Consider the following 251,944-nt stretch of genomic DNA (forward strand, 5'->3'; position numbering starts at 1 on the left):
TTGAAAGCTGCGTGCGCCACAGCCGTGGGGGATGCCGCCGCCGCAAGCGTGTGTTTTACAACTCGCCACCATCAGCACATCCTCCGTAACTGCGCCATCCGACAGCAACAAGCCAGCTAGGCAGGAAGGCAGGCAGGCAGGCAAGCGAGCAGACAACCAGGCGGACAACCAGCACAAGCACAGCCAGTAAACCCCCCGGTGGTGGTATTCCTGCTACTGCTGTCAGTGTGTTCGCGTCTGCAATGGCGATACGAACGACACTTGCCAGATGTCGGCGTACGATCGTCGATACTGCGTATCGTTGCGGTTCTGTCGTAGCGCAAACATTCTGGACTATATTTTACTTCTTCTACTTTCTACTAAAGTAAGTCTTTTATTAACTATAATTGTGTGCTTTTAACACAATTTTGAGATGATTCAATAGTGAAGTCGGTAATTTTTGCTGCATTTATGTTGCGTAATTGATGCATGGGGGTCGGGCGTGGGTAACCTCTTATGCTGCTGTAACAAACAGCTTACACGTCCCTGCCGTCAATACATCTCAACTCATTATGTTATGTGTGAGTGGAACAAGTTATCCATCCAGGTTTCAAAGTAGGGGGACGACGAGGTGTCAGGCGAATTTCTCTCGTTGAGGGGTGGTTTCCGGGAATAGAATCGAATTTTTTACAAATGAACCAATCATGAACTCTCTATAGGCACAACTGCCTACGCTGCGTAGTATAGTCGGAGAAATATCCTGGAGGAAAAAAAAACGCGAATGTTACGTCTGTCGCAGCATGTGGTATGTAGTAACGTTTGAGCGGTTTCCAGTGAAGAAGAAAAAACCCCTGAGATTTTCAAGCGAAACATTTTGGGATCTGGAAAATATCGGCCTACGAATACCATTTATAAGGAAAGTTCTGGGAAGAAATCCGTGTACTTCTTTAACGTGGAGCATCTCTCACCAGTACTTTTGTTTTCTTCAAGAAAAATCGATATCTCTTTTTTTTCGTTTATTGCATACTTTCTATTCCTTCTCATCTTTGTTTATTGTGCTCTTTTCTGTGGTTCAACAGGGTTCTTCTGTTTATTTCCTCTGACAAATCATTAATTAATTTATTCGATGATGCGGATCTGTTTTAACAAAAGAACATTTTATATATATTTTTTATTTTTTATATAACAACATTTTTTATATAACATTGTAACAAATATAATATTATAAATGTTATATATTATTAATATTTCAATACAACAAAACGATTCGTTTACGGAAAGTGATTTCGCAAAACTCTTATCTGCCTCTTTCATCCCGGAAAATTGAAAAAAAAAAGAAACCGTGCCTAGGATTAGCTCTAGGGACGTCATATCCAAATTTTCTTGAATATAACTATATTTGAACTATGAACCGAGGATGATTTCTGGCCGGAAATAGTCGGAGTTCGCGCAACACGACCAAGTTTTTTTTTTGCACGACAAAATATTCGCTTATACCTAATGAATTAGATTTTTTTTCTCGTAAAAATAAAATCTGATGCTGTTTATACTTTTCACGGCCAGCTGTAAGTGTTCGTAACTACACAACAAATTCATAATTTCATAGTTAAACGAACTTCTACGGTTTGTAGAAAATTAATGGGATTACGGTACGTTATGCGGTTGAGACGATAACGGACCCCTTATTTATTGTGTATGCGCATTGAGTGTGAATAGATGCAATTGTTAAAATGTCAACCGTTAGTCAACAGCACCGCGGCAGCTGTGATAAATATTTGTAGGAAAACAAAAACAAAAAATTATGAGTAATGTAGGAGATAATAGAAAATCTAGAAAAATCAGAAGAATTCCGTAGAATCCGTAGAAGATAGTACTAGTAACAATGGGAAGAAAGGGTTACCGTGTTTGAAAGGAGGCATAAAATCGTAGTGTTGTGATGTGTTGACGCGAAATTATATTAATAAATAAATAAACAACATATGTTCCTACAATTATCGATTTATTGGAAAAGTAAGAAAAGCTGGAGGTTTTGAGGCAACGAACTGGAGCTGGAGGCAACAAACGTCGTTCTTTTTTTGTGGCGGAAATATTCCCAGCCATAGAGATGCGAAACATGAGAATCTTTCAAGAGGATGAACTTACACTTACAAGAAAAAAAAACAAATAAAAACAAAAAATAATGGAAGGTAGATCATTTCGCACTAAAAGCTGATCTTCGCTTAAGCAACTCAACGTCTTAATGCATCTCATTTCTTTCTAGCGGGTAATGTGTCGCACCCATTCCATTTTCCGCTGGTTTACTACTTAAAGAAATGTATCCATGACAACACCGGCAACGTTCCAAATGAGGGATTTTTTCGTTTCTCATTCAAATCCCATCAAATGATCCGTTTGGATCCATTTTAGCTTCATCTTTACGAAGAAATCCTTGAATTTCCAGCAATTTTTGATTCATTCCTATTTTGACTTTAAAATTATCCTTTGACGTTTTGCTTCCATTTTTACTTAGTTTTATCTTAAAATCTTCCATACAACGATTTTCACTGTGTTTTTTTTTGGGAGTTTTGGTTCCAAAGAAATTCCTCAAAGCAGGTAAAATTCCTGGAAATACGACAGTTGGGCGTGGATTTCATTGCACTGCTGTATTTCATCTACTAAATAGTGTCTCTAGGTCATTTCTGAATCGTGCCAGATTTTTTTTTATCGCAAAATTATCGTAGAAGAATGCCGAGAACATTTCAATTTTGAATCCTTGAACCGACTGAACCCTATCGCTTCGTGGTGACGTTATCCGAGCGTCAAATGGTTGGTTTTTTCGGACGCATTGTCGGAGAATGCCGAAAAGTTATGATGTGAATGGATATGTACGTCGTGTTTTCGAGGATTGCGATTGCTAGAAGATTTCAAAAATAGCTGGATTTTTGACAAGGGACCATCTGTTTAAGGGTGCAACTGGAGAGGAATTTGAGAATCTAATAGTGTTCTGTCTTATGGGGTCATATTGCTAAGTGTTTCGAATTCAGGGATTTTTCTCAGGCGCTAGCTGGAACGTGTGAAAATTGTGCATTAAAAATGTCATAGTGAAGATCCTTATAGCCTCAAATGTGATCTTCGACAACTTAGGTCCTGGAGGATTTAAGCAATGCCATGTTTTTCAGTTTTAGTTGATTCAGGTAAAGGAGCAACCAAATGACCAGGCAAATCCGAGGGCTAACTTTGGTAGAGGGTTTTGAGTGGATCCTACGAATCCTAACGGGTCATTGACCTACTTGTTGTTGCCTGAATCACCTTAACCTAAAATAAAACTGTAAACTTCTTCCATTTGAACTTTTCCACTTGTCATCTCTTAATTATTGATTTTAATTTAATAATCATAATAAAATAATCAAAATATAATTTAATATATTATTAAGTATTTGGTGGTGGTCACGCTCTAGAACCATCCTTAAACACTCTTAATATCAATTTTTTTAGGTTCCTTAACACGTTTTGTTCTACTTTCTAAGAAAAAATTCTCCTCCAAAATCCTTTCGTTCTAGTTGTTACCGTATTTTGGTGTAATTGATTTTGCCCCGCAAGATATTTTTACATCAAAGCATTGGAAGAAAATATTTTTGTATATAGTGTGGGAACATATGCCATGTTTCTTAGGTTGCAGCTGGACGTTCTGCATTTGCACACCTGCAAACGGATAGCAGTAAAGTGGCCCAGCGGTATTTGTCAAAGCAGATGTCTTCTTTTTTTATATGGTGGAATTTTTGGAAGTTTCTAGGAACGTTATGGGAATATAAATATTTCTTTTCATTTTTAGAATATGAGTATTTCTTTTGAATTGAAGTAGAATTTAATTCAGGTTTTTACGTATTAACGATAGTGCTAGGGAAACTCTTCCTTGCATGCTTATCCAAAAACTCCTGAAAATATCTCAAAATCGCTTCCGTGTTTAAAATTCATCTTCAAAATTTTAAAATTTCTTAGCTATTTTCCTACTTCTCGCTTACATTCGTCGTCTACTATTTAGAAAAAAGTGTATGGATTAATAAAAGCCGTATTTTCCAAGTACTATAAACGAAGTCTAAATTCATGGGAATTTTCTGTTAGTTTTGTTGTGCAAAAATAATAGTCGTTTTCTCTACCAGTATGCTCGCGAACTGTTGTTTAATTAAAATCTTTCAGAAATGTGGTCATGATATTTATCCTTTTGAAATGATTTTCCTCCTTTCGACTGTGTTGTTGGTCTTTTTTTCAAACTGTTGCTTTTTTTGTTTTTAAGAAATGGTGTCATATTTATAGTTGTTGTCAAAGCGAGAAATTTCCGTTATTTTAGTGCTTCAAATTTTTTCGCTTCAGATTCAGAAACTGGGGCCTAATGCTGCGAAAGCAGCGCGAAATATCATCAAGGCGTGGGAAGATGGTACAGTATCTCAACGCGCTACGCGTAGATGGTTTAGAAAAAGATTTTGCGAGGGAAGTTTTGGTCTCGAAGATGAGGAGGGTCGCTGCAGACGTCAGAAACTGAAAACGATCAATTGGGGCTTCATAAATGAGGCTGATACGAGTAAAACAACGAGAGAAGTTGCTGAAGAACTCAACGTAACGTAGCCCGTTGTTCGCCATTTCTCAGGGAATTGGAAAAATGAAGAAAGTCCACCAATGAATTTCCCGCTATGACAACATCTTCAAATATAACGTTCTTTCATATTTAAATAATCATAATCAGATATAAAAGCAACAATAAAAAACACAACGGATAGCCGATAAAGGAAGAAGAAAACCTTTCAAGTGATGCATGTCATGACCATATTTGTAAAATATTTTATTTAAATAACGAACATTCATTGACGAACATAATGGTCCATGGAAATGGAGATTATTTTTGCATCAACCTGAGACTTTGGACCTGGATTTATCTCTGGTCGAGAAGAGTAAGAAGAGATTGAATGAAGATTTTAAAAAATATCATATGCGGACGAAAATTAAGTTTATTGAGCAATTGTGGTCAAGTTTATTCGAGAAATCGAATCCAATTTTTGAATTTTTACAGTCTCCAAAACCTCTCCATCATTCAAAGAAGCTTTTGTAGCTTTTTTTCCGTACATCAAAATGTTTTTCTGTTATATTACCTATTCATTGCTTCTATCCTCTTAAAATAAAAGCTGAAATGTCACCATCAAGGATCTTTTATTTCATTCTTCAAAAAAAAAAAAGGCACTAATGTAAAGAAAGAAAAGAGAAATTCATGATTTTGAGCACTCCGGAAATTATCCGAAAGGAATTACATATTACAGGCTCGAAATGGTCGCCGCTAATGAATTCAAAATTTGTCTCAAAAATAGAAACAGGGGGGAGGAAAAAGATGATTTCGAATGCACGTGTAAAAATGCATGTATAAATAATTTAAATGTTATACATAAGGATCAGGTATACGTATGGTTTGAAAGTTTTGATAACGAGTACAAAATGTGGTTAAAAAAAACCTATTTTTAGATTATAAACTACAAATTTTTTGAATTTGTTTTTTTTTAACGGGGGAGAGTCAGTCGGTACTCGTGATTGAATCCAATAAAATTTGAAATCTACACTTTTAGGATTCATGAAGGGATCAAGCCCCCAAGATTTCTTCGTATTTGCTACGTATTTCTTTCGCAGCGGATAAAAATATCCCGAACTGTTCAATAAACGCGCTTACGTCAGTAATTTCTTTCTCCATTAGCGAAACAGTCGCGTGCGTTGCTGGAAAAAAGATGAAAGGGCGATTCATTTCGCCCCATTAGACATGTCTTCGGGGAGAAATGAAAGCAAAAACATCCCAGAAGCACAAGGTGCTCAACACATCCACGTGAGTACATCTTATTCAACGGTTGCTGTACGAGACCGAAAAAAAAAGAAAAATCCATGATTTTGAAGATGCTGAGATTATCTTAAAGCAAAGTGATAGGCTCGAAACCGTCGCTAACTAATCCAAAAATTTGCCTCAAAGATGGATTCCCATGAAAGAAGCCTATTTTTGAGTTGAATTTCTGGTTAGCTAGCGATGGAGGATCGCGTAGGGTGACATAAGGCAAAGGATACAGGGCAGGGGATGCGGGGATGCGTCTATGGATGCATTCGACTTCAATGCATTCTTTAAAGACATCTTGGTGAACTTTGAATTGCACATCTTTGATGAATAAGACATTCAAAATGCAGAACCATGTTCTGTTCGGGATCTGCATTGTATGAAAAGATTTCTGGGCGACGAGATCACTAGGCATAGTCGGGCGTGAACGCTCGATGCAGTCCCTTAAGCGGCGCTTCGCTTAGAGCGGCGCGCGGTGGACCGTAGCGGTTAGCGCGTCAGGATGGGACCCTTCGGTCACACCACCAGTCGCTGCACTTCGCAATGGTCCCGTTTCGATCCTAACCCCTAACTACGCTGCGCCGCGTCGAGTGCGCAGCCGCTTACGCAAAACTACACCAAACCTCGTGTCGTTTTCTATACCGTCTCGAGCACGTGCAAGCGTTTGATGACTGCTTGCTGATAAACGCATCCATCAATCCGAAAATTCCGTTAAAAAAAACACTGCAATACATTGTCGTTCCTAGCCGTTGCATCACTAAAGAATCTCTCCGTCATCCGTGAATTCGCTATACGTTGCATCTGATTCAATGGAATCATGTGCTGTCCTACAGTAGGAAGGGCGTTCAGGGTTTCAAATAAAAATTTGCTAATTTTTAGTTCTTCCTTTCTACTTCACCCATTATCTTCAAATATATGAAAAAAATAGGCATTAATTCCGAAAATTTCAATAATAATAATAATAATAATAATAATAATAATAATAATAATAATAATAATAATAATAATAATAAAATCACACAAGAAAATGGAAAATACAAACTAGTTGTTGAAAAATTGGAACCAAAAATTCGATAGGAAAAAAGCAATGTTGTATTCGATATTCGATACATCGACACTCGATTAAAAAAAGAAACTACAAAAGATACACAAAATCCATGCACTTGTTTACAAAGCACGAACAACGTCCACGAGGAAGCTTTTGACAAACCCAATAAATACTCATTACGATGCAAAAGCTATGCAGAATCATGTAAATTTCACTTTGTCAGATTTTCTGAGCGAAAGCTGATTTGATTTGCGGCCAATCGTAGCGTTACGCCTACGCATACGCTCATAGCTGATGTGTACAGTCGCGATTTCGTTCAGGATGGGGGGAAAAATCAGGCCTAATCGCCCATTTTTTATATTCTGTTTCCTATTGGAAAATCAGCACAAACGTCTAATGAAAGATTTTCAAATCAAATTTATTCGAGTTGAGAAAGCGAAACCGAGAGCGGTCATGAATGCGTAGGAAGGTGAAAAATCCATGAGTACAACTAAAAATATGTTTGAATGGTGATAATTTAGTGTTTGAAAATATTTCACGACTCCTATAAATTGACATTTGCGCTCATTTTCCGTTATTGTTCAGGTTTTTGAAAAGAAAGGAGGGATTTTTAGTCTGGGACTCAGGATTTATTTTCTCACGAGAACTTTTTCCTAAAAAAGTTTTCCAAAAAAAACATTAATAAATCTAAAGAAAAATTTCCCCAAAAATGCAATAAACAGAAAGGTAACTAGGAAAAACGCGGTGGGATCTTGAATTTCGCAAAAAAAAATGCAGTAAACTGAAAAGTACCAGGAAAGGGAGGGGTGATATTTTGAATTTCGAAGAAAAGCTGCAATAAACGGAAAAGTAACAAGAGAAGAAACGGTAAAATCTTGAGGATATAAGAAAGCAGTCGAAAGAGCTCCGAAACCGAAAATGTCCATCAGTATATCCACTACAGATTGGCATGCAGGAATAATTTATAGGAATTACCGTCCCGAAAGGTAATGATAGTGAAATTGCTGAGAAAATTTCTCGTACGGGGGGAAAATAATTAATGATAAGTCACAGCAGACTCACTAACGACCACTAACGGAACTCATTGAATATAAGGCGAGGTGAAATGAGTAAGTTGGGCGTGGCTTACGGATGTGAATTGGTGTGGTGATCGATTTGTGTGCACATGTACAAACTTAATTATGACTGAATGAGAAACGGGTGGGTACCAATGTGTGTGTACGCATGGGACCGTGTGCGTTGTGTACGTATGCATGCTTTGCTTACCTAATTAGTATGCACAACACATTCAAGTGCCGATCGGCCTAATCATCATGGGATTCAGAGGGTCGTTGTGAAATAATTGAGGCGGAAAAGCTGGGATGCGGGAGAGCTAATGGGAGAGCATTCATTAGTCGTATTAATTTATAGTTTTACTGTATTATTATTGTATACCGCTATATTATTATTTCTTATATTATATCTTATAATAGTTTATTATTATTACTATTGTCCTTTCATTACTGTTATTTATTATTATTTATTTGGTATCTCTTCTCAAATTATATTATTATATCCACTATTTTTATTTTTATTATGTTATTCCATTATATTGGTTATGTTATTATTTATTACATTATTATAATAGTTTATTATTATCACTATTATCTTTTCATTAATATTATTATTATTATTTATTTATTATCTCTTCCCAGATTATATTATTACATCCATTCTTATTCTTGAAACAACTTTTATTTTTATATGTCATGTATTATATTATATTTTATAATTATTTACTTCGTTCAACGAGAACTCGTCCTCATCTAATTTTCCGTCAGTGATGAACTTGGTTTCCTGAGATTTGAGCTACGTTGAGGTACTGAAAACGTATCTAACGGCCTGTATGCGAATATTATGAGCATCTATCTGTGCGAGAACTGATCCCTATAGCTGTCAGAAACTTGAGAATTTCTGATTTGTTGCGAGGCGACTGCCCTACTTGAACGAAGGAAATCATGTACAGACACAGAAAACACTAAAATTTGTAAGAGTCTCGGGGTTCAGTTCTCGCCGATATAGATATACTGCAGTCTTCGTACGTTTTATACCTCCAGAGACAGAAAAAAATCGCTGATAGAAATCGCCTTGGTGCCGAGTCTAGAAGTAGGGACCCATTAGACGCTGTCTTACCTCATTTCTACTAATTCATACTAGGGAATGAGTTGCTTGTTCTCTTCAAGCATTTATATCACCAAGTTCCGAAATTTTTTGCGCTATACCACTTTCATAAGTATTTTTTTTAATCTGATGATTTTTTTATTCCACCAGGAAACCTCTTCCTTTCCTCTGGAATGATGCTTGATGGACCTCGTCCACTGCACGTTTCTTCTCGCCTTTCTAACGTTACTTCCTGAAAGTTTATTGGATTTGCCGTGCAAAATTTGATTCCGAGATTTCTTCGCGCCTTGAATTTTTGATTTACTGGTTGAGCATACCTGAAGTATGGTGAAAAAATTCAATTTCCACTTTAATTTTATCATTAAGCCTGAGTTCACGGGGTAGTAGAACAATGGAAAAATTTTAATAGAAATAATAATGAAAACGAGGAGCGGGTAGTCCTGAAGGGGAAGATAGGAACAGGTTGGAAGAGTCATCGCGAGAAAGGATTCATATTCTTTATCCTCGCTTCCATCCTCGTGATTTTTGCAAAACTTTAAATAGAAAAGACGAGGAGGAAATTTGATTCAAATATCATTGGTGAAATAGAAATGAGCAGTGAAATAGTAAAAACTGTGTTGTTTTTCACACTTTCCTCAGTTCTTGTTTCAAATACGTGAAAATACAGGCAGAAATATGTCATTAGTGAAAATTTCCCGGGAAACGCATAGGTTTCGACCGATAGCGGAAATTATAAACTTTTCGAGGGGTTTGATAGCAATTTCCCACGCTAGGCAGAGGGCAGAAATTGACTACACATACATACATTTCGCTTCTTCATTTCGTTACAGCCCAGCACACTTGACTGACATTTCACGTTTATTAGACGGAGTCCGCTATCAAATTTCCTTCCACATTGGATGTTTCCACCAACGGCAGCGGCAGCTACCCGATATAAAGACAACGGAAAAAGCGAGATGAATTATGATGGAGACCCGGAAAAGTCCTCCACATATTCCAAATTTCCCAGCCTAATTGAACACAGAAATTTCTCTTCAAAGCCTGAAGTTGGGAGAAAAAAATTAGAAAACGCTTAGATAGGCACAGGTATTTGACGTTAAATTTGTTTGTTGAGGACAGAAATCTTTTGTCGCCATATTTACGGAAATAAAGTTATTAAATATTACGACTTTACGAGGACGTATTATTCCACATATAGGAGCATGAACGAGCATGTATGAGTATGAACACAACTTTTTTTTTCTTTTTTCTTTAATAACGACCTAACGCTTGAAATAAAAACCATTTTTATCTGTCCGTAGCGTAGTTTAACTATTCATTTTTGCTTTTTAAGATAACAGTTCATTGATCGATCACTTTTCGATGGCAAGACAAAGTTATGATCTGAAGAAAAAAAATACTCAGGATTTTTTTCTAGAGCTTCTAATAAGAAAAGTTCCTAAAAACGTTCTTTACCTTCACAATTGTTCGCTTATCTCACATTTTTATTGTTTTCATTTCAGAGGAAAACCTGAGTGGAAATGTGAGGCTCGTGAAGAAGAGGAGAAGCCGAAGAACTGTTGCGTCGACGCCAAATCCCAGCCGGAATCGTTCATAAAACATAACGTTCCTCAAAGTAGAACACAATTCAGAAGCACCGCTCCAACACATTACGGATACCAGAACCAGAACAAAGGCTTCTTCCAGCGTATCTCGGACGCTTTTCACGGAGCCGCAGAAACTGTCTCGTGTTATGCGAGACGTGCTGGTCGTTTCCTATATGGGCTAGGTTGTAAAGCGGTGCGAGTGCTGGGTACTGTAGTCAAATACATTTGGGCCTTCCTAAGGATGTTCTTCACAACAAGTGTTCCGTCGAAGACGTTACCGGCAACACCGAAACCATTCCAAGCAAACCCCACTGAGACGAATTCTTTCAATAAAGTGGAATTCAAACCGGAAGAACTGTCGGAGGCTTATGAGAGGGAGAAGTTGGACACTGTTCAGGAAGCCGAGTTCACCACATTCAGCTCAGAAAGACCTGAGGAACAGTTCGTACCTCTGCCAATGGAACGACATGTGCCGGTCGCGATGCCTCGTCGGTACTCGACCGAACGTCACTATGAGCTTGATCCTGCCGCCTCCATCCAAGCACAACAACGATTTACGGACACTAGCCTGGATGGAAGAGATATAAGGTAATTTTAAAGCTATCTGCTAGCGAACAATCCCTGGTAGCCTGAATTTGACATATTTAAAGAGTAGCAATTACTAACAACAGGAACGCAAATCACTGCTCTTTAATCCAGCAGAATTCTCCAGTGCGTGATTTGGGTCCCATTATATTTTATAGCTTTTTACAGCCAAAACGTAAATGTTACAACACTAATTCAATGTCGTTCCGTAACAGGTTGTAACAGATGAACTACTCTGGCCTAATGGGCGAGTTGTCCCGTCTTCGAGACAACTCGTCCATCTTGAGATCCTGTGGAGGTTTAACTATCTCTAAGCGGTCGCGCAGCAAAAAACACCTGTAATGACTTCTGCAGAAGCTGAAACAGACAAATATTTTCCTACATTAGTTACTTCGATTCGTCAAAAACTCGTCCAAACGACAAACTCGCCCTGGTTGCGTTCACCAACAGTGCTGTAGCAAGCCACGCCCATTTATTCAGCTTTGCCCTGTAAACGTATTTCTCTTTCTATCTACTCCTTATTTTCGACTGATTATCTTTTCCTTCGCTTCCAGGTGATCAATTATTGATTACTTTTACAACTACTTGCAGTCATCATTGTAATTTTCACCTGGCTAAATTTAGTTGCAGTGTTTACCGCAGGCAATTGTCTACTATTTCCAGGAAAATAGTAGTGTAATAGGTTTTCGTTCACGAAGCACGAATCAGTAACACCCTCCTACCTCTTAGTCTGATTTAAATTAACGAGTACACCTTTGTTTACGTCATTCTACTGTAGTTCTTGATATCCGTCTTAATTGCTCCTGAGTACTAAGTACCCTCTGAACTTATTGTGTTGATGGTCGACCAACCGTATGTCATTGATTGATTTAGCAATTCAATGTTGAATATTGAAATATTTGCAGTTTTGGCGTTTGAGGGGAATTCAACTATTACCGCACGGTGAATACAAACGCTGCCCATTTTAATTTCTGATTGATTTTTTTCGCTGCCCATTTTGGTTTCTGATTGATTTTTTTCAAGAAAAAAATTCTAAATGCTTCAAAAATGATCGTTTATCAAGTACGAAAACTCTGGACTGTCATTCTTACACGGTGATGGCGGAAGTGTTAGAAAATTTACACAAATCCTATCTACTTATTTTAGTTCTAACGTAGAGGAAATGAATCTCTCCCATCCTCCTCCACCACCACCGCCGCCACCACCAACTCCATTCCCTAAGCGAACACGATTTGATAGCGTAAATGGCAGGGAGAATGTGGTGGTGGATCAAAGTGAAAATGATCAATCGTCGTGGTCAACTCGTACGGCGACGAACGAAACGGTCTCCACAGCCGCCACCGCCCCGGCGAAAAAGGAACCGCCCGGACTTGGCAAGCTGCCAGCCGACGTCATGGCTGAGTTACACGGTAAATAACTGTTTTCCTCTTCTCTTCTTCAGTTATTTTTGGCTGTCAAAACATTCTCTGGATCAAATATTTATTGCCTTAAAAGTCAGTCAGCCACAAGAATTAATTCTGACTGAATCCTGGAATTCTCCGCTTTGAAAAGTTTTACTACGGTGAGCTAAAAAATGTCACAATTTTTGAGGCATCATTTTGAAAAACCTGTGCCAGTTTCTCAAAATTACCTACGGATTTAAAGATTACTTTTTTACTAGATTACTAATTACTCGGATTTAAAGAAAAGATTGAAATGGTATTCGTGAAAAAGTCCAGCTTTCAATTGGAATATCTGCGATCGATCAACATATGTCTTTTTAAATTTCCAAAAAAGCTTACGTTTCGAATCAGTGTCGGTTAACTCTTTCGAGCTCAGAGTTACCAAAAATGTGAAATAAAAACGTTTTGATGTTCACCTCCCTTTTTTTAACATTGACTCTCAATGTCTGAGCTGGGTGTTCCTTTAAATTATTCTAATTTTCGGAGCGATCTAATTTCGATTCTAATTTCAGAGGAATATTTCAGGAACACAAAAAATGCGCCAAGAACGGGAAGCGTCCGTACAACGTGAAATGACGCAAAGTTGTCATCCAGATATGACACAATGGAAAACAAACGATTTTGATAGGTGCTCAACCGAAAATGCAATCGACTTTCATCTTATTGATCGCATAATTGTAGATATGATCGATCCGCAACAGCTACACCGTTTCGTGCAAGCAGTGTTGGACCAACGATGCGTAAATTGGAGCAGGTTGTGAGTAGACTGGAAGATTCCACCGATAATGAGCCACAATACATATTCAGGTCGGTGGACTGGATAATTATCGATTTTCACCTTCGATCTACCATCAGTGTCCACAAAAAAAAACTCTCGCCTTAAAAATTCCAGAGCAAAGCCTTCTGACTATCTGATGGGGAAATCGGTTTATTCGCCAATAGAAGAAGCCGAACAAATGCGAGACGTTATTAATAGGTACGGTACGGTGGCCATACTGTAACAGTTGCAAACAAGATGTCGAGTTTTTTTTTTCAAATTTTATAAGGTTTTGGTTTATTTGAAAAAGTAATTTGAAGAGATTGAGCCGTATAGTTTTAGTGAGAATAAAAAAACACAATGCTTAAATTCATTTGCAATTTCTCGCAGAGGATTAAAACAATTTTTTATTTACTTTCGACTTTGATAAGCTGTACACGAGGTTGTTAAATATTCATATTATTTAAGATTATATTAAATTAAATTATTAAATTTAGTATTTAATTTTTTTCTTCATTTATTTAATTAATTTTCCTTTCATTTATTTCTTTTTAATTTCTTTTTAACTCGATTTAATTCCTTATTTGTTTTTTTATTTTTTGCCTTTTTTTATTCACATTTTCAGCACTCCTATCAAAAGCTTAGTTGGAGTCGGTTACTGTTGTGAACATGGTTTTTGTTTTACAGGGAAAGGCTTGTTGAAGGACCTTACAGAGATAGGCCTGAAGTGCCTTACAGGGAAAGGCCTGACGGAGTATACATAGAGAAAAATCCCTATGTTACGTATCCGTAAGTTGTACGATGCTGCTGCATGTTGTCGGGAAATGTTTTGTTTGTTACCTCACCTCGCTTATGATCCGAAAATTGCTTGTAACTAACCACTGTGATGCCTGAATGCTGATGAATCCATCATCCATCGCTGATCAGTGAATTGCTATCAAATGAGCGCTCAAAAACTGCATGCATTACTATTATAAATTTTACAATAACTAACTATACATTATTGGCAAGTTAATTTTGAACTATTATTGATTGATAACTATGAATTAACTTATTATATATTATTATTTTAAAGAAACAATTCTCCACCAGTTACATACAGGTGGAGAACGGTATTTCTTCTACAAATAAATTTTTAGATAACACTTAGCTCTGAAAATGCTAGGAACTAAGGAAACGACGGTTGTTTCATGTATTTAGCGAGGAAATTACCATACCATATATTCACAAATTAATCTACAAGTAACCTGAACAATTTTTCCATTTGAAGTTTATGTGGAATTTATCATAGTAGCGTTTATCGGACAAGAAAAAGCAGAAAATGTTCCATTATCGACTGAAACCGTGCTGCTGGATGTCACAGAGCTCAGTTTATACTTAGCCGCTTAGGGAAGGAGCTTTCAGAGTTACGGAGTGTTGAACAAAAATCAAAATTTATCGGTGAACAGATCGCTCCGCTCCAAAAATAGAGTACATGACGAATGTGAGCAGTAGAAAATGGGCTTATGAGAGAAATTTGGAGAAAAGATGAATAGTAAAAGTAGCAAAAAAAAAAGAAATCTAAAAAATATTTGAAATTTTTGAAAGAAACAACTTGATGGGCTTGATGATTAGTGGTAGAAGTAAGAACAAACTTAAGAATTGGGTTGAACTAGGCTATGGCAAAATTTTGCACCCTGAATATCAGGGAGAATAACGAATATCGGAGAAGAACTGACAAAATCGAACGTCTGTGTGACGCCCGGCGGTATCCATTAATATATGCACGTACGGGGGCAAAGAAACATAATACGAACGATTTTATGCTTTGTTCTTGTTGCACTTTTACATCAAATCAATGACTGGACGAGGGTCCTGCGAAGAAACACCTAACCAGCTACCTAGTGAATATGTACTGCTGAATTTTTCTCCGTACACAACTTTGAGTTTCAGGCGATCCAACTTCGGATCACGTCCAGTAACGCCAGCCCATAGTATCAGTGGACGTTATACACCGTATGGACAAGAATCATATGCGGGAAATGGTTATAAGAAGTATGTTTTGCCAGCGCATAGGTTGTCCCAAAATTTACGCATGGATTGAATTTGAATCGAATAAAAAAACAGTTTTTTTCCTTAAATCTATTTTTTAAATGGAAAAATGAATAAATAATAAAATAAAAATAAAGTACATAGGATAGGATAATGTATGGAATAGCTTCCACAATATGTCATTGTTTGGTGCGGATTTTGGGCTCGAAGCTTCGTCATTGGACCATACCTTTTTGGAAATAATTCTGGAAAAGCAGTTACTGCTACTGGTGCTGGATATGGATAGCGACATGATAGTCGAGTTCTTGGTGTCTAAATTGGATGAGATTGATGCTGTGGAATAGATGTGGTTTCAACAAAATCCTGCGATATGTCGTACTGCCCCTGGAAACAATCCAATTACTGCAGGGTGCAGAGAGATTTCCTGGCGATGAATGTACTCCCTCGTTTCGATGATCAGGATTGGTTCGCTAGTGTCATCTGACCTAACACCATTGGATCTTTTTTTGATGGAGGTTTTTGAAAAAAGGGATAAAAGGTCGATGCATCAACAAAATTCAGCCACATTTTTGCGAAAAGTTCATGGAATATTCCGACGGAGGAGTGCGTTTGTGCCAGAAAATCCGTGGAGATCATTTGCTCGATGATAATATTCCATACATAACCCCTATCCTATGTATTTACTTTATGTTGCAACCAAAACAAGTACAATTGAAGAAAATCTCTGTTTTCAATTTAATTCAAAGCTTGTGTAAATTTTGAGACACCCTACCTTATGGTGATATCGTTACGGTACTGTTGTTACGGTAATATTTACCAAACGCATCCGGTATATATGATTGAAAGCAACAATTTGCTGTTGTTTTTCACAAATAGAACACACGGACAGACTCTGCTGTTTCCATCGTTGTAAGGTCGATTGTAACAGCACCACCAAACAACAGTTGTGGGCGTCTGGGTGCTGTTCCGTGCAGTGGTTCGTCAATTTTTGTTGCAAAAAATACGTCCTGAATAGATCGAACTTTGTTCACGTGGAGATTACAACTAATCCTCATCTATTTCTTTCACTTTTTGCACCTCGTTTTTCATTTCTTCGCCTTTGTTTTCTTATTTTTTCGTGGGATTTACGTGGATAACAGTAGTGCCGGTTGACTACTCATTCAATCTGAGTCTTCCCAGCCACGGATAATTAGTGGACTCAAGTTGAATAGCTCCTTAACCCCTTATAACGCCTATTTAAAAAAAAAAAAAATACCCAAAAAACCACCCCCCCCCCCAAAAAAAATCGTTTAAAACTGTCGAGTAAAAGCGGGCCCCATCACGAAAAACGTAAATTAGCGGCATTTTTTCTCGTTGGAAGTCCATTAACTCACAAAAATGTCTAGCTAAAGGATATTATAAGGATTTTTTTTTGGAAATTTTCTGTGCTCAGGAACAAATAACAGAAGGTGACTAATTTCTTAATAAGAAAAAGTAAAATAAATTATAAAAGATATGACGCAAGAAAGTGAGATCAACCGCAGCGAAGCAGAAAATATTTCAAGTCTGTTGATGGAGAAGAAAAATATAATTAAGCTTGGCTTTGCTATTATTTGCAGTGAGAAAAGAGCAGTGAAAGATGGAACATCATTTCAAGAAAAAAAATCCGAGAATTCCATTATCTTCTTTGTTTTTGCATTCTATTTGTAAAAAATGCGGAATGATGCAGTTCCCGTTGGGGTGGTATTAATGAAAATGCAATGAGAAATGAAAGAAGAGATAAAAGTTCCAAGAAAAAAATTCCCCTGTCAATTCCTCGCCTAAGAAAACTAATTATTCACTAATACCCCGTTTTCTTGTTATTTGCACGGTGCTTAAAAGAAAAAAAAGTGAGAACGAAAAGAAATAACCTCAAGGTGAAATTTTGGTTGTTTTCCATAGTCCTTTCCCCTTCTGTGTTGCCACGGAAGGGGAAAGGACTATGAAAAACAACCAAAATTTCTTCTTGCCTTTCTTTGAAACTGGGGAAAATCATTTAGAGAGAGCTGAAAATCTTCGGTTCCCTATATATTCTCCATATATCGGAAACGCGGGCATCGAAATTTAAAAGAATAAATAATAATGATAAATGAATAATTATGGAATTTAATTAGGGAAATTTCTAAAAATCGGGAACTGATTGACTTTCTATAGAAGTTTTCATAAAGTAAGCCAAAAAATGCAAACGTAAACTAAGTTAGCTCCGCTTTTTCGATCATGAACGTTTCCAAACACTTCCCATGAGTCTTAGTATTGAGAAAGTGAAATCAAAACGTTGAAGGAATTGAGGAAATGTAGACATTTAAGTGACACAACTTTAAAAACTGACTTGGCTAGGAGCAATGCACATTTTCACCACCGAATGGTTCGGTTTTCTAACAAAAATACCTGAAGATTTCTGCAAACTACGCACTTTTCCCACATATTGTCTACCCATACGCCTAGAGAAGAGTCACGAAAGACCTAAACCTCCAAGTCCTTTCTTCTTGAAATCTCGACATTTTGAACTGAATTTTATGCTTTCTTGTTGTGTCAGTGAGGTTTTGGTGAAAAAAATTCAGAAACGGTTTCGAGGTTTCAAAAAGAGGACGGCTTGAGGCTGAATTTCCCGAATCGTCAGACCACAATTAAAATAAAGTCTCATTAAAACTTTGCTGGCACAGCAAAAAAAAAACATGAAATCCGGAAAAATTATGTACTCTATGCTTATTACTCTGCCCCTTGGCATCTACCTCTCGGCACATTCATAAATCATTACGAAAAGTCCACTGTTACGGGTTTATTTTACATTTTTATTACTTCAAAATTCTGGTGTTTCTCGTCAAAAAATATTTAAATCCTGTACGTACGTTTGAGTAAAACATTCTATGAGTTAACATTAGTGTTTTAGTGTAGAATAACAGTTTTTAGATCTTTTTAACACGGCAGGAAATTAATTTTTGAGAGGGCTTTTACGGAATGAATTTTGTGCGCGAACTTGTGTGTAAACTGTTTTTTTCAACAACTAGCATAGAAATTACTGTTGTTACGCAAACTATCAGAGAAAATAGTTCTTTATTTTAAAGGCATCACCTCACGAATCTAAGGTGGTGCAGATTTCAGGTGGAGTATTCGTATACGGGATGGAAGACTACGGAGAGGGAGGTGATTCCGTCCATTTCTTGCTAATTGCCGTAAAAAACGGCCCGGAAGATGCAGCGCCGCACAAGATTGGCGCGCTCCAATCGAACCTCTTGTACAAAATGGTGCGCCAAAACGAATGAAGCCGTATCTTCTGGGCCGTTTTTTACGGCAATTAGGAAGAAATAGACAGAGTCACTCCCCCTCTCCGTAGTCTCCCATCCCGTATACGAATACTCCACCTGAAATCTGCACCACCTCAGATTCGTGGGGTGATGCCTTTAAATTTTCCCTTTTTTTTTAGAAGGCATGTCTGGGAGGATAATCGGCTAGCCACTGCAAGTCATTGTATAGGCCAGATACACGTTCGTAAACCTCAAAAGATTCTGAATTGACGTGAACGTGGGGAGCATCCCAAGCGGATTAATTAACGCCAGACACTTTATCCTTTATCCTTTATCCTATTCCAAAGCGGATTTAGTGTTGTATAAAAGCGAGAAAAGATCTTCTTGAATGAGCATGAAAAAAATGTCCTCATCATCCTCATTTCAGAAATGGGTTTCGGTTCGGTTTTGATTTTTTTATGTTTCATAAAAATGCTGTAGAAATTATCAGTAAGCACATACAGTACTCAAAGAGAAATTTTTTAAAAATCGGTTTTTCTAAAGTACGCATGTTCCCGTACATACAACCCATGGTTACTGTTCCTGTATCTTTTCCTAATTTGGCGCGAATTGTAGTTTTTTTTTTTCAAATGGAGCAAAGAGAGTGACATTTTTCGGGTATAAATATATACTTAAACGATCACATAGAAGATCCGAACAGTATTTTGCGAAAATTTAGCGTTATTCTATTTTTCAGCCGATTTATTTGTCAAAACCAATTCTGTGAGGAGAATGTTACAGAAAATTCTCTAAAGAATCGAGAATTATATTTTCTTTATAAATTAAAAAAAAAAAACCAACGATCAAACACCGAGTAGCAAGAAGGGGACGTTGATCCTGTAATTAGTCTCAACGTTCGTTCCCGATCGAGGAGAGGTTGGACGAGTTAGTTTCAGAAATGGAAAATAAAATAAAATTTGTTCCATAAAGGCAACATTATTGTCCACTTGATTAGATAAAGGTATCGGCCAATATATAACTTTATTGGCGTTTTTCAGAGTCTCGAAGGTATAAAAATCCTCTGAAAAAGGCCAATGAAGTTAAATATTTGCTGAGACCTTTATCTAATTAAATTGATAATAATGTCATCATTATGGTGCAAATATTTCAATTTTGAATTTGCTTTACAAAAATTTGAACAAAACATACAAGATTAGTTGAATCTCACGTAAGAGAATCCTTACGAATCGTTTCCCGATCCCGGTTCTAACTCGGAGAATTTTCTTAAGTTCTCCTCTTATGGGAATTTTCGCACCACTACAAATCAGAAATGATTGACGGCGTGAGTTTAAATGGAGGAGAGACTTGGAGGGAACGATTTGAACTCATTACGATATGAATTTTGCAAAAAAAAATGCTTGTAGAAAGGACGTAAGAGCTGTTACTATAATAAAATCTTGTTGAATCATCGAATGAATAGCAGGCACAGAAAAAGATTGAAATTAGTCAAAAATGGAGTTGAAAATTGAAAACTGTCTTTTTTTAACACATTGTTGTAGAAGTACTGAACCTAATGAACCTCAACTGGATTCGTATGCGGGAAAAATTCAATTTACACGAACTGCGTGCTCCGTAATTTAGCTTTGTTCATACGTAACAATAACGTTTTTTTCGACGTCATTGTCAGTAAATTTTTAGATGAACAAAGAAATGTTAATGTAACGAACATGTGATTAAGCGGAGCGTCATGACGTCATACGACGATTCATGTAAGGATAAAGGCAGTAAATTTACCAGCGTGTTCTCAGTCTGATGACAATTTATTGGAAGGAAAAAAGAAAAATGGAAATATGAGAGCCTGGGTGGATGGCTTTTAGGGTGGACGAACGACATCCATCGATTGTGCTCAGAAAGTGATTCTCAACAGATTCAAAGTAAAAAACTCAAAATTCTTTGCATTTATTTTTATTTTATATTTTAATTAATTAGCCAGATTATTATTTTATTGATTTAAAGTTATTATTTATTTATTATTTATTTACTTTTTTTATTTTATTTTATTTATTGTTTTACTACACAGCTTAAAGTTACATAATATACAAGTATAGTTATAGCTTACAATTTGCCTTTTTTCCATAAATTACAAGATTTCAGATTTGGATTCAAGGTTTTATTTATTTATTTAGATTTGATTTTATTTTAGAATACAATATTTTCCTTAAATTTTTACAAGATAGCTATGCTTTTTATACAATATAGCATCCTTGAGATTATTTTGAGAATTGAAGTTTAAGAGAGCCGGAACGGAATTAAAAGAGCAAACTTTCGAATCGTCGAAGACGAATTGTATTCATTTGCGATTTAAAGCGTGGAAAAAATTATTGAGATAATGCTGCGTCGATTAAGTTTTATTTTTCCCCACGTTTTCAAATGCATTTCCAATGAGTCCAAGAGTCAGAAAGCGAGATCAAAACGTTTGCGAACGAGGAACTGAGAAAATGTGAACATTTAAGTGACTTGACTAGGAGCAACGGACATTTTTGCACAACCATTAGATTGCTTTGGCAACAAAAATCCTTCAAAATTTCACTACCAATAACAACTTCCTTCATAAATTCCTTGCATCGTTTTTAAAAAGCGTTTTTTGCGGATCCGTTTTCCAATGAAATGTCTCAATGAAGTTCCAGCTAAATAGCTATTCAGAATTTTTTATATTATCTAATACGAATCCCACTAGTGCTAAAGCGAAAAAAAATCGATCTGTTATCGTTAAGACAACCTCAAAATAATTTTAAATACTCTTCAAATAAATAAGGAAATTTGAAGAAGGCGCCGAGGAGAGTGGAATGCGAAACACACGATAGATATGGTCTATTTCTGGCTTCTCTGCCTTTTTTTTATGAACTAAATGCGATCTTCAGCTTTGCATGGAATTTTCGAGTCCGTATTTCAGCGCCGTTAGTGCTGCGTCGTTAATTTTGAAAAAAAAGGAGAAATATTTGCCATTCTAACGCACTTCTACTTAGTATATGAAAGTTTTTATAACTGTTGATCGACCGTTGCAAAAAAAAAACTCTTGAAAAATTAGTGGCGTGTATTAAAGTGCAACTTTTCCGTTAAGGTGTCTTTTTAACCACACGATGAAAACACAAGAATTACTATAATGAACGATGTTCAATATAGTAATTACCTTTATCCGTGTGGGGATGTTTCCGCATGAATGAATTGCTAATCGCATTAAATTTTTCATTATTTTCAGGAATCTAATTTTTTTTCCCCGCGTTTAATTTGAAGAGAAAGCAGAGCAATAGATGAGACAAAATACGGAAAAATAAGAAAATCACTGATTTTTTGATCGAAAAATTCTGCGACTACTGTATTTAGACACAGATCTCCAAGGAAACCTTGGACAATAAGTAAGAATTGAATCAGGCGTAACTGTGTTCACCCAATGAGGATACAAGTCATTTGTGAGTTCTATCTGGAAACAAAAAAAGGAAGGAAATTTCTTACTACGACAAGCTCTAGTGGAAAGAATGACGATGAGTTCAACGCAAAGATCCGATGGTTTGAGGGTTTTTTTTCCTCGAATAACGATGGAAGGAGAGAAGCAATGAGGAGACGAGAGGAGAGGAGAAGCAATGCAATTTACTGAAGAGTAGTGTATAGCACCCCTCAGGCTAAACGATTCCTTTTGCGAGGGCGTTGTGCTTCAGGCAATCAGAATCGAATCTACGCTGCTCGTAGCTCTGTAGTAGTAGCAGCAGCAGTTATAAAACCACGCCCCGGGTTGTAGTCTGAAAAGGATGCCCATTTTTGAGCAATTACACATTCACATTCCGGAAATCCGACGATGATTTCCGATCATCGTCTGCATAACGCGAGAACGTTGATGCCTTCTGCGTCTGCATGAGAAAAAATTAGCTAAATACGCTCTTTTCGAGGCCGCTCCTAATAACAATTAATGTCAGCTAATGCGGCAACTAAGTTCCTATTATTTTTTTTTTCTACCCGAAGTGGAGAGATCAGATATGAGTTATGATTCTAACGATTTTGAAAAGAAGGAATCAGAGTGAAGTTTCGAGAAGATTCCAGAAAAAGTGCATAGTGATTTCCTGCAAGGCAACAAATAATCTGCCGTGTCGGCAGAAAGTAATTGTTTTTGCCACAATAAACGATAAAACTTCTACTTTTTCACCAAGATTCAACAACTTTCGGTATAAGGAACCTATTTATCTATATATGTGGCGATTTAGAGAAAAAAATGGAAAATTTTTAAATAGGAGATGTTATGGAAACTTCTTGAATGAAAATTTGAAAATTACTTATTATTTTCGCAGAGAACTTACTACTAGCTTACTCCTTACTTAGTATTCAGATACACATCTCACAGACACATATTTACATTTAGATAAATTTATTATTATTTATTATAATTTGGATGAATTTATTATTATTTATTATAAGTTAGGTATATTTACTTATCACACGTACTTAGGACACACAGAGAGCCTCGGAGAGATGAAAATGATCATGTAGAGATCAAAGATCATGCATAGCTGAGGGATCAGGTGCTTAAACTCTCGACCTATTTTCGATCTATTCATTCTAAAATGCAAGTGTTTGACTTAAAAGGGGAAATTATGTGATTTGCAGCAGAAAAGTATTCCATAAAACCAACAGAAGAGTGCTCAGCGAAATAAATCCTTACTTGTTGTTGTTTTACCGGCAGGAAACAACAAGAAACATAAAGGCGATAGTGTGTTGAACGCGCGGGTTGGTAATACCTTCTCGCTGCTTGGTAACGGCGGTAATCGCAGCCGACGTACACGGGCAGTGCAAAGAATCGTAGTACAAATAGAATTTCTAATGAAATATGATGTAGTGAAACATAGCGGCTGAGATATGAGCGCCCGCAATAACTTCGATATCGTATCTGTACCTGCACTAGGCGATTTGGTACTGTAGAGAAGTTACAGTTTTCGTTCTAAGATCCCCCCGTCCCCTTTGTTGTAGAGCAGCACTTATCCGAACAATGAATGCAGTATTTAGAAGAGAACGAAAAAAAAAAACTAACGACGTCATTTTCCATTTGTGTGCACGAAAGCGTGTTGTATGCAACTGGAATGACAATGGGACCCTGATTATCTTACTGTAAGAAGCGATTGTTCCTTTCTCCAGCGAAATAATAGGGAAAGGAGGAATGAGGAACGAGGATGCCTCGGTGTTGAAGAGGGTGCATGATGGCAGTAAACATGACTATATTCACGATATAGATGTTTTTGGCGCATCATTGGAGTATGTAAACAAATAAATAAGTAAATAAATAAATAAATATAAATAAACTGGGTTGAAAAGGCTTACTGATTCACTTTGTCATATTTAAGATCAGTATTTAGTGAGAATGCAGTGAGACGGAGAAAAGAATCCAGTTAAAGAATAGAAAAAAGCACCTGGGATGCTTAAGAACGACAAGAAAAAAAAGAAACGGAGAAAAGGAGGAAAGGAAGAAATGAGAGAGTAAAACCCTACCTTCTAGTACAGAATCAGAAAAGAACAAAATTTGCTTGATTTTCTAGTAAATTAACTGTAAACTTGCGTTTTATGCCGTTATTCGTTACCGTATCCGAGTCGAACGCAATGTTAATGGGTTTTTTTTTTTTGGCAAAAAGCTTGCAACTAACAAACACCATCATTAGGTCAATTAGTTATGCCGGCGAACTAAATTACCATCAACATAGTGCATACTAATTTATACTTTATTTAAATATACATTTTTCATTAGTGAACATGTTTTTTTTTTGTTGTGAAGAATTAGTTATGCAAATTGACTTTCAAACATATGTTTTTGTATGAAAAAATTTGTTCACACCACAGTTTCACTGTTTATTGCCGTTCTAACGCGACTCTAAATTCCTTAACGTAATAGTTGTGTTTTTTTTTCCATTTAAACAGCTAAAACACAAGGAAAAATTACATCCAATTGAGAACACAGAATCAGTTGACTTCCGTCTTTCCTTACATGATAGCTATGTTTATTTTTTACATTTATTACTAAAATACAAGGAAAAATTGCATCCAATTGAGAGCACAGAAGCAGTTGCTGATTTTTTCCCAGTGGCTTTAGAGCTTTAGTTAGAGTTAAAGGCATCACTCCACGAATCTGAGGTGGTACGGATTTCAGTTGGAGTATTCGTAAACGAGATAGTAGATTATGGAGAGGGGGCTGATTCCGTCCTTTCCTTCCTAATTCCGGTAAAAAACGGCCAGGCTTCGGTCGTTCTGGCGCACTATTTTGTACAGGGAGTTCTACTGAGCGCTCCAGCCTTGTGCGGCGCCGCATCTTCCGGGCCGTTTTTTACGGCAATCAGGAAGAAATGGACGGAACCACCCCCCTCTCCATAGTCTCCCATCCCGTATACGAATACTCCACCTGAAATCTGCACCACTTCAGATTCGTGGGGTGATGCCTTTAAAGTTAAAAGACCGAGTGTAAAGAGATTACAGAAGGATTATGTATAGTTTTGCCTAATAGCAGCTCAATATGTCTCTAACAGGTGAAAAAAGTCAATTAAATTCTGGGGAATTGCAGCATGCACAAACTCTCTTCTTAGAACAAATTGTGCAAGTCGGCATGAGCTCAAGAAAACTAATTGCCGTTTATTTTTCTGCTTTTGCTGCTTAATTGTTAAAAGTTCGCTGTCCTTATCGAGGCCGTCTTCTCAACGCACTTTGCGGCGATTAAATACCTGGAGAGTTTGTTTGCCTATGTGATGACATGAGAGAACGAACAACCTAACTCGAACTCCTCCACAGATCAGACATACTCAGTCAGCGAGAAACAACAGAGTCGGAGGTTATGAAAAAGATGATGAAGGGCGGTTAGTACTACCTGGATGCACATAATTGTCTGAAGTGATAAGAATTGAAATGAATGGGAGTCAGACAAAAGGCAGGGGCAGGACCCTTCCTGTTCAACTGAGCCATTGACGACATTTTGCGAAGAGCAAAAGATCAGTCTCTTCCCGGTGTCATTCTTGCACCATTAGCACCCTTGATCGATCTCGGAGACGCCGACGTTGTTGTCCATTTCCGAGAAGCAGTACAAAACTTCAACCTGTTGTCAACCTTGCACTAAAGCTGGCTGCACCCTACGTGTTACTCTCGAGACTTCCAGAGAGGGGCAGACGGGTTGCTAGTCGATTCATAGGAGAGTTCTGTTACCTGAGCTGTATGCTGAGGAGAAATTATAGTGGAGTGATTGAGTATACCACAAAGGTAAGCAAGGATTTGTTTTACATTCAACTCGATCCAGTGTTTCCCATCATCCACGAAGTCTGCTCTCCTGTCATAATGAATTAATTGGAAACGTAGGCAGCACTTTCCACGGTGATTGCGATGATCGACTGCGCGGAAAGAACGGTGCTCAGACGCCTGGATAGTCACTTTTAGGTTAGGTTGTGCCGCAAGACCTTAACGTTGTGGTGTACCTGCGCACAACATGTTGAAGGCATCATCATTTTTATCCTCCTCGAAAGTGGTCACAGAAAACCTTTTCCACTTCTTTGATTACATTGTGAAGTTTCCAGCAGAGCGCTTTCTTCAACGTGTTCTCGAGAGTCTCTTCGTTTCAACCCTAGGAAGTCCATCTGTCCGGAAATGGAAATTTCAGAGTCAGATAGCAGGCAACGTGAAAATGCCGGATGAGAGTAGGGGTTTCAGACAGGACATCAAATTTCGCAGGATGTGGAATAGTGAGCAATGAATTGATTGCAAGTTCTTGATCGAGAAGTTTCGGTAGAGCTGTGCTCAAGGGCGACGCAGTTCGGCGTTGATGAAGATGCTCGCGTCAGGTGATAGTCATAGCCAGCCGTCTAAGGCAAACAAATCACCATAACTCCTCATAAAATTTACTAGCGCCGAAACTAACCGGATAGATGTTGCACTTTATAAGATATTTTGGTCCCTAGTACAAATACCATCAAAGTATGATCTGCGTGGATTTACGCTTAACTTCCTTCCCAGAAGTCGTAACGTTTTTTTTTTACGCGGATAAAACTTGGAGCGCAAAAATAAAGTCTAAATGATGCGGACGAAGTAACCGATGCTGGACAGATGTGAAGAGAAACGACGAAGAAGAACACGCCCATCAGTCAGCCTCCAGCTTCTCTGTAGAGTCTTCCCACGTATCCTGATTAATTATCTTGTGGGAATTTTTCAACATTGGTTAGAAGAACGGTGCAAAATATTTGTCCTCATAAATTTGTCAACATTCCATTATGCGGAGCAATCCTCTCAATTGGAGTAATGTACTGCCGAATATTTTATTCATGATAGCCTTTATTATGCGCAAACTGCTGTGATGCTCCCAGTAAAGAGACTTTTTTTTTGCATAAGAGTGAATGCTGTGAAAAAACCTCCGATCTTTCCAACAACTGCAGTTTGCGTGCAGTTCGAGTGGGCTAGAATGAATCTCTTAAAGGCATCACCCCACGAATCTGAGGTGGTACGGATTTTAGGTGGAGTATTCTTATACGGGATGGGAGACTATAGAGAGGGGGTGATTCCGTCCATTTCCTCCTAATTGCCGTAAAAAACGGTCCGGAAGATGCGGGGCGTGCACAAGGTTGGCGCGCCCCAATCGAACTCGTTGTAGGAAATAGCGCACCGGAGCACTCGAAGCCGTATCTTTCGGGCCGTTTTTTACGACATTTGGAGAGAAATGGACGGAATCACCCTTCTCTCCATAATCTGCGATCCCGTATGCGAATACTTCACCTGAAATTCGTGCCACCTCAGATTCGTGGGGTGATGCCTTTAAATTCTGAAGAATCTTCTCCGCATCTTCCACTTGTATCTCCTTTTTTTCTCCTTTTTGGACTTAGAATAATATTGACTCTCTGGACTCCTTATTTATTTTATTTATTGTGGATTTTCAAAAACGCACTAGAAACTGGGCGTGAAAAACGAAATTCTGAGCACATATTTCAGAACACTTCGCAAAATTGTTATTTTGTTGTTTTTTTTTTCGTTCGAAAAAAACCTTATCAAAGCTCCACTTATGTTTCTGTCTAAAGATCAGGCAAATTCATTCCCCCTCTAAGGTAAACGGGGTGGTTGTAGTTGAGTCGGTAAGAAATTCGGTTGCGAATGCACGGTCGATGGTTCAAAACTACTCTAGTGTCAACCAATCTTTTCATCCATCCGGGTTTGATGAATGAGTACCAGACTTGTCTAGGACGATAAAAACACTGACTGATAGATCGTCTCACTCCCACAAGTCAATGAATAGGCTCCTCATAAACCTCAAACGAATTGAAAAATCTGAATTGAAGTCGAACGCGTAGGCACGTCCCCATATAGATTGATCAACCCCGTGCACTTTATCTTTTATCTAGCCTAGGCCATAAAGTATAGTACAATTGGGAGAAAGATGCAGTGTTTGGCGTTACTGCATCCCTGGGGATGCCCCACCTCGTTCACTTCAACTCAGAATCGTTTGAGGTTTATGAACGCTTGTCTATCCTACACAATCACCTACGGGGGCTAGCCGATGTATCAACCAGTGCTTTTGTGCTCTCAGACGAGTCTGGTACCAATTTATAGACTCCGGAGAGATGAAGAGGTTGGTGAACAATAGGTCAGATTCGAACCTCAGATTGTTTGTCCAGTCACAGCTGAACCTCTTACCGACTGCGCTATACCCGCTCGGTTTATTGTTGCGACAAACTTCTTGAGGGAGTTTTTAACTTATCTTTTTTAAATTGAACTATTCAGCATTAAAAGTATAGCTTCCTTCGGGAAAGCGGAAGTTTTGTAGTTTAGCTTAGTCCTTAATTTCGTAGATGCAGGCACGTTTTCAGATTTTATTGTTGCCTGCAAGGTTTAATTTCAGCACATTCAGTGAATAAGCTCAAACGGTGCTCAAATTCTGCTCAAGTCGTGTTTTCAACTTGTAGGATGGAAGTGGTGGATTTGGTGGTTAGGATTTTGGCAAGATCCATAAGGGAAAGAAAGCCAACCGCTGAAACATACGCTGAAATTTCTTGCTAATTTAACTCCCTTTGAAGCGTTGAAACCAACTCTTTTTTGGTCTGCAACCAATTTCTGGTCATGCCTCAGCAACTGCAGCTGTGGCGGATGAAAGAAAGCGAGCAGCAGATAATGGAAAAACGAGTACATGAACTCATTAGCGACGTTCTCTCGGCTTCTCCGGATATGCGATCTTTCCAGAAGATTCGACGTTATTCACATTGAATGACGTTATTTTTTTTTCTCGCTGTTTTATTGTATTGAAGCCCACCTAATTTATTTCTTTCACATGGGTCAGGAGGAATTTTCGTATGTATTCTTCAGGCAGCTCGAGATGGGTAGCAATAGAGAAATAGTTTGATTATACTCTTGTATCCTTCTATGTTTTGAATTTTACACTTTGAAGCAAAAGTAATAAAATTAAAATTAAAACAAAACTAATAAAATTAGAAAATAAAATTTAAAAAAATGTGATTCTATGTTTTTTCATGTGAAAAGTGGATTCTCTCAGAAAAAAGAACAGTCGTAGCAAAATCAGATTCAGAGAATCACTGAGTTACTGTAAGATTTTATGGTAATCGTTTGAAGACGGAGAACTGGTCTTCCTAGATGTTATTCCAAATTCTAATCCTACGAATGACTTCATTCTACTACCATTCATCACTATTAGGGACGTTTAGAGACTTACATACATCCCGATCTCGGAGTAAATCTGATCGTTTTCAGATCACTGCTTTTTTCTGTTAGCGCAACCCAAAAGAAAATGCGGTAGATCGTTTTTTTAAATAAAAAACAGCCTTCTAGAGTGAATTTTTCCTTGGGAAATTATATCTCTGCGGAGAAAAGCATAAGAAAAAATTCTGCAGGAGAAAACAAAACGAAACGGGAAGCTGTGATCCGGTTCGGGTCAGTTACAGGGGACCAGTTCTCGCCTTTCTACCTCTGACTTTGTTTCAAATCTTCTGTGCCTTCGTTTATCATGATATATCAATATCAATATAACCAATTTTTTATTCCATTATTTCAGTGAAGGAGACGGCGTTCGACGGAGAGCACGAACCGTTGGTCCACTTGGAAGAGAAAATATGCCACAAGCAACGCACACTTTTTACGCGTTAGTGATCACCACATTCTCGTTTATACTTTGTCGCAGTGGTTATGCGACAAACCGAGTACTGTCAATTTTTATGCCGATGAGAACAGTTCGTTTAAGGAACGCTCCTGTAGCTTCGCATACAGTACGTCGTACACCGATTTCGTTCGATCGTGGAGCGAATTTCGCTTATGATCGGGACGGTGTCACTCAAGGTAGGCTGTTTTTTTTTGGGAAATTCCAAAAAAGTATGTTTCTGTGCCTTAGAGGACTTAGAAATTGTTCCTTGGTATAATAACGGCATAATGGTTACACTACTAGCAATCTTTTTTAAAAGAAGGCGGGATAAGGAGCGGGGGTCAAATTCCCCTAATGAAACGAGTACTATCATTCTTTTAGGAAATTACAAAAGCAAAACACATTCATTTGTAGATCTCTTATTATCGTCCCAATTTCACTTAAGGCACTTATGGTTGGGCGTGACCAAATGTTCTCGCTAAGGCTCAAAGTGTTAAACCATAAAGGAAGTAAATCCTAAGAACTCCCCACAAGTGCGCGGTTACGTTACCTCGCAAAATAATTGAAATCTAAACGACGCGCTAATCTGAAAGCTGGCAAAGTATTCTGTGTGGAAGCTGATCGCATCGTTGCGTTCAATTCCGATTTGCACCCCAATTCATGGTCAGCGCTGTAGAACACCACCGTGTTTGAAGCGCACAGGAATAGATTTTCTGATTTTCTACCCTATGTTCTTACTATGAGGTATTTCTTTATCTACATGCATCCATTTTTTTATACTATCCTTGTAATCTGCTCTTTTTTTTGAATAAAACCGTGACGACAGTGAAATTTCTGACGTACATAGATGATTGGCTAAATTTATTTTATTTATCCACCTTTATCTTTTTTCTACGAATAATTCAGGTAAATTAACTAGCAGATGCGTTTATAGGACGTCAGACTTTGCGTGACGTAAGGAAGATCAAAGAAACTGGTTCATGATTTCTTTTCTTCCCTGTTTTCAAGTAACCAGTAAACTATCTTTTCAAGTAACCGGTAACGTAGTGAAAAAAGAACATTTTTATTCCCTGACCTTTCGACTATGTCGTCGTATGCAGAATTCTAAAAGTTCTGGCTCATGTTTCCATATCCCATTGCTGTGCACTTTTAGTCGTCATTTTTATCCATCATTATCCTAACTTTTGACACTACTAAAATGTGATAAGCTCGAAAATACCAATAAAAATAGTGAAAATATAAGATAAAATAATAAATGAATAATATAATATAATAAGGCAAGAAATGATTTATTAGTCAACGGATTACGCACATTATATTCCGTGGTGGCTCGCGGACAACAGGATAAGGATAAAAATGATTCGTTTGGGACATGTTTATATGTTTGGAACAGATTTACATTGTCTACTAGCATTTTATTTGTTATTATTATTACTACTATTATTTGTTTTTAGCGCGTTATCCACAATCCCAAGGAATATCCACATTCTTACGGAAATCCGTCTTAGAATGACAAAATTTTCTTGCTTAGCACCAAAGTGCATTAAATCCACTTGTTCCTTCACTATTAAACTCATTTCAATCAATCAACACAGTTCACGCAGACAGTGATGGAAAGCGGTCCCACCGCGCTTGCACTGTCAATGTTTTAAAATCGCCTTTGGCGGGACCCCCGTCCTCTTATCACCTGAAGGTCAATGAATTGTTGCTATATACTGTCTGTGCGGGAGGATTGAAAAAAAGCACTGACTTGACACATTGGCTGAGTTTTGCCTATCGTCACATTTGTATTCGAAATTCGAGCATTCATAAATGCTCGAACTCGACTCTAAGGTGAATGTGGTTAGCGGAATCAGAGTGGTTACTAAAAGGGAATGTTTCATAATTAATTGACTACATTCATCCAGAGAACATCTGTTTTTTTCAAGTGGTTTGGATATAACGAATAGCAAATTTGTAGAAGGCAAATTACATTTCCATCCTCATCTTTCAGATTAATTTCATCGTCATTCATTATTATCCTTTTTTCCGCGCTATAATAACATCATCTCACAGCTGAGCTCGGAAAATCCATGCGCTAAGGCTGTGCGGACCTTGGACTTAAATGCACTGGATTGTCTGGAAATCATGTTAAGTTTCCAGCTTGGATATAAAATTGCTTTTCTCTTCTCATCACTGCACCTCAACCGCATGCACTGCAAATTCCAATTAAGCTCCAACTGGCCATTTAGATGCATTCCCGAGTATCCTAAAAACTAAACTCGAAATGAGAAGAACTTCTCGTTCCACAGACAGAGCCTTTTAAGGCGCCAGAATTTTAGCCTTTTATGTCCTGAGGCATGCTTGTAATGGAGCGGATCATTTCAAACTTCCTGAGGTCTTAGAAATGTTCTCATATTGTTCCCAGTTCAGCTTTGTTCGACAACAACAAAGTAAACAATAAAACAACTATTATACAAGGCTGACAATCCCAAAAGAATGCTCAAATGATTTGATTTTTGGGAACGCTTACCGATGAGTAGGTCCCATCTGCAATTTAAGTTTTCTGGAATACTCGATGCAGCAGTTGAGCGCGGCATACCACGAATCTGACATGGTGAGGGAATCCGCGGGAAAAGCTGGAGATGAGGTTGTAGATTGCGGAATCCGAGGTGGTTCCGTTCATATCTCCCCAATCATCGTAAAAAACTGTCTGAAAGACGCCACGACTCTAACGTCTTTCGTAGGAATAAACGCAGTTTTCCACACTTGATCCCGCAATTTGCAACCTGATCTCCAGCTTTTCTCGCGAATTCACTCACCACGTTAGATTCGTGGCCTGTTGTCTTTGAATGAGCTGCCAATGAACAATAAAAGAAAACGAGGGATGAGAGAAAATGTATTAATACATTTTTTAAAATAAAAGTACAGAAGAAACAGAAATCATGCGAACATATCGTTACGTCGCAACTTTTATCAACCAACTTCTGAGGAGATATCTAGCGAGAACTAGTCCCCGTATCACTCAAATCTAATTCACTACAATGACTTACCTTGGAATCAGTAACGATTTGCTCGTATTTGCAAGAATTTTTGCAAAGGCATCACGTAACTCGAGAGCTAAGCTCTGAAAGTGCAAACGTTTGATCCAATTGCCTTGCTAGACATCGTTTCCTTTGTATAATTTTCCAGGAATTAGCAGTGTAATTAGCAGATGTAATTTGTGTAATCAAGTGCGGACCACAAAGAAAATCTAAATGATGTCATTTTAGTAAAAAAAACCCATGCACAGCTTACTCTAAAATTTGAAAAAAAATCTGCACTTGAATACTGCAAAAGTACTAGAAGGAAGTAAGTAAACATTTTCTCGACGCCATTTTCATCCAGTTTTTTCATTTCAGTTTCTTTCTTTTTAATTTTTTTTTTGGATTTGCTTAGAATGTTTTTTTGGTTGTGGGAACTGTAAAAATGCTGCTAGAAGTGTTGCGAAGAAGAAAAAATTGGGTCTAAGCTACTCTAAAAGTTGTTTCTCTATTTTCATCTTTTCTACTAAATTCCATTACTTTTAAACTATTCTTAGAAATTTGAGAACGACTAAAATTAAGTTAAATGTAGAATTTAAGAAATTAATTTAAGAGAGAATTTGTTGTTAGAATTTTGTTTTTTTTTGTTTAGTTGCAAAATAAATGAGCATTTTTCTTAGCTCCCAAACCACCAAGGCATAAGTCTTGGGTTCCCCAATCAATATGTACATTTTGCACTCCATCTTGTGCCTAGTAACTGCTATTCAGGTGTGGTGTCAAACCAAGTGCGGCGATGGCCACCGGTCAGTAACGCGACCGGAGCGGAGGTCAACAAAAACGATTGGGTGAAGGAGTTGACGAGGGACGATGATGGACTCATCACGACTATGGCCAGGAGTAAGTCACAAGGTTTGCCGTCCGGTTGGCGCTAAAATTTCAATAATAGACGCAATAAGCGTCTTTAGCACTAGAAACAGAAGTGTTTTCTCGTCCGATGCAATTATCAATCATACGGCAAGTTATCGGAGTCACATCATCTTAGAAAGAAGACAAATGACATGCGAGAATTGCTATCATGAATGACAAATTTTCGCAAATCCTCCATTTTTCTCACGTTTTTTCCCAAACAGAGCTTGCATTCCCAAAATACCAGAAAAAAAGAGCGAAGAAAATGATCGCTCTATTTCCATGGGGACCGCTCTTCCTCAGAATGGAGTGAGAAGGTAGGAATAGATAAGGGAACACGATGCTGTCCCATCCTGGTTCTACTTTCCCCATTGTGTATTTCTTGGTATTCTTTAAAAGCACACGGAGCGACGAGGGAATGTAGCGTTTTTGAATGGCTACCACGCTAAAATTGAAACGGATGAAAAAATTGATGAGGTCCAATGACATTTAGCTTCCTAAATTATTCATAATATTCAGGAAAATATGTTAATGTTGTGTCTTTAGTGGAAGAACAATAGCGCGTAGCCGCACTTTATGCATTTTCTGTCTGATACCTAAATTCACTCCATTTCCTATCATGGATCCGTGGATACGGTAGAGCAAAGCGTATTCACGTATGATTGCTGGATCAGAAGTAATGAATCGGTAACGACGGTTCAATTTCGCTAAGCTTCATATAATCATAGTCAAAATGACTTTATTCCGGCGCGTTACACAAACTTACACTCGGTTAATAACCCCACCTCCCCGCCCACCAGAACAGGAAGCTCAATAATGAAAAAAAGCCGCCGAACCCTCGATGTACTGTACGTACTGTAGAGAACGTTCAGAAAGTCTGAGAGAAGCGCTACTGCGAAGGATACGCCGCCCTGTTTGGCCCCATGCCATTGAAAACATTTCCGTTGAGTTATTAAAATGCTATTTTCTTTTCGATGTTGTTTTCTCAAAGAATTTTGCTTAAAGCAAAAAATTAACGACTTTATTATTATTTCAAAAGCACTTAGTTTCCGCCACAGCAATGTGTAGTTCTATTTGTGCAAGCTTGTCGTAGAGCTGAGAATTTCGTCGAATGTCTGCACCGGAAGCCTGCGCCTTCGAAACGTGACTAAATATAGCGCAATACATTGCCCTTTGGTTGATTGGCATCAGTTACTCGATGTACGCAATATTGCGTCGAATGCATCAAAACATTAATCAGGGAATCGTTTCATGAACGAAACGACATGTCACGCTCATCTGAGAAAGCACGAGAAAGAGCTTGTGCTCGTAGAAGAGACAAGATTAGAAATCACTTGATTTTAATTAGTTCAGGCTTAGTCTCAGGCTCAGGAAATATGCTGAAGGTCTGATCATAAGGGAGAATGTGTGCATAAGTATGTGTGTAATATAAGAAATTTCTAAGTGAGTCCAGGAAGCGACTACCACGGGAAAATGCAGTTCCGAATGGAAAATAGAAGATCTGAAGTGGAAAAGGTGATGCTAGGAATGTGTGCTATATTTGTGTCAACAACACACAACAAAACATTTAAGAAACCTCAAGAACTCAAATGTTTTGTGGATAAAAAGGTTTTCTTCAGAGAAACAGTGATAAAGTGACTGAATGAACGTGCCTACGATTTTATAACTGCACTGAAATCCTGAGTGTGGAAAGTTTAAACCTTAAAGATTTTTTGTACGTTCAGATTCTGGGGAAAATAACGTTACTTCGTCACGTCTTTCGGTGTTGGTAAAAGAGAAGAATTGAAGATTTTATGAGTTATTTGTTAGGCTGTGCATTGGTACCGTAATCGCAGTTGAATTTCTGAAAACCGGCGAAATCTGGTCCTACTGATCCTAGCAGAGATATTTGATGGTTCTACTGCATGTAGCATTAGGGCACGTTAGATTTATGCTTGGATTTATTGTAAAGCAGAATGGGCGATAGAGGAGGATTACGGTACGAAAAAGGTCCCATCAATAGCACCTACGTGTAATAAAAGCTTCAGTTTAACATTAGCCTACTACACGCAATTAAATAAACATGAACATCTGAACTGTAAACCGTAAGCCACGCCTAGTCCCTCTTAATTGTTGCAATAACCCCCGTTTCAAGATTATGCTGATCGTATTTGGACATGGCTTACCGTTTAGTGAGTATGAAAGAAAACAATCAGAAGCTAATGCAAGGAGTAGCATGGGGAATTCGAAAACCTCATAAAGTCCTCAAATATTCTGCGTCATTAGAAGGAGGCCACGCCCCTTGCGGACGAGTTTTTCCCTCAGCGTTTACTTTTTTTTTTGAAAAGGACCATTCACTTCACTTTTTGCATCTGTCGAAGCTACACAGAAAATTTTCCTGTGGGTATGATTGTGATCATGTAGCTTAAGGATCTCTTTAATGTGCTCTTCAAAGCGAAATTTTTTTCACATAATTTTGCTTTCGCCTAGTTCGCCTATTATATTTATTGTTTTTATTATTTTTCGCTTATTTTATTTTTTTTCCGCTGACTTTTTCTTCTTTCCAATCCCCTTAAAAGAGTCATTATGGTCCAATTTACCATGAAAACGTCCACAAAAACCTAATGCGATAAGAAAACGGTCTTGAGAAAACAATATCGATAGGAAATACATTGAATGATCGTAGTTCTGCAACGTCCAACATAACCAGGTCATCCTAAAGTAAGGTTAAAACTGTTGTGCTCTCAAACCACCCTCGAAGTGGATCAGAAAAATAATTCTCTATTGCACTAGGGTTTTTCTAAACGTCCGGTTTGTTTACTCAAAGCGGTTTTTAACGTCAACTGTTACTGTTGTTGTTGCTGTTTAATAAAGAAGATCAATACCTATTTTGGCTACAGCTGAAGAAAATCAATTAAACGCTATGTTTTTATGTCATTTTGGCGTTTTGTGGGTGTTTCCAGGATAAATTGGTACATTACGGCTTTGTAAAGATTTTTTGGATTAACATAAGTCACTAAGAATAGTGATGGGAAAAAAAACCGGATGATAGTAAAATAGGATAAAAATCGAGCTCTGAAAAGCACATTACCCTTTCTCCTACAGTACTGCCACTTCTGCGTGATAGAAAAGTTTGATCTATTTTGATTTTATTGAGCTGAGGGGAAGGAGCTAAACGTTTTTTTTTCGTTCTTATAAATAGTGAAGAAATAAAAATTGAGCGGAGAAATGTGTTCGAGATGAGAAGAGGTGGATTTTTTTTTCGTGCTAAGCAGCTAGGCATTAATGTTCATGTCTCTTCTAAACGAGTGGAAGCGACAATCGGATGATTTTCGCCTTGATAATTTTCAATAAACTCTGTAAGAATAACTAATTTAGATGGGTTATTTTGAGAAGTTCATGAATAGGCGCTGAAGCTGGATGAAAATGATGCTGTGACAGCTACAGCAGACCACACACTAATAGACGTCAAAAGCATTCACTCTCAATCCGATGGCTAACGAGGCGTACATTGTCGACAGCGAAACGTCAAAACCATCGCCCACAGAGCGCAGCAGCATTCATCGGGGAAAAAAATGAATTTAAAATAAAAGCACATTTTAGTAATGTGCTTTTTGCTTCAGCTGTAGCCAAGATAGGTATTGATCTTCTTTATCAACTAAACTTAAAAAAAAACTTCATATTAAATCATGCAATGATTCAGGGACAGTTGAACATGGACACTACTAAAAGCACATTCATTTTCTACAATTAGCCAGAAAAAATTGTTATTTAAGGAGTGATTGAACGTAAAGTTGAGGATAACTGGAAATGGCATGACAATCAAGGTCAACTACTAGATGAGAAGAATCAGAAGACATGGAGGGTAGGAAAATTTAGAAGATTTTTCTCCAAAATTTTTATTCATAGCTATTTAATTTTTTTCTAGAAGAAAAACTGCTTTCTTAACAAAAAATCGATGCCGACAGTAAAGTACATAATGCAACGATACATTATAAATAATCCAATTTACAGAAAGATTTCTCACATTTTTAAATTATGATTTTGTGTTAACGTAGTTTCTTCTCCTAAAATTCCCACTAAACATACGCTTGCCTTAAAGGCATCACCCCACGAATCTGAGGTGGTGCAGATTTCAGGTGGAGTATTCGTATACGGGATGGGAGACTACGGAGAGGGAGGTGATTCCGTCCATTTCTTGCTGATTGCCGTAAAAACGGCCCGGAAGATGCGGCGCCGCGCAAGACTGGCGCGCTCCAATCGAACCTCTTGTACAAAATGGTGCGCCAAAACGAATGAAGCCGTATCTTCCGGGCCGTTTTTTACGGCAATTAGGAGGAAATGGACGGAATCACCCCCCTCTCCGTAGTCTCCCATTCTGTATACGAATACTCCACCTGAAATCTGCACCAGCTCAGATTCGTGGGGTGATGCCTTTAATAACAGCCTCTTAAGCGTCTACATTTCTCATTTTGCTAGGAAAAAATCGGGAATTTTCAGAAAATCGTTGGCTGGTTTTTTCTTTTGAGAGAGAGAGATTTAAAGGTGTCAAAACTAATCCAAAAGAGTTTACTAAGTCTCGAACTACGCTTGGAGAAGAATCCTTAAAGCAAGGGGGATTGGAAGTGCAAACCGATGCTGAGTGACGTTTTGCAGAAGAAAAAAGTAGCTCCGCTGTGAATTTCCTCCAGTCTCAGTATGTGAATGAGCGATTTTTTCGCTGTGGGTTTGCTCTTCTCAGGGGAGTACATAAAATAGCTATCAATACGCTAAAAATCTCGTATATAGAAAATAAAAAAAAACTTGGAAACTTAAAAAAATGAAGAAAAAACTGGGACGAAAAGCTGATCTATGCATAGTGAGCTGTAAAAGGTTTTCTGAAGGAATTTCTCATCGTGTTCAAGAATTTTCCACCCAATTTCTTCCCAAACCACACTGTTTAAAATTTTTCTAAAATTCGTACTGGCTTTGTAAATGTGTTCACCTCGAAAAGGGTAACGAAGTTGAAATATTATTCAGGAGATTGGACCAAATCAATAGAAAATTGTTTTATCTGCCAAGCGTGGAAAAGAGAAAAATGGGGCTGGAGGAATCATGTTAGGTTTCGGTGATTTCAGTAGAGTTAGCACATGCTATGGATACAATAGATCGACAAAGTCCTCCTGCTTCATTGTTCGTTTGCCAACGCTATGCACTTTAAAATCCATATAAAAGTGCAAATTTAAATCGCAGCATCAAAAAAGAAATATTGTTTCTCTCGAATCGGACTCAAATATGAGAAGAAAAAACTTCAAATTGATTTTATTTAAAATCTGATGTCTTGAAAGAACTTCGCTTTGCTTTGATCTGTTTTCCATAAGTGAAAAATATCTTTCACTTTAAGCAGAAAATTCTAGATATAATCCGAGGAGGGAAATTGCTGATATATACTGATACATGCGCGTTTTTCCTTAGCGCATTTTTTCATGGTATTCTACTGCTGATTCTTCTCACGACTCCTCTAAAAAGAAAAAATTTATACTTGACACATGTTTATTTTTGCAATCAATGATCGTTGAATACGTTTGTTTCTTTTTAAATTGATCGCATACTGAATAATTATTTGCTTTCATGGTGAACTGGATACGGTAGTTCGTGACGGGCCAAATGAAGCAAGGCATTGGAGCCGAACGGTTGAACTTTTGCCTACAGGTGTGTGTAGGTGTTTTTGGATCAAGCCTTTGCGGTTGAACCCGCAGGGTATTTTTATTCTATGTACTTCTATCGTGGCTATTTTCTGCATGAGCTACAGTACATAATTCCGCTGTATTCTTCTGAAACGCTTAGTCCTTATACCAAAATTGAAGGAGAACCTTTTACTTTTTACGTGTTATACCTCAAAATAGATTATTTGAAATGGTTATAAGGATTTTCTAAAAAAAGTATTTACTTTAATTAATAATTCCCGTAGGCTAATTAAAATTGGCTCATTCGCAAAAAAATCTCCCGATATCGGCTTCTTCTTTCACTAAGATGAAGGGTAAATCGTGAACTACTTTTGTAAAGCGAAAAATGAACGTAGAAATAAAGAGTATTTTAACATTTTGTAATTCACTCGAAAGACTATTTTTCGCTCTACAAATCTGTAATATTCTGATACTTTAAATTCAGTGATCTTTGGCTTTTAAAGAGCATTGAAGTGCTGTGTCTGTGTAGTTTTTCTATGCCTCTCATCGACCTTTCATTTTCTCTTTTTTGTTTTTTCTCGCGTTTCTTCAGGTCGTTTTTGCCCTCTTTCAAATTTTTCATGTGTGATTCGATGTCTTCCATGCATAGCACAAATTTCACAAATAGCTACAACTTTAATATTGAGAATAAATAAGGGAAAAAATCTGAAAAGAGCGGTCTTGTGGAGTCCTAAATTCTTCATCGATGATATATGATACAACATTTTAAAAACACTTTTTATTCCTGTGTGCATTTTTTAATTGGAGCTCACGACTTATTCCTCATCTGAGCAATTAAATTAATTAATTGTAACGTATATACCTTCAAAAATATCCTGAGAGAAAACTGAAGTTTTATGACTTGTTTTGTAATTTATATGATTTCATTCGCTCACTTTGGTTGTTAAGAATTTTGGAAAAAGTTATTAAATTTTATTTATTTTGTATTTCAAGAAATTTCGAAAAAAAAGACCTTTTTACAGGTGATACACGTTTCCAAGATATTAGCCGGCAGTACAACAACAATTACGTTGTGGAGGTACTTGTTTATCGTTCTATTTTCCTAAATGTATTTTCTTTTGGTAAGTAGATCAAATCTTTTTATTTTTCAGAGTATTGTTCGCAACTACTAGTGCAGCGCTGTTTGTATTATGTTCATCTACTTAAAATTGCCTTAATAAAGCATTTTATGTAAAAACTGTGTACGCTTTGTCGTAAGAGTTGGATTTGTTATCATATTTATTAGGAACTTTTCATCGCTTGAAGGACAGAATTAAAAGAACTGAAAATTTGCGGTAACTGCCAGTAAAAATATAACAAGTTGACTAATTATTAATAGTACATTGATTATTATTACTGTACCAATAAATTTGCTCAAGTCTCTTTTTCGGATACCTATGTACAAATGCGTTCTTGTTGGGCTGTGCAGACGACTGTAGTCGTAGCTCGTCAGCAAGGTCCCATCGCTCATTCCTCCCTACTGTACTTCCAACGGTTGCGCCAGGTCGGCTTCGTATATTGCAGTCATCACCGAAAGCGATTGTGAAGAGAAAACTAGGTGGAGACAAAGTCTTGAGGATATTTTGGAAGGAATTTATTTGAAACGATGAGAACTTAATAACATATTCACCGTACACTCTTTTTAAAATCTGAAGATCTCATTTCGGCGAATGTTTAAGGATTTTGTTGAGTACTTCTCACGCTTGCAACAATTATTGTTCGTGGTCTGTTTTTGTTTTTCTGGCAACAAATCAAATGTAGCATCTCTGCGCGGATAGTGTTGTTCAATGAAGTGATGCAGACCCTGAAAAAAAAATGCATTGCAATCGTGAAAAATTAGAGTTCCAAGCTTTTATATTAAAAGAAAATTGTTATTCGGAAAGAACAAAATTGTTTCATTTCGTAACCCACACATAAACGAACGCAAGAGTTATATCCAACAATTTTGTAATGTTATCTATCCACGGTTCCTGTATAGTCCATGTTCCTCGCGTGTGAAGATACAAAGTGAAGATTCCGTTCGCAAGTCCAAGAATGAGCGTCTTAAAAAGAGGTATATGGTTGTGAAGTTTTTTTTTTTTGAGTGAACAGAATTGAGCTTGGGACAACATTCAACCAATTGATTTACTTATATTTAGGGTCGAGCGTGTGATGGGATTTTGTCATTGCGGTTGTAAAGGGGAGAAGTCGTAAGGGAGTCGTAAGGGTGCGAGTGAAGGAATAGTGAGTGAAGGAAAGCATGGCAACCAGGAAAAAATATTACATAATATTAAATAATTAGTTGGATTACAAACAAATACATTAAATAACAATAAATAATTACATTATGGGCGGGTATGGCACACGGTTAGAGGTCCGTTGTATCCACACGGTCGACGGTTCGAAACCGTCCTAAAGCAAACCAAGCCCTTGATCCCTCCGGGGTCGATAAGTTGGTACTGAACTTGTCTGGGAGGACAAAAACACTGACTTGATCATCGGCCGGGCCCCATAATTCATTGTATAGGCCAACACGCGTTCAAAAACCTCAACGATTACGAATTCCAGTAGAACGCGTTGGCGCATCCCAAGTGGATTGATACGCCAGTGACTTTATCCTTTAACCTTTTTTAACTATATTGTGGAGCCATGTATACAAGTCTGATAGTTACAGACTCGAGATGGCCCTGATTTTCCTAAGCGCAATCAGGCACTTGAGTATGAACCTTGGGAGCGATATAACCTGCACTATTATACAGCAAAAGCTTCCCCTACATTGCAAAAAGGGGCTGTCGTCTAGCGTCATGCCAGAGCCAATGCCCTGAAAGGTCGGGAATCATGCAATCTTTGGGAACAAACATCCGTCTCATTGTCTCATTGACGTCACATTGAATTGCCAATTGCAGTCAAGTGAACTCTAACACGCCGCTCTATCCAGACTTCTGCGGTATCTGCATGGACCGTTTGCTGCATTGCAGGAATGACTCATCAGGAATCGCCCTCTCATCAGTACAACAACAGGAGGGCTACAACAAGGACGCCTGTTATGATGATCACAACACGTTGACATCTAAGATAACAAGCCTGTAGTCGGTAATTGTCTAAATTAATGCGAATGCAATGATGGGACCTGTACAATAATCCGATGTTCTTGGAACACGGTATTAGAAGAATCAGAAGAATATCAGAATAATGGGATATCAATATCAATGGGAAGAGGTATCAGAAGAAACAAATATCGGATAGCGGAAGTCCGTCAGATCCTTTGCGAGCGAACGAACCTCATCATTGCATTCACGTTTGAGAAGAATCATTGATCATCGCCAGCTTATATGGCAAGGGACAACCGCGTTGACGCAAGAGCAGCAGCGGAAAGATGCCGACTCCTGAGCTGGGGCTGAATCACGATCTGACGGAGAATATTCCTTTGTCAGATATCCGAAAATGTAGAGCTGTCTGGGACGTCGCATTCGATTTAGACTACCGGCCAGGCTTCTCAAACGGTCGAATTCTGGGAAGATATCAGGGAGTTCAACATGAACCGATGCTCGACTTGGGAGGTTTATACTTGATTATTATTCTTTCACTAAATGCATTCAGGACCCTGGAAAGAAAACGGTTGCACTGAGGTAGAAGCTTGCCTTGCACCTGCGGAGACAATATCCACGTACAATTCTGTGTTCCCCGCAATACTGGTGACTTCAGCCAGGAGAAGCGTGAACATATATAAAGAAGTACGTATATTAGCAGAATCTCAATTTCAGCAGCTCACTGAAGAAATCTGTTCCAATTCTTCAAGTCTTATGATTATATGCTGCTTACGATATAAGGTTTCCCTGTACAGCAGGGAAAAAACTCCAAGGAAAAGTAGGGGCAAATCATAAAAACGATCCACATCAAACGTTGCTGTGAACTGCTTCACTCTCCGGTAAACCGGTAGACAGCATCAATTGCATTAGTAATTACAACGTTAAAAACCACTGTTTGCACGCGCTTTTCGTGTCCGATACCATATACACAAGTTAAAAAAGGATCGTGTTTGTTCAGCGACTCGTATTTTTTCTACTTTTTGAAACACGTGTTAGATTAGCTACTTATTTTCTTGAGATTGGAAAAAACTGACGTTTGAAAGCTGCGACACGCCTTTTTTCTTGGGAGTTCAGCTAAAAGCTGGAGGTTCTTGAAGGATTCTAACCGAAATGTATGAGAAAGCTGTGTCTTTGTTGTGCTACCGTTCTAGTGCAAATGGACGGACGTCATCCTCCAGTAATCTTCTTCCACGAAAACAAGAAGCGCCATATAGAACGTCAAGCGGCTACTAACATCAACGAGGTTAGGCTTCTCGGACTAGCGTGGTGGGAGCTGGGACGGTAGACGGCACATGCTACACATGGGAGCTCCGCGATTTGGCCTCGGCAGTCCAAGGAAAACGACCATCGTTAAGCATCAGATTACCATTTGTTTACTGGCTTCGAGCAGTCCCTGAAGCAGAAGCTGTTCAATTCTTCTACTAAATCCGCCGTTGAGATGTTACTTGCATATTCTGTATTTTGACGTTATCCTTAGGCCACCCAGCTTCTGATCCCAGAACATTTTAATCATCCGTTTCCCCCCCCCCCCCCTCCCCCCCCCCCCCCCCCCTCCCCCCCCCCTTCCCCTCCCTTTTCTTCTCCCTTTTTTTTTTTTTTTTTTTTTTTTCTCTCTCTCTTTTTTTTTTGAATTTCATTTGAGGTTTTTCATTTGGAGGCGTTGGTTTTCAGAACCATGTGGATTCAACACTGTGGTAGACACTCACGGTGAATGCATCTAACATTGCATAACTAACTTACCTGTATCACGAAATGGAAATTCACCTTATTGCTCCGCGAACGATCTCTTTTTTTCTAGAAACAAAAAAGTTTACGAGCACATCTCAATAACAAAGACTTTGTGTGTCTCTAAGAGGTTTTCTTCTAAGCTAATAAGATCCAGTTCTTACGTAGTTCGTTTATCTGTTCAGGTTCGATCCCATTCACTGTTTTGTGACGAGGAGATTAGTACCGATTAGTGCCAAATTTGCAAGCGCGCCCCTAATTTAGGTTTAGACAAATATTTCAAGCAATATTCGTCCTTCTAAGATTTGTAAAGGTTGTGATTGAAAAAAAAACAGTACAACACGTTTTCTTTCCCGACCTTTCAAAGACACTATTTCAGGAATTTGATGACGTTGGGATATTTCATGGACAATATAGAGTTCGGGAAGTAGATTAGTAAAAGCACGTTTCTAATCGTCCTGAAAAACGATATGGGAAACTTTAACGATATCTCATAACGCACTGCCACCGCACAAAAACTGCGACCACGAGCGGGCGATCAAAAATAAATAAGGTCTCTTCGGTAGCCAACTCAAGTAATAACCAACAAATAAGCTAGTTAGGGAACAGCAACGTGTACGAGGATGGTTCGTTCTAACGTTCTAGTGTAGGAACTAGAACCGTTTCCGATGTCGCTATTTAGGAAGATTAAGAGATAGTGAGCAGGACCACGCTCACTTCCTCCTCACATCCTGAATAACAACGAATAAATAACAACGCTCATTCGTAATCTACACACCGAACTCTGCGTTTTCCATCAAGTTTCCCAACAACGTCAGCTTCGTGATACGTTTCTTTAAATACCATAAATAGCAAATATATTTCTCCGAAATCGTAATTCTAATAATTTATGTAATCTTTTTGTAAGCTTCAACAAAGTATGAAGGGAAGAAAGAACTGATCTAAGGCATAATTGATTGGGAATAGCATCTAATTAGTCGACAGATGGTTTTCCTTACCCTGAAATCTCGAGCCAGATATAAAGCCACGAAAATATCAACTACGATAGCAAATGAAAGTACAACTCCGGATAGCAAGTAGTCCAACATAACATGTAAGCGATGACAAGCATTGTCCGCATAACTCCATCCGCCATATTGAGGATCGAAGTAGTAAACGCATCCAACTAAAATTGAGGTGACCAAGAGCTAACTACTTCTTCTAAACACAGTCTACTTCATTTTCACGAATTTTCGATTATACTGCAGCTTAAATCAGATCAGCTAATGTCCTCACAAATTATGCTTCCACTCCTTGATTGGCTAGCGTTGAAAGGCGATAATCCTGGCAAACTTCTGCAACGCTCGACACAGACTGGATGTGGTCTATGAAACCCCGACAGAATCCTGCTTGTTCTTCAGATTGGGCTTCATTCATAGATAGATTTGCACATGAGGGTGATCTTAGTGAACACTTTGTACAAGACGTTCAGCAAACATATTGCAGAGTAGTTTCGAAACTCTTCTCGGTCACTTTTAATACTCTTGATGGCGACTAGCACTTCCGAAGGGAAAATCCGTCTCAGGGGTTCACCGGTGGGAATGGCCGGGCTTGGCACAGGTACACGAACAGAAAAGATCCGAGCAGAACCTCTTTCTGATGATTTTACCTCACAACAAAAGGAGGTTCGAATCCTATTTTTCTTTAGCAATGCTGTTAGTTGAATATTATATTCGAGGAGACTTATGCTTCTTCGTGCTGTTCCCAGAATCTTCTTTTGCCTGCTTTTCAAAACATACTCCTGCAAAGCTCCTCTACAGCAATTGTTCGCAACTACGCGACTACCAAGCCTGAAAGTCCTTCCTCTTTCGTGATGATCTTTCATTCAGAATTCCCATGAAAAGGCTGAGTGATGGAAGACAACCCGGCGAGAAGTTGCCTGTAGTGTCGCTTTGGTCCAGAACCAAAAACGTCCTAAGCAACTTGAGATATGATCACCTCACTGGTCGCAATGTCGATGTCTGAAACGGAGAGATACTGAGGCTTTGTGTACGCTGGAGCGGCAACTAGATTTTTTTCCATGCCAAGCAGCCCTACGATGGGGAGCTTAACTTGGCCCACAATCGTCAGTGGTTTACTCTAAGCGGGCTTCCGAATCCAAGAAGTCAGAATGTCGTAGGTGTTGGAGTCCTTCTCAGCTTATGAGATCCTGGCACATGACCTATCTTCGCTTTGCAGTTTTCCGCTTAGAGTCACTCCCAAGCTACTGTGAGGCATTGTAGAGAAATCCTGTCACATATTTATCATAGTGATGGGCTCTGCATCCGTGTGAAAATAGTTTATGCAGAAAAGCTGGTATCACACTAACTATGCGCTTTATCTGGAGAGGAGTTCAACGAATGTGTGCGCCCCTTAAAGTGGGGGGGGAAGACCCCCCCAAAAATTTTTTTTAAAAACCAAAAATGACGCTAAGAAATACAAAAGTAGGAACGGACATATTAAAATATGTACTCACATAACTTAAATGCATAAATGAAAAATAGTGGAGTAGAAATAATGAATATGAAGAGTATCATTTTTGTGGTTCGCCGAGTAGTAAAGACTTCCTTATATCGAAGAGGTTTCAAAACTGCATAAGCTCTGTTGATAGAAACGAACATGTGAAGTACTATCAGAACGAGGTGTTTGTATAACTTAAGGGCTGTCATCACGGTAGAAAGTTCCCAGAGTTTTGGGAAGTTTAGGATGCTTACCATACTGTAAATGAAAATTCAACAATGGAGTTCTTTGCAGTCTGCACAGAGAGTGAACAGAAGGAACTTACTTGTGTGGAACGAGCGAGCACCAAAGTACGAGAGATGTAAATCCCGTATCGTAGATTACGATTATTAGGATAACAGCGCAGTATGCAATATACATCGTTACTAGAGTGGGTATTGATCGCATAGTTTGGAGCAGACATCGAAATGTAAGTATGAGAAAAAAGAAGACAGTCAGATCAGCCTGAAGAGTGACAGTATACTCTTATTAAGAAAGATTAAGCACAAGAAAGAAAGTAAAAATCTCTACAAGACAAGAATAGGTAAAATACTACTACAGGAAAAAAATAGTGCGAAAAAGAAAACAAAAAGTGAAAAAACCGGAAAAACAAGAACATCATAAAACTATGTCATGGAGCTTGATGTTATTCTTACCGAAGCGTCAATTAAACCAGTGATCAACATAGATCTTTTTTCATCAGATCGATCGTCTTCCAAATCCATAATCTCGTGCACTTCAGGATACTTCTATTGAAAATGGATCTATTTGAAAGCCTTTTCAGGAATAACTGGAACAAAAGCTAATTCCAGCAGTAAGCACAGTGTAAGCAATAACGGGCAGTGGTTAAAGGAGTCGTTTGATCTGCAAAAAAAAATGATTAGCATTAAGGTGAATAATGTGAGAGGAGAGAACGAAATCAACTATAGAATATACTAAAAGGCTTTTTTCTTCTTGGAGTGTGCTATATAATTAATTTAGATTAAAGTTGGCGTTTTAGAGGATTTTTAAGGTTGGGATCTCTGAAGTAGCAAGGTCACAAGAACCTCAGTGAAATTGCGCAAATCGAAAGGAAGAGGTCGTCAGAGTGAGCAGTCCGCACGATGACCCAGTACGTCTGCGAAAACGATTTCCACAAAACGAACTACTCTCTTCTTACATCCACCAGCTCCGCTCATCAAATAAGTATATGTACCATGGTGTTTCTGCTTACCGTTTATTTGTTCATAACCTCCTTAAATGCAACATTCGCATGGATTTCTCTCATTTTTATAGGTTCATACAACCCACTTTGTCTGTCTAGGTTCCTTAACACTATTCTCATCCAGCTACTCCAATACGTTCCAGGTCATCTCTCGAATACAAAAATTTCCATAGAGCACCTCCGCAAAGCGTGCCTTGATGGGATTGTGTCATCGAATCCTTCAATTGTCACTTCCCTCTATACTGTCTCCACCGATGCTGCACTGCAAGCAACATCAGAGGTGCTTTTCGAACACCAGGGGACTCTTAACATGTATGGGTTTGCGATACAGCAAATAATGATGCTGCTAAGTGAATGTTTTAAATGTTCCGTATTTCGCTGGTCTGGGCTATACTATAGGCAGATTAGAGGCTTAGCCATGGGACAAAGACTTGCGCCTACATTAGCCTTTGCTTTCATGTCTAAAGTGGAAAAAACCCCTACTGGAACGCAAACCTCTATTGTACTGCCGATACATAGATGATTATTGCATTGTATGTCCAACACAAGCTGAAATGGACACTTGCTTCAATCTCTTAAGCAAGCAATCCCAGTACATAAAGTTCAAGAGGGAAAAACCTAAAGACAATTGGCTGCCGTTTCTCAATGTCCGGGTCCACTCGTGTAGGGGAAATTGGAAAACAAAATGGCATCGAAAACCAAGTTGTAAAAACATTCTGGTTCAATACCAATCCGCGCACTGCTGGAGAACCAAAAAGTCGGTCATTGAAAATATGTTTAAGACAGCGGCAACGGTTTCATCTGAAGCTCAAGGGCGCATTGCCTCCATAAACATGGCTAACCGCATTGCTCAGTCCAATGGGTACCCAGCAAAGGTCTCTCATTCAAATCGGAGCCATGCAACTGAGCGGCGGTGCCACAGGGTAGAACAAGCAACAAAGATCCCTTTCTGCCTTCCTTTTATTTCGGATGACATGAGCAATGCAGTGCGAGCAAGCTCATGACAGGCGTGTCTGCAAGACTCAGTCAGTGTAGTGGATATAGTCAGAGTAGTAGTGCGAACCTGAACCAACAGCTAGTCCGCAATCGCGCCTATGGCAGACTTTGTGAGACACCTAACTACATCGTCCGAACGGGAGGCAGGGTGATTGCATGGTATCTAATCACCTGTCAGTTATGTGGGACTGAGTACGTTGGCGAAACAGGAAGATCACTATGTACCCGCGTCAGGGAGCACCTAGACGGACTCATAAAATCAGAAACATCATCCCCTTCAGGTGCTCATCGCAGACAATGCCATGACAACCCCCGTTCCAAGATAGCTGTCACGATCTTAGCACGCGAATCAGACGTTCTGGCGCGAAAAACATTGGAAGCGTTTTATATCACGGCCAAAAGTCCAATTATGAATCGTAAAGAAGAATGCATCGCTGTGACCAACGTCTTGGCGCCATATCAAGATCTTTGCGTATTTTGACCTACGGGGTCAGATGCGGGGGCATCGTTACTAGTTACTACTAGCGGCGCAACTCTGACAACTGGTGGTCCGCTAACATCACGATTTTGTGGCTATCAAGGTGAGCGCTATGGTAGTCTGCTTTTCTCACGCTGTCTTTGAATGTCTGTTTGCTAAGTCATATCTCGTGGAATGACGAAGCATTTGATGGAGTAGATTACACGTGTCTTTGATTTTTCCAAGCTCTGAAGAGGGCGACGAAGCCGAAACGTTAGCCAGAATAAAGATCAAGAATAATCTTAGTTCTGCTTAAAAGTAGTACACAATTTAATTTATTTTCTATAGAGGGGACTATGTCTGAGTCACAACAGCTGGCTATTCAGGCAGGTAAATTATCAGTAAATTGTGCAGATGTTCTGAAGTGAATTTATTTTCAGTGCAATGTACTTAACAGCAATAGATATTAAAAGAGACATGTTTCCATAGCAAAATAATCAAAATTCTTTGGAGAATGAGGACCAGAAATAAATAATTAGTAACTTCTGGGTGTCTGGCTATTCTGATATGAGTCTGACGCTATTTGCTATTAAAATTCCAATTAGAATTAGTTCCGCTACATTTATCGAAACCGAAAAAAACTACTCTCGCATAGTTACAGTTCTCATTAGTTCCTCTAAAAATTCAGTTTATTTTTCTATTCGTTTTTGAAAATTCTTACTGTAATTGCTGCTGTTAAGTGCAATTGTTCTTTACTTCTCTTTTTCCACTGTAGTGAATGGTTGTTCCGAAAAAAAAAACATGAAATTTTGTTATTTATTAGTGTTGCACTATTCGATTTCTCTTCAAAAATTTGTGAGATTTGATTTACTCTATTATTATTATTATTATTATTATTTTTCTTCTTCTTCTTCTTCTTCTTATTATTATTACTATTATTATTATTATTATACTTCAAATTTTAGCATACTTTCAAATGCAGCTTATGATTCGTCAAATCTGCTATCTGAGGGGGTGCAGTTTGATTCTATATCAAGATCAGGATCGAATGTATCACTTGTACAGTTTTGTGGTTCATATGAAAAAAAAAATAGAGCGCATACGTTTGTCGAAAACATGTATGAAAAGGGTTCATGACTTTCTTGCTGAAAGAACTAATCAAACACAGAAACTGATCTCGATCTATCTATCTATCTAAAGCGTTTTTTATGGTGAGCCACAAAAACTTGATCTTTGAAATTATGGAGTTAACAGTTAATAAATCGAAGCAAAATACAGAAAACTAGAAACTTCATGAGAAGAAGGTATGATTGACACAAGCGCGAAAGTTGATGACCGATCGATAACGGAGAATTGCGAAAATAAAAGAAGTGAGTTATGGGATTTGAGTGAAATGAGATACAAGCGCACATGCATGCATACTCTGTTTTATATGAAGTGAAATAAAAATAATGTGAGGTTTCAGGAAAATTATTTTTAAGAATAACTCGTATATGCTCCATGAGAATGTGATGACGTAGGCGACAAAAGCGATTTTGTATCTTTCATTTCCTGGGAGTCGTAGATGTCTATAGTGTTCAAAGTGGAAATAGCTAAATACGACAAGTACAGGAGTCACGTTGTACTGATTACTGTAATTTGTTTCATGTGTACACGCTACACGACTTATCACATAACTTCCACAACAAATTATTTAGCAATTCAAGAAACCAGTTTGTTTTCCAAAACTTCGGTGCCTCTAATGAGAGACATTCATTTAATAGTAGAGAAAACGTCACCTTAAATATTTTCGTCTTTCAATTTTTTTTAGTTTCTTTTTGCAAATTTCCAAATTCAAGTTTCAACGGATCCTTAATGAGAAAAGGATGTAAAAAGTTGATGTATGCATGGGGCAAGTAAAAATAATAAATAAATAAGTGAGATTTAAGAAAAATTATTTATAGGAACAACTCTGTATACGCCATATGAAGATGTTATGAAAATGATGGAAAGATGATGGAAAAGGCAGACGTGAAGGATTACAGTTATTGAAATAGTGAACAAAGTGAGAAAGAAGAAGGAGATGGAGCTGAAGCTAGATGCTACGTTTCCAAGAATAACTATAACCTCCTGTTCGTCCCATTAATTCCAGATTTAGATCTGTTCAGTACATTTAAAGTCATCCAAGAACATAGAAATCTAAAAATGGAATCAATGATAGTGTTTCTTCATTTACACATCCTTGAGAAATTGCTACTTTTTGGGGTGAGGAAAAATTCACGTGTATACAATATGTCTAACGAGCGTTCTTATGAAAGTTAGCTCATACTTTTAACTCACACCAATACCCGTTAATTAATAATCTCAAAAAACGGTTCATCTTTTCCTTAAATTAGAATATTTCCTATTTTCATTTATCATATGTGTATATATTTTCATAAATTTTGATCTTTTTTGTTGTTCGATACAAATAAATCAAGCTGTTCGAGAGATTTTGAAAAATTCTGGAATTTTCAACTGCGGTTCGTTACCGTGAGGGTTAGGAGCCAGTTTTGTGGAGAAGCAGAGAGTTCAGATCGGCAACGACGGCGCCGAATCCAGCAGCAAAAAGTGACGTGATCTAGAAAAGTGAAGTGCTCAGACACAGTTGTCTATTGCGGATAGGATCCCGTTATAACTTGAGAGCATTTCTTGGAATGTTAAAACTAATCAATTAATATTAATTAGAATTGCTATAGAACTCTTTCCAGAAAAAAAATGAGTGAAGTCTTTTTTCTTCCTCACATCACAGATTTCGAGAAGACGATTTTAATAGTTCTGTCAATTTTTTCAGCTGAAGTGTGCAGGTTAGAATACAAATTTCGAAAAATTTTCACTACTTGCACTATGAAAATTTTCTCATCCTTCTGTGGACAGAGGCTGAGCGGCTCATCTAGCTTCCCTATGCTTAATTGGCAGCGAATATTACAAAATTGACGATCTTGTCATTTAACCACGTAGAGCACGTTGAGAGCTTTAAGGATTTGGTTCACGAATTCCTAGTGAATGTGAGAAAAGGTTTGAATCAGTTTCGCTACGAGAGTAATAACGCTAATTTTTTCCCCTAGTAATCCTGAGAAACATGCTTGAGAAACAACCACAAGCGCCGTTCGCACTCGTGATTTCTACGATGCAACTTTTTACGACTGCAAAAATGCCAGCTTGCTTTAGTGCCCCCCACTTACTACGGGGAGTAGAAAGATAGGAACGCGTACGTGCGTGATTTTCATCGATAAAATATATGGCGTGGTTAAAATCCGTGATTAAATTTTCTGTGATCACTTTTTTCTGATAAGGTTATAATGCCATGTATCCCTTTGTTGCCGTGTATCTTTCAAATTAGCCGAATTGTGGTTTGGGGAAATTTTTCCAAATGGGGAACGAAAAGGGCATTTGAGGATGTAATGATATACAAATTTCGGGAGAGAATAAATGTTGAGACCTGCACAAAAACACTTAATTTTTTATTGAGGTTCAGCTCGGAAGTGAAATCAGAGGCTCCAGATTCAATTGATCATTTCTCCACCAACCTACTAATATAATAATTATTATTTAGCTGCAAATAAGAGACTCATGATTCCTGAGAAGAATTCAAAACCATATACGTAATAAAATGAAAGTTGTACGTGTTTTTACGGCTTTGTAATCGTTGTAGTTTTGTATGTTGTAGAATTTGTACAAATTTTATTTTGAAAAAAAAGTTTGTTCTAGTTAGAACACTGTAACAACATCAGGAATCCAAGCAAAGCGATGTTAGTGGGATGTTATAGATGGGGCATCGAGGAGACGTCGATGTTCTACATCGGGCACACGACGGGGATCCTGACGATGTGAAAAGAGTTGTCCTCCAAAGTTTCCCATCTCTTATTTCGTAGCGTTCCTATTTACATTTTGTCGAAAGATCCTTAAAAAGCAGAGATTTTAGAGACATTATCGGAAATGGATTAGACTTTAAGATTGAGAGATATTTTTTTTAAGAACTGATCTGGATTTTTGTTCATGATGTGTTAGATTTCATTTGAAAAATAATGGAGGTTTTTGTTCATTTTATTCCTTTTTGTATTTTTAATTTTATTTTATTCTTTTATTATTTATTACTTACTTATTTATTTATGAATTTTTATTTATTCTCCACATGACTTGAATACAAGCAAACACAAACACTTACTTATTACAAAGTATTTTCCTTTTGTTTCTTCTTTTTCGAACTCTTTGATGGAGCTTTTGAACACACTGTAACAATTGTTGGAGATGCAGTGTCCTTGTTTCGAAAACAAAACAAGTCTAACACTTCCGAGCGAACCGCGTCGTTCAAGAAAGCGATGCACATCCTGAAAACTTTCTAGATCATTCGTAATAGGTGATTCTGGAACGTTTTCATAATATTTTTTTAGGCAAAAATGTGATCGATTGGTTGTGTAAGTAGTACCGAAACTTACACATAGATGAATGCAAGCATTATGTCTGAAAATTTTGTGATATGATCAATCCATGGATTAAAAAAGTTCCAAATACCGACGGTATGACGATAAAGCGTAACAAATCCATTCGCTGACGAAAGAATGAGTGTCTAAAGAGTGAAAACGTATTGTGCGACCGAACCTTCCAGGCCGCTTCTTCAAAAAAAAAAACCTAGCGCCACCCACCTGTATCATAAAACGAAAATTGATCCGGTCATTCTGTAATATTCGTTCCTGAAAATGACATTATTTGGTTGCTGAAACAAAACATGAGGTGCGACACCCCAAGGACAAAGAGAAAATATTCTTTTGCCTGAACATCTTCGACTACGTTCCTAACGTTTTTTCTTATCGGTAATGAGCGCTCAAGGTTCAACGCCTTACCGCAGGACCGTTTTCTTCCTGGATCCAAGAAAGGTTCCCTCATTAAAAAAAAACATAAGACTTCCTCATTGACCGCTAATCACGGACTTGATGCCGGAAGTTTCATTCGACTACGGTAAATATAGAAAAAGTGTTAAAGTTCGTCCGAATTCTCCAGATAACGTGGCACAGAGTGAGAACGTACAGGGTGGCACAGTGAAACGGGAAATTTCAAATGAGGTAGTGGTTTCAGAGGTCAGAGAAGTGTAATGAAAGTTTTTTTGTGGGAGAACAATGAGGAAATTACATGTCATCGGAATTCTCGCTGAGCACCATTCACATTCTCACTATTTTTGTAGAATAACTTCACAATAAATCCACATTCACCTTCTGAACCGATCCACTGGTTCATGATTATTAAATGGGAAGCGAATGTACACTTAAAGACATTATCCCACGAATCTGGGGTGGTACGGATTTCAAGTGGAGAGTTCCTACAACGAGATCATAGGTTATGGAAAGAAGGGTGATTCCGTCCACCTCTCCCTAATTGCCGTAAAAAACGGTCCGGAAGATGCGGCTCGTGCACAAGGTTGGCGCGCTCCAATCGAACTCATCGTAGAAAATAGCGCGCCGGAACGCTCGAAGTCGTATCTTCAGGGCCGTTTTTTTACGCAAATTAGGAAGAAATAGACGGAATCACTCTGCTACTACTACTGTGCTACTCCCACTTCCGCTCTACCAAATCAGCAAGGCTACCGCTACCACGTTCAAAATTTCTCGTTTCTCTGTCCCATTTTGTACATACTGAGGTCCCAATGTACAGTACGATAAGTTCAGGGAGCGACTATACTGTTTTGGCTATGCATCGATAAATGAAGAGGGACGCTAAGAATTCACAGCACTTCGGCACTCTTCGTTAACAACGGTACCGTGACTGAGGAGACCGCTTTGTTTACTGCACAGCATCTTTATTAGTTGTTAGTGAATTAATTATTACTGTTTATCGTTAGGGAATAATCAAACAAAATCTTTTCAAAATGCCCGGAACGGGCGAAACAAAAGGAAGATATCAGAAAGCGACGTCGTTATGGACGCCTGACTGCACCGAAGCCAGTTATCTCCGTGGTAACTATTCTGACACCACTTACCAGAAATTATTTCCATTGAAAAGATTGGTAGAAGGATTTTTACTCGTATTGGAAGTCAGTCATCAATAGAGCCCTTCGCCTTTAGCTCTACAGGAGATTTTCCAAGCCGGCTTGCATGCGAGGACAATTTACTATTTATTCTATTTATTTATTTACTAATCCCTACGTTTGGCTGGTACTTCATTCCTTCGTCGCTGGAAATTTCCCCCCGGTGGTTCGCAAATTTTCCTTAACAGTCAGTTTTCCCCAATCCAGAAAAGACACAAACGTGTACCAATCCAACTGGACAAAGAGGTGCAGAGACGACTGGGACAGGTCAGCTAATGTCCTCGACGAGGTACACAAAAACCAGACCGCGATAGAGAAGAGGGAAAATACGATTTGCTTGTCGCTGATCATCCCCTGATCCACCAACGGCTCCCTTTTCAATTCAGAAATGTTTCGGGTTTTTGTGGACGCATGCGTACCCACACTGACTTGCATCGACGATGTGCCCACGGGTGAAATCGATGTGTTTACCCTCACAGAAGTGTCCGGCAAAATTTCCTGGACCCCAATCGTGTGATGAGCTCTAATAGCTTCAATGCGGTTCGAAACCATCGACCTGTGCAGTCACAGCGGAACCTTCTACCGACTGAGCTACGACCTTCACAATACCATACACAGCAAAATTTTAAAAAATATGTACATGTTAAAAATACAGTATTTATATCAGTTGTCAGAATTACATCGTTTGTCAAAAAATAACTTTCATTTCCTGTTAACCCTGCATCAAATCGATAACGGTACATTATGTAAGTACAAAAAATATATCACAATACGGTAGAAAAAAAATGAGGCAGATCAATGAAGAACATTCCGCTGAACGGAGATTTGAAAAAAAAACTATAAATATGAGGTAGAAAATAGAATATAAATATGAAACATGTCGATTAAAAAATGGTCAAAAACAAATTGCACCTTACTCGTTGTCGCTGCAAAATCAAATCCACTAAATTTTCACCTAACGAATTAATCACCATAACTTTTCACTTACCCTACGACTTCTGAATAAGTATACGGTAATGACAGCATCGATTCCAATGGCGGATGAGAGCACAAATCCAGATAAGAGATAGTCGACGATAACATAAGTGATGTAACAAGTATTTTTTGTATAGCTCCATGAAAAATATTGAGGATCAAAGAAGTATTCGCATTCAACTGAAACCGACTACGATAAGCATGGTCACGTCCGTAGTTTTTCGAGGACATTCTAATCAAATCCGTCTATGGGTACATATACAGAGGTTCTCAAATTTAAAGAAGGTAGGGAAGAAATTTGATTGTTTTCTATGGTCGTTTTTTTTCAACTTTGATGATTTATACAATTATTAGCACGATGTAAACCAATCTTCTCAATTATTTCAGATGTCACAGAATTTCTGAGAACAGTTACTCTATTACTACTTTCTAGGAAACTGGCAAATTTAATTGAGTGTCCAGAAGAAAAAAGAGGAAAAAAAAAACGAAGGTGGGCATAGGAACATAGCAGCAGTTATATCCTCTATTGTTTTTTCTCTTCAAATTTGTTTTTCAAGAGCGAATATTGACCGTCAACTGCTGCTATGCTCCTATGCCCACCTTCGTTTTTTTTCTCTTTTTTCTTCTGGACACTCAATTAAATTTGCCATGCAGTATTGCCTACTCTGTCAGAAAATTGTGAAAAAACCGGAGCTTAGGATCTACCGATCTACCAAGGCTGCGAATTCGAATGTAGCCGACTGCACTACGGCAGGTCAGATCTTTCTTTTATCTGTAGGACTTCGCATTTTTGCAGTCTCTGACCTCTTGAAAAATTTTTGTAGGCCTAGTGAAATTTTTCTACAAGTCAATCAGAATGGCGTTTCAAAATTTTCCCTCGTGACGTTAAATAGAGTAGTTTTGTCTTGAGCTAAAATCTGACCAATTATCATCTCTTAGCATTTTGCTTTTTTTTAAATGTAAGTGAATATTTCAAAGGAATATTTTATTCTTCTTATGATTCCAAAGTAAGTCTATTTATTTCTATTTTCTGTTTTTTTTTTCTATTTCAAGTCTATTTTTAGAGCCGTTTCAATGAGTTTTCATAAAATTTGTAATTCTCCTGCAATTTGTTTTCATATCGGAAAATGTTGATTGATTTCAGGCTACACGGTATGATGCTAGAAAGTTATCTGTTTAAAAGAAAAAAACTGCACACTTTAAAATGATTGAAAAACAAAAGAAAAAAGCCGGAAATATTCACTTACATAGACGAAATGCATAAATGAAAAATACAGGTATGCAAAGGATAAAAACCAGTAGTATCATTGTTGTGGTCCTTCGTGGAGAAAAACGCTTAGCATACTGTAACGGTTTAAAAACCGCATACGTTCTATTGATAGAAACAAGCAAGTGAAGGATGATTAATACGAATTTTGCGTAAATCTTCAATGCTGTCACCATAACGGATATCTTGAATAGTACAGGATAGTTTAGAATATACTGAACTCTAAAAATTTAATTTTAATGAAAGGGGAATAAAACGATACGATGGATAGTGTTGGAGGTAGGTGAGTTTTTTTTTCTGATCTTCGGACAATTTCAAAGTAGCTGGGAAGAAAATTGTTCTCAATCCATACGGTTCTGGACTAAGTGCGAGCCAAAGTGTTAGAAATGTGAATCCCATGTCGTGGATAATGATAAGCAGTACTATAATACAGTATGCAATCGATATCTTCGTCAATGTGGTCGAACCGGTTGACGTAGTCTTAAGCAGACAAAGGAACGTGATGACGAGAAGAAGCAAAACAATCAGATCCACCTAGAATTATTTTATTTCCAAAAAAAAAAACGAACAGAAGTGAGTGGAGGAGCAGAAAACAGAAGGATAAGAGCACCTTTCAATGACTGTGGAATGACAGAGAAAATGGAGAGGAGGCAAGATTTCCGTGAACTATCGCAGGCGCGAATTTTGAGCGCTACGACATTACAAAATGCTGCTACGATCGCATTTTGGTAATTCCATTCCCTATTTTTGCGGATTCGAAGAGAAAAAAACTACTTCTGTGAGTCTGTTTTAGCCTCGCATTAATATTTTAACGTATGCTGCGCCGTATAATTTTTGAGATTTTCTACATGAAACTTCGCAATTTATTTGAGGTATGGGGCCTAGTTTGTGGAAGTCCCAGTGTTAATCGAACTTTCGGGCATAATGGGATTTTTATTCAGAATTATGAATCGAATAGCGTTTTTTTCTGGGATCAAATTTAGGCATATATAGTTTCCAAAATAAAAATGTGGCTATGTGTCCTTATCCCCTACGATGCAACTAATTACGGATAGGAGAACGAAATCACGACGATGACGTAATTCTTCCAGAAATAGAGAAATGCATGGGGTAGAGACGTAGTTCACCAACACGACCGTGATTATGCTGTCTCCACCTTCACCACAGTGATCCAGAAAAATCCGTGTAAAACGGAACTGTGCGATCCCTCCTCCCCAACGGTGCGACTTCTGATGCGATAGAGCGGAGACCCCGTCGTCGTTCAATGTCCGCAATTTAACTATTGTAAGTCAGAGCAGCGTTGCCCCACCTACACAATCACAAACGCGTTGCGGACGTTGGTTGCGTCGTTCTGCTGTTCGTAATAAGCTGCATCGTTGGGCTTACGGGTGCAAACGAAACTTTTTCTCACGAGTTTTTCATGAATTAAAAAGGGAAATTGGGGGTGTGCACATTCATACTCGTGAACTTCTCTCCTAAAACTATCTATCTATACGTTCAAAGGTCCAAAATCGTCAATTTCAGAGTACCCTGCATTTGAAAATCGGAGACTTGATAAATGATCATCTGTACTGTATCCAGGAAGGTAGTGGATGATAAATATTATTGATTACTCGGGTTCTACCGTATAAATGCAGATATAATTGACGAAATGTGTTTTTGTATTGCCATCGAGCAAAAAGAAATCCAACTCGTCCACGCGATTTCACGGTAGAACAGGGTGGAGGGGGGATTACAAAAAGTCATTTTAAATCTTACCGACGCATCAAATACACCAGTCTTCAGCATAATTTCCTTCGTTTTCATTTCCCATTCCAACATTTCGTTCGTTTATGAATTTTATGTAATTTTACTGACTCTTTCCTACAATGAAAAAGTGATTGAGAATTAATCACTTTTATAATTAATTCGCGGCACAAAACAATCCAAGAAAGAGTTTGAAAGCAGGTGAAAAATCTGTGAAAAAATCAAATAACAAATACAAATATATACAAAGGAAATCGAAAAACTGCGAACACATAAAAATCCATGATAAGCGGAATGTTACGTTTTTGAGTTTTTTGAGAGTTTCCTTCTGAATAAAGACTTACAACTGCTAAATATTACATTTTTCAGTTCTTTTAAACGTAGATCACAAAAAAGGAAAGGAGAAAATCATCTTCTCTAGTATAGTTCCCATTCAAAATGCATGAAAATGTATGCGTTGAAATCTAGCAAATAAGAACCTTAGCTGTTAGTTAATAAAGAAGATCGCTACCAATGTTGGCTACAGCTCAAACAAACCAATCAAAATTAGAACGCTCGCCTCGTTTCTTTCTAATTCAAGCATTCATGGAATGAAGATGAATTGAAGTGATGATTTAATGGTCCTCTTCCTAAATTCATCATTCCTAACTGCTACATCTGGAGAGTATTCAAACTTGATTTTGCACCTAAATATATTCCTTAGATACCGTAAAAATTTGGAAATATTATTCGAAGCATGAGTTTTTCTTCTCTTTCTCCTCAAAAATTAGTTTAATGTGGTAACGTGAAATGACATGAACGTCACTATCGAACTGATAAAGAGAAGGTCCCACGTCAAACTGTTAGTAATGCTAGTAGTGCTAATATTTTAAGCAGCCAGTTTCATTTGTGTTGAAAACCCTTGAAGAAAAGATGTTGGCAACGTGATGATGGTAGCATGGTTTTGGCTGCCGTTTCTCAATGTCCAGGTCCACTTGTGTAGGGGAAATTGAAAACAAAATGGCATCGAAAACCAAGTTGTAAAAACAATCTGATTCACTACCAATCGGCGCATCCCTGGAGAACCAAAAAGTCGGTCATTGAAAATATGTTTAAGACAGCGGCAACGGTTTCATCTGAAGCTCAAGGGCGCATTGCCTCCATAAACATGGATAACCACATTGCCTAGTCCAATGGGTATCCAGCAAAGGTGCTCATTCAAATCTGAGCCATGCAGCTGAGCGGCGGTGCCACAGGGAAGAACAAACAACAAAGATTTCTTTCTGCCTTCGTTTTATTTCGGAAGACATGAGCAATGCAGTGCGAGCAAGCTTATGACAGGCGTGTCTGCAATTCTCAGTCAGTGTAGTGGATATAGTCAGAGTAGTAGTGCGAACCTGAACCAACAGCTAGTCCGCAATCGCGCCTATGGCAGACTTTGTGAGACACCTAACTACATCGTCCGAACGGGAGGCAGGGTGATTGCATGGTATCTAATCACCTGTCAGTTATGTGGGACTGAGTACGTTGGCGAAACAGGAAGATCACTATGTACCCGCGTCAAGGAGCACCTAGACGGAGTCGTAAAATCAGAAGCATCATCCCCTTCAGGTGCTCATCGCAGACAGCGCCATGACAACTCCCCTTTCAAGATAGCTGTCACGATCTTAGCACGCGAGTCAGACGTTCTAGCGCGAAAAACATTGGAAGCATTTTATATCACGGCCAAAAGTCCAATTATGAATCGTAAAGAAGAATGCATCGCTGTGACCAACGACCTGGCGTCATATCAAGACCTTTGCGGGTTTTGACCTACGGGGTCAGAGGCGGGGGCATCGTCACTGGTTAGTACTAGCGGCGCAACTCTGACAACTGGTGGTCCGCTAACATCACGATTTCGTGGCTATCAAGGTGAGCGCTGGTCTGCTTTTCCGATGTTTTAAATAATCTGTTTGCTAAATCATATCTTGTGGGATGACGTTTTAGCTGTTTAGCTAACATTAAAATTTATGTTGCGAAAAGTAACTTACGGATGCCCAACAGTGATGATCTGCATAGGTTAAATTTTTTACTAATTCTCTGCTAGGCATAAAAAAGCCAATAATCTACTTTTTGTGGTTACCTAACAACATCATAATAGAAAATGGGCACTTTATAAGTTTTCTATGTCATAGCATTTCGAATGAAGCGGTCTGGAAATATTTTGCAACATCAGATGAAAATCCAGAGAGTGTCAATGTAGAATAAACAACATGGTAAGAAATGCAAACGATTAGGGGGCACCCGGATTTGAACCGGGGACCTCTCGATCTGCAGTCGAATGCTCTGCCACTGAGCTATACCCCCAGCCGCTATTATTGTCCACAATCCGGGAATTATGGAGGTAGTGGAACAATGTAACAATAAATTTTTGATGAAAAAGCGACAACACATGTTTTTTTAAAAATAATTTCGTAGATTTAGTTTCACAAAGCATCAGAACCATAACATTTATGTGGTAAATGACTTACTTTACTAATTTGAGTATTTATTTCAGTTTTTTGGCTTACCTGGCCTACATAGTTAGATACGTGGTCCTTGTTTACTGTGAAGGACCTCATCATTTCATCTTTTCATACCGGTTAAATAGATCTGAATGGTTCAATTTCCTCCTCTCTGCGACAAAAAAAAATTGGACGCTGGTGCGACGTCAACAAAGAAAACAAACGAGAATCAATAGAACGCAGAAAGACGGTGTGGTTCTAATGGATTCTATTGTACGATTCTAATACATAGGTAGATTACTGTGGATTACTGTAGGTAGATACTGATAAACATGAAGTTATCTATCACTAGGTTATTCTACACACGCTCTTTCATCATTGGTTTCAGATTTTTGAAACGTAGAAAAATTTGTCGTGTCTGCGCTACAAAAACCTCTTTAGAGAGAGTTCTATGTACGCCTTATGACAATTCTTGTTATGTTATATGATGTAGGCGATTTCATAGCGAAATTCATAGTATTCTTCGTAGAAAGTGTAAGTGTTATTGGAGAATTTTTCTTAACAACATCAGAATTGGATACAGTACTCCATTTCTCAGGTACTAAAGCTTGTGTAGGGAGTTTCAGAATAGGGCGACGGCTGTAGAGGGAGCGGAGAGAAATTGCTTCGCTTTCGTTTTAAGGTTGAAAAAATGTAGATTATATGCATTCTGGAAATTGATACCTATTTTAAAACTCATTTTTAATTAACTTTAAAATTTGGTTTCTGATTTATATAATTCAAGTCCAAATCAATTCACTGTAATTTATCTGTAATTTTATGTTGTCAACAAAAGAACAGAAAACGTTCCTAACATGAAATCTGACGAAAATGAAGTAGCTCAGGATTTACCGATATCCTTTAAAATTCAACAAGGAACCATAGAGCCTACAGTGCTTATCGTAGAAAAAAATAAATAGAATAATAAAAACGTTTTCGAAAACACACACATGTCATGAAAAAAATATCCACAAAAAACCCCGGAATCACTTTACAGAATTACATTTATACAAATTACTGTATTCAAAGAAAATCCTACGACATAGTACCTCTTCAACCACAGTTTTGAGTTTCTCTTCCAAAATTTTTCCAAAGTTCTCTCAAAGTTCTTTGTTTTAATTTTTAATTTTAATTTAACTAATTTAATTTTAATTTTAATTTTAATTTTAATTTTTAATTTAATTAAATTAACTTTCAAAGTATATTTTGAGCAGAAAAATTCCTTTCTCAGCAGCAAAACGGATAGTTTCAAGATTGCAGAGGGAAAGGAGGAGGGCGACTCAACTCAGACGAAATGAAAAGTATCGTAGTAACCTGACGAATGTTTCTTTCTCGCATTTGTGAAATTACCAGGACAATGGAAAAAAAACATTTCTGTAGTTTTATCAAAACGTGCTCAAGAGAATAATTACCGTTCTTGAAGAGGACGAAAAAAATTTCTGTGAAAAATTTGAGCGTAAATTCTTAGTTTCCCGATGTTTTTGCACTCGAATCTCTCGTAAAAACCATTCCGATTAAATAGGTGCGTGGAAACATTAGTGCACTATATATAGCCGTTTTATATTCTTGAGGATCATATAACGTGAAAGAAAAAAAAATAAAAGTGCTTTTTCAAACATTTTATGGAATAAAAGGAAAGAGTGGTTTGATAATAACAACAACATTCAGGAAAAATAACGTAAATGACAGAGAACTAAGAAAAGTATTGCAGAAGCTTTCAGAAAAATTTTGTCGGGCAAAAAATCAATTTTGAATATTTTTAGAATTTATTTTCAGAAATGATTCCTCGGCAAAGTTGTTCACAACTAAATTAATAAATGTTTAATTAATGAATACAATCAAATTATTTGATTAAAAAACCACTCGATTTATGAAATCTATCCGGCTAATTCCGGCTACAAAAATGATTCTGATTTGTGATCTCAAAGGGTGCATACGGAGAAATAATGAAATACTTGAGTAATTTTGAGTAGGTGGACAATGTTTGTTCGCCGTCGGCGACTGTTATTTCAGTTTGAAGGCGCGATCTACCACCAAGCACCTCGTCAAGGTTTCACGAACGAAGCACATATAAAAATATTGTTTTAGATTTTTTGTTAAAAGATTAATAATGAAAATTAAAATTTAACCTCACCATCATTATTTATGAATACTGCTTGTACATGTTTTGCTCCTAGAGGGTCCCTGAGATCTTAATTCATAAGGATTCAATTTATGTTTTATTTCTTGTGTAGTTGTATATGATTAGCGTTGATTATAACATTGTAAAATCGATAGAATCGTAGTGAAATCCCGAAATTTGTTCTAGAAGAAGGCTTTTTTTGCAATGTTACATAAAACATTTGATGTTAGAAACAGATCCCAAAACAAAAAAAAAGAAGAAGAAACAAAGAAGCACTCAAGAACGTGGGTTCCAAGCAGCATGAAGTGAACACAACTAGAGCATCCAGAAAACTTGAGTCTTTTGCTGTTCCATAAACAATATTCCAGAATAATAGCCGAACTACAGGTTTTCAAAGTTTTTTTCACTTTTTTTTCGTTTATTGTGAAGATTGATGGCTATGTACAGACGAATAACGTATGTATCCAAATTGTAATTTCACCACAAAACTCGTTTTCAAAATATTGACTTCTGCGAAGAACTGTGGAAGTAAGCAGAATTACATAATTTCTGGGAAAGGCGATCGAAAATGAAAGAGGTATTCAGTCAGTTCAAAAATTCCTCTTAAACCTTTTTATTGTGATCCAGAAGTGGTTTGAGCTTGCCGCTAGCACGTTCATTACTTTCGTTCTTTTGCAGTTCAGCCAGCGCCGTTTTCAGTGCTACAGTAGACCGTAGTTACCGTATAACGAAAGAGAAATCTTTAGGAAAAGTTTCTTACTAGAAGGTCTTTCATGGAAAGCAATTCTTCTGTAATCCGAGGTGATTTACATGTTTGAGCAGTGCGAAAAGATCTTCTTAAGCAATTTTCATCCACGGCTTCATTCATAATTTGGTTCTTCGCTTCAACGATTTGTTGTGGTCATTGGCTCATTGTTGCATTACAGTTGCTATTCCAATTATGCAATACCTTTCTAGTTTTCAATGAAAATTTTTGACGCGGAAAGAATCCCTGCTTGTGACGAAACCCGTAACAATCTCTACTAGAGAAAAATATTGAATGTCGAAATAAAATAAATGATAAAGGTAAAAATTATAAAAAAAATAAAGTGATAGAAAATAAAAATGAAATTATATAAGTAAGATATCAATGCGTCTTTTCAGTCGAAGCCGATACGTTCAGACTTCAATTTATAATTATTTCAGATTCACGAGGGCGTGTCTCAACTCTACAACGACTTATGTGGACTACCCGACTTATTAGAAGTATCCTTAAAAAATCATTTATTATTAGTGTTAAATATCTGTTTCAATCTAATTCGAAGCGTAGTATCGTAGAGACGTGTTTTATGTGCTGATGTTAGAAAAAAAAAAAGTGAATTTAACTTTTTTGACAATTTAATCCAACTTTTTTTTATTAAACCTTTCTAAAATGGCAAAGAATCAACCAAGTAAAAAGCAATTACGTCATTGCATGATGCTTCAATTTCGGTCGGGCATTAATACGACGGTTCCAACGAAGAAAAATTTAGAAAAAAAAATTGACGTATGGGGCGGGTGTAGCGCAGTCTCCACTCACAGTCGAAGATTTGAATCCGCTCTAGTGCCCACCAACCCTTTCGGGTCGATAAATTGGTACCAGACTTGTCTGAGAGGAAAAAAAAAACTGACTTGACACATCGACTAGCCCCCGCATGTCATTGTATGGGACAGTTACACGTTCGTAAACCTCAAGCGATTCGGAATTGAAGTGAACTTGGCGGCGCATCCCAAGCGGATTGGTCAACGCCAGAAACTTTATCCTTTTATCCTCTATGTTGACGTATTGAAAGTGAATAAGTGCCAACGCCGATTAAGGGAATTTTCCAGAGGTGATTTTGACTTGACTGACAGCGATCAAAGTGGACGTCCTGTTGAGTTTGATAATAAAATTTTAAAATTACTGGTGAGAATTAATCCTAAAGTTTCCAGAAAATGGCTAACACTCTTCAGGGTGCTTGTTAAACAGTCCTTAGACATCTTCAAGAAATTGCGAAGGTTTACAGGGAGGATATAGCGGTTCCACATCTACTGCACCCCGAGAATGTGAGGCCGCACGCAGTAAGATTAACCCAGGAAAAAATAAGGCAACTAAACTGGGAGGTGTTACCATATCCCACGTATTTTCCTGACATAGCACCATTTACGTTTCATTTACTTCGATCCACAAAACATTCCCTAAAGAATAAAAGTTTCAAAAAATCGGTGAAGTGCGAGCTCACCCAGAATCATTCTCCAAGAAAAAGAAATTTTGTGAGCAAAGGATGAAACTCTACCAGGAAGATGGAAAAAAAAGGTCCACAAATGGATTTCTCTCACGTAACACGTTTTTCTCCGTGTTACGTGAGAGAAATTTTTTAAATTGTAAAGTGAACAGATTATTGCATTCTACACCGTTGAAAATCCACTAATAAACACTTTTAAACTTTGGAAAAAGTTACAAAATGTTAAAATACTTTGACAAAAAAAGGTGTGGAAAAATCACCGTAGTTTGTCGGCGTACTAGGTGAAGCGAAATGCCAAGACTGCCAACTATTTATTTTTATCGTTTAAGATTTTTAGCTAATAATTATAACAGCGTAATTAGTAGTGCCTTCCGGTATCGCTCCGCTCTATAAAAATTTTTTAGGTTTGGGTTGACTGGTGGTCCCTGCCAGATTTCTGAAGCAAATCAAATCCTATAAAATATGCAGTATAGCTACTTTTACTTTTTTACCTGTGTGCTCAACGTATCGTTGTTCCCTTACTCCTCGCGTAGAACCTACAGAAATACGTAGCGTCACGGTCAAAATGCATGTATGCATTTACGCTCAGTATAGCAAACAACCCTTAATGAATATTCATCAGAGACGAAGTAATTGAATTTGTTAGTGTCAAAAATTCCCTTTACCTGCTGTTATGATGAAAACTTTTCTCACTTCCACAATAAAACTATCACATAATAATTTTCAACTTGAATGAGAAACTAAAGAGACCCAGAGACTTCTTCCACATCCACAATGGCACATGTAGATCGAAAAAATTTCGAATGAATTTTCTCTGTACGCAACCAGTACTAATATTGTTATGGACCATTGTAAAACCATACCCACTAAAAAAACAAAATATAAAAGATAAAGTGCACGGCGTTGATCAACCCCTATGAGGATGCTCGTACGCGTTCGACCTCAACTCGGACTTCGCTTGAGGTTTATGAACACGCGTGAAGCCTTACTATAACTTGCGGGGCTAGCAGATGTGTCACCTCAGTGCTTTTATCATTCCAACTAAGTGTGGTACCACTTTATCGACCACAGGGGGACGAAATGGTTGCTTTGCACTAGGGCGAAATGTTCCTTACCCTGAAACAGCATCTGCACGAATAAACCTACGAAGACTTCAATGACTTCGAAAACGTGCACAACGACTTTTTATCGTTGCAACCCTTCTTTTTTTTGGAAGAACGCCGTGATACTGATTATGTTACTGATTATTAAGTGTTACCGATTATTATGGAATTATTTTGCTAATAATTGATTTGTACTAATCGAATAAAAATGTTTTTAATTTTTTTCAGAAGTGGGAAGTAAGGTATGCAGACGCGGTAGATCTTATATATGTGAAGAACGCGACTAAATTTCTGTAGTTATGGTTTGATTCGCCTTCATGTCCAATAGAGTGCATTTTTATTTTAGTATCGTTTGCAATCGAAGTTCTGAATCCCACCAGTCAGTGATTTTTTAGAAAAGTGTTTTGGGAAAAATTTCTGGCTTTTCTTCCACGGAGGAAAATGCCTTGAATTTTTGGGTGAATGATCAAGTGACGCATAGTCTCTTCTCGAGGAAATAATACGAAAATAATGAAAAATAATACACTAAGCTGCATATTACTGCATCCCAGTGATAAATTCTTAGTCATTCTAGCGCACTTTCAGGCGTAACAAGCCTTTAAATTGAAGAAGTAAAGAGCTCAGCAACCATTTCGCCACATTTTCCCTTCTTACCTTTCTGGTTGTTATTTTCTTCTCGAATGGAAATTGAGTTGTTTTCAAACCAAGATAAATAAAGTTCTAAATAAAAAGAAGATCCGATAAAAAAGAAGAAATGATATTAAAGTAAGTGTATTTATGCTTGAGGAGGCGTGTACAAGAATGATTGTTATCTGCACGTTTTGGCCCTCCTCCATTAAAGACATCACCCCACGAATCTGAGGTGGTGCAGATTTCAGGTGGAGTATTCTTATAAGGGATAGTAGATTATGGAGAGGAGGGTGATTCCGCCAGAACCCTCGAAGCCGTATCTTCCGGGCCGTTTTTTTACGGTAATTAGAAAGAAATGGACGAAATTACCCCCTTTCCATAATCTACTACCCCGAATACGAATACTCCACCTGAAATCCGTACCACCTGGAGTGATGCCTTTAAGCGCAGGCAGTGAGTATACGTATCGGGAAGATACGAACTATACACCCTGCACAGTTACATGCGCACGATTCCAATATAATGCGAAAAGGTGCTATCGTTCTGCACATCGATAAATGCCATAGCGTAAAATGTTAACTACCTGGACGGAGCATGGAATTTTTAGCAACAACCGTTCCTTTCGCCACGATAAACTGTCGAACACTGTAAAGGGGTCAGCGAGGAACCACCGACAGAGGCGGAGGCTCTGGTCATTCAAGAAATGAAAAATGGGAATCTGGCAGAGACGACGGAATCAGCGCAGAAAATGCTAAAGTCCCTTTCTCAATCTGGGATTAGTGAACTGGCAAAAATCAACCGTCTACTATCGATCCACGAAGTAATGCCTGACTCTTGAAGACAGGAGAATGATCGAAATGTAGCAGCGGCATTCGAACCCAATGCAGTTAGCCTTTTTGAACTTTGAAGCAGTTTTTGAATCTCCTTATTATTTCTCATCTTCTCGTCTTCTCAACGCGCTTCGCGCACATGCAGTACTGAAAAGATTGGTTCGCTTACTTGAAAACATAAATCAGGGAACAACTGCTGCAATTCGAACACCGCAACCGCATGTGCAACATTGTTTGAACTGGTAACTGGAATAAGACGAAGGGCGGTGGCAGGGCTCTTTTTGTCCAATTTTGCGATCGACGACATCATGAGAAGAACACTGGATCACTGTCCTGCCGATATCATTCTATCACCATCAAGAAGTCCCTTCACCAATCTCGAGTACGCTGCTTCAATCTTGGAATATTTGCAGAAAGCACCGCGAAACTTCAACATGTTATCAACGTTGTTTCGAAGTTAGCAGCAGCTTACGGATTACGCTTGCACACTGGTAAGTGGGGGAAGATGGGGGTAAGACCTTCGACAAGATTGGTGTCGACGCGCAGTCGATCGCACTCGTGAAAGAGTTCTGCTCCTCGGGCTGTATGCTGAAGAACAACACCAGTTGTGAAAAAGATATAGACCACAGATGCGCTAAGGTAAGTTCTGCATTTAACTCCCTAACAAAGTGTTTTTGGTCGATTCCCATAGCTATCGAAGTCGCGCTGCCGGCCCACCTATCCTGTATTCGCCCTACCATGACGTATGGATCGGAGATATGGACAGGGCTGGCTACAGTGGCGGAAATTGACTGCAAAGAAGCGAAGCTGCTAAGACGTCTGCTTGACTATTTTGCCTCAGGATATGCCACGATGAAGATCCTTACGCTGAAGTTGATGTAGTGTAGCGGTGGATGACACGAAGAAAATACCAACATCTGACACCGCCGTCGAAAGTGGCTACAGAAAATCATCTTTGCTTCTTCGGTCACACTACGAGGAGACCAGCAAATTGCTTTGCTCAACGTGCTCTGAGAGTTGGTTTTTCCGGGTTCATACTAAAGGAGGCCACCTGGCCGGAAACAGAACTTTTGGACCAAGGTGGTGAAAGAGAACCTGAGGGCGCTCGACATGGATAGGCAGCTCAGGGGAAAAGAAAGGTTTCCTAGGAGATTAAATAGCGACGAATGGATTGATTCCGCTCTTGCTGAAGATCGAGAAGGTTAGGCAGAGCTATGCTCGAGGACGACACACAGCAAAGATGCGGCCATTCATGTCTGGTGATGACATCAGCCCGTCGATTAATTAGTTAAATCAAGTGTCCACGCTTATCTCTTAGCTTCTGGTGGTCATTTCAGAGTGGGCACTATGCAGGTTATCAGTGCCTTCTCTTGTGTGTAAACAGTGAAACGCGTTACTTGTAAGTAGTTCAGGGTTATCGCGAAAAAAAAAACGAACAGAAACATTGCCAAAATTGCTTTAAACGCATACGCACGTACGTATTCGTCAAATGCACAGTAACACATCTTAATATTGGAGATGTGGTATGAGAAGCAATCAGAGATGTACCCGCCTATAGACCCATAAAGTTAAAGTTAAAGTTTCTTGCGTCAATCAATCCGCTTGGGATGCGCCCCCACGTTCACTTCAATTCAGAATCGTTTGAGGTTTCCGAACGTGTAACTGGCCTATACAATGACTTGCGGTGGCTGCTCAAGTCAGTGTTTTCATCCTCCCAGACAAGTCTGGTACCAATTTATCGAACCCGTAGGGATGAAAGGCTTGGTGAGCACTAGGGCGGATTCGAACTTCCGATCCATCGTTCAGGAAGCGGAACCTCTAACCGCTACACCACACCCGCCACATAGATGGAAATAAAATAGAAATAAGGAGTGAAATAGGAATGTAAAAAGAAATAAGAATGTAGAAGTGTTCCTTAACGTTTCTGCATGGTGCATGCACACTCGAAATACTCTTCAAACTAATTATGCCCTTAGATTTTACTTAGATTGTATCCGGTCCTCTACTTGTAACATAAAGTTCCATTCATCGCCTATTCGATAGTTGGTATTTTTTGCAATTACCAGCTAATGAAATGCATCAAATTGATTCTTTTACATTACACTACACCAGCTCTTTCCTTTTGTCCGAAAGTTTCACCTGTGTGAGGAGGATCGTTATTACAAATAAAAACACGTGCTGGTAAGGAAAAAATGAAAGGTACGAGAAATCTCCATATTTGCTGCTTGACTTCTTCCAAAACTCTCATCCGACTTCATTCATGCGAACAAGAATCAGATTGTGTAGGAACGGAAAAAATGGCAAGCTTATTCCAGTTGAGGTAAATGGCAATATACATCAATCATACCTTGTTCGATTAGCAAGTTGAGAAACTTGAGAAGGGAAATCAATAATGTTTCCCTTGTTTGCTCGAGCTTACTGGAGAGTTTTCGAGAAATTCTGACGGAAAATGTACTGCTGAATATTCATTTGCACTATCTGGACAAAGTTCGTGGAGTATATAAAAAGGCACTTAGTAATGCAGTATTCTATGCAATGGTTAATTTTTAATTCTCAGTAACCACAAGAACTCGGAGCTTTCACCACCGTTCTCGTTCTCTTTAGATATTCTTATATTCACGAGTTCTGAAATAGCCCACATTTTTCAGGATGCAATCCGTACTTTTGTTAGGAATCATCGCCCTCACTGCTGCGCAATCGGATGACATTATTCCGGTAACAACTTAAACTTACTTTTCGTTTTAATTTTCTGATTTTTACTTGTATCACTGCCTCAAAAAACAATCAAAAATTGCCACAGCAAATCCCATGAATATTTTCTGAATGACCAGGAATAACCCTCCACATCCACAGCTAATTATGATAGTTTAGCTTCCACATCCAGTGCCGTATATGATTCCGACAGAAGCGTCGGCTGATCTGCGGAGAATATTGAATGTCTGTTACTTTTCCTACTTCTATTCACCTAGGTAAATCCACAGAACACTAAAATTCATTGCAAAAATAGCTTCAGGACCTCAATCTGACCAAACTGCAGTTTGAAGACGAAATGAACAAATGGGCGGAAAAATATGGAATGAAGGTTGAAAGTGAGTTCGTTTTTCCTGCAAAATAATAAGCACATGTTTTAGGAGCTGTTCGAAAAATACAAGAAACAGTTGGAAAACGAGAAAAAGGAACTTGATGAAGGACTGAAGCAAGTGACTGAATACTTTGCAAAGATTGGAGAGCTTGCTAATGTTGAGGTTTGACTGTTTTGTTTTACCCAAGAGAACCAAGGAGGACAACATTTCCATCATTTCAGTCGCTTACCAGGAAAGAATTTAATGAAAAGAGACAGGAGCTCATCGATAAATTGACACCGAAGCAGGAAAAAGTTGTACGGCACCTTGAATGCTCTTTCACTCCATTCAGTGCCGAAAATTGTGTTCCTGGAACAAAGGGACCTAATCCATCAAGACCCAAACCAATGAGACCCGGACCAATGAGACCTGGACCAAGGAGACCTTGGCCAATGGGACCTGGACCAATGAGACCTGGACCAATGGGAACTGGACCAACGGGACCTTGGCCAATGGGACCTGGACCAATGAGACCTGGACCGATGGGACCTGGACCAATGAGACCTGGACCAATGGGAACTGGACCAATGGGTCCGATGTGGCCACACCGTCCATTCGATACATGTACGGGACTGTTTTATTAACTATTACTCTTTCTAGTGTATGACTGACATTTCATTTTAGGGTGATCACGAAGGATCTTGAAAAGGAAGGAGTTACCTCTGAATTAAGTGGAATAAAGTGTTATTCCTAGCATCATGTACTTTTCCGAATGTATTAAAATTATTTTAAGTGTCGTCTGTGAACAAGATTATTTGATGACATCTAACAATTTTTTTGTTTTTTTGGATAATAGAAAACTGTGGAATTTAGGAAATCTACCTGTGAGCAAGAAATTTTGACCGGAAGATTGCAAGATTGGTTCAAAACTTTCCCTTTACATAAGTGAGATTCCATAAACGTTACAGATGTGAGCCGAAAGCCAACTGATAGGTCATTATTTCAGTTATGCACGTCTGGAGCAAGCAAGTTTGTGCCAGAAGTGCAGGGAAAATTGCGATCGTTTTTGAATTTTTGTCCTCTTACGGGCTTATTTTACCATCGCAGACGGTCAGAGTTCCCGCCGCTGGGTGACTGAATTGAAGTCGCTAGTGTAGACGCATTCAAATAGAGATTGATCAGCGCCGTGACGTTCATCCTTCGTAAGAACGAGACTGTTCAAATCACTTTCGTCGCTAACTTTTGTCGGTCGTGCATGCTCCAGTACCGTAGTTTTTTATCCACTCTCAGTCACGATCCAGGAAGATTGTGGAAGACCCCAGCCGTAACGGGAAGTTGAGAAAGTCGAGATCCGTGAGCGCTATTCACTATTGAACTTTGAGATAGTCAGTCAGTCGTGAAATTCAGGGACCACGTAGCAAAACCCGATCAATACTTTCTGGATATTGCTGCTGCGTAGGAAAGTATCCTATTGTGTTTGAACCCTCAGAAAACTCAATAGGCTGATTAAAAAATATGTAGGAAACCCGCGATTACACAAGGAAGGTTTTCACAGATTTCCAGAAATAGTTGCAGATAGATCAAACAGGCCAACATATTTCTTGAATATATTTATGTTATATCTATTTTATTTTGAATATATTTATATTCACGTCAAATTTTTAGATATACTGGACACATTTCATATCTAATGAATTTTAGTTGTCGAGAATCAAAATGAAGGTCAGAGTTTTTCACGAAGTGGTTTTTTTTTTCATTCTTACGCGTATACACTCCAGAATGAAATTGTCTGATTGTTTTTTTACCTAAAAGTTTCTTCAAGTGCCTTCAGAATCGGCGAGACGAACAGCAGAAATACGGTTGTCCAACTCAAACCGAGCTTCTATGCGACTTATTGAGCACCGACTTGGAGCGTCAGTAAATGATTGAGCACTTTTGATTCTGATCAGAGGAAAGCCATGAACTCTGTACGAGTGGACCGTCTCTTCATTTTTAAATCCAAGAGAAAAAGATATATATATATATAGAAAAATCCACAGTAGCGCATCACTTAGTACCAAAAAAACTATGATTTAACGTTGTCAACTTGCTTTGTTTTTGTTTGAAAAAAAATAAAAAGAAACAATCCCATGGTACCAGTACCCGGATACCATCAGCTCAAAAATGTATCAACAAAGTCAAGATAACTGAATATTTATTAAGAAGAAAAAAGAATTAATAAATCACATTTTGAATCACAGACAGAGACGAGTGTAAGTCGGATAAAACAATGCTAAAACGTAGTATTTAACAGAAGCACATCCTGGTTGATATTCACTGTTTTTTCCATGGAGGTACACCTCAGCCACGCCTTCGATTCATTTCTCTGCTGTCACGACTGTCACGATGGCGGTCCCTTTCTCTGCTTCCGCGACTGTCACGGCTATCGCTGGAGCCTATAATAATATAATTTATTTTTCGACAAGAAAAAAAAAGAAAAGATTAAAAACTGGTTGTTTACCACGTCGAGTTGACTGAAACATTGGTGCCGGGTGTATCATGGACCTAGGTTGAGGAGCAAGCTGTGGTTGCGGTCTTGGCTGAGGACCAGGTTGTGGTTGTGGTCCGGGATGAGGAGCAGGCTGTGGCACTGGTCTTGGCTGTGGAGCAGGCTGTGGCACTGGTCTTGGCCGTGGAGCAGGCTCGGCCACTGGTCTTGGCTGTGGAGCAGGCTGTGGCACTGGTCTTGGCTGTGGAGCAGGCTGTGGCACTGGTCTTGGCTGTGGAGCAGGCTGCGGCACTGGCCTCCGTTGAGGAGCAGGCTTTGGTTGTGGTCCAGGTCGAGGAGCAGGTTGTTGTCCTGGCCTCTGCTGAAACATAGGCATTGGATGAGGTGGTGGTGGTGTCGGGGTTGGGAAATGTGGTACACGCGGTGAATTTTGTTGAACCAATAGTTCAGACTGCGTATGTGGTGTTGGACGAGTCATTTGCCTCGGGTGAGGAGCAGAATGTCGTTAAACAACGGAAGAATTCGATTAAACTATGAGAATCGGTTGACGTGCCTTCTTTGACTCCTTCTTTGGTTGTTTCTTCTCCTGAGATGGTGCAGTTTGCAGATGTTCCTGCCTGACAGCGGGTGCATGTTTGGGCTGAGCTGCCAGTCGATTTTGCTCATTTTCCGCACTTCTTCCAGTACGAGCTCCTGGAAAAATAATCTACTAGAACCACTTTCATACAAAGGTCTTATATCTGAAACTGAAATACTACTCACCTCTTGCTGATCCTGCAGCGATGACTACTATGCCTTCGGCTTCTCCAATCGATACAGATGGCCTGCGGATAAATTTGCCAAATCCTAGATAGAAATTACTTTGAAATGAGGATATTTTTTTGAAGATAAAAAGCAAACCTACCACGACGTCTAGGATGGAAGAGTTGGCGTCGACGGTGACCTGAAATGTCAATGAAAAGAGTGCTTCCTGTAGTTATTTTTTTTTGTTTACTTTTGAATTCAAAGAGATATTTCGCGTTCACACACGATTACAGGATCCTCGTAATTCCCAAATGATTTGTAAGTAATCTAAATCAGATCTCATAGAAGACAATATTGTTTCTGTCTTCTTATTTTTATTTTATTAGCAAGGAAGTAAAAATAATTCATTTTCCCTATTTTCTTCTCCGGAAAGTTTTCTTAACTTTTCCTTAGTGCCTCTTAGAAAGTTAGAGAAAAGGAAAAGTAAATCATACCAAAAGGTCTAAGGAACCAATGCGGTCTTGGCTTTATCTGCTCTCCGCTGCCTTCTCCACTTCCTTCTTCTCCACTTCCTTCTTCTCCACTGCCTTCTTCTCCACTGCCTTCTCCACTTCCTTCTTCTCCGCTTCCTTCTTCTCCGCTTCCTTCTTCTCCGCTTCCTTCTTCTCCACTGCCTTCACCGCTTCCTTCTTCTCCACTACCCTCCCCACTGCCCTCTCCACTTCCTTCTTCACTTCCTTCTTCACCACTGCCTTCCAATTCCTGAAGTAATCCATCTGTTATAGAGATATCTCTAGAAACTAGAAACTAACCGGTGGTATTCCTTTGACGATATTCTGCAATTGCACCAAATCTACGATATAGTAACATTCTTCGGGGAGTTGCTGTTGTGCGGCAAAGATAGCACGAGGACCCAGTTCCCTTAGGATGATCGAAGTTGAGATCAGTGGTCGGAGAAGCGCTTCCTAAACGATACATATAAACGTAATCCGTCCCGTCCAATCGATATGTCCTCTCCATTTAGTCGATATCTCACCACAATTATTGATCCGCTTGGTTCACCGCATTCCGCGTTCAACTCTTCTGCTAGGCAAGCCGCCATACAACCTGTCGAGCTGCAGATAGGCGCCAGTTCCTGTGGATCGGATTTTTTGAAAATTCTCTGGATAACGTCTGAGATTTCACTCTGTTCGTACCCAAATCAGAAGTTCGTGGTTACTTCGGATGTGAGCGATTCGTCGCACATTTTCTTTCATCGATAAAGCGATCAGTGAGTCAGTGAATGTGCACATCTCATCACAAACTTGTAACGATTCCTCAGTTCTCCTCTCCAAGCACTCTCCAAACGGTTCGAGTTCTGGAATATGAAATATGAATTGAATCGAATCTGCACATTCTATTCGGAAGCACTTGCCCTCCTCTCTTTCATTGCATAGTTCATGAATTCCTCTAAAAGCGAATTCAAATGTGGATCCACGGAAACAATCCTCTTGTTCAGCCACGCACGATGAAGCGTTATTGTAGATCCTGTGCAGAAAATCTTATTCTCGTTACCACCTACTAAAGCTCAGTACATGAGAGCAATGAGAAATTCACGTGCAAAGCTCCTTGAATTTATCGATTGGATCCTTGAGAGTAATGAATTCGGCGGCTTTCATAAACAAATCAGACAAACAGTTATGAGCGCATCGTGGGAGTCCACTGGCTCCAACAACTACTGGTACGTCGAACCAATGGATCCGACTCAGTGGTCTGAGCGCTGTAAAAAACCACATCCTAGTGAAAATAGCGTAAGGATGGAGGGAACTGAACTGACCAAAACAGCAGCCAAGCAATGGTATGAGGAGCACGGTCCAGGTTAGTAACTTCATTCTGAAATGTGGAATTCCTTCAGAAAAAAATCGATTTACATAAAGAAAACCACAAATTCTAGAGATTTATGGAACACCAGGGAGAGCTATCGTTAATTTTAATCTGAGGTGAACGTGGGGAGCTAGAACTCAGATATCGATGGCGATAATCCCAGGGAGACAGCAAACGATTGAACTGACACCGACTATCCGAGGAGGGATATAACATAGTGATTTTTTCACCTTTATACGCTCCATCCATGGCGTCTCCCGCTCAATCGCCCAGGAATCGACGCCCATAGATCAAATCCTACTGTAGATAACTCTAGAATTGAGATGAATGAGCAAATAAATGGGTTGAAGGAAATATACTAAAAATTGATGCTAACAAATATTACTGGTATAATGGTTCTAAACATTCTGACTACGATCAGTATCCGTAAATTTGTTCAATGGCATTGAGATCAAATATTTGTCAAATTAGCGTCTGAATTTTAAAAAAATTAGATTTAAACAAATTTTAGCGTAAGAATCTTAAGTACTAATTAGAGCTGGTATTCTATCAGGCAGAACATCAACAAAAACAATTTTAGCCAATTTTTGAGCTTTTTTCAACTGAACTACGCTTTTGGATTTTCTCTGGATTTTACTAGAAACTTAAAACTACATTCTAATTGATTTAATTTAATTTAATTTAATTTAGTTACTTAAACACTCAGAATTTTAATATCTAAGATCCTTTAGGGATTTTAATAAAATTTTTATGCAGGAGTCGTGTTCGAGTTTGACCAACCATCAATGTTGAATGGGTTTGGCGGGAAAATCCTCGCGTATCATTCCATCATCGCAACCCATACCTAAGCTGTGGACTTCCTCATTTACCTCACCGTTTTCTTTTCGTTACTGACTATCTCATGATCCTTAAGTTCCTGATATGACGATCTTAATCATTGCAAAAGTCTTCGTTTAATACCACTGAATATCGATCGTTGTGAAATTTTCCCCATAATAGAGGATAGTTATTTAGGATGCATGTTTCTTCAGTAATTTTCCTCATCCTCTCCACGACCTTTCCTATCTCAGGTGAGTAAGCACTAATTTCTTGGGTTTCCTTCTTGTCTAACAATACAAAGATAATTTTTTTTTATTATTATTTTATTCCCAGAAGCGGATTTTGACATACCTTTGGTCCTTGACTTTGATGGAGTCCCAGAATGCATTCAAGCTTGTCTTTCGGATCTTTTCTACAGCGTTTCCGATCTTGTTCGCCCGGAAAATCCTGTTCGGAGATTTCACGACTTCTGCAGGTCAGTAAGGCTGAATTTTCTTTGCAATGAAATAACGCTCAGATTTTTTCTAAAAAAAATATACCATTGCTTCTTAAAGTTGATCAAATTAGAATTTGACATAATCTTAATGATATCTTAATATGAATAGGTATGTAGTTGCTGTAGATTACTGTTTTTTTTTAATTTGGCAGTAAGCAACCTAACGCTTCCAAGGAAATCGGAATTATTACTCAAATAACTAACTCTAAGCGTTCCCCTGCTCAAATGATCTTTTTCTTGTTTTAAAATGCAGCAGCGCACTTCACTTCACCAGAATGATGGAGAACCCTCCAAAAATAAAATAAGTATGAATTTGTTTTCTTTTCTGGAATACCGTATTTTAGTCTTGCTGACAAAACAAATAAATAACATGAAATTGTTTACAACTAACCTTTGTAGTTATCGAAATTCTTACGTTCGATGGCACAGTTCAAAATTTAACTTATATTATTGTTCAGTGTTTATTCATAGGTGTTGGAGCCAACACCCAGAAAAGCTGCATCTTAGTGCTCCATCAAATATACTTGCGATCCATTCCTTCAGGAAGGAAACTAAGGTTTAAAATAGTAACGCGAAGCACTGGCACCTGGAAAACACCAATTCGACACTCAACCAGAAAAGCCGAGCCGCCCCCTCCTAGAGGTTGTTCCGCCTTTTCGGAGTGTCGGAGGACGGGCGTTGCTCCCACCGATAGGCGATCGTAAATGCTTCTCAGCTCGCTATCCTCCCTTTCAATATCGTGGTCGGCCATGTGGAACTCGACAACTCACTGTGACAACGCGATGGAAACGCAAGGAATAGTTGGAATTTGTAACGATGAAAGATTATGGGAACCCTTAACGTCCTTTTGACGGTCTTCGTAGGTGCATGGTCACTTACGATCCACTGTTTACGTCTTTTGCCGTTCATCAATAAATCTTGACGACGTCGATCCGAACTCGTTCACCAGGAATGCTGCGGTCATTCGTCACAGTTATCGCGCAGCCTCTTACTTTCTTCCTAATACCGTAGAAGATGGTGTAGACTTCGATCCTGATTGAGGGAGCGATTTCTGATGCCTTTGCGCTTCTTGTTATGCAGCAAACGATGTATGAAAATATCGCAGAAGTCTGGACAAAGCGGATTGTTGCACTTGACTCGATAGTTAGGGCGGTTCAACCTCACGAGACAGATGTTCGTTACCAAAAATTCCATGTTCCCTCAGGGATTTTACTTATCAGGCTATGGGCTGGGGTGTGTGCTGCGCGACAGCACCTTTTTGCAATGTATGGGAATCTTTTGCCATACAACAGCGCCTCGAATGCCTGATTGAGTTTTGTGAAAGCTGGGCCACCTCGTCTAGGGCTTGAACAGCATGACTTGTATATACGGCTCCCGTAGTAATGAAACTGGGGTCTCGATTAAAAGAGCAAAGATTTTGTAACGATTTTTTTTCTTCGAGATTGACTGTGAAGCGTTTTCCACTCTCCAAACAACAGCAATGCTCGTTCTCTTGAATTTTTTTTTCACTGGTTTGGAAGAGTAACTGAACTATAATTACTGCGGAGTCCCACCTAAGAACGTTTAGTTATTTTTAATCTGCAGAACACTATTTTTTCAGGAACTACAATAACGCATCATTATGTGTAGAAAATCACAAGGAGAAATGTTCGCAAACGACTGTCTTCAATATTGCACTTAGTGGAATTGATGAACTTTGCCACGAAAAGGAACAAGGTATCTTCTTTTTTCCTTGATTCCCCAAAAAGAAATCTAATATTTCTGAGACGTATGTCAGCTTCAATGGAACAATTTCAGATGTGTTGCAACACCGGGAATGTCTTGAATCGCATTCAGGAACAGTGTTGAATGGTTGTGACAGCGTATGTCATTTTACCGATTTCATGATAATGTTATCTGGTAAAGGCGATGCTCAAAGACTTAAAAAATTGGAAGCGGATAAAGAAGCTTTGCAGAAAGTATGTTTTGTTTTGATTTCAATTATTTTATTCTGCATAGATATCCGATTTTCAGGAAACGGGCTCCGCTTGCACTGCATTTGGGTGCATGTCGTCATGTGTTGCTCGTGAATTCAACATGAATTGCTCTCCACTTGGAAGTATAATTGTGGTAAGATGCAGTGATAGTCGGGAGCAAATCTGTTCAGCCGGGCGGACGTGACGCAACCGCAGCGCAAGCCGCCGCATCACGCTCACCACGTTGAACAAATTCATCGCAATCTATACTTATTGAAGATGTTACTAGAGTGTGCTGCCTTAGGCAATACATGGAAAAGGACTGGTCCCATCCACCAATACCTTTTTTTTCTTTTCAGGAGGCTTTAACGAAACCATTCTTCACAATTGCTACAATTTTCGAGGAGATTGGACCACGTGCGAAAATTTCAATCTATCGACAAGTCCCACCACAGTGCTACTACCTTGTGAACTATGAAGAGATTCGAGGACTTTCTGCGGGCAAAGCTCCCAATAAGGTTTGTTCCAGAATTTCACTGGATTCGTGGGAGGTATCCAGTATTCTGTCTTGTCGAATTCAGGTGTTGTTTAAAAATCCAGAGGAGGCTATTCTGAACGAAATAACCACGAGAGAGGAGATGAAGAGTAGGAAGAAGGCGGAGCTTGAAAAACAATTTTTAATGGAAGCTCAAATGGGTTAGTTACTTTGGCCCTTCGTTTCCCGTAGTGATTTGGTTGTAAAATTTATAGCAGTGGGTCCAAATACTCCGGTGATTTTTTCCTAAAGTGGAATCCAGAAAAGCTAGCTGAATGGCTAGTGTGCATGGGAGTTACTGGATTCTCAAGGAGATAAATGACGTCATTCTTGTATTTTCAGTAGATTTCGGGGATTATTTCCCGGAAATTCAATTGGGTCTATTTGGGAAATTTTCTGATCACATTTTTAAAACACATATTTCGGAATGTGTTCAACAGGGGTGAGCGGAACGCGCCGGTTGTGCGTGAAGCACAAAAAGTGCGCGAAGCGATTGACTCGTCGCGTTCGATCGACTGAACACATCCGGCTTCCAGCAAATGTATCTATATAAGGGATATTCCATTAGAAGAACTAACAAAACACTAAACTAACACCCAGTCTCCCTTTTCCATCTTCGTTTCGCAAAAACCTGAATGGGAAGATGAAAGATTTTTAAAAATGTGGAAAAATTGTCGAAAATTAGCTCTGTTTGCTATTTTCCAGTAGATCAATCTTTGTTATTCTTCACATTTCTTAATGTTTATAGCTTTTTTTAGGGATGTAAGAGCCCTTATGAGCTGCTAACCCACAACAACGGAATACTCATATTCATCACGATAAAATGTGTGTATAAATTATTTTGACATCACATATCCGTCGTCGTTCCAACCCGTTCGGAAATTAATTGCAGTTCGACGACATTTGCTTTATTTCCATACATCTAACACATTGTACCAATATAGTGAAATCCCTGTGAATAGTATTTTTTTTCCTCGTAAGTTCCATTAAGAAGAGCTCTGTGAATAAAAGTATTATGTGGTGTTTGCATTTTTTTCCAGATTTTCCAGGTTTTTTTTTTGAAAGAGAATGAATTCTAAGCAAGAATAATTAGAAATGTGATGCGTTTTCTTACGGAAAAATAACGTGAAAACGAAAAACAATCCGTCGCAATGAATTGCTTACAACGAAATCAAACTAAATAACAAGATAGCAAATAAATAAATTAATTTAATTAAATAATGAATAACAAATAATGATAACAGTTAGTAGTTGACCCAAGGTTTCTTAATGCTCACAATTGTTACATTTCTCCTTCGGTACAACTTCCGACATCTAACCATCAGAGTTGTAAATCTGTAATTTTTTCAAATTAAGTATTTACAACTACAAGCTATAGATCTTCTAAGTATTTTTTCTATCATAAATAGGAAACAAATGGGTTCGTTAGAAAAGATACCACTACTCTCGAAATGTGAAGAGTTAGGCTGTGGAGTTTTTTCAGATTTTTAAAAATTTTCTTCCATGTGTTTTCCATGGTCGTGTTTTCTTCCATTCTTGATGTTTTTTCACACTTCATTTTATTGTGTGGAGGCAAAAGTTCATTCAAATAAACGTAAAACAACCTGGAAAGAAGTGTAGGAATATTTAAATCCTGTGCAGAGCGGGACATCATTCGACATCGAATTTGAAGGCGCGATGTGAAGCCTAGTGGCTCCACATATATGTTTTCCCACACGAAGTTGTCGGGCTATAAATTTGAAAATGTGTCAACTTTTTTAAAGTCTACGTGATAAAGAGTAATGTGCTGCAAGATCCGGTGATCGATCGATTTGATATGCTTGTATATGCTCTGATGTGCACCTAACACTGATATCGATTGATAATGCATGCTATCGGAAACTTCTCTTGGAATGATTCTCAAAATAATTCATTCGATGTTGGTGTGTCTGGAACTTTTCTCCGCCCACATTAAATATTCTTGTCTTAGCTTTTTCGGTTTTTTTTTTCCAACAACCAATCATATTCGACATAGTTTTGATAAATTTTCTTGGCGAGGTATCATTAGAAGGTTGATCAATTTTACGACTCCTTTGGAAAGCGAAATTGTAAAGAAAATCAAATGAAACTAAATTATAAATTCTTCCACCACGAAACCTGCTCAGGTTCAGCTGCTTTGCTTTTTGCCAATTCTTGTCAGCAAAAATTTCCAATTTATATCTGTTCATTCTAATTTAGATAGATAATTCTTTTATACTTGACGCATATTACACAGGTATTCACAAAAAAAAAAAACACTTCAACCAATCTACTACACCATTTACCGTGATTCAAGCCCTTTACGGCTAATCATATCTAAATGCTGCGGGAAAAACTATATGAATGAGAATACAGGTGGTTTAAAGGCATCACCCCACGAATCTGAGGTGGTACGGATTTCAGGTGAAGTATTCTTATACGGGATAGTAGATTATGGAGAGGACGGTGATCCCGTCCATTTCTTGCAAATTGGCGTAAAAAACGGCCCGGAAGATGCGGCGCGTGCACACGGCTGGCGCGCTCCAATCGAACTCGGTGTAGAAAATAGTGCGCCGGAACGCTCGTAGTCGTATCTTCCGGGCCGTTTTTTACGGCAATTAGAAAGAAATGGATGGAATCACACCCCTCTCCATAATCTACTATCCCGTATACGAATACTCCATCTGAAACCCATACCACCTCAGATTCGTGGGGTGATGCCTTTATTTACTTTATGCAAGTATGCATCGTAGTTGCACGACTGAAAAATTTTGACCGCTGCTATACTCCGATACACCATTGTTTTCTAAAAATTATGCCATTTAATAACAAATTTAGTCTGTCAGGAGTGTGTGTGTATGTGTGGTGTGTGGAACGAAATTACAGAATGGGGTTGATGTGATACGGGTCCAAACGACGTTAAATTGCTGCGCCAGCGCAAAAAAAGCCATAAAATGAGTTTTGAAGGGTCCAGTGGCATGTAGTTGTGGAGTAGTATCGCGCAATTAATTTATTTGGATTTAGCAAAGAGTAAGCGACACGTTTTGAACCGTTTCGTAGTCATACCCACTGAAAGTGAAATGCGTTTCACGTCTGTGTACTCCACCCCACTTATATTCCTCTGCACGTTTTTTTTTGTGGCTTAGCCGAAACTAGTATGGAAGAAAATACAATGCACTACGTTGTTTTTCCTTGTAGAGACAGACTATCACAAGTTTTCAGAAGAATGTTAGGATGGCTTATTCTATGCAGAAAACATATACGTGTCGGTGAGTTTTCAATCTCAACAAGTTCTTTTTAACTCACAAGTGCGGCGCCCGGAGGTTCGAATCCGCCCTAGTGCTGACTAAGCCTCTCATCCCTCCGGGTCGATAAATTGGTACCAGACTTGTCTGTGAGGATAAAAACACTGACTTGGCACATTGGCTAGCGACCGCAAGTCATTGTACAGGCCAGTTACACGTTTGTAGACCGCAAACGATTCTGAATTGAAGTGAACGTGGGGTGCATCCCAAGCGGATTGACTAACGCCAGAAACTTTATCCTTTACTTCATGCTTTGTGTTTACGCAGAACCAGTTAATCCTGTAGGGTGATTCATAGGGTGTTAATGCTCTTACAATATCGCATGCGTCATAAATCATAAAGAACTGGTGAAAAAAATCGTAGATGGGTTTCTATGCAAGAGTGCACAACCAGCACATGAGAGACACAAAAGTGGACACATGAATCGAAGGAATCACAGAAGTAGAATTCCGTTCACAAATACGAGAAGACTTGAGCGATGTTGAAATCAAAATCAGACAATATTACTTGGTACGTCGTAAAAAGTCACGCGGTGTGAGCAGCCTGCACACCAGGCAACATATAAGACGCCTAAATGGCACATTAGCGACGTATTTGTAGTATCTGAGCTTCCATGTTCTTGGCTACTTAAAAACAGATTCCAGCTACCAGATAAGGAGAAATTCGGTAGCATTTGTTTTGGCTGACTCTCGCGGATATTCATAACAGACTTGTTATAATCCTTCCGGCCAGTTGTTTGCACAAATCACCAATCAATTTACGGTTTGAAGCTCGCTGAGAAGGTTGTCGCGCTCCATCATCAACGAAATCAAGCTGCGAGTCTACCTATCCGCAATATGCCCCATTATGATGTAGGGATCGGAGACTTGGGCAGCACCATCAACGGTTATGGAGAGGCTTGATTGCACGGAACGATAGTTGTTTACACGGCTACTTGGCTACTTTTCGACTAAGGTATGCCATAATGAAGATCTTTACGCAGAAATTGATGCCGTATACCGGCGAATGACACGTGGAAGATATCAACATCTCATACCGCCATCGAAAGTGGCTGAAGTAAATCGCCTTCGCATCTTTGGTCATATATTAAGGAGACCGGCAGATCGCCTTGTTCAACGAGTTCTGAGGAGTTCGTCGGGTTCGAGCTGGAAGAAGCCACCTGGTCAAAAACGGAAGTTCTGGACGGAGGCGGTGAAAGAGGACCTGAGGACACTCGGCGCGGATAGGCAGTCCAGGCGAGACGTAAGGTTTCGCAGAATATGGAATAGCGACGAATGGATTGATTCCGAGCAAACTCTCGCAGAAGATCGAGAACGTTGGGCAGAGCTGTGTTCAAGGACGGCCCAGCTCGGCGAAGATGCAGGTAATTGCGTCAGGCGATGAAATCAGCCCGCCGATTAAGTCAAGTAAGTCATTCTCCTATCAATTCTTTGCTACCATCTCGCAAAATAGGCCAGCCGAGAAATACTACTCGTTAGACACTTGAACATCAAGAAGTTGTTCATGAAGATGGGCCCTGCCCTTACTGAACTTCTTGATTTTTTAACCTGGATCTAGACTTCTTCGTAGTTTCTAACCTGGATCCAGACTAAAAGCAAAACAAGTTTGTTGACATTTAATATAAAGTCAGCTTATTACTAACATTACATTTAACATTTTAAACACACTGTCTCAAACATGTCAAAGAACAAGAAGACGTTCTTGCAGCCTGTATGAGATAAATGTGCATTACGCATATGTCCAATTCTTCATTAAATACTTGTGTGGCGGCGTCCTAAAATTAGTTAATATGAAACTGCCAATTCTAGAGTTTGCCGTCAATTTCGAATCTCACGTAATATTTGTGTATACTAAATTGATTCCAGGTTTTTACTGTTGTGTGCTTATGTGTCGTGCATCAGTGTTCGCCATATCGAAGATACATGTCAAGATGAAGGAGTTACAGTTGGGAATTCGACAGGTTACCGGAATCTTCAACGTCTATTAAGTCACTCGCTCGACTTCACAGTTAGTATTTTCTCATTATTTCTATCACATTACGTTACAAAACTGAAGTATTGCTTCTATCCACCTACTCGGATTAAAACTGGCGAAGAGTGGGTTGAGTTGTTTCCGAAATTCGTCGAGTTAACTATAAATTCCTCTAGTTCAGACTCATGTGTTTTTTTTTATGCTCTGTAAAATGGGTAATTTGAATTTGTGCTTCTACACAAAATTGTTTAAAATAAAGTGATAACAATTCCTCCTGCGTAACTTTGACCCACACAGTCTACACGAGAGACTGGATCTAAAGAGTTCTTGAAGTCCTCTTCCTTCATCCGGCGATTTCTGGGGTGCTTCATCATTTCTCAGTTAGGAACCATCTAAAATTCAGCCATATCTTTTCTTGGACAGTAATTTTTACCAGAATAGATCTCTCTTATGTACCGAATTACAGCACCTAAATCGGAACCAGGTTTGACGAGGGCTGTCTATCCTTCATCTTGCTTTGTTGCGTAGAGACGTTGTTACCAGAGAATGAGACCCGTGAGCATGTACCGTAATCATGCTGTGAACTCGTCACGCAGATTATGGTCGTTTTGGGACCAACACCTTTCTCTAGCAAAAACGCAACGGTATGCAAATGTGATAATGGATACTATAACCAGAGACAGAATAGGGGTGTGTAAAAAAGGCTGTACGGAATTGCCGCATACGATGTCCCTTCAGCAAGTCCCGGTATTTGTGGCTTGTTGCGTTCATTCCCATTTCAGAGTATGTTTTGGGTTAACAGATGAACCCTTTTGGAACCAATATCTTTTTCAGAAACACAGATCTAGAGAACAGTATATGTAATTAGACAGTTAAGTGTTCACCATTGTGCCAACGAAAATATGGAGACCCCACTACCGTCGTGCCAATGTTGGTGGCCTTCACCGTCTTGATGAGGATGCGGAAATGCCTCTCTTTTCCTGAAATTATCGTGCGGTGTTCTCTGACAACAAGATGCAATGGAACATGTAGCTGATGATACTGCACGATATGTAATGGAAGCAAAGGTTACCGTAATCACCAATATAATCATGGCGACTAAGTTACTGTAACCACTGGCATGATAAGTGCAGACGAAGGTTGACACCATTCTTCGCTGCATTCGCAATGATGCCACTTCGATTACAAGCGCTATCCCTACCGCGCCGTTCCGAGCGCAGCTGCCTCCGTGACTGCACTGTGCTTCTTGTCAATTCGACCCTACTGTACCTGATGCATACAAAAGCCACCCGTTCGGTGGGCAAAACGACCGGCAAAGCGACCGGTCCCAAAAATTTTGATAGATCAAAATTTTTGGGAAACATATAATCTTTGACAACAAACATTTGTATGCATTACATAGGAGTTCATGTCATGTGTTATTACATTTTCCTATCATTGGCAGAGAGAAGCTCTGTCGCAAGTATTGGAAGTTTTCCGCATGTCTTTTTTTTTAATTTTATAGTTTTGTATTATTCGTAAAAACCTAAAAAGAGTGTTAGATGTAATCAAATTGCAGCATTCTTAGAAAACACTTGAAATAATTGGTTTCAATGCATTTGGAAAAGTAGATAGTGGTGGGAATGAATTTTTATTCCACTTAATTCAGTGGTATCTGGCACATTCTTAAGATCCTTCCTTATCACCCTGAAGTCAAACGTTAAATTACGCTAGAAAGAGCAAAAATTAATTGAGCAGTCCCGTACATGGATAGAATGGTCCGTGTGGTCCCATCGGACCAGGTCCAACTGGTCTAGGTCCCATTGGTCCAGGAACGCAAAATCTGGCACTTAATTTAGTAAATAGGCATTCCAAGAATCGTGCAGCTTCTTTCTGCTCCGATGTCAACTTATCGAAGAGCTCCCGTCTCTTCTCATCAAACTGTCTATAGGTGAGCGCCTGAAATGATGGAAATGTCGTTGTTTCTTCGTTTTCTAAGGTAGATTGAAAGAGTCACACCTTATTACTCTCGAGCTCTCTTGTCCTTCTGAAGTATCTGGACACTGCCTTCAGTCCTTCTTCAAGTTCCTTCTTCTCATCTTCCACTTGCTTATTGTATTTGTCGTATTGTTGCTGAAATATGTGTTTATTGCTTCGTAAGGAAAACAAGCTCAGTTTCAACCTTTACTCCATATCTTTGCGCCCATTTGTTCATTTCCTCTTCGAACTGCTGTTTGGTCAAATTGGGGTCCTGAAACCATTTATGCAATGACTTCTAGAGTTCTTTGCATTTTCCTATAAAGTCTATCAATTTTATGTAATTGAAAGTAAAAAAAAGTGACTAACGTTCCATATTCTATACAGTTGAGGAGACCCCGGTGGCGGAAACGGGAACGGCAATGGATTTGGAAACTAAACTATAATGATTAGTTATGGATGTAAAAGTACATTCTAAATCATCTTAAAAATATTCTTGGATTTTGCTTCAACATTTTTCAATAATCTTGGATTTTTCTGGAACGGAATTAGTAAAGGATGTAACATTCCTAGTCGCTTAGAAAATATTCTTTGTATTTGCTGCTACATATTTTGGTTGCAACACATTTTGGTAGTGAAAACGTAGGTTTAAGGTGTTACCGGACTGTACTGCGCAGCACTGAGGCCGATAATTCCTAAGAAAAGTAGTGATTGCATCCTGAAAAAATGTGGGTTATTTAGAACTCGTGCATATAAGGTTATCTAAGGAGAACCAGAAAGGGATGAATGCTTCGAGTGCTTGTGATTACTGTGAATCAAAAATTAACCATTGCTTGGTATATAATGTTGCTAGTGGCCGCGTATACAAGGATATACGAACAATATATCTGATTTTTACCTGCAAGTGATGACCCTGGTTGAACTGAACGCAAACAGGACCTTGAATATACGCATTGGGAAGGTACGAGCTCATAAACCCGCACTGTAATATGGCAAAAGCTTATAAAACGTTGCAGAAAGGTGCTGTCCCCCCAGCATCATGCCAGATCCCATACCCTGAAAGGTCGAATGCCTGAGGGAAACGAGGAATCATTGGCAACAAACATCCGTTCCGCAACACCGAACCGCTGCTTGCTGTCAAGTGAATTCCAAAAAGCCGCTATTTAAAGACTTCTGCTATACCTGCGTGCACCGTTTGCTGCGCTGCAAGAAACACGCATTAGGGATCGCCCTCTCATCAGTACCGCCAATTACACCATCTATTGCGGCGATGCTCATGAAAGGAAGGTAGCAGGCTGTGCAATAACTGTTGGGAACGGTTAAAAGCTGGTGGAAGATTTTGATTCAAGATGGCTCTTTGTACGATTGTGTGATCTCACAGAACTCAAATTCTGGATCGTACGCACTCACGGAGACTGCTAAGGACTATAACAGCAACGCGTTCTATGATGATCTCAATACATTGGTATCCAAAATACCAAGGCAGCAGGCGGTAATTGTCAGAATTGGTGTGAATGCAAAGATGGGAATTCAGCAGCATGTGCATGGAAAATAGTTCTATCCTATGGAGCAAACATCGAAAAACAGCAATCGTCTGATAGACCTTTGCGAGCAGACAAACCTCATCGTTGCATCCACGTTGAAGAGGAGTGATCGGCATCAGTTTACTTGAGAAGGACAACTCCATCAACGCCAGAAGAGCAGCAAAAGCGGAAGATGCCAACTCTTAAGCCTTAGCTGAGTTATGTTCTGACGAAGAACATTCCCTTGTCAGATATTCGAAAATCTAGAGCCTATCTATCTGGAACGTCGCATTCGATTCGAAGCACCTCCCAGTTCTTCTCAGCTTTATGGTGTGTTCCAGAAAGGCATCAAGGAGATCAACATCAAAAGAAGCTCGAATTGGCAAGTCTGAAATACGAGGAATGCAGGCAGAAGTTGTTCCAAGGAGTGTCGATCAATATTGATCTACGGACCAGAAAGATAGTGGATGACACCCACTCTTTCAGTAAATGCATTCAGGACTCTGCAAAGAAAACACTCACGGTTTTAGCACTGAGTAAGAAATTCGCTCCTGCAGCTGCGGTGACAATGTCCACGTACAATTCTGTATGTGTTGCCCGCACTAGTTGTGACTTCAGACAGGAGAAGCATTTGAGAAGAAAGTTGCGTCGACAGCTGAAACGTGGTCGTGAGAAAGAATGGCCGTTAAGAGCGAGGGAGTTCGAAGAGTGGGAGGGCAAGAACCTGGGAGAAAACATCTACTCTGCTAAGGCAGTAAAGCGGCAAGATGAACAGATTTTCGCCTGTCTTGAACAACGTCAACAGAGTCGCTGCCGGGGACGCATCTCTGCCCATCTGAAGGGAACATTTTAACACTTTGCTGAACCGATAACCTCTATGGAGTCTGTCTGGAGAAGTCGATAGAATCAGCGCGGAAACGCTAAAATCTCTTCCTCCTTCTAGGATTCGTGAGATGACGTCCGTTCATCATCATCATCATCAACACCATCCGTTCAATATGCATTGACGAAAGGATATGTCTTAGAACACGCTATTATAACTCCTCTCCACAAGAATCCGTTATATCACGGACCTCAGGAATTATCCAGGAACATCATTTCTGTTTGTAATGTACAAGCTTTCGGAGCGGATCATCTTGGATCGACTAACATCGCGAAGAAACCACTCGTGACGAACAAGCCGGCCTTGGTCGATTGACAATTGATCAGGAGTTTATTGTGGGGAGAGTGATTGATCAGTAACAGCTATATTCGAAGCCTATACAGCAGGCTTTTTTGGACTTCGAAGCCGCCTTCGACTTTCCTCACAAGGGTCTTCTATACCATATGCTCGAATACCAGCTGAATGTACTAAACCGTTTGGAGTGAAAACCGGAATGAAACAGGGGGCTGTGGAGGAACCTTTTCTGTTCAACTTTGCCCGACATTTAACTCCACGAAGTGCTTGTAGTCGACCCTTGTCGCCAACGAAGCAGCTGCAAGTCTACCCATAGGCAATTTGCCCTATCATGGTATGCGGTTCGAAGACTTGGGCAGCGCTCTCGACAGTGATAGGATATTGTGTGCCTGCGGATGACACGTGGAAAACGTGAACATCTTGCTATGTCTTCTGAAGTAGTCATGGAAAACCACTAATTTGGTCACATTATAAGGAGATTGTCTGATCATTTCGTTCAAATTGTCCTAAGAATGCCTCCAATATCCTAATTGGAAGATGACGTGGTTGTAAAAGAATGGTTTGGACACAGGTGTTAAGGGAAGATCTGATTTGACTTTGCGTTGACAGGCAGTTCAATCGACACGTAAAATTCCATCGCTTATGGAATAGCGACGGATGGTTAGATTTTATGCGAACCTTAGCTGAAGATAGAGCAGGCTGAGCTCGAATATGTCCAAGGACGACACAGCTCGGCAAAGGTGGGGATAGCCGCGTTAGGCCGTAACACCCGCCAGCCAATTAAGTCAAGTAATTCAATTGCATTAATAGCTCTTGCAGCTCCTTTATACGCTTCACAAAATTTGTCCAGATGCTCCCATTGAATAATCAGCAGTACTTTTTCCACTGAAATTTCCAGAAAACTGTCCAGTGAACTCGAATAGTCTGAGCAAACAGCATTGATTTTCCTGCTCAATTTAAATAATCTCTGATCGAGCAAGGTATGAAAGAAGTGCATGCCCTCCATACCCACTGCTATAATCTTACAATTTTTCTGTTCGGACAACTAGATTATCTTTGTACGATTGAAGAGTTACGAGGATTTTTTGTACCTTTGATTTTATTGGTAGCACATTCGCCGCACAAATCGAACAGTGAGAGTTGAGTTAAAAAGACTGGTATAGCTTGCAATAAATTTGAAACAACTAGTTGGAAAATAGCCGGAAGTATCAACTATTGAATAGTCAGTGAATGAGACAGAATAGAAAAAATGAGGACTGGATGCATTCCAGGTAAAATCTAATTGCGTATTTTTATTATTTGCGTATTAATTAGTTTACACAAAATTTCGGGTGGACACCGTGCAAAAAACTATTGAACATTTGTCAATAATGCTCAGCCTTCTTTCGGAAGCAACAAGAATGTATGTATAAATTGGGTCCCTGCACATTTTTTCCCCATTCTGGAAAAAGAGAATGGTAACTTTTATTTTATTAGTAGGAATCAAGGACTCACAATGTAACTACCATTGTTACCAGCAAAATGTAGCTACTTAATGGGGAGGAGTTTCAATGCTTTTTTAACATGGGAGAGGCTGCGCCGATAAAAAGTCTTTAGTACGTTTTTTGATACAATTGAAGGTTTTTCACGCAGATATTGTTTCAAGGCATCGAGCAGGTGAAAATCGGATGGAATATGATTAGTGCTATAGGATAGGTTGGGATACGTTCGCCCAGCATTGGCTCTCCAGAGTTCCACGTCACCTTCGCTTTTTTTCCTTTGTGAGTTCTCGGATTGTTATGCAGCAGTCCGATTCCGATCCGGTTTGGGGGTTTTTTGAGCACTGTACTGCCCAGTTTCAGAAATTGCTTCATGTGAAGATTGGCTTTGACTGTCCGTATACCCTTCATCCGCTCCCGGGGCGTAAAATCTAGCAATTCTCAGAATACAGTAGGTATAATTCTGCGACTGTGTGTGTCGGCTTTTGGGTGGACTTGTGATTTCGCGCCAAGAAGAATCCAGACATGTCGTGTAGTGTTCTCGTTGTGGACCCACAACTCATTACCAGTGACAATCGAGTCAACAAACAGCTTCCCTTACGGGTGCGGAAGAAAACTTTCAGCAATACTGAGTGAAACTAAACGGTCGCAGTCAGTGCAAGAGGCGTCCATCTCGAAAGAATTTTGCGGTAATCTCTAAACTGCAGATATTGGTGAATGGTCTCGTAGTGATATTCGAGAACCTGCTCCGAATCCTGCGCGCTGGCATCGGAATACAGCTTGATTTCTCTGCGAAATGCATCTATATCAAGAAGTTTCTTGAAACGATCTGCTATAAAAACTCAAAATCAAAGATGGGAAAAAAGGATATGCAAAGATCCAGTACACATGGTATCAATATGTGGTGTTTGGTGATTCCTTTGAACTCAAAAATGGAAGCAAAAATAATTGATATTTTGAGCGTTTTTTGGTACGCTATAACAGTGAAAGAATTTCCGTACTTCTTAAGCAGATTCATCTAGTAGTGTCTTGTTTTGTCCTGACACACCGCCTTCCTCCCGTCGCCTCTTTGTCTGCACATCATGGCAACTTTCGCAGCCATTTGTTTTCAACGAAACTCTCTTTTATGTGAACGCAGCCGTTAGCTATTTATCTCACTGCCACCCAATCAGTTTCTTGTTAATTCAGCCGTTAGCCATTATTCTCCATTATTCTCCTCGACGAGCTTCATTTGATGATTTCATAACTGGTCGGGAAAAACTATCTACGTATTTTTAGTCAATTTCATATACGTCTTGTATGTTAGGTGCGGATGTGGCTCAGTAGGTTAAAGGTGTGCTAGTGGTTGTTCGATGAATAGTTAGAACTCCTCCAGTGCCAAACAAGCCTGTCTTCCTCCGAAGTCGATAAATCGGTATGAGATGTGTCTGAGAGGATAACATAATATAGGACATTGTTTTGATACATCGACTACCCTCTGCAAGACTTAACTTCAAACTCAACTCTGCATTGAAGTCGAACACAGACTCATCCCAATAGGGATTATGCAACGCCATATACCTTCAGACTTTCTGTGGTGTTCGCTTCGCTCCCCTCCACTAATCAATAAAAATTAATACTAGTTTATTTATTCTCTTTTTTTCTGAAATTCTCTGAAGTCCTTCTGTTTATTCTCTGAAATTAGATTTGTGTTGCTCTAATAACGCTTTCTTCCTCTTTTCCTCTTTTTTTATCATGTATACCAGTCCGAATGTCCGGCTAAAGCCGGACTTCAGACTTTCGGTGGTTTTAGCTTCGCTCCCGTTCACTGATCAATGGAAGTTAATAGTAGTGGTGTTTTCTGTAAAATTAGATTTGTGTTTTTTTAACAACACTTTCCTTCTCTTCTTTATATTATAAATTAAGGCGAAAGATTACGGAGCTTTCCTTCTAAACGCGTCAATTCTACATTTGGAGAATATTGGACCATCAGCTACAAACACTCCTTCGATGCCACATTAATGTAGATAGCAAAATGATATAGATACAATTTGAAAGCATTACTCGAACTATGGGTATTCTTCCTGATTTCCCCCAATGGTTATCATAGAATGATGTTTTAACATACAATGACGTGAAAGGCATCATCCTACTGATAAAGATAACGTTCCACGTCAGATCACGTAAACATCGTGCTACTATTTAAGCAGCCGTTTGCATGTGGGTTTCCACTTTCTGAGAACGGCATGCTACCAACTTGAGGCGAACGAAGAAGGAAATAGACACGCGGAGGAGTCGTAAAGGTGAAAAGCAAAGCGCCTAGTCTCTACGGCTATGAAACGGCTGGTACCATCTACCTTTTGCGTCCTGCACACGAAGTTATTGCGCACCAATGACCGGGTCCACCGACGCCGTTGGAACCGCCGCACCCCCTTCTATAGGTATCTGGCGCCGAAGGACACGTCGCACAAACTTCCATAGGTATCTGGCGCCGGTGGACCCGTCGCATTCCCTTCTATAGGTATCTGGCGACGGTGGACCCGTTGCACCCCCTTCTATAGGTATCTGGCGCCGGTGGACCCGTCGCGCCCCCTTCTATAGGTATCTGGCGCCGGCGCACCAATCCGACACCGCGGGACCCGTCGCAATCCATTTTATAGCTATATGACCATAGCGCACCAATCCGACGCCGGGTGGACCCGTCGCACCCCCTTTTTCGAATTTCGTGACACACAGACAAACACACACACACACACACACACACACACACACACACACACACACACACACACACACACACACACACACACACACACACACACACACACACACACACACACACACACACACACACGACAGAATAAACCCTGTCCTGAATGCTTATTATATAGCATGGTGATCATGATACTTTATCCTTTATGATATGATTTTATGTGAGCAGCAGTTAGAAGCAGGTGCTTCTCGGAAGGAAAACAAAGTATGGGCTTGAAAAATTTTTTTTTTTTGCAGAAAAGGAAAGAGTTTTCGCTGCGCAAATCTGTATTTGGAAACAGTGATGAGTGTAAAATTGTAAAAGTAGAAAATAGGAAAAACTATTTCTTTATTTTGTATCAGGTAGATCCATGTGAAGATTTCTATCAGTTTGTTTGTGGACGATGGATTCAAAATGCACCAAAACCAACTAATTATTCTGTAATATCTCACTTGCGCACAATGAGGAAAGATTTCGAAAATTATGAGAGAGGTGACGTGCAAAAGTTTTCCGCTTTACCCATTTCATGTTCGAAACGAGTCTTGCGTTCAGTTCGAGATAAGTACTGAGCTCTCCAAGATAAAAAAAAACCGAAACAAGATTGTTTCAAAAATTCGAATAATTCGTCCGAGGAGCTCCGAATAATTATACTTTTCAGCATTTCTGCAGTCTGAAGATAATTTCAAGGATTCTCGTGCAATAAATTCAGCACAGTTGTTTCATCAAAAGTGCCTCTCTAGTGATAATGAATGGAGTTCAAATGGTGGTCCAATTTATTTTGTTTTGAAAAACATTAGGGTAAGCAAAATCCCTAATTCTTTGTGTAATATTTGTACTACAATATTAATAAGTGGCGATACACCGGAAATAACATAGTAAAATTATACAAACTACATACATCGCTAAGTACTACTGGTGGCGAAGCGAGGTGTACTGGCTAGAAAATATCATTCGCGTGAGTAATAAACAATCTGCCCGTTTACTCATTCATTCCAAGCTCTAACCGCGTTCCTAGCTACGAACCCTTCCAAAACGAAATTATTCCACCGAAATTAGGATCATACATCTGTGGCATTGTGTAGGTTTAATGTGTATTCACAAACTCTTGCGAATCGACGCCCGCAGCTGACCATCACTCATTCCATTTTTTTATTTTACGATATTCTTTAATGAATTATATACTTCAGACACCATCCGCGATCGGAAATCACTTCTCTTTGAAATCGATAAATTGCTACCAGCCCAGTTTGGAAGAATGTGTACATTGACTTGCCACATTATTTAGTTTCTTTGGTCCTTGTCGTCTAGCACTTTATCCTTTTTCTGAATTTCTTGATGGCAGGCGAAGAGGTTGCTGTGATCGCAGTGAATTCTTTCTCCACTATCGACACCTAATATTAGAGAAATGTTTAGTCTCCGTAGGAAGAGTAGCAAAAAGGAATCAAAGTCAAGGAATACAATATATAAGAATATTTCCTTCAAAGATCTTGAAAGTTGTAATCTACTCAATTCCTATGAGTGTTTAGGTTTTTGAAAAAAAAAGTGGAAATTTCTAGTCTGGTCTTCTTTCACGAGGATTGCTTGATCTGATTTAAGTTGTTACTTAGAGCTATGACAAAACAGAAGGCCTTTCCGTTTAAAAGCATCACCGCACGATTCTGAGGTGGTACGGATTTCAGGTGGAGCACTCGCATACGGCATAGTAGATTATTGAGAGAAGAGTGATTCCGTCCATTTCTTCCTAATTGACGTAAAAACAGCCCGGAAGATACGGTTCCGAGCGCTCTGGCGCACTTTTTTTCTGCAAGGAGTTTCACTGGAGGCCCTGTGCGGCGCCGCATCTTCCGGGCCGTTTTTTTACGGCAATTAGGAAGAAATGGACGGAATTCTCCTCCTCTCCATAACCTACTATCCCTTATAAGAATACCCCTCCTGAAATTTGCACCACCTCAAATTCGTGGTGATGCCTTTAAAGAAAGGTTGTGTGTGTGTGTGTGTGTTTTTTTTTTTTTTTTTTTTTTTTTTTTTTTTTTTTTTTTTTTTTTTTTTTTTTTTTTTTTTTTTTTGTGTGTGTGTTATACCCAAAAAAATCAAAAACGTCGCCGTCCATTCAAATAGTGAATTCGTCCTCTTATGCGACTGATCTTATGCTCATCGTGAATGCTTCTAATACTTGGACACAAAAAATCGTTTCATAGGATTTTGGAAGGTTGTTAAAGCGTTCTAATACTCCTGTATGTGTTGCATTACTCAAACTGAAAAGGTCTCTACCTTCTTTGTTTGTAAAAATAAGATCTCCAAGGTAAGAGTGACTTTAAAAAGCTCACTCTTACCCTGGAGATCTTATTTTTACAAACTGGAGTGTGAAGAAGAATAATTTCCTCGGCAGAAGAAAAGAAAATCACTTCTCAATTTTTAGCGTTACGGGTATTTTCCACTTATTGATGGTGATTTATGGGAGGAGAAAGACTACAATTTGACAAGTCTGCTTGCATATTTCAACAGAAATAAAACAATATTGGTTTCATTGGTGCCCAAAATTACAGTAGACTATCTCAATAGTTCAAAAGCTATAATAACGGTAATCGAATAATTTGTATCCCTTGAAAAATAGTTTAGCATTTGATGGTAAATTTCCCAGGACGAAAAAAAAATGTTTTGAGAATTTTACCATATCTCGTTATATTCGTTAAAATTTAGTTTTTTTTTTCCTATCTGTACTTGAATTTTTTTTTAGTTCCAACCAGTACGCAGTGTGATTTCGTACATTTACCAATCATTGAAAAAGAATGGAAATCATGTAAAATCCAACTTCATTGAACTACTTTGGAAAGTGGTAAGGATCTAGATTTGGTTCACCTAATAGTCCCTTAAACTTTCAAGAGAGTGCTGACAGTAAAGAAAAAATGAATAGAAAACTTCATGTTTTATTTAATTATGTAATTACAATGTTCTCCACCTAATTTCGTTTCACACGCTTCAAGTGTTATCGTGAGCTAAAAAGATTTCGTTTTTTTTTCCAATGAATCTTATGAGACTGTTGTCATTTATATGGTATCACTGTTATACTCATACAGTAGCACATTCAGTTTCAGCTCCTACGTCTAATACACTCTTTAAAAAAAACTGGCTGGAAGTAATCTGAATGAAATGTTATGGCTATCGTTTTTTGATTATGACTATCTATCCTTTTTCTGATGCTTTAGGTCTGAAGAAAAAAATCGAATGTTTTTTTTCTGCAGAGTTTTGAGTGAAGTATCTTTGTGAAATATCAATTTCGCCAGTCTGAACCTACGGCTGAAGCCGGCCTTCAGACTTTCTGTGGTGTTCGCTTTGCTCCCCTCCACTGATCAATGAAAATCAATAGTAGTTCAGTATTTTCAGTAAAATTACTCAGTGAATTTTCAGTAAAATTAAAATTGGGTTTTTTTTTAACAGCGCCTTCTTTTTTTTTACAAATTTAAGTGAAATGTTTCATAGTTCTCTTCCTAAACGCGTCATTTCCACATTTTGATAACATTCAAACTTCTGCTTCAGACACTCTTTTGGTACCAATATAATCTAGGCACAATTTAAAAACATAACTCAAAGCATGGGTTGTCCTTCTATTTTCACCCAACAGTTACCACAGAATGTTTTGACATAAAATGACGTGAACAACATCATCGTGCTGATGAAGATAACGTTTCAATGTCAGGTCACATAAAAATCTTGCTACTATTTAAGCAGCCGTTTGCATGCGCGTTTCCACTTTCTGAGAACGGTATGCTACCAACTTGAGGCGAACGAAGAAGGAAATAGACACGCGGAGGAGTCATGAAGGTGAAAAGCAACGCGAAGTGGCCACGACCACGGAGGAGTCATAGAGGTGCGACGCAATACGAGCAGTGCCCAGGAATATGAAACGGTTCCAACGTCTTATTTACTTTTGCGACATGCACACGAATTTATTGCGCGATACAACTGCACTACGGCGCACCAACTCGACGCCGTGGTACCCGTTTCACTCCGTTTTTAGATTTGTGGCTTCATCGCGCTCATCCGATACCTTGGGATCCGTCGCATCGCATTTCATAGTTCTTTGGCGTCAGTGCACCAACTCGGCGCCGTTGGACCCGTGTCACCTCCTTTTACCGTTCTATGACGCCGGCGCACAGACAAACGAGTAAGCCCGTTGTTCTATAGCATGACCGTGATCATGATTATTATATTTCACTTGCACTTTTGTTGTTTACTGGATCAGCTGGAACATTACCTTTCAGTACATCAATTGAAGAGATTGAGACGTATAGTGAAGCGAAGGAGGACGCGTATACGAGGTTTACGCCTTTTACTAAAGGCTATCACTTGAGAGTGTAAGAGCTATATAACCTGCACAGTTATAAGGTAAAAGCTTTCAAAACATTGCAAAAAGGTGCTGTCCTCCAGCACTATGCTAGTGGGAAACAAGGAATCTCTGGAACAAACCTCCGTTCCCTAACACCGAACCGTCGCTCGCTGTCAGGTGTACTCCAGCAAGCCACTTCATCCAGACTTCTGCTATATCTGTATGCATTGCAGAAAACGCGCATTAAAGATCGCCCTCTCATCAGCATCGACAATTACACCATCTACTGCGGCGATGCTTATGAAAGGAGATATAGGAGACTACATAGTAGCTGTTGTGAACGATTACAACAACTTGGTGGAGAGCTTGGTTTAACGTAGTCAAGGTGCGCCCTTGTATGATTGCGGAATCGCAGAGGACGTAAACCCTGAGTCTTAATTGTTCACGCACTCAAGAACAGAAGAACGAGTACTACAACAAAGACACGTTTTATGATGAACTCAATACGTTGGTATCCAAGTTACCAAGCCAGTAGGCGGTAAATATCGGAACTGATGCGAATGCAAAGATGGGACTTGAACATCTATCCGATGTGCTTGGAAAATGGTTTTATTCCATGTATCAAACATCGGACAACAGGAATCGTCTGGTAGACCTTTGCGAGGAGACAAACCTCATCATTACATCCACGTTTAAGAGAAATCATCGACACCATCATCTTACGTAGCAAGGGACAATCCTGCTGACGCCAGAAGATCTGCCAAAGATTCCATGCTTTCTTCAAGCAGTTGACCATTTACGTTATGGACTTTATCAATGTGCTGGAAATCCTATGTATAGGGAAATTTGTGAACCATTATGCCACATTATAATGTGTTTATTTTGTCACATGTGTGTGCCACTGGATTTCAAGAAAAGATGGAGACGAGTACCACGACGTCGCATAGAGGCACCGGCGTCAGAAAGATATAAAGTGTGATGAGATGGGTCCATTGACGTCAGATTGGTGCACTGCTCGTGTTGCCCTCTTTGACCTCTATGACTCCTCTCCGTATCTATTTCCTTGCACGTTTGCCTCAGTTTGGTAATGTCTTTTCTTCACTTATTGGAAGCAGGGATGCAAACGGCTGCTTAAATAATAGACAACAGTTCACGTGACCTGGCGTAGAACGTTATTTTTATTAGTATGATTATGATATTCACATCATTTCATGTTAGCACATCATTTTGTGCTAACGGAAAAAAGAAGATAAAGAAAAGAGGAAAAGAAAAAGAAAACTTACACTTTAAATAAATATGGAGGATTTGTAGAAATGTAGATGTAACAGATGTATCATTCATGTGGATGTATCATTTCAGTTCATTATTATTTCATGAATGTTCTGAAATTTCTAAAAAAAAGGACAAAAGAGGCGTTGTTGAAAGAATATACAAATTTAATTTTGAGGAAAGTGTTACCACATTTAATTCCTATTGATCAGTGAAGCCGGAGATGCACCACAAGAAGCCTGATGTCAAATTGGTTATCAAATAATATGCTATTATGTTGTCAAAACCTTCAACATTCCTCACTGCTTGGTAACTCTGGGGGCGGGTGTAGTGTAGCGGTTAGAGATTCCGCTTCCTGCACGATCGATCGGAGGTTCGAATCCGCCCTAGTGCTCACCAAGCCTTTCATCCCTACGCGGTCGATAAATTGGTACCAGACTTGTATGGGAGGATAAAAACACTGACTTGGCACATCGGCTAGCCACCGCTAGTCACTGTATAGGCCAGTTACACGTTCCTAAACCTCAAACTATTCTGAATTGAAGTGAACGTGGGGGCGCATCCCAAGCGGAACTTTATCCTTTTATCCTTTGGTAACTCTGCATCCACTGTAGCCCTAACAGTAATTCAGCCTCCTTAATTCTGACTTTACTACATCGACTTTATGCTCCTTCATACCTTTCAATCTTCAGGAAGTATCACCAACTATTGATATATTATGAGCAATACATTGCGTTTTCGATCACAAAAAGGGGAAACTATTCGGCTTTTTTCTGCACTTTTGGGTGGTAGAGTGACGTATTGTCCTATCGTTAAGGCCTGTAGAACTCCATATTCTTTTCGATATCCCAAATTGAAAATCTTGATGATTTTCAAGCTAAAGAAGATAAGTAAAAATCAAAAAGGTAAGTGAGCTATAATAGTTATGGATTATAGGTACGGCAAATATGCATAGACACAAAGTCAAAATGTGATAACAACAAGGCATATCAAGAATTACTCCATGTCTACGAATTTATGAGCGCTTTGGAAAAGATAACCGAGCCTAGTCAGGATTACGAAAAAATATGGATTCGAAGCCCCCGTCGCTCTAATCTGAGTAGTTTGGATAGCGGAATGACATCGGTGAGGAACATCTTTTGAGTCAATCTAGTCATTAATGGAAATCGATGCTGATTCTTCCTCCAGCACTGAATTGATGTGAAAATCATGTTCGCTTTGCAACTTGTTTTAAATTTTATCTCAGGATTAACATTTGATCCAGTTATAACCAAATTCGATCTCGGAATACCCGAATATTTTACAAAATTACTCTTCGTAGATCTCTCTGAAACTTCTCTTAATCGACGATCTGATATTATTGCCTGACGCGATTCCTGCATCTTTGTTAAGGCGTTTCATTTTGGAGCAGCTCTGGCCAACCGCGATCTAGCAATAGCGGATACAGAATCCACCCATTCGTCACAGTAACTTCGTGTGCATGTCGCAGAAGGTAAATGGGACGTTGCAGCCGTTTCATAGTCTTGGCCACTTCGCGTTGCTTCTCACCTTTATGACTCTTCCGCGTGTCTATTTCGTTCTTCGTTGGCCCCAGGTGCCGTTCTCAAAAAGTAGAAACGCGCATGCAAACGGCTGCTTAAATAGTAGCAAGATGTTTATGCGATCTGACGTGGAACTTTGTCCTTATCAGTAGGATAATGTCTTTCACCTCTGGAACTTTATGCCAAAATATCATTCTTTGATAAATGTTTGGGGAAAACAAGAGGAAAACCTATATTTCGAGTGATACTTTTAAATTTTGTCTAGAATATATTGGTAAGGAGTGTTTGAAGCTGAAGTTCGAATGTTCTCCAGATGTAGAACTGACGCGTTCAGAAAAAAAACTATAAAATCTTACGCTTTTGGTTATAATACAAAAAAAGGAAAAAAGACTGTTGGAGATACACAAGTCCAATTTCATAGAAAACGGCACTAATATTAACTTTCGTTGATCAGTGAAGGCGAGCGAACCAAACATCACAGAAAGTCTGAAGTCCGACGTTAGTTAGAAGTTAGTTGGACGTTCAGACTGGTTGATTAATATCAGAAATACTTACGTCTTGATATCGTTGCAAAACCAATATCTTCAAATTCCATTCCAAAATGTTGAAGGCGAGAGACAAAAGGGTTACAATTTTCTGGAAGATGCTGAGATAGAAGCCGAAAAGAAACACTCTAGAAAACTGATGCTCTGTCTAATTTAAAAAAAAGAAAGATGACGCATTTGGAATAGAATCGTGTGGAACGTGTAGATTTTGTAACACTTATTTGTTTGTTCACTCGCTAAGTTCGATGAGGTGCCAAAAGAACAACAGTTATATAATAATATGTCTCTTTATTTCATTATTACAGATCAATTGGACAACGTACCTAAATCTTATAAGTTCTCATGAGATTAGTCAGTATATTGGGCCTGATCTCATCGTGAACGCGCCACCTGTGCACTACATGCGCGAGTGAGTTTAGTTTTAAAAGTTATAGCGGTTTATGTGTAATCTGTCATGTGTGTTTTTCAGCATCGATGATCTATTGGATAAAACCCCCAAACATACCATTACCAATTATGTGATGCTGATGTATGTTTTATCATGGATAGAGCTTTTAGACACAAAATATCGCAGTGGTGTTGAGGTGGATGCCGATTTGAGGCTAACTTTTTGATTATTTGTTCACAAAAAAGGGCAAGTGTTAGGATTTCCTGAAAAGATCCGGCGTTCCGCTAATCCCAAAGGAGTATATCTGTTATACACAAACACGTCGTATATATCTCGATGCTATGATGGCCCTGCAGGCGCACCGTAACAATGGAAAGGTGAGAAGAATAACATAGAATCTTTTTAAATCGTTCAACTAACGGATTGTGAATTGCTGCGCTTCAACGACCGTCAAAACAATGTACAAGTGCGTGAAGGACTTCAAGAGGGACTTGCGCTCAGCATCGCCGTTCTATTGAAGCTAGCGAGGGTCCCTCCGCAAGCACAACCGCCTATTTGATTGGAACACAATTAAGTTAAAGGCATCACCCCACGAATGTGAGGTGGTACGGATCTCAGGTGGAGTATTTGTATACGGGATCGTAGGTCATGGAGAGAGGGATGATTCCGTCCATTTCTCCTTGTATCAGTGGAAACGGACAATCACGGAACGCTGATACCCACGACATCCTCAACTGCAGCGCGCCACCTTTGCGCCGCCCGAACGGGTTTTCGGCGAATCGCAAGGGGCGGAGTTGATCGGAGCGCAAACGTTGCGCATTGCAACATAACCTGTCATGATGGACGGAATCACCTCCCTCTCCTTAATGGCATCACCCCACGAATCTGAGGTGGTGGAGATTTCAGGTGGAGTATCCGTATACGGGTTGGGAGACTATGGAGAGGGGGGTGATTCCGTCCATTTCTTCCTAATTGCCGTAAAAAACGGTCCGGAAGATGCGGCGCCGCACAAGGCTGGCGCGCTCCAGTCGAACTCTCTGTGGAAAATAGTACGCCAGTACGCCTGAAGCCGTATCTTCCGGGCCGTTTTTTAAGTCAATTAGCAAGAAATGGAGGAAATCACCCCCCTCTCCATAGTCTCCCATCCCGTATACGAACACTCCACCTGAAATCCGTACCACCTCAGATTCGTGGGCCTTTAATGGTCCAACCGTAGCCCGCTGATAAAAGCGGAAACAACCTACAATACACCAGAACCGCAATAGTCGCAATTTTTAAGCGATTCAAAGACTATTTCGGAGGTTATCCATAGGTAACATAGTAAGTGTTTTTCTAGTGCTGGTGTGGTTAGTGTGGGTAGTGTGATTCATACAAAGTTCTTCTACCCTTTAATATTTCACAGAACGGGGGGAGAGGATTATTTTGTCCTGAAGACATGCTCTTTTTGGCTGTATCTTTGCTCTTTCTCTTTCGCATTCTTCAAAATTCTAGGAGTCCCATTTTGTTTGAGGAAAGTGAAATGCTCGGAGAAAAGTGAGCAAGTTTACCTCATCTCATTTGCTACGCAGCGCAAGTCACAGCGCGTTGCTGTTGGTTCAGCGGTGCAATGCGGCAACACTGTGAATACAGCTACAGCTTGCGACTTAGAGTTCTGAGACTCCTAAGGATGGTCTCAAAGAAAGAACAACTCTAACGTTCTCAGGAAGGAAAGAGGACTGTGACAGATATGACTGAAGAATTAAGCGAAGCTTTCAAGGATATAATACAAGAAAATACTTGGATGGAAAAGGCATCAAAAACGGTAAGGATACTCCAGAAAATATTTTTAAACTCTGGTTTAAACTCCCTTCCGAACATCCCGCTCCCTATCTTCCTACAAAAATAGAAGTTTCCTTCAAGAATGTGAACAGCCTTTAACACCTTATTAATAAACAACAAATTACAAAAGAGATAAACTCTAGTTGCAATACTAATAACAAATAGTTTGATGTCAGGCAAGTCTCTTAATCTAGCAGATCATAGTAAACGATATCCAGTGCAGCCCCCTTGTAGCAAATCCGGCATTTGCTTAATTTCATTTTTGTATTCTATTGAAAAGGATGAGAATTTGGAAGGAGCTTTCCTTGCGTCTACAAAAAAGGAAGAATTGTCGTTGACATCGCAGCTTTAGATAATGAAGGGTGAAAGTCATCTTTCCGGTACAGCCTTATTCAATTATTTCGGTTGATCTAAGAGCATGAACGCTGCGAATTCTATAGACTTATAAAGAACGAACCTCTTCACGCAGAGACTACTTAAAAAGCACAACCAGCTCAAACCATAGGTTGAGACAGTAGAGTAAAAATATATTCGCTGGTACCCCTATTCGTCTGGAGCAAAGGCAGAGCGTTAAAATGGTCACCATTCCTATTCGAAATTGATGTCTTAGCGAAGTGATACTATGTATAATATATATCGTGTCTGCGCATGAATTTCCCAGTCGGCGCGGCAGCAGGAAATTTGCGGCGGGTACCGTCTTTCTGTGGATCTCTAACGACTATATATCAGTATATGTACAGCCATGTACACCCCACGCGGTATTGACTATTTCTTGATGGTGTGGTTGGTGTAGGCAGTGATTTCGCTTTTTCGATTTCTCCATTTTCTGCATGTTCGATATTTGTTCTCGTATAGGATTTAAACTGCATTTTTGATAAAAAGCATACCATCTGGCACTGCCTGGCCCCGCTCTTAAAGAAGAACCGAAATCCATCTGTCAGATAAACATTTAACCAGCTCCGTCGTGTCGTATATTGTATGTCATTTGAATTGTTCGTCTAACTACGTTTTAATATGTAACCATCTTGTAGTTGATGTCTTTAGGTTGAACCATTTTGTATTTGGCTGCGCATTGTATCGTCTTTGTGCTACATTGCTGGCGAAGCGGAGCGTTGGGATTGTGGGGGAGCCCCGAGGCTTCTAAGTGAGGATCGGGACTGCCTCGCGTTGTCGTGACCGGGGCTTACCCGCCTATGCTCGCTGCTCCTCCTTGGAGCACGCTCGGAGCATGACAAAAAACTGTACGAGACATTCAACTGCCGAGCAACTCTTTTTTTCGTCCATCCTGACAGTAGATCTGGAGGTGTGCATATCATTCTCTTAAGCTTCTCGAACAGGTTCTGCTACAAAAACTTCTAAATATGAGTAAGTACATATTATACGACGACATTCATCTTGGCGATGTGGAAAGATTGGATAATTCCTACAAAGATGTAAGCAATCACATCACCTATTTCTTTGCAACTATGCGTGGCGCTGAGCGATCAACGGTAACGATTTTGTTCCAGTATCTTCTGGAAGACAGTTCACAAAATTTGACATTCCTTGAGATAGCGGACAAGTTCAATCGTTTGCAAACGGAACATGTTCTTAAACATTTGGACGAAACTGTGGATGCCAGGAATCTCATGGCAAGCAAGAAAAATGAAATAAGAATGATGTCTAACCCATCCTATATTCGAAGAATAAACGAGATATGTATGTTTTATATAATACACTGTTCTGTAATTGAACTAAAAATATCTCATTGAGATTCGGATCCTCTAAAGATATGATCATACCTTTCTACGAGAGAGCTGTTATTGTTGTTAGTTATAAAAGATGTGTAGATTATTCAAGCGGAATTTTTCAACACCAACTTTCACAGCGCGATTCGTGCATCCGAATAGTCGAGCAGTCGAATAACCGAGGGTGAAACGTTCCAAATGTGGTGCTCAGAGTTGAACATTCTTAAGTAGTTACTCTCAAATATTTACTTCAACTGACTTTTCTATGCGTGTTCATTCCATAATAGTCCAAAGAACACTTTTTCATTTGTAATGTCTATGTTTCTACCCGATATAATCTTTAGCGTTTCAAAGGCGTTTCTAGAAAGATTATTGTTGTGCACTTGTTCTGAAGTGAAGTAAATGAACATCGCCGGCAGATGCTTCTGACAAGTGCCTAGCAATCTGATTATTGAGTAGGTGCCAGTGACAAACAGGTGTTCGAAAAATATTTCACGTCGTCTGCACAAATGCATGTGTTTGCAACAGATTAATTATTAAGGGAATGGGATCGTGTGATTCCTATTCAGGCTCATATATTATGAGCGGAGTTCGCATTCGTCAGCACGAATGCGCCCAATTCTTCACAGAAGAAAATCGTTTTCTTTTCGTGAAACCTAGAGAAGAATTCTTTTGCAGGGATACGAGCAGGAATTCTACAATTTCCTCTGTTCGAGTTCACTTTTCCAAAGTAAGTGTTCGTTACTACCCCATTTCTGAGGTATTTTTGAAAGAAAAGTAATTAAAATTTGTATTCCAATCTCTTCAGTTAGTTGTTGCATCTGATCCACATGAGGATTACATTAAACTGATCACACGAATCCATTTTATAACCGCTGAAAGAACGGTATGGGCATGAATGATAGTTTGATCCTGAATAATCAAAATAATGTTTAAAAAAAAGCTTAAAAATAGCGCATTGAAGCCATGTAAAGCTTTAGACATTAGGAAGAAAACAAAAGTGAGATAGGACGGTTTGGAGATCCTTCAGCACCCTCTCATCGTACTTATAAATTTCGCTTCCCCTATACCCAGGTACTGCCTCCTAGTCTCATTGTTTACCATCATCATTTATCACAGATCATGTGGGTGTAGCGCAGTCGGTAAGAAGTCCGCTGTGACTGTAAGGTTGATGGTTTGAAACCGCATTTGTGCCAACCATGCCTTTCACCTCACCGTAGTCGATGAATTGGTGCCAGACTTGTCTAGGAGGATGAGAACACTGACTTCATCATTGACTGGCTCCCGCAAGACATTGGATAGGCTAAAATCCTAGAATCTCTGGCTATTACAAATCGCAGTAAAACCTGTTGGCATATCCCAAGTGGACTGACAGAGACTTTGTCCATTTTATTTTTCACTTTTTAGAGGCTCAACAAAATTGGCGATTTTGAAACAATTTCGCTTGGAACGTCTAACAACTGTAGTTAAGGTCCTAAACCATCGTGTCTAACTCACCTCTTCCCGTATGTCTTTTGGAGCGACTCTTTCTTCATCTTGACAATCATGCATAGAGTGCCCATTAAGAGAGAACGAATTGTTCTTTGTTCGCTTAATTTTTCACTTTTTTCTAGGGCCAATCAGTGATTAGCTCAAATTTTTCCGAAGAGAACCCAGATAAACGGGTGGAATCAATTCGCTTAATTTCAGATCGTACAGTTACGGTAGTATCGGTTCTATACTTGGACACGAGATTATGCATGGATTCGATAACGATGGTATTTTTAAGAACCCACTTTTCTATTTCTTTTTTTTTTGTGGCGAGTCTGCGGCTATTTATATAAATTAGTCAATCTCAATACGGCGCTCACAATATTTATCATGCGGACAGGCACATCTCTGTCAAAATACATTCCGACAATTTTCACGAACGGTTGAAATTCGTACACACATACACATACACATCTACTGCGGAAAAAAAAAACTTCGCCATAAATTGGAAACAGATTGTTGCCGCTATGCAGCCTTATGCATATTTTAGCTTTTGACAATACTTCTATGCACTCGTAGGAAAAGAGTTTGGTGAACATGGGAAACAAAAATGGTTTCGACAAAGCTTTGGAAAACAATTTCAACGGAAGTCAAAATGTTACGTGCACCAGTATACCACTAATGTGCTGTTTTATGACGACAGAAAGGTGCTTCATTTCCTTGCAGTGATGATTTATGTTACAATATGCATGTTATTTCAGGTTACACAGCTCAACCTAACCAATAATGGTGAAATTACACTTACTGAGGACATAGCTGATAATGAAGGGATGAAGCTCGCCATCAAGGTGAGGTGCTGCAACTCAATAACTATTGTCGACGAGAACAATTCTGTTACCATTACGAAGTTTATCGAGACTGTAGGAAATAAGCGAACAATAAGACAACAAGTGAAAATTTATAACATTTATAGGCATATAAAACTTACCAGAAAAAGCATGGTTCGGAAAGCAGATTTGAATCAATGGAGGATTTTGAGAATGATCAGATGTTTTTTCTTGGATTTGCAGCAGTAAGCGGGTTTAGCATCACTGAAACTTCCATTTTCAATTAACTTAGAAAATCTTACTTGCTCATAGAAGTGGAAACTTTTTCAATAAAATATTACGATTCTAAGATGATACATTACAGGACATGTGTGATTACCTTGATTTGCTTGACTCCCGTTGTTCTTGGTGGTCGAGCGGACCCAAGTAATTTTTTCATTTGTCCCTATCGCGTGCTAGACCCGTCCATTGGTTCTACGAAGAGCATCAAAATTTTCTTTAAGGACTTCGCAGAGAAATCTGACCATCGGATCGCCGGTCTTGCTGTAGTGCACTTCATATCGCATGGAACCGAGTCGCTCATCGCCCAGTTCCAACGGTCGTCGTCAAAGCGCATCACGTATCACGTGTCGGGTTCACTTTATTTTACTTAACCTGACAATCACGGCGGTGTCCGGCGGTAATCTTTGATCGCTAACGTAGGAGAGAACTTCGAATCCCGTCTTGTATGAGGCAGAATACTCCAAACATTACTCTTTCAGTTCTGCGTCCAATAACGATCGCCGCATTTTCTTCCTGCTTGCAAAGTATGAAAGTTTCTAAAACATAGGAAAAGCAGGAACTACGATGGTGTTAAAGAGGTTAGCACGTAGCCGGCCGTTTCTGGTCTTTTTCAGTACATCATCGACGCCCTTATAAGCTCCAACGGTTGTCGTTCTCGTTTTCTCCTGCTCAGCTCGGAGGTCAGGTCGTTCTTCATGTCCAATTACCGACTCAGATAAACGTAATTGGTGCAATCGGATATGTTCATTCCGCTAAGCGTAAGTCCAAGACCCATCCGTTCCATTTAAACATAGTCCTTTCAAATTCAGCTAAAGACCGATGCATCCAAATGTTTTGCCGACTTCGGTCAGCATTCGTTTGGTTCTATCGTTCTATTATTCATTCTCGATTGATTCTAAATGTTATCGAAACCACATCACCAGCAAAGTCCAGATAATGTACCTGCCAACCATCAACCTTCACTCCCGTGTCGTCCCATTCCAACGTTCTCGAGAACGGCAGTGATTTTCTGCTGTTTCGAAACCTTGCATCCTGACATGTAGAATTGAGAGCCCCGTCAGATTGTTGACAAATATCACCGCAAGGTTTTTTCAGGTGTTCTCACCTTATTCTGTCGGAAGCGGGTGCCGTACGATTTTTTACTGACATGTAGCATGTCGCACTTCGCACAGCAGAACTTCTGGGATGACATGTCCTTCTTTCACCAGATAATGAGAAGGCCAATGGGCTGCCGAAGAGATCAAAGTAAAAGTCGTAGATGATTTCCTCTATTCCCCTTCTCGATGCAATGGCTGTTCCTTTCGGGTTCCGAAGAGAAGTCATCCCCGTTTTGGATTGGAGAAATTTCCACAGGCAAGGCAGATGCTCTTTTCCGTCCTTGCAGCTTCAACTGACACTTCTGCTCTTCTTTATTCGATGGCTTGCTTTATCGCCACTCTGCAAATCATTGACAGCTCGAACACGAGTTCTTCGACACGTTGGTTGGCTTCGGCTCGTACTACTCCACACTAGTGTATCAATTTAAGAGTCTTCAGAGACATTAATCTCACGGTGGTTTTGAAACTATCCCTCTTCCTCGTGCAGTCGGGAAGCTGTTCAACGAACCTATCGTATTCCCCGAAGGCCGAGGGTTCCGATGTGGAGTTCCTGAGGCGTTCTTCTCGTGCCAATTCTGACGTTGAAATCACCAGAAATAATCTTGTAGAAGGTATGTGTACTGATTTAACTTCTATTGGGCTTCGGTAATTGACAGTGTCGTTTATGTGCCACGCGGGATATAACTTAGCAACTTTATTCGGCACTCCCTCAAACTTGGATAATTAAACCATATAACATTAACAGTAACAAAGGCAAGTAATGCATGAAAGCAAAGAAGAGAGAGCAAATGATAAACAACATGAAGAGCAAGAAAACTGGCACAATGAACTTTCCACGGCTACTTATGCGGTACATTGAGGCGGAGTAAACTGTTATGATGTCCTGCACATGCTAACACAAAGAAACACTCGACCGGCCGCCAGACTACGTTAACTCAAGTTACATTATGAATCATCGACAGACAGACATCGCTATAAGGCACGAAAAGCAACTATTGAGCTAATTAAGTAGTATCACGTTCGTGATAGTATAGTCTTCTCCAAAGAACTTCTCTAGGTCCATAAAAAAACCCTCAATTTCTTCTTCATAGCTTAATGTTGGAGGGTAATCGTCGAAGATTCAGAGCTGGCATTGAACCACATCTTCTCATACGCAGAAGTCCGATTCGTGTCGTAAGGCGCCCGAAAGAGCCGACTTTCTTTGCCATACTCGTGTTGACGAGGACGTCAACTCTACCAATTCCTCTCCTGTCACATGTTCATAAGAGCAGTTCTTCTTCGGTTTCATTTACGTTGGAAAGGTGGCTTCGTCTCGTTTTGGTCAGTACGACGACGCCGTACTTAATCTTCCTGGGTTGCATCACTTTATCTTCGATGGCCGCTTCCGCTGCAAACGTTCATTTCCAGAAGTGCGAAACTTCGACTTTCTTTGAATCTTGGCATAGAGATTGCAAGTTGTTGATAGGCGAAATCAAGCAACAGCCAAGATTGTTAACAAAATTTATTACGGCTAACGTTTCGGCGTTGTCGCCTTCGTCAGAGCCTGGAAAGTAAGAACATTTGCAATATATCCTCTCAAATGCCTCATCCAGAACAAGTCATCATCCCCTAGGATATTACACCCGGAAACAAAAACCAAAAACCATTTGGGCTTTTTTGGTTTTTGTTTCCGGGTGTAATATCCTAGGGGATGATGACTTGTTCTGGATGAGGCATTTGAGAGGATATATTGCAAATGTTCTTACTTTCCAGGCTCTGACGAAGGCGACAACTCCGAAACGTTAGCCGTAATAAATTTTGTTAACAATCTTGGCTGTTGCTTGATTTCGCCTATCAACAACGTTCATTTCCGTTTCGGTAACCTACATGACTCTTGCAAATCCGTACTTCTTGATGCTACTGTACCAGGCTTTCCTCCAGAGTCATTACTCTTTCTTATTACTGCGACATTAAATTTTAAAATCTTTGGGCAGGTTACAAGTCTACAGTCCCACGTGTTAGTGAGAGAACGTTGCGTCCATTCAGAGTGGTCAAAAAGAGCTTATATGTTGGAGATGACTCCAAACCGCCTTCTTTGCACTTCCCAGTCACAGCCTTTTGGCCGGACTGATGTGCAGGATACAAGAATATCATGAGTCATTCCTAGCACAGCAGAAACAAGTAGTACGTCCCTTGAATCCACCCGCGTCTCGGGGCAGGCACGTCACTTTTGGTTAGCCCCTATCCTCCACCCATGGATGCGCCCGCATCCTCACGACGAACTAGCTGTGGTCCCTCTAGTGAGGAAGATCCGTGGATATCCGCCACTCATAGTTAAAATTAGGTTTCCTCATTTAACGGGAACAGCGTACCAGTAAATTACTCCATCAACTACCTTCATTGGTCTACCAGCATACTTTACAGATGTTCCACATTCTTGTGAGCACATGCTCTATGGTATATACAGTGATTTATCTAATCAGACCACTTGTATTAGGTTGATAAGAGAGTTCTGTCAGGGTTTTTTTTTTAATGGTCCAGAGCGTTCGAGTCTTAATCGTAACCCATGACATATTACGTGGTAGTTGTAGTACATCCTCAGATTTTCTCCGCAGAGGGATTGAATAGCCAGATATCCTTCCACAACATAAAACACTATGGCATTCTAACAGGAGCAGATTCGAACCATCATATTCTGTGAATGGCATCCTGGCAGTGAAGCAACGTCAATATCAGCAGTGCATTAAGGGAGGGCATCACTACGACAGATTGTCTCTCGCTGGTTTGCTTCTAAGATGAGATGCGATCTTCGAAGACAAACCTCGGTTAGGATACTCTGCACTGTAGAGGACTTCTCGACGCTATCAAGAAGGAGCTGGGGGAGGGGAAATCGGGCATGCACCCGAAGAAGACCCTCTTCTGATGCTTCTGAGATTCGAGGGGATTGCTGTAGTATAAATTTCTTCAGCAAAGATTGTCGTGAATGACATGGTTATCTCTGTCATTTACGCCACTCTGCTCTAGAAACTTGCTGAAAATGTTCGAGAAAAGCGACCGAAACGAGTTTCAGTGCATCTTTTTCATGAAAATGTCCCAAGTAGCTGAGGAGATGTATCAAAAAATCGAGGATCTGTGCTGGGACGCAGCACCTCGCACCCCTATTCCTACATATCCCTTATAATTATCACTTATTCCGTTCTCTTAAAACTTGAAAACTTTTACCAACTTCCATGACACTTGTCGGACGGTCCCCAACTTCTTCAACCCTCACTCTCCCACTTCTGGGAGAGGGGGACAGCTGACCCATCAAGTCGAGCACTATAGTGACTAACAATGACAATTGTATTGTTGATTGATTTCCATTGCATGCTGTATAAAAAAAGAAGAAATTACAAAACTGACAAGACTTTCCTATCGACCAAATGTTTCCTTTAAAAAGCCTGCGTTGATCAGCTGTAATTTGAGTTGCTATTGTTCCTCCTCGTTTCTTCGCTGTTTTTCCTTTTTTTAAATCCTTGATGTTTTGCCTTTCATTTCCGGTAAAGAATTAGCAATAAATAAGTCGTATAAGCAAGAAATAAATTGGCACTCACTACTGCAGCCAAATGCAGTTTTTCTCAGCTCAGCATGATTCCATTCGCATTGATTGAGATTTAGATCAGACTTTGCTATTGCTCAAAATTACGTTTTTTCACAAGCGGGATACACGACTTGCAAAGAATTAAATCTTGTCGCTTCACTAAAAGTTAAAGAGTCATTTCTCCACCGCCGCTATCTAAATGAACTCAGTTAACAACAATATAGTAATAAAAATACCAAACGCACCTAAGTGCGCAATTTGCGTTTGATTTGTGAATTTGTAAAATAATTTCATCTAGTTTTTGAACATTTTCTTCTTTAGAAATCTTGTGCCAAATATTCTATGAAGGGCCTATTGAGCAGTGTAACAATTGGCATACATTCAGTAAAGCATCTTAGGTAGGCTGAAGTTTCAGTGTTTGCATAGTGATTTTTTTCGAAAAAACATTCCATAGAGATAGATCTTTGCATAATTTCCCATTAACCAATTTACATCGGAAGATCTTTGGGAAGGTTATGAAGAGTGCAGCATTTTTCAGCAACTGCCACTTTTTTTTCAATCGTCGTTGTGCTCGTCACTGACCATTAAGTATTTAGGGTTTTTCTTTTTGTAATTGAACTTGTCGTCAGTAACAGAAATTGAAGATAGACACTGCTGTGGTCTCTGTGCATAAACAAATAAATAAATAAAATGTATGGCTTTTCCGTAGTGACTTGTGCACATCTTAACGTCGCAGATAGAGGAATGACAATGAATGAAACATTAAAAAGTTACGTAGTAAACAAAAAGATATATACATATATGTTGTTTACAGTTTATAGATGCTCACTTTCACCGTCTGGATGATGATAGAATTTATTACAGTTCACTTTTCATCACTCTCGTGGAGAATAAAATACATTTTTAGGGTAAACAACGTGTTGGCAAATACGCCACTATTTGCCGAAGCATTCCACTGTGCGCCAGGCGCAGCGTTGAATCCAGAAAAGCGGTGCTCTATCTACTAATAATTGGTCTTTCGTCAGCTGTTTGACATTTTAACAAATACTATGCAACAATCCAGTTACAATTTCGTTTGTTCACTTTCAACAGCTTATCTTATAAAATAAATATTAGCAAAGTTATTCTTTGTTCATTCGTTCAATATCATTCCATGCCTGAAATAATGTACAATGGTATAGACAAAAACGTCGAGCGCTATTTCACCTCATGAGAAAACCGTAAACAATTCGAAGTAAAAATGACCTTTAGGGCTGAACTCCTAAATGAAGAGCTGTGTCACTGGTAATTTTTTTCTGATTTCTGATTTTAAAAAATACAAATCTCTTTTCCTTTCATGCGCCAATATTGAAGGAAATAAACACTTCTCGAAATAAGTGGAAATGGAACATTAACATTTTACACTCTAGTAGTCTAGTCAGGCACAAGAAAGGCGCTGGCAATTCCAGCACGTCACACATTCTGCAAACAGGAAATGCAGTTACTGGAACACTGTTTACATGTTGAAAACATCATAACTAGCAAATTTTAGCTTATGAAATAATAACAAAACAAATTGTTTATATTTTGAAATTTGTCAATTTATAGTATTTAAGGAAGCAGTCACCCATATGCATTCGAAAAGTATCATCAAACTACGAGGGACCGGACTGGAGTAAAGTGGAGTGAGATGGATCCCACGACATCTAAATGAAGCAACGGGGCCAGAAACTGGAATCAATAGGATTGTTGGTCCACTAACATATTTCGAAGTGGTTCTTTTCAAAGTAAACGAGACGTGAGCCGTTTCATCGCCGTGACAACTGCACTCGTAGTGTAATACCCTATTGTACGCCTTCTTGGTCTACTCCTCTGTTCGTTTTACTTAGTGTTTTACAGATCTTTCCTCCAGAAAATTAAGCACACGCATGCCTCGAAGTCTGACATAGTACCTTTAGTTTCATTGGTATAGTGATGATGCTCACTTCATTTTATGTTAGTACATTATTCTATGTTAATTGTTGACGAGAATTTGGGAAAAAAAACTGGAACCTCGACCAATATTTTGAAATTCAGCCGTATGGAAGATAAGCAAAATACAAGAACAAAGTCAAGTTTGAATACTCTTCAAAGGCAAAGCGAAAATCGAAAGAAAGCGTAGAATCAGAGTTCCAAATTACAAAAACGAGAGTGGTTCCTCGCATCTTCCCCTAGTGTTGTGAAAAAATGGCATAGAAGACGCCCTTGCGGAATCACTTGCACTGCGCGGAAAAATCGCTGGTTCCCGCAAACTTTCTCAAACTTTTTCCCACAAATAAACAACTAAAAACAAACTTTAGAAATACTTGTGCACCCTCCAGTTCAAAGTGTTTAAAGCGCAACTGCACAGAAAACTACATAAATCAAATCATAGCAGACTGGTATCTGATCAGTCTAAATTTTCACCATGCTTTGTGATAATATTTAGGGTAATTAGAGACAGCACTCACAGATTTCTTTCCCCATTTCTTGTTTATTCTTCGCTGCGGTCCCAAACTGTCCGCATTTCCCAAAGTACGATCAATCGCAAAATCGTGTTTAATTCAGCTTCTTCATAAAGCCCTGCTCGCAGCTCTCTGTACGTTCCGGCAGGTGCGTTGTGACCACTGCAGTGAGTGTCAGTTTGCCAATAGTCGTGATCAGCATCGCACACTGCGTCAGGGACACCCTTTTTAATCGTATATATTTTTTATTATTTTTTTATTATTTATTACTTATTTTTTATACGGAGAGTCCAATATGAGAAATTGTTTTTTTTTTCAAAAAGTTTTTTTTTTCATCAATTCGAGCATTTTTAGTATTTTCTTCTTCATTACTAATAAATCTTTAGACAAGATTTATACGACACAACAAATTACGAATTTTATAACGAGTCCTGCCTTTATAATACCAAAAAGCCTAGCAACGCTGTTTTGCGCACTAGCTTCTTTCCTTCTCCCATCTTCCTTAGCAATTTCCTTTATGTCCTTTGAGGGGTTCTAACGTTTAGAAAAACTGAACCAGTTCGGAAACAGTCTGGAAGAAAAATCGATACACTACATTGTTTATTATTTTAGTAAAGAGAAATGGTATCAAGTTCATTGAAAAATGTTGATGTGGTTTATTCTATGCAGAAAACATATACGTGTCGGTGAGTTTCGAATGAAAATTTTTTCTACGACGCACGTGCAGCGCCTTTCACACCACACCTCATGTTTCCGTAGAATCAGTGAATCTTGATGGCCACCACCGTTGTCAACCGTCTCTTTGTCAGTTTAAAGGTGTCGTTACAGGAAAACGTATTAATCCTTAAGTTTCCTTTCATTTTTTTCTGCACCTTATATTCACCAGTTCTGACAAAAATATTATAGTTCTTAGTCTCATCACCACATAACTACTTCATTCTTAATCTAGAGTAACTAAAAAGAAAATCCTTTGTTGGGTTCATTTGTCATAATGATCAGACACGTCTGCGACTATTTGGTAGGATCAAAACGACATGAAGCATGTACGCGATTGCGTACGCGGCTTCTCTCAAGGCGCTTCAGTGGAGCGTAGCGGCCAGGGACGTGGTGAAACCCTTGCTGCCACCACCTATTGCTACAGTTTGCGACGGACCCAGCACGGCCCCCACCGCGTCGTTTCGAGGGCGTACGCAAATGCACCGCAACTACAATCGTGATTCATGTATAGTAGGGTCAAAACGACATGAAACACGTACGCAATTGCGTACGCGGCTTCTTTCGAGGCGCTTCGGTGAAGCGTAGTGGCTAGGAGCGTGGTGAAATCCTTGCTGGCACCACCCATCGCTGCAGTTTGCGACGGTCCCAATTTGGTTCCTGCTGCTGCCTTCACCGCGCTATTTCGAGCGCGTACGCAAATGCACCGCAACTACACTCGTGTTTCATGTCGTATTGACCCGACTATACTTCCTCACAAGCCAAGGGGATCACTGCAACAGCCGTGTGAAACTCTATCGCTGCCCTAAAAAACCTAAGTTAGCGTGAAATTTATCTCATGTACGGAGCGCTCTTCACAAGAGGGCAGTCACGGAAACGGAGGCTCTGACAAGAGTCACAGAAACGCTCATGTTGGTGGGTCTAAGCAGGAAGGCAATAAACGAGTTTTAAGAAAAAAACACCGGTCTGCAGGTTAAATATGAATTTGACGAATCAATATATCTTATGCATATTAATTGGTGCACATGTTCCTGGCAAGCTGGTAAGTTACAAGTGCCAGTTAGGCGCCAGAACCATGTCTACTGATGTGGTGTCAGAGTCATTCTAATTGCTTCTTGCTCACGTTTTCTTTGACTTCGTTCGTTCTTCCCTCCGTCCTTGTTGACACGAATCTCCGACCAACTTCGTTAGGAAGAGCCTCAGATAATGACTTGCTCGCAGACTTACATATTCATATTATCATGTTGATACTTGCTCGGAAGAAATCATATAAGAACGTTAAAGTATGCATCAAACTTACTCTCCAGAGGTAATGGTTCATATACATAGGACAACAAAGGGTGACAGAAAATGCAAGAAAAGATATCAAAGAAGATGTAAGAAAGGAGAAAAATGATGATTTTATAATATCGCGTGTAATTGTATGCATCAGAGAACACAAAGAACATTAGGCGGAAAATTTGCAAAAGGGTTTCACACTAATGACAAAAAAGTCAACATCTAAATCGAAGAAATCACAAGAACGAGACCTCACCTTACAAGTACGAGGAGACATGACCGATGGTGAAATCAAAATCAGACAGTATTACTTTGCATGTAGTAAAAAGTTGTGTATGTGAGTATCATGCACACCAAACAACATATATGAAGCCTAATTGCTACCTGCGCGACGTTTGTAATTTTTTATTTTCTGTGATCTTGTCTATTTAAAAACACAGTGAAGCTAACAAAAAAGGAACAATTAAGTTGCACTTATTGTGGCTGACTCTCGTGGATGTTCATGGGAGACCTATTGTAATCTCTCCAACCAGTTGGTCCCAAAAATCGCCAGTCAATTTACGGTTTGAAGCTCACTCCCGACTATTCCTATGCATAAATCCTGCAAGTCTGCACTAGCCGAAGTTAGACTGTTTCGGCGAGAGACAGTGTGATACGAAAAGAACAAGATGAGTTACTGTGAAAATTATCTGCACCTCTCACACTATTTCTTTGAAATTTTAGATATTTAAATTTTCACTCTCTAACCACACTCATCGCAGCCAAACAAGTTTTCATCCTCTCCTGTGCGATCTGAACTCGACTTGGCTCATAGTCACACGGCGACGCAATAAACCGTCTGACCAGTTTATCCGCTTTCGCAAGGAGTTTACTACGGTACTACAGCCTTTGCTATATTACTCCCTATCTATGCGTAAGAAGGATCTGTGTATTCGGTTTCTGAAGAAAGGCACAGCTGCACTCTTCCAAAAAGTCAGTGGAAGACTTCAAACTAAATACCCACCTGAGAATACCTACTCATTATATTCTTAAACATCCATAGAGCGAGTGGTCATACTAAACTTTTCAAGCTTTTTGCTTGGGTCCAGACTGGAAACAAAACAAGTTGTGTTGTTTATCGCCATTTAGTATTCAGTCACCTTATTACTAGCCAGCCTCGATGTCCGGTTAAAGCCGAACTTCAGTCTTTTTTCTGTGTCCGCTTTGCTCGCCTTCACGGATCAATAAGAAATAACAGTAACGACATTTTTTAAATTAGAGTTGTTTTTTCTACCAAAGCTTTCTTTATTTTTTACCCGAAAATTTAAGCATAGATGGAAGATTTTATGCTTTTTCCCCTAAACGCGCCAGTTCCATATTTGGAGAACAATCAAACATGACTTTACATCTATGTTTCTCTCAAATCTCCACCATTTGGAAACATTATTCGAAGCATGAGTTTCCTCCGTTCTCAACTATTAGCAAAGAATGATGTCCTAACATGAACTAACGTGAATATCATTATCGTCGTGATAAAAATAACGTTCTACGTAAATAAACTGCTGGTTACTATGTATTGTATTTAAGCAGCCGTTCGCACGTGTGTTTCCTCTTTTTGAAGAAAAGATGTTAGCAGCATCAGGAGACATGCTGGGAAATAGACATGTGAAGGAACCATAGAAACCCAATCTACCCCCTTTCGGCTTCCGGGCACCATTCCGACTCAGTGGAACCTGTCTCTTCTCGCTACACAGCTTCCTGGCACCGGCGCACCATTCCGCTCCCGTGGGACCCGTCCTACCCCATTTTACAGCTCTCTGGCTCTGGGGCACGAATTCGACGCCGTAGGACCCGTCACACCCAATTTTACCGCGTTGAAGCTCCAGCGCACCAAACCGACGCCATGGAATCCGTTCTCTTCTCTTTTTGGAATTTCTTGACTGAGACACACACATACACAGACGCACACACGTGACAGAATAAGCCTGTTATTATATAGCATAGTAGTCTGCAAAGTTGGAAGTATACATCCACATAAAAGTTTATTTACCATCACTAACACATGACAGAAACAAATTTGCCTTATCAAGGCCAGCATACATGAATGCATAACTCTGAGCAGTGGTCCAGTTGTGGAGTGTTCGCCTATCAGGTACATTGCGATGGCTCGGCATCTCATCGGTGAAGAGTTTTGCATCATTATGAAGTATTTTCGTGACACACAGACAAACGCACACATACACACACGGACTAAGCACGTTATTATATAGCATAACAACATTACGATTACAATGTCTTTAAAGTTCGAGGAACAAGGATATATTTCTGCTGTTTGTAATATATGAATGTGCATTAATCACTCATGCCTAATTGTTCATTAAATATTTGCTTGGAAGAGCCAAAATGGGTTAGCGTGAAAATGCTAATTTGATAGTTTGTTGCCAATTTTCAATCACACGTAATTTTCCTGTATAGTAGATTGATTTCAGGATTTTACTGCTGTGTGTTCACGTGGGATGCACCAATATTTACCATATCGAAGATACATGCCGTGATGGAGAATTTGCAGTAGGAAATTCGACAGGTTACCGGAATCTTCAACGTCTATTAAGTCACTCGCTCGACTTCTCAGTTAGTATTTTCTATCACAATATACAATAAAATTGAAGTGTTGCTTTTATCCACCGACTCAAACTAACAATGGCGACGAGTGTGATGAGTTGTTTTCGAAACTCGAAAAACTTCGAAAATTAAAACTATATATCCTACGAGTTCAGAATCACGTGCTTGTTTCGATGCTATGAAAATGAGTAGTTTGGATGTGTGCGTATAAGCACAATGGTTCGAATTGGTAATACTAGTTCCTGCGTTACTTTAACCCATTCAAATCACACGGCAGACCGGACGCAAGGAGTTCTTGAAGTCATCTTTCTTCTCTTTCCTCCAATCATTTGCGGAATGTGTCGTCATTTATAAGTTGAAAGGCAACCATTTGAATTTCCACCAACTTTATTTTGGCCATCGATGCTTATCAGAAGAGATCTCTCTTATCCTCTCTTATCTCCACATGGTGGCAACATTTGCAGCCATTTGTTTTAAAGAAAATCTTTTTCATGTAAACGCAGGCGTTAGCTATAAATCTCACTCCCAGCCAACAGTTTCTTTTTAACCCAGCCGTTAGCTTTCCTAGATTCCTAACTTTTCTCCATTATTCTCCTCGGCAAACTTCATTTCATGATTTCATAACCGCTTGAAAAAAAACCATCAACGTATTTCTAGTCAATTTCATATCTCTTATATGTTAGGCGCGGATGTGGCTCAGTTGGTAAGAAGTATGATAGTGGCTGTAAGATGGATAGTTCGGAACCGCTCTAGTGCCAGACAACCCTTTCCTCGTCCGAGGTCGATAAATCGGCGTCAGATGTGTCTGAGAGGTTAACATAATATAGGACATTGACTTGATACATCGGCTCGGCAAAGTATTGGTTTGAAAAATACGTTTATTTGAAGAAAAAGAAGAATTTTTGCTGCTGCAAATCCGCAATTTGAAACAACAATGAGTATAAAGATCTCTACAGTAGAAAATCGAAAAAAATCGAAATTGTTGATGTGCTTTGTTTCAGACAGATCCATGTGAAGATTTCTACCAGTTTGTTTGTGGACGATGGATTCAAAATGCGTCAAAGAAAGATTTTGCCGTATCTCACACGCTCACAATGAAGAAAAATTTTGAAAAAAGTGAGAGAGGTAAAGTGCAGAACTTGTCTACTTGATCCCGTGCATGTTTAGAACGAGTTTCCAATTCATTTCACATATGCGTATTGAACTCTACAAAAAATATATAAATGAATTCCCTAAAATTCATTTATTAAAATTAATATAATATAAATATATAAATATATAAAAATTAATGAATTTTCCCAGAGAAATGAAGGAGTTCGAGGAAAAATAAAGAATAATACTTTCTTTTTTTTAGCATTTCTGCAATCTGAAGATAATTTCAATGATTCTCGTGCACTAAAGTCAGCACAGTTGTTTCATCAAAAGTGCCTCTCCAGTGATAATGAGTGGAGTTCAAATGGTGGTCCGATTAATTTTGTTATAAAAAACATTAGGGTAAGCGAAATCTTCAGATCTTTATGTCGGTTGTTACTTCAGTCCCAATAAGTGGCGATACACCAGAAATAATATGGTGGAACTATTTTAAGTAAACAAATCAGTAATTTTAACGACTGGTAATGCAGCGAAGTATACTATAAAATTCAATGATTGACATTCGCAGATGTGTGGGAAGTCAGCGAGGTTTGGAGTTCTTCCTCAGCAACAGATCTGCTTTCCTTTCATTTCATCATTTTCTCTGTCTTCTTAAGGGTTTTTGAGCGCGCTTAAAAAGATTATCTGCGTGATTCATAAAGAAAATGTCCATTTGCTCAAATATTCCAAGCTCGAACGGCATTCTCATGCGTGCAAGAAGAATGCAGGAATGCATCTAAAGTGACATTATCATATCGAAATTAGCATCGTATTGCTGCAACATTCTGTAGCTCGTGCGTGGATTCACCAATCTCTGCGAACCGACGTTGGTGGCGGACCACCCCCTTTTCCTTTTTAACATTCTTCCAGCGGATTAAATTCTTTAGCAACTGTCTGCGATTTTTGGCGCTGAAAGCTGTATTAGACGACATTCGCGTGGTTTATGGTTCGAAACAACGCGAAGAAGTTGCTGTGATCATAGTGAAGTCTTGGTCCATAATCAACGTCCAATATTAGAGAAACGTTTAGTCTCCATTGGAAAGTAGCAAAAGAGAACGACCTGATTTAAGCTAATATTTAGAGTCACGACAGAACTTTCTGTGCATATATTTTTTTTCCACAAAAACTCATTTGTTCATATTACCTTGCCCTCATTTCAAATAGTGAATTCGTTCTTCTGAGTTGCTCATCTTACGCTTATTTATATTGAGTGGTACTGTACTTGAGCGCCGGACATACGTCGTTGTTTCAGGGTACTTGAACGTTCTAGAAGAGTTCTCGTATTTTTGTATGTTGTACAACAAAATCCTTTACTCTTCGACACTTAAAAAAAGCGCAGATCCGTGTTTTCGTTTTTTTTTTTGAAAAATGAGAGCGATTTTACCGTATATCTTTTGTGTGCTACTTCTTCAAAAAATAAAAATCGACTCTTACAACTTAGACAGTACTTAACTTTTCAGTAACTAGGCAACAAAGAAAACAATTAATTTTTTAATAATTAAATGTAATTTTAAAAACATTATAAGCAAAAGAAAAAAATTACTTCCATTTTCAGCGTTATGGGTATTTTCCACTTATTGATGGTAATTTATGGCAGGAGAAAGATTACAATTTGACAAGTCTGCTTGCATATTTCAACAGAAATAAAACAATACTGCTTTCATTGGTGCCCAAAGTTACAATAGACCATCTCAATAGTTCAAACGCCATAATAACGGTAATCGAATAATTTGCATATTTTAAAAAACTAATTTCTCGGAAGAACAAAAAAAACATTTTGATAGCCTTAACGATATCTCAAATTATTCGCTAAAATTTACTCTTTTTTTCCTCTTTCTTCTAGTAGGGAAGATTTTTTAGTTCCAACCAGTACGCTCTATAATTTCTCACATTTACCAATCGTTGAAGAGGAATGGAAATCATGTGGAATCCGACTTTATTGAACTGCTTCGGAAAGTGGTAAGCAACTAAATTTGGTTTATCTTATAGTCACTCAAAGTTCTTCGAGAGCGCTGATCAGTGAAAGAAGAAATGAATAGAAAATTCAATGTTTTATTAGATGGATGTAATTACAACGTTCTTATTGTTACACCTGTTTCACACAATCTTTATGGTTGACTGGAAATACTTCATTATTTTCAATTATTCCTAAGAGATTTATCACTGAATACTCATACAGTTGCCCATTTAGTCTTGATTCCAACGTCTAGATACAGTTCTAGAAAAAACCGTATTCGGCTGGATGTAAGACGGACAAACAATCATATCTATCTATATCTATTATCTAACTGCTCTTCGATGCTTAGTTACCGGGAAGAAACTATATGTTTTTTATCTATATATATATATATATATATATATATATATATATATCTGTACAAATTTTCTTCGTCAGCATCTTTGCGGAATATCAACTTTCTTATTATATTTCATCTGCACTCTTAACTTTTGATGCACTAGCGTAAAAAAACTGTTACAAGCAAGAATAAGATAACTTCCACTTTTTCGAGAGGTCCCAAGACTAACTAAGTACCAAATGGCGATTCAATAGGCACTACAAGCAAAACTGAGTTCCCTGCGCACAGCCAAAACTTGCTTTTTTCCTCTTACTGACCGTTGTTTTTTTATTTTTTATCGTTGTTTTTATTATTATTTATTTATTATTATTGTTTTTATTTTCTTTATTTTTTTTATGTTACGTGAACTATCCTCTCAAAGAAGGAAGCGTCCTCCTTTGCTCTTAAAGGCAAAAATCACCCTACGAATCTGAGATGGTACGGATTTCAGATGGAGTATTCGTATACGGGATCGTAGATTACGGAGAGGGGGGTGATTCCGTTCATTTCTTCGTAGGTGCCGTAAAAAACGGCCCGGAAGATAAAGATGTTTCCTTTTGCGCTCTAAATTTGCTCGGAGAAGGATATTTGGATTGGGCGTCTGAGAATACTACTTTAATGTTGTAAAAGCGATGTCCAACACCGTCTTCACCGTGCTCGTATCGTTCTGGTCCTGAATCAATCTGAGCAACCTGAAACTAAGTCGCTTCACACTGCTCGCGATGTCTGAGACCGCAGAGATCATGGTGCTGGTTACTAGGCCCGTGTACGCGCTGGAGGGGCAAGTATTTTTCACCTGAAGGTCCTAAATGGGTATATATTTCATACTGAGGGTCCTATATGGGTCAGTAACCACTTTTGACATATTTTGTCAAGACACTAAGCAATATCAGCAGAGATAGCTGAGCTACCGACTTCCGAAGAAGTCGGGTAAGCTTCCTTTCAGCACCTGAAGACTGAAAGTGAACATAGTTTCGCTGTGCGTCCTATTTTTACGCTCAGGGTCGGTCACGATACTGTGTGACCGTTGCAGAAGAATGAATTACTGATGAATAACAAATAACCGATGCTGTTCGCTGTGACTAACCGGAAATTTCACCTATGAAAATTGTCGAAATGCCGCATATCCGGAGAAGGGAAGTCTTTTTGCAAGTTTTTTGAACTACATGTATTTCGCATTTCTGAACGATTCCATTAGGCTCTCTTCATTTATATTTAACCAGCCTGAACCTCCGGCTAAAGCCGGACTTCAGGCTTATTTTGCTTATTTTGTTTATTTGATTATTTTGCTGTTCGCTTCGCTCGCCTTCACCGATCAGTAAGAAATAACAGTAGCGACATTTTTTGGAAATTAGAATTGCTTTTTTCTATCAACGCTTTCTTCTATTTTCTTTTAACCGAAAATATTTAACATCTATGTTCCTCTCAAATCTCCACATTTTGGAAACATTATTCGAAGTATGAGTTTCCTCCGTTCTCAGCTATTAGCAAAGAACGAAATGCTAACATGAAATAAATAATCACTACCGTAGTGATTATTCATTATCGTTCATTTTATTCATTATTTATTCATTATGAATATCACTACCGTAGTGATAAAAATAACGTTCTACGTCAGATCGCGTAAACGTTGGCTATTATGTATTGTATTTAAGCAGCCGTTGGCAAGTGCTTTTCCTCCTTTTCAAGAAAGGATGTTAGCAGCATCGGAGGACATGCTGGGAAATGAGAAGGAACCACAGGAACCCATGTTACTGCGGGGGGGCACAGCTATCTGGCTCTGGGGCTCCAGCGCACCAAACCGACGCCATAATATTGCCTCTCTTTTTGGAATTTCTTGACTGATACATACACATACACAGACGCACACACGTGACTAAGCCCGTTATTATATAGCATGACAGTTTGCAAATCTGGAGGTATACATTCACATAAAAGTTTATTTACTCTCACTAACATATGAGAGAAACTAACTTGCCTAATCAAGGCCAACATACATAGCTACTTTGATTTAGACAATGGTGAAAAGGTAGAGTGCTTGTCTGTCAATTGCATGGCGATGGTACGGCACCTCACCGCTGTAGAGTTTTGCATCATTATGGAGCATTTTTGTGACACACACACACACACACACACACACACACACACACACACACACACACACACACACACACACACACACACACACACACACACACACACACACACACACACACACACACACACACACACACACACACACACACACACACACACACACACGGACTCGCGTTATTATATAGCATGATGGGGCACCGTATACACTAAAGTAATATGTAATATTATATTGGCGAATAATATAGTGTTAAATTTTTCAAAATTTGTCACTGTTTAATGCATTCAGTTTACCACTCACAATAATCCCACGATTCCCTTTGTCTTGACTGCGTCGATTTTACTTGACTTTATACTGTTCGAACTTCACATGATATTAATCTGATATGAGTACTACATTGCAGTTTCAAGCAGGAAAGGAAATAATTATTTTTCTATTTATTTGAGAACATCCACAAGTGTACCACAGGTGTATCACAGGTGTAAACAACAACAATAAAAAAACAGGGCTCACTACAATTTTGGTTAAATTTTATAAAACGAACTAAGTCATTTTTCTGCATGTTTGGGTGGTGGAGTGACATGTTATCCCCTTACTAGGAAAGATAGAAATCCGTAGACTTTTAGATATTCCAAATTGAACACCTTGATAATTTTTAAGTATATAAAGATTGAAGAAAATTAATTGATTAATTAATTGAAGAATAAAAAGATAAATAAGATACTGTAAACAAGTGATTCTAGGTGAATCAGATATGCATGGACACAAATTCAAAATGTGATAATAATACGACAAATGAAGAATTACTACGTGTTTACAAATTTATGAACGACTTGGAAAAGATAGCCGAGCCTACTCAGGATTACGAACAAGCATGGATTCGAAGCTATCGGCGCTCCAATTTGAGTAGTTTGGATAACGAAATGACATCGGTGAGGGAAATCTCTTAAGTCAAACTTGTTGATTGACGGAATTTGACTAGCTGTTGATTCTTCCTCTAGCATTGCTGAATTGATGGAAAAATCATGCCCACTCAGCAATTTGCCGCAAATTTCATCTCAGTACTATCATTTGAAGTTTAAGGCGGGGGTAGTGCAGTCGGGAAGTGGTTCCGCTGTCTACACGATTGATCGGAAGTTCGAATCCGCCCTAGTTGCTCTTCAAGCTTCTCATCTCTCCGACGTCAATAAATTGCTACAAGACTTGTCTGGAAAGATAAAAACACTGGCTTGATACATCGGCTAAGGCCGTGTAACTGGCCTATACAATGACTTGCGGGCTGCCACCGCAAGTCATTGTATAGGCCAGTTACACGTAGGTAAACCTCAAATGATTCTGAATTGAAGCGAATGTGGGGCACATACCAAGCGGATTGATTGGATAAAAACACTGGCTTGATACATCGGACATTAATGCCAGACTTTATCTTTTACCCTTTTGCTGTCACCTGATCCAATCTTGACCAATTTTTGACCTTGAAATATTCGAATTATTATTTTAGAAAATTGTCCTTCCGCGCGCTGCACGACAGCATGTTTTTGCGGTGATTTACGTCATATGACTGTATAGGTTATATATCTCGTGCCCAAAGCGTATACTCGAATGGTCGAATTGCACTTAGGACAAGCAGTGCCACTACGACCTACATAGTAGCAATCAGACTTGCATACGCGTCCTCATCACAATCATTTGTGCTTCTATCACGTGTGTGTGTAACAAAATTCCAGAAAGCAGTGAGACGGATCCATCGGCGTCGAGTTGCTAAAAAGCTAAAAGGTTATGAAATAGCGTGAGCGTGAGACGGGCTTCCATGGTGTCGAAGTGGCCCCCGGCGCCAGAATCCGGTGAGAGGGATTTCCCATCAACGCAACGTTGAATGCAAGAAATTGGAATCCATGGTATTATTGTGCAGTACCACCACTCAATAATCCCAAACGATCTTGCTGTAAAGTAAATGAGACACGTATGAACAGTTTTACGGCCTTAACAATTGCATGCACCTTAATATCCGCCTCCCTATGCTTACCTGCCTCTTTTTACCCTCACTATGTTTCCCGATTCCTTTCCTCTAAAACTCAATGCATCCATCTAGACTACTGTTTAAATAGTACTTAGCAGTTTAGATGATTTCACGTCTGTAGTTTTATGTTAATTGCTGAGTAGATGGACAAAAACCTTCTGATATCTGATATCTCGAAGCATGTTTTCAAGATGCTGTTGAAGGCATAAGGATGTGAAATCAGGTTTGAGAATCTCCTGAATAATCAGACATTGTAGCAAAGCGACTACAAGAAAACCACTTATCAATGCGTATATTTCTTTTAAAAAAAAGGAATGAAATGAACTTCGTTTTAAAAAGGGGTTTTTTCAATTCTCTGGTGCAGAAATTTACGAGTAGTGTTCCTGCTCTAAATTTATCTTGATGACAAGCGAAGAGAGCATCGGAAGAAGTCTGGAATACGGTTTAGGAAGACGATCAGACTGGTTGACCAATATATTCATTTTCAAATACATGAGATATGTTTAACGCTACTGCACATGAGGGTCAGGATTCGAAGACACCACTGCGGTGACAACCTTTCATTGTTGCAACAAAAAAAATCGATTTTACTAACGAGCCAGTGCTGGAACTCGTGACATCCCCTCTCTTTTTGCATAAAAGTTGAAAAATCAACTTGCTTTGAAATTTCCATACAGCACAAGGCACATTTTACATGAAGTCCCCTCATCATAGTTCATGTCATTAGCATCTTAAAAAGTTCCCAGGTTTTGATTAGAAAAAATCTGAAAGCATAGATTTTAGAGAAGAATCTGTACAGTTTCAGATTTTAAAGAAATTTAGTGCAACCTATGAGACACTATGGGAATCCATGTTTATGATTACGAGAGTTTTAAGATTGATTAGTACCAGAACTTGAAGTTATTATAAAATCGAAATTTTCAACTACATTGGAAAATGTTAAAGACAAGAGACGAAAAGTTTGGAATATTGTGGAAGATGTTAACTTGTAAGCAGGAAAGAAACACTCCAGAAAACTGACGCTGCTTCATAAATTTGAAAGATCGGAAGATTATGCTTTGAGAATAGGATCGTCTGGACCGTGTGGACGAGCAGTTTTGTAACAATTATTTATTTGTTTACTTGTTGCGCTCAATTACGTGCCAAAAGGACACTTAGCACTCAATAATGTGTGTAAATACATTATTACAGATCAACTGGACAACGTATTTGGATCTTATAGTTCCTTCCGAGATGAAACAGTATATTGTACCTGACCTCAAAGTGAATGCTCCATCTGAACGCTATCTGCGCGAGTGAGTTTAAAAGTTCCCAGCAGAGTTAAACTGCTTTCGGTCACAGATCTTTTTCAGCATTGATAAGCTATTAAATGAGACTCTTAAACATGTTGTTACCAATTATGTGATGTTAATGTATGCTTTATCATGGATTGAGCTTCTGGATGAAAAATATCGCAGTCCTGTTGAGGTGGATACCGGCTCGAAGCAGACTTTCCAATTATAGCCACAAAAAAGGATAATTGTTAGGTATTTCTGAGAAAATCCCGCATAAAGACAATCTCAAAAGAATACATTTGTTATACACAAACACGTCGCATATATCTCGATGCTATGATGGCCCTGCATGCGCATCGTAACAACGGGAAGGTGAGAAAAATTACATAGAATATTTCTATAACGTTTAACTAACGGATTGTGAATTGTTTCGCTCTAACGACATATGATTGAGAGAAAACAATGGATTCGATTCCAAGTGGGACTTGCGCTCAGCCCCGCCGTTTGATTGAAGGATCGTATAGCGAACACTCTCGACTTCTTGACTGAACCACGAGAAAGTCCCGTTATGGTCCAAGCGCAGCTCGCTGATAAGTGCGAAAACAATCTACAATCCGCTACAATTGCAATGGTTCCTATTTTTGAGAGATAAGAACTCTATTCTTGAGGTTATCTGTTAGTAGCAAAAACAGCAAAAAGAATCGATTTTTTAGTTACCTTCTTTTATCATATACTGCGGGCTAAGTATGCCCACACTGAAATCGTTTGCAATTTGCACCACAATTAGTGTGCGCTTGAAGTGTCTCTATAGTTTCCTTTAATATTTTTAATTTTGACTCTGCGCCAGCTCGCGTGCAGCAAAAAGTCAACGAGTTACTTTCTCATCATTTCCTATAGAGAAATTGCACGCCGTTGCTTTTTTTAAATGCAGCGCATCACGGAATTGACAATGTTGGGAACTCTGTGGGCAAATATGGAGTTCTAGTGAGTGTGACCTCGCTAAAATCCTCCAATTCGTGTTGTAAAACAACGTAGAAACTGCCAATTTGTTCTTAAGAGAACGTGCCCTCTTGTGCACGCTCAGGCTTCTCAGCAGCAAATATACTGTTCTTACATGAATAGACTGACGAAGATCTCTTTCAGGAAGGAAGAAAGATTGTGGGAGATATGACTGAAGAATTAGGCGAAGCGTTTAAGGATATGATAAAAGAAAACACCTGGATGGGAAATCCGTCAAAAAGGGTAAGGATATTCTAGGGGATTTTTATTTCTGAAATGTGGCCGCCCGCTCGAACATTCCGTGTCTAATATTTCTACAAAAATTGAAGTTTTTCTTCAAGAACGCTAACTTCTTCGATCACTCTACTAATATTTCTTCTGTTGAAAAGATTGGAAAATTGGACGAAACTTTTCTTATGTCCACAAAGAAAGAAGAATTGAAAAGAACAGGGCAGCCTTAAATAATAGAAAAAGAAGCCCATTTTTGCAGTACAGCTTTATTCCGATATTAGAGCTCAACGCGGTTGTTTGCGTTTTCGTCTGGGTGTTTTGTACCCAAGCATAGGTATCCCATCCTGTCCGACCTTCAGCTAGTGCTCACATAGAATCTATCCTTCTGTTGCTATTCCAAAACCTGCGAAACTCTAAGTCCCTACTGAACTCCCTTCCAACGTCCTCAGATCAGGGTGTCTTCAGATCTTCTCCACCTTCTTTCATAACGTTCTTTAACGACCAGAAGACCTCTTCCAGTTTGAGTTTGGTGACATCCCCAGAACAACTTTGACAAGACGATCAGACGATGTTTTCATAACGCGGCCAAAGGAATGGTTGGCGACGCTCCGTAACTCTTCAAAAACGCCCGGCAAGATGATCCTTCCACGCGTATAAACCGCCGACACTCCTTAACCACTTCTAAGTGAAGTTCTTCGCTCTGGCACAACATCACCCGAATTTAGTCGTCTGAACAGCATTTTCTCTATACAGTCATGTTTCTCCATCACCTTTGACAGTACTGCCCAAGTCTCCGATCGGTAGATTATGATAGGACGAATGGCCATTAAGTAGACTCGCAGCTTGACTTCGCTGACGATGGGGGTCGACCACTGACAATTTTTCAATGAGTCGAATGCCGAATTAGCGTTTGCGCATCCTTGCTTAACAGCTATCTCATAACTGCCGTTGTTTTTTCGATATAGAATCCGAATAACAAAGCTCGTCCAGAAGTTCAGTTGGTTGTTCGCCCACCGTGATTCCCATTTGGGATCTCCAGAAGACCCACAACTGCTACCATTTGTCAGGGCAGAGTGGCAGCACGCAGCTGATGTCAACACACTGTTCACAACATGTTGCAAATTCTCCCTACTAGGATCGAATATTTTACATCGCCGGCGTACTCACGATCGACCAAGAAATGTGCTCGCAGAGCTGAAACGACATCAGTGACACACTGCTCAACTGCTCTCCGCATGGTGTCGTCGACGGCGAAGTTGAACAGTGAGGCTCTCAATGTAACCCCGTCTCATCCCGATTCCCACTTAGAACTGCTGTTGTTTAGAACGGAGCATGTGTTCTTTTATCCATGTCATAGATTAAGCGTACGAATCGTGCTTAAATTCCATCGGCGCGAAGCCCTTGAGAAGACTGCCCCAATGAGAAGAGTCTAGGTCCAGAAAGATTAACTTCAACGATTTGGAATGCTACACTTCAATCACTCTCCTCACAATAAACACCTGGTCAATCGTCGATCGACTAAGGCGAAGGCCGGCTCGCTCGCCACGGATGGGTTATTCCCTATGATTGATCTCCCAACCCAAGATGATCTATTCCAAAATCTTGTACATTACAATGATATTCCGTGCTAATTCCTGTTCTCATGACGGATACATTCCTGTAAGGAGGATATATGAAAGCATCAGCATCAGCATGTATCTTCTCAGGTCAGACTTCCTCTCTCCAATCCATCTCGAACGGATGGTCTTCATCAGTTCTCAGTTCGCGATTCCCAGGAAGAGGGAGTGATTTTAGCTCTTTTGTGCTAATTCTATGATCTCCTTCAGATCTCTCATTTTTCGGTTACAGACCAGAACCTCCGATCCGTTAGTGATTCCTCGCTTCGTACGTCGGTCGTTGGGCGCATACGAGTTCAGCGTCAGACCGTGGTTGTCGAATCAGCAAGGTGTTGAAAAGTTTTCTCCAAGTGGCTACTGTTGCATCTCCGATAGCAACACCGTTGCCAGTGTTGGGGACGGGTGAACGTTTGTTTCATTGTGTAACTGTGCTACTTGAGCAAATTTCTCTCCTTGGATTCCAGCCCTCCCATGCCCTTTTCGAAATTTCTCGATCTTGTTATCCATTCGTTATCATAATCACGTCACAGCTGCCGATGCAGCTTCCTTCTCAGATCTCTTTCGCCTGCATTAAGTCACCAGTGGTGCGAGAGACATACAGAACAGAATGGACCATTTCTTCGTAGATGCAAGGACAAACTTTTTCCTCGGTGTGAAAACCGAAGGTTTCTTTACAGCGTCCTGAATGTAATTCATAAAAGAGTCGTCCATTTCTTCATCGTCATTCAGACCTGCCAAGTCGATTCGGTTGATGTTAAAATCCATTACCTCTTTTCCGGGACTGTACCATCAAGCTGAGAATAACTGGGTAGTTGTTAAAATCGAATACTACGTCCAAGACAGCTCTAGGTTTTCGGATGTATGAAAAAGAGATGTTCCTTGCCAGTAGGTGGCTCAAGCTCGCTGAAGCTGAAGCCCAAGAGCCAGCAACTTTCGCTTTCTCTGCTTATTTGACGTTAAAATATTAATCCCTTGCCGTGTAAGCTGATGTCATCGATGATTCCTCTCGAAAATGGATGCAAAAACGAGGGTTGTCTGCTCGCAAAGGTCTCCCAGACGACTTCCGCTGCCCGATATTTGTTTTAACTGGTAATACCATTTCCGAGGTACCAAGTTTCTCAAGTAGTTGTTCAAGTCCCACATTCACGTTCGTATCAATTCCGAGAGTTACTGCACGCTGGCGGCTTGGTATCTTTTGCACCAACGTATTGTATTGTGTTCATCGTAAAACGCATCCCTGTAGTCGTCAGCGGTTTCAGTAAGTGTGTAAGCACTTATGCATCTACAGAAATCTGACTGTGATCCAGATATTGAGTCCACTGCGATCCCGCAATCGTACGAAGGTGCTTCTTGACGACGTAGACACAAACTCCTCCACCAGGTTGTATTGTAGCCATTACACACAGCTTTCTACTTTCCTTTCATTAACAACGTCGCATCAGATATGTGTAATTATCGATACTGATAATGAAGCGATTCCTGATCCAATGTTTCCTACATTGAGGTAACCAGTACAAGAAGATACTGCAGAAGCCTGAACACAGCAGCTTGCCGGAGTTCACTTGCAGCCAGCAGCATACAATGTTGTCAGAGACGAATGGTCGTTCCCAAAGATTCCATGTCTCCTTCAGGGATTTGACTTATCATGGCATGGGCTCTGGCAGGGTGCTTAAAGGCAAGACCTTTTTTGCAGTATGTGGAAAGCTTTGGCAATGCGTTTGATTGCTCGTTTTTGAAATTGAAGATTGAAGTTTCTCTTCAAAAATGTGTTAAATTACCATTGTATATTATATAATTATTTAATTAATTATTATGTTAGTTAAATGAGTTCAGAATGTACCATCTGCCCGCGTTTATCGGGAAGGATAGCCGCTACACTATAGAGCAATCTAGGGGTTCGAGCTACAAACCCAAAGGCATCTGAAACGTAACCACCTAACCAGCCCAGTTGTGTCGCGCATTGAATTTCACCAGCATTTTCGTGTATATTTGCACTTCACCATATCTTATAGTGCATGTCATTAGAATGAACTGTCCTGTATTAGGTTGGGTTCTTCGTGCTACACTAAGGGCAGGGCGGGGCGTAGGGATTCCTGGGCATCCCCTAGGCTCTCGAAGAGGGGGTCATAGCGGGGTATAGAACTCTGTGAACACGTCTAAGTGGGTCCGGAGAGGCTAGACCATCCAGTGTCTTAGCCTAACACAACCCTCTTCGGATCCGGGCAGCAGCGATCGGGTCATACTTTTTTTTCTAGTTCATGCTAGTACCAGATGTGGAGTTGTGTATATCATTCACATTCTTTCTCATGCAGGTTCTAGAACAAAAATTCCTGAATATGAGTAAGCACATTTTATACGACGACATTCATCTTACCGATATGAAAAGTTTGGATACTCTCTATGAAAACGTAAGTAACCACATTACCTACTTTTGTGTAATTATACGTTAACCTGAGCGATCAATTTTGGCTAGGTTGTTTCAGTATCTACTCGGAAATGAATCACAAAATTTAACATTTCTCGAGATAGCAGACACGTTCAATCGTTTGTATTCCGAAAATATTCTTAAACATCTAAACAAATCTGTTGATGCCAGAAATCTTATGGGAAGGAGGAAAAATGAATTAAGAAAGATAGTTAATGCGGCCTTTGTCTACAAGATGAACGAGATGTGTATGTTTTACGTAGTATATTCTTTTGTAATTGAACTGAAAATATATCAATGAGATTCAAATAATCTAAACATACGATCATACCTCTCTAGATGCGTTGTTACTATTATTACTAATATAAGATATATGGATTCTTCAAACGCCACTTCTTCGAAAATAACTCCCAATACACGTAATTCTATTCGTGCACTCGAATAGTCGAGTAGTCGAATAAAAGGTCAGATGTTCTTAATGTAGTGCTCAGAGCTGTGCACTTTTTTCGTGAATTATTCGTCAAAGATCATTTGTTATGGTATTTAAACAATGTATTGCTCATTCTCAAGTAGCTCAAAGGAGTTTTAGAGAATATTCACACTAATATCAAGACTGCCTCCTAACTTGAAACACTTAAGTTTTTATCCGATAAAATAGCTAGCGTTTCAAAAGGTGTTTTTGAGAGGAATATCGCCTCTCACTTGTTCTGAAGTGGACTAAATGAACATTTTCGGCTGATGGACCTGATTATTTAGTGGGTGCTAGAGACAAGGAGGTGTTCAAAAGATGTTTCACCCCGTCAATGTTTTCAACAAATGAATACTTTTTAAGCAACGCAAGTGGAATTTCCACTTTTCCAAGCTCGATTTCCATTCTGGATCTACATAATGTGAACGGTGTTCACATTCGTTGAAACGAACGCGTCCAAATCTCTGTAAAAACATTTCTTTTGTATCGTAAAAACCAGGGAATTTTTTTTTAGGGATAGGACCCGGAATTCTGCAATTTCCTCGATTCCAGTTTACTTTTCCGAAGTAAGTGTTTCCACTATCCTTTTCTGGTGCGGGGTTGGAAGAAAAGTAGTCGAAGTTTAAGTTCCCAACTCTTGAACTAATAACTGAATTATTAAAGCGATGGTTTCAAAAAAGGTTAAAAATAGCGTCTACAAACTACGGCTTTGAACAATAGGGATACCCCGGTTTAGACTGACTTAATTCACTTCTTTTCTCCTTTCCTACTTCATTCTTTTCTTTTCTTTTCTTCCTCCATCCCCCTTATTCATCAACGTTGCATCCCTCTAGTACCTTCTGCATCCTTTTCTCATCGTTTATCTCTACCTCATTTATTGCAATTATCAGTCGGCTAAAGCCGGACTTCAGACTTCTTTGTGATGTTCTCTTCGCTCGTCTTCACTGACCAAATAATCAAAATCAATCAAAAATTGATGGTAGTGATTTTTTCTGTGAAATCAGATTTTTTTCTTGACAACGTTCTCTTCTTTCTTTTTTACTATGAATAAAGGCGAAAAATTTCATAGTTTTCTTTCTAAACGCGCCAGTTCTACATTTTGAGAATATTCAAACTTTAGCTTCAAACACTCTTTCGATTTCAATAAAATATAGCCACAATTTTAAAGCGTTACGTTACGTTAAGTATAGGTTTTCTTTTTGTTTTCTCTAAGAGCTATCAAAGAATGATGTTTAATTTAAAATGACGTGAACGACATATCGTATTAATAAAAATAACGTTCCTTGTCAGATAATGTAGACTGTTGGCCACTATTTAAGCAGCCGTTTTCATTCGTGTTTACAGGAAGTTACTGCGCGATAATACTGCATCATGACACAACAATTTTACCTCATGGAAACCGTCATACCCCCTTTATAGCTATCTGGCGCCAGTGCAGCAATCCGTCGCCGCGGGACCAGTTGCAACCCTTTTTGCGAATTTCGTGACACACACACACGCACACACGTGACAGAATAAGCCCGTTTTCTATGAATTTGGACTTGTGTAACTCCAACAATCCTTCCTTTTTTATGATATAACTAAAAGCAAAAAATTTCACAGTCTTCTTTCAAAACGCTTCAGTTCATACATTTGGAGAACATTCGGACTTTCAAACACTCCTTACCAATACATTATAAACAGAATTTAAAAGTACCACTCGAAATATGGGTTTTCCTCTTGTTTTCTCCAAACAGTTATCAAAGAATGATGTTTTGGCATAAAATGACGTGAAAGACATCACCCCACTGATAAAAATAACGTTCCAGGTCAGATCACAAAAACATCTTGCTACTATTTAAGCAGCCGTTTGCATGCGCGTTTCCACTTTCTGAGAACGCCATGCTACCAACTTGAGGCAAACGAAGAAGGAAATAGACACGCGAAGGAATCACAAAGGTGAAAAGCAAAGCTCCAAGTGGCCGCGGATGTGCAATGGCTGCGACCATTTATCTTTCGAAACGTGCACACGAAGTTATTGCGCACCATTTCGACGCCGCGGGAGCCGCTCCACCCTCCTCTATTGGTGTATGGCGTCAGCGCACCAATCCGTTGCAATGGGACATTCGCACCCCATTTTATAGCTTTCTGGCGTAGAGGCAACAACTCGACGCCATGAACCCGTCGCACCCCACTTTTCGAATTTCGTGACTGACACAAACGCACACACACGTGACAGAATAAGCCCGTTATTATGTATCATGATCATGATTATCTCATGATTACCTTACCAAAATGTCGCAAGGTGGCTCCCAGATCTATGTAGGTTGGGCGACGACCTGTGGTGAAAGCTAAGCTCGCCATGGCAGGGTTTCTTAGTTTGGGGAAAAGTCTTTTTGCCACTCCAGTATATTCACTGCCTCAGTACCTTGCACACTGGGCCCTATCGTCTCAGACGTCGGGCGGCAAGGCGTCAGGTGAGAGGCCACCAAATCTCAGGTTGGTGAGGACACTTTTGATTCTGGACCAAGGCGACATATGCGCGACTCGCCATAAAGACTATCTAAGATCGTGTACTTACAACGCGTAAACCGTGTCCACAGACACTGACCTACATGCCCTTCTCGGAGCTGCACAGTGTATCATTCGTGAAGAGAAAGCGCGAAAAGTATGCGGTGTTGGTTTTGTTGTGCATCTGTCGTCCATCTTCTCAATTCTCACGAGAACTTATCATCTCGTCTGGTCATTCTTCCCCTCCGCCCTATGCGCCAAAAACCCATCAGTGTTATCAACTGCTACTCACCAGTTGATGAATCCGAATTGGACGCGTTTTACGAGGAGCTAGAGGGTGTGATCCGTAATGAGAAGTCCTTCTACAACTACAAATTCGTTGTCGGCGACTTCGATTCAGAACTAGGAAAGGCTACAGAAGAGAAATACAAAATTGGAAGAATCGGGTTAGACGACCGGAATGAAAACAGCAATCGTCTTGCCGGGCTGTTGTTCGCCACTAGTCTCTTTCCTGGGAATTCTCTTTTCATGAAGAAAAATCATCATCGGTCATGGAACCGTCCAATGGCACTTGGACTACGAACGACTTCAGCGGAGATCGACCACTCACCAAGAGATGGTGCCTACTTGATATTTCGGTAGTACCATCCTTTTTTTTTGGTCCTAATCACAGTCTTCTTCGTGGGAAACTACGATAGCCACACGATGAAAAACAACATCTGCTATCGGCAGCGAAGGAAGGAAGGAGTACTATACGACGTTTGCATACTCGAAGACTCATTGCCCCGAAGTGATTGGCACATCGAGGAGGACGCAAACGTGGACTACGATCAGCTGCTAAGAGAATTGCGAGCCTGCGCTGAACGCGGTTCCACGTCAAAGTTGGATTGAATTTCAAAGAGCACCAAGGAATTGTTTAAAAGAACTAGGACTTTGAGGCTTGATCAGGATTTATCGCACATTGAGCGTTTAGTAGCAAACACTTGCTGCAGAAAAGCGTTGCAGGAAGATCGTTTGAAATGCAGGTAGAAGAAGATTCTAAAAGCAGCACAAAGAAGAACGAGTCTAAAGGAGTACCGCAGGAATCCCCGCTAATATCATATTCCGCTAGCAGCCTTTCTGAGCAAAGACACGACTCGCACCTCTTCTCGTCGCAATGTGGAAATGATTACGGAGAGTTTCCACTCGAACCTTCTCCGTTCATCAACTTTTGCTTCAACCCCAATCATTCCCACTGATAAAGCTTCACCACAAACTCTCCCTTCGGAAGCACGAGTTCCTGGAAGTACGAGAAAGGATCCCTGACCAGAACCGTTCTTACCCATAAGAAAGTTGACCGAGAGGACGTTCGGAACTACCGTCCGATATGTTTGCTGAGCATGTTATGCAAAGCTCAGGTGCATATCTAGGACCCCGGATTAAGTTCAGCCTCAAGAACAAGCTAGATTCCGTCAGGAGTGTAGCTGCTTGGAGCACATCCAGACCGTGTCGAAGGTCTTAGATGTTTGCCGGAAAACCGCCTTGTTCTATCCTTCGCCAGCGTACAAACGAATGCAACATTGTCAGCGCTGGTCGAACAAGCTGTGGACGCGTCACAGGTGAGGACATTAGCCAATTGGTGCGATCGATGCACCACTAGGATCCAGCTTTTCCACCCCCCCCCCCCCACCGTACCCATTGGATGGGGGGTAGGACAAGACGATACTATATCGCCGAAGCTGATCATGGCTGCATTACAATGGATAATAAAATCACCTTCTTTTGAAGAAAGGAGCATGCGTGTTGATGGAAGATTCCTCTCCATCCATCGTTCTCAAAATCGACATCGTTCAACATTCCATTCATTTCATCAACATGATTCTTTTTTCGAGAAGAATTACCGATGAAGCAGAAATGATGCTCAAAGGAACTAAACGAAGCAGGGAAGAGAATAGGACTGCGAATAGACAGAAAGAAGACACAGTTCATTAAGAACCCCTACCGCGAGAACCCAGATTTACAACTTGAAGGATCCCAAAATTCGTCATACGTATACGTTGGACGTCCTATGAATATGGTAAACGACTTGAAAGAAGAACTGAATAGGAGGACGGGAGCAGCGCAGGCAGCATTTGCGCACGTCAGCGAAGCTACGGACCAAGCGACGGACCAAGATTTTTGTGCCCATCTGTTTGACTCGCCAGTTCTTCCAGCGCTCTGTTACACAGCGGAGACGTGGGCTGCCACGTCTACGAAGCTAATTACTACCCTTGAGCCCTTGAGAGATGTCTTCTGAAGTTTAACCGGCGCACGCAACACCTAGCCGGTCTTCGCAGCTCCGACTTAAGAGGAATGTCCCGTCTTCGCGACCCAGTGAAATGTAAATATAGAAAGTAAAGCATAGATGGGCCGGTCACATTATGAGAAGAATCGACGATAGATGTATTAAAGGAGCGCTAGAGTGGGAGTGGATCCCAAGAAGAGCTGCCCGTCTTCTGTTGAGCAAATGAATTTTTCTGTTCGTTCAAAGGCATCACCCCACGAATCTGAGGTGGTACGGACTTCAGCTGGAGTATTCGTCTACGGGATCGTAGATTGTGGAGAGAAGGGTGATTCCGTCCATTTCTTCCTGATTCCGTAAAAAACGACCCCGGAAGATACGGCTTCGAGCGTTTCGGCGCGCTGTTTCTTACAGCGAATTCGATTGGAGCGCGCCAGCTTTGTGTACGCGCCGCATCTTTTGGGCTGTTTTTACGGCAATTAGGAAGAAATGGACGGAATCACCCCTCTCCATAATCTACTATGCCGTATACGAATACTTCACCTGAAATCCGTACCACCTCAGATTCGTGAGGTGATGCCTTTAAGCGAAACAGATGGTGAAATTGTTTCGATGTTTGAGACGACTACATTTTTTCAGGACTACCCAGTAATTGACTCCAAGTTTTCTAAAGAGAATCCAGAAAAACTAGTGGAATCAATCCCTTTAATTCCAGATCGTACACTTACGGTAGTGTTGGTACTACAATTGGACATGAGATTATCCATGGATTCGATGATGCTGGTATATAATTATTCAGTCGACTAGTGTACAAATACATGAAGCTACAGCAAAAAGTGGAAAAAAAATTGTCGCCACTATTCTGTTTTATGCTAGTTTTTGTTATTGGCAGTACTCCTATGCACTCGTAGGACGAGACTTTGGTGAACATACGAAAGAAAAATGGTTTCGGGAACACTATGGAGAACAATTTCGACAAAGGGCAGAATGTTACGTGCGCCAGTACACCACTAATGTGCTGTGTTATGACGATGGAAAAGTACTACATTTCCTTGCAATGATTACTTTTCTTTGAATACGAATGTCATTTTAGGTTACATCTCTAAACCTAACAAGTAATGGTAAGTTTACACTCAGGGAAAACATTGCTGATAATGAAGGAATGAAACTTGCCGTCAAGGTGATCTTCATTAGCTACTGCCGACGAGAACAATTTTGTTACGATTACAAAATATATCAAAATTCTAGAAAATGAACTACTAATAAGACAATAAATAAACATTTACAGGCCTATAAAGCTTACCAGAAAAAGCATGGATCGGAGAGTAGATTCGAATCAATGGAAGATTTTGATAGTGACCAGATGTTCTTCATTGGTTATGCAACAGTAGGCAGACTAAACATCATTCAACACCTCTTTTTTTCAGTTAACTATGGGTAGCTTTATTTGCTAATACAGATAGGGGCTTATCAAGTGAAATGTTACAGTTTTAAGATCACCGGGCATATGTGATACCCGTCGTTAAAATTGGGTTTCTTCTTTTGAAGTTAGTTCATCAGAAGATTATTTCATCAACAACCTCATAATTTAAGGATATTTTACATTACCGTACGAAACTCAAAGAGAAAACTTAAGAATATTAGGGTGTTGGTGCCACACATACGCTATGTTATACACAGTGACTTATCCTATCTTAGCACTTGCATCAGAGTAAAAAAAGCTTTTTCAAGCTTTTGTGAAAAATTTAAAACATAAGAATATTAGGATGTCTGTGCCACACAGTTATGTGCAGATTCATTCACACCAATAATCGATCATAGGATCAATGCCGTACGAAACTCAAAGAGAATATTGCTCCTATCTCGCTTACATCCCCGAATCAAATCACAAATTCCAATCTTTCGCAAACTTCCTGATGTTTACCCCGCCGCAGCGTTTTTGTTACGCTGTCGCATCGCCAAAAGGACATTCTTCTGCCTACAGGAAATGCTCGCGCAGCGTAGCAGCACGATTCTTGATTTATACTAGCGTGTGGTAGTTAAAAACATTCTCAAGGTTTTTTCCGCAAAATGCATGGAATGGCGCTGCAGGAATGTAGCGAAGACAGCAGCCCACAATACCAACAGCGCTTTGGGGAAGGATACCGACACATCAAGACTGCCCGCGCTGGATAGGTACCGCTTCGCAACAGTAGATACTATCTTCGAAGAGAAATCCCTGTTAGGATACCCCACTCTGTGGAGGACTCCGGCAATCTCGGCACTGGCAAAGAGGATCAGGAACTTAGCACCTGCTGTTCTGCGATAAGTGCAGGCGGCTTAACCTGATTCCAGTCGCACGTGGTTAGAATTGAATTTACTTGCCGAGACTTAAAGGCATCACCCCACGAATCTGAGGTTGTAAGGATTTCAGGTGGAGTATTCGTATACGGGATCGTAGATTATGGAGAGGGGGTGATTCCGTCCATTTCTTACTAATTGTCGTAAAAAAATGGCCTGGAATATGCGGCGCGTGCACAACGCTGGCGCGCTCCAACCGAACTCGCTGTTGAAAATAGCGCGCCGAGACTCCCGAAGCCGCATCTTCGTATACGAATACTCCAGCTGAAATCCGTACTACCTCAGACTCGTGGGATGATACCTTTGAATTTGGTCGCTTTAAGAAAAGTTAAAGAGTTTTTTCTCTACGGACCTTATTTAAATGAACTCAAGTAAGAATAATATAGGTAATAATAAAAGGACGAAACGCACTAAGTGCGCAACTTGTGAATGACTTGTGAATTTGTGAAATAACTTCATTTAGCTCTTAAACAACTTTTTTAGAAAGCTTGTACCAGATATTCGATGAGAGTCTTATTAAGCAGATTGGCAACTGACGTACATTCAATAAAACATCTCCGGTAAGTTGAAGTTTATGTGTATGCATGACGGTTTCCTTTACAAATACGTCTGAGAAAGATTAATTAATGCATTGAATTAAACGATGAGTCAAAGCAATAAAAGCCAATTTAGAAAAGAACATTTCAACTAGAACTCTACTGTGTAGAAGTTTTAAAGTTGGAGCGGTAGCGCAATCGGTAAGATGTCACGCTGTGGCCTAATGATCGTAGGCTCGAATCCACCTGAGTCGCAACCACGTCCTTGATCCTTCCGTGGTCAATAAGTTAGTATCAGACTTGTCTGCGGGGATAAAATCACTCAACTGTGAACCTCAAACGATTCTGAATTGAAGGGAACGTGATAGCACATCGCATGCAAATTGATTAACGCCGGACTCCTTATCCTTTAGCTTTACAATTATAACCCTTATATTATTACAGCAAGCATTTTACATCAAAAGACGCTAAGAAAAATTTTGGTTTCAACATTCTTCACCAACATTCGCGTTCAACAATGCCAACGTGCCCTAAATTTGGGATTCTAGCCATGTTTAAATATCAGATGATGTGCTCCCGATGATCCTTATCGATAGGAAGGGATGGATGACGATTATAGTGTATTGCTCGCTCAGAACTATCCTTATTTTTATCGGTGGACTTCTCGAACTTTCGGTCGTAAAATTTGAATTTAAATCAATTATTAGTGGGATCAAACTCTATCAAAGCGATCAAAGCGATTCTAACGTTGCTCTTCGTCGACTGTTTTTGTTCACTGCTCGTCACTCACCGTTCACTATTTAGCTACTGTTATTGTTATGGTTGAGACTTTTTATAAATGAACTCCGCATCAATACCGGAAATTCGAGATACACACTGCGATAGCCTCGGTAAAAGAAACAAATGATTCAATAAACAAATAAACAAAAGAATATTGTGGTTTTCCCCTAGTGATCTGCGCACATTTCACGACAGAGGAATGACAAAGAGTGAAACACTGAAGGTATATGTAGTAAATAAATAAATAAATAAACTCATGTCTTTGTTGTTAATAATCTGTAGATGCTCACTTTAAGCGTCTCGATGTTGATGATAGAATTGTTTACAGTTCGTTTTTCATTTCTCTTGCAGAGGACTTTTAGAACATAATACAATTTCAGGATAAACAACGTAGTGGCAAATACACCACTATTTGCCAAAGCATTCCATTGTGCCCCAGGTACACCGTTGAATCCAGAACGTCGATGCTCTATCTTCTAGCAAACGATCTCCTTCCAGCTGTTTGATTTTTAATAACTATAATGCAACAATCCAGTTACTATGCTGCTATTATTTCAGTTGTTCGTATTCAACCGTTCATCTTATACAATAAAGATTAGCAACAAAACGTTCATTTGTCCAATACATTAGGTGGACCTAAAGGTAATCAGTTGTTCCAACGGCAACAAAAAAACGAATATACTTATATTTTTCATCCAGAGTTGATTGTGTAATATCCGTCGCTATTAACAAGTTTTAGCCATCTTGTTCGTAGAGTTCCAATCCTCTATTCACAATATTTCGTTTATTTCGAAGAAAAATCTCTTTCTAAGCTCGCATTTCGTCGATATTTTTGGAATATTCATTCCTTAGGATATGTTGCATCAATCGGAACAAATGGAAATAGATCTGGAAAATTCGGAGAATGAGGTAAAACTTCCCAGTTTTCCCGCGTTACTTTTACCTGGGTTAAAGGCATCACTCCACGAATCTGAGGTGGTACGGATTTCAGGTGGAGTATTCGTATACGGAATGGGAGACTATGGAGATGGATGTGATTCCTCCATTTCTTCCTAATTGTCGTAAAAAACGGCCCGGAAGATACGGCTTCAGGCGTACTGGCGCACTATTTCCTACAAGGAGTTCGACTGGAGTGCGCCAGCCTTGTGCGGCGCCGCATATTCCGGGGCGTTTTTTTACGGCAATTAGGAAGAATTGGACGGAATCACCCCCCTCTCCATAGTCTCCCATCCCGTATACGAATATTCCACCTGAAATCTGCACCACCTCAAATTCGTGGGGTGATGCCTTTAAGCTCGCTTCGTGTGTCTTGGCATTATCGTGCTGCAAGATTAGCATTTTTCTGTTAATAAAGCAGTAGACCTTTCCAATTTCTTGAAGATATCTATGGACTATTGACCAAGTAGCCTGAAGAGTGTCTGTTACTTTCCATGTACTCAGCTTGGGATCAGCTTTCGCCAGTTTAAAGCGTCGTTATCAAACTCAAAGCCCACCCACTTCGGTAGCTATCAGACAAGTCCAAATCAGAGCTCAAAATTTTTCAAATCAGCATTGGCACCTATTAGCTTCTAATATGTCTCCGTACACCACAAATTTTTTTGTTTTCTTTGTTGCAGTTGTCGCATTTACATGTGATGTAAAATGAAATAGCACGCAATTAATGCAATGCAATGCAATAACTGTTCTTTCCGTAAACGGCGGAACTTTACGTCTCGACTGAGCTGCCTGCCAGCGCCAAGTGTCCTCAAATCTTCCTTCACCATCTACGTGCAAAACTTTCTTTAACGACCAGAGGTCTTTCCTAATTACGATTTGGAACGATCCTCAGGGCAACCTGAACAAGACAATCAGACGCTCTCCTCTTACCACCCAAAGAAACGAAAGCGGTTCTACGTGACCATTCCGGGCAAGATGTTGTTGTTTTCCACATGTCATCATCCTGTGCACCATCGCCACGTTCGAGTAAACTACATTATGGCACACTGTCAACCAAAAGTACCCGAACAGTCCTCTACATATCCCACGCAGTCAAGCTTCTCAAAAACCCTCGACGGCGCTGCTCAAGTCTCCGAACTTTAGATTATGATTGGGCGAATGGCCACCAGGTAGACTCGCAGCTTGACTTCACTGGCGAGGTTGTCGACCACAGACACTTTTTCAATGAGCTGAATGTCAAAGCGTGTCGTGTGTGTGTCATGCGTTAGCGCATTTTTGCTGAACAGCTGTTTCGTAGCTGCCATCGTTTCTCGGCATACCACCCAAATTACAGAAATTGTCCACAAGTTCAGTCGGTTGTTCTTCACCCTAATTCCCATTGATGGTCTCCAAGAGACCCACATCTACTTCCATTTGTGAGAGCAGAGTCGCAGCGAGTAGGCTGCAGCTAATGTCAGCACAAGGTTCACAACATGTTGCAAATTCGTGCTACTAGAAGCGAATATTTTACATGGTCGGCGTACTCGAGATCGACCATGGAACGCGTAGACGGTGCTAAGGCGACATTAACGGGACACTGGTCAAATGTTCTCTGTGCCATGTTATAAGTGCGATGTAGTTCTTAGACGATCCAAGGCGTATGCTCTGATGCCTGATTGCGTTTAGTGCAAGCAGTGTCACCACATGAAGGTGACATTCAGACTTGTATACGCAGCCCTAATTTGTAATCATTACTATTGTTTGCTACTATTACTCAAAGATTCTGCGCCAGATGTGATATTCGAACTGAATTGTTTATGTTCTTACTTTTATCTTCACTTACTAACTTACTTTTCTTGAGAATGAAGCATCAGAAGTGATTTCTAATGGGAATTAGAAGATTTTTTCTTTCTATAATTTCGAAGCAAAATAAAAGCTTTTCGCATGAAAAGTTTGAAGGAACACCAACGCCTACCTGAGGCGACGTTGAAATCCTCATACTAAGTTTTGGATCAGCAAATATAGGGAGAAATACAGTGAAAGTTCACCTTCCCAACTTTATTGATAGATACATACTGTCCATCTACTATCCATCGAATCAGCTGTATTCTTCCTATAAGTAGCTTTATTTTAGATCAATATCATCGTTGTCAAGATTTTTTTGTTCGAATAAATAACTTTGAACTCAAGCTATTTAATCACCAGTTCGAATAAGGTTTCAGAATTCTTGCGTCGAGATGTTAGGGATTTATAAAACTATCCATTTGAACGTGGATTTATGTTAATAAAGTTCGTAAGAAGTCACCGATCTTAAAAATTTTTAAAAAGATCTCAAAAATTCCAAATTCGCCGTAATTCGCCCGACGAATAGATTTCATAAGACGTCAAACGTTTATCATCACTTTTCAACCCATTATTAAAGTTTTTTTCTAAATCCAGTCACACATCTTTTATTTGCTCGGAATGTCGATAGGTTCACATATACGCCACGGTTAAAAAGAAAATTTTTGAAGGAGTAAAGATATTGTTTTATAAATGGTACTTCCTTTCCGATTGAAGAAGAGCGTCTATGTGGAGGGAAATATTCTCACAATTTTTTTTTTGCATTTACGAACTATGGACCATTTATTTTTTTAATTAATTCTAAGGATGACATTGCGCGAGGGGGCGTAAGACACCAAGCGCTGAGACCCATCCGTAGTCACATAAAATTATTGGAAAATATTCTTTTTGAACGATATTCAATGAAGAGGATATTTTCTATTCAATATTTTCTATCTTTCATAATATGATACACAGCAGCGCTCCATATATTAGCGAAGTGAGGGCAGTAAAGGGCTTTTTTTTCTTACAAGTTTTGTTGAAATGTGTTCTGTATTTTATCACTGTATCCGCTTATTTACGGTTTTCCTCTCTCCCTAGCTCACTTGTTTCCCTACACATTTATAACACCTTACAGTTATCACATTTCCATTCTTACGGTTTCGTACATGAAAATAAGCGCTTCAACTCGACGATGTCTTGCTCAAAGCGAAATTTTTAATGTTCCGTTGGAAAATAGTGGAAGGATTTTTTTTGATTTTTTGTGGTTTTCCATCGGCATCAGTACGACATCAATAAGCAGAGGACATGAAATGTTGAAAGAAATGCACATTCAGCGCAATCGGAAGTATTTTTGTCCCCTTTTGCTCCTGGGAAGACAAGTATCATCTTACCTGAGCTTCTGTGAAACCCTTCTGAGATATCTTCCACTCGATCTCGACTACTTTTCCGACCTAGATGCATTGCCCTTCACAATTTCACTGCGTAATTTCACCACCACCTTATCACGACCTCATCCGCGCATCAGAAATCATCCGCTACGGCGGCGGCGATACATGCGCTCCTATCTGAGCTGGATCGTAGAGATGTTTAGTATTTCTCATCGCAAAAACACACAATAACTTTACAACGAGTAAGAAGAGATGAAATTCCTCATTGAGTGAAGGATTTTGAAGATTATGAGAACTTTTAAAGGAAATGGGTTGTACTGTTTCTACATTACGCCTAATCATACCTGGTGGGACAGACCCAACCCATTGGAAACCCATCTCCCACTTTTCCTGCGAGAAATGTAATAAAGTGTAATGGACACAGTGAAAGATTTTTTCAGAAAGATAGCTTCCTCATTAGCGCTATACTACAGTTAGTTGTGAAAAAAGTGTACGACTGAAGAAAATTTACGTTTATGAAAAAGGCAAAGATTTCGCGAAGGAAATTTTTCCGTACTAATTTCGGGCGCTGTAAGAAACTTCTGATGCATGACATCGGGATCAAAGTAGGTGAGATGAGAAAGTTTCACATCATAGTCCACCAAGTTCAATGGACCGAACTAATCTCATCAATTTGTTGCGCAAAAGATACATCGTGATCATTTCTGATACAACTACGATACGAAGTTTTCAATGGTACTTCTTGAATCAGGTAAGTCCCAGGAATAGTTCTTATTGAAATATAGCATTACTTAAGCATTATTGCTGAACTTCTTCGTTTAGTGTTGTTTCTTGTTGCCATCTGTCATGGATTGAATGAAAACGATATTCCGGAGAATTTGAGAAGAAATTTTGATCGAAATAAAGTAATCCTGCCGGCATCGCATCAAATTGGCGAGTCTCTCTATGAAAATGTGACAATTCGTGCATTCACGACAGTACTGAAAAGCTTAGCTGCTGAAAGGTAAATTCGGTATACATTTACTTATTTATTTATTTATTCATTTGTTTGAAAACATAAAAGTATACATATAGCATATATAGAAAAAAAGAAGAAAACGTAGTCACGACTGGTCAAATTTTCGCTAAATTTTGTATTGATTGGTCGATTATTGATTTATGATTCACACACGTACTTTTGAACCGAAATTTGAATCTGTATCCGTTCATTGCAAATATTCCCTGTTTTTTAGATTGAAGCTGCTGCCATTAAGAAGAAAAAGTAGGACGGAAAAATGCTTCAACATATCTCGAAATTTTTCCGAGAAAGCGAGATGTTTTGTCGCACTTATGGAAAATTTACAGAAAATGAAAAGGAGGGCAAGAAATAAATCGTTGAGGAGGATAGGCAAGTGTTATTTCACTGCAGTAAAACTGTACTACTTAACACCGTACTTATGTACTTACTTAACACTGTACTTACTTTTCTTCATTCATCACTTTCCAGAAAATCCAATGATTTCCAAATCCAATGAATGTTAATCCAATGATTCACTATCATTAGTTTTCCAAGCAATCCATTTCTTTGGCTCTTTAGAAATACAAGTTCGAAGAAGAAAAAGGCAAAAAAGGTGGGCAACCACTGCAAAAGAAAAAGAAGGAGAAAATTATAGCTTTAACAGGTAATTGGATCCATGTATATGTATGGTCATTTGTCAACATTTCTTTTTTCCTTTATTTTTGTTTTATAGAGTTAAAAGTATCTAATACTTCTACTGACCTCTTAATATTCTGAATTTTCTGTGTGATAAAAAAAATTAAATAAAAATACAAGTTATTACGTGAGCAATAACACAACCATACAATATAAGCAAAGAAATTATTTCTTTGTTAGCTCGCGTAGTGGTTTTTCTCCTTTTATAAGGATCAGGTATCAGTTTGTTAATCTTTTTTTGAGGAAAAAGTGGCGTGTTATTTCAAAAGGAACGTACGACTTACCATCGGAGAAAGGAACTTCAATGTTGGATGTTCTTTCATATCATCTTCGGAAAACAACTGCTCATCTAAGAGGACACTCGGAGTCATCTCTCAGAGGGTTTGTCAGTACTTGTTCTCATTTTTCGAACATTCAGCAATGTGTAGCGTTTAACGAACATTTACAAACGAATATGAAAAGTACTTGAATTGTAGAAATACAAAAATGTTCTATTTCTCTTCCAAAAAATTAAAGTTAAATGTTCGTCTCCTACCGAAATGCGTAATATTTATTACTAAATGGTGAATGAATAACCCCACACATCCTAAACACACAAATTTGTTTGAATGGACAGCTGACAAATATACAAGCAGACAAAATTCAAATCGTAAAAGTTTTCTCTGGAGAATTTCTGGCATTACCCTCAGCTTTTTTCACAGATGTTGAAATTTTTGAAAAGTTTGGTAGTTGCAATAAGTGTCAATAAAAATCTTTTTTTCCCACTTTCGGTCATTTCTTCATAAATAAATACAGTCATTCATTATTCAGAATGAGGATTTGCTGTCTTTTCTCCAAAGTCTCCAATTTTCTCTCCACTTTTGTTATTTCTAAGTACTCATAATTTTTTTGATATTCTTCTCCCTCATCAAAAGGGATTTTTTTTCCTGGAAATTACCTAGGACGTTCACAATTTCAGGTGGAAATCGCTAGCAAAGGAGTTGGCGTCTTATGATCATAAAAAAAGAATTCGGGAACGGCTGGCATCAATGTTGACGAGGTTAAAGTCGTGCTTACTGAGAATTATCAAGAGTCATCTTGATTTCCGTGTTGACATTTGCCCTTCTTTTACATATTTCAGAGGAAACGCTATGTTTTTCGGAAGTCATTCAGTTAATGAAATCGGTCCAAACGAAGCCATGGATACTGGAGACAAATCAACTTTACATCACTTTAATTCCTTAATTAGAAGAGGTTTGTTACTGTCATTATATTTTTTGATGAATAATAAAATAAATAATAGTATTATTATAATGTAATGTTTTGTTTGAAGGACATCATCTTCTTGCTTGAACAACTTCTTTCGGAAATCTGACCACATAGGTATTTAGTGTAGTCCCAAGCGATTTATCATTTACTCATCTTACAGAATGGTTGCGGTTAATGAGGGTCGTTTCACTCGTCACACTTAGTTTCACTTTCCTTCCTCTACTGTCTCTGATAACTACCTATAGCTCTGGATAAAGCACTGAATCTTTTCTTCCATTTACGCAGAACAGGAGCATTATGCTTCCGAAAGAACGATTTTTATGGTGCTTCGCACATTTTCCACCTGACGAGAAGTCCCGAGACCCGAGACGAGAGTTTAACATAATTCAATGAATAAAAAAAATATGAGTCAAACAAGAAATAATAGTCTCCAACGTGTCTCTAGTGTTTTCTCAACTCTTCAAAAAAATACAATGATTCCGATTTTGGGATCATCGCTAAACACCGAAAACTTTCTATGAACCATGCCTCGAACATCATTTTACTCTAATTTTTTAGTTTCTAGTTTTTTTTTGTTTTTGCTTTTGTTCTCAACTGCTATGGCAGACAATATTATTTCGGGAGTCATACTAGCCGCAAAAGCATCCGGACATGACATCAAGGACAACAAATCGCTTCGTGTACTGTCTCCACGAATTGGAAAACAGGAAGAAGATCAAAGAGAGGTGAGTATAGAGTTTTCCAGATAAAACCAATTCTCAACGATGGGGAAACTAAAATTATTCAGAAATTTTAGCGTTGCATCATTATTAAAAAAAAGAGGTTATAGTATATTTTAAAAAAACGTAGTTTGCACTTTCTATTTGCTTTTCTATGTGATCGGAGGGGAACACTGGCTGTTCTTTTAATCCCCACTGGGTCACACTTTTTTTTGGCCACGACATCCGCTAAGAACTGATATCGATTGGAAAGCACCACAGCGCAGAAATTTCTCGGTCAATAATATTTTCACAAACATTAATTTCGGCACAACTGTATTTCCAGGTGTCGGTGTTATCGCCAGACATTACATTTCTCGGTCATCGAGACGATGTAGATGTCAACGGCAAAAGTCAGCTACTTGAACTGATAATGGAAATTAGTGGAGCAACATCCGGAATGAGGAAGGCGCTCGTAAGTAGTTATCAGTAGAGTATCACAATAAACAAGCAAACAACCTATTTTGTCATAATAACTCGGTTGTAACACTAATAGTAGGACCGTGCAGCTGTTTTCTCAGGAAAAACGAGCATGAGATTTTATATAAGTACTTTGTAAAGCTTCCTTTCCAAGGAGAATGTGAAAAAAGCGGATCAGATGCTAGCGAACGCCGATGTTCAAATGACAAAAACGGATGTCGAAGACGTACTTGGCAAGAAAGAAAGGCAAAAAATAGAAGTCATACAAAGCATGGAAAAGAAGTACACATCTGAACAGGTAATAGCGGAGCTGTTATTGTTAATGTAACGCACTGCACGTGAACGAATTCAAGAATCTCTTCATAGCTCTTTGCGAGTGAAGTTCCTCGAAATAAAAGAAACGAATTTGATTAGTCCCGTTTTCTTTTCGCTCATTTTCAAGAAAAAAGCACAAAACTAACTTAAGACAAAAACAAAAGAAGAACACGTTTTTAAACATTTCGATCCCCAAAAAAAGAGTCCTGAAATTGCTTCAGTTTCACAATTTGCGTGCGATTTCTGATTCCACAAAGGGAATAGAAACAAAAATGTCACGAGCTTTCTATGAACCTTATCGGAAGACTTTAAAAAAAAAAACCGGCGTCAATTTTTCCTCTTGAAGGAGTTTCTTGAGTTTTTGAATGCATCGAGATCTTTGTAATGGGAGAATAAAAATATCCACGAGCTCAGTTTGACGTTGCTTAATTATCCATGCAAGTTACATAAGCTCATACTCTTTTGAATAAAGGACCAGTAAAACCTAGGATACAATTATTTTCAGTAAGACGTAGCTAATAATATTTTGGGAATTTATTTTGTAAACATAGTGAGTCGTCATTTAAATTTACTTTATTCAAAAAATTCACGACATAATCCTTATTTGTTGTTTCGTTGAATCACTAATTTCAGATGAATTCGTTTGAAAAACGTGGTTTTGCATTCATGACATCTACGCAAAGGAGACTAGTGTATGGACCATCATCACCGTTCTACGATAAATATGGTGATCGACGAGCAAGAGGACTAAACGCTGTCGATCTGGAGAAGAAACTAATCAATTTAATACGATTACAAGCACTTGGAATGTCCGACTATAATCGACGAATGAGGATTGATCTTATCAGATCGCCTACCGTTCTAGCGAATTTCAAAGGTTTGTCATACTCGCACATTCTCGCGCTAAGTTGTGAACAATTCACTGAAAAAATCAATACTTCTTAAAAACCGGTTATCATTCAACAGGTCCTAATTGGAAACGCCAAAAATAACAAGAAAAATAATCCGTTTACTTCTGGAAAAATTTGAAAAACTAGTTTTCTGCCGCAATTTTTCCGTTCCTTTGTATCGACGTGGTCCATCCGGTAATGTGATCAGCGTATATATGCTAGTTAGTGTACAGGTTTTGCAACTCACCGAAAATGTGTGGTGGTTAGTTATGTAATTGAAGGTTTACGTTATGTTCACTTGTTTCTAAATGACAACACATTCTCGGTGAAAAAAATCTTTATACTTTAAAGATTCTTTTCCGCTGTGTTACATTTACATTTTACATTTGTTACATTAACCACGTGAAACCCGCACCACCCCACATTCGGTTCGTTCGTTCGGTTTCTTTTGGTTCTAGAGCTTTTCTAGTTCTAAATTCTAGAGCTCGAAACAATAATTACGTCTATATTTGGTGTTCGGCCAATATTTGATCTCAACATCTACACTACGCACGATTGGACATCAGCTGATTCTTCTACTTTTAGGCCAACCTCTAATCAATGTGAACTCGATATTTTCACCAGTGATACTTTCAACATTCGTATCGTCTCCAACAATTATCGGACCATTAATTCTGTCACCGTGGTTGTTTTCTGCTCTCATCGCTTCACCTTGGGCACTGTGTCCCATTATTCTTTCACCGTTCTCTTTCGTTCCCATAATTTTATCACCTGTCACAATGTCACCATTTGTGTTGAGCCCAGGAATTTTTAGTCCTGCTATTCTCAGTCCACTTTTGATGGTACCATACATTCTTTCTCCCGGCCTCTTTAATCCACTAGTTCTTTCTCCGCTTGTTTTATCTCCACTAATATTGAGTCCTAGTTTCGGGTCCCCGGTCATATTATCACCTGCACTATTGGCGCCTCTCGTTCTGTCACCGCTTCATCATTCCTCCCTTATATTAAGTCCCTCTTTTCTTTCTCCAGCTATTGGATCCGATGGACAAGGTAGTATGCTTATTCTATCCCCTGACTTAGGCGCTATTTGATCCCCGCGCTCAAAGCGACCTGGTTTATGGTGCACACGCGGAAGCGGTTGCGTCCGACGTGACATCATCGCTGATCCCAACCGGACTGCGGAGGTAAGCGCAGGTCCCACCACACCACTTCGAACGCAATCGGGTACGCAACTCAGGTCATTTTAATCCAACTGGAATCGCGATAATTTTCAGAACAGCAGCTGCTTCATTTTAAAATTTTCTTACCCCATTTTTTATGAATATACTTACACAGAGCAAAAGATTATTCTGGCGAGTAATAAGGAGCTGGAAAATTTTGAGCAAGCCGACTACTGGATCAGGAAAACGCTTGTCCTAATCCTAATGCACCTTAACAATCATGCAGTGCTTCTCACATGTTATGTATATTAAATAGCGGGTGTCCCTTACGAATATTTACATATTGAAGTTCCATAGAGTTTAGAAAACAAATAACAAACAACTATTAATTACATTTCTCAAATTTTATGTCATTCAAGAACCACATCTCATCTTCATCCATCGATTCATGCTTGCTATAGTACCAGTTTTGTGTTTCTTCCGGTGAACTGTCAATATACACATAAACAAATACAGCAAAGAAGCAATGAAAATAGTCGAGAAAATCTACTCTTGTTCATTAAGAATGAAAACTGGGAGTGTGTCAGTCCTGAACACAAAGAACACACATTTTTGTTGGAGTAGAGCCTATTAAGCCTGAAACAAAATCTGAGCTCCTTAAAGATTAGTTTTGCTCTGCGACCTTTAAGTGTTGTTCAGGACCTGAGCGACTTTTAACTCTGAAGTAGCATTTTAGCGACTCAAGTGTTGAGGAAGGAAAAGAACAAAGAAGATAATTAGTGACAAAGGGCTGAAGAGAACAACACAAATGCTACATGTACATCTCCTATACATTTGAGATGTATAAAGTGTTACGCGTTGCCTGTGCACGTGTATAAATTGTATTGTGTAAAGTTGAAGAATAAATTAGATATGAAATATCCAGGAGGTAAAAACCAGCACTTTCAACACTTACCTTTCTTCGCTTTCCATCTAGCTCAAAAAGCTGCCGTAGCCGCTTGAAATAGTTGCGACGTACACGAAGAAGGTGACATAGGCGAGTCTACTGCACAGAGGTAGTTTTTGAAATCCACAAAGGGTTTTGACCTTGACGACACACCACGCACCGAAATACCACCTTAATTCTGTTCTTAAATATTGAGATATAGACAGCATTTCTTATCTTAGGAATAGTGAGTGCTGTACAAGAGTCGTCGCTTATGGTCCCACTTCATTTTTTTTTTTTTGCCAAATTACGGCTTGCTTGGTGATGGTGGACTCTCCTCATCAAATTCAGAGGGTCCTCCAGGGCGAGGCGTGTAGTCAAAGTAGAAACCGGCCTTTTTGAGGTTCGAAAAGCATTTCTGCACAGCAAACACGCCTATGACATCTTTTCCGTACACCTCGCAAATATACCGAGAGGCCGCAGCGGTTTTTGTCTTCGATGAAAGGCGAAGAAAGTTAAGTGTGAGTTGAAGCAGCCGATTTTTGCCTCCGAATATATCAATCTATATTTATACATATTTGTATTAGTCGATGTTTATATTTGTATTAGTCGATGTTGCCATCAATATTGAATGCTGCACTACGATCAAGTGGTTGATGCCTGCTTCCAACGCAACGACGGCGCGTGGCTAATCAAATCTTAGCCACTATAAATCAGTGAGGCAAGTTCAGCGATTTACGATTCACGATTCACGATTGCCGATTGTGGTGGCTCCGCCTTCTACCTTAGCGTCTGAGCAGTAATCATAGTATATAGAAGCATAAAGGCCTGTATATTGTAAGTTTGAGCATACTTCCGAGTATTTCAAGTTGGCATACACTGTACGCGTGCGCATTTCACGTTTGCGTGGACAGCACGTGAAGTGTAGAGTGTGTTTCGTATGTATTGTAGATGTTGTATTGTATTGTATATGTTGAGACATTGTATATGTTGAGACATTGTATATGTTAGAATAAAATTTCTATAATAGTACTGTCCCTAGCATTATTTATTTGTCAAGTCCGGCGGGGCAGTATTTCGCAAGTGTAGAAAGGACCAAGCCACATCTTTCTCGTCTACCAACACTAGTCAGATCAACTTCCTCTCGCATAGTTCCACCACTCACATGTTTAAATGTTTGTATTTTTTAAGTTTATGGTGTAACCTTGCGTACACTTGTACTGTAATTTTGTTTCCACTTTTTTGCTGTTTTTTTTCTCACCTAGTTCATACATACGAGATTATAGCTTCAACGCTTTTCTCCTTTTTCTTCTTGAAGTTTTCTTTCGCAGTGCTGGCTGTGCCTTTCGCCATCTTTTACTGACTCATTGTATCCGCGTCTTTGTAGTGAGTAGAGTCAGTCTACATAGGCTCCTCAAAAATCACTCGGCTTTTTTTATTCACTCAGAGAGTGCCTATTCTGTTGTTATTTTCACCAAGAATTCTTCCACTGAGAAAAGCTTGTCACTGTACCACTGTATTTACACGTAACTATATTCATATACCGCATTATGCAGGCCCCATATACACGATCACCCGATCCTTTAGATGTATTGAAGACTGAACTTGGTATTCTTTGTACCATTTCCACCTGACAGCTTCCTCAGGGCAATTTCGGATTAATGAAGTATTGGTGTTATAAACCAACAACTTGTTGGGGAGAAGGAATCAACTCTACTCTGAACACACCACAAAGACTCTATCAAGGCCAAACATTTGGGATGTAGCACTCATAAATGTGATAGACGTGATAGTGGTTAATAGGAACACCATCGCGGCGAATCTAAACACGTCCACCAAGCGCATGTTTGATGCGTTTAAGGTGCTTAACTTTAAGATGAGCATGGTGTCAGCAGCAGTAGACGGCGTTTAAAGGCATCATCCCAAGAATCTGAGGTGCTGCAGATTTCAGGTGGAGTATTCGTATACGGGATGGGAGACTATGGAGAGGGGGGTAATTCCGTCCAATTCTTCCTAATGGCCGTAAAAAAACGCCCCGAAATATGCGGCGCCGCACAAGGCTGGCGCGCTCTAGCCGAACTCCCTTTATAAAATAGTGCGCCAGAACGAACGAAATTCGTGGAGTGATGCCTTTATGGGACCTTCTAAGAGGAAGATCTCTATATTTCTGTATGACAGAGGACAAAACCATGCGCGAAAACCCATATGTCGATATACTGTGGAAAGTTTCTCCACAGATTACAGGAAGCGAGAACAATTGCAGAACGCAAATGTATCTGCGAATATTCGGTGAGCAATCGGGGTACGTTTACGCGTCTGCTCAAACGTATCACCTTCCTCTGGTCGAACAACAAGAGGTAGAGAAATTTGCAGTGCGCGACTTGGGTCTTAAAGAACCCATAGATGTTTTCAGCTCTCGAATCGTCTGACATCCATATGATGTTACAAATTTGATGTAAAATTTTAATTTTTCAAATATTGAATCACCATTCGAATAAATATCTTTTCTTCCTATTTTCTTCGTCACATACCCAGCTCGACCACATGAACTTGATACCTTTTGTACCCTTTCCAAATGACAGCTTCTTTAGGGCATCTTCAGTCTAACGAAGTATTAGCGTTACGAACCAACAACTTATTGGGGAGAAGGGTTCAACTCCATTCTGAAGACACCGCAAAGACTGTATCAAGACCAGACATTTGAGATGTAGCATTCAAAAATGCGATAGACGTGGTGGTGGTTAATAGGGGCACCAAAGCGACGAATCTTATTACGTTTGCCTGAGCATGTTAATTTTGTCATGTCGACTAGTTAATTTTCTATCTTTTCGCTGTTTTTTTTTACGTTTATTCATGTTTTCGTTCAGGGACAAGTTTTACAATAGGAAAGTCACGTTCGATCAAGCGCTCCCAGCTTCTCTTTGTTTTATCGGCGAGCTGCATCCCCGAAGAAATCGTCAGCGTTTGGCATGGTATTCAATTTGTATAAAGAGCTCGTGGAGCAGCGCGGCATCGATCAACAAGACTCATCTATCGGACCAAACTCACATTTTCTAATTTTTACAAGCTTATTCTACTTATCATCATAAAAGATCAAAAGATTAAAAGAAAGAAAATATGAATACTTGATGCTGACATTCGACGACGCAACCATCTCGCTTGCCTGAGTATAAAAGGGTGTCTCAACACCGTGCGGGCAGTCCTCTCATTCGACGGCTAGCAAGAACAATAAGCGTTGCTATACCCGCTCACCTTCAATAAACAAGACTCACAGTGATCCGGTACTGGCAATACTGTACGTCATTTTATTGTAAATAAATTGTATATACCCTCAGTCTTTGCTACAACTAAACCGCGTGGTAATACGGATAAGTGTCTATCCGTATCTAGGGCGATCAATAACTCTCACAATACACCAGCACACGATGAATCATCTTTTCGGGTATTCCTTTCATTCAGCTCAATAAGCTAACTGTGGCAAGACCTTCATTCTACCAAGGCAGTAAACAAACTTTCACGTAAAAGTACTTCACTTGACTCACCACATTTTATGTCACTTAATAATTTCTCACTTAACCTTTGGTGCATTCGTTTCCTCATCTCACTTCATCAGTTCATTGTACTTTCGTTTTGTTTTGGATGTATAAGGTTTAAGTACCAAAGTTTGTGATAAAAACCTGTGTGACTGGCGTGTTCGGTGGTCGCTTAACCGAACACATATGACCCGCGTAGGAGTAGTACCAACCATTCATGAATAGTGAATGTATGCTAACATTCTTCCTCTGCCTCTTCTACTACGCTTACAAGTTCACTAGCATTGCTGTACTTCTACTTTTACTCATTCTACAAATTTAGAATCACCGCACGCGCACAGAGGATGTATCCTGAACTCTGTTCAGTATTTTGAGTGCTCTTCTCTGGAACGTACTCCATTTTAACGCTGTTTTAACGATGCTCTGCACAATTCTGCATAACACTTGTGAACTTCCTTTGCTATCAGAATGCTGCATATAAGCGGAGCATTATTTCACAAGATAGTTTATCATTTTTCATGTTTTTAATAATTTGTTACCCCTTACTGTCTTTCCCTTTCACAAAGTACTTTTCTCGCGTTTTCTCATTTTTATCTGCATAATCAGTCTCATGCACTAGTACCTATAGTGCATCAACACTGTAACCATCAGATAGAAGAGGAACATGACTATAGGATAGGATTAGCAATGTAGTATCCAGTGGTTTCCGTTGTTATGTTCATGCTGACGCACTGAATGAATGTTAACGCCGGAGTCGCCACGCAGTACAGATACGACACTCATACCGCGTGCGTACCTGTGACTGTGCATAAGGGCTAGTGCTGATGTCCATGCCCGCAACTCATGATACTTGCTGGGGCGGTGCGGTAGCTAGGTACGTTTTGGGTGCGGTAGCTAGGTACGTTTTGGGCCATTTGAACATTTGTTTGTTGTAATTATGTTTTATAACTTATTAGGTATTCACAGATGATGAAATATTATTAGCGGTTACAAACGTACTTTCTAACAAACATAGTGACCAGTATCAATATAAAAAACGGCCCATAATGCGATCAGCAAGCGCTGGAATATCATTCAAACTAATTACACTGGCGAGATGCCAAATAAGGGTATATTAACTATTTACAAGTGATATACATAACGTGTAAAGGTAAATGTAAATGTAATTGTATTTACCGCTTGACCGGGTAGTGCACTGGGATTCCAGAACACAAATCTCACCTTAATTACAGCACGTCGTATCTCACGAATATAGGTGGGCGCTTACTGCAGCCTGAAAGTGGTCCGCGGTTTGTTTATCCCCACGATTACACAAATAAGATAAACGATGGAAAATATTCACGGTATAGACCGTTGCTCTCAGTAACCACACAATCGAACAATATATTCTTTATCTGAATTAAGTGATGACAATAAATGGCAAGTGAGGGAGAATAACTCGTTCGATATCTTATGGCGACTTCCTGAGATTAATGAGGTGATGGCAATGCACTGAGATTGATGAGTATCAATGATAATGAGAATACTAGGCTCGTGCCGATTGGTGACGCAGGGTAAGTGCGGCTGTGATGCCACTAGCCGGTCCAAATCCGCCTACTCCTGGCTATTGCGAAATGTTGCGCGTGACCTCCACCGCAACACCAGCTATTCGATGATTAATCGAATTCCGCCACTCGACCTCTGGTTTCTTCGCCGGTTCTGGCTATCCGCCTTATTTTGGCTCGCTACCGAGTTCGAGGTATCACCTTCCTTGTCGGTTATCCGATCAACTGTTTTGTATGCGCAGACGCGCCTATATACGCCTTGGCCTGGGAAACCCGCCCATTTGTGCGCAACCCTAGTCACCAATTGACCTTACTATCGATCGATTATGATGCACTAACAAATAACTGGTAATGAGGGATAACATAGTAACAAATAACTGGTGATAACATGCAACAAATAAGTGGGAATAAGGGATAACATCACAGCAAATAGCTTGGATAAGGTTACTACAGAAAATTACTGGTACTAATTGTCACAATGACCTGGATGTGATAACAATGTACATAATACTCCACACCACAAAGACAACAAATACAAATAAATGAACTATAATGGGGCATGAAAACGAAATGAAATCAGTGCGTATATGTACAGGTGCGTAGAGTGAAAATAACATTCTTTTTCGGAATTACACAGACAGAATTATCTGAAAATAAAAAAAAACTACGGAAATAATAACCCTAGATCTAGGGGTGGGCTTTTGTCAAACTTCTTCCAAGCGCCAATCACCTGTCTTACATATCGAGCACTGGTTACCTATTCCAATGCAACACAAAATGTGCGACCAAGCCTTGTAAATTGCAGTGTTGGAACGGCTCACCCAAAACACTTCGTTCTCATCATTTTCTTCTGGGTTTCTTCTGCCACAGACGAAGCATGTCTGCAGGATGTCTGCGACAATCTGTTTCTAAAATTGATCGCGTTTGTTCCTCCAGATCGCTCTCGTCGTCGAAGAATTTCGTCTGTCTTTTCTTCTCAGCCTTTATCATTGACCTCTGAATAATTTACAAATGAAAGTTATATGTTGGTTAGAACTGTTCTTTATTGTTCCAGAAGTGCACTTAAACTTTTGTACTGAGGCTGAATTCGAAGATGCTTTGGTCCTGCTCCGGTGGTTTGCAAAGCAGTTCTTCTTGCAAAAGGTGCACATCCAATCACTTCTTTAGCTATATCTTTTCCTTTACTTTTTACATCTAGTTTTGCCGATCCTTCTCGTTCTTTCCTGTTCCTTCTTGAAGGATGCGCGTCATCTCCTTGGTAATATCTCGACCATCTCCTTGGTAATATCCTGCACAAGGCTTCTCAATCCTTCGTTTATGCGGTCCACCAGCTCGACCTGCTTCGTTCTGGACAACTCTCGGACCATTTCAGGAAGTAGCGCTAGGACCTAAAATATAGTTGAGAGAAACGGTGCGATGAAACTCGGCAATATCTAATTGACTCCTTGGTTTGCCTGGAGCGCTTCCTTCAGACTGTCCTGAGTTACAATGTTTTCTGGAGGTGTGACCTCATCGATGGCATCGCCATCGAGAGCAAGACTGAGTGTTCTTTCGCTGTCTCTAAATGAGCTTTTGCTGCATGATGGTAGGGTAATGCTGCAGTAATCTAGTCGATTTCGTAATGGGCGAAGCATACGGGCTGCTAGAAGAATGTGGCAATATCCCTACTATTCCAAATACGTAAGAGAAAAATCCACCAAATGCGGCGATTGCGTGGGCATGGATTGATATCCGTCAGGACAAGTGTACTGCACCTGATGCACACACAAACGCCACAACGTTCACAGTGGGAGTTGACCTTGAGTTAGTGTATGCATCTTAGGGTGTTTGCCGACACTCGTTGAACGGTTTATTGCAGAAAATGCGACATCACATAACATTCTTCACATTATATAGGCGTCTTCATTGCTACAAAGATACGATCCTTCAACAAAACGGCTAGCATGCATTCCAACGGACTACAAAGTTCGACTTCTAAAATTAACAAGCCATTGCGATCGCAGTCGATCCGCGATACGGTGGTTACCACATTACTTACTGCTTGCATTTTCATTGCAGTCACAGGTTGACTCGTTGACAGTCACTTCGTACGAAACCCCACTTCGCGCCCTAGAGACCACTTTCCAAGAGTTGCTTGTTTCTTTAGATATTGCAGCCTAAATAAGAATCTGGTTTGATCTTAAGCTAGATGCACCGCCTAAGAAACGTGTTACTGTAGGACGCCAGAGCATCTTTATGACGTCGTACGTGCTGCTTACGTCTCCCAGACATGTCAGAACCTAACCGGAAGCACTGAACAAAACTGATAAAATCAAACACAAGCCACACAAGCTAATTCAAGAAGCTTACAGCGGATATAAGCTGGAGGTCACGATCACGCGAATGGCTCAACAACAGATGGACTACGGTGTCCATTCTGCTGTTTTGCTTTCCTTGCAAGATAGTGTGCTTCAATTTATTGTGTTATGACTTCGCGTGGTTACACGTGGTAAACGGAGCATTTGGGCGATAGCATGGAGCCAACTCTCTTTTTCTTCCTGAATAGTTCTTTTCTACATACTAAAAAAAATGCTGACTATATTTGAAGTAAAGAGTGAGGAACGGAAAATCTGGTACATACAGCCACAATCTCCATCGATTCTATCGATGACAACCATGCAATATAGGCGGGATATTTGCTTTCAAACAATTTGGGGTCCGTTCCTATTAGAAGCGAGGAGAGGACGCCCTTTGCAGTTCGCACATCGTTTCTTGTCTTCCTAGCCACTCCTATATCAAAAGATAATCATCAGTAACATAATTAAACTACGGCATATACCTCAAAACTTTCCCAGAATTCCATTGTGACCTCAACTATAGCAAAATCAGTGCCTCTACCCTTATGTTCTTTTTTAGTGTTCTGCCAATTCTAACTGGATGTTAAAAGTTGAGTCACAGCTAGGGCATTCGATGAAAAATCGGTTTATCCCCGAGATTGCTTCGGAAGCTGTTGATGTTGATGCAGCATTCTCTTCCACGCCTTGGCACACTCTAAAACCACGCGCAAAATAAAGTACAACTCTCACTAGATGGGGAAAATTTTACTTCTTTTGCTTCCTCATTCCATATGCAGTCCATGTGCAGAGAAGACACCCTTCCGCAGTTATCACACTTGATCTCTTCTGCGTATATATCCTTTTTACAGCATTTTTAACCTCTTGCACTTGATTGTAACTTTGTTTGACACTTGATCGCAACGTGGTAACTTTAGCTGCAAAAAGAAAATCCTGTTGAGCTGGAAAATCAAGAGACAAGGTCATACTACAACAAATAGTTTCCTTGCAGATTTTGTAAGAAAATTACTTTTAAGCCGGTAATGTCGGTCGTTCCTGGAGTTGAAACATGTCACTTTACTCAAATTTAGAAAATCTGGAGTCTTGGAATCATAGCTGTGAGAAATTTCAAACTTTTCGCAATATTATGTAGATAACGAATATGTAACTATGATTCCACTTTTCAAAAATATGTTCACGTCAAAAATCATATATCCTTGCGGCGCAATTATCTCGGACTCAGTCTTGTTAATGTGTACCCCCAGGTAATTTTCTCAAAAAGTGTTTCTTTGATAGGTCTTGAAAGTTCTAATTACATTCAATCTCTAGAGTAGAGCTCGCGCTCACAAATCTACTGATGTTTAGATCTTATAAAAAGATCAAAAGCGAGTTATGAAAAAAGACGAAAAAGACGCGGATTTGCGTCTTTTTCGTTTTCTGTCGAAGAATCAGCGATCCTACTGTGCTCATTGCGCTGACGACCGAATAGCCAAAAAAGCAGAAAAGCATTATTCGACTCCTAATCAAGATATTTTCGTTTGGTCGAAAGCACCTTGTGTCATTTACAAAGAAAGGCTGTGAGAGAAAAGGTACAAACTCCAGCAGCACTATAACGCGCACAAGCTGGCTATCAACAAGTAATGCAGGCAGCAGCAATAATGCTCGCTGTTATTGATCCTGGAACCTGGAAAGTGAACGAAAGTAAGAATCCATATTACATGCAGGAACAATATCGCTACGAGCACGTAAGTTTTCGAGAAATAAAACTTCATTATCTTAACTTTTGGGTAATTGGGTAATTATACCCTGTTTAAAGGCATCACTCCACGAATCTGAGGTGGTACGGATTTCAGGTAGGTTATGCCTATATTTGGTCGTAGACTATGGAGAGAAGGGTGATTCCGTCCATTTCTTCCTAATTGCCGTTAAAAAAAAACGGCTAGGAAGATGCGGCGCGTGCACGTGCCCCAACCGAACTTGTTCTTGAGAATAGCGCGTCGGAACGCTCGGAGCCGTGTTTTCGGGCCTTTTTCACGGCAATTAGGAAAAATTGACGGAATCACACTTCTCTCCATAATCTACGACTCCGTAATAGCATAACCAACCTGAAACCCGCACCACCCCAGATTCGTGGGGTGATGCGGGTTTCAGGTTGGTTATGCCTATACGGAGTCGTCGTGGGGTGCCTTTAACAATCATGGCCAGAAATAAGGGTGTGGGGCATGCCCCTGCAGCGTGGTGTTGTCCGACGGATGCGAAGAGCGGCACTTGATATGCGCACGTACACGCAAATTACAAATAACATAACTAACTTTCGTAGCTCAGTAAACAACCAGATTTGTTGGATTTGGTGCCCAATATTTATTCATTTATTTATCTATTTATTAAGCTCAAAAGTGTGCCAAGAGTAAGAAAGTGAGAAAGAAAAGAGAAGAAAAGAGTAGAATGAGAATGAGATTAGTGGACTGCGCAAGCGGAAAGTTTCGAAAGTATGAGTCACTGAAGTCCCAGCCGAACTTACAGTAGGGTCAAAACGACATGAAGCACGTACGCAATTGCGTACGAGGCTTCTCTCGAGGCGCTTCGGTGAAACGCAGAGGATTGGAGCGTGATGAAACCTTTACTGACACCACCCATCAGTACTGTTTACGATGGTTCCAACTCGGTCCCGACTGTTGCCTCCACGGCGCCGTTTCGAGCGCGTACGCAACTGCAGTCGTGATTCATGTCGTCTTGACCCGACTATAGCTTAATGAAAGTGTTCTAGGTAACAGTAAACAATAGGAGTGGCCATAGGTCCTACTCACTATCCAAGTTCAAAATTCTTGCATTAAAATCAAATTCAAAACGAATTCGCTCACATACCTTTGACGAAACGAAGCCGCAACCCCCCGCCAAACAGAAGCAAATACGGCAGAGCAGGCCCAGGATCCAGCGCGCTCCAAACCTACTACAACAGTTGCCACGCGACCGCCCGAGCATCCGTTTAAGTACATTTAGATGGGGTCTCTTCGACCGTAAAACCTATGCACTTCTGCTGAAAGACATTGGTACGATGGTGAGCAATCCAGTACTTACTACTTGCTAGCATAAGTAGAACTGTTGCACATGTGTTCGCCTTGTTATTTTTCCAATTTGATCAACTTCATCTATAGTAGGACAACTGTTCTCTTCATATTGTCTTGTCTGGAAATTCCTTGTTTCCTTTCTTTTTTTTTCCTTTTTGGTTTTCTTCCTTTTTGCAGGATTACGTTCTGCCGTTTTGATACTCTCTATGAAGGAGAAGAAACACAGCAAGATTTCTTTATCGGCTCCCTTATTGGACGAACCTACGCTGATAACAGATATTCCAAAAAAGAAGAAAAAAAGTTCTGCTACATCTGCTTCTAGGATTGCGGAAGGTACAATGTTTACAAAATACATTTTCTGCATAATGGTTCTTGAAAAAAGCTCGCAGATAAAAAACAAAAACGAAACTGATTTTGGGACTTTGCTTCCAGGATTTAAAACAGCGTATAAGATATTTCTGAAGTCTGAAATCAGTCAATTTCTTTTTGTCTAGGCCTGAAAATTTAAGCAATAGTACGCTAGTGAACACTGGTGAATTCTAAGCTTCTACGTCTCAAATTCAGCTTTGAATGTACTGCTCCATTGTCAATAATGTCCAGATGTGGTTCTCGATCCACCCAAAAAGAAGAAACGAGGACACAATGATATCGAAAGCGATTTGGTTGTGGAAGGGGCAGCAAAGAAGGAGAAAAACAAAAGTGGTTCTAATGCAGCATCTCACGGACACACTGCCCAACATCTAGAAGGTTTGTTGATTTCTGTCATATATAAACTCATACATACTTCTAAATATTTATGTAATAGTGTAGTTTTGTATTCTAAACTTTTGGGTCTAAATTTGAGCTTTAAGTGCACTAGTTCATTGTTAAAAATGTCCAGATATGTTCCTCGATCCACCCAAAAAGAAGAAACGAGGAACCAATGAGATTGAAAATGATTTTGTTGTGGAAGGGGCAGCAAAGAAGAAGAAAAAGAAAAGTGGTTCTGATGCAACGTCTAATGTCACCATTAAAAAACAACTTGAAGGTTTGTTCGTTTATATCAGATTTGAGCTTATATATACTCACAAATAACTCATATCTCGCAGTTTTAACTCACTATAATTCGTGATTTTACGGAATATTTTTTTGTTATGGTCGTGGGCTAATTGTTCTTGAAAACCGTTTCAACAAAGAAACCACGTTGCTCCACCAATAAACTCGAGATGTCAGCGGAAAATTACGAAACTACACTTTACTCTATGTCGTAGAAATAACTACCCCATTTGAACTCTCACCACTCAGAATGTGGTTCGACTGTATTGATGGTATAGATCTTAATGGTTAGCTGTGGTTTTGTAATTTTCCGTTGAAATCTCGAGTTGCTTGGTCGAGCAACATGGTTTCGTTATTGAAACGGTTTTCAAAACCGATGAACCCGTGAGCGCAACAAAAATGTATCCCGTAGTCAGTCCAGACTAGAGTGCGTCTCACATTGAATTACGATTCTGTTGTGAATTCCATTCATAATGGATACTGAGCCAACTTTAAAACGGTTTGTCTCAGGACATAAAAGTAGCTGGTTATACTGAGAGGGTACGAATCTCAATTTAATAGTCTTCAGGGTTTGTAGCAAGGAAGAACACCATTGTCGTAGGAGTATATAACTGTGAGAAGTATGTTAGAAGAGGGGCTCGGAATGCATCCATACGAAGTACAACAAGAAATAGACATAAGTCCACCTGTGATTTTGCAAAATAGTCCTCAGTTTCTGTGAACGGTTTCAATAGTATGTAAACAACAAAAACCTATTCCACAATGTAATTTTCAGAAGTGATTGTTGAAGGTAATATCATACGTCTATTTTATACAAAGAAGGAACCTTCGGTACCTTTGTTTAAATTTCCTCGTTCTTCCAAATGTAGAAGTTGTTTTTTTACTTACGAAATTTTCTACTTTCAAGATTTTTTTAGTTACCTATTTTTGTCGAATCACGTTCTTGCTTGCGTGACAAACTGAAGAAGGTCTTAGTTTGAGCTTGCGAGAGAGAGGAGAGAGCTGAGAGACGGATGAAGTCAGACCGGGGTGAAGGAAAACGTATCTCAGAAATTGTAAAAATTTTCAAAGAGTTTAAGTGAGCAAAAAGACACAGTCTCTTCAAGAATTGAGGAATAGTACTATAGGTTGGTTTAATTGATTGGTATTGAGTATGTTTGAATGCGGGGTTTCTTCTAGACAGTTCAGATTTCTTTTGAGAAGTAACGTTTTCTGTGATGAAGCAGCTTCTAAACTTAATTTCTTGTTTCTCCTCCTTCCAGGAAATTACGTAGTTGGCTCACTTTCTGCTATTTTTGGTGGCGGTTCAGCGTCCACATCGTCGGAGAATTCCCGTAAGTGCATTTATTCTTTTCTACTATTATGTTACTTTTAATAATTTCTATGAAGATTGTCTTCAGAGGAAGTGCCTATTTTCGAAGGCGAAACCGTTATAAAGCCAAAGAAGAAGCAAAAGAAAGAACTACTAGAGAACAAAACTAATGGACATGAAGAATCTCAGAGGGAAGGTGAAGAAGAGAAAAACAAAGATCGTGTGCAACAACGGTTGGTTTTCGCTATGTGATCACAACTTGATCACTACTTGCTGCTTATGAGCTAAACCTATCATGACCAGGTGTTTTACTTCTATTTCTTTAGTGAAAATCGCAAAAAGAGTCATGAACAACGAATGACATTAGAAGAAAAAAAGCGGACGCTTTTTGTCGGCAATGCTCCGTTGTCTATGGACGAACGTTCCTGCAAGAAGTTGTTCTCACAATTTGGTCCGGTAATACTTGCCCGTCCTTCTTCCTGTTTCATATCTCATGTGTTTTTTAAACTTTTCTCTAACAATTGCGTAATTCGAACAAGATTCGAAATCTTATTATTCATTCGTTATTTTCAGGTTGATTCTGTACGCATGAGAAGCGTAATACCAACGAAGGAGACCATTACGAAACGAATTGCACATATTTCCCATAACTTCCATGAGAAGCAAACCTCAGTCAATTTCTATGTGAAGTTTAAGGATGAAGAATCAGTTCAGAAAGCTCTGGCATAGTAAGTAAATTTTTTTCTTAGGTTTTTTTAGACCTCCTCATCATTGCCGTATTTCTATATATTTTCACTGCTGAAGATTTTAGTGTTCACACAATTTACGAACCGTTTAAATTTTTTTTTTCAGCAACGGAACTATTTTGGACAGACATCGCATCAGAGTTGACACTTGTACATCTAAAGCAGAATATGATCGAAAGCTGACGGTTTTCGTTGGTAGGTTTTCTTCTATTGTTTTTCAGAAACGATATGTTTAATTTTCTTATTGGCTATGATACATGCAAAACTGTAAGGCCCTAACCTGTATCGCTTTAGATTCAGAAAAATACCTTTTTAAGTTTGTTTTTCTACGGGGCAAGATTTTTCATTTATGCAGAGGAGATAGATATGCACCACGTATCGCCTTTGTGCTGCTAGCTTAGAAATGAAATGGTGTTCATGACTGAATAGAAAACGGGTTAGGCTGAGTCTTCAGAACTGAATAAAGCGAGAGCGCATTTTTCAAGTTGCGATGAGCTGGGAAACTTGGGTTCTTTTGTGAAATTACTTCATTGCTGGTGTGCTTGAAGACGCATTGATGCAGAACTGTCTGGAAACACTCCGTATTTGTTCCTTTCGCAATATTTTTGATGTTTTCGGCAGTTTCTTTGCTTCATCTACTTTCGCAAGTACATGTACTGCCAGATGAAACGTATGACTAGACACGTATAATACTGCTTCAAGATTCAGGTTGCTTTGACTTGATCGTAGTTGAATTTTGAATGCTAAATTAGCGCCAAACTAATCTCTTCGAGTTGGAAAAGTAGATTGTTTGCAGGGAAAGGTAGATTATAATCGAGTGCTTCAGTATTTTTAGCTCTTGTTTTTTTTCCGGCTTTGTGCTCGGTTATATTGAATGGCTCCAAGTTCTTTTCGCCAAAATATTCGCGCAGTTGCCGTTAAATTTTGCCTTTTACCTACTTTTTCTTGCCGAATGCCTACTTTTTCTCAACTAACAATTCCAGTTTTCTGTAGCTTCGAGCTTAGTTCGTATAGTTTTTGCACCTTCAACGTATGGAAACCAATTCCCTGCAGCCCAATCTTTCTTTCTAGGTAATCTGCCTCTGGATGCGAATGAAGACGAGTTGGCTAACTTGTTTGAAGAAAACGTTGGAGGTGTTAGCTTAGTGCGATGTGTGAAAGACCAGGCTACTGGAATGGGCAAAGGCTTCGGATTTGTAGTGTTTAATGTTCGTATATTGATTATTTTTTTCCTATCAATCTGTACGGTAATGGATACTCGAATCCTGTAAAGATCTAGCACGGACTTTAACAACTGATGCATGTTTACAAGTTTACTTGTGTTCTCAGTCAGCTTCTTCTGTTCCACTCGCGCTGAGTATGACTGGAATGCAGTTCCAAAAACGCGAACTTCGCATAACGAAAGTGATGAAGAAGACCAAAGTAGCAGTAGGTTTTTTTCTTTCTGGTTACATTTCTGTGGAAATGTTTGTGAGAGTTACCTTGCAGAAGGTCCAGCATGCAAGGAGAAAGAGCGGTAATAATAGTCAAGCGGAGACCAGGCTAACCAAGGAACAGACTGCGAAAATAGATAAATACAAGTTCTCCACGAGGAAGTAAGTGTTAAACTATTTTACCTTCCGTCAGCTTTATCAGATTTCGATCATTTGTTCTTATAATGACTCAGAGTTAGAAGCTGCAGATTAATTTTGTTGCGCTTTCTTCACTGAGCTTGTGAATTCTTGTGCATTTTCAAATTAGTCCAAGCACGTCACTTTTAAATTATCTTGTCCAAAATAGCTAAACACGCCCAATGCAATTGTCTATTCGATTGTCTATTTTTTATTGATATCCACTTGCTTGCGATAACGGTATTGTGTAATCTTCACTGACTTGCTTATTTCAATCCTTTGGAATGTGAAAAAAATCTCAAAATTTTAGATCAAACGTAGAAAAACGTCCAGCACTGAAGAAAAAGGCTAAGAAAGCTATACAAAGAAAGAAGCAAGGTAAACAGTCTAAAAGCTTAATGCAGTAGGAGTTCACTAGATAAGTGTTATCTGTTATTTTGTGCTGTTGGTATTGTTTTGCAGACCTACATATGTTGTTAATTGTCCATCTAAATTTATCAGTTGTTGAATTTTTAAATATTGTTATTTCTTCTGTGTTTTTGGGTGTATTTCACTTGAGGATTTGAGCACAGCTGACTACAAATGGTAAAAATAAATCCGTAAGAATATTATGGACTTTGTGAAGCAACTCTTTCGTGAGTCCAGAGATCTAGAGTTAGGGTAATAAAATGTGGGATATTGGGCCCCGCCCATCTCTCCCTGATCGTCGTAAGAAACAGCGTGGAATACGACCTTTGAAAGACGATTTCAGTTGTAAATCGCCACCCTTGTGCACGCGACGCACCCAAGTGCGATCTTTCGAGGATCAACGATGTTTTCTCATCAGCCTATTCAAGTAGCGCCAACAAAGGTTGCTCAGGGGATCGGAACGTGTGCATAAAGGTGCGTTCTAACGTACCTCGTAATAACCAAAATGGTTCTCAGTGGCCGTTTCTTATGTCGATCGGGGAGAGATGAGCGGAACCACCCCTGATCCCGCAATCTATAACCCCGTCTCTAACTTTTCCTGCGGATTCCCTCACCACCTCGGATTTGCCTTTGAATGTGTGAACAAGGGAATGGTTGTATGCGCATGCAAATGTGATGAAACTCATTTTTTAACCTCACCGAAATTATATTGTATAGAAAGTGTGGTTAGCGCACGCGATACCGTTGAAAAAACCTGATAGTCCCAGAAATTGTTCTCGTGGAGCATTCGCAAAGAAAAAAGCAGAGAATTCCAAAGAGCAATGCTTGTTGTTGAAAAGAAAATAAAACAGCAAATAAAATGAATTTTGGTAACAGAGATTCAACACTCGAGAAGGTAGTTTGAAACGAATCTAAAAGAGTCAGCGAAGGTCTAAAAAATTGTATGTGTAAAATTAATTAGTCTTATTAGTAGGAAATGCATTTAACTTTTTTATGAGCGGTACTAAGGAGACCACTATTTTTCTAGCAGACATTAAAGGCATCACCCCACGAATCTGAGACGGTACAGATTTCAGGTAAAGTATTCTTATAAGGGGTAGTAGATTATGGAGAGGAAGGTGATTCCGTCCATTTCTTCCTAATTGCCGTAAAAAACGGCCCGGAAGATACGGCTTCATTCGTTTTGGCGCACCATTTTGTACGAGAGGTTCGATTAGAGCGCGCCAGTCTTGTGCGGCGCCGCATCTTCCGGGCCGTTTTTTACGGCAATTAGCAAGAAATGGACGTAATCACCTCCCTCTCCGTAGTCTCCCATCCCGTATACGAATACTCCACTTGAAATCCGTACCACCTCAGATTCGTGGGGTGATGCCTTTAAGCATCTGTTTTTTTTTTTATTTGGCTGTGGATCTTGGTATAGGCGGGTCAAAACGAAATGAAGGTGCGTAAGCGGCTTTGGTCGAAGCGGTGCAGTGCAGCGTAGCGCTTGTGATTGAAAGAAGACCCTTGCTAGCACTACTCATCGCTGCAGTTCGCGATGGTCCCAACTCGATCCCGACCGCCTTCTCCGCACCAGTTCTAGCGCAGCTGTTTACGCAACTGCACCACAGTTCCAAAGTCATTTTAACCTTTCTGTAATGTCTATGTAGAATTGTATTAAAAGAACCTTCTTTTACTATTTATGTTGCACCTTTGGGAGTTCCTCGTAAAAACCTAACTTCTGAGAAGTGTCGGTGACTCCTACTGTTATTGAAGCGGATTGTTTCACTTAGAATTTGAAAGTCGAGCACTCACCTTTTAGCTACCGAAATGACTCGAATTTTAATTTCTCGCTCCCATAGATGTTATTTTTCCAACTCATGTTCGAGCTTATGAGACGAGATGAGATGTTCTTCTAACTCTCTGCTGAGGAACATTGTTAAGCTTGAAGATGCACAGAGGGATTGTGCAGGTTTGACAAGGAGGATGAGGAAACAAGGACCTTTTGGAGTACCTTGGGAACGTCTGTGGGGGCAAGTCAAAATGACATGAACCTCGGTGCAGTTGCTTAAAGGCATCATCTCACGAATCTGGGGTGGTGCAGATTTCAGGTGGAGTGTTCGTATACGGGATGGGAGACTATGGAGAGGGAGGTGATTCAGTCTATTTCTTCCTAATTGCCGTAAAAAACGGCCCGGAAGATGCGGCGCCGCACAAGGCTGGCGCGCTCCAGTCAAACTCCTTGTAGAAAATAGTACGCCTGAAGCCGTATCTTCCGGGCAGTTTTTTACGGCAATTAGGGAGAAATGGACAGAATCACCCTCCTCTCCATAGTCTCCCATCCCGTATACGAATACTCCACCTGAAATCCGTACCACCTCAGATTCGTGGGGTGATCCCTTTAACCGGGACGGAGGGGATAGCGGATGGAATCGAGTTGGGTCCATCGCGAACTGCAGCGAGGGATGGTGTCGGCAGAGGTTCTTCTAAATTCTGACCGCTTCACTCCACCGTTCCTTTCGAGCGCAGCCGCTTACGCAACCGCAGCGTGCTTCGTTTCATTTCGACCCGACTCTAATACGCTCTGGGTTCATTGTGATTGGATTTCTGAGCAAATGTAAATTTCCGCGACCATATATACATGTAATCCATAAATAGTACACGTATAAAGCGTATAGTAGCAATAATTATTCATATACATAAGCACGGTGTAAAAAAATACAGTATATTGGAATAAAAGAGTCAGGAAATGATGGATTTTAATTAACGACTTATTAAAAACTGAAAATCTCGGAGGAAATTCAGTGATTCTACCAGTACCGCAAAAAAAAATTAATTTGCGGAAAACTTCCACAGTAGGACACTTTCTACGAGGGAGTTAGGATACCCGTACTTAAATGCGTAATACATCCGATGAAATTTTACTGAACAATTTCTTCCGTAGGCGACATGACCATGACGACGTGACTGGCTCCGGTTCCTTGTGATGAAAGCTCGGCATTTTCTGACGTTTTCTTATTGAATTAGTCCTACAGTTAGAACTGTACTTCCTTGAAATGTTTAATCAAAGTCCTCTGAAAAATTGTTTTTGGTCCATACCTGCATCTGTTTATTTTGCGTGGTTGAAACTCGTTACACGGTGGGAAAAGTCGCATTGGTTGAACAAGTGGTCGATTGGGGATCTAAAATAGAAATGAGCAATTCGACCAATCACATCTACAAGAAACAGCCAATAACAGACAGTCATTCGCCCTTTCAAACAGCTAGCCAATTTGTTACCTTTGGTCGAACGTCATCAGGTAATGGCGAGAGATGATCACCGTCAATCTCCTCGTAAAGATGTATAAAAGACAGTGATGGTTCTTTTTTCAGTATCGGTCTGAAAACATCGATAACTTCAGAACTTAGGTGGAGATAGCTAAGCTAGCATGTTGATCTATATATGAGACTATAAATGTTGGCATTTCCACTCAAAGCAATTTACCGTGGTGGTGTGGAATTACAAGTTCTAAACGGAAGAGGTAATCGTTTCTTCGATCGATAATCGAAGTAAATTTTGCTGGAATCGTCAGGTTCCTTGATGACGATCTGTTTCCGTGGCATTGTCGCAATAGCGGCGGAAATGCTGAAATTCTAAGGAACTTTTCACCCTATAAATTGGATTTTTTTTTTTTTGGAAATTCAATCTTCTACCTCTCTTCCGTTGAGATATGATCCTCCTGCAGTTTTATAGCGTTGAAGAGATCATCTATGCTGACATCGTTTTGGTCCTTCATAGAACTACCTTCATCGAAATTCAGAAAATCTTCAGTATTTTGTGGCGCTTCTGAGCGGCTGAGGTCGATTAGGGATGGTCGAGGTTTTCGTGTACGAATGGCTAACGAGGAAAATGCCTTGAAATCACCAAAATAGACTCGGCTATGAAAGAGAACGAATTTAGAGGAACGTACAGTTTTACAGGCGGTAATTTTTAAAGTGGTTGTTGTTTTCAGTGATCTTATCGTTGATACAGATTGAGGTCTTAGAGTACTTTCATCATCTTCTTCAACACAATCCTGAATGGCTAAATTTATCTCTTTTTTTTCGAAGAGAACGTTTGATTCAATTCTTGTAATTCTTAACACAGATTCAGTGCGTTCTTTTTTTCCTAAAATTTTCCATAATGATGCTATTTTTGATTTTTGGAACTACAAAGGAATTGAAATTTTTCACCAACAGTTTGGAAACATCAAGCATGAAGAAATAAGTCTTCATCAAAAATGAAAGATTCAAGTTAGAAATCGTCTGGAGGAAAACGAATGTCCTAAAAAAATTGCGTAAAAATTAATCTAAAATAAAATTAGAGTCTAAAAATTAATTAACGTTTTTGTTCTAGGGTTTCTCCAACCTTCTGTTCCACCTAGACGGTATTACTATATTTGAAATATTGAGAAATAATGAGCGCGAATAATAAACTAAAAAATAATAAATAATAATAACAAACACACTACCCATTGGTAAAAATAAGAGTACATTTTGTTGAAATTTTGTGATCCATTAACTATATGTAGGTGTCCGATCTTGAAATGGGTAAGGCTCTATTTCACGCAGTTAAACTTTGGAGGATGTTCAAATTCATGAGAGGCTGGATTCAAAAGGAATTTCTCGGATGTTCCTTTCTCAAATATTTTGCTGAAATGAAAATACTGGAATGACCAGAATGCAGAAATATATGCACATTTCAAATGACGCGCAATGATTGACAGCTCAAACAAGCACTGAGAGGAAAAAACACTCGAATTTACACCCGTATTAGCTTGGTAAACATTTCAGTGTAGCTCTAGTACTGATGTTTTTATGGCTTTCAGGTATCCTGTTTTCATTATGATTTAATGCGAGGAACACAACATAAAAAGATCCAAGAACAACTTACAACGACATTCTAAAACAATTTCCTTCCAGAATTTCAAAATTGAATTGGTATAGTGTTCTGGAAGGAAATTGTTTTAGAATAATTTTATATGAGTTTCCTCTACGATGATTTTCTTCAAAATATACGAAAAATATCTTTTAGTTGGCATAGAAACATATAAGGAAAAAATCTTTTTACATGTTCCGATGTGGACAACGATGAAGAAGACGGAGAAGCGTAACGACTAGACATCGGATAATGTTCATCTTCCAGCTGAAAAAGAATTTTTTCTATTAATTTTTCTCAGAAATACAGCTAGTTCCATCATTTACCGTATGATAGAAGGATTGTTTTGTATTAAATGTACTTTGTACAGTAGCTGGTCTTAAAATAAACTGTGATCCACTTAATGGACTAGAAACATCGGATGAGGACCAGTAACCGGTGGAATCCGAATCGTAGTTCCTTAATGGTGAAGTGGGATTGGTGGAGTTGAGAGAATCCTAACTAACAAACCTATTTTTCTTCCGAAATACAGATTTCAGCGACATACTGTAGCGTGGAGACGGGCACGCACGAAGCTGAGTAATGGCAGAGAATTCTGAGTAATGATTAATGGGTGGAAATTATTGTATACTCTATTTTTCCTACTTTTTTGATAGAATTTTCAATGAAATTTTGATCACTTAGTATATGGTAATTTGACCTACCAGTAAAACGTGAAGAAGAACCACTACGAATTGTGTTCCGAGCGAATTAACCGATTATTAGAGATTAGAGGGCGACTTAGGGCGGTAAGGTGCAGCGTAGCATGGATATCCGGCAACAAGGCTCGACGATCGGACGGACTGGCGTAGTCCAAACAGTTCTGACAGCTCACTTTCCCGCGCGGAGCCTGTTCTCCTATGATTTTCAGCCAGCATTATGTCGATTTTACAGGGTGTGGAGCATATCGTCGATGACAGAACTGGCCCCGGTGTACTTTTGGAGGAAAAGCAACGAAAATTTAAGAATTCCCACGAGTTTCGTTGGAAAAATAGCGAACACTTCATTGAATAATGGAAAGAAATGAATTATTATTGCTCGAGAATGGAAAAAAATATCTTTGAATACCATTTATCCCAAACAACAGCTGTAATATCTAACTAAAAAAAAGTTATCATCTACATCATTTAGTGGAACACGAAAATATGTTACGAAGCAGATGTTATCATTAGAAAAGGAGATGTCGCCTAAAGCGTTGTTACTTCCCCTGCAATGATCCTGAAATCCTCCCGATCTCATTTCTATGTGCCTAAAAATCTATTTCAATACGACTTTGTTGCTATGAAGCACTGAGCTCACAAGAAGTAACCTTACAGTGGTCAGTCTCCTGCGAGTATCGTTTCCATGTGGAACTCTTAGCTCTTTGAATCTCTCATTTGAATTTTTAACGAGTACCATACTTTTACAGATATATGGATATGTTGTTACGGGACCATTACGGCGTAAATGAAAGAAAGAAGAAATAAAATGGTCAGAAATTGCAGAGGAAAGACTTTTTTGGCTTATACACAGTCAAGTCCAAACGACCTGGAAATTGGTGCAATTGCGTAAACGACTGCGCTCGAAGCGGTGCGGAGGAGCAACGGTTTCAATCGAGTTGGCACCCTCGGTAGCCCCACTTGGTCTGCAGAAATGAGACGCAACTGCACCAAGCTTGAAGGCGGCGTATCACGAAGTTGACGTGCTGTGTAAACCTGATGGAAAACGCAGAGTTCAGAGTGTAGATTACTAATCTGGGCGCGCCCGTCTAATTTCCCCTAGGCGTCCTGAAAAATCCCGCGGGAACCGGCTTTCCTCCCTCGAGGATGCGACGCGTGCGCAAACGTGGTGCATTCCAATGCAACACGTTTGCGCACGCGCCGCATCCTCGAGCGAGCGGTCGAGAGTCTGGGTGAGTGAGGTCTCTTCAGCCTATTTGTGTAGAAACAATGAATGGACTGCTGAGAAAGCCGAAACGTGTAGAAAGATGTTGCGTTCTAACATACCTCGTAGGAATAAACGTCGTCCCCACACCTTTTTATTCCAATTAAGTGAATCAGAGCGGCCATATTCGTAATCTCCAAAAAACCCTAAACTTTATGTTTTCTATCAGGTTTCCTCACTACGTCAACTTCGTGCTACGCTGCCTTTAAATCCTTTTTGACCTGACTATACCTTTTCGCCCAGGTTCTGCGATCTCCGCTCTGCAACCCATTATGATATGTCTGTATTAGCTCGTGAATCCCGCTGTGCAGAGAATGTTCTAGCTCTTCCTCAGCAAAACGCACGATGAAATTTAAAAATAACCTTGTTAGCATCCACGAACAACATGCTATACGAGAAATTACTTCTGACCACTTTTTCTCTCGAAAAAAAAACTGGATACAGTACTCTTTCTCGTCATTTCAGTTCTGAAACTGTTAAAAAGCTGAAATAATTAACCATCCTTTATTTGTTGCTCAATCTGACCCTTACGAAGGTCCCGAACAAATCTGTAGGAGTCCGTGATAAGGGAAGTTCAGCATAATTTATTTAGGAAGTAGGGATAGTGAGCACATTTCCTCCCAGCTCTCCAAACGAAGACTTACCTGCGATACCTTCCCAATGGTTACAATTATGCAATTCCATTTATCTATTTATTTGTTTGTTGAACGATATGTTACAATGTGTCGTTGCACGTTTTTTTCCATCTGCTCACATCAGTAGCAGCGATTCGAATCCATGCTTCTCCAAATCCCGACACAAGCGAGTCTCCCCATCTTGTTTTTGGCTGACCAACTTGTCCCAGATAATCCCATGGTTATCATTCGGTGTTCACATTCGTTCATCGCTTGTCTGTCGCTGCACACACCTTTTTGGGCCAAGGTCCCATCTTCTTCCAATCGCTCCTGCCTTGATGATTGCGTCATTCAGCTACTACTATTAAACACTTCCGAATAAATGTCATCAGAAAATGAAGAAACGCACCCACATTCGTGAAGAATGTTCCGTAAACCTCCGAACTCACGTTGGTGGCAGACGGCCAACATTCGTATTCTACCGTATTTCCCTGAATTTCACGTGATTGCTCCGCCCTTTTCACTCCTTTGAATTTTCGTAAGATTTCCATTTCTGTTGTTGTTTCCTTGCTTTTTCTTCTATCTTCGGTTTTTTGTTTACTATAATTGAGTTCCTAATTAGATGCCTAATAAGAGTAGCACTTCGGATTGAAGTTATGTGATTCTGCTACTTGGATGTGAGTTTGTAGTGCTGACGTCATCATATGATTCCTGGTTTTGGAGCTTTTTGCTGTGTTTTGGAATGTTTTCTCTTGTGAAGTACTGTGCATTTAATGACTAGTTGTTATTTGCTTTATTTTATTACTCAAAACTTTGCATGGTTTTGTGTTTTGACATTATTCTTTGCAATTCTTCACATCTGTTGTTTTGTGGTCAGTCTCAGTGTTCGAGTTCTATCCATCATATTAGCTCAGTTTTTAATATTCGAATGACGAATTTTATTTGATTTCTTTTTAAGCGCTTTCGTTTGGTGTAAAATGCCACGAAAAGACAGCGAGAGCAGCTCGTCGAGTCACGAAGAGTCTCATCGTGAAGACGAGTCACTCTCTAGTGATGTCGTGGTCAACAAGTATCAGATGGCTGCCCAAATGGTCAACGAAATCCTCAAGGTTTCTTTCTTCTTTTACGAATTTTTACCAATAAGTGTACTTTCTAAACAATTTGTTCTTTTTTTTGTACTTCATTTCACTTTGCTAATCTTTATTTCTGTTGCAGAAACTGATCTCAGAGGTAAAGGAAGGGGTAGAAGTTGGCACTCTCTGCACCATGGGCGATAGTCTTATACTCGAGAAGACATCCAAAGTGTTTGTCAAGGAAAAAGATGTTACGAAGGTCAGAATTTTTGTTTAGTTACTTTAATCCTAGAATTTGTAGTTGGACTACGAGCTTTTACGAAATGATCATACTCCAAACGTGGAACGTATTTTATTTGCAGGGTATTGCTATGCCAACGTGCATCTCTGTAGACCATTGTATCTGCCACTATTCACCTCTTCGATCGGATCCACCTGTTGTGTTAAAAAATGGGCAGATGGTGAAGGTGTGTTTATGCGCTACTGTTGTTTTCAATTATATTAGGATTAGAAGTAGACTAACTTATATCCTAATTTAATTTGTTCCTAAATTCTTTGTTCTCTGACAAAATATCACATATTCGATAGAAAATTGCTTGGAACGTAGCGTTTCCTCGGACGTAATCATATTTTAATTAGCTTTTTTTACTTGCATCCACATGCGAGTAGTCCTCCCTTCTCTAATAGGAATTTGAATCAAGGGAATAAGTTTACTATTATTTATGGTTTTCCAACTGCATGTTATCTTCACTCAGTGTGAATCAAATTATAAGGAGCTTTTGTATTTTTTATATGTCGTGTGACCTATGGACTAGAGAAGAGTTGATGCTTTATTTCTGCAGAGAACCATTTAAGTAATTTGGATGAGCAAGAATCTTTTCTGTTCAATCGTTGTTAATTCCAGATGATTTTTAGATAGCTAGTTTTAGTTTCATGTCCATGTTAATTTTCAATCGCTAGAATGTGGAAAAACTTAGGGATGAAATTTGAAAAGTCTTTTTACAGATCGACCTTGGTGTTCATATTGACGGCTACATTGCCACAGCAGCGAACACTGTTGTTGTTGGAGCTAGCCCAGTGAGTTAAGCTAATTGTTCAGCTTTGTTTCCTGTGTTCTTCTTATGCATTGTTCGTGTGTATGTTGAACTCATCATTCAGACGAATAAAGTCACGGGTAAGCATGCTGCTCTACTGAAGGCCACGTATGAAGCAATGGAAGTTGCGATTCGTATGCTTCAACCTGGTAACAAAAATATGGACATTACTGCTGCTATCGACAAGGTAGGTACAAATTCATTCCCTTCTTTCATATATGCCTCTGTTTGATGTAGGATTTGATTCTTTGTTTATGTCGTGCACAGCGTAGAGGTGGTAGTTAATCGATCGTCGTTTATAGCGACTGAGATTGTGTTCGGCTGCGAAAGACATGTTTTAGCATGCTGTAACAATATCGTGATAGACATTGCCTTGAAAAAAGTTCTCTACGTGAGATCTTAGATTATCACTTTCAGCAACTATTCTATTTCGCACTATTCACAATTTTTGGCGTTCGAAGAAATACTCTTTTGCAAGAGAAAAAAACGCCTCTTCCAGCATTTTTCGTGAAAAAATAGTGTAAATTAATTATAGTAGTATAGGTGCATGCCAGCGAAATACTATTTTTCATGCACTTGCACTCCGTTTCTGTTGAGTGATGTTTCTATTCGTGCAGCACTTTTTTTTCTGACAAAACACTGCGTACTTTGCACGCAAATTACTTCATAATAGTAATGTTGTCGTGCTCTGCCGCTATTACTGAAACGTAAGATGGTGAACTGCATGCGCTCAGCTCATTTGACAACATAACATGACAAATAGCCCAAAACTTTCAGCTTTTTAAGAGATTAACTGGATTCCTTCAGTACATAGTTCCTGCGCTATGTACTGAGATGATATTCCATTTTTAGATCTATGTCTTCTACCGATCTTTACTTGAGTATTTTTTCGTGATAGTACATTTCTTTGAAAGACCGTTGTTGATGTTATATGTAGTTACTTGGAAACATGCCAATTTCGCGCCGCTACCCTGTAAGCGGGTTCAACAATCTCAGTCTCAGATCTTATGGTTGCAGGTCGCTGCCGAATATGGTATGACTCCAATCGAAAATATGGTTTCACACCAACTGCAGAGAGATCAAATAGATGGAGAGAAGCAGATAATCCAAAATCCTGGAGAAAAACAGCGAAGCGAAATGGAAAAGTGCACCATAGACAAACATGAAGCCTACGCCATCGATGTTTTGTTTTCTACTGGCAAAGGTGAGAATTTCTTGTGTAGTTGTTTAATCGCTCAACATTTTTCTAAAATATTTCTAACCGTATTTGCTTTGTCCCGTTTATTTGACCTTTTTGTACTTTATCTTAGGAAAATCCAAGGATATGGACACTCGTACAACAGTTTACAAAAGGAATGAGGATATCCAGTATTCATTGAGATTGAAAGCTGCCAGGGCACTAATGAAAGATGTCAAAGATAAGGTAGTTACCCAGCATTATTTCTAGTTTCATGCAAATATAATTGATTTATTAGAGTAGTTTTTTTTCTTTTTTTTAATATTTTGTGACGCGGGAGTAACTCTTCTCGCTAAATCCTTTTGTTTGAACTTACTTCTCTGCGACTCAGCGTTTGATTTTTTTTCAATGTTAATTTTTGTTTTTGTTCACTTGAACCGCTACAAGGAACTTTCTTATCTGTCTTTGGTGTTGCAGTCACCTACTATAATTTCTCTTCATGTCAGAATGGTTTAGTGTTAATATACATCTATTATTAGGAGTTAACATTTAAACATTTGTACGGTATCATTCCAATCTCTTGTCTTTCTACCTCCATTCACATATTTTTCTGCTGCGCGTGTACGGTATGGATTACCTCTAAAGACTACACGTACCTCCACTACGCATGTAATAATTTTTGACCAAAAACGGTGATAGTTAGACGTAATATAGAAGCAAAAAGTGTACGTCTTATTTGTGGAGATTTAATAGCGAGTTCTTAGACTTTGTTGAAATGAAGACTTTGTTGCTGTTAAATAAGTTTTCAGAAGAAAAGGTTAGCACGTTCGTCATTTTTCTATCATCTTGTGAATTGGCTCTACTTTACAGTGAACATGTGTTTTTTTTCAGTTTGGAGTTATGCCATTCACACTACGAGCTTTGGAAGATGAGGTGAAGGCAAAGATGGGTGTTGTAGAGCCTGAGAAACATGGACTTCTCCGGCCGTACCAGGTTTGTATCTTATGCCCTCTAGCAGATTATAAATTATCACGTTATACGATGCATTTTTATAGGTGCTGTACGAAAGTGCCGGCGAAGTTGTCGCTCAGTTTAAAACTACAGTACTGGTAATGCCAAACGGACTGCTTAAAATAGCAGGCCTTCCTCTAGACATGAACCTCATTGATACTGACGCAAAAATGCAGGTAAGATCCCCTCGAGGGACTTTTTTTTTACCTGTTTTCATTTTTATGCAGCCTTAAGTACGGTAGGAGAGCTTGGTTTACATTTGTCTCCTTGTGAAATTTTTTGAAATATCTACTCAAATTTATTCATTGCTCTTATCGAATTATTGGTTAAATATTATCCACGAATCAGGATTCCGAATTAATTGCCACATTGAACTCGCAACTAAAGAAGAAAAAGAAGAAGCCGGCTAAGAAGGACATCCCTGCAGCTGCAACGAACAATACAGCACCTCCCGTAGCTGAGCCAGTTGCTGCAAAGTAGGGTCCGATTTCTCAGTCAAGATTATTGCATTATTTTGTGGTTTCTTGAGAGTTGTATGTTTCTATTGGCGGTGTATTAAACGGAGATGTTTCTTATTTTACGAAAATTTTTGGTCCTCAATTTGCTATCTCCTGTTGTTTCCTGTTCACTGAGCCACTGTGGTCCTAGTTTTGATTTATATACTTGATTTTGGACTCACTGTTACTGTTAGTGCCCTATACAAAGTCATATTCACATATATGGGCGCGTGCGAGTCACTGATACATATGACCCGGGTGAGCGCCTAAACGCAGTGTGTCGCAACTGATGAATTGTTTATGGCAACGATTTGAAAAGTACCAAACCTTGGCTCATGTTTTGTCATAAACATGTCATAAACACACACACTTATCGAATTCATCTCAAAATTGTAAAATCAGATGAGTCCTTTTTTTGTTGTAACTGCGTTGCGATGTGAGATTAAACACGTAGTTTGAAGGATTGAGGAGATCAAATCGCACTGTTGTCACGATGACTGTTTGGTGTGCGGAATGAGTATGTCTTCCTAATATTGTTACTCTATATCCGGTCGGACGTCTTTTGACGATGTCCGTCAACTGTCCGTTTGCCATAGAACGTTGCATGGCCTGAATTTGCCAATGAGCCATTCGGTATGCGTTTTGGTGAAGCTCGTCAACTGTCCATCTTGGTGTGTTTTCATTTTTGGCTCCGGTCGTTGTTGTTCTATTCTCGTTTCCAGTCGTTTTGTTTCGTTGAATGAATTTTTCCTTTCATCTTTGTTGAGTCGTTACAGTTCGAGATTATTTTTCAGCTGTGCGAAGTCGCCAAGTTTTCAGTTCGTCCAAAAATTTGCATAAAAAAGCAGAAGATAAGAGTGGTCGAAACTAAGGAACAAGAAAGATTTTAACATACATGAAAGTTACTGATCAAAACGAATGGGTGAAATTGGTAGTGGTGTTATGTACATTAACACTGTTGGATTCCAATGCACATATCGATTGAGTGTTGCAAAATTTTCAGGTATTTTAGGATTGTTACAAAAGTGAGTTCTTTGAAATTCTGGGTCTACTATGAGGTGATGTGCATCAGATGTTGGTGATTACTGGTAATGTTATGTGAATCGTGACAATCTAAGCGTAACATAATCTGTAATGATGGGAATGTGCTGTGGAATTGGAACTCAATTCTGTGGTTTTATAGTAGATTTTTACTGATGATTTTGGTGAGTGTGTAAAAAGCTCTAATATGGATGGCAAACCACAGCCGCCATAGCTCAGTCGGTTAGAGCGTGGGTCTAATAAGCCCAAGGTCGCAGGTTCGACCCCTGCTGGCGGCAAACGTTTTGCAATTCTAGTGGAAGCATGTGGGGTTCTTTTCAAATTTTTGCGGCTACACAGTGAAAGACAGAAGAAAAGAATACAACTAGCATCAGTCAGTTCCGTGTATGATCCCGAACTAGGTAATTCAGTACTCAAAGCCACTCAGACTTGGGAAGGAAAGTTAGGGATCTGGGACTTGTACAGTTATCAGACTATACGCAGACTTTAGATATAAATGGCATCCATTCACATCAGCTAGCAAGACGCTTTCTTTCATGTTTTTTCACAACCTCACGTGCTTTCCATTTTTTGGATCGGACACACATATCTGATGACTCCTTAGCGGAAAGCAACTTTGGTGAATTTACCATATCCACAATTTTTATGGGAGCATGTAATCGTAGTAGTGAGATGCTCAAGCTGGGATCATTCCTACACTTTATAAGAGACCGAGCCTCTATCCAATAAAGTTCTCCTAGTTGGATAAAAACGCTCCAGCGGAGAAATATCTCTTAGTTGGATACATTGCTGTTCAATAAAAATTTTTCTGCGAACAAACACATCACGGAGCGGAAATATAAGGTTGTCAAGATATAAATGAGACATTCGTAGCAGGCCTATTTTCGAAAGTATTATGAAATATAAGACCGCGATTTTTTCCCGTTTGTTCACTTATTTTGTTCTTATTTATTTTATTTTATTCACTTTCAGTTTGTTATTTGCAAATTTCGATTGCTTGCATTTAAAATTTTCTGTTCTAGAGAATGTAGAACCATGTTGAAATCTATCGTTCGTGTGAGCATGCTCTGCGATTTCAATCAAGGCAGGAGTGCGGCCGAATCTCTTGAAACCCTGCACTCGAGCATTGGAGAGGACTGTATTTCGAGTTTCAAGCGGTTCAAGCGCTTCCACGACGTGGACGAAAGTCTTGAAGACCTTGACCACAAGGTAGAAACAGTCCAGCAGAAACTCGCGAAGCTCAACTGGAGCGTCCTGCCACATCCGCCTTACTACCCAGCCATCGCACCTTCGCACTACTACCTTTTCCGCTCGACGCAGCACGAGTTGGCTGAGAAGAGGTTTGAAAACGTCGAAGAGGTTCGAATTTGCCTGTCCGATTTCTTCAACTCCAAACCATCCTATTTCAACTATGTGGGTACTCATTCCTTGCGCGCTCAATGGAGAATGGTCATTGATAATTGTGGAGAACATATCATGGAATAAAGTTGTTTCTTTCTTGAACTGTGATTTGCATAAAAATAGGCCAAAAGTCTCATTTATATCTTGATATCCTAATACGTTTTCGCAAACTCGGTGCAACGATGGTTCGCTGCGGGACCTAGGCGTTTGTCAGATAAATATTTCCAATGCTAGAAAAGTTGGTATGTACTTCCATTGCATGTCTGTCTGTTCTTTATTTGTCCATGTTTTGTCCCTGGATAGCCATCAGCATCTGGGCCCATTTGAGAACGTGCTTATCCAGTTGAGTAGATAGTATTGGATACGAGCCCAGAACTCAGCATAGAAATAAAAGTAAATGAACAAACAAATAAATAAAAAATTGAAATAAATAACAACCATCTAGTTCTCCCACCTCTTTCAATCATTCAAACTTCCAGACTGTCGAACCTCTTTCAAACTGTTTCTACTTGAACGAATAATTACGGGATTTTCTCGTTTTTATTAAGTTTAAATTCTAACATGAAGACCAGAGAACATTCAAAACGATGCACTCAAAGCCAAATAATTAGGAGCATGGTGTCATATTTGTACGTGACTCCTCCGTCCACCAACTTATCCAGGACAGGATCAGCTCAGACCTTGACAACGCCGCCAAGAATGGCCAGCATTATAATCGTACGTCGGCGTGGCCCGGGTGCAATTGCACTCAAGTTGACCGACTGGCCACCTTAACGCTGCTGTCGTCAGGATATGTTTGGGTACATTGTGACCCTACAGACAGAATGACACTAAAGAGAAACGAAAACAAGCGGCTCAAAGGTTTTGTGCATTCTCTGTGATTTTTTGAGACATTGAAATCTCCTAGAAAACTTCCGGACATGATCCATGGATGTTGTCTTCATGATGAGCATTTAAGAAGGGTTTTTTGAGATGATTCTCAGCCAATGAGAGTGTGTAGTGTTAACACTGTGTTTCTTTTTGGATTTAATTCCGTGAAAAATTCTAGAATGATTTTTCCAGCAAAAAAAAACAGCGAGATGGAAAAGCATCGAAGAAGATGCTTTTAACAGATGAGGCGTTCTCCCTCTTCACAGAAACTCTAATTTTCCTTTTTTTTCTACTAAAAATGCTCCTTTTCTTCTAACATTCTCGACGAGTCACAATTTTCTCACGCACCGAAATATTCCATTCGATAACATCTGCTCAGTAATTATCGTCTATTCACGGATGCAACACATCTAACCGAGAGACACAGAACGTCGCTGACCGATGGTTCACTGTAGCGGTCACTCGAATAACAAGCACCCCACTGAGTTGGGGTACATCCCGAGGCCACGCCCACCTCGACAAGAGACCATCGCGCACATCGTGGACACTATCAAACGCTTCGGATATTACGGTAGAGCGGTCACCTTCTTGCTTCACAACTCCGTCAGGTAAGTATTTTTAGACTTGTTCACATATAAGGATGTGCTATATGTAAAAGAACTAGGTGACCACAGGGGAATTCAAAACTATAAATTCTGCAGTGTCGTAGAAATCATTCACCTTTGTGAAAACGAAAGAAAGAATAAAGAAAATAAAAACCGGTGGATTACAAGAATTAAGAACTTGTGTGAAATTGTGTGAAAACTGTGTGAAGTTCCCCGTAAGACCATACAGTTTCAAATCGTAGTTTTTTTTTTCCTTCCTTGTAAGTCTTCAGTACTCGAATATGATAGGAAAACTTTTAAAAAATACGAAAAGCACCAATTGATCATTCACCAACAAGTTTTCTTGCCTCTTTGGGACATTATCGATTGAAAAAAAAAAACAAGAAACCTGTTCATATAAGAAAATACAAGCGATACATCGCTGATATAGGAGGATATTGAGACATTTTTTCAAATTCCTTTCAGCATTTCCGTATACGTATACAAGAAATAAAGAGAACTCCGTTCCCAATATAAATGATTTTTTTAAACAAATGTATATTTACTTGTGAAATTGTAGAAGTAATGGACTAATTTCCTGTATTATATAAGTGAAAACAAATAAAGAAATAAACATATTTGGCTGTAACGGCACATAATTTAAAGGACTGTAGCGGTGATAAATTCGAAATGATTAAATGAACTAATTAAAAATAAACAAATTATAAATAAAAATCAAATAAATAATTAATCCAGTAATTTCTGATGTTTGGATGAACCTCGCTGCTGTTTAAGAGATCTTCCTTCGATTTACGCTGCGGTGTTTCGTGAACTCCATCCGAGTTGCGCATTACCATTGTAATAGAGCAGCTCGTACACATCCGGCACCTATCATTCAAATTCACTCTCGGATTTCTATGCGATTCCATATCTTCTACCTGACTACGTTCATTCCATTAGTTTAAATAAAGAGAATTTTTGGAAATGTTCTAAAAAAATGGATAATGGATCGTATTGCAAAAGCAACGCACAATGTCTGACTACTGTTATGGATATATATTTGAACTTTATTCTGATTAAATTAAATTAATTTTAAAAAATAAAAGATTGTGTTGCGGGAGTGGAAACGTGCAAAGAAGGTTAGATTAGATTTGTGAGATGTTTTTTTTTGGAGATGTCAGTGTCCAATTCTACCATTTCAACTTTTTCATCGTCTGTTTTTCGCCTTGTATGTGACAGTTGTAAGATTTTTTTTTTACTAAAGAAAATTTCCTAGTCTCGTTAGAGTTATAAAAAGTCCTATTTTACATCTTGTAGGGGTCTCAGCAAGAACCATGCAGAACCAGTATAGAAATCAGCCAAACAGCTCCAGCTCAGATCACTAAGAACTCTCACCGCACACGAATTTCACGACACCTGTGTTTATCCGAAAGAATGCGAGGCGCTTTTCACTCGCAAGGCGAAGAAAGTAAAGCCCGTGTACCACCTCGAAGTCACTTCAAATTGGTACGTCTAGTACAAAAAAAAAACTCCAGGAAACGAAGAAAAAGAAAACACCCATTCGTCTTTTTTCGTTTTCTGGCGTAGAATTACTGTGGCTACTGTATACGCGTCCTCTTCTCAAATTCATGAGCAGCAATGATGGTGTGGTAGCACCCGGGAGGGTTCGTGGGCATGGATCGTTCAGGAGACGTTGTCCTTGCTCCAATCTTTTTTTTTTTGTTGTGTTTTGGTACAAATTCCAATCAATGAAATTCACTGTTCCCTCCTCCTGAAACCGAGAAACTTTTAGTCTCTGATTTAAAAGTTTCCACGACAGTTGACACACGTTTTCTTCATCGTATTTCATCTCAAATATGTCATAGACTATTAATTTTGACCTTTTCTGCTTCGTGGCATTAAACTACCGTTTCCTTTCACTCATAAAATATCCCCTAGACTACATATCCCGTTTGGTGAGTGAGTTCCCGAACGTTCTGGCTAAGAAATCGTCACTTTAGTATTTCAGAAGTCTCAAACATCGTTACCAATTAAATAATAGTTTCAATGAAAGGCAACAATCTATTCAAGCTGATTTTATCTTATCTATTTTATATTTTCTCTTATTCTTACGGATTTGTACACAAATTTTGAGGGATTTCTCTGCAGATTTCAGCAGGAAGAATTGGTCCAAGATTTTCGGTCAACTAACATATTTTAAGTCCAGCCCTTGTTTGTTTGAATATACATCAGGTTTTTTCTCACAGCTAGCGTGTATCATATTTCAAAATTAGCTTTTCCTCCAATAAAATACCAATCAGACTGTATCTTGTAGAATTTCCGAACAGAAATCCTTCTTTTCTCCTTTTCTCAATACATCTCTTTTTCTGCATTCGTTTTCTTCCAATTTGCATTACTTTAAGCTATCATCCGTTTCCTTTCCTTTCTTTTTTTAGCCCTGCTTGGATCTACGGCAATTTTAAACCGAAGAACTTGTTTGCATTCCTGTTACTTTTTTTAAAACTTTTTTTTTCGAAACAGATATTCTTTCGTCGGTAAACGATCAGTCACTGGAAATAATTCTTCCACTCGTAAAGTACGAGCAAAATTCAAGACTTCAACAGAAACCCGTGTTGCACTTCAGCGAATTTCTTCCGACATTTGCCGATAGGTGTTGATAAAAAGCGCATAAAAACGATGATATATGAGGTTGAAGAAGGCGTTGTTTAACGAAAACGGTGAAAAGAAAAGAAAGTATTGAACCACAAATTAATCAGTTATTATTCTGCCGTGCAAAATCGGATCGGTGATATGTTGCGCACTTGTGCCGGATGTTTTGCACTTTGCCGCCATCGCTCGCCGAATCCAAAGGAAATGACCCGAAACACAGAAGAAATGCGCAGGGAATCTCAACATAACAACATGCCGTTCACGTTTCATACGTAATGAAGTTACGATCACCGGTGGTCTCAATTTCGCGAATAAAAGGCACCACATAGGATTCTACTCCTTACTATACTTCATTTAGAGTTCTTCCGGACATATTCGAAGCCCAAGTTTGCCTTCCAGACTACGATACTTCAATTATTTTAATCTTAGATGGTATGGTACGAACTACTGATCTTCGTTTCATTTAATCTCATGATCCTTTGAACACCTTGGCACCATCCAAGAACTATATACATCCAGAAAACTGCCTAACCATCTAGGCGGTGATTTTTATTGCCAAGCGCCTACATAGGTTCGCATTGTTTCTGTCCAGTTTTATTTAGAGTTCGGTGAAAGCCACATGAACTCGGATGAAACAGATTGAAATTTTTGAGCCTGAGCTTCCTACAATTTTTCACTCCACTCATTTTTTGGAACGGGTTTTCGTCACTCATCACGCTTGTCATATTGGTCTTCTTACTTAACATTCTTCTCTTCCTTTTTTATTCTCTACTTCTCTATTTTTCTGATACCTTAGCTGAGTGATAACTGTGAAAAGTATATCCTGTAAAGAACGGGAAGGTCCCATGGAATTCTTATCCTTTGATACAGTATGAAATTGAATTTTCTTACGAAGAAATCTTTCGGACGAGTTACACGTTTTTATTTAATATGGTCTAGAGACGTCGAAAGACTCTTACAGTGTTATTTACAGCGAGACCTAATCCTAACTTTACGTCTTACTTCAGAAAGATCCCAGAGCTATATGATTCCCTAACTTTTTCCTTTTCCTAACACAATGAAATTTATGTGATCATAGGAAATTTCGTCTGCCCCCAATATCACCTTTTTTCAGATGCAACTAAGCCCGCGACGTCATGAGCTCTTGTCAGTTTATCTGCTCGGGCTCGGCACACTTTTCATGTACCTCGGCTACCATACTCAATCGTTCATTTGCGAATCGATAATACATTCTGTACATTTGAAAGAACCGAATCGAATCTCTGGATATGCTGGATATTATGGGTTTGTTGCATTATTGATTTATTGAATTTTCAACTGTTGCTTCTCCTCTAATAGGCACAGAAATGTGGGCGTGGGAGGAGTTTAGCCATAGCGCTACTGGTCAATTACTTAATGCTGCTAAAACGCTTACATAAGTTTTTAGCGACCGTTTGGATTGGAGGATAATAACATAAGGATAATAACCACTAACTATCGCTATATTACAACAAGTAGTGACCGTAATCTCTCAATGCGCTTCGATGTTTTTTGTTTCACATTAGTGTACAGTTCATTAGTGGATTAATATTGGTTATTTCGTAGTGAGGAGTTTTTAGCATTACTCCTCACTACGAAATAATGAGGAAAGTTCAGAAAGCAACAACGAATTCTGAAAGGGGCGGGACATACTGCCACCTTATTGGTCAGTGAAATTAGACCTAGTCTAGCGTTTTACATGTTAGCGTACTGCAAAATTCTGTAGTAAATTATGAATAATGAATATAATACGGGAAAAAAATATAGAATGTTATAAAGTAAGCAATAAATGGAGTTAATTTAAGGCAAGCGATTCACTACACAGCTTTTGCAATCTCATCGCTGTTCACTGCATCACTTCAACACTATCTGGCCTCGAAGTGGATTTTGGTGTTGGCAACGATTTTCTTTGCCGTATATCATCTTGGTTTTTTCTACATCAATTCTTACTACTTCTATGGATCACAAATTATGATGGGTATAGCCTATTCGTGTGAGTAGATTTTTCACTTCTTTGTTGTTTTTTTTGCAATTAGCGTAAACAAATCTGAAAATGTCCCTTGAATCTCGTTGACGAAGTATTTTAGTATATAATAATGGCGAAGGAGCTTATCTAGCAGAACATTCCTCGAGACGTACAGTCGAGTCGAATACTGGCATCGAAACTGCCGTTGGGCATACTAGGTAATCAATAAAACTGATTAATTAATTAATTAATGCCGATTTTTATCCTTTCGGAAAAAATTCAAAGATTTTCAAGAAGAGTTTGCACAGCTTCAATGTTTTTCAGCATGTTAGTAGGAGGAATCGCTTTGTTGCTTGTTTTCAATGTCCTACCAGCTGATCCTTCGGAAAAGTTCTCACATTTTCGAACATTTTCTGAGCATCATATTCAGGTACGATTATGTTTTTTTCTCGAAAAGGGTTCCCCAAGAAATATTGATTAATCGCGGATGGAATGGCTGGGTGAAAATAAGGTGCATGTTCGTTTTTGGTGATTTTTGGCGAATAACAGGACTAATCCCCATTAAAATCCCTGATTTTTTTATCTTCGAGGAAATAGAGGGGTTCCTTTCATTTTTTTTTTGTGGAAGCCTATCCAGACATTTAATAAAGTACGAAAAAAATACGTACGGTTTCTTGGAAAACTCTTTTTCAGGCTATCTATGGTACTTTCTTCGGTTTGTCGCTTATTTCTATTTTGATATTCGCCCTGTTACCTACAAAACAATACGATAGTATCGCTAGTAACTCACCTCGAATCATTCCGAACTTCAGAAAACATTTTGGTGCGTTTATATTTCCCGCCAATTATCGGTCAACTTTTGATGAATTTCCTTCAACAAGAAATATTCAGAGAATCTCGCAAAGACGTCGATTCATCCGAATATGATCCTGCTCACTTTCACATTTCTCTATATGGGTTTTCTTGTCTCCTTCTTTCTTGGAATCTATCCAACAACTCTGTCGTTCACCTCGTCTCTAGCTCAAGATGTCTATATCGTCGCTCTTTACAGTGTTTTTGCTGGTTTAGCGGAATTTTCTGGTATGTTCTACGGTATATGCATTCGAAAATATTTCTACTTTAACCGTTAGCGTTTAAGGTGGAGTTTTCGTTCGTCCACTCATCAAACGCTGTCATTCCTATAAGCTTATCGTCACCATTGTCCTGCATTTCGTTACCGTAGTCGCAGCATTGGTTCTGTTCCAATTGTCTGTACCAGAGCGAGCAACAATGGAGCCTACGGGTGAAGATGCGTTATGGTTTACGCCGAGGTATGAACGCTTCAACAACTTTTTTCTCAATTTCTTGACGGTGAATTTTTAAATTGGCCACATGCCAATATATATATATTTATTTATTTATTTATTTGAAATATATATATTATAATACTATATATTATTATATATTAGATATTATATTCGTTCGTTATGCTACACTATTATACTATTATCTATTTATTTTATTTATTTATGTATTTTATTTGTTTTATATCCTTATTTACTTACTATTGTTATATTATGTAAAATTGCAGCCGATCCTTGGCTTGTGCATTTGGCTACCTCATGGGCCTTGCCGACTTCACGCTAACCATGGCACGGGCGGTGATCTGCCAGAAAGCGGTTCCTCAACATCGAATGGAGGTATTCTCACTCACTAGAATCCATCAGGTTAGCCTCAAACATTTATCTCCTCACACCCATCCATGAATACAGTGGATTTCAGTGCATCTCATCCTGCATCGTACTATTCCTCTCCCCGTACATGTCAGTAACCACGTGGACTATTGTATTGTCGATTAGTCTTCTCGTCGGTACAACCACTTTTGTGATAGTTGTCCGAAGAACGAACACATCTGATGACGTCGTTTCGCCGGTGGAACAACTGGATCCAAAGGACAAAATCAGTGAAACGAACAGCGTCTAAAAAAGGGTACCATTTCGTTCTCCACTCACGCTCAGAAGGATGGAATCTTGCCTTTTTTTACTTCTGCACTAGACTCTAACAGTGCTCTTCCAGTCAGGCGCGAGAAGTGATCCCCAAGGCCATATTTTTCGCATTTGCATCATTCCTTTGACAAATTCATACTTAACTAATTCATTAGGCGAAGCAAAGCAAAAGTGATCAATCGCACCTTCTACAGATTACTGTAGCCACTAGAAAAAAAAATGCGAAGAATTTGTTCAAAGTAAACAAACTAGCCTTGCTGTCCAGATTTTTTTGATGAGAGTGGGATCAGTTCTCACAGAAAGAAAACCGATTCTCATAAAGTTGAAAGCAAAAACACCGAAGTCTATTCATAGGAAAATCGTTTGCATACTAATGTATAGCTGAATGTATAAAATATATTATGCAACACATTTTCTTTGATCAACAACTGTACTTTTTAACTAGAGTATTTTTTTGTTTTTTTTTCACTTTTTTTCAGAATTGTGCGGCACTGTAGAAGATGATTATTGCTGAAATTTAAAACGAGATACCTTTGTTTCTAGTATTTTCTTGTTTTTATTAAAGTCACTTTATTATGTGGCATTTTTTTCTTATGTTGCATGCTGCCCTTATTTATTATCTTTTATTTTGATGACGTCTGGATCATATTTCATCTCATCATTTTTTTTCCTGAATTTCGTTCTTGGAATCTCTGACTCATCCTATTATTCACCTTCTCAAATTTCCGTATTTTCTGTGATTTGTCTTTCAAATGTTTATGTGTGTATGAACTTTGTTTTCGTTTTTCTCCTCATCCTTCTTTACTATCCATCCGGTTTCACTGTGTCTCTCGCCTCCCTCCTCAATTCTCAGTCCACTTTGCATTCCTTTGTCAAATTCTGAACGTATTTTCGAACATTGTTGTAAAAAAAGTTCGTTCCTCCGATAAAACCAGGTTCTATCGCAGGTGTTCGCTCAAAGTACAAGACGTCACGAATAAATAATTGTTTCGTACAATTTTAATTGTTCGTCAATGAAAGTAAGGCCATCAATTAGTTACGAGTTCCAGAAATTCGAAACTTCCAGAAATGGAAGTAACCACACAAAGAGGAAAAACATGAAGTTCTATAATAATAACCTCAAAAAATCGGGAATCGGAAATTTTTAAATAATCGGTTTCACGACAACATCGGATCCTACTATTCTTGATTATTATAATTAAAACTGTTTGACGTTAATCAATTCGCCTGAGATGCGCCCCCAGAAATCGTTTGAGGTTTACGGACCTGTAACTGGCCCGAACATTGACTTGAGAGGGCTAGCCGATGTTTCAACACAGTGTTTTTGTCCTCCGAGACACGTCTGGTACCAAATTATCGAACACGGAGAGATGAAAGTCTTGGTGAGCACTACGGCGACTTCGAACAATCGAACGTGCGGCTAAAGTGCACCTCTAACCAACTGCGCCACACCCACCCCATAATAATAGTAATAATAATAAGTAATAATGACTTACTTGACTTAATCGACGGGTTGATGTCATCGCTTGACGCGATTACCCGCATCTTCACCGAGCCGTCCTCGAGAACAGCTCTGCCCAAACTTCTCGATCTTCTGCGAGAGCTTGCACAGAATCAATCCATTCGTCGCTATTCCATAATCTGCGAAACCTTACGTCTCGTCTGAAGTGCCTATCCACGCCAAGTGTCGTCAGGTCCTCTTTCACCACCTCATTCCAGAACTTCCGTTTTCGGCCAGGTGGCATCTTCCAGCTCGAACCTGACGAACTCCTCAGAAATCGCTGAACAAGGCGATCTGCCGTTCTCCTAAATACATGACCAAGGAAGCGAAGACGATTTACTTTAGCCACTTCGATGGTGGTGCAAGATGATGATGTCTTCCAGGTGTCATCCGCCGGTATACCACATCAATTTCTGCGTAAAGATCTTCATTGTGGCATACCTTAGGCCAAAAGTAGCCAAGTAGCCATCTAAGCAGCTTTCGTTCCGTGCAGTCAAACCTCTCCATAACCGTTGGTGGTGCTTCCCAAGTGTCCGAGCCGTACATCATGATGGGGTGAATTGCGGATAGGTAGACTCGCAGCTTGACTTCGTTGGTGATGGGGGTCGACAATCATTTCGTTAAGCAGTTAAATGCAGAAGTGGCCTTAGCGCATCTTTGCTGAACATCTCTCTCGTAGCTGCCGTTGTTCTTCAGCGTAGAGCCCAGGTAACAGAACTCATCGACGAGTTATATCGGTTGTTCTTTCACCCTGATTTCGAGGTCTCGAAGAGATCCACATCTGCTTGCATTTGTCAGGGCGTAGACGTAGTCCATAGGATCCAGCCAGCTTCGATACAAGGTTGACAACATGTTGAAGTTTCGTACTGCTTTCCGCGAATATAACAACATCGTCGGCGTACTCGAGGTCAGTCAAGGGCCACCCTGATGGGTCTAAGACATTGTCGGCAGAACACTGGTCGACTGTTCTTCGCATAATGTCGTCGATTGCGAAACTGAACAGGAATGGTCCTGCCACAGCCCCTTGTATAACTCCAATTACCACTTCAAACGGTGTTGTACATCCCGCTGGTGTTCGAACTGCAGCAGTTGTTCGTTGATTCATGTCATCAAGCAAGCGAACGAACTTTCCGTACTCAGTCGGCGCGGAGCGCGTTGAGAAGACGGCCTCGGTGAGGAGAGTCGAACGCGGATTCAAAGTCCAGAAACGCTAGTTACGTTGGCTTCGAATACCGCTGCCAGATTTCGATCACTCTCCTGACGATGAACACCTGGTCAATCGTAGATTGGCTAGGACGAAAGCCAGCTTGCTCGTCACGCGTTGTTTTTTCGCGATGTTTAATGAGTCGATCCAGGATAATGCGCTCCAATACCTTGTACATAACACGCAGCAAAGAGATTCCTCGATAATTCCTGGGGTCTGTGACGGATAACTTCTCGTGGAGGGGAATTATGATAGCGTGTCTCAACGAATCAGGTATCCTTTCGCCTATCCATATTGAACGGATGATCTTGTCATTTCACGAATCCCAGACGGAGGAAGATATTTTAGCATTTCTGCGCTAATCCCGTCGTCTCCACCAGATTTTCCATTTTTCATTTTTTGAATACAGACCAGGACCTCCGACTCGGTCGGTGGCTCCTCGTTAACCGCATATGTCGGTCTATGAACGTGTTCGAGTTCAGGAGCTGATAGCCGGTTCAGCAAGATCTTGAAGTGTTCCTTCCAAATTGGAAGGGTTGCTTCACCGACAGCTACTCCATTGACTATGTTGAAGACAGGGGGAACATCTTTTCATTTTGCTGCTACACTGTTTTAGTAGAGCATAGGCTTTCCGCGGGTTCCTGTCCTCCACGCCTTCTCAAACTCCATCGCTCTTGACGTCCACTCGTTATCGCGGTCTTGTTGCAGTTGACGACGCAGCTTCCTTCTAAGACGCTTTTCCTGGTTGAAGTCACCAGCACACATACAGAATTGTACGTGGATTTTGTTTCCGCAGATGCAAAGGCAAACTTCTTCCGCGGCAATAGAACCGGGAGCGTTTCCCTTGCATTGTCCTGAATGCACTTTGTGAAGGAATCCGCATCGCTAAGCTTCTTCCTGGTCCGTACTCCAACATGAATAGACACACGTTAGAGGAATTTTGTTCTGCATTCATCGTCTTTCAGATCTGTCATGTCGATTTTCGGTTGAAGAGAAACGCCTCGGTTTCTCTTGTGGAACCGTATCTTGAAGCTGAGGAGGACTGGACGGTGGTCAGAGTCGAACGCGACGTCCCAAACAGCTCTAGATTTTCGGATATCTGATGACTGAGGAATGTTCCTCGCCAGAACGTAGTCGAGCTGAAGCTTAAGAGTCTTCCGCTTGCGCTGCTCTTCAGGCGTTAAAACGGCTGACCCTTGCCACATCAGTTGATGGCGTCGATGATTCCTCTTAAACGTGGAAGCGACGGTGAGGCCTGTCTGTTCGCACAAGTCGACCACACGGTCACCGTTGTCCGACGTACGCTCCGCTGCATAATACCATTTTCCTAGCACATCGGATTGCTGTTCGACTCCCATCTTCGCATTTGCGTCGATTCCGACAATGACCACCTGCTGGCTTGATATTTTAGACATCAACGCATTGAGTTCATCATAGAAGGCTTCCTTACTGTTGTCCTCAGCGGTTTCCGTAGGTGCGTGAGCACTTACGATACAGAGTTTACGTCCTCTGCGATCCCGCAGTCGTAGAAAGACGCATCTAGACGACGTTGAGCCAATTTCTTCCACCAGGTTCTTGTAATTGTTCCTCACAGCTATCGCGCAGCCACCTACTTTGTTTTCATAGGCATCGCCGCAGTATATGGTGTAATTTTCGATGCTGATGACGGGCCTATCTCTCATGCGTGTTTCCTGCAGTGCAGCAAAAGGCACACAGAGATATTGTAGAAGTCTGGATAGAACGGCTTGTTGGAGTTCACTCGATAGTGCTCGGCAGTTCAACGTGACGAAACGAATGGTTGTTGCCAAAGATTCCATGCTCCCTTCACGCAGTTGACCTTTCAGGTTATGGGCTTTGGCGGTGTGCTGGACGACAGCACCTTTTTGCAATGTATGGGAAGGTTATATAGCTCGTACGTTCCCAATGCTTACACTCGAACGCCTCATTGCTTTTAGTTAAAGCAGGACCAACACGTGCAGGTAGCAATCAGGCTCGTATACGCGGTCCCAATAGTAATAATAATAATATTATCATTACTAAAGCAGAAGATCAGCAAGAAACCGCGGAAATGCTGAGAAAGAGGATAAAACAACCATCGATTCTTCAGTTGTCAAAAGTAAGAGTTTTGTAATTGTATAGGGTCTAAAAATCCGTTCTATGGTACAGAAAGACGCGAACCATAAACACAAAGCAATTAGATCGTTGGCTATAACGCAGCATACTACGAAATTGGGATGGAAATATGGAGGACGAGATAGAGCTCGGAGAGTAGATCACAAGCATGTGCTCCATAGCGCGGCTCTCAATTCTCCTAATCGTCCCGAAAAACGGCGTGAGAAACGCCCTTCCTTGATCATTTTTTCTCCAACCTTTCTTTCTTTTTTATTTTCTACACTTGGGAATCCAGCGAAAAGTCCCCGCTAGTACGTGCTTATGTTAGTATCAGTTTATTCCTTCTACGAAAACTTTGTCGTGGTCCATTTTTCTCCATCACCTATTTTTTTCGTCCTCCTATTTTCTTTGCCTTCTCTGTTTTTTTTCAACTTATTATAGTCCTAATAAAATTACTTTCAGCTCGGTGCAGTCGCGTAAGCGGCTGCGTTCGACGCGGTGCGGTGGGGATCGAGATGGGACCCTCGTTGGCACCACCACACTTTGAACAAAACAAGCGATGGGACCACGAGTGGAGGCGCACAGAGCATCACCGTCGTTAGGATTCGACTCAATTTCGCTTATTTCCTTACTGAGGCTTGGAGTCGTCCATACGCAGTGCTGCATTGTATGTAATAGCTTATACGCTGTTGTAGAAGAGGTCAAAACTCTTTCATGGACTGTGTATCCAGAAAAATACCTATAAATCAACGTTGTTCCTATGTTTATTGGCACGTGAGCGACGGTTATTATTCTCATAATAGTTCTAACCAGGAAACGTCGAAAATTTGTAGGATTTTTGGAAGGGTATTTCTATGGATTGTCGGTGCACAGTAGATACTCTACTATTCAAGTCATCACCAGAGTAATGTTATAAGTAAACGGAGCGCAAAGTGAAAATCAAAGTGAACTGAACTATGGATTATCGATTGTTGCTGATTTCTCTCTAGTTCATGGTTTTTCATCGCTCATCACTGGATTTTTCCTGCCACCGAAATCTCGTCACCATTCCCGTTCCTTTCCTCCCAACCTCTTTTCCATGAAAACGAAGTTTCACGCAATTTTTCCCTTAATTTGAAAGTTCCTACTATTTCCAAAAAATCTTTGCTTCAAAGATTCGAATCCTGTAAAAACTCGGACAAAATCATGTCGGCCCCTCTCCTCAGTTTCGTTATTCCTACGTAGGAAAGATCCCTCGAATGTAGGCGCTCGCTATGCTCGCTCAATCCTTCGCCAACCATGAATATTTGCATCTTTTCCGTCTCTTCATGCAATCGGTCCCGACGCGCGCAGATCGATCTTTCGCCGGTCGGTCGTTGTGGGCGGAGCCTTCCGGATACGGGAGGTATTCAACGGGTTATTGATCATTCTTTGGTCTTTTACCTCGTTTTGGTTTGTTGCGATCATTTTTTCCTTACTGTAAATCGTTATATTGTTACGTCTGAACACATACATTCTCTATTTTAAAAGCTTCTCCTCGTTGAAACTGCTTTGGATCTCGTTCATGTTTTCGTGAACGGAGGATTTCATTCAATATTTATTCAGTGGTTATAACGAAACATCCGTTCGTATCATTTTCTTTTCAATGCTGTCGATTTGAAAACATTTGCATTCATTTCAGAAAGAGAGTTTTTCCCGCTTATTTTCTATCCGCATCGTATTGCGCTAGGGAATTCCAGGAACATCTCAGTTATTTCAGTATGCGGGTGCTCATAGCGGTCTTAATGACCGTATCAACGGTTACGGCTTACGATGCTGTTGTTTTTTCAAACGACAGAGAAATCAAGTGAGTGAAGAATTCGGCGATAGTTTTACTATTTCTTCCATTACAAAGTATTTCAGTTCAGCATTTTTCTACTTTCTAAAGCATTTATCAGAAGAGAATAATTAGGAATTTCTAGAAAGGAGCACTAGACTAATATTTCTATCTTCATATAACCTTACATTTGATGATACTGTGTTCAAAACTTTTGTAAGGAAAAATCTTATTCATTCCAGAAATCTTTAAATTTTCAAATCTAGAAATAATGTTTCATTTTTTTTTGGCTTATTGCAGTAGTCTGTATTTCATCAAATTTGATAAAGTTTCATATTAGGCTTATATTTTTGTTATTCACTTCAGAAAGGATTATCCAAGCATAGAGAACTTAGCAACGTCCTCAAGTGAATCACCTGTCGTTTTTATTGTCAATCCGGATTTTACTCTAGGTTTGGTTTTCTTTCTTCTTCTCTTTTTTTTATGTTTATCTTTTCTTTGCTTTTATTTCGAAGTTTTCGTTATTCTTGTCTCGACATTTTCTAACGATTTCTTTGTTAGTCACAGTTTCATTTCGGATCTAAAAAATATTATGTAGACGTTAGCAATTACTCATCATGTTGATATCAAAGCTGCTGTTTGGTCTTTTTTTTTAATCGGAAACGCTTTCTTTGAGCAATTTCTCTGTTAACAATGATTATCCATTATTCAGGTCAGTTTTCAAGAGAGGCGCATGCCTATTCAGATAACAAGGAAATGACTGGGCTACCTGCCACCGTCAAGTCTGCGTCGTATAAAGCTAGCAGGTACATCCCACGTAGTATTCATGTGAGTTCAAGCTTTTAATATTTGTTAAGAGTTTAGTTACTAAGCAAGGATTCTTTTTTTGTCGGTATTAGATGACGATAACTTGAATTTTTTGACAGGCTCCTGATGCTGTGATTTTAACAAGCAAGGACAATTTTGTTCCTGGTGCTCATTCTTATATTCTGGTCGGTGAAGATTGGAACAGCATGCAGTCACTGACTGAGGATATCTTGCCCCAATTAGGGGGAAAATTTACCGCTATTATTACTGCAACCGAAGCTGTTTACGGCGATCTGGTACCTTCTGCTAATAGATGCCTTTTATTTTTGTTCGGTTGGACATGAATATCCAGCTTTAGGCGCGAGTGAAGCGTGTCGCGACATCCGAAATGGAAAACGACGCTAATCCATCAGGGCCTCCATCTGGAGCAGGAGGTAAATTAATATATCACTTCGAAACATAAAATTGCTCTTTAATTTATTACCTATTATTCATGGCAATTTTTGAGGACCCGAGATCAGCATGCCTATGAGTTTGCCACCATACAACAGATCACAATATCCCGATGTAAAGCCTGGAACGTAAGTTGTTTTTAGTGTTGGAAAATTATGGATGCACTACACATTCTTTGTTTTTGGGTTTTGTTTAACTGGTCCAGATAGTTCAATATAAAAAATGAGCGTTGGAAACTGTGGTCGCAGTCGCTAAGATGATCGGGGATTCTGAATTCAAGTCGAACGCGTACGTGTTTCCCCATAGAGATTGATCAGCGCAGTGCATTCTATCCTTATCAGGACCTTTATCAAAATTTAAATGTTCAGTACCCTTTTAATTTTATTGCCGTTTTCTTTACATGATTAAGGTAGACACTAGCATCATTCCTTATGTTTCAAACCAAACCTTTTTGAACAAAGCTTAATCTACTATTTCTGGATTTTGCAGAAGGACGTTTATTCGTTTATGCAGAATTATCTTTCTATTCATAATGACTCAAGTACTTGTTTTAGGCCTATATTGGGTTCGTGCATGCTTTATCTCGAAGGTGTCAACATAGTTGTACAGAATAGCAAGAAAACTTTCGCAACGATACCGATTCGTTCGTTTACGAACACCACTGCATGGTAATTGTTTGGCTTCCTATCTTCTACGCAACTTCTTCTCTTCACTGTTTTTTTTCTGAAATTTAGGAGCTATGCAGATGGAGACGTCAAATGCAACAACGCGACCAATGGAACCTACTCGTAAGTAGACTTTTCCCTCGTAGATAAATAGAGTAAATGGAGCATGCATATAGAATACATGTAGATTTGTTGTACGAATGAACCTGAAAGGTGATGTGGCCGACTCATCTCAACGAGTCAAAGTGCGTGGAGGAAGCCCGATAATGTTCACGTGAGTTATCCAAATCATGTTTGTTTCCTGAGATTAATAGCAACTTATTTGATCAAATGCCTCTGTCTGTTGTTTTTCTATATGTGTACTGTCATTCTTCCATACACTGATGTTTAAAACCACAAATGTTTCATCAAAATTGCAAGCTATTTTTGTCATAGTTTCTAATTCTCAGACTCACTTTCATTGGAGCAGGAGGATACTGGGGACTTGCTGATGTCACCGCGAACGAAGTCGCTGTTGAGGGAATAAGCCCAACTTTCTTAAGCGGGGTGCGTTTATTTCTCACAGATTTCTGTACCTATACAACTAATCTCTCTCCGATAAAATTTCCTTTCTTTCTTTTCTTCTCTCAACTTCTCTTTCTCATAGGCAGCGAAAGCTCAGAGCACTCCCATTTCGCAAAGATCTGTGAACAACGTAGGATTCAACAGTGTGACTGGACATGCGCTCGGTTGCAGTGATTCACAGGCAGCATTTTTCAAAACTGATCAGGATGGCGTTCTCATCGGGATTTCACTTTACAATACTGAGGTGAGACCAGGCACAATTTTTCGCATGTTTAGACAGTGTATTTGCTGTCTTCGTACATTGTTTTGTTGTGTTTTGCGTCCAACATTTGTTTCATCTCAGGTTCAAACCTATGGCGTTTTTCCGGATATGAAGACAAAACAAATGTACTTTACTAGGCAAGTTGAGGACTGTGTCGGAACGTTTTCAGTCGGATCATGGATGGGTAAGTGTATCTTTGCACTTATATTTGATTTCTGTAACAGTGGGTGGTTGTGAGTTAGTTAATGGCCCTTAATTGCGCGAATGCAGTAACTGACTGCAACTTGGAAACCTCTTGTTTGAATAACCAACTTATTCGAATCAATTGTTTGTAAAAGTGATTTTTGAAATAACAGATAGAGGCTGTGGTCAGTATTCACTTCTAGCATCCGTGCTCTAGAACTTTTGACAGCTGATTTCAAATAATACTTTGGCCTTTCTTTTTTTTTGTTCTTGCTCTAATATCGTATTATTGCAGCGATCGTCAGCATTCTCATCCTTGTCGGCGGCTTCATTTTCGGATTCCTGATGTTGAATTCTGTCCAAACAATGGACCGATTCGATGATCCGAAGCACAAACAGATTGTGATTAACGTAAGGGAATAAACGATCGCTGACTAAGGAGCATTATTTTCTACCTAAGGATGAGTATCCCAAGGTTGTGCCCGCACTGCTTCCATTTCTAGTTTGTAGATTCGTTCTTGCTTTGATGTGTATTGTTCGGCGAACAATATTTGTCTATAGAAATTTTCTATCTGTGATTTCATTTATGTTGTTATCATCTTCATTATTGTTTTCTGGCCCAGAGTGATCATGTGTATAGAAAATAGTAGGTGATTACAAGCCATTCCAGTTACCACATACTACGGTAACCATTTGAGAAGAATAGGATTTTAACTCTACAATTTCTTCGATAGCGTTTAGTTTATAGATACGTTTGGATTACGAATGATTTAAATAAATGAAATGTGAAAACATTGCATATTGTGCGCTACTTATATTATGAGGACTGCTTACTTAACTTGAATTAGTGAACGAATCGATCCTGTCCTAGTCGTTCCTTATATAAAGAATTGTGATCTTGCGGCAAAATAATAAAACGATTTCTCTGCTGACGCAAACTACACCATAGAATCACAAATCAAAAAAGTAGAAATAAACATTGAAATAGAAAGTTCCTTTTTAAAAAATTCAATGAGAAGCACAATATGGGAATCGAGGTGAGGAAATTAGTAGATTTTCCAAACGTGGATGAAAAAATGAAATAACTCTCTCAATATAGCACTAATAAAAGGAAAGTAGGTAAGAATATGGTTAGAAAGACACATGAACGCTTCATATATTCAGTGCAGAACTGTATCAAGGTACAACTGTAACGTAAAAAGTACTCAAAGTGATAAGGGACTAGGAATGAAACTGTATCTACTCAGCTGGCCGAATTTTTCGGTTCATTCGCTAAATTCACATCAACATTGTTAGGTAGCTTCTTACGAGGTTTTTTCTTTGCGGTTGAACATGTTTTCGAGTTCGAACGTTTCACTCCCTTCCCTTTCTTCTTAGGCTCCTCATGTTTTTCGACATCTTCTTGATCCTCCTGAACAATTACTGGATCTTGTGGAGCTGTCTTTCCATCAGCGGATCCACCAGGTTCTTGTTCTAGAATAGGAGCGTTCATGGTGGATTCTTCCAGCGCGGTATCCCACTCCTCTTCGGGGACGAAAGTCTTCAGTTTCGAGTAGAAATTCGAGTGGCATCGCATTTTGAATAAATTCGTAGTCTCGGCTGCGAGCCAATGACTTTTATTCTAAATAACAACTTTGATACGAATAATTAACGCTTCTATACTTTTCGCGGAGTACTATAAATAAGTATTTAAAAGCACAAACGTACTGAAAATGACTTTAAAAAGTCACTTGCTGTCAAAACGCACCCAGTTTCTCCAGATTGTTCCCTAAAATGCGACACTAAATTTCTTTGAAACGACCGAATACACTAATAATAACATACCTATTCGCAGAAGGACATTGGAAATCTAGGCGTACCCCAATTTCATTGACTACTGGGACGTTCCTCACGTGTAATGCAGCATCGATCCGATCCAGGAGCATCGTCTAAAAAAAAAGAAAAAGCGATTCGACGGAACGAATTAATCCAAAGTAAAAAATATGCAACGTACATGAACAGCACTTGCAATAAGCTCCCCAAACCGCCGATCGGGAGCTTTCCAACCGTACCCAAGACTACACAAAATAGCCAATGCGTTCAAAGAAGAAATATGAGGAAGAATGTATTTATCCTACAACGAGAATGTAAGGATTACAACTTTGATTGGAAAGGAGAACTAAGTACCTTTGAGCTGCTCTCCAAGCTTCCGTTCAAAATATCACTAAGCGACCTTGTTTTTATGGGCTAAAGAGAAAAGAATTTAAGAGTTTTCCATGTTAAAAGTTGTAATTATGTGCATTTTGTGCGCGTAGAATAAAACTTTAATCATGATTTAGACAATTTGGGCGTTCCTCAAAATAAATCCATGTACTGAAGTTATGAATATCAAGCTGATTAACGTGACCGTGAACGAATGAGCACCATGAATGCGATGGGCAAGAGCCGGACAATCCTCAGGTGAAGAGGGTTACCTCAAGGAGTTCAGCTTCAGGATAAGGATCAATTCGCCAACCTCCAAAAGTGAAGGGGTCTTTTCGCAAACCGTCCAAAAATGCAGGAAGTCCCTTCGAAAAAGTTAAGGGGGTCGGAGCACCGGTTCAGATTATCGCATCTATGATGAGCACTTTTTCTGCCACAAAGCAGTAAAGTTCTACTAGAATCAATTTAAAAAAAAAAACGAAACGAACAAGCCAGAAGATGATTCCGATGACTATCACATTATTATGGGTTGTCACACATGTCTTACTGGTCAAAACAGACTAACCAGGTCACAAATTTGGATGATCCTGTAGACGAACCTTTCATGAACTGATGTTAATTCAGCAGGGATGAACTTCCTAACTTGAATATCTAGTTCACAACTTGTATACGATAGCATCACAAACTTCCTTAGCAAGGCAAAATAGCTGAAAAAATTACCCACAAGTGTAAAAAGGACTCACAATTTAGTATTAAAAGTGAAACCTACGTATTGAAATTAGAACCGCAGCCAGTACGTAACTCGGAAAACATTTCAGTTAATTCTTGAAAATCGAAGTCATCGATTTCATACTTTGCAGGATTCCACCGAGCACCAGGTTCCATGGATGCTTTAGGTGCGTTATGCAACGACTGAAAATGCTGTTCTAATCAATGTTAATCAGTGTGTGAAACAAAACAGCGAGATGAATGTGAGAATCCAAAAAGATGCAGAAAAGGAGGGAGAAGTGAATAAATCGATTGCGGTTGAGTAGCACCCTCCCCAACTACATTTTTCCCCGATTATGTCCCTTAGAGACCAAGATTTACGGGGGGTTCTCGAGTGGTAAGGCAGAACGCGCCACAGCCTTTCTTCGGCAGTTTTGAAGCATTTCTTTGAATAATGGGTAAATCCCCTTCAAAATCACAACAAAATGAAATTACAAACTAATTACACCTACAATAGAACAAAGCGATGATGCTTATTCCTACTGCAACGAAAAATTACCAAACATTTAAATGTGGCTTGTTTCCGCGCTCTAGACAGCAAAAGTGGCGCGGTCGTGAATTGTTTTCTCAGTTGAGCTCGTTCTGTTCTCCAGGGCACTGTTCCGAAATCTCCCTTTCCAGCAGATATGTGGAGGATCCTCGTACAATTATCAGTATGGATGCATATGTGGGGATTCCAAGGATTCCAATGCTGGGGGCTGGAACTAGATGCCTACATTACTTCTAACTTTATGAACTATGTCTAACAGAGCATCCCAAAATAACGAATTTGGCAAATTTCGGTCTTGGGAGGTCAGTTAGTAGTTACTTATTAAGCTCTTGAAAAGTAAGAGTCCCTACGAAATGAGTATGGAGCTCGGAAGTGAAGGACAATTAAAAGAAGAGGAGGTGAAGATGAAGTGAATGTCATTGAAGGAGATGCAATATCTTATTGATGTCTCATTGAAATCAACACACTGAAAATCGATGCGGAACAAAACACTACTCATATTTGCAAAAAGTTATAAGTTGTCAACACTGATAGTAAAGTTTGTTTTAATGGAAACCGTGAATGATGTGTAATCGGTTCTAAAAATCCAGAAAGAGGACTAACATTTGTTCTTAGCACAAAGAAAATGACAAATTCCAACACATTCCTAGAGTGTGAACTGGTGAACTTGAACGAAATATGGATCGCAGAGAATTCCTATGACTCATGGAAACATGAATACTAAAAGAGTAAACTGTTATACCTGCTCGATGCCCTTTGTTCACAGTACAATTATACCATACTTGTGGGGAAAAATAAAATCGACTTCTTTTGATTTCATGAGATTTGGAACAATTTATCTTTTATGGATAGATTAATGGATATAACATTCATATATGATCATATCCTACATTTTCATATATGATTCATATCACACTATGATGGATTATAGGATGAAAGGAAAAAACAGGAAGAAAATCTGAAGAGCAAGCATGAATTCCAGTACTTATGTTCATCCTAGGGACCGCGACACCTCTCATATTTCCTCTTTTTCTCTACACTATTTGTCCCCTGCCCTATCCAAATCATATACGCATTGTGGTCGTCCTGATAAACATAAGCGAGGATAAGTAAGGGAGACTGAATTCATTTTTTTAAAATCATTTATATCTGAACAGTTAAAGAGTTAATAAACTGTACATTCACAAATGCACGCCATATTCATTTGAAAAAAAAGGATGAAGAGGAAAGAGAGAAGGAAAGAGTAAAAAGAGAAAAAGGGAAGAAAAGAGAAAAAGGTGCGATCAGAGACATTTCCCACGAGTACTGATGTTTTTACAAGTAAAAACATGTGAGTTTGTCAATTCATGTTCGCCAACAAGTCCGAACAAGTTCGATCAATGTCGAGTATGCGCACTCTTGGAGACCAGTTAAGAATCAGTGGTCGGCGACAGAACTATGCTGACCGCAACGAATTCGACTATTGTGACAATTAGTGCGCTGAATACGGTATTTAGAGTTCGTCTTTGCTTAGAACTAAAGTGTCAGCTCAGACGAAATCCATCACTGTAGATGGTTTATCGATTTTGCATGTTTTGCGCAATGATCTACTGGTAGGTGGTACTCAGAAAGATGCTGTTTTGTACTAACAAATACTAGTTAGAGCATTTCTGGAATAGAAATGTTCCTGAATTCACTTCAGCAATCAGAACGGATGTAAAACATGTCGATACTCGTCCGATCCCGTTTACATATCAGTTCATTTAAAGGATCAGCATTCGACTTTCATTCATATCACGGGGTTGGGTGCGGAGTGGTCCATCAACCTGCTAGTGTTCATGGAGGAAAGCACCCTACCGTCCTCATCGCCAATTCCCACCAATGGTACGTTCTTACCGCTGTTTCCACTCATCGTCTGATACCATAGAAGAAACCGCGTCGCGCCGGACAGCGACAATACAAAACGTGTCAAGCGTGTTCGAACGTGAGTAATCGTGTCGAACTTGTTAACCGGTTAGGATCACCGTGACAAATCCTTGAATGAAGAAGAAACACATAGAAATAGACCTTAATTTGGCATGATTTGCTGTAAAACCTAATGAATTGCGAGAAAATGGCCTTTAGGAACTTTAGGATCATCCCTAGATAACGATGTTTTGACGCAGAGTCAAACCTAGTCAAATTTTAAAGCAGAAAAGAAAAAAAACATGGATATCTGTGCACTGCCATAGTTCGCAGTCCGTGGGAGGTTCTCGTAACCTCGTAACTGTAATCGTCGCGATTAGGTCTCCCATGTTCATGTCTAGCAAGAACTAATCCGCGCTTGTTGACGTTGGTTACTTTCATCATTGACGGCGGAGTACAACGGGAAACCGACGAGTATCACCGCGATCTCGTCGTCTCGTGTCCATATTAGCCAGTTCCACCGCAGATAATTGCGCCAGCAACGCGCGCGCTCGCAGCGACACCCTCGTACTTGATACGTGACTACGGCTGACACATGTTAACTTAGAAAATACATTACAATTATGTTGTAGGATTTTGTAAGCGACTATGATAGAGGTAGCGTGGAAGGCGACATCTCCGAAGCCTGTTTTCTGGAGGTGGCATGGTCATACATCGTTTGAGGATCATAAAAAACCAATTAACCTTCTCTTTATTCTCTTTCTAGATAAGTTTGAAATTAGCCAGTTTACCATAACTTATCGCTAATCCAGACATTTCACAGGACCACTCTTGGGATAACATGTATAGTAGGGTCAAAATAGTGAATGAAACACAGTGCAGTAGCGTAAGCAGCTGTGCTCGAAGCGGCGCAGTGAAGAGTGCGGCTGGAATCGGAATCGAGGTGGGACCATCGCGAACTACGACGAGGAATGGTGTCAGCAAGGGTCCTCCTATATTCTTACCGCTACGCTCCGCCGCATCGCTTCGAGCGCAGCCGCTGGACTTTTCCTTGGCTGCCCGCAGAATGAAGAGCCGCCGGAGAGAGCGGTTGGAATCGAGGTGGGACCACGGCGAACTGCAGAGATGAGTGGCGGTAGCGAGGATCCTTACACGATCCCAACCGCTAAGTTTCACCGCGCCGCTTCGAGCGCAGCCACTTACGCAACCGTCCGTGCTTTATGTCGTTTTGACCTAACCGTAGATCGTCCTACGAGCCTTTTCCTCGCTTTTTTCTGCTAGGTACCGCTTTTCTTTTCTAAGGGCGAAGCCGTGCCGTGTTCGTAGTCCTTGATTATGATGTTCCTGAAGAAGAATTCGTATCTGTTCAGGTGGGAATAGGCACCAGCGCAAAATAAATGATATTTTTCTTTCATTCAGTCCCCCACTTCACTAAGCATATTGTCCTGCGCATCATACTATAGCGTATCGTTATAGACCGCCTCCGTCAGCGATGCCGACCAAAGGAAGAGGGCACGTCGCGGTCAACTGGGTGAACATAAGCACACGCAACTGAATGCTGTGTCTGACCATTAAGCACGCATGCGCCGTGATTCTCCAACAAAAAAAGTGCATAACTGCACTTGGAAAAAAAACGGAGCTCTAAATTCGATTTAGCACTGACATTGCTTCGACGCTTTAGTTTGGAAAAGTTTTTCAGATATAGTTAGATCAAAACGACATGAAGCACGGATAGTTGCGTAAGGGGCTGCGCTCGAAGCGGCGGGCTGGAGCGTAGCGTATCCTCGCTACCGCCATCCTCCTCTACAGTTCGCCATGGTTCCATAGATCTCCCCTTCTTTTTTCACAGTTTCACCAAGCAATATTGAGCAATGTCCCATTGCTAATGAACGTATACTAGGGCCAAAACGACATGAAGCGTGATGAAGCCGCGCAAGCGACTGCGCTCAAGGCGACGCGGCGAAGAAAGCGGTTGGATTCGAAGTGGGACTATCACGAACTACAGAGAGAAGATTCTTATCGTCGCTACGCTCCACCGCAACGCTTCGAGCGCAGCCGCTTACGCGACAGCACCGTGCTTCATGTCGCTTTGACCCTATGCGCATACTACATCAAAGGAACTATGAACGCTTACTCTTACGGAACAGTTTTCGACAATTCTACCTTGTGTATACTTAATAACACGAAAAAAAAACATGAATTCAGTGACAGTAGTACAGGAGGAAGAATAGAAGTCACAAAAGGAGCAGTCGTAAATTCTCTTTCGTACTATTGTAGTGATATGGATGGATTAGACTCGAACACGAGGGAACTTTTTTAATGTTTCACGTTCCTCATCAATTGGGGCTATATTGCGTGGCATTGGCATATCTTAGAACCGGTTCTCCTCATTTTTTGGTATCGACATCAACTTGACGATCGGACACTCGACTCACAGCACATGGATTCGTCCAACTTCCGTATCTCACTTTTGGCACCGCGACGCACGCCAAAAAACACGGCAACCATCACAATGGAAGATGACAGATCGAGGTCCATCTCTGACGCACTAAAGTGACTAGAAATCCAATACGGTTTGTGTAATTTTAACTAAACTTACACCAACGACGGTGTAGCGTAGTCGGTAGGAGGTTCCGCTATATTTGGAGCATGATCGATCGGAAGTTCGAATCCGACCCAGTGCTTACCAAGTCTTTAAGCTTTCCGGGGTCGATAAATTGGTACCAGACTTGTCTGAGAAGATAAAAACACTGACTTGGTGCATCGATTAGGCCCCTGAAGTTATTGTTAACGTGGTGGTGCATCCTGAGCGGATTGATTAACGCCAGGCAAACCAGTACAGCAGAGTCTCCGGATCTCTGTGCTTCTTTCTGAAGTTCAGCGTCTTCCAACGAAGATACGATGGAACACGACAAGGAGATCAGATGTTCTTGACAAGACCAGTACTCGATTGAGTTGACGTGAAGAATCGTGGACATCATATTTCTGTCTCACGTATATTCCAAAAATTTAGCGAATCCTATTGGAACTGAACTGACGCCCTGAATGAATGCTTTCCGCTCAGAAGCTGTAATAAATTCAAAATTCAACCGTAATCCAGTATAACAGCTGGAAGCTTCCAGCAAAACGTTTCCGGTTCTTTCCAAAAGTTAGTTCAGCTGAATATTTAGACAAATAACGTTGCAGCTTCCTTCAGTTTAGTGTTTGCGAGTATTACTGTAGGTTTACTGCATGTTATAGTGCCTTACTTCAGTTATTCATTTATTTCACTCGTTTCAGTCGTTTATTTTTCTTTAAAAAAAAAGCAGCATACACATCTAGAACACTCCAGAGAACGTTTCTGGAAAATTTAGACAAGTTGTAATGTACAGAGTGTCAAAATGGTGTCGTAGGAACCTAAAGTTGGTCGAATGGACGCTTTGTGAGAAGTGTTGGTTGGATTCCCTCCGCATATGAGGTAACATTGTCACTTTACGACCTATCAAGAATTCATACCTGAATATATGGATATTGACGTTTAAAGCGGTAAACAGAGGGTTACTGTGGTGTCGTCGTCGTTCTTGAAACTGACACATTTGTATCATTTTGGAAATCTTGTAATACCACCTGGAATTCTTCGGATGATCCCTAGAAGTTGTTCAACTCATCAGAATCCGCGAAAATCTAATGGGTTCAGAGAGTTTTCGATTGAAGAGGTGTATTCGGCGAAAGGAGGGGAGAGAATGTCAAGGTGCACCTCTTGGAAGGGACTTGTCCTGCTCGGAATAAAATACGTGAGGTGATCTTCAAGGAAATATCTGCGTTTCGGAAAGTGCTAAACTAATGTCACTCTACTCAGCCACTAATTTTCCAATTATTTTCTCTGTTTTTTTTTTCTTCAAATTCTACCAGAACTGTCCCAAGTTAGCGTAATAATTTAATGAAAACGCAGCTTGCTCTTTCCTCGACCTCAGCACCACCGCAGCGTGGTTCTTTTTCTCTGGATTTTTCCATCAGAACGTAAGACATGAGTCAGTTGTCAGTCTAGGTGTATGCTTCATGCTACCACTATTAAACTGGTAATCAATGCGAAAACGTTTCGCCGTTGCCGTTCAGGATCGGCGCAGATACGTTTTCGCCGGCCACGGATCAGCGATCATTCTAGGTCTATACGTTGGTCAAAATGACCACATCAATTTGCTATGAATTGAAAGCAGCAGGATTTTCTTCTTGATGAATTGTTCGATCATGTGAATTTTCTCGAACATTGCGCTCAACAGAGATCTATGATGTTGTGCAAGGTTAGGAGGACGATATCGAGATTCAATTCGTTCCTGCTGGTTGCACTCCACTTATTCGTCCAGAAAGGGCTATACGGTATCCGGCGCAGCATCGATTCGCGTTCAGTCTCGAACAATTCGCTCATCGTTGCTGTCGCTTTCCGCTATTGTCCCATCGTTAATTCTGAAAATAAACGGTGGATGTGTGCCTAGATTTACTCATAGAAATTTTCCGTCTGCTAAAGGATATATGCTAATTGATTCTCTAATTCGATTAGTGTGCTTAGATTCAGCTGTTGTGCATTCGTTTCCTATTCTATGCTATCAGTGAAATCTATCTAGGTCACTTTCTCGGATCGTCTTTGGAATGTATTGATCTCGCGGCGAATACTCAATACGGGAAAGTTCTAGCATGATTATGGGAAGTAAACAATGATCGCTTATTTTAGAGTCCAACCATAAATTCCTAATATTTCAAATGGAAAGTTTTTACTGACCTTCTACAAGAACAAAGTATCTGGTGTAAAGTGAGCATCATTTGTCCACTGAACGTTGATCCGGATCTGTGGTCAAGATCATGACTTCAAATATTCCCGTCGGGATCACAAATGTCCTTGTTTTTTTCCGACATTTACAGAATGCTAGGAGGCGTGAGTCGTTATCAGTCGTAATCGTAGGTTTACAGCTATTAGAACCATAAAGGTGAAAGAAACGCTGGTATTAGGAAATGGGGTTCTTTTCGGTTGGTCATAAGGAAGGTACGGTATGATAGGTGATTTTGCATTTTACTAATAATAAATAAGACGAGAATTAATAAAAAATGAGGCAAAATTTCTTGGCCAATATGTGTTTATGATTTGTGAATACACAACGGAGACTATAGTGAAAATTGTGTCATCGAACGACTTCGCTCGTCGAAGGTGAAAACGGGTGCTCTCACTCAAAAAAAAAGACCATTTAATTGTCGACGTCGTGTCAAGCCTTTCACACCGAGTACTCCATAGTGTAAATATATGTGCGGATGTTCATTGATCAGCTACAAGCCGCACCTGAAAACAAGTACATATTCCACTCGGAATTCTAAATTAGTGAAATTGGCCCGGTCACACCGTCGGATGCGACCCCGCCTATCGTGATTGTCGAAAGGGAACAACTTCTATGCGCGACCGACCGATCAGTACATTGCGTAGGTCCTGGTGCGACAAATATTTTATGCGCACCACGTTTGATACTCTTATTTTTCTGTGTTGGAATTAACCAGTGCTGATGTTGTGTTGTGTGGCCTCGCCGCAGTTTTTTTTTCTTGGAATAACAGTATCATTGAGATGCACATGTCAGTTTTGAGGAATTTATGTGCTAAGGACTTTTCGTTTGGTTCGCCTCGATGTTTAGCGTTTCATATAGCCTAAAATTGTGGTTTATATGCTGTTATGTTTTATGGATGCTTCAGTTTATACTGGAAATAGTTCGGATAGTCTGCTGGATGCTCTCTCGTACTATTTCGCATACAATAACGGGCTCTTCGTTTTTTCTTTTGCTTTTCGCGAAGACTTGGTTTTTTTTTTTTTGGTTTTGTTGTAACTCTTCGAACATGTCGTTCATTTCACACCGCAGTTATATGTAGTTGTAAAGGGTGAATGTACATTGTGCCCACTAGTTCAAGGCATAAGAGGTCCCATGGTCAAGAAGTTTCTCGGATTTCCCCTGGTTAAGACCATTGGTCGAAATATTATGTAGGAAGGATATTCATTCTGGGATCATTCAATTTCTTTCAAGAGTATAATCTAGTTGGATCATTGTTGGACCTTAAAGAAGAACACTAAGTAATGCTCCGTTCATGTATGAAAATATCAAGAACGGACGAGTTCGAATACAATCACATTTCCTGGTCCCTATGAAAAACGCTGTTCCGATGCGAGATGAACGTTGTGATTCCAGATTCCTGTCCCTATTAGACAAAGCTCAGTATGGTTCTGACAGATTTCGCTCCAATGGCACGTGTTCTATAACTGTACAAAATGGTTTTGTTGTATGAAACGAGAATTTTGTACCTCTTGATCAGTACCACCAATATTCGCATCCAGTTGATGTGATTTATTGCAGTAGGAATGTGTGTGAATAGTCAGTGATAGGATTTTTTTTTTTGTTCTTACCATAGCCTAGATGTTGTTTTTATGTTGTTTACATACTGTTCCGTAGTTACAATTTGCACACAAAGTCGTCATAGTTACGCATCGATTTTGGGGTAGTTGGTAGTTGAAAGTCTGTAGCTAAATGTGGTGCAAGTTTACGCAGCTGACGGAATCAGCCATGTATTAAACACTTAATTCGGAAGTGGGCACGCAGAACACGCACTTTCATATCTACCCATCCTGTTCGTTCCACCACCAAATATATGCCATCAAGCCGGTATATGCACTATCCCTTCACTTCTTGTTCATTCGATTTACTCACGTGCTTTGGATTTTTGAAGCAATTCTCCATCTTGAAGTGTAGCTACAGTATTTTCAACACAGATTCCCGCTCTTCTTCAAATATAATCACTTTCTTTTCCGATTCATTTAAAACAGGATGCTACCAGGTCCAACATTGTTCCCGTCGAATTCCGGTATACTGTACATTCGCAATTCCGCAAAGTACTGAATTGCGTACACTTTTAGGACAACGCTTTTTTCGCGGCACCGACGTTCATGTGACTCTGATAGTCGGGGTTTTGTTTTACGTCCAGTGCCCTTTTGTTATTAACGTTTGCTTTTAAGGATGTTATTTGGCGCTTCCAGGAGAGTTTGGATGTATTTATGGATCATTTCGGCACGAGGGTTTGTCTGTGTCTCGCTAGTTCTAGTTCTAGTCTCGCGTTCGGTTTCGAAACCAGCGATTGATTGGTTTTGTGTTGCTTTGCGCACTATTCTCATCCCGCGATAATTATACTACATACCAGCTACTGTTTTTTTCCGATTATTTTGTGATAAGGTCAGGGTATTCCGAGAAAAAAGGAACAAATCGTGAGTTTCCCCTCATACTGGCGAATGCCGCACATCCGTGATTGGTTCGTGTTTTGCGCAACAATGCGCTATTTCCATTTCTGTCCTCTTGTCTCCTTCCTTTTCTCATGCTTTATTCGAGAAATTATAAATTTAGATGTGAAGTTGTGTATAGTTCTTGTTGCAGTTGGGTCAGACAACATGGCCGCATCCGTCACAAATGCCAATACCGGCACGCCATCATACTCAATGGCTTCGCTATATGTCGGTGATCTTCATCCCGACGTCACAGAATCGATGCTGTTCGAGAAATTTAGCACTGCCGGATCAGTCCTGAGTATTCGCGTTTGTCGCGACAACGCTAGTCGTCTCTCACTCGGCTACGCGTATGTGAACTTCCAACAACCAACTGATGGTGCGTTTCATCATTTTTTGTTTACGTCTAAGATGTGCTATATTACTTTTTGCTATCATATTGCTAAAACTTAAAAAGCTTAGATTTAGGACTTTGAAATGATGTGAATATTAACTCACACCTGATATGAAGGGAATTTTCAGCACTAACAAAATCTTTGTGCATCCACTAGTAAAAAGATGCCGGGGGAAAATGTAGTTTGGAGGGGGAGGGCACTCTGTGGCCTTTTTTCTGGACGCTCTGTCTTACTTTTTTCTCTGAGTAACTTTAGCTTACATGCCATAGATCCTCTAAGAAACTAATACTTATGCTTAGGTCTTAGGGCTGCGACTGATGTGGTTATTTGCTCCCAGAAAAAAGGCGCCACTGAGTGGCCACCCCCAACTACATTTTACGCGATACCAGTTTTTTGTTGGAAGGGTTGTGAAGAACTTCTTGAGGAACTTGGTCATATACTGCTTATCGTAACTTTGCTCGTTTACTCAACTGCCATTGAATCAGTCAGGCCAACAACGTGTGCGTTATGGTTTATGCTGTCATGTGCACTTGATATATCGTTACAAGATTTATAAGCACTGAATAATCAAACATTCAATGTGCACAACGCACGCTTCCATCTAAAATGTCTGGTACGGAATTGATCTTTGGCTATAGCTTATTGGCTTAGCAGCAGCACTTACGCTTAAGAGGACTTCCTAGTATTTTCGTGCGTTGTTGAAACGTACCTTTTTCTGTTGCACAGCCGCTCGATAGATCAGAGTTGTAACATATATCGCGCCTGGGTTAGAAAGTGACTTAATTCTCTTTGTATGAGCATGCATTTTGTGAAGAAGAATTGTTATTAGAAGATTTCATCGCAGAAAAGTTAAGTGGATAGTTCTCTATAAGTATTTGTCATTGCTAATCTTTATTGCTACTTGCACTTAATTCCACTTCTTATATTGCCTCCATATATCCGTAGTATTTGAAGAAATTTAACTGTTTTAAGCGTGGCTCTACTTTTTAACGTAGGTTCATTGTTGTAACATAATCGTATGTAACACAATGTAATATGTCACCTCGTAGTAATTTACATAAAAATGCGAAGTACTCACCTGGTTAGTTCTGAAAATGAATGCAGTACTTCATTTGCTTTCAAATTTGCATGGAATTTTAGAATTCGATCTAGATACTCGTGTTTGACCACAAATGAACAATGTATCAAATCTGTTTCGAAAATTTTTATTGCATATTCATATCGTGTGATTTTAAAAAAAAAGTGGTACTCATATGGTTGCACCAATTTTTTTTTGGCCCTTTGGCATTGTGTCCTTATGTCGTTTGGTTTCATTTTCCATCCGACGTTCTGTTCAATACAATTTTGCTTTGACCAAAGTTTTTCGTCATTGAGAAATCTCCTTTTATTCAACTTTGATCTCAGATGAAATAACCTGAGACAAGGACAACACTTCTCGTTCTCAGCAAATGCAATAACTTTCATTTCGAGATCCATGTCTCAGTCTAACTCAGCTGCAAAGCTGAATTTGCACCAGTCCACCAATATCTGAAGTCTGAGAAAGTTCTGGAGTCTAAACGAGAGACCAGATTTTGCAACTCTTTACGTGAAACATTTGTTGGTGAGGCTAGACCTGTTAGTTGGGTGGTACATTAATACACATGGATTTTTTTTACGGACATGGAACATTCAGTAGAAGAATTCAGTGAAGATGTAGTCCCATAAAGATAAGATTTTGAATAAATTTTGGAGCGAAATTACGAATCGCGCAGCTGCATTGTATTTCTATATAATGCGCAAAAAAAAATGTTGAAAATTATTTACTTTATCTGACTCAGAGTGCACATTCAATCTCTCTGAGAAAAGAAATTCGGTTCGAAATAGTCTACATATGTTTTTTTTTGTCATCTCCACCTTCCTAGGTTTTCCCAACGAAACTGTGAAACTATGCCAATTAAACTGAATAATCCATGCAGATTACATTCCTTTTTGCCATTGATTTTTGCAGCGGAACGCGCTCTCGACACGATGAATTTCGACATCCTACATGGCAGGCCGATGCGGATCATGTGGTCACAGCGAGACCCTGCCGTAAGAAGATCAGGCACGGGCAATATTTTTATCAAAAATTTGGACAAAGTCATTGACAATAAATCCATCTACGACACATTTTCGCTCTTCGGGAATATACTATCGTGCAAGGTAGTGTTTAAATGCTTGATCGGTTCTTTTTGTGTTGCATTGGTAAGGATTATAACAACTTAGGTTGCCGTGGATGAAGAAGGCAACAGCAAAGGCTACGGGTTTGTGCACTTTGAGACGGAAGAAGCAGCACAGAGTGCGATTAATAAAGTAAATGGTATGCTTCTTGCCGGGAAGAAAGTGTGAGTTTTCGAAGTTCTTCATAAATTTTACTTATCGCGGATCAGCATCTTCTCTTCAGATTCGTAGGGAAGTTCCAACCGAGAAGTCAGCGAATGCGCGAGATGGGCGAGTCCACAAAAAAATTTACAAACGTATTTATAAAAAACTTCGGCGATGCGCTGGATAAGGAGGCGCTTCAGAAGCTATTCGAACCCTTTGGTAATATCACTAGTTGTGCGGTTATGACCGATGCTGAGGGCAAGTCGAAAGGTTTCGGATTCGTCGCTTATGAGCAGCCGGAGATGGCCGAAAAGGTGAATTTGCTGGTTTTGATTAGTTGTCGTGTTGGATGTTATGCAAGATAGCTAGCTCTCTCATCTAACATGGTGTAAAGTGCGAAAAGAAAAAATTTCACAGCTAGATAGAACTTGTTTGTTGAATTTGAGAACTTTCCTATGACGGGATGCTAAGTGCCTGTTCTATGTTGATGTAAAATAAAGACTAAAAACCTGCCGCGGCGGTGTTCAGGCTTTCCTTAGACTCTCCCAAAACCGGCAATTTTTTTGTTGGAAAAACCAGTGATCATTGATCACATGTTCCCTGGCTAAGTCGTTGAGGGGAAGATGCGCCAATGAAACTAGATTTGTTGAAGGACGTACTAGTGCAACCCTTGTTAATCCTTGGAAATGTATGGATTAATGTGTGGTCCTAGGGATCAGATACTTCCTAGTTCCTGAAGATCTGATAACCTTTTGCAGAAGAACTGAGATAGACTTCGCTTGAATACCGTGTCACTATTTTTTTTATTTTTTGTTGCTCTGCGTAGCATTCCGTAATTTTTTGCTGTCACAAATTCTGAAGGAAATATGGGATTTGTTTTGTTAAGCTTGTTTGAATTTCTTTAGTTGTGTCACTGACAATCACCATTAGTTCTCTGATCGCATCAGTTGTAGTAACCTTTTTGCATATATTTTCATAGTTTTCAAAAACAAAAATTTTTCATGCTGGATACAATGCAACGTCCATTCATTTTGCACTTCTAATATTTAGAGACTGGGGATATCTTGAAATTTGTCCGAACCAAAGGACGTGGTTGTGGTTGTTTTCTCGGCTTATCATGAATCATTACAGAATGAAATTTCAAGCCGCCACAAAAGTTTTATAAGATTTTGGAACGAGTATTATAGGAAATGAGGAAAGTTGTAAAGGAAAAAAATGGTAGCTACGCAAAGCATGGTGTTGCACTCGTGAACTGTACTCAGTTCTGTGTAAAATCTGGAAATTTTTGAGATATCATGCAAGTACGGTAGTGCGTAGTAGTGTGACTTTGCAAAAATAGTGATATTGTGTAGAACGGTCATCTTGTTTACACTACTCTAGGGATATATACATATATATATATATATATATATATATATATATATATATATATATATATATATATTGGGATGTTCGAGAGAAGGTCCATGCTAAGCTCAAGTGAGAGTTAATCCAAAAATGTGTTATCCGAAGAAAGCTTCGTTTGAAACTTAGAGATTGGCATTGCTCCTACTTTCGCCAAGTTCATCTCGCGAAATTCTAATTGTTCGTGAATGCTTCGTACTGTGGCTGCAGAATTTACTCATGATAGTTATGTTAGTTCGATGTCAGTGGGTTTAAGCGCGAATAGACGACGGAATCCATTTGCGTTTCCAATTTCAATAGAGTAATTGTATCTTTGACGCATATGCTCCTACGAACCTCACTGTAGAGCATTCCAGGCCGTAGCAGAAATGAATGATTACGTCATCGAAGGTACCGATCATAAGTTGGTTGTATGCCGTGCACAGAAGAAGAGCGAGCGTAGCGCCGAATTGAAACGCAAATATGACCTTCAAAAGGTTGGCTTTCACTGAAGAATTCGCAGTTTTGTTCCGTTGTTTTTACGTATAAGAAAAACGTGTCATTATTTGTAATGTGTTGAACACACATGCTACTGTCGATGTTGTAGGTGGAACGTATGCAGCGTTATCAAGGTGTGAACCTCTATGTGAAGAATCTCGACGACACTGTTGATGATGAAGCTCTTCGTAAACACTTCGAATCGTATGGAAAAATAACATCCTGCAAGGTTAAATACGGATTGACTTTTTTTTAATCGTTTTCTTCAGTTTCTATTGAATAACGTAGAAACTGCTTTTGAGTACAGAAATTGGTCGATAGCTGGGGCGCGAAGTGAACGTGCACAGTTTCACTCCGCGTGTGTCAAGTGACGAATTATCATTTGATTGCTACACCTTATGTTTTACAACTAATAAACGAAAAGAAATTGTGAGACTCTTTGCAGGTTATGACTGATGAAAATGGTCGCTCGAAGGGCTTCGGTTTCGTATGTTTCGAGAAGCCGGATGAGGCTACTAACGCAGTAACAGAGATGAACTCGAAAATGGTGTGCTCAAAGCCGTTGTATGTGGCGTTGGCGCAACGCAAAGAAGATCGTCGAGCTCAGCTTGCTTCGCAATACATGCAGAGACTAGCAAGCATGAGACTCAGTAACAACGTTCCCGGCACCATGTATACTCCAAGCCAAGGTGGATACTTTGTGTCCAGCACCTTGCAGGTATGATCTTTGCATTTGGCTCTTTTTTGTTTTTGCGTTCGCATTAGACTTTGTAATATTGCATAGAATCAGCGCGGCTTTGCTCCTGCAGCCATGGCTGGGACGGCAATGAGAAGCTCCGCACGTAACTGGCAGAGCAACTTTGGTGGTCAGAACCCTTACATTGTCCCCGGCGGACCAGTGTTTCAGGTATGTGGTCTTTCTTTGCTTTTCGTTAAAATATTTTGATTACTGTTACGAAGCTATTGTCTACTTCCAAATATATCAGGGACGCGGACGTGCAGGAGGTACGGCGAGCGATATGAGGGCACAACAGTTCACCCAAAATGCAGTGCAGGGTGGAAATCGTCTGGCAGGGCAGAGAGTGGTACCGGGTGGCGTAGCCGGTCAAGCACAGGGTGCTGGCCAACGCCAGCATCCGGTAAGAAGGATTGGGGGTTTGATGTCGCAAGATGTCAAGCTTGTGGCCGGATGCATAGAGTCTACGAAATTGTTTCTTATTATTTTTGTCGTTGTACTCTATTCATGGATATTGTATTCAGGGACAAAGACCTCAGGCAGCGGGAGGGAAGCAAAATGCCGCTCCACTGTTCCAGCAGTATCCTCAGAGTCAACAGCAGAGACCTGCTCCAATTGCTCAAGGTATCGTCGTCGGAGGACAGGAACCTCTCACCTCTCATATGCTCGCTCAAGCCGCCCCTCAGGTTTGTTTTAAATGCGACTAAATTACTTTCATTTGTTCTTGCCTAACATATCTCAAAAGGAAGTGCTTTTTGTGAATTAATCACCAGTTTTTCGTAATAAAATTCCAAATTAAGGAGGGTAATTAGTGGCTGTGGTGGTCTGCTTTTAAACTTTTTCTTCATGTAACGACGTGAAAGATTGAAAAATCATGCTTTTATGCTTGACAAATCTGAAAAAAAAGCTACTCTGAAGAGACCTAGGTGGATCTCATTTCTGAGGGTGGGTAGAATGAACTGCAAAACTCTCATAGTAATAGTGGGGGCAACAACATGCGGTGCATGATCGGTATGGAGAGATTTGCCCTCTCTGAATAGCTCTTGAATACGTGATATGTTAGTAAGGAAGGCAGATCTACATCTTTGAAGACATGTTCTTAAACAAGAAGTTCTCTGGAATTGGAAACGGCTGCTTCATTTTACGTTTTTTGAACTCAACAACGATATAGTAGGCATGGAGAAAAAGTTGCCAATGCTAGAAATATGTTCTTATAGCCCGCTTCTTTGCAGGAACAGAAACAATTGCTTGGCGAGCGCATCTACGCTCTCATTGATCGACTGTACCCTGGTCACAAGGACGCTGGCAAAATCACGGGAATGATGCTGGAAATCGACAACTCGGAGCTGATTATGATGTTGCAGGATATGGATTTGTTCAAATCAAAAGTTGAAGAAGCGTCATCAGTGCTGCAGTCTGCGGCCAAAATGAACTGAATATTATGCGCACACCTAGTAGCGTTCCTTTTAAGGGACAAGTTACTATCTGAAACCATCCTCTTCCGTTCACTCTGGCTACTATTCTGTTGCTCTGTTTTTTTTTATCAAATATTTCTAACAATAGACGTAGATTTTTTGCGTGGTTCCTGTTTTCCTGTTACTCACTTTGAATTTGTTGCCAGAAGAAATAAAAATTTGTTGCTGGAAACACATATTCATGAATTGATGCGTGAAAAGCCGCTGTATGCTGCATTTGTTGAGACTTTGTAATGAGACATGGTCTGATGATAGTGTTTCATATGGAGATCAGCTCTACTAGCGCAGAATTGGAGTGTGCTCTCGTCAAATCTTCCAGAAAAACTAGTTCGTACCTCAGATCTGCCTCCAAATATGCAGTGCACAACAATTTACCGCTGTGTCTGGCTTCTGCGTGGAGCAGCAAGGCCAAGAATGTGAGTACAAAAAAGACGAAGAGTTGCTGGCAGTAACTGCGAGAGCACCATTTTTGGCTTAAGAAATTTAACTCGGAAATGAGGGTTCAGCATTGGAGGTAATTGATAATTTGTTATTGTACCAGTCTTAAGGTCTGGGCTAAAGCCGGAGTTGGACTTTCAGTGGTGTTCGCTTCGCTCGCCCTCACTGAGCAATTGAAGATACTAGTTGTGACATTTTCTGTAGAATTAAATTTGTGTTTTGTAATGACACTTGATCACTTCTGGCTATAGAAGCTTTAGAAAGAAATGCCTCATAAGAGTTTAATGAGAAATCCTAACGCGGTTGTTCGTTTATCCCAAATCTCAGGTGTATGTAGTAGTTTGAACAAATTTCTTGCCTCTTGAAATTGTGAAGTATGTAAATGCTCAGGAAGAAGTTCTGTTGAAATGCCCTGAACATGACAGACTCGCCGAGTCTTTTGAAGTGGTAGAGGTTTTGCTTGCTCATTTTGAAGACAAGTTCAGTTTTGGTGTTAGAGAGCTAGTTGGGAATTGGTTGAAAAGAACTAGAATTAGAATAGAATGTTTATATTTCTATTATTGTATCTTCTCTTGAGATTATTTTTTGAAGCTGGCGTGAGTGATTTTTTAGAAAGAATTCTTTATTTGCTGTACCACTTATTCATAGTAGGATAAAAGATAAAAGGACTAGTCGACATAAGCGTCGCTGAATATTGATTTCGTCTATAAAAATGTATCACTGGGAAATCCTGCTGGTTTTGGCCCGTAATTGCCGTTTGAAAACGAGAATAGTCCACTACGTTCGTCAGAAAGGCTTATGATTGCTTTCTGCACGAGACCCAATTTCAACACAATTTATTAGATAAAATCAGCATAAACCATTCGAATGATCTGATTTGCAGGAAACTGGCATAGCGGATCGTCCCAGCAATCCTGCATGTTGCGTAGTATGTGGTCTCGATTTACGGAACAAGCGTTGCTTCGATGTGATGATTGCTACTGATAAGTGAGTGAAAGTTCTTACTATGTTCACAGATTATTTGTTTTTCTCTACTGAGTGAAACTTCGCTTACTACTTTTTCTCTATTTTATAGACCGAAGGCAAAATAGACAGAGTACGAGTATAGTAGAGTCAAAACGACATGAAACATGGTGCAATTGCGTAACTGGTTGCGCTCGAAGCGATGCGGTAGCGTAGCAGTTAGGATCGAATGAGGATCCCTGCTACCACCATTCACTGCTGCAGTTCCCGATGGTCCCATCTCGATTTAAACTGTTGTCTCCACCGTGCCACTCCGTGCGCAACCACCAACGCAAATGCACCATGCTTCATGTCCTTTTTATCCGACTATTAGCAGTAGTAAGCAGTCAAGTCATAATGGGCTTGCTTGTGGTGCAACTGTGTCGCAGTCTGGATGGAACTCTTCCCAACTCCAGTCATAGTGCGGAGCTAAGTGAAGGTCCTACCGCCCCAATACGAGCGTGACCGTTTATGCAATTGCACCACAAGTTAGTTCGTTTCGATGAGCTGCAGATACGCAAGCTTTCCAGTGCAAACTAATTTTTTCGTGTCCGTATATATGTTGAAAGTTCTGCTGCGGCGAAGAACTACGTTTTTCCTATTCGTTTAGTAACTTTTGCAGTTGGAGATTGTTAACTATGTTAGGAACGTTTATTAATTTATTTAAACGATTCAATAGATGCAATATGTGGACAAGTGTAAACGGATGTGGAGGGGATTGCTGGGGTGTTGGAGTATCAAGGGGGGGGGGGGGGGATTGGAAAGGTGTGGAGAAGTATATGATCAAGTATTATGTTGAGTCAGTTCTGTCTAGTTTTTCACATTCGTTTTGCTTCGAGATAGTAAGAAACCGTTAAGAGTTTAAGGAGACAGTTTCCTCCTTATGGCTATACCGGATGGCATTGTTTATTTTTTTCATGTTAATAATGTTTGTCGCTGAAGTTTGTTGTGTAGGGAAACGAGGGAATCAATGATGAAACATCGGTTACGTACGAATAAGTGCTTCACATGCTGTTTTTTAAGTGGCATCAAAAACCTTCGAGGTATTTGCTGTGGATGTCGACAACTTTATAACTGTGGCGAAATCCCGTCGTGCTCAGATGTCGCCACCAAGTCAGGTGAGTTGTTCTATGCGAATTTTTTTATTTTATTATTTTAAAATTCACTTTTGATATTAGCAATTAGCATTAAAAACTTTCTGTTGACCTATAAACGTTTCTAATTTAGAAAGCGTAACAGACACCTCCAGCATTTTTGAAAAAACGTTTGATGAAGACAGTATATGTGCTGCATCAACACCGTTAAGGAAATCGAAGGGGCTGCCTTTAATTTCTCCGAGGATAACTAGCCTGTGAGTTTCACTTCGTTTACGTATGAAAATCCTCACTTCATACAGCTTTTACTTCAGACAAAAACAAACAAATCGGAGTCGAAAACGACGGGGGTCAGCATTAGAAAGGTTGCTTAAGGAAGAAGATTCGGAAACGGACCGGTCACTAAGTGGATTCTTGAACATGGTTGCAAAATATTGAGTTTTTACATCAACCAATGAATGAAGGAATCATCAAATTGATGAATTGAAAACAAAGCAACATGAAATTCAAACCATACAAGATTGATGGCTTGGAATTTTTCATTCCTGTGTAGGATGTGGAGTGGGTTTCGAATTCTATTCAGAATCTAAGATGACTTGTGAAAGAAAAGCCCTGTATCACCGGTCTGGTTCTCCTCCCAGGCAAACTGCGTATCAGTTTATTGACCCTCGAAAGGATGAAAAGCAATGTCTCGGAATACCGACTGTGTAGAGTTAAGGTGGTTAACCTCTCATAACTATTTTACAATTATGGGGTAAGATTTATGGTGTCTAAAAAGTAGTTATATCCGCATGAATGGGTAAAAGTTAGAATGTTGGTTTGGAAGCGTAAAGGAGGTTAGGTTTTATTGGCTATTTTCATGTTGTTTCATCTAATGGATTCACCATAATGAAGGTACAGGAATAACATGAATCATTTGTTGGAACAAAACAGAGTTCGGTCGGACCGGTCAGAAGTAGCGGTAATTGGATAGAAACTGGCTCACCTCGTAGACTTCCCTTGTCATGCAACGGTTTGACGAGATATTCTTTTGAGGACTTCAGTGGAGCTGCTCAGGTTCTTAACACAAATGATCACTATTGACTGATTGTAAAAAGAAATAAGTTGGGATGTGACATGAATTCTCATCACGTGCTCCTTTTGTTTGAAGCCGACTCAAAAAGAAATTTTGGGTCGATTTCCAACAAATTGTTTAAGAGAGGGAGAGAGATATGAGACACGGACTATATTCTCGCTGCTAATCTTCCTCGGTTTAATAAGTTTGAGTTATTCGTTGTTTATTGTTCAAACATGCTCGTAAAATTGTGGACAAAGTTGGAGATATTGCGTGCGAATTTGGGCGGTGGGCGACCAAGTATAAACGCCACCATAGTGGGTCATATCAGACAAAATTAGCCAGGGAGTTCTGTACATAACATCTGGATGACATATGTTGCGCGTATCACCATGTACTTCTTGTAGGTTAGCCGACCTGCTGGAGTAAATTTTAGAAAATCTGAAGTTTTTCTTACTAGTAGTGCCGGTAAGCTGCACTCGTCATATTATTTATGTTTGTTTTTTTTCAAATAATAATTAATGAGTTCAGTCCTTGTGAGATATAAATCATCTTATACAATTTCTCTAAGGGCTTTTTTTAACTGTTGTAAACGTGGAGTTTTCAGTGAATAAATCACCTTTTTATCTGAAATTGTGAACGTAAACGTAAAAACGATAAGATTAGTGGCTAAATTTAACATCATTTATTTGCGATACGACAACGATAAGTCACGGTTGGAGGACATGCATGGCTGAGTTGCGCAAACACGTCAACGTGGTGCAACATTGTGTCCGCTTCGCTGCGGGGACTTCCTGAATTTTATATTCATTCATTTAAGGATCACCCTAATGTATAATGATCCTAATGTATCATCTCAAACTACTTATAGGATAACAAGGAAAGGAATTAGATCACATAAACCCTGAGGGAGAAAAAAGAAGGAAATAGAGCAAAAAAGTAAAAAAATAAAAATAAAGGAGAGCTCAGACCTTGGGTCTCGATGGAAGAACAAAAATGGAGAATCCTTTATTTCATATATCCAGAAAAATGTCAAAAAAAGTGAAGCAATGTAGGTACAGTTTCAAAAGAATTCTTGAACGGAGTCGAAATAGAAGACGATTTGTTTCAAATTGGGTTTCCATAATAATAGCACAAAAAATGAGATGTGTCTTGGTTTTAAAGAGATCCCGATATTGTTTGTAGATTTATTAATATAATGGAAATTTTAAAAAAATGAATTATAAAATATGAATAAAATTAGTACGAACAAGCGGATCAGTTTTAGATTATCCAGCTAATGCAGGTGTTTTGTGGACAATTTTCGGCTCATCCATAGTGCCTCCATCGATCGTACTGTAAGAAAGACCATTTATTTATATTCCTCTTCTTTCTTCTTCTTCATCATCATCATCATCATCGTCATCATCATCATCATCATCATCTTCCTCTTCGTCTTCTCTTTCTCTCTACATATACATCCATTGCCTAATTCATCCCTAGATTTCCTCGGTGACATAAAGCTTCGGGAAAATTCCGAAAAAAAACCCTTTTTACTGCATTTTCTTGCGGAGTTTGAGTTTTTTCAGGGAAATTTTCTTAATTCAATAGTATTCACACTTAGCCCGGCTTCATGCTACTTTTTATCACTTCTCCGCCGATTCTCCGCCACTGTAGGCCAGGTCAGTGAAGAAGTGCATTCTTTGGATGAAAGTAAGTCCTATTACACCTATCTCAGTGTAGAACGCCTTCTTTTCGAATAACATCTCAGTGTCTCTTCGTCGGCGGCGTCAGGACGTTCCTGTTTTACTCAAATTTTTTTTACCCAACCTAATCTATCTCAGGATTCCATAGTTTCCGCCTCCGTTTGGCGGCGAACGATTAAATAATGATCTTTTTATGATGAAATAGCACTTTATGCGTACTTTCAATTGTTCTTGGCCTTTAAAAGGATCTACGACTTACTCTCATCATTAATTGAACAGATGAGCTAAATTTTTTTTCTAAATACCCTGTATGTCATCGATTTACAATCCACAGATCTTCACACAACGTGATCTTTTCTCATCCGGAGATGCAGCTCACACCAAGACGACATGAACTGTTATCAGTGTATCTACTGGGTGCTGGGACCCTATTTATGTATCTAGGTTACATTATGCAAGCTTTCATAGCCGAATCAGTGATACATACATTGAGTAAAAGGCATCCAGAAAAGATTTACGAGTTTGCCGGCTATTACGGGTGAGTACAATATTGATTTCTAATCATATTGATGATCCGAAGTAGGCTGAAATTTTCCAGACAAGCCCTGCATTATTCGGCTTTTGCGGTTTCCTCACTAATTACGCCTTCTGTCCAGAATTATATCACTTCAAAATGGCTTCTCATTATAGCTAGCGCTTTATTTGCAGTGTATTATTTGGGTTTTATTCATGTGACCAGTTTCTATTTTTATTTGTCGCAAGTATTAATGGGAATTGGATATTCTTGTAGGTTTTCCGTTTACAATGGAATCAAACCCGCCCTCTGGTATGTTGTAATGGAGTCAAAACGACCTGAAGCTCCTTGTAGTTGCGGATTGAGATGGGACCTTCGCCAGTACCACTCACATCGCCGCAATTCGTGACGGGTTCTGCGTCAATGGTGACCGCCACGCTTTACCGCGCCGCATCGAGCGCACCTGCTTACGCAAAACTGCACCGAGCTTCATGCGTTTCGACCCCGAGTATACCCGAAGGCGACAAGGCGGTGAAAGTGCTCCGTCGCTAATCTTATTACAGTACTACGGCTGAGTCAAATTGAGATCTGTTTTTAGTCTACAACAACGGAGAAGGTTCATATCTTTCCGAACATTCCTCGCCACGAACTATCGAATCTAATACGGGTATTGAAACAGCTGTTGGTCATAGCAGGTGAGTAGACGGTGATAATCTCCATATTTCCAAGTATCCTTGGGACAAGCGATAAAAATTTTGAAGTAGGAAAAAAGTGCTTGTTGTTCGTAGGAAAATGATTTCTTCTTCATAGAGATATTTTTGAAAATAGCAAAAAAAGGAAGTAAAATTGAGCCTTTGTTCATATCATCTGGAAATGATATCCGCCCGAACCACACTTGAATAGTTCTCTGGCCTTCCTTGACATCAGAATATGTCCAAATGAATTTTAAAAAATTTTGTAAATTAAATACCAATTAATTACAATTAATAAATTCAAAAAAAGCGTTTGTCCACTAGAGGAGAAAGGTAGAAGCAGCCGCGTAAGATCTGAGAAGATTTTTCTTTCCCTCTTAGATTTTGAGAATGGATAGAGTGGATGAGGCTAATCAATCGTTTCGGGACCAACTGCAAATTGTCTTGGAGATCATCCCAGAATCCAGAACGTTACCGTATCGAAGTAGCTGAACCCTCGTCGCCACTTTACCGTTGACCAACCACACAAAATAAACGCACGTAAAATTTTCACGTGAAGCAGGAGTTTTTCTTGTTTTTTTGGGAAGTTTTAAGAAATTTCAAAGTGATGTTCTTTTTAGTCTCAGGGAGATGAAGTTAGCTCCTACATATCGTCGATTATTCCTTTCTTTCAATAGCTTTTAAGCCCAGCTAAAGCGACACCTCATCAATTTTGCAATTTTTTCAGTTTTCGAGTAAAGTAATGATAAATAAAGGAATAAAATAATATAAATAAGATGAAATAATCGAGTAAAATAGCAGAAAAATCAATCAGAAGGGAAAATCATGCGTTTTTTTTTCTGGGGAAATATTACTTCAGTAGTATTTTTGAAGAGTATCGAAATGGATGAGATTTTGTGAATGGAGCCCACCGGTGTGCAGGTTAAGTTAATGGGACCCAAACAATAGTATCGTTAGCATTATAAATTTAAAAAATTAAAAAAACCAGATAATTCAGATACGGGGATAAAACAAGCAGTAATACAATAATAACAAATTCAAGTAAAGTTTTACGCACGGGATTCCGAAGATTACTGAATCCCGGTTTTGTTCCTCCACTCGCCATATTTTGTTTATTATTTATGTTTAATATCATTTTATACTTCATTTAGTATGTTCGTCGGTGGTGCTGCATTAGCCATGATCTACTATATTATCGTGCCGGTACATCGTACATATCTTTCAAGTCCAGGTACTGACATCTTTAAGATGTCTAATCCAACCCTGATTCAGGGCACATCATCTAGTCACGAGACGTCGTTAACGTTCTCGGACACGCAAATTTTCTGGATCTATGGAAGTTTTTTTGGATTGAATGTAGTTTCTGTGTTGATTTTTACCTGTCTACCAACGAAACAATTCGATAGCATATCATCGAACACTAAAAATGTTAAATATGGTTTAAAAGATCACATAAGTAAGTTGAAATTCTCATTTTTTTTTATTTTTTAAAAGATAAATTCGTTATAGAGTTGCTTCTCAAGGAAATCTTAAGAAATTACGACAATTTATATTAATTTAGCGACAAAAGCAGTTTTAATTGCAGATTTCGATGCTTAAATCCTATTCAAAACTGGCTTCGAATACATAGCGATGTTTTGTCGCTTGTAATGTCGAGTTTTTACAGCTTAGTATAGCTGGTGATGTATTTTTTAACGAAGTTTGGTTAACTTAATTTATTTTAGAGAAGAGTTAGAGAGAAATTGATTTACGTGCTAGAAAATGATGCATTTATAGTAGAAAATCTCTGTTTTGGCCATATTTCAGTTTTTTTTTCTGGATTTAATTATTTTATTAATTTAATTTACTGAATTCTATTAAGTTTATCTTTCAACTTATGTTTTTTTTTCTTGCTTTGAATTTCAGTAACTGTAGAATTCTTCATTTTTTTCGACCAAAATTTTTCAGAACAATTCAAATTTGCTGTTCTCGACACGAACGTGTTGCTGTTGACGCCTTTTTTCGCCTATATGGGTCTCATAACCTCGTTCCTTATGGGTGTGTATCCAACAACACTTTCGTTCACCGCTTCCTTCTCTGATGACGCATACATAATTCCTATCTACAGTATGAGTATTGGAGCAGCTGAGATTTTTGGTAAGTTATTCAGTTGTTTTCGAGTAACGTCTGTACGCAATTGCAGAATTTCCCTCGTTGCTCTCGCAAGGTTTTTCTGAAAAGTAAACATTTTGGAAAATTCATTGCTAACGTAAATTCTACCATTGACTCTTAGATCATTACTGAATCACATAATTTCTTTATGAACTCTTTTTTCATCCTAAATTTATGGTAAGGCCGAATCATAACGGTACGGGTAATAATACTAATGCTAAAGTGGCATGTCTGAGAGATTCTAGAAGATTATTAGATGAGTCGTGTCAGGACTTACTTTATCTGTCATGTACATATTGCCATACCATATGTAAAAATATGATGTCGTCTACCTTTCTCTTTTCCAGGAGGGATTTTCCTTAGGCGACTGATCAAAAAATGCCAACACTGGGGCCTTGTGGTCACCATCACCACTCACTTCGTTTTCATATGCTCGATGCTAATTCTTGTTCAACTCTCTGCTCCTGAAATGTCCACCATCGAACCGACAGCAGCCGCTGCGATGCTGATTAGACCCAGGTGATTCAGGATCTTAGTTGTTTTTTTCTTCTGTTTAGTAAAAGCCAGGAAAATCTGATAACTTCACTTCTTCATTTCGCGATTCTATGAAACAAAAGCTCTTCAAATCGTGGTTTACGTTGGAGGTTTTTTGAAATCTCTGTAAGATCAGTATTATTAAGAAGTATGAATGTGACTGGTCTGGAGTGGACATTAAAACTTTGCTGCTACTCATACCCAGCAATCATATGTTAAAAATTTCCCATTGGAAAAAAAAGCAGCGAAGATAACCACTTGAAGACAGCACCCCACAAAATTGACGACGTTGCGATCTTCCGAGGAAAAGATAGGGTTATCGGTACAGATCATGAGTACGAGCGTGTTCGAGCTCAAGTTTCCCTAATCGTTGAGAAAAACGGCGTGGGAAGCGCTTTTTGGTGCGTTTTTTCCTACGAAGAGCGTCTTACGCAACGTTTGTATACTCGCCGGTGTTTCCTCACTGCCTGTTCTCTAGTTTTATTTCAATAGACCTCTGAGAAAGCTCACTAATTGTCGTTCGGTTGCTAGAAGTCGTGTATATGGATGGTTTGTTATAAGCTGCCTCGTAGGAAAAAACGTGCAAAAATGCCGTTCCCACGGAGTCCTTCAGGACGCTCCTAAGCACTTTTTTCTGTGGAGATTCCAATCACCAGTTTCGTTATGTGGTGTCTTTAAATTTTTTCCAACCCTCCCAGCATAATCAAATCCAAAAGCTGTTTCGTAGCAAATATCAATTATTGTTCTTAAATGTACTTGAAATATTCACTTAATAATAAGCAGAAGAAAGCGGCAACGAGAAACTCGTCCACATTTCGTGCGGTGTATTTTTAGTCGCTTCGTGGTGATCATTATTGGTTTTCTGCTTGGTCTTGGCGACTTCACTATCACAACGGGTCGTGCTGTGATCTGTCAGGTTGCAGCTCCGGATTTTCGGATGCAGGTGTTCTCATTGAGTCGAGTGTATCAGGTTAGATCATCGGGCCCAATTAGACTATTTTTACTAGTAGTACTGTGGCGGTTCTGTTGTCTATGTGCACTGATCTTTGAAATGCCCTGACTTTACCATGGTTGGTGTATTTATCAATGAATTCTTTTGCGAAGAAATTTTTGCGCTTTTGCGATTTTTTTTTTGGATTCGTGGGTAGGCTCCGCCCGCCAGAAAGGCGTGTCAGCAGAATTTTGTGCGCATTGGAGTGCTGAAAAGTAAAGATCGCTTCTTCCAGTGTGTTTCTTCCTGTATCGTACTATTTCTGACACCTGTCATGGGAATCACGTCCTGGACAATAGTACTGGCCGTAGGACTAGCTGTTGGAGCCACCACTTTCGCCGTAGTGGCAAGGTATGAACTATGAATTACGCGAGAATACTCGAATGACAATTAATACTTCAAATTGCGCAACGTGCAGAACGTTGGCGAGAACTGCTCCTCTCGGGTTTTCGGGTCCCATCAAGTCAGTTTGTAAAATCATGATTATGGGTTGGATCTGTGTCCAGTTTCGAAAAATAGTAAATTGTTGTAAACGATGAAAAACGCACAACGTTCTGTGAGGTGAGGAACAATTCTCGCACAAGAGTTACTGATGTTGAGATGACCACTGTAGCGAATGCGATACTGAATATGTTCAACATTAAGCGGGTTTTTTTTATGATAAGAGGATAGGAATGCACTTGTCTATCTATTTATCGTTCGAGTATTCGAAATTCGAATGAATGAATACGGATGAGTTGGATACAGGTTTCCGCCAGCTAAGATCGTTATATCACCGCAACAATCTGAGTAGTTCTGCAAAAAGTCATAGTTTATGAAATCTGAACAAAAAAAAATCACCGCTTTATTTTTTTTGCACTACTTTTTCCCTCTTAACTTTCCAATTTCCAGAAAAACGGCAAATAATCGCAAACATCGGGTTGCAGCAACGGAGACCAAAGAAACGCTGGCATCTACTGATATCGAGGCTGATCGAAGATTTTCTGGCGACCGTACCGCCGTCAACACTTAATATGCTTATTGATTTTTAGTAAAGATAGAATCCTCTATACTATGTTTTCGAATTTATTAACGTGTGACGAACATGTGAAGAACATGTGACATATGTTTGTTTATTTTTTTTTCAAATCATGGTAATTCCGCTCAATAAACGGGTTGAGTAAGTACTTTGTAGAATTTCTAGTTTTTTTTTCCTGAAAGAAACGTAGAAAACGAAAACGAATTTTGCCCGTGACGTTTTTACGCTTTTTTGAAAGCGCATTATCTGCTTTAATGGCATCATCGGCTTTAATGCATAGTTCCTTTTGTATCGCACATCGGGGAACAATTTTCGCGGGAACAGTTTGAAAATCCTGCTGAATATAAGAGGTAGGGGGAAGAAATACATAAGAGAAGAAGACTTCTGTATAATAAACGAATTAAATTTACACCCCCAATCGCTATAGGACCACATCCTTAAAGGGAAAAAGTTAGGGAAAGTATGGTAGGAAAACGTATGACGCAGACATGGCCAACGAATACTAATCAATTCATTGACGTGATCTTTGGTCTATGACTCAAAGAAAAACAACGACACAAGCCTCATTGGAAGAACGCATTCCAGAAAATTCACACGGACAATTCCAAATCTATCGATTTTTCTAGGAAATCTTCAATGATGCACCATTTAAAAAAATTCCGGCAGCGAATTGACGCAGCAATCGATTTGAGCGCGCCAACTACGCTGTTCCCTCATTGAGGACGGACGATCGATTTCTAGGATATTTGACCGCTTACTCGTCGCGATTCTTGTGTTTTCATCGTTTTTTAAAGTTTTTTTTTGGCAGCCGCCGTGTAATTCTCTTGTTTTGTATTTCATCGCTCTCTTCCGTTACATAAATGTCAGTTTTTTCCCTTATTTCGATTCATTCTTTTCGAGAGAGAGAGAGAGTGTATGTTTCGTTAAATTTACTATGAATTCACGATTTTCAGTCGTTTTTTTTCCTTAAAATATAGAACTAGATTATTCAGAATAGAATTGTATGTTCTCTTCACGTAAAGGTCGATTGTGCCAGACATCTGCCCTGTTCCTGCGCCAAGTGGGTTCGTTTTTTGTTACTCCGTGATTGATTTCTTTCTACGTAGCAAAAGGTCACTCTTAGTGATAAGATTCAGTTATCGCACTACTCATTTTCGATTGGGTGAATTTGTGGGGAATTGATGATTTCACACTGCATCTTGTTACTTTTTTTTTCCTAAAAATTCAACTATTTAAATTGATCTCACAAAGAAAGTCAAAGCTAAAGGTCGTTTCCAGAAAAATGCCGAATGTTTTTTGCTCATACATTAGTGGGGAGTAACTAGTCTGCGATTTTTGAAAGATATCTTGCAAAAGCGAATAGAATTAGAAGTTTTAAGCATGCTATTTCTAACAAACTACCTGTATGCAAAAGATTTCAGTATGCTTTCAATTCCATTAACTTCGGAGGCGGATTGACATAATCTGTACACGACCTGAATAAGATTTAAAGCTTGTTGTTTTGAAAGCTTTTGAAATAAAGTTAAAATAACGACTAGCTTTAGCAGCTATACTTTTAATGAGCTGACATTACAAATAAAGCGATTACAGTGCTCCCAGCCGTCGAAACGACCTGGAATCTGGTCCATAAAGTACAAGAGCATAGTTCATCAAGGATTAAAGAGAACAAGCTGTCTGCTTTCCTTTTTTTTGCTGTATTTTTATTTTCTTCAGGCACTAATCAAACGGACAGCCTCTTCGAGGCGAGTTTTCGATGGCGAAACAGGATTATTCTCTGTACCCGTTCAATTTAAAAACACAAAAGGTGACATTATTCAACTGAATGCAGTCTATCAGGTACGAATTGTTAAAACTACGATCCATAATCTTTGGGGGTTGAGGTTACCTGCCTTATACGACGGGAGGTTTCAGGACACGATGCCAGATGGCGGACAGCGAGCCACAGTATTCGCATTGCACGGTTCACCCGGGTCCCATGCTGACTTTAAATACTTAGTGAAGGAACTGCAGGCTAACCGAGTTCGGATGATTCTGCCGAATTTTCCTGGTCACGGTCTCACACCTAGTCAGTGTCCAGACTGCATTTAAACTTCAACTCTCAGGAAAGATTGGTTTATGGTGTTTTAGATGATCCACGGTTGAGCTGCGATAATGAAGAACGCAACCAGTTTGCACGCGCAGTTCTTGATAGCGTGGATGACATCCGATCAACTGATCTCTATTTCATGGGTCATTCCAGAGGTGGCGAGAACGCAGTGCAGACTGCCACTTTAGAATTACAATCGGTGGGGTGGAGTTTGTTTGTAACAGATTCAATGAACAATTACTTTATTAAAGGGTAACGTCCGAGGAATAGTGATGTTAAACTCAGCTGGTCTTCGAAGACATCGTGGTATTGAACCATACTGGAAAATTGAAATCTTCGTGCGATTGCTGGATTTACGAGTCATCAACTTCATTTTACATCCTTTTTTATATTTTAGTACGTCCGTGTTATTTGATGATTTTAACGCTTTTTGAATCATTACTGTGCAGTTTTGAGTTGCTGTTTTCGGATACTTTTTTTTTGACATACCATTGAATGGTAGCCATTGCTTGTCTTTCTTTCCCCTTACGACCACGACGCGTTTCAAAAGTTGAATAAAAACAACCTGAATGTCGGTACAGTTGCATAAACGTGGCGGACGCGTCGCGGTCACTCTGGAAAACGCAAATGGCGAAGACCTGCATGCCACTACCTTGATATTTTCTTTCAGTATACAATCGAATATTGGGTCTCAAAGTACCAACGGGTAGTGCGGCTGCAACAGCGTTACGAACGATGCGGACATTTGCGTTGAGACGTATTCTTCCATGCGTAGAGGCAATAAATCAGCATTCCGAGGTAGCGAAGAGACTTCTAAAGCAAAACAAACAAGCAAATAGATATAAGTACCACGGTAGAATCAGTAGAGAAGATCTTTGTTCAATTTCAGGTCAAATTCCTGCATGTGTACTCTGGTGATGATTTCCTCATCCAACCAGATATTAGCAAAGAATTCGCCGAAAAGTTTAATGATCGTGTCGATTTGGTAAGTGCTCTAAGAAGCTAATTTATTTTTTAGTGTGGCTCGGTCATTGTTACATAATAACTATGCTTCTCGATTGCATTCTTTTTTTTTGTGCGTGATTTTTTTCGTGGTACTTTTCTTTTAGCCCATACTTTCACATCTTTTCACGGGGAATTCGACTTGAAATCTACTCTTAAAAGAAAATAACTTTGACAGAAATCGGTTGCTATGACCTACGACCGTGGGTGGAATATCCTAGGAAGGGGGATTTTTACTGGCTGTCTTTGGCCTGCTGGAATCTAACACCAAGGAGAAAAAAGAATTGGTTCAGAAATACTCTAAAAAGATTAGCTCGTAGAAATCAATTTCTCTGATTAAGGAGTGTTCGTCTACTGATAGTGCAGATGTCACTCGATCAACCATAGAAGCTTTCTCTAAAGGTGTTCAGACGGTTTCCGTGAACTTCGTACACGAAGGACATTTCTCACAGAAATATCGTGCACAATTTCTCATTGATGTAATACTAGCGCTCATCTCACTGAATTCCACAGCTGTTGAGTCTACAAAGATGTCTAATAAAGTGCATAAAACGTACAAATTGTGATACTTCTTGTCGTTGTCACTAACAGCGCTGAGGTGGCATCATATTACTATCTCTGGTATCCCCGTAAAAGGTACTATACTCATTGTTAGTGTCAGGAACCAGCAAAACCACGGTGTATACTGGTAAGCTATATTGTCATTGCACATATTGATGGTGAAAATTCTATTATAGTATGTTGCTACTACAAGCTGACTAAAGGAGTTTATCACAGTAGTAATGCTCCTGGAATAAAACGGAGGAAGCACCAAACCAAGGTATTAGGTTGACTACTTATTTTTTACATTTTGAAAAAAACTGACGTTTGAAAGTTAAGGGACTCCTTTTTTCTGTGACTTAGTGTGGTAGAGGGTAGAGGTTTCAGAGGTTCCCTACCGAAGGTAAATAAGAGCGCTGCGTCTCCATTAATGTAAATTTATCCGAGTGATTTTCTTCTACGAATGAAAGCAACGCTATACGGAATGTCAGACAACCGCCAGTAACAAGGAGACGTTGAGCGAGGGGACCGCTGCCCACAATACCGTAGACGTGTGGTTCCGCTTTCTTGATGAGAGAAACTTCTCTTTCGACAAATTTCGACACGGCGGACATCCGAACTCGCGGGGAATGTTGTGGTGGGAGCTACTGGGCGACAATCAGACACCAGAGCTTATGCGTGCCAGCTCCGCCACTTGGCACAATCAAAGAAAAGCGATCGAGCCGTCCCGTCGTTCACCTTCTCCACGATAACATGGGTTGTTTTTTGAGTTTTAACACCACCTCCCTCCCTCTCCACCCAGCCAAGCTTCTGACCCCAGAGAATTGTAACCGTCCCAGAAAGATGGAACACTGTGATAAATACTTATTGTGAATACACCGACGAATGATCCTCAATGTGTAATTGAGGAACTGCTATATTGTAAAGGATATGTTTAGTGAAAAAATAAGAAGCCAACCCGAACGTAAGGGTTCTAGAGTCTAATTTCTTCCTTAAAATTCATAATTTTCTCCTTTCCGCAGATATGACCGCGAAATTCTTTGTATTTTCTTGTCGTCATCGCTGTCTATGAGCGACTACAGTAGAATGACAAGTGCGATAACAACGGATAACTATCATAAGCGTTGTTCAATGCTAGTGGGATAACGTACAACTAACAAGGCGAGTTCTTAGGATTATAGTTGGGTCAAAACGAAATGAAACACGGACTGTTGCGCAAGCGGCTGCGCTCGAAGCGGCGCGGTGGAGCGTAGTGGTCGGGATCGTGTAAGGACGATCGCTACCGCCACCCATCACTGCAGTTCGCCATGGTCCCACCTCGATTCCCAACGCTGTCTCCACCGCACCGCTTCGAGCGCGCAGCTGCTTGCGTAACTGTCCGTGCTTCATGTCGTTTTGACTCTACTACACAATCTGAACCGGTATCATTTTCTACAGAAAGCTCAAGACTACATTTTACAATTATTTGCTTTCTAAATGAATAGAATAGCTGAGAAGAAGAAATAATGGCTGTCAATGCGTTACAGGATTCCTAACAATACTAAGACATAGTTACGCTAAGATACTATACAATACTTAAGACAAATACCAAAAAGTAAACATGAACAATGGTGCAGGAAAAAAATGAAAAATATGGACAACAATCCTCGTCATAGTGGGACAAACGATTACATGAAAACACTAGAAATAATAAATAGAAAAAACTTTAATAGTAACAAAACGTCACCTGTCCGAATGATTTCTTAAACATGAGTGCAGCCCTTTCGATATAAATTATGGATACTGTGACCTGGAGGTTCTGGAATACAAGAAACTACCCGGTACCGTACTCTGTGCAATTGACGAAAGCTGTGCAATTGCTTAAACTATGGAAAAGCTGTGTCAAAAGACCGTAAGACCAGTGCAGTTGCGCTCGTGGGACCCTATTGGAATCTGCGGCGCGCTGTGGAGCTATGGTCGTTGCGACCGGCTTGAACCAGAAAGGACTAGAGTACTGCAGAAACAATCACATCAGTTGCAATCCACAAACAATTTTTAGAACTAGGTCTTCTGGATTTTTAGACCGTTATCCATCTCTGCAGTCTGATTGAAATAAGTGAGGGTTCCGCGTCTGCACAGCGCCACTTCGAACGCACCCTCTTACGCCTACTGCGCCACCAGCGTCTTTGGTGGAAAACTTAGGAATAGGTGCTGAAGTGGTATCTTCTTCAGACGAAGCACGTAATTGTAAGACATCCTACTAATGCGATTAGTTTCATGTTTCACATCAAATTCGTAGATCCATATCATACGAAGATGTGATCAACCGAAATCGTGAATTTAAGAATTTTTTGTCGGCTAAATATGAGTAAATATACTCTGAGCGTGCTTTGTGAACCTTTTTCAGCATCCGAAGTGGCGCTTGCAGCGTGTTTATTTTACTCCTTACTTTAAAAAGGAAGGCGATTATTTTCCTACGAGATAATCTTGACGAACTGTAGCAAAGCTAAGCTATCTCTGTTTGATCGATTGAAAAAGAACGCTTTAAGTTGAAGGGAATTCGATTGTTGCGGATTTTTCTTGTTTTTCTTTCCTCGTTCGCATACATCGCTAAGTACCATCACTTGAAAGGGCAGATGAACAACGAAATAAAATAAAGTAACGTCGTTCGGATGAAATATCCTAGCCCGAATCCGTATTTCTATGGATTATGAATCGTATAGCAGATCGCTTTTGACGATTGACTGCTGAGTTTTGGAACGACATATTTCTTCAATGGTGAGATGACGTTCTTCGACGAAGTGTTTGTGACGACAATTAGGAACGTCGTCACACCAACAACCATTCCAACGAGCATCACTGTTGTCCAGTAAGTGACCGTCATGTATGAAGACAGAAACAGCACAATACATGATGAGATGCACTAAAAATTGTGGTTGAGAATACTTGTTGCAGGGATGTTCAGGAAGAAAAAATTAAATCATAAGACCTGTGGAGATAGTTGATCCAGAGTTCACCCGTTTAAAAACATTAAGAACATCCTTTATAGGATTAAAAAAGTGTTAGATTTTCTTCACGGTCAATTTCCACCTACCTTACCTGTGAACTGATGGGTCATTGAGGGAAAAATACGAGAATTGTTCGTTTTTTCAACTTGTTATGTGAAATTCCCTCCTTCATTCGTACGTTCACTTTCATCCGTTCGAAATCATTCATTTATCATTCATAAAATACCATCTAACTATTTATTCCCGATCTACATCCCAGGATTTGTCCTAGTTATAGTCAGCGTCTAATCTGTTCACCCAGGCGGACGCAACGCGTCTGCCGCAACTCGCACCTTCACCTCCTTTCCACACACAAACACACATATCCTCAGCTCTTTCGGCTTCCAATACCAACTTCTTTGAAGTGATCGGCACCGACCATATAGGGTGGGCTTAGGAAACCATAAAAGTCTTAGGCGGATTATATGAAGGGTCTTTGGCGAGTTATAAAACAACAAAATTCTGCTGAAAGTAGTTTTAGCTGATTTTTTTCGAAGGGCATGTGTGGTTCTCGAAATGTGAACGTTTGGCGTGATATTCTTATGGTTTGTGGACAAGATTCACAGGTGTTTGCTCTACGATCCGATCGATCATGCTCAGTAAGAAACGATAGACGGAAAAATGCAGAAAAAAGTTTCTGCGGCTCCCTTTTTGAACCTTATTTTTTCAAATAATTATTGATTTTCAGCTTAGAAAGAAGAAACCAAAGTAGTTTTCTGATATTAGTAAATATTTCTAACCTGATAAATCCTTGTAAGCGAAAAGACCTCATTACGATGTTTTGGCACCGCCATTTGACATATGATCACTCGTGCCATGGTCAGCGTGAAATCGCCCATTCCAATCAGATAACCGACAGCACAAGCCAAGTAACGACTGAACACGGATGTTTTGAGGGAAAAATCCGTGAAATCCAAGAAACGTTAAGAGCAATTCTTACTTTGGTTGAAGGAACAACGAGCTTTCATCGTTTGGTTCGATCGTGGATCGTTCCGGGGTGGAAAGTTGGAAGAGCGCCATCGCTGCTACAACGACCAGAACGTGAACGATCATAACCACTTGTAGTTTGTGGTTGACGATTTTCTTGATGAGTGGACGGATTAGGACACCTCCTGGAAAAAAATGGGAGAAAATTAATTGTGACAGTATTTCTTTGCTTCGTGACAATTAGCGCCTACAATGACTATTTTTTTTCCAGAAATATTTATATACAAAAAAAAATTGTTTTCTATAATCACTTCGTTTCTTTGAATTACCTGACAATTCGGCTAATCCAACGAAAAAGCTGTACAGTGCGACAATGTAAACATCATGCACAAGTGATGCAGTGAAGGAAAGCGTTGTTGGATAGATGCCAAGGAAAAACGAGACCAGGAAACCCATGTATAAGAAGGTGAAACTCAAAAGGATCATGTTCGGATGTATAAACGCTTTTCCAAGATTCTCTGAAAAGAAGAGAAATTTCAGGAGAAAAGCAATATCCGTAGAGTCTACAAAAAATTAAGAATTCCACTTTATTTATTTATTTTTCTAACAAACAATTACTTACTCATATGTGTTTTAAAGTTAGGAATAATCCTAGGTGAATTACTAGCAATACTATCGTATTGCTTTGTCGGAAGTAGAGCAAACATTACAGCTGCTATTAAAGTAACAGCAAAAAACATTCCATAGATGACCTGAATCGAATTTTATTCGATCACAAAAACGTATTTCACCAGTAGATTTCTGGAAATTTACCTGAATATGTTGCTCAGAAAAACTACGATAATGCGATGCGACCTCGCTAGCATCCTGGGGAATTAGATAGAAAATCAGTACAAGCACCATTCCACCGATAAACATACTGAAAATTTTTCAATAGCAAAAAAATTCATTTACTATGTGTTATGTTTTCAGGAATTAGTTTAGAAGTTCTCACCTACTATGCCCAACAGCGGTTTCGATGCCTGTATTTGATTCTATCGTACGCCTTGACGAATGTTCAGCCATGTAAGCGCCTTCTCCATTGTTGTACACTTAAGATATTGAGAATAGAGGATAATTTCACCATTCTGATAGATTTACGGATTGTGATGAAGTTTCGGTAGAAAATACTATCGAAGCAAACTAATTTTAGGTTTTTTTTTTTAAAGAAAGAGAGATGGAAGAAAGAGTCGTGGAGAGCCTAGTTAGGGGTTATGTGTCAGGAGAGACTCTGTGCTTCCGATCGTTATTCGAATTATTCTACTAAATTCTAAATTATTTCATTCTTTATTCCTTCAATATTTCCCTCGGATTTCAAGTGTTTGCTGAGGTAATAGTAAATCGAAGTAGGATGGGAATGAAAATCATGATTAGGATCTGTCTTCCATCCAAGTGGCATAATTTCTTTCCTCAAGAAAACAAAAACTTACATGAATACGCAAAACCCATAAGGACTTGCGAAAAGTAGAAATAATATGAGTTGATGTAGAAAAACCCTAGATAATAGACAGCGAATATTACGGTAGATATGACAAGAATCCATTTTGATGCGAAATAATGTTGTAGACCAGCGGAGAACAAACTCGAAATCGCGAATGCAGAATAATGGAAGGCTTGCCTGGAAAAAAAAGGCGAAATTTAATTAAAGTTCTTAATTTCTGTTCAATAATTTTGATTTTAGCACCATAGAAATTCAGTGCTCTTTCGGAAGTCATGGATTTCGAAGATTACTGTGAACTGAGTGTGAGAGCGTTTCTCCTTTCTCTTGGGATTTTTTTTTTCGTTTTGAGTAACTAAACTTTGAATGACACGGTAATCTAAATAAATATAAATTTCCGATGAAACTTGCTGGTGTAAATCGTAAATGGCATTGGAATAAGAACTTTTCTCTTTTAATTTTTTTTCTATACTTTTCTCTTTATATTTCATTCCATTTATTTTATTTTATTCTATATTTTATATTTTGGTGTAATCTCCTTAAAGACTTTAGAAAAACAACATTTCAAATGACTTTTTCGTGCAGAGAAAGTCAGTTGAGATCGTTTCTACTTAATGAAATTATTTTCATCAAGAACTTGGACGAGTTTTCTCGCATTGGTTTCCCATTGGATTTTTTTTATACCACAGACAAAGAGAAAGAAACACTGTGAACCCGGTATTCTTTTTCAGTTTTCCTTTCCTTAAGCTAGTTCTTACGACTCACCCATAATATCCAGCAAATGCTGATATTCGCTGTGGATCTTTCGTGTGGACCGAATGGATAACCGACTCCGAAATAAAGCATTGTGTGAAATATCCTAGATAAAGAAATAGTGTGCCAAATCCGAGCATATAAACCGATAATAGCTCATGTCGTCGTGGAGTCAATTCCATTTCTTTTTTTCAGTGGAAAACAATCTGAAGAGGTGTTTGGTGAACGTTTTGTAAGTACAAAGATTCTTGTTTACGAGAGATTTCAGGTAGCAAAAGATCAGTTTTCGCGGAAAAAAGACAATGATTAGAGATAATTCCAAGAAAAAAGAACTAAGTCAGCATGGGTCTTTTCTTCGAAAGGAAAAAATATCCTGTTAGTTAAGGAGAAAATCCTGGGAGGACATGGTTTGGAAAAGGATCTGCTTTATAACTGCGAGGATGCTAGTGCTTAATAAAAATGGATGTTGAAGTTTATAGAAGTATTGTTAAAGAAGAAATGTTGGCACTGTTTCTAGGCTGTTTTCTACTGAAACACTTCCAAAACCAATAAGGGTCCCATCATCGACTATGGGTAACGATACCCGATGATGATGGGACCTTTATTGGTTTTGGAAAAGGAACTTATTTTTCACACAAGTGAACTTATGTATTCAGAAAAATCGCATTAAATGTTACATTTCAAATATAGAATAAATTCATGCTTTAGTAAAATTTCTCCTTATGCCTAAGGATAGAAACTAGAAACTCGACTCGTATTGATAATAAGGAGAAAAGACCTAAGAATAATGAAATCTCAAAAATTTCACCATTTTCTGGAACAATGGGAAATGATGGAAAACGCGACGGAAATTCTGATAGACTAGTACTGTTTTCGTATTTTATACTGCCTCAACGAAATGAACGACGTTCACAGACGAAACGTTAAAAACGGTTTCGGTTCCATTCGTCTGCAACAAATGTTCACCTCTTTAAAATGTTACGCAGAACTCTTCGCTAAACTCGAAATTTGAACCGATTGGGCGGAACCGTACACAAAAATCCCGGTAGGCAATTCATATAAAATTTGCACACATATTTACCACCTATTATTATGATGTTAAAGTGTGAACGTGTGGAATTTCTCTGCGACTACAGAAGAAGAATTGTTTAAGGAGAATTGAGGCGGGATTTATTTTCGAAATAACGCCCATTAAATACCAACAATAACGTCTTAATAAAATAACTGCACCAAGGATGTAAAATTTCTGCAATGCGAAATTCCTTTAAAAAGTTGGCGAGCTTTTGCTGTGCGAATCATAAAATTAAATAAGAAATACCAGAGATTGACTTTGTTAGGATCTCTCTACGAAAATGTAGGATTATGGGCGTAGATCACGAGCATAGGCGCCTTAACGACTTAAATTTCGTATAATTGTTATAAAACGTAAAACGTCGTAGGAAACGTCAATGCCGACCAAATATTCCTACGAGGCACGTAGTAACGTATTCGGGTGCGTGCATGTGCGTCGCGTCTGCCACCGCGAGGGAAATTCAGCGTCAGTAAATAAGCAATTACTCACATATTGGCAGACGTGGCGCCTGCTTCCGCTCGCTAAGTGACGCGTTGCTAAGTGACTCGTAGGGAGATTCGATCCCCAACGCGGTTTCCCACGCTGTTTCTCGGAACAATTAGGGGGAAGCACGGACTTATACTCTAGATCTACACCCCTTACACTATGTTTGCATGGAGAGATTCGTACATCAACAATTACGTGAAATGATGTCTTCATGGCAAACGACGACGAGCGTACGTTAAGCGAAACCGGTCAGCAGTTAAAAAGATCTAATGTGAGATGAAAAGGACAATTTGCACTCGAGTGCAGGTTTCCATTACAGATCGTAATGCAGAAGAAATCGCCCACGCTCACTTTCCTGAAGTGATCAACAAATATTGTGAGCAAAAATCCAAGTATTTCTATTGATATTAACATAACCTTTGCCTGAAAATTAGAAAAAAAGACGCATAATAGAAAATCCGGGGTTTGAAGTTGTTACCGCAATCAAAATTGTTTGTATAATCTGATATAGGCGGTGCTTCGTAGCTTTATATCCGATATATTTAGCAGATTCTGAAAAAAATGTTTATTGACGCCTTATTGTTGCCCCGTATACTTTAAGTATTCCTAGCCACTAATCGCAAAAACTCGTCAATCTTTTTCTGATGTGGTAGTATAGTGCCATTTTTATGCTACTAACACAATAAACAAATTGGTTCTCATGTGAAAGAACTGAACGTTTCCCGTATAGCGCCAATTTTATGTATTGGTGGCGTAAATTTGCTATTTATGGCTCAACACTGAGTGCTAAGATGTACTAGAAATAGCAGCAGTGCTGAGGTTAAAAAGAATGAGGGAAAAGTTCCTTGGATTTATTTTCGACAATCGAAAGAGAAAGATGTAGTCTACATCTATCTATCCATCTATAATCAGTATATCTGCGTTTTGTAGTCGCCGGTACTTATGTTGGCGGGGACCACCGCGACTGCGCCCGCACAACTTATCCTTGCTGACTTATTTTGGCTTAGCCTCTTTTTGCAACCTTCAACAATTTAAAGAGCACTGCGTTGTTTTGATGGAAAAAATGAATGCCGAACTTATAGATGTTCTTGATCAGCAGCACCAACAATCGCCATTACTAAAAAAAAGATAGTGTATGTTTCATGCTTGTTTACATGACTGTTGTAATGCCTTTCATCGAAGTTTCATGAAACCGGTTCAGAACTCGAAGTGAAAGAAATCGAAAAAAGTTGTGTCAGAAAAATCCTTCCATCATACAAAGAAACTTTAGTTGTCGCAATATCTAGAACTGAAGACGATCATGTCAATAGAACACCGATCTCTCGCTGTTTTTTTCAATGAAACATTAAAACATATTCATGTTCCGGTTTCCCCAGCAGCAGTCTATCCATTGATTTTACAAGAGTAAGCTGATGAGGAGACTTCATTGATCTTTGACCGCTCGCTCATGGATACGGCTTGTTTTCACGTACCTCATAAGAACAAGCCCTGTTTCTGACCCCTTTTTCTGGACGATTAGGAAGAATTGAGTGCGGCCACAATCTGCATCCAAACTATATTTTTGCCCACAAAGACCTTAACATCATCGCTAGTTTCGTGATACGCTTCCTTTAAACTACGCTTCAAAATCCTACACGATTTGCAAGCAGAGGAAAATAAAGTCAACGTCGTGGAGCGAATAGTACTGGACCGGCTTATCAACATCACGAAGAAACAATGTGGGCCGGTCTACTATTGACCAGGTTTTCATCTTCACGAGTCGTCTCTAGTCATCGAAATGTGGCAACGATATTCGAAGCCAGCGCAAATACCCTTTTTGGACCTCGAACCAGTTTTGGAATCTCCTCATCCGGGCTGATGAATCAGGGAACGACTGCTGCAGTACGAACACCAGCCGGATGTACAACACCGTTTGAAGTTGTAACTGGAGTAGAACAGGAGCAGTGACGGGACTCTTCCTGTTCAATTCCGCCATCGACGTCATCACGCGAAGAACAGTAGTGTCAGTGTCCTGCCGATATCATCCTAGCATCATCAGGACGTCCCTTGACCGATCTCGAGACGATATTGTGATATCTGCGGAGAGCAGTACGAAACTTCAACATGTTATCGACCTTCTATTGAAGCAAGCAGCAGCCTGTGGATTACGACAGCGCACTGAAAAATGTAACCAGATATGGGTCTCCTCGACACCTTAGACCAGATTCAGGGTAGACGGGGAGCGGATTGGACTCATAGATGAATTATTTTACTTCGCCTACATGATGAAGAACAACAGTTGCTGCGAAATGTACATGTACATGTACATCATAGATGTGTCGACGTCCATTCTGCGCTTAACTCCTTAACAGAGCGAAGTCAAGCTGCGAGATTTGCGAGGATTCACTGCACGGAAAGAAAGGTGCTCAGATGGCATATTGGCTGCATTCTGCTTAAAGTTTACCACAAGAACAACACAACGCGGAAGTGAGTATGGCGCAGTGGAGGATGAGACGTGAAAAGCAGCAACATCTAGAACCACCATCGAAAGTGGCTGCAAGAAATCGTTTTCGGTCCCATTATAAGGAAATTCTTGTTCAACGTGTTCCGGGGATTCCCCCGGATTCAAGTTTAAAGAAGCCACCTACCCGAAAACAGAAGTTCTGGACTGAGGTGGTGGAAGAGGATTTAAGCACACTCGGCGTAGAAAGGCAGTTCAGGTGAGACGTAAGGTTTTGCAGGATATGGAATAACGACGAGCATATTCATTCTGTGCAAGCTCTTGCCGAAGATCCAGAAGGTTGGGGACAAGTATGCAGGCTCAGTAACGACGCGCCTCAGCGAAAATACTGGCACTCACATCAGGCGGTAGTATCAGCAGCCGATTAAACGTAAATGTAAACAGTCATAGTCGTGAAAAACTCATTGGAAATATTGTGATGCTGAAGGAATCTCGCTCCACATTAGTGAAAAAAAAGATTCTGAGTTCTACACGCTACGACTATGTTACGGTCGGGTTACAACGATCTTAGTGTTTTGTGATGGTGTGCTTGCGAGGTTTTTAGATGGAATCCTTTATTTGCCTGATGTTTCGGCTTTTTCGCCGTCTTCAGAGGCCTAAATAGAGGATGATTAGAGCAATGCTACGTTTATCCCGTCAAGTGCCACACTACCCTGGGTCAGTGTTTCGATAATCGTGAAAACAGGAACCTATCTACATTGAAAATAGTCTTACGTGTTGTTCCACCGGACTTGGCGCGGCTGGAGGCACGCGCTTGTCACTCAGTGTACCAGCGAATGAGTATTGTTGCGTGAAGATCACCAGCGACGATATAGATAATTTGATCTACACACAGAAAACACAGACATATGCAGAATATGCCGAGGTTTCAAGACAAGAACATTCGAACGACCTTAGTGTTTCACATCGATTGCAACCGCCGACGCTGTAGCCTTAGACTTGAGTTTGTTTTGATCCGACTGCAAAACATTAGGAACGCTACTGCATTTGGAATTTCACCGAGTTTCAGGTCGTTTTGATCCGACTATGTCGAGGGATTTGTAGAACGTATTCACAGAGCAGACAGAAGTGAACTGTTCTAAAAGCCGTAACAACTTCAAGAGAAGCCGTGACAACGATTCACCCATTCGTCGATCGGAAGCTGTCACAGTTCCTAAAACATAGAGAGAAGAAGAAAATTCTGTATGGTGAAAGATGATTAAATATGTGTAAACGAACGTAAACAAAGTACTGTAGGAAGCATCCACAGATTACAGTAGAAAAACTCTTTTTTTTACTATGAAAAAGAAAGTAATTGTACGGCCAATGGTATTTGGGTTCAGCGGAAGAAGATTCGCTTATTTTGGAAAAAGAAATTAACGAAACCGTGCGAAAAAATCCGAACGAAACCGCAACGCTCTTGCAGAGAATCGTGTGTGAGATATCCTTAATTGATGAATTCCTTAAATACAAAACCTGTTCGATAACCTTCAGAATTTGAGAGCGTATTAGAGACAAATAAACGTAATGGTTGAGAGTTTATCGCACTTATAAAAAGTGTATTTGCATGTGTAAATTAATGACATAGCAAAGAGAGTTTTAAAAAGTTCAAAAAAATCATTCAAAAATTCAAAAAATCGAACGGATCAGGCTCAATTAGCGATGGGAATCTTTTAGGAGCGATTGCAGATTTGCAGGAAGTAACCGTTGGTGTACAGATTTCCCGTTTTTCAGTACTGCTTCATTACGATGAACTGTAAACGTATCGGATGATATTCGTGCCAAACAGCACGTGTGTGGCACGGTAATCGACATCGTTAGAAGTCGATAGAAAACAAAAACACCACAGTGTCAATTTTCACAAATCATGGTTCGAAACTTGACGCACGAATCTAAAAGGTTGGCTCGAAAATCGCTGAAGGCATTTCGGATCCATACAAAAGACCCAAGGACAAATCGCAAGGAAGAGTCCCCCTCGATTATGCGGGAACTCGCAGCATATCTCGCCCTCTTGCTCTTCTGACTTGAATTCAGACGTTCGAATTGTTGATCACCATTGGTTGATCAGACAACGGTCACTGCCAGGCTTCTCAAATCTCAGAAGATGAGGATGAGGATTTAGTGCAGTCGTTCCGTCGTTATTGATCGAAAAACTGGGCTTAGAGTTTGTCTGTTCAGCCGCGGAGAGATTTGATTTTGAATTTTCGCTTAGATTTCTTCCAGATTTTTTTTCGCTTGGATTGTTAATTAAATCGCTCGTGTCAGGTTCATTTCAGGTTTTTTCTCTCTAAAAAGGGTGATTTGCTGAAATGTTGCCCAACAAAATTAATTTTTCTATCCCTTTACTTCTCTCCGTCTCATTGCAAATTGTTATTATTGTAATAAGGCATTTCTGACTGTACTCTTTCAAGAAACCAGTTTTATAGTTGTATTTGATTCGGGTTGTTGGGGTTATTGTGCAGCTCTTTGTGTTTTCCAATGCGCTGCATATTTCTTCAAATAAAAGGAGCAGCTTTTTTCTCGTTTCTTGGAATTTTTATCACTGAAATTTGAGAAAGTATTGAAAACAGTGCATCTGCGGTAGATCAGAACCGTAACGCTGTGTGCCGGGAACCACGTTCTGCTACAAATCCGTGGTGAATAATGAGCAAAGATTAGCTTCAATTTGCTCTTAATTTCGCAGTACGTAATCACAAAGAGGGAAATATTCAAATAAATAAATTCACCTAAACCCATAAGAGGTGCTTGACCGTTGACCGACAGAAGAACTGCTACGCATGACTCATAGAACTAACTGTCTGTTCAACGAACACAACAAACACTTCCTGAACATTGTTTACTTGAAGTAAACATAAACAAACTAGTAACTATTTGTGGATGCTGTAGGAAGATCGTTCAACCTTTGCTCTACAGGGCAATGTAACTAAGCTTTTCTAACCTGACTTGGAATAAGTAGTATTATAGAAATATAAAATGAATATTAAAGAAGTTATAAAAAAATAAATAAATAAATAAATAATAATAACATGTCGAATAAATAAGAATATTAATAGTAATTACTTTGACATGAATAATTTGTTTTGACTTAGTTCCTGTGCAAAGAAGTAGTATGAAAGTAGTGATTACAGGAATTTACTACACAGTCATTACTCTTACTATTAAAATTATCGTCGTAAACAAATACTCGATAGATCGTAGAAGTTTTCGAAAGAATTTTTTGAAAACACCATTTTGGCTAGAACCAAAGTTTTTTCTTAGGTAATTGTTGCGAAGAAATTAACTTCCCCTCGCCTTTTCAGACTTTGGAACTGTTTTTGGTCCCACATTGTGATTTTATGTTACGCCATAGTTCCAGAAGTTCTTACAGACAATAGAGGATGTAATTCGTAATGTTACTGCATCTTTTTAGAAATGGAATGGATCCAGAAGAGAACAAAGGCAAAAATACCGTAAAATAAACAGTTTATGACAGCAGCAGATCGCTACGAAACGGAAAGAAATCAAAAGAAAACAGTCGAGAGAAATTTACGATGAAAAAAATTTAGGAAGAGTGGAAGGGAAATGCTTCCAATGCTGAGAGCTCATGGAGGCGAAGAGGGGAAAACACGTAGGCGGTGCCATCCACTGATCCCTTTTTATACCTTATTTCCCTCATTGCGGTCGGTTACTGTGCGTTTGACGAATACGTGCGTGTAGGTGCGTACAGTTAGTGTGATTTCGACACGATTTTCTTGGAGTTTTTCTTCATTTCGATTACAGTAAACGATTTTCAAATAACAGATTTTACTTTTTATACATACACGAGAAGGTATTACTAATCTAGTGGTCCTTTATTTAAAAATCATTTAAAAATGGTAGATATTCCTTTAAAGTCTTTAAAGTTTTTCCTTCCTTTTTCAAATTTTCTTGACTAAATTTTCAACTAGAATTTTAATTTATCGAAAAAAAGAGGTTGAAAATGACTCTACTGAAACAGCCGCACAGATCTCAATAAGACGAGCTGTTTGTTTTCATATGAAGAGAAAAACAGCAAAGAAAAGAAAAAAAAAACAAGAATATTTAGCGAAATGCTGATTATTTTCTTTAGTTCTTCAATATAAAGGTATGTTATGCTTAAAAGTACGCTGAAAATGACTAACAAGAAATTCGTCACAAAAACAATACGTATTTTCTTCGAGGAGAAACTAT

At 39.5% G+C, this 251,944-nt stretch overlaps 28 protein-coding genes across 47 annotated transcripts; 16 read left to right on the forward strand and 12 right to left on the reverse strand.

Moving 5' to 3' along the window:
• Positions 1-242: 242 nt before the first annotated feature.
• RB195_003375 (uncharacterized protein) lies at positions 243-38,345 on the forward strand (the record flags this gene model as incomplete). Of its 3 annotated transcripts, none has more annotated exons than XM_064201004.1 (13): positions 243-364; positions 10,529-11,200; positions 12,449-12,606; positions 13,165-13,267; positions 13,321-13,446; positions 13,532-13,615; positions 14,084-14,185; positions 15,329-15,430; positions 29,729-29,815; positions 29,915-30,009; positions 33,583-33,723; positions 37,476-37,564; positions 38,229-38,345. In XM_064201004.1, 13 exons carry the CDS (start codon positions 243-245, stop codon positions 38,343-38,345), a joined length of 1,998 nt encoding a protein of 665 aa, XP_064056883.1. The 3 variants fall into 3 exon arrangements, with proteins under 3 accessions (XP_064056883.1, XP_064056884.1, XP_064056885.1); XM_064201003.1 differs by having other exon boundaries at positions 33,583-33,711; XM_064201002.1 differs by lacking the exon at positions 38,229-38,345 and adding an exon at positions 37,628-37,741.
• Positions 38,346-71,477: 33,132 nt separating this feature from the next.
• RB195_003376 (uncharacterized protein) lies at positions 71,478-72,579 on the forward strand (the record flags this gene model as incomplete). The annotated part of the gene is made up of 6 exons (XM_064201005.1): positions 71,478-71,543; positions 71,700-71,765; positions 71,842-71,910; positions 71,960-72,073; positions 72,133-72,514; positions 72,575-72,579. 6 exons carry the CDS (start codon positions 71,478-71,480, stop codon positions 72,577-72,579), a joined length of 702 nt encoding a protein of 233 aa, XP_064056886.1.
• Positions 72,580-74,230: 1,651 nt separating this feature from the next.
• Positions 74,231-76,993, reverse strand: RB195_003377 (uncharacterized protein; the record flags this gene model as incomplete). 2 transcript variants are annotated; one of them, XM_064201007.1, is made up of 13 exons in its annotated part: positions 74,231-74,325; positions 74,391-74,739; positions 74,932-75,071; positions 75,141-75,224; positions 75,283-75,321; positions 75,617-75,667; positions 75,725-75,884; positions 75,935-76,087; positions 76,159-76,257; positions 76,319-76,479; positions 76,537-76,649; positions 76,719-76,881; positions 76,939-76,993. In XM_064201007.1, 13 exons carry the CDS (start codon positions 76,991-76,993, stop codon positions 74,231-74,233), a joined length of 1,662 nt encoding a protein of 553 aa, XP_064056887.1. The 2 variants fall into 2 exon arrangements, with proteins under 2 accessions (XP_064056887.1, XP_064056888.1); XM_064201006.1 differs by having other exon boundaries at positions 75,617-75,884.
• Positions 76,994-78,000: 1,007 nt separating this feature from the next.
• Positions 78,001-81,556, forward strand: RB195_003378 (uncharacterized protein; the record flags this gene model as incomplete). Its single annotated transcript, XM_064201008.1, has 8 exons — positions 78,001-78,055; positions 78,138-78,279; positions 79,901-80,016; positions 80,098-80,258; positions 80,314-80,409; positions 80,615-80,773; positions 80,837-80,951; positions 81,549-81,556. The coding sequence occupies 8 exons, from the start codon at positions 78,001-78,003 to the stop codon at positions 81,554-81,556; spliced, it is 852 nt and encodes a 283-aa protein (XP_064056889.1).
• A 2,465-nt stretch (positions 81,557-84,021) lies between these two features.
• RB195_003379 (uncharacterized protein) lies at positions 84,022-87,295 on the forward strand (the record flags this gene model as incomplete). The annotated part of the gene is made up of 3 exons (XM_064201009.1): positions 84,022-84,056; positions 85,958-86,099; positions 87,197-87,295. 3 exons carry the CDS (start codon positions 84,022-84,024, stop codon positions 87,293-87,295), a joined length of 276 nt encoding a protein of 91 aa, XP_064056890.1.
• Positions 87,296-87,744: 449 nt separating this feature from the next.
• On the reverse strand, positions 87,745-93,753 carry RB195_003380 (uncharacterized protein; the record flags this gene model as incomplete). Of its 2 annotated transcripts, XM_064201011.1 has the most annotated exons (9): positions 87,745-87,749; positions 87,809-88,001; positions 88,062-88,175; positions 88,225-88,293; positions 88,389-88,454; positions 88,680-88,737; positions 91,398-91,402; positions 92,941-93,029; positions 93,672-93,753. In XM_064201011.1, the coding sequence occupies 9 exons, from the start codon at positions 93,751-93,753 to the stop codon at positions 87,745-87,747; spliced, it is 681 nt and encodes a 226-aa protein (XP_064056891.1). The 2 variants fall into 2 exon arrangements, with proteins under 2 accessions (XP_064056891.1, XP_064056892.1); XM_064201010.1 differs by lacking the exons at positions 91,398-91,402; positions 92,941-93,029; positions 93,672-93,753 and adding an exon at positions 88,918-88,973.
• Positions 90,111-90,395, forward strand: RB195_003381 (uncharacterized protein; the record flags this gene model as incomplete). The annotated part of the gene is made up of 1 exon (XM_064201012.1): positions 90,111-90,395. One exon carries the CDS (start codon positions 90,111-90,113, stop codon positions 90,393-90,395), a length of 285 nt encoding a protein of 94 aa, XP_064056893.1.
• Positions 93,754-95,099: 1,346 nt separating the features above from the next.
• On the forward strand, positions 95,100-144,315 carry RB195_003382 (uncharacterized protein; the record flags this gene model as incomplete). 7 transcript variants are annotated; one of them, XM_064201018.1, is made up of 38 exons in its annotated part: positions 95,390-95,420; positions 95,587-95,726; positions 97,348-97,509; positions 97,666-97,764; positions 101,461-101,649; positions 102,916-103,019; positions 103,080-103,194; positions 103,256-103,375; positions 104,701-104,799; positions 106,142-106,249; positions 106,325-106,514; positions 107,222-107,273; positions 108,233-108,300; positions 108,593-108,720; positions 108,775-108,861; positions 108,987-109,085; positions 114,100-114,176; positions 114,686-114,769; positions 116,858-116,926; positions 120,701-120,842; positions 121,835-121,958; positions 122,188-122,327; positions 123,520-123,681; positions 123,825-123,923; positions 127,139-127,327; positions 129,607-129,710; positions 129,768-129,882; positions 129,942-130,061; positions 130,833-130,931; positions 134,848-134,943; positions 135,019-135,208; positions 135,944-135,995; positions 140,895-140,962; positions 141,091-141,218; positions 141,273-141,359; positions 141,468-141,566; positions 143,003-143,079; positions 144,216-144,315. In XM_064201018.1, 38 exons carry the CDS (start codon positions 95,390-95,392, stop codon positions 144,313-144,315), a joined length of 4,212 nt encoding a protein of 1,403 aa, XP_064056895.1. The 7 variants fall into 7 exon arrangements, with proteins under 7 accessions (XP_064056894.1, XP_064056895.1, XP_064056896.1 ...); XM_064201017.1 differs by having other exon boundaries at positions 106,154-106,306; positions 106,367-106,514; XM_064201016.1 differs by having other exon boundaries at positions 106,154-106,249.
• A 4,379-nt stretch (positions 144,316-148,694) lies between these two features.
• RB195_003383 (uncharacterized protein) lies at positions 148,695-153,341 on the forward strand (the record flags this gene model as incomplete). 2 transcript variants are annotated; one of them, XM_064201020.1, is made up of 8 exons in its annotated part: positions 148,695-148,713; positions 148,785-148,965; positions 150,614-150,694; positions 150,776-150,888; positions 151,510-151,628; positions 151,948-152,076; positions 152,236-152,379; positions 153,030-153,341. In XM_064201020.1, the coding sequence occupies 8 exons, from the start codon at positions 148,695-148,697 to the stop codon at positions 153,339-153,341; spliced, it is 1,098 nt and encodes a 365-aa protein (XP_064056901.1). The 2 variants fall into 2 exon arrangements, with proteins under 2 accessions (XP_064056901.1, XP_013309248.2); XM_013453794.2 differs by lacking the exons at positions 148,695-148,713; positions 148,785-148,965; positions 150,614-150,694; positions 150,776-150,888 and having other exon boundaries at positions 151,503-151,628.
• Positions 153,342-153,848: 507 nt separating this feature from the next.
• RB195_003384 (uncharacterized protein) lies at positions 153,849-154,229 on the reverse strand (the record flags this gene model as incomplete). Its single annotated transcript, XM_013453793.2, has 1 exon — positions 153,849-154,229. The coding sequence occupies one exon, from the start codon at positions 154,227-154,229 to the stop codon at positions 153,849-153,851; it is 381 nt and encodes a 126-aa protein (XP_013309247.2).
• Positions 154,230-161,642: 7,413 nt separating this feature from the next.
• Positions 161,643-162,082, reverse strand: RB195_003385 (uncharacterized protein; the record flags this gene model as incomplete). Its single annotated transcript, XM_064201021.1, has 2 exons — positions 161,643-161,795; positions 161,936-162,082. 2 exons carry the CDS (start codon positions 162,080-162,082, stop codon positions 161,643-161,645), a joined length of 300 nt encoding a protein of 99 aa, XP_064056902.1.
• A 254-nt stretch (positions 162,083-162,336) lies between these two features.
• Positions 162,337-162,863, reverse strand: RB195_003386 (uncharacterized protein; the record flags this gene model as incomplete). Of its 2 annotated transcripts, XM_064201022.1 has the most annotated exons (4): positions 162,337-162,422; positions 162,487-162,604; positions 162,662-162,727; positions 162,798-162,863. In XM_064201022.1, the coding sequence occupies 4 exons, from the start codon at positions 162,861-162,863 to the stop codon at positions 162,337-162,339; spliced, it is 336 nt and encodes a 111-aa protein (XP_064056903.1). The 2 variants fall into 2 exon arrangements, with proteins under 2 accessions (XP_064056903.1, XP_064056904.1); XM_064201023.1 differs by lacking the exon at positions 162,798-162,863 and having other exon boundaries at positions 162,662-162,679.
• Positions 162,864-164,400: 1,537 nt separating this feature from the next.
• Positions 164,401-170,938, forward strand: RB195_003387 (uncharacterized protein; the record flags this gene model as incomplete). Of its 2 annotated transcripts, XM_064201024.1 has the most annotated exons (14): positions 164,401-164,505; positions 164,577-164,613; positions 166,006-166,161; positions 166,429-166,575; positions 166,709-166,855; positions 168,126-168,197; positions 168,264-168,408; positions 168,502-168,631; positions 168,749-168,903; positions 169,028-169,116; positions 169,993-170,129; positions 170,251-170,349; positions 170,410-170,516; positions 170,842-170,938. In XM_064201024.1, 14 exons carry the CDS (start codon positions 164,401-164,403, stop codon positions 170,936-170,938), a joined length of 1,623 nt encoding a protein of 540 aa, XP_064056905.1. The 2 variants fall into 2 exon arrangements, with proteins under 2 accessions (XP_064056905.1, XP_064056906.1); XM_064201025.1 differs by lacking the exon at positions 164,577-164,613 and having other exon boundaries at positions 164,419-164,505; positions 166,041-166,161.
• A 2,873-nt stretch (positions 170,939-173,811) lies between these two features.
• Positions 173,812-176,360, reverse strand: RB195_003388 (uncharacterized protein; the record flags this gene model as incomplete). Its single annotated transcript, XM_064201026.1, has 9 exons — positions 173,812-173,947; positions 174,018-174,100; positions 174,198-174,297; positions 174,403-174,543; positions 174,612-174,811; positions 174,869-174,973; positions 176,008-176,082; positions 176,142-176,274; positions 176,326-176,360. 9 exons carry the CDS (start codon positions 176,358-176,360, stop codon positions 173,812-173,814), a joined length of 1,008 nt encoding a protein of 335 aa, XP_064056907.1.
• A 2,172-nt stretch (positions 176,361-178,532) lies between these two features.
• Positions 178,533-178,742, reverse strand: RB195_003389 (uncharacterized protein; the record flags this gene model as incomplete). The annotated part of the gene is made up of 1 exon (XM_064201027.1): positions 178,533-178,742. The coding sequence occupies one exon, from the start codon at positions 178,740-178,742 to the stop codon at positions 178,533-178,535; it is 210 nt and encodes a 69-aa protein (XP_064056908.1).
• Positions 178,743-179,368: 626 nt separating this feature from the next.
• Positions 179,369-183,226, forward strand: RB195_003390 (uncharacterized protein; the record flags this gene model as incomplete). Its single annotated transcript, XM_064201028.1, has 10 exons — positions 179,369-179,500; positions 179,607-179,723; positions 179,827-179,931; positions 180,470-180,541; positions 180,623-180,745; positions 181,576-181,762; positions 181,869-181,981; positions 182,627-182,728; positions 182,791-182,922; positions 183,095-183,226. 10 exons carry the CDS (start codon positions 179,369-179,371, stop codon positions 183,224-183,226), a joined length of 1,215 nt encoding a protein of 404 aa, XP_064056909.1.
• A 2,093-nt stretch (positions 183,227-185,319) lies between these two features.
• Positions 185,320-185,769, forward strand: RB195_003391 (uncharacterized protein; the record flags this gene model as incomplete). The annotated part of the gene is made up of 1 exon (XM_064201029.1): positions 185,320-185,769. The coding sequence occupies one exon, from the start codon at positions 185,320-185,322 to the stop codon at positions 185,767-185,769; it is 450 nt and encodes a 149-aa protein (XP_064056910.1).
• A 4,448-nt stretch (positions 185,770-190,217) lies between these two features.
• On the forward strand, positions 190,218-193,734 carry RB195_003392 (uncharacterized protein; the record flags this gene model as incomplete). Of its 2 annotated transcripts, XM_064201031.1 has the most annotated exons (10): positions 190,218-190,220; positions 190,903-191,072; positions 191,612-191,799; positions 191,894-191,990; positions 192,097-192,202; positions 192,466-192,595; positions 192,664-192,852; positions 192,911-193,082; positions 193,343-193,478; positions 193,534-193,734. In XM_064201031.1, the coding sequence occupies 10 exons, from the start codon at positions 190,218-190,220 to the stop codon at positions 193,732-193,734; spliced, it is 1,392 nt and encodes a 463-aa protein (XP_064056911.1). The 2 variants fall into 2 exon arrangements, with proteins under 2 accessions (XP_064056911.1, XP_064056912.1); XM_064201030.1 differs by lacking the exon at positions 190,218-190,220.
• Positions 193,735-195,304: 1,570 nt separating this feature from the next.
• Positions 195,305-195,804, reverse strand: RB195_003393 (uncharacterized protein; the record flags this gene model as incomplete). Its single annotated transcript, XM_064201032.1, has 2 exons — positions 195,305-195,538; positions 195,700-195,804. 2 exons carry the CDS (start codon positions 195,802-195,804, stop codon positions 195,305-195,307), a joined length of 339 nt encoding a protein of 112 aa, XP_064056913.1.
• A 172-nt stretch (positions 195,805-195,976) lies between these two features.
• Positions 195,977-196,363, reverse strand: RB195_003394 (uncharacterized protein; the record flags this gene model as incomplete). Its single annotated transcript, XM_064201033.1, has 1 exon — positions 195,977-196,363. One exon carries the CDS (start codon positions 196,361-196,363, stop codon positions 195,977-195,979), a length of 387 nt encoding a protein of 128 aa, XP_064056914.1.
• Positions 196,364-197,391: 1,028 nt separating this feature from the next.
• Positions 197,392-198,279, reverse strand: RB195_003395 (uncharacterized protein; the record flags this gene model as incomplete). Its single annotated transcript, XM_064201034.1, has 1 exon — positions 197,392-198,279. The coding sequence occupies one exon, from the start codon at positions 198,277-198,279 to the stop codon at positions 197,392-197,394; it is 888 nt and encodes a 295-aa protein (XP_064056915.1).
• A 2,034-nt stretch (positions 198,280-200,313) lies between these two features.
• RB195_003396 (uncharacterized protein) lies at positions 200,314-203,726 on the forward strand (the record flags this gene model as incomplete). The annotated part of the gene is made up of 13 exons (XM_013453787.2): positions 200,314-200,399; positions 200,736-200,821; positions 201,082-201,197; positions 201,296-201,472; positions 201,535-201,610; positions 201,685-201,757; positions 202,184-202,297; positions 202,364-202,417; positions 202,482-202,568; positions 202,744-202,840; positions 202,941-203,102; positions 203,202-203,304; positions 203,599-203,726. The coding sequence occupies 13 exons, from the start codon at positions 200,314-200,316 to the stop codon at positions 203,724-203,726; spliced, it is 1,359 nt and encodes a 452-aa protein (XP_013309241.2).
• Positions 203,727-204,546: 820 nt separating this feature from the next.
• On the reverse strand, positions 204,547-206,369 carry RB195_003397 (uncharacterized protein; the record flags this gene model as incomplete). Its single annotated transcript, XM_013453786.2, has 7 exons — positions 204,547-204,924; positions 205,011-205,071; positions 205,128-205,231; positions 205,297-205,416; positions 205,470-205,529; positions 206,050-206,191; positions 206,254-206,369. 7 exons carry the CDS (start codon positions 206,367-206,369, stop codon positions 204,547-204,549), a joined length of 981 nt encoding a protein of 326 aa, XP_013309240.2.
• Positions 206,370-208,088: 1,719 nt separating this feature from the next.
• Positions 208,089-225,707, forward strand: RB195_003398 (uncharacterized protein; the record flags this gene model as incomplete). 4 transcript variants are annotated; one of them, XM_064201037.1, is made up of 18 exons in its annotated part: positions 208,089-208,216; positions 208,424-208,605; positions 216,057-216,284; positions 218,288-218,481; positions 218,545-218,663; positions 218,723-218,957; positions 220,404-220,523; positions 220,634-220,753; positions 220,970-221,242; positions 221,309-221,431; positions 221,511-221,663; positions 221,785-221,946; positions 222,493-222,674; positions 223,055-223,151; positions 224,057-224,160; positions 225,199-225,293; positions 225,403-225,526; positions 225,584-225,707. In XM_064201037.1, the coding sequence occupies 18 exons, from the start codon at positions 208,089-208,091 to the stop codon at positions 225,705-225,707; spliced, it is 2,763 nt and encodes a 920-aa protein (XP_064056916.1). The 4 variants fall into 4 exon arrangements, with proteins under 4 accessions (XP_064056916.1, XP_064056917.1, XP_064056918.1 ...); XM_064201038.1 differs by having other exon boundaries at positions 221,315-221,431; XM_064201035.1 differs by lacking the exons at positions 208,089-208,216; positions 223,055-223,151; positions 224,057-224,160; ... (1 more) ...; positions 225,403-225,526; positions 225,584-225,707 and having other exon boundaries at positions 208,560-208,605; positions 222,493-222,696.
• Positions 225,708-228,376: 2,669 nt separating this feature from the next.
• RB195_003399 (uncharacterized protein) lies at positions 228,377-233,902 on the forward strand (the record flags this gene model as incomplete). Of its 2 annotated transcripts, none has more annotated exons than XM_064201039.1 (10): positions 228,377-228,546; positions 228,607-228,794; positions 229,121-229,217; positions 230,366-230,417; positions 230,487-230,670; positions 231,162-231,350; positions 231,713-231,884; positions 232,734-232,869; positions 233,126-233,241; positions 233,782-233,902. In XM_064201039.1, 10 exons carry the CDS (start codon positions 228,377-228,379, stop codon positions 233,900-233,902), a joined length of 1,425 nt encoding a protein of 474 aa, XP_064056920.1. The 2 variants fall into 2 exon arrangements, with proteins under 2 accessions (XP_064056920.1, XP_064056921.1); XM_064201040.1 differs by having other exon boundaries at positions 228,461-228,546; positions 228,607-228,728.
• A 118-nt stretch (positions 233,903-234,020) lies between these two features.
• RB195_003400 (uncharacterized protein) lies at positions 234,021-237,562 on the forward strand (the record flags this gene model as incomplete). 2 transcript variants are annotated; one of them, XM_064201041.1, is made up of 9 exons in its annotated part: positions 234,021-234,044; positions 234,901-234,972; positions 235,622-235,744; positions 235,820-235,973; positions 236,036-236,193; positions 236,246-236,390; positions 236,665-236,792; positions 236,884-236,979; positions 237,338-237,562. In XM_064201041.1, the coding sequence occupies 9 exons, from the start codon at positions 234,021-234,023 to the stop codon at positions 237,560-237,562; spliced, it is 1,125 nt and encodes a 374-aa protein (XP_064056922.1). The 2 variants fall into 2 exon arrangements, with proteins under 2 accessions (XP_064056922.1, XP_013309237.2); XM_013453783.2 differs by lacking the exon at positions 234,021-234,044 and having other exon boundaries at positions 234,912-234,968.
• Positions 237,563-240,216: 2,654 nt separating this feature from the next.
• Positions 240,217-243,901, reverse strand: RB195_003401 (uncharacterized protein; the record flags this gene model as incomplete). Its single annotated transcript, XM_064201042.1, has 9 exons — positions 240,217-240,438; positions 241,303-241,438; positions 241,503-241,674; positions 241,819-242,007; positions 242,112-242,241; positions 242,303-242,408; positions 242,484-242,580; positions 242,959-243,146; positions 243,732-243,901. The coding sequence occupies 9 exons, from the start codon at positions 243,899-243,901 to the stop codon at positions 240,217-240,219; spliced, it is 1,410 nt and encodes a 469-aa protein (XP_064056923.1).
• A 3,092-nt stretch (positions 243,902-246,993) lies between these two features.
• RB195_003402 (uncharacterized protein) lies at positions 246,994-247,224 on the forward strand (the record flags this gene model as incomplete). The annotated part of the gene is made up of 1 exon (XM_064201043.1): positions 246,994-247,224. The coding sequence occupies one exon, from the start codon at positions 246,994-246,996 to the stop codon at positions 247,222-247,224; it is 231 nt and encodes a 76-aa protein (XP_064056924.1).
• Positions 247,225-251,944: the final 4,720 nt, after the last annotated feature.

This window comes from Necator americanus, chromosome IV (assembly GCF_031761385.1).
Source record: "Necator americanus strain Aroian chromosome IV, whole genome shotgun sequence".
Taxonomy (NCBI): Eukaryota; Metazoa; Nematoda; class Chromadorea; order Rhabditida; family Ancylostomatidae; genus Necator; species Necator americanus.